This window comes from Limanda limanda, chromosome 6 (genome assembly GCF_963576545.1).
Source record: "Limanda limanda chromosome 6, fLimLim1.1, whole genome shotgun sequence".
In the NCBI taxonomy this organism is placed as follows: domain Eukaryota; kingdom Metazoa; phylum Chordata; class Actinopteri; order Pleuronectiformes; family Pleuronectidae; genus Limanda; species Limanda limanda.
Window position 1 is genome coordinate 700,028 of NC_083641.1, and position 253,708 is coordinate 953,735.

The 253,708-nt window shown below is 40.8% G+C and overlaps 7 protein-coding genes across 13 annotated transcripts; 3 read left to right on the top strand and 4 right to left on the bottom strand.

Annotated features, from left to right (window-relative positions):
* The first annotated feature begins 4,755 nt into the window (after window positions 1-4,755).
* Window positions 4,756-42,452, top strand: tpst1 (tyrosylprotein sulfotransferase 1). 5 transcript variants are annotated; one of them, XM_061072811.1, is made up of 7 exons: window positions 4,756-4,949; window positions 8,740-8,869; window positions 15,899-16,938; window positions 25,935-26,133; window positions 37,953-38,006; window positions 38,485-38,551; window positions 42,027-42,452. In XM_061072811.1, exons 3-6 carry the CDS (start codon window positions 16,082-16,084, stop codon window positions 38,518-38,520), a joined length of 1,146 nt encoding a protein of 381 aa, XP_060928794.1. In that variant the 5' UTR covers window positions 4,756-4,949; window positions 8,740-8,869; window positions 15,899-16,081; the 3' UTR covers window positions 38,521-38,551; window positions 42,027-42,452. The 5 variants fall into 5 exon arrangements, 4 of the variants coding, with proteins under 4 accessions (XP_060928794.1, XP_060928795.1, XP_060928793.1 ...); XR_009678271.1 differs by lacking the exons at window positions 37,953-38,006; window positions 38,485-38,551; window positions 42,027-42,452 and adding exons at window positions 36,064-36,324; window positions 36,436-36,484; XM_061072812.1 differs by lacking the exon at window positions 37,953-38,006.
* Window positions 42,453-49,693: 7,241 nt separating this feature from the next.
* Window positions 49,694-134,829, bottom strand: sgsm2 (small G protein signaling modulator 2). The gene is made up of 25 exons (XM_061073399.1): window positions 134,803-134,829; window positions 134,568-134,678; window positions 128,926-129,001; window positions 106,783-106,951; window positions 87,145-87,312; window positions 86,632-86,699; window positions 77,637-77,785; window positions 77,354-77,488; window positions 70,169-70,293; window positions 69,923-69,990; window positions 69,514-69,677; window positions 68,767-68,899; window positions 68,406-68,543; window positions 65,251-65,425; window positions 62,961-63,025; window positions 59,695-59,840; window positions 58,276-58,404; window positions 57,987-58,169; window positions 54,754-55,137; window positions 54,356-54,480; window positions 54,156-54,238; window positions 51,826-51,935; window positions 51,623-51,719; window positions 51,074-51,241; window positions 49,694-50,098 (listed from the first exon to the last, which is right to left on the bottom strand). The coding sequence occupies exons 1-25, from the start codon at window positions 134,827-134,829 to the stop codon at window positions 50,010-50,012; spliced, it is 3,285 nt and encodes a 1,094-aa protein (XP_060929382.1). The 3' UTR covers window positions 49,694-50,009.
* A 20,168-nt stretch (window positions 134,830-154,997) lies between these two features.
* On the bottom strand, window positions 154,998-163,558 carry tnfaip1 (tumor necrosis factor, alpha-induced protein 1 (endothelial)). Its single transcript, XM_061073238.1, has 7 exons — window positions 163,355-163,558; window positions 162,044-162,375; window positions 161,102-161,271; window positions 157,693-157,776; window positions 156,479-156,531; window positions 156,126-156,321; window positions 154,998-155,986 (listed from the first exon to the last, which is right to left on the bottom strand). The coding sequence occupies exons 2-7, from the start codon at window positions 162,264-162,266 to the stop codon at window positions 155,756-155,758; spliced, it is 957 nt and encodes a 318-aa protein (XP_060929221.1). The 5' UTR covers window positions 162,267-162,375; window positions 163,355-163,558; the 3' UTR covers window positions 154,998-155,755.
* A 1,300-nt stretch (window positions 163,559-164,858) lies between these two features.
* LOC133003317 (intraflagellar transport protein 20 homolog) lies at window positions 164,859-172,582 on the top strand. The gene is made up of 5 exons (XM_061073010.1): window positions 164,859-164,945; window positions 165,674-165,811; window positions 165,912-165,997; window positions 166,103-166,206; window positions 171,509-172,582. Exons 2-5 carry the CDS (start codon window positions 165,685-165,687, stop codon window positions 171,588-171,590), a joined length of 399 nt encoding a protein of 132 aa, XP_060928993.1. The 5' UTR covers window positions 164,859-164,945; window positions 165,674-165,684; the 3' UTR covers window positions 171,591-172,582.
* Window positions 172,583-173,447: 865 nt separating this feature from the next.
* On the bottom strand, window positions 173,448-190,633 carry lyrm9 (LYR motif containing 9). Of its 2 annotated transcripts, none has more exons than XM_061073011.1 (4): window positions 190,532-190,633; window positions 188,473-188,619; window positions 173,810-173,902; window positions 173,448-173,722 (listed from the first exon to the last, which is right to left on the bottom strand). In XM_061073011.1, the coding sequence occupies exons 2-4, from the start codon at window positions 188,596-188,598 to the stop codon at window positions 173,705-173,707; spliced, it is 237 nt and encodes a 78-aa protein (XP_060928994.1). In that variant the 5' UTR covers window positions 188,599-188,619; window positions 190,532-190,633; the 3' UTR covers window positions 173,448-173,704. The 2 variants fall into 2 exon arrangements, with proteins under 2 accessions (XP_060928994.1, XP_060928995.1); XM_061073012.1 differs by lacking the exon at window positions 190,532-190,633 and adding an exon at window positions 190,315-190,525.
* A 7,877-nt stretch (window positions 190,634-198,510) lies between these two features.
* ngef (neuronal guanine nucleotide exchange factor) lies at window positions 198,511-224,563 on the bottom strand. The gene is made up of 15 exons (XM_061073800.1): window positions 224,059-224,563; window positions 220,724-220,829; window positions 217,614-217,952; window positions 217,109-217,173; window positions 214,564-214,814; window positions 210,903-211,063; window positions 210,646-210,798; window positions 206,989-207,118; window positions 206,748-206,822; window positions 205,916-206,005; window positions 205,005-205,168; window positions 204,532-204,690; window positions 201,287-201,366; window positions 201,098-201,202; window positions 198,511-200,943 (listed from the first exon to the last, which is right to left on the bottom strand). Exons 1-15 carry the CDS (start codon window positions 224,270-224,272, stop codon window positions 200,678-200,680), a joined length of 2,358 nt encoding a protein of 785 aa, XP_060929783.1. The 5' UTR covers window positions 224,273-224,563; the 3' UTR covers window positions 198,511-200,677.
* Window positions 224,564-228,255: 3,692 nt separating this feature from the next.
* On the top strand, window positions 228,256-251,232 carry mrps23 (mitochondrial ribosomal protein S23). 2 transcript variants are annotated; one of them, XM_061073408.1, is made up of 6 exons: window positions 228,256-228,379; window positions 229,593-229,772; window positions 236,697-236,774; window positions 237,013-237,136; window positions 238,008-238,192; window positions 249,789-251,232. In XM_061073408.1, exons 1-5 carry the CDS (start codon window positions 228,336-228,338, stop codon window positions 238,158-238,160), a joined length of 579 nt encoding a protein of 192 aa, XP_060929391.1. In that variant the 5' UTR covers window positions 228,256-228,335; the 3' UTR covers window positions 238,161-238,192; window positions 249,789-251,232. The 2 variants fall into 2 exon arrangements, with proteins under 2 accessions (XP_060929391.1, XP_060929390.1); XM_061073407.1 differs by lacking the exon at window positions 249,789-251,232 and having other exon boundaries at window positions 238,008-240,698.
* The last annotated feature ends 2,476 nt before the right edge of the window (window positions 251,233-253,708 follow it).

Here is a 253,708-nt window from a genome sequence, read left to right on the forward strand (position 1 = left end):
TGACCGGAAAAAAATCACATCAGTAACACAGGTTTACTGTATTCGAATGATATAATCAAGTTATCTAACATTATACTTATCTGATAAATTCTTATAAAATTACCTGTAATTCGAGTTTAACTGATGAAACATGTTCAGGAAGGGGATACATTTATGAATATTGCTCAATTACCTGATCCAATAAATTTATATTTCATGCTCAGAGTGAGACGAGTGGAATTCTACCATTAATGAGCATTGTGACTGTATGGATACACTCAGCAGTAAGGAAGAGTCTGACCCTCTGGAGGTATAGTGTTATATATAATCAGGTTGAGGGGCACAGGCAAATTTTATCATTCAAACATTAGTTTCAGATTATAATGACAAGAAATTTGTGATAATGTTATAAAAGGGCATGCTATTATCCCCTAATAACGTGAACATTTATATTCCTTCTCAAGTGGAACAAAACAGGTCCAAAGAAGAGCAGGTAGAAATCCAAAATCCAGATATACAGTCCAAAAATACAAAACACAGGGAAATATGACAAGAAGTACAGAGTGATAAACATTCAATTGTTAAGGGCTTCTGCCCACTCGAGGATAATCAAGTTGATTTGAGACCCAATTCAACCCTTCCATCAATTGTGTGGCCGGTCCCATACGGAGGTCAGTTGGTGCAATTATCTGCCTAAATAATCCTGAGGTGTAAATAACCAATTGAGTCAAAGCATCCCTCGATCTCGAATCGTAAATATCAAACAAATTGTATATCCGATAATTTGCTTTGACAAAAACCTATAATAGACTAAATAAATATTTTCTTTCTTTTTTATGCTGCAAAACAGAACACAAGACGTTGGCCTGCTCCTTGTTTATATTTCTTCTGTTCGAGATAAGAGATCAAAACGTGTCAACAGCTAAACTACTGACCAATCAGTTCACTTAAAACCAGTCATCGGTCTACACGATCCTGAAAGGGACAAAAGTTTGAAATAAATGCTTAGAAATACATTTTCAGCAAATAAGATGAGCTCAGGGATTTTTCTTTTCCAGACTTTTCGTGTCATCTCTAGTTTTAAAACAGAGCCTATTAAAATATATAAATATATCATGTTTATTATAGCTCCATTTAAAATCATTAGATCCCTTGACTCTTTCCCAATATTTCCCATGATTATGAATGAACATTTCTACCCTTTGTTTTAATCTGCATCACAGGTGTCAGAATTTTGCCCCATCAGTTGACATTTTAGGATACTTCGTATTTGGACATTTGGGAAATAATTTTTGGGCTCTTGACATGTGTTGTGGACTTCAAGTTTGGACTTTGCTTCTTGAATTTTTATTTTGATCTGTTTCAGATTAACACAAATGCTGAATACCTCAATACAGTTTAAACTGTGCCAGAGCATGATTGAGTTGGTGTGTGTACAGATATATTCGAGCTGAGCGTTTGAGCCTACAACCTTAAGAGTGAAGACATTTTGGGATACTGACGACATTCTCACTTTTAACCCACTTTTAACAGGCTGTTTCAAGGTTAAGACAGTTTTTTAAGGGTTAGGGTTAGAAATATGTTTAGGTTGGGGCTTGAATAATGATTAAGCATTTAGTTTTGATGGCTAAGGATGGGGTATTGGGCTGGGAAATGTATTGTGCAAATTAATGTCCTCACTAAGATAGGTGTGTGTGTGTGTGTGTGTGTGTGTGTGTGTGTGTGTGTGTGTGTGTGTGTGTGTGTGTGTGTGTGTGTGTGTGTGTGTGTGTGTGTGTGTGTGTGTGTTTTTTTTGGGGGGGGGGGTCCATAAAGCTAAAGCATTATCAAGTTATGCATAATGTTTCTGTTGAGCAGCTGATTTAAAATTAATCTCTAATGAGCAAAATAAAGTGTGTGGGAGTACAATAGTTATACAACAACCAAATGGGCTATAAAACTAATTCCATGCCATCCAAAAAACTTCAGAGAATTTGACTCGAATGACATAAGTATTCTCTGTGCGCCCTCTGGAGAAAAAAAATATGCATATATATATATATATATGTTTGTGTGTAAATAAAATTTAGTTGAACTACAAATAATGCCTTATTTCTGTTCTGACTTCATACTCAATACCTTGACCTTTGCACCAGAAGAGATTATTGGATACTGCACATTTTGCTCATCGTCTCATAACTCGCCTCTTGAGCCTCTCAGTGGATGATGACTTTTATCACTTTGTTCGTGAGAAATCTCTCTTTCATATAAAGAACTTCCATGTAGTGACCTTCCATGCTCCTCGCATGTCAGGGGTCTGCGGTCAGCACTTATTACCTCAGTGGTTATTGTTGCTGCTTAACTATAAATGAGTCTCATTGGAAATATGAGGGTGAGCTACACATCACACAACCCAATGTTCTTGCAATTAAAACTGCATGGAACTAAGCATCTTATTTATTGGTATTAAGTTGTCAGCTGTTCCTTTGACTATCCATATATTTGGTTGGATAGATCAATGTATGATTAAATATTTAAGCATATATCAGTCATCCAATATGACGAAGGTTCAAAAGTGAACACAGTTCCTTTGTGGTTGCAATTGTTCTCTGATGATTAATGTTTTTGAAAACAGAATGGTTGTCATTTTGAGGGAAAGCAACCGATTGATCCGAATCTTCTAATTTAAAGCAACTTTATTAAAAAAATGTAAGTGTCAGCATCATATTTCAAAACCCCCACACATTTCAAACCCTTATGTTTAGTCTCAGTGATCCGTGTGTCTTCTCATATCAGTTCATATGCACTTTTGAACCCTGCAGGAACTGCTGAGTGCTGGTCCCTGTTGACTTTTCACTGTGACTGGAACCAGAGCAGGCTCAACAATGGCATCATTGATCACAGACCATTAAAGCTCTCATTGCCAAAGGAATCTTTCTGAAACAGAAAAGCAATCTCTAATGTGGCGAGAGGCCTGATCTGCCCTCTCCATTACCCACAGAAGCCTGATGGGCTTTTACACCCAATGCCTCAATCTTTCTCTGACTTTCAAGCAAGGATAACTGTGTTTGCTTCCTGAGGGGCTTCTCTCTCGTCTTTGTGACACAACAGATGCTTCACACCAATTTGATATCAAACAGAAATCAACTCGAGTCACAGTGTTTGAATCTGTTTTAAGCCATATTTACTACAGCAACTGTAGCAAAAATGTGAGAGCATGAGTTTTTTTAATTTGTGATTCGGAATTTGTAAATTTTGCACCGGTAATGACGTTGAGAAGGTGTAACTGTTGTGTTGTTCCTGTTGCAGAGAAGAAATCTACAAGTATGCAACTCCTGAAGCCTTTTTCAGAGTGTCTTCAGATTTACTCATACACATGTGTGACTATTTTTTACAACTACAAATTCCATTGTCACTGGTGCTTAGTTTTTAGTTTACTTTCATATTCACCATTAAGTGACTGCTTCTTACCATGCATATTAGGAGCAAAGAGCATTTCCGTTATTTTACAAGTGTACACAGCTTCCTTACCACTTGGATAAGAGCATCCACCAATTTGGCTTTGATGGCCTGAGAGGGAGTTCATTTTGCCCCCTGTCTTCCACCAAACATGGTGGAAGAACCAACCCAAATATCCTCATTATTACCATCATCCATATTTATCACATCAAGATAATTCTTATCTGATCAGTACATGTTACTAACTTGACCCCTTTTCCCGGAGTTTCTGTGCCTTAGCGCCCGCGGATGCAGGGCCACAGCTGTGGCCGCACCATGGATTATGATTGTGGATCGCGTGTCGGAGGTCGCAATGGTGGATCCAGTTCGGTGGATTCTGTATCGTGCCAGCTGATCGTCGCTGTAATGGAGGATCCTTTGTCGCGTTGGCATCGGATGATGACGGACCACGACCGAGGCGGCAGCTGATAATGGATTCTAACTGGCGGCGGTGGACAATGACTGTGGATTACAGTGGATCTCATCCTGATGCTGGATCGTGGTCTTGCTGGCTGCTGGCCAGAGACTGTGATTGCAGCGGGACTGCCTGACACATAGTATTGAAAAATGTTTAGCCTCATGGATGCTGCTAAAAATCCTGATGATGTTTTCTTACACCTGACATCTATTGCACTTATGTCCGTCCTGAGAGAGGGATCCCTCACATGTGGCTCTCTCTGAGGTTTCTACATATTTTTACCTGTGAAAAGGGTTTTTAGTAGTTTTTCCTTACTCTTGTTGAGGGTTAAGGACAGAGGATGTCACACAATGTTAAAGCCCCATGAGACGAATTGTTATTTGTGAATGTGGGCTATACAAATAAAACTTGATTGATTGATTGATTGATCAAGGAGGTTATGTTTTCCCTTCTTTCCGTTTGTTTATTGGTTTGTTTGTCAGCTGGATCACACAAAAAACAACACTACTAAACCTGGTGTAAGGATGGCACATAGGCCAAGAAACAGCACGTACAATTTTACATAGATGGATCCAGGATTTTTTTTCACTTTCTTAACCATTATTAGGGAATTTTTTATTTTTTTCCTATTTCCTAATGCATGTGTTTTGATGAAACGATTGAGTGTGTGAAATTTGATGCAATTTGGTTGAATTTAAGGGGTCTGTTGGGCCTGTAGTGCAATTGTAGTGGATATTTGCTGGTTGAACCTGTACTGTGCTTTTAAATTTGCAGTAGTTCCACCCAGCACCGTATGGACCAATCAGCATATCTGAAAACACAACCTCTCTGAATTATGGACCAATCACAACTCGTCTCTCACATCCTGTAGAGCAGTAAGTTGTAGCAGTCTGGTTCGTTATCACCACCAGTCTACCAGCGCAACAAGCTGGTCCTTCACGCGATTGATGCTGTCTATATGCACAGAAAATGACCGGAATGTGATTGTGGGAAACGGCAGGATTGTCCGGACGTTCCCGCTTGGTACACTGGAAGTTTGCTGACCGACAAATTCGAGTCTCCTGCGCCGTATAAGGTAGGTTTTTGTCGCTGTAGAGTGCTGTTGCAATGTCCTCTCCTTCCCTTTTGCTCATGACCTGCGACTATTTACCGCACGGTTTGGCAAGGGGTTCAGAATAAGCGTAATTCGTTTTAAAATGCTGGTTATGTAATTGCTAGTGTTTGTCATGTTAGCCACGAAGGCTGGAAAGTGATTCCAGCTGAAATAAAAACACAAATGAAGCCCTGTCAGCTGAAAGCCTTCTCCATAATAATGTATGCTGACAGATAGCTCCGGTACGTGCCGCCCCCGGGGAAACGTCGCGCTGAAATCATACATCTGCTCCGGTAATCGACGAACGGACCCTGGTCAGTCACCTCGGAGATCACCGAAGACATTTTACCAAGCTTTAGAAGCAACTCCCCCACTGCACACACGTTTTTGTCGCCGCAGAGTACGTGTTCAGCGAAATCCAACTTAAGAATGCGTCCTCAGTACCCCCCCCCCTCAACAGTCAGGTCTGGCTGCGTTACAAAACACTGAAAATTAAATCCTAGTTTATTCGAGGCCCCTCACGCAGATGTGTATATCTGATGATCTAGATGCTTGCTGATTTGATAAGAAGTATATACCATTTACGGAAGTTTCCAGTGGCCTAGCATAAAATCTGCCCCGCTGTTTCTGAACGAGGCGTCATTTAATTGCGGTATTATGAATATAGTTTGGTTTGAGGTTGCTTTTATCATTAAGAGGCACTTGGATGTGCTAGGGTTACATGCAAGCGTGTTCTACACTGTGAGTAAACCTGGGGGAAATGAATCATGCCCTGTGAAACACAGATTTCACATATTAACATGCAGATCTATTGGTGACATGTTAGAGCTACATACAGTATTTTCTCTGTCAGGTCCTGTCAGAGGCCCAACAAATATTGCCCCTTTAGTGTATTGTGGCCCACAGAAATATCTTCTTAAGTTAGTTCTTTATTACTTCTCCTTCATTTCAACCAGTTCTACTGTTTACCACTGCAATGTTACAGGTTAAGTTTCTCATCTCATTACCCCCCATTGTATTTTATACTAGCAAGTAAAAATAGGAAATACTTGAATCATGCATAAGGGATATACCTCAATAGTTTTTTTGTATTCCCCTTCTGTTGTCCTGGAGATTTAATTTTACCAATCACATTATTAAATGTCCCCCTCTGCCCAGCCACAAGCAGTCATATAGATAAAAAGAGAGGGAGGGGGGGGGGGGGCTGGGCTACGTATTCTCCACATAGGTTTGAGTGGAGAATACGTAATTTACCCTCCACACCCGACATAGCAAACAGCGGACAAGTTCTTGAAGATGGATGATATTAAATTAATAATTTAAGTGGAGAAGTACAGTGAGCTGTATGATCCTCAGCACATATGAGACAAAGAAGACACATGTTGGGCTGTGTTGCAGTTAATGTTGGAGCAACAAGTAAGTATATGCTTGAAAAAAATGATTAAATGCCGTTTTTACAGAAGGCTGATAACAGCAAAAGTATGTGATATTATTAGCGCGGCGCTTCAGCGTCCGCTGTGAACAGCCAAGCGCAGGCGCTCTAGGGATTAGCGCGGCGCGCTTCGGCGGCGCTTCCGCGTCCGTTTTGAACCCGGCGTGACGAGCAGTCCGCCGTGGTTGACGCTCGCAACATCGTCCAGGGCGGGGGGCGTGGCGGCGGCGGCGGCAGGGGTGGCGGCAAAAAAAAAAAAAAGTGGGTACGTGCGCCGGAGCGTCCACGTGACTGCCTCTTGTCCAGTTGTGCGATCGACCCACACTGCCTTCGCGATCGACCGGTCGATCGCGATCGACGTATTGGGAACCCCTGGTAGCCAGCAGGACATCTGCTCTGTGCAGGTGGTCTGGGAAAAAAAAAAAAGTCTCGTTGAATTCTGAGTATTTCTCAGTTGGTCATCTTCCACAGCTGCAGTGTTGGATCATTTGGACTTTGGCTCACTTATACTCTCATTTTCATCTCTCAAAAGAACAGCCAGTGCTGCATCAAATGATTACAGTGAGTCAAACAGCTGTCCCCTTGCTGTGGCCAGCCACGCTGTCAACTATAGTGCAAGCCCATTTTTATCATGTTCCTGGACTCATTGATCCAGGGGGTTACATTTGTCAAACCTCCAAAAATAGTAAAGATTTGTACAAAGTTAGCATCTTGGACATCATGTTTTTTTGGCATGTGTTTAGGCACTAAGAAATCTGAATTAAATTTGCATTGATGGAAACAAGGAGAAGTGGCTCTTCATGGGCAAAATACTGGAACAGCTGAACTCTGAGCCAACAAGTTTAGTGACCACCCAAACACTGGCCAGGTTTTTTGGTGACTTGCTGTTTCTCAGTAGGAGAAGATAAGCAATATTCGGGAAGAGAAGTGGTAAGGGGTTCTGCATCCACGTGTGATTTAACGTTTTAGTTTTCCCGAACATCTGACATTCTCACTAACGGGAACAGGTCATAACCTTGTAACCTGAAGCGTGGGACAAGCAGGGATGCTCTGCTGTTTAACTCAGCACTCGGGCCTCTGGCTATTAGTATAAGGCAGCATACTGATATTAAGGTGGGGGATATTGACTGTAAATCATCTCTTTATGCAGACGATTTGTACAAAATATAATCGGACCCCCTTTATCCCTTCCTACACTCCTCTAGCCAATTAAATGTTTTGGTAGCCTGTCTGGGTATTCAATTATTTGGAGAAAAAGTGTATTTATTCCTCTTTCAGAAAATCTGGATCCAGGGATCAGTTCACTTATTTGGGCATTGGGATAATATACATATTCATATTATTTGGACCATTTTCATTAGGGGTGGGTAAGGCTAAGATTATAACCTTAAATTACATTTCATTTAGCTGACGCTTTTATCAAAATCGACTTAAAATAAGTGCATTCAACAATGAGGGTATAGACACAGAACAACAAGGAATCAAGTAGGCACAATTTGCTTAAAAAAAGCCAAACTACAAGTGTTACATGTAAGTGCCATTTAGGTTACTACTTACTTTGTAGTCAGTGACCATTTCTGCACCCATAACAATCAGCATTGGTTACTTTTAATCATTAACCCATGCTCTTATCATCAACTATTGGTATAATTATTATTGTTATTGTTGTTATTATTGTTGCTCTATTTTTCTCTTCATCTGTAAAGATATGTATTTAGATATATATATTTTATTTTCTATTTTAAATTTTTGATATTCTATTTTATTGTTATTCTATTTTATTCTTTTTTCTTCTATTTTATACTATTTCTATTTTTATTTTATTTTTTTGGGTTGAAATTACTGAGTATTGCTTAAAGAGAGCCTGTGACCCAAGTATTTAATTGACAGTGACTGCTTCATGTTATCTCTGTGCTTTTGACAATAAAAATCTTGAATCTTGAACTGTAGTTTATTGCACAAAAGCTTTGTCAAATAATCTCATGTGTAACACTGCTGTGCTGTGTTGTTTACTTTAGTGACGTCTTATTTACACTGGCTGCCTGCTGATTGGATATAAATCTGATGCTGCTGTTATATTATATTTTATATCACATTGCTCCAGACTAACTTTTTTTACTAGGAGCACTGTAGCCCCTTACAAAAATTCTTTGGAGCGCAGGCAGAAAATTTAGGGGCACACCTTGTATTGACCTGCAACAGAATTATTCATAACTGTTATTCTTAACTGTTTAATGATAAATGTTTTGGTAATAAATAGAACATTTAAAAAATAACAGCCACAACGAGACGGGTAAGGAACTTCCTCTTACAGAATGCTTCTCCTTCCCCTCCCTTTAGGGCACATCCCCTTGAGGACCACTAGGGCCAGGCACCTCTGAAGGCCAACCCTTGTAGTTCAAGCTCTTTTGCCCTGACTGAACCTCATCTGTTCAGCCTCCTTGGGTCAACCTCCTATGATAATATTAAGGTAGGTCTGTCATGATAACAAATCTTTTTGGATGATATATTGCCCCAGAAATTGTTATGAATAATATTATTGTCATTTGAAAACCTTTTCATTCCACTGACATTTTTTAAATATTAGAGCTTAATCCTGCAAGTACACACTTTCAAAGAGCAAAAAACTTGCAATTCTTCAGATTATTCAGTCTTAATATAAACCATAAATATAATAAACCACACACAGACATCCAAAGCAATACTCTATTGTATTAAACTCTATACTCTGTTAACAAAAATGGCTCTTGAATAAATATTAAACAAACAAATTTACGATGATGTATTTAATTATTAATTGATGGTATTGGATCATGAATCTGGATCCTCTGTTCACTTATCACTGAGTCCTGACTGTGTGCGTCACGTCTCATGTTGTACTGAGTGCTCACAAAATGTTGACAACACATTTAAATGCAGCCTCATAAACTCAGGACTGATAACTTGTGATGAGTGTTAGTTTAAGTGAGAGCAAGTCAGCAGGAGACTGGAGGAGGACACAGAAACTCTTCAACAAAGTAACTTACCGGCTTCACATGCACTAGCATAACATTTTGGCATACTGTCTCCAAAAATCATCGCAAGGCTGCGACTAAATGGTCGCAGCCTTTGTTATGTTAGTTTGTTGGCAGCTGCTGAGATGGCTGCTGCACAAGCTTAAGTTGATTTACTTGAGCGTTGCATTGCTTTAACAGGAAATATTGCTATTGATCGTTGCATATTCAGTTGCACACAGGGCCTTGATGGTTTAATGTGTGAATACCTCCCGTGTAGGCATATACACTACAAACTTCTGTTCCAATGAGTGTGCTTTCAACATATCAGGGATTTTATGTTTGTTTTGTAGAGTTTGTTTTAGGTTTGAGTGTGCAGTTGACCATTTAAGGTTTAAGTAGTGCTGTGGAAATTTCTCGATTCTTAGATGCATTGCGAAATGGACGACTCTGAATGTTTTATGCTGCGTTCATTGTTGAATCAGTTTTCCACAGCTGAATAATATAGGAAAGACGCACACACAGGACCCGGGGCTCATCCCCCTCTCACTCACAACGACGTAGTGAGATAAGAGGCTCGCTCAAGTGAAGCAGCCAGTCAGTGACTTATTTGAAGAACACCAGAAAAAAACAGTGACAACACAGAGTTTCCTCTATGATCCACAGCTGCTCAATGATCAGAAATAAAGCCTATTTATTAGATTTGAAACAAGTGTTTTAGCCTAAATGTTTCAGGGGCTGTTGGAAATGATAACGTCCACTAGCTTAGCCAATTTAACATTTGTACAGTGATTTAGAGGCGAATTCAAAATATTTAAAAATGTATTGTGTATCGCGATATAGCCTAAAAATAGAGCAACATTTGTTTTAGGCCACATTTCCCAGGCCTAATGAATTGTTGACTGCTGAATCATAATGGAATTGTGTTGCTAGTGAAGATGCATACTCAAAAGATAAAGCTGTCTGTAGTCATGTTTGTTATCATAGAAATAGATAATGTTTTTTTTTTCAACTTTTGGTTTATGATGTTTATAAAAGCATTCAGCGTTTCTGTTGACTGATGCCATTCTTTTCGTTCTTAAAAGGTCTTTATTGTAAAATGTGTGTAGGAGCGGAAGATGCCCAACTTCATACTGTATAGTACTATACTATAAGACTACTTTTATAAGAGGAAATTCAGTGGTCCCACCAGAAACCTCACAATGGTTGTAGTTATATTAAAAGTTAAAACCAAGTCACTCGCATTTTAGAATAGGGCTGCAACTAACGACTATTCTGATAGTCGATTAATCTATCGATTAGTGAAACGATTAATCGAACAATCTGATTTTGAACCAATTCTCAATTGATCTTATTTAGCAATCAGCTTTTAAATTCAAATGACATTTGACAACTGACAATAGTGACAATAAAGATCGATACTTAATTCAAAAATGTCTTTTAATAAACCTCTGCATATTAGGCTACTATTGATACACAAACAAAGAAAAATCTAGTTTGTCAATTTTAAACCAAAGACAGGCAAAGTGCTAATATAAAGTATCAAGTTAAATTCAAGTTTCCCTTTTTCCTGTGAACCAAGAAAAGGCCAAGTGCCGATACTAAAAGTGAATTAAAAATCAAGTAACCATTTATTCTGTGAACAAAAGGACAGGGAAAGTATTAGCAATAAAAACATCAACAAACGCAAATACAGTCTTTTTCGGACTGCAAAATTGTAATTAAAAAATACGTCGTCAGGCAATAGGATAACATTAGGCTTTTAAACTCGTTAAAAAAAAGTTACAAAAAATCTGTATTCAAACCATATTGTTGTGATGGATTCTAAAATCCTGCACACAGGTATTGAGGGAGTTGCCAAGACAACTCCGTTTATATAGCAAGCTAGATAACAGGCTATCTTGCCGAGGCAAGTCTGTATCGTCTATGATATGGGCGGCTGTGGCTGAGGGGGTAGAGTGGTCGTCCTCCAACCTGAAGGTCGGCGGTTCGATCCCCAGTCTGAACCATCTGCATGCCGAAGTGTCCTTGGGCAAGATGCTGAACCCTGAATGGCCCCCCATAGAATAACAAAGTGCTGCAAGTAGATGCACTGTATGAATGTGTGTGTGAATGGGTGAATGTGAAACTGTACTGTAAAGCGCTTTGAGTGGTCATCATCAGACTAGAAAAGCGCTATATAAATACAAATCCATTTACCATTTACAATGGTAAACGTGCCTCCTTTTCAAATGCTCGTGTCCTGCTCCCATGGAAAGCAAGGTCCGCCTTACAAATATTGCTGGTAGTTTTTTTCGGGCTATGTTATGTTGAAGGTCTCCCATACCTTTGACTTTTTGGTACACGACGTGTTGCAACAGACACCGCCATTGGTCTATGTTGTGTCGCTATTGCACATGCGCGACTTTCAGAGATGAGAAGGGAGCGAGATGGCTCACTCCTCAGCTACTTCAATCAGCACCTCCGGTAGAACAACGTTTAGTTCAGCTCCATGGCACGAAAAACGCGCGCTATGACGTAACCAACGAATCATTGACTATTAAATTCTTCAGCGACTATTTTTGTCATCTATTTTTGTCGACTACGTTGATTAATCATTGCACCCCTATTTTAGGAGGAATTATTATCACCAATTGGATAAAATAATTACAGATAATCTAAAAATGCCCCCGTGTCAGCGTATTTATTAGATTTCCAGAAGTCATTGAAGTTTCGTCTACACAGTGCATGGACAGAAGCTTAAGAGGTTTATTTTAGTTTCAGCTTATTAGTGAGTAGGGGCGCGCGATTTACCAATTTTACGATACCCGTGGTTTCATAATGTCACGGTTTCATAACCTTAAGAATTGTAAAAACTCACTTCATTTGTTTGTGAGCCTTGCGGTGAAATCTCTCGCAAGTCACATTTTGTGCCACTGAAACAGGAGTTGAGAAGAGGGAACTGAAGTAAAAGCCTTATTTCCACCAATGCTGGGAAAAAAACTCCATCGGAGCAGTTCACAGTGAGAGGACAAATCCTTGTTTACTTCCAGTTTCTGACCAGTTCAGAAGGAGCGGCTGACATACCCCATCTCTCTGTCGCTTTCTCTCTCGCTCTTCCTATTAAAAATTATAAATGTAGCCGGGAGCTTAATTCACCTATACTGAGAGGTAATAGTGTAATGAGGACTTTACGAATGTGGTTTGAACCAGAACAATATGCCTGCTGACTTTTTCTCAACTAGTGAAAACATAGCTCCCAAAACAAACAACTTCCGTCGGTGACCCTTCACAATTAAAGTCCCATACAGATACACTGCTTATGATGACAGGAAAATAAAAACTAACTGGATATAGTTGATAATAATACATATTTTAGTTCATTGCTTGTTGTGTGTCTATTTCCTTCTATAGTATCAATAATTTTGAAAACTTTGAAATTCCTCTGACAATAATAGTGGCACCAAAATATCATATTGTCATGATATGAAATTTTCTTATTAGTGAGTTTTGGTTTTCTTCTGTAACACACCACCAGTTCTGCTGTCCCTGCGGCTGCAGAATGGCCGGCATCGTGTATAATCAAACAAAGGGAAATAAATTCAGTGTGTGCTCCAGATGGCTGTGTTTGGCCACATGGCTTTGTATATTGGAAATTTCTACACACACAAGTGAACATTGAATAAAAGCATGGAATGATGATTTATTGCCAAATATTAATATTTTAGTACAAATTCATGCACAGCTAAGCCTAACATAGAATTGTATTTTCTTTATTTGATGAAAAATGTACTTGACCATGGTTTTAATGGAAAATAGGAAGGAAGAGTTCTAAGTTAAGTTTTACTTCAGTGAGCTTGAGATCTCCTTACATGCACTTACTAAAGTTCTCTCTTTACTTAAGTCTTCAGGTTTTCCGCTTTGTTCATTTGCAGCTGGGCCAAACTATTGCTGCCACTGCTTCAAGATAGGGACGGACGCAAATTGAAAGCGAATGTCCGAATGTCCTCCCTCTCTGCTCACCTGTTGACCTGTGCTCACTTTAGACTCTAACAAATAACAACAACCCTAATAATTTACAAGTTATTGGGACCTGCACAGGTTAAGTTTTTGTTTTACACACTGATATAAACATGTTGGTAAATAAAGTATCACATTTTGGACATGGATTTTCCTGCCACACGAGAAGAGATGCAACAGCAGTGTAGAGTAGCGCGGAGTGGTGCACCTCAATGAATTAACGCTGCTAAGTAGGGGCCAGGCTTTGACCACCCTGATAGAGTAAAGGCTGTAAACAGAGTTTTTCATTTGAGGCTTAGGTGCAGCCTTAGTGCCTTTTAATGTGTATAGCATAAAAATAATAAAACTAACTAAATCCCTTTTTGATTTTATATATTTATTTTCTTTTTACCCGCTGCTCCCACTACTAAAAACAATCCTAGAGGAAACATAGGTCTTTCAGAAGAGGTGGCACAGCTACCAAACAGACAGTGTTGGACAGATCGCTCACAGAGTGATCTTTCTTCCACTCATTAGTGGAACATTTTATGAATCTGCAATCTCGCCTTTCTTTTACTATCACTTTGGACCAGTCACACAAGTTGCAGAGCTACCCTTGTAAACAAGTTTTGAAGTGACATCAGGGCGACCAAAAATCTGTGAAGTTGAACAAAGATTTTTCCTTGGTCACCTAAAATGTAACTGGCCTGTCTCTATTTGATCGAGTCATGTCGCTTCCTCATCTCATCTGCAGAGTTTACAGTCATGCTCTTGTTTGATTCACTCCAGAGTTTGAGACACGTTTTTAAAAACATTGAAAATATGACAAGCAGCTAAACTTATACAATGCAAACCTAGGTGTTTATCTAAATCACAACCGTCCCATCCAGTTTACCGAGTTGGTAACATATATCCTGTGTCAAATGTATCATATTTATTCAAGAGTCAAGAGGCAGAGAGTCCATTTTATTTATTGTTTTGGTCGTGTGTGGGTTATTTTTATTTATTTATGAAATTTCAGACTGAATATTCTTTAGAATTAAGTTCATTACTCATTGAAAGGCTGTACTTGCATGATTGTGCTCTAATATTATCAGTATACCAGCGGTTTAATAATGGTTTGACACTGATGACAATTCTATAATTTAACGCAATCATTTTGGGGGTTGGCTGTTCAGTAGTGAGACGGCGAGTGGGAAGAAACTGTTTTTGTGTCTGGAGGTTTTGGTGAACAGAGATCTGTAGCTACTACCAGAGGGGAGGAGTTTGAATAGGTTGTGTCCAGGGTGTGAGGGGTCTGCAGTGATCTTTCCTGCCCGTTTCCTGACTCCGGAGGTGTACAGGTCTTTGATGTTGGGCAGGTTGGCACCGATGATCTTTCCTGCAGACCTGACTGTCCGTTGAAGTCTGTTCTTATCCAGTTTGGTTGCCGATCCAAACCAGACAGTTATGGATGTGCAGAGAACAGACTTGATGACTGCAGTGTAAAAGAGGATCAGCAGCTCCTGAGGCAGGTTGTGCTTCCTAAGCTGGCGCAGGAAGTACATGATCTGCTACATGCCACTGTTTTCATAATTTCAGGTTAACCATATCCAAGTTAAGTTAACCTAATGATAAATTTGCATTGGAGTGAATGGATTGCAAGTGAGGCACTGCTGTGCTTTCCTGTTATTCTTCCAACAAGGCAGTTTGTTCAGGAGGGTGACTGTGGCTGCAGAGTCAGCACAGAGAAACCCATTCAACAAATAAACTGTATTAGTCCGGCAGCTTTACGTCCCAACAGCAGAAGAAAAGTGTAGGCTACGATGGCAACTAAATAAAATAAAGTGACACCCAGCAGGTCAAAATGCTGATGTAATCGTTTCTTAGCGCAGCGGTTCCCCGGTCTTGTTTCCGAACTGTGTTGCTAATTCCACAGCTTGAAGCTACACAGAGCTAGCAAGCTTCCACACACAGATACTAACTAGTACCCAGTGTTTGCTTCTAACCTGACGGTCTTATAGAAACAGTGTCATGATAGAAGTGGAATTAAAGTCGTGACAGCGGGTTTTTGCACTGTTACCACCGCAGTTAGCATGGTTGCTAGCCCGCTAGCCAAGCCCACTAGCGCCGTTTTGAAAGCTCGTTATAACCGTATGTGACCGTGCACACATGCCGTCAGTGCTCTAACAAGCCACCGTCAGCCGGACAACTCCGCTGGCTTAACACACACGTCACATTAATCGTAGAATCGTAGTTGTGTTTGTGATACAGGAAAAGAAGCAGGAAGTTTGAGGTCCGGAAATGACGTCGTACGGAAATGACGTCGTACGGAAATTATGTCGTTAGCGTACCAATCACAGCCAAGGGCTATCCGTAGGCTATCCGAATGTGATATATATGTGAGCCTCGATAATAACTGCCTCAAATTTAAAATAACTTCCTATGACTTCCTCTGGTGGTGTTGCAAATGAAAACATTTAAATATCTTTTGCTGTTAACCTTGCTAAATGAGTGCTGAACTATATGTTTTGTGTTTTGTGCCACAGTCCAGGCCTCATGGAGCTGGGAACTGGACACCTGCTGTGCACCAGGGAGCTTGATCCATGCCTGGTTCCCAGCAAGCAACCATAAGGGGTGGGAATCTTAATTAGCCCTCAGTTCCTTTTCCCATCCCGCCCCCTAAATTGCCCCTGGGGAGATATTGTCCTCTGCTGTCTCTGGCCTGCAACATGATTGGCAAGCTGAAACAAAACTTGCTGGTGGCCTGTCTGGTCATCAGCTCACTCACGGTGTTCTACCTGGGCCGCCATGCCATGGAGTGCCACCATCGCATCGAGGAGCGCGGTCAGCCGGTTGGAATTCTGCCCCTGTCAGCAATGGGTGGCAGCATGCGGACCACTTTACGGACTGGCCAGAATCTCAGTACACCATTTGTTTACAACAAAGACATGCCACTCATCTTCATCGGCGGTGTGCCCCGAAGTGGAACTACACTAATGAGAGCAATGCTTGATGCCCACCCAGAGGTACGCTGTGGCGAGGAAACCCGTGTCATTCCACGTATCCTGGCCATGAAGCAGATGTGGAGCCGCTCAGGCCGAGAGAAGATGCGCCTGGATGAGGCAGGTGTGACAGATGAGGTGCTGGACGCCGCAATGCAGGCCTTCCTGCTGGAAATCATCGTCAAACATGGAGAGCCTGCGAACTTTCTGTGCAACAAGGACCCTTTTGCACTGAAGTCACTTGCCTACCTGGCTAAAATATTTCCCCATGCCAAGTTTGTACTGATGATTCGTGATGGGCGGGCTTCAGTCCACTCCATGATCTCACGGAAGGTGACCATCGCTGGCTTTGATCTGGGCAGCTACCGGGACTGCCTAACAAAGTGGAATCGGGCCATAGAGACCATGTATACTCAGTGCCTGGAGGCATCAAATAAATGTTTACCAGTGCACTACGAACAGTTGGTCCTCCATCCTGAGAAATGGATGAGGACACTGCTTAAATTCCTTGACATTCCTTGGAATGATGCTGTTCTACACCACGAGGAGCTCATTGGGAAAGCTGGAGGAGTGTCCCTCTCCAAGTAAGTGATATTACAACTCCTTTTACTTTTTTCTTTCCCAAACCCAACCAACTCCAAGCCCTGACATCTTGATCTGTGCCTAGACTTTAAACGATACTTATAGTTTAAGGAATAAGTTTCAAATAAACTTTCATACTTCTTTGTTGGCTCAATAACTAGTAATAGTTGTCACAGACTAAAACATCACGCTATTCATTGTGACTGTGTCTTTGTTTGTTGCTCTGGGCAAAACTTGTCCAGGTTATTACTTCTAGAGCTCTTTTATTTCAGAGTAATTACAACATAAGCCTGTGTGATGAATTTCAGTAATAGATTTTCTTTTTAAGCAGTTCTCCCAAACTGGAATGGCTCCATTGGTTTATTTTTTTTCACTGCTGTGTATTATGTCAGTCAATGGCCTATTGTCTCAATAGGCTAGACTTGGCTTATTGGCTGTTTAGTTGCTTTCAGGATTTAAAAGAGGTCACTACCAGTGAGGATAAACTAAATCACCGCCCATCATTGTGTCATGCAGTGATTAATTTAGAGCAGTGGTCGCCAACCCGTCGATCGGGATCTACCGGTCGATCTCGCAGTCTTCACTGTCGATCCCCCAACTGGTGACAGTGGTGCGCGATTCTGCGTGATGTGTGCATGCGAATTGAAGAATTAGGAGGAAGCGAGGGTTCAGCGATGTCTGATCAGCTGATATATATTCTATTGGCTCCGTTCTTTCTATCGTATTCACTGTCACACATTGTGTAAGCAGCATAGTATCAGCTTATTTTCTTTATTAGTGACATCACTGCTGTCCCATGAAGTCGCTCTTCACCTCCACCTCACTAACAAACACCTCGATGTCGGTGTTAGAAAGTTACGCTTCCTCTTCTCATCGCTTGATGCCGTGACTCCGTCAGGACTCAATGTGGAAACCCATTGGTCAGCAGCATAATTTAATATTCATGACGTGCTTTGCATTGACCATTTATGGTTGAAAGTTGGTTTGTGGAGGGCGGACTTGAAGGCAGATCCATGTACGAACATTTCCAGGTGGACTGTGATTTATAAAGTAAACATTGGTTCAGGTGTGCGTACGTACACTTTAAGTATGAATCGCACACACTGTTTTATAAATGAGACCCCAGGAGTTTAGTAATATCTTGGATATAAAGAGATGTCTATCCAAAAGCATGCTTGGCTCTGATTCATCCCTTTTCACATCTGTATTTGAATTCAGTTTAGTTTTTCAGTCACAATAAATGTTGGTCTATAAAAATATTTTAGTTGCTATTTATATCAGCTTGGACAATCATAGCTTTATTGATTTGTCAAGAAATATGAATATATAAACTCAGCTTTCTATGCATGACAGCATTGGCAATTGGCAATTTTAAACAAGAGTTTAAACAAGCTGTGGTGTGTTTAGTCAGAACACCTTTTTTTTATTGGATTTCCAATAATAACAGTAACTACCTTAAATGTAGGGTTGGTGATACGGGTATTGATTCTGGAGTAGACATCATGAGACATTTATAGAAATCGGGAAATTCAGTTCATTATAGAGGGAGGGAGTGTAGTGTATTCAGTCACTGGATTTCTAAACCAAGTTTTCATCAACCCTTGAATAGGTCCAAAAGAGCTCCGAAAGGATTGTCCCATCGTCCATGTTCCTGTCACTACAGTTAGAGAGAGGCTGTAGAATGCACTGCTCTGAATAAAGATGCCCACCCTCTACTGATTGTGCTAATGTGACTCAGCACCCCCCATATAACTACAGTACTTTTTTGTTTATAAGTAGTCCTGTGTACTCAAATAAATAACAGTACTATACAGTATGTCATACATTTTTCAAATATTTCCAAATAGAAACCTTTTAAAAACAGATGAATAGATTCAGTCAACAGAAACGCTTGAGTGCGGCTGTCTCTGTTCAGCTTTGAACAGCACTTGGAACATGGGGAAAAAAACTGCAAGGACGGGCGGCTGTGGCTGAGGGGTAGAGTGGTCGTCCTCCAACCTGAAGGTCGGCGGTTCGATCCCCAGTCTGAACCATCTGCATGCCGAAGTGTCCTTGGGCAAGATGCTGAACCCTCAATAGCCCCCCATAGAATAACAAAGTGCTGCAAGTAGATGCACTGTATGAATGTGTGTGTGAATGGGTGAATGTGAAACTGTACTGTAAAGCGCTTTGAGTGGTCTTCATCAGACTAGAAAAGCGCTATATAAATCCATTTACCATTTACCAAGACCTCAACTCTCTAGAAGAGCAGCACCTAGGCGAGGAAATATAAAGCAGGCTGTTTCACAGCCCTTCCGCAGTCAGTGTGCTAGGGGAGTGTTTAAATACAGGACGTATGTTTACTGTGTATGCAAAGCTTAACTTTCACTCCATGCAGGTGAACCTGCAGTGCCTCGTGTAGAATTTGCATTTTTTCTCTCTCACTGTAGCAGCTGTCAAATGTATGTATCTCTATAATAAGATGTTATGTTATTAAAGTTAACAAGTTATGACCTTGATCATTACAATAATCAAAATTATACAAAGCCCAAATTAAAACCTTATCCAGTCTGCAGGTTACCGCTCTTCCCTTGGTGGCAGCTTCGCCATGCTTATCTTCACTTTCATTACGACATAAATATATGCTCACCTCCCTCGTTGGATGTTCAATCTTCACTATTGTTGTTGTCATTGACAAAATCAGGTTTTCCCTTTCCACTTGAATCACAGTGTCGCCGGATAGGCTAGTGTGTATTTCATGTTGAATTCCTGTAACTTGTGCTTCACAAAGGGTGACAGCTTTCCTCTTCACCGCCAACTCTTTTGTCATTATGGGAAACGCAGGATGTCAACATCATTTTCAACTTGGCAAATTCTGCGAACAAACTCATCTCCGGGTCTGCACGTGCCCCATGTTTTTCGCCATACACTTTACATACTAAAGGCCGATATATGCTTCTCCGTTTTTACGGACAGAGAAACGCTCACTCCGAGCGCCTCTGAGAGCTTTTCGTGCACCTCTGATTTTTCTAACTATCCGTGGTTAGAGAGCCTAGGGACAGCCCTTGGCTGTGATTGGTCTGCTAACGACAGCATTTCAGAACAACATCAATTAAGGACCTCAAGCTTCCGGTTTCAATCCCTGTATCACAATAAACCCAAACACAACTATGATTCTACAATTAATGTGACAAGTGTGTTAAGCCAGCAGAGTTGTCCGGCTTAGGGTGGCTGGTTAGAGCACTGACTGCATGTGTGTACGGTCACATATGGTTATAACGAACTTTCTTAACGGCGCTAGCGGGCTAGCCACCATGCTAACTGCGGTGGTAACAGCGCAAAAACCCGCTGTCACGACATTAATTCCACTTTTATCATGACATTGTTTCTCAAACACCGTCAGGTTAGAAGCAAACACTTAGTAGTAGTTAGTATCGAGAGTCCCTGCTGACTTGTGTGTGTGGAAGCTGGGGGGGCAGCTAGCTGGGGGGAAATCTAGCTACCTCCGTGTGGCTTCAAGCTGTGGGATTAGCAACGCAGTTCGGAAACAAGACCGGGGAACCGCTGCGCTAAGAAACTATTACATCAGCATTTTGACCCGCTGGGTGTCACTTTATTTAGTTCTGTTAGTTGCCTCCGTTCACTGTGTGTGAGGACAGCCGTGAGGAGGTAAACCATAGATGTAAACAACAAACGTGGTATTCTTCTATGCTCATTGAGGTAGGCTTCTCTAAGCTCGATTTCCGTTGCGCCACCTTCTGTTTGGCGGTGAATTGTCTCCAACACATAAAGTTGTCGGAGAAGCAAAAATCAAATAGAGTCCGTTGGATCCGTGCGTCCCTCCGCGCGCCACGGACATGGAGAAGCATAATGGAGCCTTAAGGCTGCACCTTTCGATTATTATCGAATAATCTTAACGATTATTCATATATGTGATAAAATAATTCAGTTTACTGAATCCATTTATTTGTATAACAGGGTTTTGATTATTACACAACTGTAAAGTCTTGGCATTAAGTTGCCTATGTAGTTTTACTTTTATTCAAGCAAATACAGTATTCATACCAGAAACTTACATTGTAGCTCCCCTGCAGTCATGCTGCCTGTGTCAACAATAGACACCCTATTAACAAACCTGCAAGATGTCAAAGTTCATCTTAAAGTGCTGCGTGGCATGTCGTGGTTCAAGCAGAGATGCCATCGAGACTCTTGAGTGTTCTTCAGCCACTACGATGCTGGACTTCTACAAATCAATGGTAAGGACACTTGAGGTTCTCAGTAAGGCAGCAGTGTCCTTGTCTCTCACTTGTGTCTAGACACTGGAAAAATCTTCAGTGGTCATGTTTTCATAAAACGGGCTTGCATGTAGAACCTGCTACAGCTGTACTATATAACTGAAAAACAAATTAGGCCAAAACAGATGCGAGGTTTGCACAGGGAGGGAGAGGGAAAAAGCTCTTTGGCAGCCAGATGCAGATCTTGGTCATTTAGTGTGCACATCACCCCTCTAGAAATTGACTTCCATCAAATATTAATGAATTGGTACCTTAACCTGAGCAGAATATAGGCATGGAGACATTGCTTTGCCCTGCATGTCTACGTCTAATAACTAGTGTTAGCAGCCACAGTCAGAAACAAAGTTCATGATGATTAATGAGAAAACAGTGATTGATTGCCTAAAACGGATTCTTAAAAACACTCTGTAGCAAATCAAACTATTTTCTGTCTCTTCAAATGTGGTGTTTAGTTGGAATGCAACCTGTACACTCTTTGGCCCCTATTGAACATAATCAAAATAATAAATTTCAGTTATAACAAAATGTCGTGAAATTTCCCCTTGATTTTTTTGTTAAGACGGAACTGAATTGCCAATTTTAATATCCCCTAAATAGCTTTGATTTAAGTCATGTTTTTGCTCTCTCTGTTACCAATATGTCCTGTTTTGACAAAATGTTGGAAAAAAAATCTTTAAAAAAATTAAGAACAATAGGCCAACTACAAGAGGTCACTACCTTTTACCATCATAAATGTTTTGCTCAATCGCTTCTGAAGTAATTTGCCCTTGGTGCATTACAGTCAACCCCCCTGACATGCCGCTTATCCACTGCAACCACCAGCACTCCTCACTCTCAACTATTCCAAAGCTTTGGGTCTCTAACGAATATCTCAATAGTAGGGAGCCAGGCCCCATGGCGGGACCTTCTCTTAGCATTAACATCAATTTCCTGGCTTTGATTTAGTAAAGGCCGGCCTTGCTGAGTGACTGGTTCCATTATCTTATCCAGGAACAGAGAGCCACTCCATCCCTCCTTCCTAATTCTCTATCCTATTTGCAATCTGGATTTCTCTATCTATTCTCTCTTATCAGCTGTTGGTGATACTGAACACCCCCTTATGAAAAAGAGGTCCGGTAAGGAATAACTGACAAGCTGCAGGCCATAAAGAGCATCAGCCCGAAGGCAAGTGGTCATGTGATGGGCAGAAAGTAATTTTTTTGTCACATTACATTAATAACAAATGATTTGACTAATGCATTTTCCAATTCCAGTGTTTTACATTGCAACCTACAATTACATATGACTAAGAAATGTAGAAAATCTTAACAAATGACAAGTGCAAACTGGGGAAGGGGTTGATATTGTGAACATGCATGTAATATGCCCTCATCTGCACCAAAATGACAACAGTTATACTACGGAATGGTACAAGCATTCCAGGCTTACAATATGCATCTGCCCTAATTATGAGGCAGTGGCAGCAATAATTTTGTAGCTGTGGGCCCAAATTTCCATAATTTGCTATATCTATAAATCTGAAATATCCACTGAAGATTTTCATCTCTCTGTCAACTTTGTGTCATTCTAAGGGCATGAGTATCTTTAACGCGCACTGTCACGTCATGTGTGTGTTTTTGTGATTAGACATAGTTTGGAGACCAGACATACTAGCAGTGTTGGGAAGGATACTTTCAAAACGTATTCCGTTACAGAATAAAGAATACATGCCCAAAAATGTAATCTGTAACGTATTCCATTACATTAACTAATCTGAGTAACGTATTCTGAATACTTGGAATACTTCCGGTTTGTATTGCATATTTTAAGTGTATGATTGCGGCGTTGTTATAGTCAGTGGAGCAGCAGCAGTCTAAACTCTCTCTCCGCCGATGCGGCGGGCCAGCTGGATGTCCGGCTCCCATCCAGCCCCACCTCTGTGCGGGTCCCACCGGAGGCTGAAGCCCCCCCCCTGCGCCAAGGCTGCCTCGCGCCGTGCAGCGATCGTTTCGGCGTCGAGCCTATTTTTTGCGCTTGACGCGAGCGTATCGCTCCATGAAACACACTGAAAAATGATTTTAAACGATATTGATGACATTTTATATGATATAAATGATAAAGTATGCATCCCATAGTTTGTATTCCCCTTCTGTTGTCCTGGAGTTTTAATTTTACCAATTTTACCAATCACATTATTAAATGCCCCCCTCTGCCCATCCATACAGACACACAAGCAGTCATAAAGATAAAAAGAGGGGGGGGGGGGGGGGGGGTTCCGGTGTGAACCCGGCGTGCCTCGCTGGCCTCCTGCAGAGCCATGACAGCGGAGCTCTGGGAGCGCAGGTCGGTCTTCTCTCACCAGGCGCTGGAAGGGCAGCTTGCGGATCAGCAGCTCCGTAGATTTCTGGTTGCGACAGAACTCTCTCAGAGCCTCGTTCGCGGGCCTGTAACGGTCCGAGCCGGTAGCGGTGAGGCTTCTTCACGCCGCTGGGGACCGGGGCGCTCTTACGCCAGCCCTGGTCTCCGGCTGCTTCCTGGGGGCTTTGCCGCCGGTGGATTTACGAGAGAGTGAATAAACTCATGAAACAGAGAAGTACCGTTATGTAATCCACTGATTTCAACAATGTAACTGTATTCTGAATACCATCTATTTAATTTGTAACTGTAACGGAATACAGTTACTCATAATTTGTATTCTAAATACGCAACGCCGTTACATGTATTCCGTTACTCCCCAACACTGCATACTAGTTGGGTGTTTCTTCTGGTGAAAGACCTTGAAGTCTGTGACCCCCCGCTGTTTCCAGTCGGTGATGCTGAAGTCATGACTGCAAGACAGCTAGTCGTGCTATGTTAACTGCACAGGGATTCGTCAACTTTTAAAGTCCTGCTGTCTGAACTTGGCATTATGGGCTCTTGATTTATAGGTTAGGGTGATATGTTTGTACACAAGCACGTAAAATCATAATTTTATATCATGGATTCAACAAAATATTGGAAAAAAATTAGATTTTGTTGTACGCATCATTTCTTTATATTTCTTAAGCTGCACATTCATGCTTCTAATCTTCTTCTGCTGTAGAACTATCATACTGAAGGTAGGATGTATTGTCTGCCTGTGTGGGTTACTCAAAAGTTAAGGCAGCAGATGTTGCAGCGGTTACAGTAAACCTCAGTTATACAGTGAAGTTTGAAAAACATCACAATCAATCATTAAATTGCATTTGTATAACCCATATTCACAAATTGCAATTTGTCTCAGGGCTTTAACAAGGTGTGGCATTTTCTGTTCTTGACCCTTAAAAAGAGTATGGAAAAGCTACCAAAAAATCTCTATTAACAGTGGGAAAAAATGTTTAAACTTCAGATAGAAGATATGAAGTTTCTGTTGATCTAATACACTAAGATAAACCATCTTTAATTCTAGTGCAGCATGTTGGCATGCATTTGACTGCTCACCACTGTACCTTAAAGTAGAAGTATAATTACTGGTATAAAAAGGTAATCCGATAGAAAAACATTGATTTAACTGTGGAATCATTTTTAAGTATGTTTTGCTGTGGAGTTGTAGTGGATAATATAGAGGTGTTTGTGTTATTTATGAAACATTGTTATAAATAGGATGGACAAAATAATTGAAAGACCTAGACATGACAGTGGGTGTCATGACAGTGGTTGCAAATATCGACGCTTCGATAATGGTCGAGCAAGAGAGACCTTAAATTTGATAGATTGTCTGCATCTAACATTGGTGAAGCAGAACTGTGTTAGCAACACTCAGTCTTTGTCTTTATCAGTTTATCTTCCATGTCAACACTTAACCGCCTCTTGGGTCTTGATGGAGTTACCTAAAGTGATTCCCTACCTATTTGTTGCAAAGTGGATATTTGGATACCGGCCCATCTCTCAAAAACTATCTCCACCATCCTCCTGAGATGACAAAACCAGCTCACTCTATTAATCATGCAGGAGAATATACCCATAGAGTGTAAAATTGAATTGCAAAGTAAATGGATTAGAGGAAAGTGAATTGCAAGATTGAGGTATAGGGTCCGACAGAAAGCATACGGATGGAGACGCTGGACTGCAGATGGTATATAGACATTTGTGGGGAGAGGGAGCAACTTGAACATTGTGTATTATGTATTAGTTGTGTTTACAACCTCACCAATATAACAAAATGTGAATATCAACAGCTATCGATATTGATTAAAAAGGATTATCTTGTGCTGTTCAGAGCGGTGAACTTAGCTAATTTCAGAAAAAAAACAACCAGTCAAGCAACTCCAATGATCTTGCTTGTTGAATATTATATTCACACAATGAATAATTTAACGTTGGTATGACATAATGGTGAATTCCTTTTAAAATGCTCTAACCAATGGTTAATTAAGTGAAATGACAGGTTGAGCAGTATTCATCTTCACTCTGACAACAAGAATCAAGAAGCTTGACTTTCTTTAACAAGTAATAACAATTTAACCTGGCTTGGTCAGATTCTTTTGGCATGTCTGAAAATGGTTTGCCTTCAGAGTCCAGAACTGAAAGATGCGCCAGTCTGCTATACGCCATTACACTGATTACCAGTGTCCGTTTGTCACATGCAGTTACATCTACATGGTTAGGGTGAGATTAGCTTAATTGATCCACTTGGGAATTAAAGCCTTGAATATTAGGTGTTCCAAACATATTCTTCAGTAACCAAGCAAAAACATACAAATACATTGTCACCTTTGTCTTGTAAGGGTGGAGAGGTCTACAGACCAGGTCATCAAGCCTGTCAATGTGGAGGCCTTGTCCAAGTGGGTGGGGAAGATCCCAGCAGACGTGGTGATGGACATGGCTGTCATTGCACCAATGCTGTCCCGACTGGGCTACGATCCACATGCCAACCCTCCCAACTACGGCCGGCCTGACCCCAAGGTCCTGGACAACACCAGAAGGGTGAGTTTTGGACGGATATGTTCAGTATTTCATTTTCAGGCAGTGCTTAAGGGACTTTAAGGATGATTTAACTGCTAGAATCTGAAATACCAGTAATTCCACATATTTGGAAAAATGTACACATCTACTCTCTTGCTGAGAACATTATTACCACTTATACGTATGGAAAAATAGAAGCATCAGTCAGCAGTTTTTTAGCTTAAAAAAAAGCAGGCACCAATTGACATAAATGGCCAAGAAATGTCCCAATACAATGATAAAACCACAGCTTGTTATGTTCTTGAAGTTGTCCATCAGCTACTATTCAAGTGATTCATATAGATTGGGACATTTATATGACATTTCAGGCTAGATTCACAAACCTCCAGAATGAATGCCTGCTGACTGACAAAATTCTATATATGATTTTATCATACAACATAATTGGGGGGGAAAAACAATGTGAGCTATCAGCATGGTGAATAAGGATGTCATTAGTTATGGCAGGCGGTGGCCATTACTTTAAGAGGTAAAACAATTAATCTATTCAACCACAACTTAACTGAATGAGCATGCTGAGGGTGTGTCACTAATGTCGGTGCAACCCCTCATCTGGCTCCCACATGGTCCTGAAACGTGAATCGTTACAAATGACAAGCATAGAAAAAATGCATAAAAGTGGGAGAAGAAGTGACTGGGCGTTTCACACTTTATCTTCTAGGTGGGATATGATGTTCAAAGCTGTGAAAAACGTGGGATTTAAGACATGGCCATTTTAAATCAGAGTCTTAAATGTAATGTTTTGTTTTAAATGGTGCAAGCAGCTGAGTACAAAGGCTGGATGGAGCCGAATATTCTCAACAGTACATTTCAAAATCTGAAAAAATTGCAATTCAGACTCTGGATCATGATTGTGTGTTAAAATGATTGTGATATGATATTTCTTATTAGGACAAATTGCCTATTAACATTTTATCAAAAGAAGTGTTTAATTGTGAACTTTAGAGGGGTTACAAGATGAGTATTATTACTTTAGGGCGGCTGTGGCTGAGGGGTAGAGTGGTCGTCCTCCAACCTGAAGGTCGGCGGTTCGATCCCCAGTCTGAACCATCTGCATGCCGAAGTGTCCTTGGGCAAGATGCTGAACCCTGAATGGCCCTCATAGAATAAAAAAGTTCTGCAAGTAGATGCACTGTATGGGTGAATGTGAAACTGTACTGTAAAGCGCTTTGAGTGGTCATCATCAGACTAGAATACAGCTATATAAATACAAATCCATTTACCATTTACTTTTGGGCTGACTCATGCATGCCGGTTTGTTGGTCTGTTCTTTTCAAAAGGCCACACTACTGTTATTTAGAATTTTAGCACCTAGGCCAGTCTGTGCTGTCTATGAAATGGTTTTCATGCTGCACTTAAATAGATGTCTGAGGTCTGGAAAATGGAATCAGTTCAGTCAGCACATTAATAACAATGTTGTGATCTTAATGTCTTAAGAGAAAATCCTATTGAAGAGCATTTCCAGGATAAAGTACAACTGTAATTGAGTGTCAGCAGTGAAACTATGTAATAAGAAACTCTAGTTGTCTCGCCCTTGGTCTTTCTCTTGCTCTCTCATGCTCTGTCACACCAACACATCAACAATATAATCATCTTCACCAGGGGTGGGGACCTTTTTTCTATCAAGTGACATTTTCATTTTCATAACATCCTTCTAGGGCCCAGAGACTCTGATACGTTAAAAACTAACCACTGCTTCTGATCTGATCATAAAGCAGCGACGCTAATAATCTATCATTGGTGGTCCGCAGTGGAAACCCTATATTCACACTTTTCACTTTTCGTTGCCACTGTTTGACATTAACCGCCTCGTTCATGTGTGTGTGAGTGAAATGGGGCAGTGTCTCACCCAAGACTCAGAGGAGTTGAGAGACAGATCAGCTAAATGGGGGGGGGGGATTTGTGATTTATGATTTGTTGGTATATTTGTGCTGTCCAATGCTGGAACACTGAAACATAACTCATGTCATTCATTAAAGGAGACATATTATGAAAATTCCACTTTTGTAGTACTTCTACACATTAATATGGGTATCTGGCATGTCTACAGTCCACAAAACTCTGGAAACAAACAACTCCCGCGATTTGTTATGGTTCCTCTATGCCAGAAACGATACACTTGAGTGCGTCCAATGGGATAACGACCGAAAAGTACGTCATACGTTGAACCATGCCCATGTAGGGAGTCTCGCTACATGTCCTTGGACCGCCCCCCACCATCATCTCACCGGCTCCGGGGAGAGACGGCCGGGTCCTCTCCTGTTCTCTCTGTAAACCAACTCTCTCTAATCTGTCATTTACTCACATAGCTTTTCCTACCACAGCTACCCCAGTAGTGACAGGACAAGGTTCTGACACAGAGATCTAGAGATCCCTGCGCTTGCCCCTGTCAAGTTCACTGTGTCTCTCAAGCTTATCTCTTTTCCTCTTTCTCTCTCCATCTTTTCTGAGTAAAAAAGTCCCAGGGACGGCTTGGAATTGCCAACAGCCATAATAAATTACAGACTTATTAAACAAAGAAACACCATTGACCCTATAAGTTGGATGGCCATCTTGTTCTTTGGTGGGTGTTTCAATTTCATTTTTGGAGCACTGCGATGTCCATCATCATCGCACTCAGATTCTGCCAGACTGTTTTCCACTGTGCTCTTGGACGGCACCTGAAGTTCTTGAATCTGGGATCTAGAGCTGTTGGTGCCTTTAGCCATGCCAGGTTTGTGGCATGTTACTCAGAGGTCCTCTGAATGGAGTCTTGAAGCGCACTGTATAGGCAGAGTTTACATCTAACAAGTCCAGTACTTGGAATAGTACGACTGACCCGCTACAGTTTCAAAGTTGATTTGTTTGAAATTACACCATAATATCCACACTGATCACCACATAATGGTCGATGCTTTTCTTAAATGAGTTTCTTCATAGCTGCGCATTCATCAGCCCGTCCCCCTCTCTCTGTCTCTCTCTCTCGTGCTGACACAAATGTACTCACTCACAAACACACACCGACACACAACCACACAGTGTTATTGGACACATGTGTAAAGTCATACTGTGTAAAAACAACAGAATTAGTACCCTTAGTCAATGTTTGTAGAGTGGGCTCGATTCAGTTTGCAGTGGGCAGCATAAATGATGGAGACACAGAGAGGAGCATTAAATAACTGACAGAGCTCGTAAAAAATGTAAATTTTACTTTTTTACAGTCAAAACATGTATGAAAAGACCCTAATTGAGCACTGTAAGAGGACTGCCTGATTACTATAACAAATTATTTAAATAGCATCTGTATAGGAACTGTTCTGTTCCAAGCTTTTTGATCCATACAAATGGTTGATTTTATATCTGTGATCACTATATCCAGTTTCACTGTATTAGTTTTCCTTACCTGCACTGCATCAGCCACGGTCGCAGTCGTCAAAGATGGGGATCTCTTCAGCAGTGATTGTTAGTGCCATATGCGTGTTTGGTTGTTACAAGCAGGAGGCCATCTCTTAATATATATATATATATATAAAATTCATTTTAAAAACACCAGACAATTTTGTGTGATATTAACAATTATGTCTCTCCCAATTCTGACTTCTTTCATTATTGTTAAAACATAGAAAGTATTTTCCTGATCACATAAATCTTTGACTCGTACATCCGCAGCATGACTCATCACCCAGTGGCAAGAATCTGCGCACACAGAGAAACCTAAATAGCATAGGCAGGCTGGTAGTGGTGGGGGGAGGGGTGTCTCAGAATACCAGCAGTTGAACAACTCACAGTAAAAAAGAACATCAGCCACATCAGAATGTCCTTTTTTTCAGTCCTGATTTTGAGGTACATATAAAGTTCTACTGTGTTTTGCATTATGTGAGTTTGTTAATGATGGCGAAAGTCTAGGACAATGGTGCTCGGTAGATTTGTCTTTAATCCAGTTTGGAGTTTTAGCCAAAATATTTTTCCAAAGTTTTGAGAGGACTTTTCCATTTGTTTACGCGGAATGAAGGGTGGGGGTGGGAGTAGAAGGAATTTGATTAAATTCATCATGTTGTCAAAACTGTTGTGAGTCAAACGGAAAACATTTGTGTGAGATGTGAGTGGAGAGGGAATTTCTATGGAAAAATATGTCTGACCACAAGTAGGGGGGGGGGTAGTACTCTGTTGCCTTGAGTTTTCTCCCAGCTCCATCCAAATATTTACCTTCTGTCTCATCTCTTCTTCAGACCTGATTTCACCACACAATATGCAGTGTGCATCCAGTACTTTGGAAGCAGTTTGTTGAACAGTGTTACATATTTTCGGGGAGCTTGACCTGGGCAGATCAGCCTTATCTCAGTGGTACTGTTGTTTGTGTATTGTGAAGATACTGTGAAGACTCAGCTGGATTGAATTGAATCCATTTAAATGGTGTCATCCCTTTTATCAAAGCAGTAGGAGTGGATACATATGTTCCCATAAAACTTTGTCTTTATTTTAATTAAATACAAAACGGTTCAAGCTTTAAAGCTATTTATGGCTGTCTTTCATTGGTACCATTTTAGTCCTAGCCATGGATGAAGGCTGAGTTTGGTTTAGATTATTTTCAAATTTCATTCATTCATTCAGGAATGTTCCCTTATTGTTGTTTGACTGTGCAAATAGTCAGTCCATGGAGGCCTTTTTGCAAGTAAATATGTGATGTTCTGTGGTAAGATGTTCTGTGCACACAGCCAACATTGTGTTGAGCTAATATTCTCTGATCTCGCTTGGGTTTAGGTCTCAAATTTGCCAGTACCATTAAAGTTCAGTGGCAAGTTTACAAAACATTTTACATGAGCTAATTTGAGAAAATCTTCCACATAACATCCTTATGTATCTTTTCAACCAATGGTGAACACTTGGACCTCTGCTCTCTGTCCAGGCATCATGTCTTTCTGTTGGTAGAGGTTGTTCTGTGCGTGCTGTAAATTAGTCGTGTCAGGGCTGGCTCTGGGAACCGCAATCAATAGCTTTTAAGTGGCTTTGCAGTTGTTCTGATCCCTGGTGAGAAATGGATATTGGGATCAATAAGTTCTCAGTTTCTCCACAGTAACAATGATAATATGAGTAAGTGGTGAGGTTACAAACAAATGTGCGTAAAGTTCCTTGTGTATTCACGTCTGTGGCTGGACCTTTTCCTTTATATTGATACAGGGACTGTTAATGATGTGGAAGCTAATCATATCCTATTGATTCCAGGCCTTCATCAATGCCCACCATTTGGCTCTGAAACCTCAAGAGAGATTAGTATTCATGAAAGCTTAGGTTGGATGAGGATAAAAAGAAGAGTGTGATTTGCTCAGGAGAAATTTGAAGTCTCTTGAAGGCTGCAGCTTGCTCTTTTTGCTAAAATTAACACTCAGACTGAGTTAATGTTTGTGATCCATGGAGAAGCCTGGTGCATGCACACAGATTTATAGTAAAGGTACTGTATTGACTTTGTATCATTAATCTTAAATTTGAGATGATGACTTGAGTTTTTGACGTACAGTAGGTACAGGTACTGTGAGTCCCTTCCTATACAACAAGAGAGAGTCTGCTGAACAAAGTATGTGTGGTTGAGATACAAGCATATTGTTTTATGGTAATTGTATTCCTGAAAAGTTTCCCTTTAAAGAGGGTGGAAGTTGCCAAGTGTACAGCTGAAAATTTTCTTCCTGCCAACTGTAACTCAACATTGGCAGCTTTTCAAATACTTTACCACGTTTAACCCCCTGTGACCAGGGGCTTAAGGCCGGCGCATGCTTCTGCAACGGCGCCTGCGACTTTTCACACGGCTGTGTCGACGGACTCGTTTTAATTCATGGTTCCCCAAGGGTTGCGCTTGATGCAAAGCAATTCACCGCCACACCACTAGGCGGAGTAATGTTTTTTGAAGTCGGCCCTTCTTTGTGTGTGGCAGTCGCGTAGACTGTTTATTTACATCGCCACAGCGGCTCCTCATAGCCTTTTTCTGGCGGACAAATCCGCCAGTCAGTGACAGGTTATACTAGTGGTCATAGTTTTGGATCCCTTCTGCAAAACGCTCTTCTATTTGGTCCATATTTGTTCTTCTAAATCTTCCGTGGTTTCCGCCAGTATTATGGGGCATGAAACCGGAAATGCGACTCCTGAAAGGATGTAGTAAGCAGACCAATCACAGCCTTACGGGCTTCGTGAAGCTTGCGGAGCTTTGCCGTCTAGTTAGAAAAATTGGGCGACGCAACTAAGAAGGGATACGTAAGTACGTAAGGGGCCCGGAAGTGCTCTTGCACTTGCGGGCCCCTGAAAACGCAGAAGCATGCGCCGGCCTTTAATCACAGTGAGCCCAAGCCATTATACTGAAGCTGAAACTCTGCAGGGTTTAGTTTGGCACTTGCACACAGGACTGACCTGCTGCGGGTACCAGCAGGCACCTTGGCTGACCTGACTATGCTGGTCCCTCCCTAACTCAACTTTGCCTGGCTTTGCTTAGACATGTTGAGGCAGCCTCACAGGGTTTCTGCTCACCTAGTTCCTGTGACGACAGTCCAACCCCTTCAGTGACTCGTTCAAACATGTCTGTCTCAGTCTTATATAAAAAAGGTCAAAATAGACTATCAAACAAAGCATTAAACAGACGAGGAAATAATTATTTACCCCCCAAGAAATACTGTTGCAATGATGTGTATTATTTGATTGGTGGAGGAACTTAGATTTGCTTTGTAAAAAGGACTTGCTGCTGTACGATGTTTTAGACTATATCTTAATCTTAATTATTGGATAAAGTCTGATCTTTGATCATAACAGTTTGAGTTGAGTCAACTCAATCATCCTTACAACCAATATCTTCAAGAACTTAAGTTGAATAAATAACAGTCAACACAGCATACTACTACAACAAATCATGATTTCAAAATATTGCATTAAAACACACAAAACAACATACAAATATATTTGTCTACAAGAAAAAAAGGACAAATGACCTGAAGATATTTAAAAAATGCAAATTATAGAGAACGATAGGGTGAATACAAAATAACAGACTTGTTATAATTATTATTAGAAACTCGTTCATTATTTAGAGGAAGAGTCTAATGAGCAGTAGAGTGCTGCTTGGAGTTGTTTCATCTAAATTTCAGAGGTCAGCTGGCTGTCTATGCTCTGGAATGATAACGGTAAAAAGGTACACAGCATTTCAGTGAGTCAGCTGACTCACCAGCAAGTCCTGTCTTATTAATCAGAGGACCCTTTTCAGACTGACCATATTGTAATCTTTCACCAGATGAATAGTCTGCCTTTCATAACCATTTTTAAAGATCACTCTGAGCTTACAGACTTGATTTCAGAGGATTGCTTCAGGTTACTACAGTTTCCCAATCATGCAGACACTGGGCCTTTCCAAGAGGGACACCTCCATCTCCATCTGTTTTCTCTCTGAAGTACAGTTCAATCTGTCGCCTGCGAAGGACACAAACCCAGCCTCATCTTTATGTGTTTTAAACATACATCCCTTGAATGATCAACATCAGCTAAACATGCAAGCATGCATGAAGACACATTGGGTGGTTTAAAAACTAGTTATTTGTTTTGGGGAAGTTTTAATCACTGGCGCCTAGAAAGAGAGCACAGGACTTTAGACCACTCCTCCATCTCCATGGAGCTCCAACACAGGTACACATTAAATATTTCCATTTATTACATCACTCTCGTACTACTCTCTGTCTATTAGCTCTATAATAGAAACCTATTGTTGATGAAAGAATATAAATGAAACATTCATATCAAGACTGTCTGGATGTTTGACTTTAAAGTGAGATAATAGAAACTTTCAGCTGATCTTTGACCCTGTGTTTTACCTAAATCACTGGTCACCAACCTTTTCGAGTCCAAGATCACTTTTTAATTCCAAAATGTAAGCCGAGAGCTACCACCCTGATATCTTCCAAAAAACCCACTTATTTTCTGCAATTTCTGTTAAAGGCTGAATGTACAAGCATATATACACAAAGAAATGCAGTTGTGCAACTTTATCTATTCAATGCACAATATTCACATTAATATTAATTTGTATTCATACCATCTGTTCAATGCAGAATATTAAGCTTCAGTTTAACAATATTTTTTGCAGAGGAGCTGCTACTGCAGCAGTGTTAATTTCGTTGACGATAACGATAACGAAAAATATTCGTTAACGCCCCTTTTCCAATGACTAAGACGAGACGAAGACGTAACGAAATGGATCTTTGAAAATAAAAACTATGACGAAGTCTATTTTAATTTTCGTTAACGAGACGAGACGAAACGAAAATGTTGGCGGTTGACTAAGTCACAACAATTTTTAAAAACATAATCGTATCAGGCCGTCATGAAGTACCCGGAGCGGCGAGTGTGTGTGTCTGTGTGTGTGTGCGTGTGTGTGTGTGTGCTCCCAGACAGCGCAACGGTCCCGAGGCTCCGCCCCCGCGCACTCGCTCAGAGAGACACAGTGAGATCAGAGCTTGTTCACGTGAAGCAGGCCGGTCACTGACTCACCGGCTTCTTAACTATGGAAACAGTGAAAACACAGAGTTTCTCTGGTCTCAGCTGCGCTGAGATCAGCGCCGCAGCTTCTGGATCAGAGCAGAGGCTGCAGTTGGTTTCTACCGAGCTTCAGTTTCCTCCTCCAGTCTGATCTGCTTTCACTTTTTGTTTTCACATTTCGCCAACGCCAACTAAAATATATAGGCTGCAGCTATATTTTTTTATTTATTTCAAAATAGGGTACTTCTTATTTCATACATTTCCCACAAATATGGGGATGACTCAAATAACCCTGCATAGTTCTGCGTTTAATTTATTTCAAAGTAGGCCTACACTTGCCTGTGTATTTTCTTCTCTTCATAAGCATTTGGTGTTTCCCTTTGTTGTAACAGGTAAAAATAAATAAAATGTCAACAGTTTTCTTTATTGTTGTTCTATAATTTCATAAATGCAATAATCTACAGATTAGTATAGTATAACTTTATATAAAATTTTATCAGCTTTGTTATCAAATATGTTTTGCGGCTCCAGACAAATTTTATTTGGGGGAAGAGGGGGCAAAATGGCTCTTTTGATAGTAAAGGTTGCCGACCCCTGCTATAGACCTATAGGAGGGATATCTAATGGACAACCTAAGTACTGAAAGCTAGACTAGTATGCAGTTGTAGACACAACACAGGGGGTCCCTGGACCTGAGAAGGGAAGGTAAGGAGTTTAATGTGGCTATTAAATGTGACTAAAACTAGACTAAAATGTAATTTGTTTTCGTCGACTAAAACTAGACTAAAATGTAATTCGTTTTCGTCGACTAAAACTAGACTAAAACTAAGAAGGATAAAAATGACTAAATGTGACTAAAACTAATATGCATTTTCGTCAAAAGACTAAGACTAAATCAAAAATAGCTGCCAAAATTAACACTGTACTGCAGCTCAACGATTTTACATATAGGCTTTGACTTGTATTTGGCCATAACGATGACTCTTTCCTTGTATAAAAGTAGCCCTGTGTACTCAAACAAATACCAGTAATATACAATATTCATCTTCCGCTCTTTCAAATATAGAGCGGAAAAAATCTATATTAGCAAAAGAATGGATTCCGTCAACAGAAAGGCTGGAGTGCTTCTATTTTGAAACAGACACAAAGTTTGTTTGTGACATAAATTCATCAGATAAACATTAAAACTCAAGTGAAAGATAATTTTCTCTGTTTATTCTGCAGTGAAACACAATGTTTATCTGACTTTGTCACAAACGTATTTACAACACTTCCCGATTAAGCTAGCACTGATTAAGGTTTTCCACCTGCTAACCTGAAATATGCTTTGTTACAGGGACAGAGACGTGTTTGTTAGCTCTAATACTGTTCTAAAAAATTCATGGCTTTCTTCTGTCTTCTTAACAGAAAAACAGTTCCCACATAAACACTACGTACAGTGTTGAAGGGAGAATAGTCTTGGAGGGTGTCAAATAAGGCCACTAGTACCTTTCTAGGAAACCCTCCCTTCAAAGCTCTTGGACAGGAATGGCACAATATGAACACAAAGCAGGATATTTTCCTTAGCCTGATTCCGCTGCTGAAACTGAAAGGTTTTTCTTCCCGAAGGCGAACTATCCCCACAGCTTGGCAGCGCTTGCTCACTGCTGTCCCCTACAGTAGTAAATGGTAAATGGTCTGTATTAATTCAGCGCTTTTCTAGTGTTGATGACCACTCAATGCGCTTTACAGTTCAGTTTTTGCTATTCACACAAACATTATGGATCCATTGGCATGCAGATGGGGAAGACTGGGATGGAACCGCTGACCTTCTGGTTGGAGGATGACCGGTCTACCTCAGCCAGAGACGCTACTACTACTGTTGTAGCGCAGTAGTAACTGTATCCTCCTGTTTCCAATCTTTATCAGGTAAATTCCTCTGATATTGAGCTTCTGTCAAGCATTACACTGCTGTTACTCATTGTCCAGCCTTTCTTCCACATTCCTCTTCTCTGGCTTGCAGCTTATGCTACAGCAGGGGTGCCCGAACTTTATAGGCTTGTGAGCTACTCTTAAAATGACCAGCTCAACAAGATCTACCGACAAGATAATGTTGGGCACCCCTGTGCTACAGTGATGTTTTCAGTCAAAGATGGTGGTGAATTACTGTCCATATACAGTTACAGTCTCTTAAAAAATAGTTCCAACACACAAACTAAAATTCTCTCTGTGTACAGGAGAGCACAGTGCACCCAAGTAACCTCTAGGATATTGACCTCCACTCTCCCTCTCGCTTGATGTGACCTTTTTTAAACACTTAGTCAGCCTCCTGCCAGCAAACTGTCCCTGTCTCAGGCTTATCTCATGTCAGCCCCCTGGGGTGAAACTATAGCCCTTTTACACAGCCTGTTCAAGACAGGAATGTGGATCCTTCATACAGCCCCATACTTTGTATAACAGGTACAAATATGGCATGCGGATGCCTGTATGCTGGCAGTGGAGATAGACAGAGGGCTGGATCGATGTCTGTGTAAAAGGGAGAGGCTGACAGCGCCCTGATATATAAAAACAGTGAGTGCGTCCTGAGTATGAAATGCCACTGTGCTGTTTTGAAATGTTACACTGGAGGCTTTGTTTGGTTCAGTGTAAACAAGCTAAGACCAAACAACATATGTCTGTATGAGGCCTGTTTTACACTAGGAGCTGTGTGAAGTTCCTTGCACGTGTCGAACAGTTTCAAGCTTTTCTCTTGCAAATGTTTACCTCACACAACATAGTGTCACTACAAGTTAAATACAAGTCACAGTGTGTTGGACTAAAAGCTGTGAATTATGCTGTTTTACATATATCTAATTTACCGCAGGGTTTCCACGGCTCCTTAAATGCTCCTAAATTAAGATCAATGAAACTAAAGGGATAGTTCACAAAAAAATGAAACTTCACACATCTACTCACCACTATGCTGATGGAGAGATGGGTGAAGTATTGTTTCAGGGGTAAACTTTGTTGCAACCAAATCCATACAATTGAAGTGCAGGGTGCTTGTTAGCATCGCTCCATCCCCTATCTTAAGGCTTATAACGTAGTGGTGGGTAGATAATGAGAGGATTTTCATTTTAGGGTTAACTATCCCTTTAAATTAAATTTTTTAAGGTCTTAAAAAGCATTAGATTGACTTAAAGAATGGTGTAAGAACCCTGATCCAATTGATTAATAAAAACGAATCCAGTAAATCTTCACCATGGTAATCCAGATGATGATTTCATGCAGATTTAATACATTTGTCGAGTTCTAAACCTGGTCCTTTGTTTTCCCAGGTTTTTAAAGGTGAATTTCAGCTACCAGATTTCCTAAAAGAACAATCACAACAGGTACAGTAACATTTCTGCCTGTCGCTGAGGTGTTTTTTTTTCTTTCTAAATCAGCTTTCTTCAGTGTCTAATTTAAGTAAAACTAGTGTATAGCTCAGTTAAAGATCAAATTACATATTTCCATCTGCTCAAGGTTCATCCCTTTTTTTGACTTGATTTTTTGGACATCTAATGCAGCCTGTTGTTTTTTGGTCCATGCTTCTTGATTTTCGTCATGTTTTTGGTCTTTAGTGGGGATTTGCTTGTTAGACTCCTTGTGATGTTTCCTTTTTTTTTATAATGGCTAAAGAGCATGTCTGCTGTCTTCTGGTAGTGGGATGCATATGCATATTTTTAACACTGTCAATCTCTTTGTTCACGGAATGAGTGAAAAAGATTATTTATATGCTCTAGTCAGTTAGTCAGCAGTCTGGACAGCAGTTTATCTGTCACTCTGAGCACTGGTACTGTAACCTATGCTATCTGTTTCTCCACACAGATCCAGAAGTCTGCAGAAAGACCCAACCCCAGTTAGAGCTGAAGCAGTGCATCCCCTCAACACACAGGTACTACACAGGGTTGGAGCTTACTCCGGACCCAAATATCATACCAAAGTCCAAACTACTCATCAACAACTCTGTGTTGACTGAGATATTTAATCAAGTGTTGTTGTTAAAAGCATTTCTCCATGCAATAATAAGTCTTGTTTGTTTAACGGTACACATACTAAGAGTTCAATATAGTGTTCTATATGCTTTCCTGAACACCAATAGATTAATCATCTATCAACATACTATATTTCCTGGTTTCCTCCTGCTTAACAATAGCAATTTTGTTTCTTACACAACATTTGCATATGGTGTGTAAGAATGTCATTTTAGAGTTAGGGGCTCATTTAAAACCGTTGCCTGATTTATAAAAAGGGACATTGCCTTCAGGTTTGTATGCGTACGATTTTATATAACTGAATGTTTCTAAATACTAAAAGTCTAGGTTCGCCATTTTCGGCTTTTGTGCACAGGTAGACTTTTAGTATGAATCCAACACACTCTTTTATAAATGAGGCCCCAGATCACTTTGACTGCATGCAGAGGTGGTCTGGGAAGAATGACGCCACAATGTTTTAGCTGTGTGAAGTTTTGTCTTCTGCTAGTGTCCTTGTCATGACTGGTAGCAGTAGGCGGTATCTCCAGCCCAATCAAGTTTCAAAGGTAGTCCAGCTCCTCCAGGATGGCACATCCATACGGGCAGTCGCATGAAGGTTTGCTGTGTCTCCCAGCACAGTCTCAAAAGGATGGAGGAGATACCAGGAGACCGGCTGTGACAGGAGGAGAGCTGGACATGGCTGTAGATGGTTACTAACCCAGCCACAGGACCGGTATATGCTTCTTTGTGCAAGGAGGATCAGGAGGAGCACTGCCAGAGCCCTACAAAATGAAGTCCAGCAGGCTAATGGTGTGCATTTCTCTGACCAAACTGTCAGAAACAGACTCCATGAGGGTGTCATGAGGGCCAGACAACCTCTAGTGGGACCTGCGCTCACAGCCCAGGACCGTGCGGCTCGATTGGCATTTGCGGAAGGACACCAGAATTGGCAGGTTTGCCACTGGCGCTCTGCTCTCTTCACAGATAAGACCGGGTTAAGACTGAGCTCACGGTGTGGTGAACGTAATGCTGCCTGTAACATCATCCAGCATGATCGGTTTGGCGGTGGGATACTGATCTGGAGAGGCATATCCTTGGAGGGTCGCATAGATCTTCATGTCATAGCTAACAGCACCCTGAGTGCTGTTGGGTACTGGGATGACATTTTCAGACGATTGTATGACCTTACTCTGGTGTAGTGGGCCCTGGGTTCCTCATGGTGCAGGACACTGCCGGGCCTCATGTGGCCTGATTGTCTAGGCAGATCCAGAAATGACGAAGGCATTGATGCCATTGACTGACCCTCATGTTCCCTAGGCCTGAATCCAATTGAGATCGTCCCCCATACTGGATGTAACCCCACACCATGATTTTTCCGCCACCAAACTTAACTGTTTTCTGGGTGAATCTCGGATCCCTGGGGCTCCAGTATGTGATGTAATTCAACCAAAGATTCATCTGAGAAATCCACCTTCTGCCACTTTTCCAGCGTCCATCCTTTTAGCAGACTGTGGGCCTTGGCAAATGCCACACGTTTTTTTAATTGCCTTTTGTTTAGTGCTGGTTTCTGGGCACTGATTCGACCATGGAGGCCATTTCGAGACAGAATTCTACAAACTGTCCTGGTTGACACCGGGACTTGAGGGGACCAGGCCTGTTGGAGCTCTGCTGCAGTGGAAAAGGGGCTGGCCTTGGATTTTCGAGCCAACAAACGGTCCTCCCGAGCAGTTGTCTTGCGGGGTCTGCCGGACCTGGGCTTGCCAAAAATATCTCCAGTCTCTTCAAATCTTTTTCTTATTCTTTGTACTTGACACTGAGACACATTGAAGGTGTCAGCCACCTCAGCAGTGGATCTGGTCTTCAGCCTCTTGATAATCAACACTTTGGTCTCAGGGTGAATCTTAGGCATGTTGTCAGAGGTCAAGTTGCAGTTGATGTGAAGGTCTGGTGTGCTGGGGTTCTTTTTATACACACCCACTAATTGAATGATCAATAATTGATCACAGGTGAGGCTGTAATCTAGGATTGGGTGCATCATATGACAAGGCGACAAGACTTTTGTCTTTGCAAAAACTGACTCAGTGGGCTTTACCATGCTGTGAACGTTAGAATGCTTTTCAGCAGTTTCGTTTGGCACCAAAACATTATTTCAAAAGCCGTTGGGATTGAAATTATCTTTTTCTTGTACTTAAGGTCAACTTGTACCCAAGCGACCAGACTTTTGTCAGGGACGTATATTGACTTAATTGTCAGTCTGTGGACTGAGTTGGACATTTGTCTTCTTCTACTTCCTCATATAAACTACATCAGTGGTTGGTAGGTGGGTCAAACTGCAGGTCAAAATGGTTGCCAGATTATTTTGTGCTTTTGATTATTTTTATTTTTACCATATTGGACTTGCACTTATGGGAGTAAACCAGAAGCTGATCCTCATCTGCAACATTATTATATCTGTAATATAGAGCTGAATAACAGAGCTTTATTTGAAAAGTCGTGAACTTTGGTCTGAAGATTGTGATTGCTTATCAGACTTCTGAAATAGCCTACAAGAAAAAATAACTCCAGGTATTATGAACACAAAGTTTTCTTACTTGACTCTGTGTAACGCATGTGTGGATGAGGGCATGGAAGAAGACGACTCACACATTTTTTCCAATCATTTATTTGCTCCTGCAAAGGACAATATAAAAACACCTAATTTCTCTGCACAACAGCTCCCTTAGCGATGTCGATTGCATTTGTGTGTATTACAACACATACAAATATATTAATCAGACATTACAGTCTATACTTAGCTCATAGTACATTGCTTACCATAGCCAAGAGCTAATAAAAGGGAAAATCATTGTAATACTTATTTATAATAACATGTTTCCAAAAACCATGAAATATACATTTGCAAAAGCATGAACAGTGACAACTTCTGGTCAGAATAAGATAAGAAGTCGTTTATTATTCCCACAATGGGGAAGAGTCAAAAGGACATCAGCAAGTAACATGCAATACTTAACTGTGAAGAAAATACAAAAAAGATACAACCATATGAATGTCATTATTGAACCAGTATATACAGTTTAAAGACAGGTGGATGGCATTGTGAGGAGATGGCGGAAGTAAACAGGAGCGATGCCCAACAAGTTAATGTTCCCACAGGAAGAATAAAAAATGACAGTAAATGGGCACTGCACTAGTAGATAAGATTCTGGAATTCAAAATGTTCCACTCATATGAGTTAACTATAATTTATTTCACATCAGGGAGTTAATGAAAGCCAGTCAATTGACTATTTTCTGCTTTGAATTTGTATTTAGAAAAACATAAATCCCAAGAAAGAAGAATGTGACTCTGCTTTAGTTTTAGGGTTATTGTAACTAACATTCTATCCTCACATTTCAGTATGGGAGAACAGACCATGGACGTCATCTCAGCCATCTCACCATCTGTGTTGGGTCTCGCATTTCAAAGGTCACATGACCAAAGTTGGACTTTCTCCGCCACCAATAATCGTATGCGGAGAACTCTTGACCCTCAATATTGTACTGTATAAAAATACTACACGTTCTCACAACCACAGAATGTCTGCTGATCGTTAATTTAGTGTCACATCACACACTGATTTTTAGAAGTGATCTCTGGCTATTTAGAAAAGATACTGCAGTGAACTGAAATCACAACAAGTATTTATGAATGGAAAATTAGCTTTGGAAGATGCAATACCTATTTTAATGTTTAATGTTTTTTTTCATGCCTTTATTGTGCAATGTCATGCTGATCAGAATCAATTATCAACCTTGATAAATGCTTTTTTTAAAGTTTGGCTTCTGTGTTGTCTCTTTTTTTCTTCAGTAAGAAAGTAAACATTTAACCATATTAAGAACAGTGATGGGAAGTGTAACTTAACATTGAATTTTAACATAAAATTGAAGGTGATTTAGTTTTTCTTCACCTGGGGACTAATTTAAAAACTAGCGCAACACAGCTGTTCCATCCGATTCTGATGGAACAGCTTGTGGTGCCCACACTTTATAGGCATTTGAGCTAATTTTAAAAAGACCAGCTCAACATGATCTACCAACCAAATAAAACATATTGGCATTGCTGCCAACACAAATGTGCTATGTTCCAAGACGGATCAGCCCACCGCTACGCAACGCTGTTGAGGCGCTCTGACAGCAGTCCGCCCCGGTCGACAGTCGCAACACTGTCCAGGACGGCACTTGTAACTTAAGTGTGGTTTTAAGGGCGGGTACGTCAATGAGCGCATTCGTAAATTTGCTCTGAGAGCTCCGGGGCGTCCATGTGACTGCCTCTTGTCCAATCGTGCATGCGTGATGCGATCCAACCACACTACCTTTGCGATTGACCGGTAGATCGCGATCGACGTATTGGGCTCCCCTGCATAAGAACATATAAAAAAGCTTAAAGCAAATTACGGTGAAATGGCATAAATTAGTTTTCCTAGTGTGTTTTTTAAATTGCTGAAATCTATGGTATACATGGTTCTATCTATAGGTCACGACTGATGAGTAAAGTAATCGTTCCGATTTCAATAAACAAAATACTGCGGTGTCACTCATGCGTAATCCTGGTTAATGGATGCATGTGACATTGAGAGAAACGCGAATGGAAGAATTAGTGGGAAACAAGTGTTTAGTGACTATAAATATTTCCCGTCCCATGATGATGATAAATGAATCATCCGCTCATATAGATTCTTTAGAGCTATGATCTTGGATCTTTGTACTAAGCTGAGTCCAGTATTACACAGGCCTCCACCTTTAAATCTGACCTAACTCACTGCATTAACGGTAGCAGCTGTCGTTCCTCACCTCCACCTCACTAATAGGCTCCTCAATGTCGGTGTCCGAAAGTTTGCGCTTCTTCTCATCGCTTGATTCCATGATTCACCATGGAAATCCATTGGTCAGCAGGATAATTCAATATTCATAAGGTGCTTGATATTGACCATAAAGGTTGAATGTGGGTGTTTAGAGGGCTGAATATGAGGCAGATCCATGCATGCATATTTCCAGGTGGAGTGTGGTTTATAAAGAGAACATTGTGGCTTTTATGTATGCAGTATGAATCCTACACGCACTGTTTTGTAAATGACACCCCAGGTAAATTCAGCTTAAATCCAAAACATTATAACCCTGACTGAGAATTTGGTGCCGGTTTTCTTCTATCATTGACCAAAGCAGAAATATTAACCTGGACATAGGTTAGGGTTAACCCTAAAGTTTTGATTAATCAAACTGAGTGACAGTAAGAAATGTCAATCTGCAAGAACTGGGCTAATATAGTCCTAATCTAGATTGCTTTTGTCTACAGCTATCAACTAAATTAACTAATTCTGTAAAAAATCATAAAATGATGGCGCACCCTGTACAGAGTTATGAGATATGTTGCTATATCTTTGTTTGAATAACGTCATAGAGGCTCTTTTATCTCATTATTAAAGATAGTATTTTTTCCTTGTTTTGGATTTAACTGTATCTGTTGTAAAAATGCTATAAAAAGGTCACTGGTGTGATGTTTAGGTTGTTTTTGGAAGGACTCTATTGAACTCTGTGAAATGAATGTCATGGTAACTCATGAGAAGCACAGGATTAAGCACAGAGGCCCCCTGACAGATCCGGTGTTACATTAGACTTTGATTTCAGATGTGTGATAAAAAAATGTTTCTACCACACTATTGTTGCGTGCTGTGATTATGATGTGCTGGAGTCTGACACTGAGATCATGAATAAGAATGTATATCGTCAGGTGAGATGGTTACTGCTCTATATAGGCAGGCCCTGTATCTAATATGTTAATACTGTACAATAATAGTTAATATTAATTTAAACGGAATAATTTCAACAATATTGCAAGTCTTAAGGCCAATTTATGCTTCTACGTCTTTTCTATTACGGACAGATAAGACCGCCCTATCCGTCGTGGAACGCCCTCTCCGAGCGCCTCGGAGAGCTTTTCGTACACCTCTGATTTTTCTAACTGTCCGTGTTTATGTCGGAGAGCCCACGGAGAGCCCTTGGCTGTGATTGGTCCGCAAACGACATAATTTCCCTACGACGTCATTTCCGGACCTCAAACTTCCTGCTTCCTTCCCTGTCACAAAAACCCAAACACAACTATGATTCTACGATTAATGTGACGTGTGCGTTAAGCCAGCGGAGTTGTCCGGCTGACGGTGGCTTGTTAGAGCACTGAGGGCATGTGTGCACGGTCACATACGGTTATAACGAGCTTTCAAAACGGCGCTAGCAGGCTAGGCTAGCGGGCTAGCCACCATGCTAACTGCGGTGGTAACAGTGCAAAAACCCGCCGTCACGACTTTAATTCCACTTCTATCATGACACTGTTTCTACAATACCGTCAGGTTAGAAGCAAACACTGTGTAGTAGTTTGTGTTGGAGTCCCTACTGACTGTGTGTGGAAGCTGGGAGGGGAGCTAGCTTCAAGCTACACGGAGCTTCAAGCTGTGGAATCAGCAACACAGTTCGGAAACAAGACCGGGGAACCGCTGCGCTAAGAAACGATAACATCAGCATTTTGACCCGCTGGGTGTCACTTTTAGTTCTGTTAGTTGCCATGGTTCAGTGTGTGGGAGGCAAGCTAACAGAGGTAAACAGACACACGTGGACTTCTTCTTCCCAAAATTGGGGTAGGCTTCTCTGAGCTCGTCTTCCGTTGCCGTTCACCTATGGGTTTGGCGGTGAATTTTTTTCAACGTACAGTGGTCGGACAAGTAAAAATCAAAAAGACTCTTCCCCCTCCGTGGAGCCCTCTCCGAGAAACGGATACGTAGAAGCATACTGGAGCCTTTATGCTTTGGCTGAGGTGTAGAGCGGTCATCCTCCAACCTGAAGGTCGGCAGTTCGATCCCCAGTCTTCTCCATCTGCATGCCAAAGTGTCTTGGGCAAGATGCTGAACCCCGAATTGCCCCTCCATAGAACAAGAAAGTGCTGCTAATAGAAAAAACTGTACTGTAAAGAGCTTTGAGTAAGTCATCAAGACTAGAAAATTGCTATATAAATACAAAAAACATTTACCATTTATCCAACATCCCACACCCCAAGCAAAAGTGGACTTACCGTTAATGTGGGGACCAAAATCTTCATGCTCCCACACAACAGTTGAACCTTGTGAAATAATCTAATATATTCAAGCTGAGTAGGGCACTACTACCAGCGCTCTGTCTTTACATGTCCTTTGGAGGACATTTTAGAGAAGGAACATAAAATGTATCAAAAGTCACAGTGACTTCTTTTGTGGTCAAAAGGAAAGAGCAGCACACAACTGAACAACCCCTTATTTAATAATACAGTACATTCAAGGCAAATGATACATCCTTACTAGTACATGCAATCACTGGCTCTCTAAATAGAAATTTAAAATCTTGAAGTCAGTGCACAACATTGAGAAAGAACACTTAACAGTCACAGTGTACATAGTCTGCACACAATCTGCAGCTGTGCACAGTTTTACACCTTCGACTATAGTGCCGCTAAAACCAACATAAAAAATGTATCTTAAAATAAGTTATATGTTCTGACTGTCTTCATAGAAATATTGGGTTCATATTATTTAATATATTCATATTTACAGGAATATAGAGTTGATGGATTTTCTCAAATGACAGAAATGACAGAATCCAAGATCACCATTTTCAAAAATATTTTACACATATAGTAAACAGTCAGATGCTGTATGAAATTGCACATTGTTGTCATGCCACAGAGTTTCAAGTAAAGTCCGACCGATACATTAGTCAGCCGATTTTCTCTGCCCATGTAGACCGATATCATATTTTTATACAGAATACAATGCTGAAAAAGATTGAGCTCAGACAAATTTGTGCCACATGTTGGTAGTTTGCAAATGTTCATTAGTAGTCTCTGGGCAGGTGAACTGAGACAAAAGAAACGCATAGCAAAACCTATCAAATGAATAAAGAACTTACCAACCTTTTTTACTCCCCAAAACACATATTGTCCGCCCCAAAAAATCCAGTATCAGTTGGGCTCTAGTTTCAAGGCTTTGGTACACAATGTCCTGGAAGAAAAGGCTCTGCTGTGGGCCCAGGCTTCCCTTAAGGCCCCCACTCTGTCGCTGTGGAGGAAGAATGGGGGAGGGGAAGAGGCCGTAGCAAGGCACATCCACACCACCGCCCATTCCTGGGATCAAACTAGCGGATCAGAGAGACAGTGCACTTCAGGATTGGGGAAGACTCTTGGCCCTTGAATCACAGGTGCAGGTCCGTGCTGGATGACCAATCATATGCAACCATATTGGACATTTGAAGGAGGTGAGGTGGGTGGAGATAAAGGGTCACACTGATTAGGGGATTGGAAATGGTATCAAAAGTGTCCCAGGTTTCCTTTTAGATGTAATTATTAATGTATTCTTTGCTATTACTGTGAAGCCAATCCCAACCAAATACTGATTCAATAAACACTCAACAAAGTTTGGCATCAAAAGCAGCTTTTGTCTCAGGTACTTTTCAGACCTCTGACCAGGGGTCAGTTGTTTAGACCAGCCTATTCTGAGCTTGTCTTCTTTTCTGAGGCTGGATTCGAGGCAGTAGAAAAATTTGGTTCAACATGGATGACTGCAACCACTCTTCCTGATAGCACTGCTCAGCAGCTTCCATACTCTTCAGATCAATGTGCATGTTTGACTCCAATTCCAAAGGAAAACACTTCAAGATATTTCTTATGCTTAATGCAACCCCATGAAATGGCTCTAACCATCATTGAATGTGACTTAGTGACAGGTAAACCCTGATATATGTGACTTAGGAACACATGGAGCTCTGTTAAAAACACTGGGTGATATGTTGTAGTTTATAACTGTAGTACAATATTGTCCTCATGTAACAACTAAATGTCCAAGAGTATGGTACTCATACCTCACAACTTTCCAACAACATGCTGACATGACAGAAGATATGGGTATTCCTCCTCTGCAACTGAATCACTAATAACCTCAGGTCAACTATGAATCTGACAGATGACTTTGTGCTTTTCCAACTTTGTGAAGAGCTGTTCCATTGTAACGACATTATGTAAAATGTATGAAATAGTATAATTATAATAAATGTTGTAATATGATTAGTTAACCACAGTCCATTTCTCAAATCAAACTCCCTTCATGACATGAATTCCCAGACTTAATGGGGATATACAGATTTTGAATCCGGGCAAATCCTTTAACCCTCACATCCTGCTGCTGTAAATACTCAGTATAACACCAGATTCTGGAGGTGAGGGGGCTGCAAGGGTCCGTTCACCTGCACCACAGAGGATCAATCAGCACATGTGAGAGCTGTTAGCTGATTGATCCAGACTGGGCTGCCTTCGGCATGACTCAGACAAACGGGACACTTAGAGACAGTCAAAGAGAGGAGAGAGGCACAGAGGACCGAGACACTGAACTGCAAATCTTAGACTTAGACTAACCCCTTTAAGTTAAGTTTAATTTATGTTTGCTGACGTGTGTTAAATGGCAATAAAGAATGCTGAAACCTGAATGGTTTGTCTCTGGCTGCTGCGCGTGGGAGAGCCCCATGGCAAGGTCAACTGCCACACGGATGTGTATTAATCAGCTACTGGAAACAGTCCCCAACAAATGCACTATCTATTGTAAAGTAGGCTCAAAGTGTCTGCTTGCTTTAAGAGTCTCTATATCTGAAAGCAGTTTTAAAGATTTGTGTCTTCAGTTAATCAGACAGGACAGGGACTTTTTGTTTTTATAGGCTCTGTTGACAATAAAATGTAGAATAAAGTCAGCCTAATTCTTAACTCTCCCTGTAGACATGGGTATATGATCAATTCAAGTTTGTTATCTTGTTATAGCCTCTTCGCTCCTCCTCACCAGTCTCAGACCTATGATACTTAATTCATGGATTCACATTTTTTCTTTTCAAATATCCTTCAATCGCCGTTTTTTGAAACCGTAAGCAGTAAAATAGAGGCTGATTTTAGGTAATGAGCTAAGTTCAGATAAACTCATCTAAGAAACTTTTGGCTAGTCACTAAGCAACACTGACAATTTAAAGTATTGCTGAGAATAAAAAACGATCACAGAATTTAATCTAGTATTTATTCATTAATCCTTTACATTCTGTTGTTGTACGTGTATGGTCTAAATCTTGTTTAAAAGCCCTCCCCACACTACTACACATGTGTGATGTGATGCATATGTGATTGGGAACGGTTAATCCCTTGATTTACAAAATGAATTTTGGTTTAAACCATTTACTGTAATTCTTCTAAAAATGCATGAATAAAACCAAATGTATAATATGTGTTTTTAATCAAAGTCTATATTCTAGATCTAAATTCCCAAATTCATTGCCCCAAATTGCAGAGATATTCCTAAGGGCCACACCTCAATGGTTGTTAGAGCCGTAATTTAAATCATGGGGTACAATAGAGGACGGCCTGTGTGCTCTTGTCCTCACTGTTGTGCTCTGCTGTTAGTTTGGTTTTCCATCTTGGAACGAGGATTAAACATGCTCTGACCACTGGCTGAAATTCTCAGAAAAGTCGGCTGCATATCATCCTGAGTTTCTCAACAATTTGGCATCTTGTGGCACTTCCAGCCTCCTCTGACTGTGGTGAGGCCTTCACAGGTGCCAGGAAGGAAACCCTCACAAAAAGTGCAACAAGTACCTTGGACTGTTACTGATAAAGGCAACATTTGTGTGATAATAAAGTCCTTGACAAAAGGAAAAACAGGGATTGGGTTGGGGTAACAACACACATGCTAGTTGTAGAAAACACTGGTAGTTGGCACAGTCCATTTGGTCATGAAAACTTCTTCGTGGCTTAGTCCTCTGCTCCTCTGTGTAAATCCTGAACATTACTGGCCTCTGCTGGAGGAACACATCCAACAAACACTGAGAACGCGTCAGCCTCTATCCAATATATTCTGTTTCAGAGTTGAGGAAAAGGGTGAAACTCTAGAACTCGAAGTACTGATTAATGACTAATATTGAGTGTGCATGTGTGTGTTTGTATTTGTGTGTGTGTATTGTGTTTTCATGCACACACACAAACTGCAAGACTGGGGAGACTCAAGAATGTGCTTACAGTGTGATCAAACTTACAAGCATGCAGACCAAGCCACATGTCTGAACGGACACCATGAGCATTCCATGTGAAGGTAAATGTAAGCAGATCCAGGCCAAGCTCCAGAGTCAGTCTGTTTCAGCAGCACCGCGGCCCCACTCCCAGGACTTTCCATTGGACAGGGAGGCGACCTGAGCCCTCTTGACCTTCTCTGGATCAACAGAGCTCTGGAAGTCACTCTGGGAGAGAAAACATTTTCTCCCTCTGCATTATCCCATTTCTCCTCCTCTTGCTCTTCGATCACTTGTTGTCCATCAGAGACTGAACTTTGTGGACAAGCTCACGTGCTATCTTCAAGATGTGTTGGACATCATGTCGCTCAGCCATCTCTGTGGATCAGACACACTATTAAAGAGGTTTTACAACTGCACTCACACAGAAAGCATAACACAGCCTCAACTGTAATAAACAAGCTTAACTGTGAACCAGATGTGGTTGGATGACACCATGAACTAGTTTGTCTAAAGCATATCTGCCGTATGAATGAGGAATATTATTATCTAAAGATCTGGCCTGTGGAATAAAGTCATATACTGCATCTGAAATGTATGTAAGGGCTCCTTTTTCATCTTACTGTATGTGTTTGCTGTGCAGTTTTCATTGTGGAAAATTAGCATATGAATATTTTTCTGCAGGTTTGAACATGGAAGCTGCTTCAGTGATTTTAAAACTTTTTAAAACTTATTTCAGATGAGCTTAATGACTCATTCAAACTATCTGTCATGTTCCAAATTCATTTCAGATTTTGGGCTCACTTTTTTTTACCTGAGGTTTTGTCAAGTTTGCATTGGTACTACTACCACATTTAAACCATTTAGCAATTATGTAATATTTATTATTTTACTTAAATCTATAATGCTTGAAGTAAACTGAGATTTTTGTCTGTACTGTTTCTGTATTTTAAACTATTCGTATACTATGGAGTAGCAGGTGACAATAAATATTCCATAAACATGATTATTATTTCATTTAAAATTAAGTATAGTACTTGGGTAGAAAATATCTTTGCTGAAAGTACTACACTAATGTTACACTTACAAACAACAAACAGTTGTCCTCTTTTTACTGGAATCCCAATGCTCCCATTGCACAAACTACAACTGAAACAGAGTAGCAAAGTAGAAAGAATGTTCTCCATAAAACAACTAAAAACTGTATAAATCCCACGATATTAACCTCACAAATGTGTTGTCCCCTTCCCACAGGGGGATGCTGAATAACCTAGAATGGCACCAACACAGCAGCCATAACAGAATAGTGAAAAATAAGCAATATAGGCTACACTACACATGTGTCTTACTTACCATTGAAGAACTTGATAATGTCAGTGAAGTCCATGTTGTTGTCCATGATGATCTCACGGTAAACTGTGACCAGTGCCAAGGCCAGGAAGAGGACGAAGTGTTGCGAGGAAATTCTGGGAGCCACCCAGATCACCTCCCACACTGCAAACACATTCTCGTACAGGAGCTCTGTACACACACAAACCCACAAACATCATTATTGTAACATTTCTTCTGAGCGCTCTTGTCAGTTGGCAAACAACATAACTGTACAACAACTACTACTCCTTTTGAAGATTTTGTACTTGTGTAACACTGAATATAACTTCTTTCAGTTGTGAACTTCACCTGAAGCACATAGCCTGCTAGAGGTCTATGCTGTGCAGTGTGCACTTCAGTTGTAACCCAAACTTATAGGGGTTCTATAACTTTCAGCTTCCCATCTTCAAAAACTGTAAATGTGTGAGTCTTTCTGCCACCCACTACTCAAAGACCTGATGCAGCTTTGGAGCCGACAACTCAATAAGTCACAGAACACAGGTCAGTGAGAGTAAAGGAAAGGTTGTTCACCTCTCTTGAAGTCCAGCAGGAACCAGCGGTAACAAAAGTAGAAGTGAGTGTAATCTCCATTTTGGTGAAACAGTTCAAACAGCTCAGAATCCAGGATCTGACAACAAAGACAACGCCCATGGCTTTTAGTGGAAGTGACACATTCACTTTCTATCTATTTCTCTCTTTCAGATAGACAAACAAACACAATAAAAGTCTATCACCTGGATCAGTGACCTCATGTTGGCAAAATGTGTGTCCATGGCTCCACCATTAGGGAAGTTCTGACTCATCCTCTTCATTAGCTGAGTGAAACAGCTGTACGCCAGGCTCTCTAACGCACACACATACACACACACACAGAGGAATTACATATGGTCAAGTAACCAGGATAACACTGTAATTACATAATCCAATTCAACTCTGTAACAATGACACTTCACTTATACTTCAAATCAATTGTACTAGTGCAATTTAGCTTCTGCTCTAAACCTGCCTCTTTTGAATGGGCTGTTAACTTTTTTCTGTGGTAATGCTTTGGAGCTACTTCAGAATTATTCTTGATCATAAGTGAGTCCTCCTCAGAGTCCCACAATACCTGTCACTTCTTATTGTTTGTGTGCTGAATGTTTTGTGTGTACTGTTTTTTATTATGAGTCAATGGTGCAGAGGGAAGTTAGAAAACTGTGTTCATCCTGCCTGGTGCATCTACAATTAAGATTTTATAATGTGTGGCTAATATATAAGTTTGAATGATTTACTTAAATGTAATTTTTTCATATATTGCCTGGTGGCTCAGAGGTCTGTTAAGCGTCGGAAAAATGTAGACTACACAACTTTTCAAAACTAGAATTACCGTACTGCGGTTGTATTCCTCCACCAACCATTGCAGTTCCGCCTACGTAAATGTATTTTTCCAGATTATATAAAGTCACATTGACCCTTAATTTTGACCACTGAAATCTATGAGATAATCTCTGATTCCAAGTGACAACTTATCAAAAGTATTTGAGATCTTGAGATATTACATTCACAAGGGAAAATGTGTTTTGGTCACAGTGACCTTGACCTTTGACAATTAAATTCTAATCAGGTCATCCATGAGTCCATGTGAATTGTGCCAGATTTAAAGAAATTCCCTAAGGGTAATCCTCATATATCACATTCACAGGAGCGTGTGGTCACCTGACCTTTGACGTCCAGTCACCAAAAATGATTTCAGTTCATCTAAGAGTCAAAGTCAATGTTTGCGACAATCTTAAAATATGTTCAAGAAAAACATAAACATACTTTGTGAGGCCACCATGAACTTGACCTTTTGGATTCTTTCAAAGTATTCCGGAGATATCGCGTTCACAAGGCACATATGTGCATTGTCTCCAAAGCCTAAAACTTCATCCTTGAGTCCACATGAATGTTTGAACAAAATTGAAAGAAATTCTGTCAGGGCCTTTTATAGATATAGCATTCACTGCAAGGACGGACAGACAACCCGTAAACAAAATGTCTCCAGCCTCATAAAAGCTTTGTAATTCAGCTTGATGTGAAGCATGACTGTTGTTGCAGAAGATAAGCACCTACAGACTGTGTAAAATTGAACCAGTTATCCCAAAGATCTGATGGCGCCTTTTGAGCCGCGATTTAAATAAATGTAGTTTATGTGAGTATGTAGATCAAGTCATGTTTAACAAGGTCCATAGACTGACCTTTAACACTGCCTCACCCCCTGAGCCCCCACTCATAAACGCTGACTGCTACAGAGCACTGGAGGCTTGTTTATTCCATTTTTATTAGATTGATGAACGCTCTTTGTCGAACCCTCAATGTGTTGATGATTTTGGTTTCCATTGACTGTTGTTAGGTTTACTTAGTCGTTCTTTTTGTCTATCTTTTTACTTTGTACCATCTGCACATTCATATTTGCATCCCCAGAAGAGGGCATTGTGTGTGGAGACCAATGGTATGCCCTGAAAAATTCAATAAATAATACTGTGAATATTTGTAAGTTATTTGAAAATTGAGGAATAAGTAGATACATTTAAATAGCACCAAATCAAGACATATATTATCTCAAGACTCTTTACGTGGTGAGGTCGACACCTTACTATATTTTGCAGAAAAAGTTCCAACGACAAGCAAGCACTTGGCCACAGAGGAGAGAAAAAAACTCCCCCTGAACAGGAAATAACCTCTAGAACCAGACTAAATGTGGGCCGCCTTGACTGGTTGAGATTAGTGGAGAGGCTGCTTGTTAAATTGAATCAGTTTTTTCATTAATACATTTACAATTTGCTGTGGTTTTGGGTGAGTCAACTTTACAAACTGACAATTTCAATATTTAATATCAATATAATAAATAAGAAAAAATCGTACATTGTGTGATGTTTGACTGCTGTGACAAAGAATCTAGTTCATGCATAGATTTCATTGTTGCATGAACTTCAACACATAGCTTCAAAATGTCTCATTTGTTCATGCCAACTGATACTGGGACTGAGCTGTTTCTGAACTTTTGACAATTACTAGTGTTTATAGGAGGAGCCCTTCTTCTTACCATCATCAAGGATGACCATGAGTGGAGCGAGCAGGTCACACATACCCTGAACGTAGCCCATCTCTAAATGTTCCCACACATAACTGCAGGCAGGGATGAGACACACATTACATTTAACTCAATACATTATCTGTGCATGTTACACTGAGAGTCAGTATATTTACTTGAGTTTGCTATAGTTGTTAATATTATTATTAAACCTGCACATGATGTTGCGTAGTTTCTCCAGGTTGGCTGTAGTGAAGTAATAGTAGTTTCGGTCGCAGCGTTGTACATCTTTGTCTATCCTGTGGAGGTTCAGGGCGACTATGTCCAAAAGCTCAATCTGTTTAAAGGAATCATTGTTGTTAACACCAGTGAGTAACTGAGTATCCATGACACCAGGCAAAAAGTATGTTTCCACATTGGATACAAGGCTATTCTTCATCTGCTAGCTTCAGCATAAATAGATGAGCCCCACATTGCTAAGAATGAGTTTATCATTCTGTCAAATACAGGTAAGTGTGATGAACATTACCACCTCTACAGTTGAGGTCACTCATTCCTTCTCAAAGCTGGCATAGTTTTAGCCTTTAAGTCATATTCAAAACAGACGTACTGTATATGACGACAGTGATGGTGATATCCCCTCAGCAGGTGCTCCATTTGTCACCAGTTTGTCCAATTGGCAACACAGCCTGTCCTCGGTCAGAGAGTCCTCACGCCGCCCCAGCCCACCTGGAATCCTGCCCTCATCACCACCCCCCCCTTCCTCCATGCTCTGACCGTCGTCTATGCTTGACAGGATCTGGGAATGAGCAGAGGTCACTGAGTAGTTTCTGGAGGAGGGGAGACCCGAGTCTGGAGAGTCAAACTCCACTAGAGGACGCTCCTCTGGGGGGAGGGCAGCAGGAGGGACCAAGGTGGTCGTAGTGGGCGTACTGTCCTCTCCACTGGGGGTCTCCCTGCTGCATGCGTCTGGCTCATCTACTGACATGAACACCTGGAGATACAATGATAGAGGATGTGGACTTTAATAATTATCTCTCAGTTACAAACTGAAAATAGAGGATAACTGCACCTTTTTTAGATTGTTAAGCCCAATCAAGCAAAATTAACATGTATGAAACACAAGGTGATATAAAGCTCCCTGGGTTTTATGATTAAATGAGTCATCTAATTATGAATTCAATATCAGCCTATTTGTGTTACTGCATTTGGACATTTCTTTTAGCAGTGATGGTCTTTATATCTTTGCAGTCTGCATCAGTTAATCGATGTGGAATATTTGCACTACTTCACCCAAAGATTTAAAATAGCCAAGTACACTCCTGATCAAAATCTTAAGACCAGTTAAAAAATTGCATGAATTTGCATTTTGCACTGTTGAATCTTAGGAAGGTTCTAAGTAGAGTTTCAAAATGCAAAAAGAAGAAATGGGAACAAGAGGCCAAAAGTTGTGAGCAGGCAATTTATTGAAAACAACAATTTAACTGAAGTAGGCTGTTCATCAGCTGATCAAAAGTTTAAGACCACAGCTCAAAAACAACCAAAAACCTCCTAAAACAGAAATTAAAGTGTCAAAAACTGACTCAGTAATGAGTAGCTCCACCATTATTGTTGATCACTTCAAAAATTCATTTTGGCATGCTTGATGCAAGTGTTTCCAAAAGGCTAGTGCGAATGTTGCGCCAAGTGGTGAAGATGGCTTCACGAAGGGCATCCACTGTCTGGAACTGAAGTCCATTTTTGTAAACTTCCCTTGCCATCCATCCCCAAATGTTCTCAATTGGATTAAGATCAGGGGAACACGCAGGATGGTCCAAAAGAGTGATGTTATTCTCCTGGAAAAAAGTCTTGGTCAGACGGGCATTGTGAAGTGGAGCGTTGTCCTGCTGAAAAACCCAGTCGTTACCACACAGACGAGGGCCCTCAGTCATGAGGGATGCCCGCTGCAACATCTCCACATAGCCAGGTGCTGTTTGACGCCCCTGCACAACCTGGAGCTCCATTGTTCCATTGAAGGAAAAAGCACCCCAGATCATGATGGCGCCCCCTCCACTGTGCCGCGTAGAAAACATCTCAGGTGGCATCTCCTTTTCATGCCAGTAACGTTGGAAGCCATCAGGACCATCAAGGTTCAATTTTTTCTCGTCAGAGAATAAAACTTTCTTCCACCTTTGAATGTCCCATGTTTGGTGCTCCCTTGCAAAGTCTAAACGGGCAATTTTGTGGCGTTGAAGGAGACGTGGCCTTTGAAGACGTTTCTTGTTTTTGAAGCCCTTCCTTCGCAGATGCCGTCTGATGGTTATTGGGCTGCAGTCAGCACTAGTAATGGCCTTAATTTGAGACGAGGATCGTCCCGTGTCTTGACGGACAGCCATTCGGATCCTCCGGCTCAGCGCCGGTGAATTTTTTTTGGGTCTACCACTTGATTTTTTTGTTCCATAACCCTGAGGATCTTTTAAGAAATGCAAAATGACTGTCTTACTGCGTCCAACCTCAGCAGCGATGGCACGTTGTGAGAGGCCTTGTTTATGCAGTTCAACAATCCTACCACGTTCAAAGACGGTGAGCTTTTTTGCCTTTGCCATCAAGAGATCTTCACAGTGTGATTACTTGACAGGAAATGACATGGAATCCAAATTTTTGCACAGATTTTGGCTTTTAAAGGCTGTGGTCTTAAACTTTTGATCAGCTGATGAACAGCCTATTTGAGTTAAATTGTTGTTTTCAATAAATTGCCTGCTCACAACTTTTGGTCTCTTGTTCCCATTTCTTCTTTTTGCATTTTGAAGCTCTACTTAGAACCTTCCTAAGATCCAACAGTGCAAAATGCAAATTCTTCATGCAATTTTTTAACTGGTCTTAAGATTTTGATCAGGAGCGTATATACATTGACTACATAAATGGGGCGGCATGGTAAAGTGGTTAGCCATGTCAACTCACAGTAGGAAGGTTCAGGTCCCAATTTGATATATATATATATATATATATATATATATATATATATATATATATATATATATACACACACATGAATCATTGTTGTTAACACCAGTGAGTAACTGAGTATCCATGACACCAGGCAAATAGTGTGTTTCCACCTTGGATACAAGACTATTCTTCATCTGCTAGCTTCAGCATAAATCGATCAGCCCAAGATTGCTAAGAATGAGATTATCATTCTGTCAAATCCAGGTAAGTGTGATGAACATTACCACCTCTACAGTTGAGGTCACTATAAAACTGTATGGCAAATATAGTCAAGACATTGACAAGGTTAGAAATAATGATTTTTATTTGAAATTATTGAAAAAAACTGTATATATTTTGTTCTTCAAACTTTGCGAGTTCTCTTTTTCTGGCAATTTTGAGAGTATAATCGAACCCACAAATGTGATGCTCCAGATACTCAACTAGCTCAAAGGTAGGCCAGTTTTATAGCTTCTCTCAGCAGCTAAACAGTTTTCAGCTGTGCTAACATAATTGCACAAGGGTTTTCAAGGGTTTTCTAATTATCCATTAGTCTTCTAAGGCGATTAGCAAACACAATGTACCATTAGAACACTAGTGATAGTTACTGGAAATGGGCCTCTATACACCTATATTTCATTAAAAACCAGACGTTTCCACCTAGAATAGTCATTTACCACATAAACAATGTATAGAGCGTATTCTGATTAATTTAATGTTATCTTCATTGAAAAAAACTGTGCTTTTCTTTGAAAAATAAGGACATTTTTAAGTGACCCATAACTTTTGAAGGGTAGTGTATATACAGTATATATGTATGTTCCTGATTGTAAGTATGATTTGGATGTTGCATCAAACTGTGTTGAGCCTCCTTACCTCATTACTGAGTGTGGAGTCTCTGTGAACCAGTCGTAGGACATGACTGTCAATGCTGCTGCCTGAGGACAGCTTGGCAAAGATGGCCGACTGCATCTCCTTCTCCCTCTGCTTAACAATCACCTCACAAGCCTTCCACTCCTGCATCACCTGCTGGTAACGCTCACTGATCTTTGCATCGATCTTTACAGGAAAAAAGGGCAATCAAACACTGCCTTTCCAGTTTGGAGACAACTTATATTGTCTGTGTGTGTGTATGTGTCTGCGTGCCTGCGTGAGTGAGCTATACCTGTCCCATGTCCTTTTTGCCCATGCCGAATTTGTAGTGTCCCAGCAGGAAAGGCCAGACCTCCTTCCTAATGTCATGTTGCACTCCACCATAGTAAACCAGCCTCAGCAGCTCCAGTTCCTTATAGTTCTAGACACACAAACACACAAACAAGAAGAAGAATCTTGGTGTGAGTGCTGTGAAGAAGAGGAAGTGCATCAATAATGGACGGTGACAACAGAGTGATCTATACTGGGGAAGATACAAGTACAGGTTTGTAAATAAGTAATGATGACTTTGTTGGAGCTGATGAGTTATTACAGTGGCTGCTCTGCCATACATTTTAATGCCTTGACCATATTATGTTATGATTCAACCCTTAAAATGTAACTGAATTGAACACCGTTTTATTATAATTCTATCATCTTTTTGCCTTGTATATTTTTGAGAAGCACTTTGTAACTTTGTTTAAATAAGTGCTATAAGAATAAAGTTATAATCTTGTATAATCCTTAATGAGACTTAATTTTACTGAAGCTCATTACATTATCATTAGAGTGAAGGAAATAGTGGAGATTGCAGGAGCAATACATGATTTCTGACACTTAATTAATATAAAACTACATTAGCAGAGGATACAGAATACTGTGTATGAGGGGAGGACAATATAGACACCTATTTAACAATGAGCTGATGAATGGACAGATATGAGGTTTTAAGGAGTTTAATAAGTTTACTAAGAACATGTTTAGTGTTGAGTGAGCGCTGATGACCATCACTTTCCCATCCACTTAAAACAAGAAGAAATTATTAGATGTATATCATCTAAATTAATGGCAAAAACTATAAAAGACAAGACACTATTTGCACTATTTGCATTAGTTGCACAATGTAGTTAATTTCCTCCCCAACATATTTTAAGAAGCATGCACACACACAGTCACATACACACACATGAAATAAAGATGTTCAACTCTTGATTGACAGAAAGGTGAAATGCTTTTCTTCCTCTAGTTTTCACATGCCACTCCTGACAAGATGCTCTGCTCTTTATAAACAAGATACTTCTTTCACATTTGTTTACCAAAATCTAATATGTGCTTAAAATCTTCACTATTAATATTATATCAAGTTGCCTTATTTCTCAAAAATAGACTGAAGGACAGAAACCTTTGCTCCTTATTATTCTTTTAAGGACTATTCCTGACAGGTTGTGACAATTTATCACACTTTATAAGATACTGCATTAAATAAGACTACCCCACCGTACAAAATGATGAAGAATAATCATTGGCAAGCTGCTTGGATGTCTTGCCTCTGAATCTCCCGCCTTGGGAGGTGTAAGGGTGTCATAGTGTGATGGAAGAAGATATCTTTATTTATTTTATATGTTTGGTGAGTTTCTGCAGTTTTCCATGAGCTCAATCCAGCTTTACCCACCTTGCAGTCTTTCTGGTACTTGCTCCACACGTCTTTGCTGAGGCCCCCGGACGCCTCACATGGTCTGTCTGGAGGAACAATGTTGTGGTTGACCAGAGCTGACAGATGAGTCCGCACAGTGGACAGGTGTCGACAGTAGGCCAGCCCTGATGGAAGATGAGACATGGACACACAAACACATACAGTGGGGCAAAAAAGTATTTAGTCAGCCACCAATTGTGCAAGTTCCCCATTTAAAAAGATGAGAGGCCTGTAATTTTCATCATAGGTATACCTCAACTATGGGAGACAAAATGAGAAGAAAAAAAAAAAATCACATTGTCTGATTTTTAAAGAATTTATTTGCAAATTATGGTGCAAAATAAGTATTTGGTCAATAACAAAAGTTCATCTCAATACTTTGTTATATACCCTTTGTTGTCAATGACAGAGGTCAAACGTTTTCTGTTAGTCTTCACAAGCTTTTCACACACTGTTGCTGGTAATTTGGCCCATTCCTTCATGCAGATCTCCTCTAGAGCAGTGATGTTTTGGGGCTGCCGCTGGGCAACACAGACTTTCAACCCCCTCCACAGATTTTCTATGGGGTTGAGATCTGGAGACTGGCTAGGCCACTCCAGGACTTTGAAATGCCACTCCTTCGTTGCCTGGGCGGTGTGTTTGGGATCATTGTCATGCTGAAAGACCCAGCCACGTTTCATCTTCAATGCCCTTGCTGATGGAAGGAGGTTTTCACTTAAAATCTCACGATACATGGCCCCATTCATTCTTTCCTTTAAACGGATCAGTCGTCCAGGTCCCCTTGCAGAAAAACAGCCCCAAAGCATGATGTTTCCACCCCCATGCTTCACAGTAGGTATGGTGTTCTTTGGATGCAACTCTGCATTCTTTCTCCTCCAAACACGAGTTGAGTTTTTACCCAAAGTTCTATTTTGGTGTCATCTGACCATATGACATTCTCCCAATCCTCTTCTGGATCATCCAAATGCTCTCTAGCAAACTTCATACGGGTCTGGACATGTACTGGCTTAAGCAGTGGGACATGTCTGACACTGCAGGATTTGAGTCCCTGGCGGTGTAGTGTGTTACTGATGGAAGCCTTTGTTACTTTGGTCCCAGCTCTCTGCAGGTCATTCACTAGGTCACCCGTGTGGTTCTGGGATTATTGTTCACCGTTGTTTTGATCATTTTGACCCCACGGGGTGAGATCTTGCGTGGAGCCCCAGATCGAGGGAGATTATCAGTGGTCTTGTATGTCTTCCATTTTCTAATAATTGCTCCCACAGTTGATTTCTTCACACCAAGCTGCTTACCTATTGCAGATTCAGTCTTCCCAGCCTGGTGCAGGTCTACAATTTTGTTTCTGGTGTCCTTTGACAACTCTTTGGTCTTGACCATAATGGAGTTTGGAGTGTGACTATTTGAGGTTGTGGACAGGTGTCTTTTATACTGATAACGAGTTCAAACAGGTGCCATTAATACAGGTAACGAGTGGAGGACAGAGGAGCCTCTTGAAGAAGTTACAGGTCTGTGAGAGCCAGAAATCTTGCTTGTTTGTAGGTGACCAAATAATTATTTTACCGATGAATTTAACAATTAATTCATTAAAAATCCTACAATGTGATTTCCTGGATTCTTTCCCCCAATTCTGTCTCTCTTAGTTGAAGTGTACCAATGATGAAAACAGATGTTCATATAAAGAATACACTCAAAGGGCGGGAGTATAGTTACTAAACAGTGCTATCTTAAAGTCAATGAAGACGTCTCCTGTTGTAAATTCCTACAATCTCACAGAGTTCTACACTTCTCCTTCAAGGCTATCTTACTATGACATTAACCTTGCTGCTTACTGAACAAGGAAGGTGGAGACATTAGGCCCTGAATGTCTATGTCGGGTGGGTTTTATCCCCTCTCTTTATTATACAGCGCGGTCTTTCAGTTGGAAGGCAGGACTTATTGATTTCACGTATTGATTTATCAATTTTCTAATGCTGTTACTCAAAACCCTGTGCTTGCACTGAAATAGCCCCCGTTTGTGCTCAAATTGTGTGCTTGCACACTGATTTCTTGTGCTCCAGGTTCATATATGGGTTGGGAATTTTGACAGACAAAAATTCAAGCACTGAAGAAGAAAACCAACAGCAGAGCTAAAGCTGGACAACAGGAAATATATCCATTCAACAAAATATTTTAAGTGCAAGTACACAGTTTGTGCACTAGTAAAACAAATCTAAGCATAAGCACGGGCTACTTGAGTATGAGTGCAGGTTTTTAGTGAGAGCTTTACAAAATCTTAATTTGAAATCAAGTCCTATTCTCAAACTGAAAGAGCACATAAAAAAACCCATAGTGACTGACACAGTAAAAAAAAAAGGTCTCGTAATGTCAGACCTTCACATAACTGATATGATCTTTTGTCTTCATTTACAGACACAGACAAAAAAAGCTGAGTAATGCTGCGGAATGGCCCCAAATCTTTGTGTCTTAATTCTATGCTGACATATATTATTATATACAGATTATCACTTAAAGTTGCATTTTCTTTTTTCTTTTATGGCATCAAAATGAATGTACATTCCAACTCCTTCATACTGATGTTGTAATTAAAATGATCCTTAGAACAGCACACTCCTTCGATTTATTTGGAATTATTGTATATTGTATTACATTACGGTCAGCAAACATATTACTCTATCCAGACTAAAGTGCACTGAGCCATTCATTAATTTTGAAGAGGAGTTTTCATCTCCCTACTGTCACAGAGTGTTTGCTATAAGAACTGTTTGGTTTCTCTCTAACATTGTAACCTGACTCTGTAAAGTGCCTTAGGATAATGTATTTTGTGATTTGGTGCTATACAAATAAAATGGAATTGAAATAAAATTGTTGTAATTTTGGTTTGAATTCTTCACAAGTAGAATTTCATAAGAAATCTAATGTAATGTCTATTATATAATAATGTAATAGATATGTATTTACTCTAGTCTATGGATAAAGTCTTATTCATTCTTGTAACAAAATAAACAAATAAATACATGTCAAATCAAATTCCTTATAATGACAGACTAGTCACACTTTTGAGAACCAATAAAAAAGAGCTAGATATTGATTACAAGCATTTATTAAGATGGCCCCTAATAGATGCAATATATTACCTTGTGTGACAGCAGCAGAAATGTGTTTATCAACACAATTCATCAAAGAACCTCAGTATTCATAAACAAGGTAGACATAAGTAGTCTGCTGTGGTAGCATGTTGTACTTACATCCATAAAAGGCTCTGGAGACTATCTGCCTCTTCATGTTCTGGCAGAGCATCTTTAGAGGAATACTGGTGGGAAAAAGGTCACCCATTATCACCATGGTAACCACCACCATGGTTGGTCTTCAAATCATTCCTCTGATATGGTTTGCATAGATTCTGGCTCCATGAAATCTGTGACTTCAAAGTCCCTTTCTTTTGGAAGATGAGGTCAAATATTGTCGCCATGATAATGCCTATTCACCAATTACTAGTTGCATATTAGCATAAACATTAGGGGACTAATGGCTCTTTATTACAAAGTACATTGTAGTCAGCATGATGTCTAAAAAGGAGGCAACTTTAGAATAGGGAGAAGTGACAAAAAAGTGAGTCATTTACGAGGAAGACCTCACCCTAAAATGAGGAACATATTGTAAATTAGATGGACTCGATTTCCAGTTATTTTGACTATATTAACATAAATAGTCTATTTTGGTTCATGAGTATAGACCAGGGGTGTCCAAACTTTTTGTCCCGAGGGCCACATACAGAAAAAAATACCAAGGACTGGGCCACTCACGCCGCCACGCCCCCCTGCCCTGACAGTCGCGTCGCTCAGGGCAGGGGGGCGTGGCGGCGTTCTGAGGGACAGCTAGCAAGTCAGCAAAGCAATTCACCGCCAGACCACTAGGTGTAGTAAAGTTTTTTGTCGAAGACAACCTTAGAGACACCTTCTTTGTGTATGGCAGTCTTTGTCGACTGTTTATTACTTTTTCTGGAGGACAAATTTGTCCCTGATCTTTCTACACAGCTTCGTACACTCGTCGACCTGCAAACCGACGTCAGCCGAGATCTTCCAGGAATTGCAGGTCATCTGTGTGTCCTTGTATTTAGTCAGTGACGGGTTATACAAGTGGTCATACTTTCAGATCTCTTCTGCCAAGTGCTCTTCTATTTGGTCCATATCCGTTCTTATAAATCTTCCTTGGTTTCTGCCGGTATTAAGGGGCATGAAACCGGATATATGACTCTGGAAAGGATGTAGTTAGCGGACCAATCACAGCCTTGCGTGCTGCATAGCTTTGTCGTATAGTTACAAAAATTGGTGAATGCACACAAGCACGAAAGAAGTGTCTCTGAAAACGCAGAAGCATGCACCGGCCTCTCCCCTGTCGAAGAAGCCTGGCCCCATTAAGCAAAACAAAGTGCTTTAAGTAAGTGCCATTTGAGCGCTACTAAATTTTGAGTTTCAAAAAAAAAAAAAAAAATTAAATTTTTTTTTTTATACATTATATTTTTAGACATTGATGCGGGACAATTAAAAGTGGATGGCGGGCCGCAGTTGGCCCGCGGGCCGTAGTTTGGACACCCCTGGTATAGACCATATTCATGAATGTGTTATACGTACTGTAAAGCATACTTAGATTGTAATGCATTCACAACCATTTCCTCACTTACTATCAATAACAGATTTGTCTGAAAAATACTGAGATTATGATCATGCAGAATTAGACACTAATAAGTGCTAAAACATAACTAATATATGACTAATATCATAAACTCAGCAAAATGTAGCTTCATTATCCATTAATCATCATCATATAATGAAAACACTACTGCTTTAACGTGCATCCAGGTGGCACCACATTCAGACATAAGGCTAAAGGAGGGGAAGGCTTTGGGTTGTGTTTGTCTAAAAGACTCAAGTCTTGAGACAGTTAGATTGTATGGCTCTCTCTCCCTTAATGACTCTTAGCAGACACACCCACCACCAGTCTGTGTTTTCATCTTTTGTTGACCACAGATGCTCATGCAAGCGTCCTGTGTAGTGTATCTGTACACTGGCTGTTAGGAGTTAAGTTTTATATTGTAGAATTTTGTTGTTGTTTTACTTTTTCTTTGTGTATTTTACAAGAATAAAAAATGTGTAGCACTTAAGTGCTACACTGGAATCCAGTGAATCACTAATCGTGTTTTCTTCTGCAGAGATTGACATTAAAAAAATTATTTTCACGATCAATCGTTTGTTCAATCTCTCAATTCACAAGTCAGAAATAGAGAAAACAAAACCACAACTTTCCAAAACCAAAGCTGTCCTTTCGAAATTGTATTTGATCTGATCAAGGATAAGATTGCACAGCCTCTCCCCCTTTAGCAGATGACATCATGATGTTAGATTGTTCTTTTAAAATGAAATCACTTGTCATGCTTCCCACATGATAAACTCCACTAACCCCAGTCTGTTTCTAATAATAAATTATAATGAAAACGACCAACTGCAGTGCGCATGAACATGTAATGAAAGTGCATACGTGTGAATGTCTGATGGTTCGTGTATGCAGGTACAGCCAGCCGGGTAGTCTAATGACACATTGCTACCAGCGGTGAAGCAGGACTGGCACAGGGACTCATGAGCGATTACTTCGGCCTGTTGCCATGACGATGGGCTTCCGCCAAACCCCTGCATCTCCATCATTTCCCCATGGTCTAAACCAGAGAGAAGGAAAGTAAGAAGACAGAGAGGTCTCAGTGCTGTGAGACACAATGGACAATGTTGTTTTCATGTATCACACTCTTTCACACTGGCTATGTTTTATGTCTTACATATTATGACATAGGTCCCTCAGCTCAACCATAAATACATCTTTCCATGTATTGCTCCTTGTTATTCATGAATCAGGAGATGAGTTGATTGATAGACATTTTACACTAATGTTACATGTGAGAGCTGCAAAAACACGTGTGGAGAGGAAACCAAAAGTGGAGGGGGACACTTAAGGAAGCGGTAACAGTGCTGTGGGAGATACAGGCAGAGAGAAGACTGGGAAGCCATGCTGGATCGGTTCACTCAGAGGGGAGAGAGGAGAGAGCAGAGCACAGAGGGACGTTCCACACAAACAGAAGAGATGGGGAAATGGAAGAGGAAGAAAAAGATAAGTGAAAGAGGAGGAGAGGGCAGGGACGAGGTTGATGCTCAGGCCATGCAGAATGCATAAAGCCAGAACAAGACCAATTTAAATCATCTCAGAAACAACAAAAAAGAATGGACACCAGTAAAAAGGCATACAAAGGGAAGGCAAAAAACAAAACAACTTCAACATTAAATATATGCTCTTCACCTTAATTCTTCAGGTTGGAGCTGATGACCTGTCATAAATATGAAGCTGCATTTTGGTTGTTTAATAACCCCCAAAAAACAAATAATATTAAGAACAAAAAAAGCAAACAGAAAAAAATGCTGGAGCGAGACCAAAATTTGGCCTTGTTCCCTTTGCTTTAGGACTATATGTGATCAACAAGTGTTTTTGGGCTCAGTTATACAACCCTGCTCACACAAGGACTCCACATCTCTACTACTGCGGAACCCCACAGGACCGTAATGAGAGGGGTGGAGGAGGGGACAAGGGGAGGGGAAGAGGGGTGGTGGGTTTAGTGAAGAATTACAGTGAACAGCATCGCAGCAAACGACTGCACAAACAAAGGAGAAACAACCCAGGAAGTCAGTGAAAAGCGAGAGAGCAATCAAAACAAACAGAGGAGGAGGCTGAGAGAAAGGATTTTCAATCACAAATATGCAGAAACACACAATCCTTCTTTAAAGAACAACAAGACGGGTGCATATTTCCCATGCAAAAACTGTCAAGCATGTTGCAAGTGAGAAATGTAAGGACAAAAAAAAGGAAACAGAATCAAGTCAAATTAAAGAAGTAAATAAAAACTAAGCAAATTCTCCAAGCTATTTTTTGTCACGAAAACATAAAACCCAACAGTGCTGAGGCATACTTCACCAGCTGTATCCTCGGATATTTTTAAGGCAGTTAGCTCTGCAAATCCCAGAATGTAAAGCAGCCAAAAAGCCTTTCACATAACTGACGAGACCTAGGTAAGTTTGAATCAGTGATGAAACCAGTTGACGGACAAGTCTGTTCATCTAACAGCGTTAGTCTCCAGTGTGTATTCACAGGCTTGAGTAACGATGCCTGTAAAGCAAACGCATAAAATTGGAGAGCTTAGAGGTGGTGAGAAAGAGAAGAGGCAAAGAAAGAGTGAAATCAGACATGAGGGATGTAGAGGAAGTGTATAAACATCTGCACAGGCATTTACTAAATATCGGTCAAAATGTGTGAGGAAGACACTTTCTGACAGCAGGATGCTCTTGAGCCAGTTTGCAATGTCCAGAAAAATGAGAACGCACACACAGCAAATCTAGACAACAAGAAGGCTGACAATGTATTTCATTGTTGAGTGGATGTAATGGAATGGTCGGAATAAATTTGTAAATCTTAACATAAAAGGATTCATCTGGCTACTTACACAAGTAGCTATTCTAACAGGCTACTTGTGACTACTGCTTTAAGATGGTGTGTTTCTAAACTTCTTTTCATTGTGTTCCTCCTCTTCCTGTCCTCCATCTGACACTTGGAAGCAGCCGCCTCAGCCATACTATAATCTTTCTGTGGTAGATTAATAGACAAAACAATGTAATAATGAATGTTTATGAAGCTTTAGAGGACACTGTCTGAAGTCTGAGAAAACTTTAAAACATGAATGACCCCTGAAACTAGATAAATACAAGAGTATGCAGCCACAAAAAGTTAAAGGAATACATGTTGTATTTGGCATTTGTAAACGTCAGTAGCATTATAATTTGGCTGTCATACTGCCAAAACTTGATTAATTCAAAGTTTCTCCCCCAGAACAGTAGATTTTTACCCAGAGGGACTAAAACCTGCCAGTTTTCTAATCAACTCCACGTAATATGCAACTGAGCCAATGTACAAACAGATGAAGGCCATCTGACACTCGACAAAATCGAATACAACACAGTTCAGAATATGTTCATCGGTATATTGCAGGTCCACAATTGTCTTGAACTCCATGCCCAGGTTCACATTTATAATACCAGACAAGCCTAGTACTAATACTAGGAAGTTTTGAGCTCGTCTTTTAACCACAATTTTCTTTTCACTTAAACAACTGCTAACGCTACCATAACTTACTGCCAATTTCCCTTTGGAAAACAATATGGCAGATTTTTTAACTACATCAAACCTTCTGATTCAAAGTTAGAGACAGGGGACAGTCATCTCAGTGATTGGTGGACTGGTTTAGATCTATACCAATCATGCTCTCTAATGTTAGCATTTCTACCTTTTCGACACGGCTTATATTTGTCCAAAATCATACCTTTAAATAATCTTTGCATTTTAGATTTTTGTTGATCATCCTAAACTTCCCATGTCCTTATTAAAAAAGCCAGTGCCAGCACACTCCACACTGTTGGGCTCAGCGTCTGGCAGCACACACACAGGTTGACAAAGCTGGTGGAGTGAGGCTGGGAGGAAAGGTGGGGAGAGGACTTGAGAGAGCAATGGGGTGGAAGGCGGGGAGGGACATCTGAAGCTGGAGTGAGGTCTCAGGAGTGGGGGGGGCTGGGAATGGATGGGTGTGTTAAGGTGATAAAAACCTTTCATGACATTAGGGTCTGTGAGGTTCCGCGAGCAGATCATTGAGATCATAGCATGGAGCCTATCTTCTTCTTCCTCGTCATCGTCCAGCGACGGAGCGCGGCTGCCCGTGGTGTGGTGGTAATTTATAGTGACTGCTTGAACCAGTGGGACAACAGAGAACACAGTTAGAAGAGTTCCGTCCTACAGGCCTCAAGATGTGCATTGTGGGGTAGCCAGCACACTACACCCAAACTTTGTTAAAACATCATTGGAAGATTATCTTTAAACACAGGTTCACTTATTATTTAAAGAGCAATCACAGAGATTAGTGTTACATTGTTGTAACAATATATATTACATTGTGAATGTATTACTTACTTGCGTCGTAGTGGTATCCTGGGTAGACAATGCGAAACACATAGTCAGCAGCTGTCTGCTCCTCACCATTCCTGTCCTGGTCAATGAGTCGGGCAGCACTGCTCCTCTTCCTCAGTTTCGGGAACACTTTTCCCTGCAGGACACAGATATATTTATAAAAATACAAAGATACACAGTGAGCCAGAGAACACGCATTACACAGTTGCATTACACAACAAGAAATAAGCACATTTTTCAGATGGTAGCTGCATCTTCTGTAGACAACAAAAGGTGACTTTAAAAGGAAGGTCTTGGAAGGTCCAGATGTTACTGACCAGTCAATTCCCAATCCCCTCTTAAACCACAGACATTGGACCTACATGGTACTTACCCCAAGCTAATATAACTGTTCAGCTGTTTTCACTACTATCATACAACAATGAGGATGGCTCAAGTTGCATATGCAGCACTGTTGCTGCTACCCCTGCTGCTGTTATTATGAATAATTTAACATGGGCAATTGGGGTCCACTTGTCTAATTGGGCAATTGTGGTCCACTTTATACTGTGAGGAGAGGGCTGAAAGGAGAAGGGTAGGGATGTCTTGCTTCCTGCTCATGCTAGCTTTGCCAGGTTAACCAACCCTAGCTTTAATAACGGGTGTACATCAGGCTAAACTAATATGGAGATAGAATCTGGATATGGGACACATAGTAATGCCAGGTGTTATCCTAAAATTTAAATGAGTGCTGATATAAAACTGACACACCTTGCCTTTCTTGGACCAGAGGGGGGGCTCCAGCTGACCACGCGGTAAGAGACCTGTTTCCAGGCAGGAGAGGAAAGCCAGGAGGTGACCACCAGGGGGGAAGTGAAGAGGCGGCCTCTGGATCCCATCCTGACTTACCAGAACTAGTGTACCACCAATATCCGCTGAAACATAGTACACTAGAATGAGATAGGTAGAGAGAAACTGAACAGCTGATGTACAAAAAAACATAAAAAGGAGAGTTGAGAAGCGGTCACAACGAAAAAACATTGAAAGTGATATTGAAATAGATATGACCGTTATTAATGCTGCATCAGTAAGCTCCAAGTCACTGATGCAGCATAACATGACTGTGAGGGAGGGTTGATGGGAGGAGCGGGAGGAGCAGCAGAAGCAGCATTATACTCACAGCGCTGATGGCAGTGGATACAGACAATCTGGCGCAGAGGAACAGTCAGTGCGTAGTCCCAGTAGATACTTAAAGTCAGGTAAATATGTTTTTGATTAGTAAGGCAAGGTGGAAAATTAAACTTTAGTTGCAGTTGAAAAATGTGTGTCACTAAATGTATGTTGTTACATTTTTTGAAAAGAGATAGATGATATACATATACATATCTATATATCTATGTATCTTTATATATATATATTATAATACCTTTTCTCCAGGTCACAGTCTCCCAATGTGCCATTGATGAGCTGGTTGGGGGTCCACTTCAGAGTGAGGTTATCCCCAGCCTGGTGGAGCGACAAGTAGCCCCGCAACACCTCCATCTCCTTCTTCTACCGTGGGAAGAACATAAGGAAGATGTAAGGGAACTGTGAGACTTGAGCTTTGAAAGAGAGGGAGACAGCATAAAACTGACAAACAACAAACAACAAAATTGACAATTGAAAACTACTGTCAGTTCATTAGCTATACTCTCAATTGTATGCTTGAAGTAGCCTATAGAGCATAGGGGTAGTTAGCCTTGGTTAGCATAAAAAGGTATGAAGGTAGGGCAGACAGTTGTGCAAAGTTTAAAAACACACACATAGACATATGTGATGAACACGTCCCAGCTATTGTGTATTTCAGTGGCTTTCAAATTAACATTTGGTGTCTGTGGGCAGGTTTTCAACAGGCATATAATATGCAGAAGAATGGTTTAAGTGCACTGTCCTTGTTCTCTGGATATAAGAACCATACGGAAAGTTTGAATTCTGAGTGTTTTTTGCTCCAAATATTTCGTTATAAGATTGACATGGAGAAAGTTGGCTACAACTTGAGACATCACATTTTTCTAAAATGGCTCTGTTAAAAGTATCCTGGATTGGCTATGAACATGTCCTGTTTTCAATATATCCAATGATGTACAGATAACTATCACTGAATCACTTATTTGACTGTTAAAACTCCAAAAATGAGAATGAATGTTGACTGAAATTCCTTCTACTCTTGGATAAATTCATACAAAAACTGTAATGTAAGAATGTCTATATCATGATTTAAGAGTTTTATGCTGTTAAACAATTTCAACAGGAAATATGTTATCAATATCTCTCAAACAGCTCATCTGCTTAATCAGATTTAAATGATAATGTTATATCCACAGCAACCAAAAACAGATTTTTAGGGCCTCCCTGTACTATAATGTATACATTACTCGATGCACCTGTGTTGTCAGATACTGTGCATGTATTCTATATGTCACATCATAAATGACCAGAAAATATAGTATACGAAAGAGCAAGCATGCAGTGAGTGCTGTGGTAATCTGTGTCTGCATTCAGTAATATGTTAGCATGGCTCTGTCAAAGCATTGTGGGAGGAAGTATGTGCTAATTATACACTCCCAGGGCCAAACATCAATCAATCAAATTCAAATTTAATTTGTATAGCCCATGTTCACAAATCACAATTTGTCTCATATGGATTTAATATGGTGTGACATCCTTTGCCCTTAACCCTCAACAAGAGTAAGGAAAAACTACAGTGAAAACTTTGAACAGTGTAAAAAGAACAAGAAACCTCAGAGAGAGCCACATGTGAAGGGTCCCTCTACCAGGACGGACAGAAGTGCAATAGATGTCACGTGTAAAGGAGAACATCAGAAAGATAAGGGTATTTGCAGCATTGATTAGAATACACATTGTAGCATAATGGAAGGTAAATTAAATTATGGATTATTGTCAGTAATGGTAGAGTGAACATGCTGGAGCTTACAGCACAGAACATACTACAAACAGGAGACTGCTTTCATTCAAATATAACATTTACAAAAAACAAAATTAGGAGATCAAGATAACAGGGTTAGTGATTTAATCGTTGCTGCCAGTGACAAAATGCACTGATATATGAGTGTTATAAATGAAATGCTCACAGCAAGAATCTAAATGATAGATTGAGTAAAGTGAAACAGACCAAAGTGATAAAAATGTCACAGAAGAAGTATGTACTACACTGATGATGCCGAAATGATGGGTGATTGCAGAAAATAGAGAGAAGCTGTAGGTAGCATAATCATTCTGACCACATATACAAGAACCAGTCTGAGTTTTGTAGTAAGTCAACTGTCACAAAACCTTACTGAGCAATGGACCTCTGTAAAACATATACTATCTATTTTGGAATACAGACAATGACAATATCACACAGTAATGCGAGAGGTTATTGATGGGCATCAGCGCACACACAAATTAAAGTTAATGAGGATTACCAAGGTCCAGTGGTGTTAGTTAAAGCACAGACACAGGCCGTTTTCAGGGAATTGGGCCCTGACTTTCTCCAGAGTTTGCATTTCACACATGAACAATGCAGCAAGAGATTCTCTGCTCAACCAAGATCAAAACAACAAAGAAATCGGCGGAGCACGATGGATGGTGCAGTAGCCAGAGACAGGAAGTCATCATAATTCTCCTGCAGAGATCAAATTTTTTTGTTTTCAGCACATTCACACAGGCCTTGGCCCTTATCACCAAAAGTTCAGTCTTTGTCTGTGTCTTCTATATGGATAGCACCGCTTCTTCATCCAGAGACTTTGTTTTCCTTTTTTTTATCTTTTTTACACATTTAAGAAATCATCCCATTCGGGATTCATTAGAAGGGAGTGGGGGGTTGATGACACTTCTAACATGTGACACGTGAAAAAATCAGGAAAAAACTCCGCCACATACAGTTGCAATCAGAAACATTCAACCCCCAAAGATTTTAAGGATTTATCAATTCAAGTTTTTTCAAAGTGCAAGATTCTGCTTCGGATGACTTCTTCATGAGTTAAGTGATACATAAAATCAACACGGAAAATGCATGATGTAGTATTTGTGTGTAACAGTATATTTTGTCAAGATAGCCATGTCACAATTATTCAACAACTATATAATATTGTTGTTTTTAAAGCTGTCTGACAGTTTTTATGGCCTAAATTGGAGTTGAAATATAATTAAGCTTTTGGGAACTCCATAATGATCCTTCATTTGCTTCAGCTGTGATGCATATATGAACCCTACCCATGAAAGTATTCAAGGTGAGTTGCAATTTGCAATGGGAAAGACAAAGGAGCTTCCACAAAAGCTGAGAGAGGAGATTATTTCATCACACCTGAGGGCCTTGGGTATTATATTCCAAGAGACACCATTGGGCGCATTATAAGGAAGTTCAAAACTTATGGATCAGCTGCAAACCTGCCTGGCCTTGGAAGAAAGCCCAACATTCCATCAAGGGCCCTTAGCAGCTTAGTCAGAACAACTCAGATAAACCCCTCTGTGACTTCAAGACACCTACAGGATGACCTGATGAAGGCTGGTACAAGTGCTTCAGTGGCAACTATAAGATGTGCAATAAATAAACAAGGACTTCATGGCCGGACTCCAAAACACACTCCACTCTTGACCACAAGGAACATCAAAAGTCGACTAGAATATGCCAGGAGGAATTTGGATTAGACGACTGAGTTTAGGGTGACAGTTCTATGGACTGATGAAAGAAAACTGGAAGTGTTTGGACATATGGACCAGCGGTATGTCCGGCGAAAGACCAGGCTTATGACCATAAGAATACCATCCCCATTGTCAAGCATGGAGGTTGGTCAATGATGATGTTGGGCTGTTTTTCTGCGGCATTATCTGGCAATCTTGATCGTTTACCTGGCATCATGGATTCCCAGAAATACCAGGCCATTTTAAAGAGGAATGTGATGCCGTCTGTTGACAAATTAAACCTTGGTGATCATTGGACTTTCCAGCAAGACAATGATCCCTCGCCAACCTCCAAGTCAACCAAAGCTTGGTTGAGAAAAAGATCCTGAACCGTCCTGGAGTGGCCTTCAAAGTTGAATCAACAGCTGCAGCACGGGAGCCATCAAATATCACTGAGCTAGAGGCTTTTCCACGTGAAAAATGGGCAAGGATTCCAATCGAGAGGTGTAAGCAGCTTGGCAGCACTTACCGAAAATGTTTCTTAGAGGTTATAAAAGCTAGAGGATGCACCACAAAGAACTGAAGCTGGGGGTTGAATAATACTGCACATTCACATGTGTTAAATAGTGATGGGAAGTTCGGATCATTTTACCGACTCGGTTCTTTCAATCTCGTTCAGTAAGATGAACGAATCTTTTTTTGAGTCATTCGTTCATTTCAACGGGGGGGGGGGGGGGGGGCTCCTCCATTAAATACAATACAACATGACAGTTTGTATGGTTTGAAATTGTCATTTATTATCACACTGGCATTTAATTATCACGGGAAACAATGACACTGCACTAAACTGTAAGTGTTAATGTAAAGGGAAAATAACAAAACCAGTCATTATGACTTGTGAACGAATATAATTCACGTCTTTCTATACTAAAAACACAGAGTGTTCATTTCTCCGGGAGACAGTGAACGTCCCTCGCTACAGCTCCAGTGCTCCTCTAGTGAGCCAATGCAGGTCACTTGAAAAATGATCCAAAGACTCGTACCCGAAGACCCAGTAGGGAAATTAACGAATCATTTCTGCTTCCTTGACTGACCCTATGCAACAGTCCCGATGAAAATGAACGAATCTTGTAAGGATTTGTTCATAATGAACGAATCGTTCACGACCGACACATCACTAGTGTTAAAAGAGTTACATTTTCCATTTGAACTTCAAAGTTAACTTCTGTTGTCAAAATAACTCAAATAATTATTAATAAATATCTTTCGTGGTTTAATTCGTTTTTTTGTCATTTATTGTCATTATCTTTCATCCACATTAATGTCTATTGAGGCGAGGGGGTTGAAAATTTCTGATTTCAACTGTAAAAAAGTGGAGCCACAAACATAGACGACACTCATGAAGCTGTCAAGACAGTTTATGGTGATAAAAGCCAACGGCGTTGTCAATGTGCTGTAAACGAAAAACACATGATCTCTGCAGCGGAATTATAACATTCTGTCTCTGACTGCTGCCCACCCCTATCATGAATCCTGAACATTTCCTACAACAGTGTGAAAGATAGTAGAAAGATAAGTGGGAGGCACCGGTGCACAACTCAGCAAGAAGACAAGTATATTAGAGTCTCTAGTTTGAAAAATAGACCCCTCACAGGTCCTCAACTGACAGCCTCTTTAAATTGTATCCGCAAAACGCCAGTGTCAACGTCTACAGTGAAGAGGCCACTCCGGGATGCTGGCCTTCTAGGCAGAGTGGCAAAGAAAAAGCCATATCTGAGACTTGCCAATAAAAAGAAAAGATTGATATTGGAAAAAGAACACAGTCATTGGACAGAGGAAGATTGGAAAAAAGTGTTATGGACAGACGAATCAAAGTTTGAGGTGTTTGGTTCACACAGAAGAACATTTGTGAGACGCAGAACAGGTTAAAAAGGATGCCGGAAGAGTGCCTGACACCATCCGCCAAGCATGGTGGAGGTAATGTGATGGTCTGGGGCTGCTTTGGTGCTGGTAAAGTGGGAGATTTGTACAAGGTAAAAAGGATTTTAAATAAGGAAGGCTATCACTCCATTTTGCAACACCATGCCATACCCTGTGGACAGCGCTTGATTGGAGCCAATTTCCTCCTACAACAGGACAATGACCCAAAGCACACCTCCAAATCATGCAAGAACTATTTAGGGAAGAAGCAGGCAGCTGCTATGCTGTCTGTAATGGAGTGGCCAGCGCAGTCACCAGATCTCAACCCCATTGAGCTGTTGTGGGAGCAGCTTGACCGTATTGTACACAAGAAGTGCCCATCAAGCCAATCCAACTTGTGGGAGGTGCTTCAGGAAGTGTAGGGTGAAATTTCTACAGATTACCTCAACAAATTAAAAGCTAGAATGCCAAAGGTCTGCAATGCTGTAATTGCTGCAAATGGAGCATTCTTTGACGAAAGCAAAGTTTCAAGAACAAAATTGATATTTCAAATAAAATCATTATTTCTAACCTAAGCTTTGACTATATTTTCTATTCATTTTGCAACTCATTTGATAAATAAAAGTGTGAGTTTTCATGGAAAACACGAAATTGTCTGGGTGACCCCAAACTTTTGAACCGTAGTTCAGCCGAGTACCCCCTGACCAGCGCAAAGCATTTTTGGTTAAGCAAAAGATGTAATACACAGTGCTGTGCCATTAGTGTCTGATTTATTAAACCTTGTAACTAGACACTTTCAAATATAAAACTCCATCAATGTCCATAACATTGCTCATTGGTAGTGGTCTATCTTGAACTATTTGGAAATAAAATGATATAAAAATAACTAAAGACTTATTAAAAAATAAATAATGATCTCAATTATAAATAAAGATTTGGACACATAAAAATAATTATCAACTTAAAGTGACCTCTTTTGGGATCATAATAAAGATGTTCTCAACCTGAACTCATGAACTTAATTATAGATAACACTTCTTCACAAAAAATAAATCATTATCTTAATATTAAATAAAAGATGAGCTCAAAATAAAAAATTTAAATATTTATTACCTAAAAATATCTTCAAGGATCGAAAAAAGTACTGATCTTAAATTAACAAACTGTCAGGGGTGAAGATTACATTGTTGCATTGAACTGAGTGAGTGCTATTGCATTTACATTTTAGTGAGAAACTCGTGCTTGTGCTTCACTGAGGATCTTTGTCAGTCTTGGTGGAAGGGAAGCAACTGCTGTGATCAAGCTCTTCTCCAGGCACAGTCTGTTTCTTTGCTTTGTTTTGATCACAGTCGTTGCAGAAAAGGAGGCCTCACATAAATATGTGGAGGCAAAGGATAGTAGCTGCCCAAAAGCTTTCTGTCCAAGGTGAGGGTGCTCCTCTAGAGATACCGCTGAAGATATGCTGGCTTCATGCCACTGTTGGCTGATCTCTCCCCACAGAAAAAACACAAAGTGTGAATAACCCCATCTATGTTATTGTTAATATTGTTGAAGTGTCACTGTTATTTTATTGTGAAATATTTGCTCGCTTTAAGGTCACACAATTTCATTTCCGTTTTTGTATTACATGCTTTTATTTTTAAAGTGTGCCGGTAGAGACACGGACTTCCTGTTATAAATCTGTAACTTCACAACGGAACAGTGTGATGTTTTAGCGACGCTCCTAAGAGGCACAAGCTGTCCCGTGATGTTTAGGGAAGTATATTTAGGGAAGTATTACACGATGAATGAAACTCAAATTATCTACATAGCCAGATACCACTAAAGGTAAATGTGTCCTCATTTGATCAGGTGAGTTGGATTGAGGTGTTCTGTATCAAACCAGATCCTCTGTTTGCTCTAAGAACACCATCTGTCAAAGGCCATTTAGAAAGACTGGGACTGTGTAGTGCGAATTTTTACTTCTTGGGGATTAGTGGTTCTTAATTTATTATTACAGGGTAAGAGGGAGAATATGCCATAATACCGGTTGCACCAGGACGTTGTTTTTGCCGTAGAGAAGGTGTGTTCTGGAGTTTTGGTGAAGGGACTCAACATACTCTCTCGCTGATGCAGCAAACTTGTCCTCTGACATGCTGCCACTGGACTGCCTCTTGCGGATCTAGAATAGCAAAGAAGTTTTTGAATATCAAACTTAACAGTACAAAAATAAGAGCAACTCCGGTCCCACACATCCTCAGTTATCACCAACAATCAAACACCAACATTTCCTGAGGACTGAGTTGATCTAAATTAGCCTCTAAACTCACTCCAAGTGCAGGTCGACGGCTGGCCGTGGTGTCCTGACTCCGGTGGGCCCCATGGATGCGGTGGCGCTGGACTAGCTCATTGGCTGAGGGGTCAGTCCATAAATGATCCGATGTCTTCAGCTTGGTGTACTCCAGAGCACAGGGCCCCACTGAAAATACATGCAGACATTATTATTACACCTAAACATATCTATGTCGTTATTGTAACCACAACAACTCTGCTTGAATACAAAGGCATGACTTACATCTAAAAACCAAACTCTGTACTTTTAAGGGTAGGAACAAAATGACATTGTTACTACTGAGCACTGTTTCACGTAAAATCAAACGGTGCCAAATTTGATGCCAAGAGAGGGCATCTGATGAAAGAGTAACAGAGCACAGAGATCAGTTCTTAGTGTGGTTGTACTTTTCAAAAGTCTATGCAGGCAGAGCTTGATGACCCATTTGTGACGCCAAATGAAAAGCTAACAAGGAAATCACACACCTTATCTGAGGAAACACACAGGTTAGCACAATAGTATGTGTTAATTTCAACAGCTACAGCTGAAGAATCCCTTAAGGACAATGAAACACAAATCTTTACCCCGATCTCCAAGTTATTAATGAGCTCTTTGGATACAAATGGAGATGACTGAGCTTTTTTCACTGTCATGGTTAACATTAGCTTTTATTAGTTAACACCCAGTCAGTGGCTGCATCCATCATTTTGGTTGTCTGAATGAGCTTAATGTTAAACCAGTAGTTCACAAATTACATACTATTTATTGGAAACGCTTACATTGGACACTGTAGTAGGGACAATGGCAAATCTTAGAGGTACAGAGAAAGTAAAGTATGGGCTGCCAAACATTTTTACTTTTACTGCACACCAGTGCTGAGTTTTAACTAATGGTACCATATTGGTTAAAATTTACCTTAATTTGGAAGCATGCAAATTGATATTACTTATCACATTTCAAAATGCTGAGATGAAAAATAAGCAAAGCTTCCTGTGTCACATAGGGACTGACATCTACTGCACCAACAAACCAGAAGAGTAAATAATGTTTTGTATTTTTTCCCCCATTGATTTGTGTGTTTCTGTCCCCTGTCAAAATCTGTCTAACATATGTCCTCCATGCGTGCTGCCGACTCCTATGTGCCAAATCAGTGGCAACTTGTTACCTCGGCATTCAGTGTGAATACAGTGTTTACTTTGTCTCAGCCGGTTGTCACACTGTTCGACATGTCCACTTTGGTTAAGTCTACAGACTTGTTTGTTTCCTCTTCCTGCCAGACTGCCTGTGTGTAATAAACTTTGTGTCTGGGTATTTTGCCTCAGTCCTCTTCCTGCTGTTGGCTTTCAGCTGCTGCTATACTCTCAGTAGTGCTGGCTCTGAATTTTACCCTTCAACCAATTGATCTGCAAGAAGTTGTATTTGTGGTCATTTCTGTGATTGCGACTCATGTGGCGACGCCGGCGAGCTAGTTCTGGCAGGCAACTCGAGCTGCGCTGCGCCAATCATGTCACATACATCATGTGACATACCTCACTCTCCATAACCATCTATAGTACACACCCACCTTATCAGGGGGTCTATTTAACCAGAGAGACATTTCCCATCAACCCCTCTTGCTCGCACTGCTGCTGCAGTATTGCCACCAGCGTCTCAGCGGTTGACCACGTGACCGCCGTTCCTCCGCGGGTCGTTTGTCTCTCTCAATCCGAGTGAGTCCTCCTTGGAAGAAGTCCAGTGTATTTTCCGAATTTAGGCTTTGCCCTTTGAGATTCATTACGTGTGAATCGGACGTCAGGCGTGTGCACCGTGGCTCCCGCGGGACTCTCGGCTCGCCACACATCCTGGAGCAGCCGCGCGCCCGAAGCGATTAGTTCATCGGGTCTGAGCCACGAGTAAGTTTCAACTACTTCGGGACTAAGGCGAGACTCCGCGAGGCCGAACAAACGCTGGTGGTAGCGTCGCTGACGACTACCTCCCGGGGCCGCTCTGCTCCACCAACTTCTCCCTCACCTCAGGATGTGTCCCTAGGAGGCAGAAGAAGCCACCAGGATCCGCTGGGGCTTTCATCCGGTGTCCTATGCTGACTGAAGTCTGCACTGAACGTTATGAATGAAACTATTCAGTCTCGAATCACACGCCATCTTCCGTGCCGGCGCATGTTTTAGTTCTTCCTGGTATGTCACTCCAACAGGATCATGGGAGCTGTAGTCCCATCTCCAGCCATGGGTCCGAGGCTCCTGTCTCCTGACAACATTCCCTTGCCCAAAGGAATCAAATTCTAGCAGGTAATCTGTTTCGTTATTCTGGATTCATTCAATTATATGAATACAATATATATGTGGAGTGGTCGTCCTCCAACCAGAGGTTGGTGGTTCTATCCCAAAGTACGGCCCGTTGGGCTTTTTAATCCGGCTCGCCGAACTTGTCCAAATATAAAAAAAAAAAAAAAAAGGAATTTAATTTTTTATTATTTTTTTAAACTAACAATTTAGTAGCACTTAAATGGCACGTACTTATAGCACTTTGTAGTTTTGCTTTATTTTTGAAGAAATCGTACTTTCTTGATTCTTGTTGTTCTAGGTTTGAACCCTCGGGGTTGAATGCACTTATTTTAAGTCGCTTTGGATAAAAGCGTCAGCTAAATTAAATTTGCCCGGGGGTGTGGTGTATAGGGCTTGAAAAGGCACATGATCTCCCTTCACTTTTTCCCTTTGCCCTGTGAGCCCTTCTGTAAAATGAGAGGATCAAGGAAACGAAGAGTGGACAATGAGTGCCGAGTGTTTAACACGGAGTCGACAACAAAATACTTTTTCACTGAAGTCCAATCGAAGGCTGTATGCCTGATATGTTGAGAAACTGTCGCAGTTTTCATGGATTACAACATCAGCCGTCACTTTGCTACGAAGCATGGCAACTACGCTAGCAAGCAGTCACAAGAACGGGTGGCTGCGACTCAGAGGCTGGCGACTAATTTACAGACTCAGCAACATTTTTTGTCACAGACAAACTGCGATTAAAGAGTCATCTACCAAGGCATGTTTTTTGGGGGGCATTCGAAATAGCAAAGGCTAGCAAGCCTTTCTCTGAAGGCAAGTTTTTGTTAAATGGCCTTGCAAATAAGTGCTTTGCTACTTGGTAAAGGCCAAATCCTTTCATGTAATGATTTTTCCATGTCATTTATATTAGTTCACAAAAACACTCAATCCATCTGTTCCTGGCCCGGCCCCTCTGTCAAATTTTAGAACCCATTGTGGCCCGCGAGTCAAAATGTTTGCCCACCCCTGTTCTATCCATCTGCATGCCAAGGTGTCCTCGGGCAAGATACTGAACCCCTCAAATTGGCCCTCATAGATGTTGAATGCACTAATTTTAAATCACTTTTAAAAAGCGGTTGCCATATTACATGACTTTCTAGCATGCAATGGTGTCGCAACGGACGCCCCATTGTGCTACATTTTGTCGATATTGCACATGCCCGAGTTTCAGGGATAGGAAGGGAGCGAGATGGCTCACTCCTCAGCTACTTCCATCAGCAGCTCCGGTAAAACAAGGTTTATCACAGCTGCACGGCAAGGATAACACGCGCTTTGAGGTAACTAACGAATCATCGACTATTAAATTCGCCGGCAACTATTTTGTCATCGATTGTCGACTAGGATCTGGTGCACTTTGAGTGAAATTAATATGGCAGTCAGAATCTACTCTTGTTGGTCATAATCTACTGGTGGTGTGAGAAACAGTTCACAGACACACCGAGCAGTAAATGGTTCAGTCAACTCTGCAATAGGAACTTTTATAATACTTTAAATAATTAAAGTTACACTATTTTGCAGCATAAATAATACAAATCAGGTCAACATTGTCACTGATATATTGCTACAACTTTCTCAAAAAGAGCCATCATGTGGCATGTCTTCAGTGCAACAAAGTTTTCAGCTGACATACACAAGGAAACTAGTCTGTTTTCTCAACTGAAGAAATTACTATCTGCCGGTATCGAACGTGGACATCGAGTTGTTTATTCTTTGTGGAGTGATTGAGGCTCTCATCAAACATCAGCACAAACTGCCCAGCCTTGTCGCAGCCATCAACAAGCTGTTGCTTTATGTATGGTGCTATTCCTATTTGGCTATGTACCCGGGTTTTCCTTTCCGCAGGGGAACGTCTTGGCGATGTCTGAATCGGGAAACATTCTTTGAAAATTTCTGAAATCCCTTCATCTGATGTGAGTGGCGTTTCACTGTTGTGTCGAGACACCACAGCACTTCTGCGCGCAGCCTTGGTGTTAGGGCTGCACTATTATGGCCAAAATCATAATCACTATTATTTAGATCAATATTAAGATCATGATTATTCATTAATTTTAGAAACGATATCTTTTTATTGCATTTTCAGGTTTAAATGCACAAGAACACTGCTTTCAGTTCCATGTTGTGCTACATTCCAGCTAATGCACACGTCTTTGCTCAGTCCCTGGGCAATTGCTCAGTCGTAGTCGCGAAATACTAGACAGCTGTGACATCCCTTTTGTATTTCCCCCAACGTGTTTCATGTAGTGCAGGTAAGGCCTGTTTGGAGAAATAATGAAAAGCAGGCCAACTCTCTGAAAATATTATAATATATAGCAGATATTCTCACACATGAATGTGCTGTGTCTGTTTATGTCGTTCAATAATAAAACGTAATGTTAAAATTAATGTTTATGGCACGCTAATTAACAAGAAAATTTCACATTGGCACTTATTTATAAAAAGGTTGCCGACCCCTGGTCTAGACCATTTTCTGAAGCCTTCATTGCTCACAGTATTTATTGGACATGTGTCTTTGGCCAAATGAAATGTGATCGCATCCGTTATTTCAGTGTGTCTTTGGGAGGTGGATTGATACGCTGTCGCGCTATGCAGAGTCACTGTTATGGTTTTCGGGGGTTGACGTTGGACATGGACGGAGATTCAGTGAGGCAACGCTAGCTTTGGCCTTAATGCATTCATCGTACTGTGGTTTGTGGTGATATTCAGGTGGTTAAACAAGGTAGTTGTATTGCTATGCGGCGCAGACACAACTATAAACAAAGTCTGTTCATGATTTGTTCTTGGTTATCATCACTTGCCCTAAATCCCAAAACTTCCAAACAACGGATGATGATCCTTTTCGAAGGACTAGCCCCTCCTTCTGCTCCTGATATTTGATTAACCTTTCACACCCGTGACCGTCTGCTCTCTGTCTCTCTACTCTTCTACTAATACCGGAATCGACTTCAGACAGAACTTTGGCGGCTGGGTGTGCGCATGACGCCTCCTATCTTGTTCTCCCTCTGGTGGTTGACGAATGTTAGTTGAGGAAGCACTTGATTTGATATCTAGCAAACCACGTATTTTAAATGTCAATGTCGCCCACGTACTGGGTGGTGTAACAACGTTAGCCGAGGAAGGTGTTGCCCAATTCTCAAGGGACAACCACGGATTTGTGACTGGCGCCTTGCATCTGTGACCGGAGAGCATTGATCTACACTCATTTTCTTTTTACAGACTGAACTGTAAGCCTCCCGGTCATTTAAGCGACGGGCTTCAACCAGGGCTTGAACTGCTCGTGTTCCAACCACGACTCTGCGAATTTACACTTCCCCATTGCATATTCCTTTACAGCCATATAAAGAATTAATAGTAAGATATTTGCAGCTAACCGTCCTCTACAAGGAAGATTCGATAACGACAAGCGCTATTCATGCCGCAGTCTCTTGCTCGAGACAAACGTTGCCTAGCTACGCCACTCGAGCCCCGTCCCCGCTTGAATGCCAGGTATTTTTTTGCGCTGCTGTGAGGACTAGAATAAATGAATTCACATAAACTTTAAACAATATTTGGACAAATATGCTATTCACATCGAAAAACAAAAACAAAAAGGGGGCTCATAACAGTTTCACTAGCTAGTATAGTCTCCTGCAGGCAATGCAGCCTAGATGCCAAACACTAAATCTGTTGTAATGCTGCAATAAATGTTCGAACGTGAGTTGTCTGACTGAACTGCAAAAACTGTAATTATTTTATATAAAAGTGGCTTTTCACATTAATTTGGATACCGTAGCTTTGCACATTTTGATACTGATCTGTTAATTGTTTTGCTGTTCAAGCACATGCTAATATAATTATAGTATTGTGCAAGTTCACACCTAATGAACTAGTTCAAAGTTCAGTTCATACTAGTAAACATGAATAGTTCACGTTTATAGTTAACCATTTAAATTCTGAACTACTTCATAGTTCAGTTCATTTCATAGTTTTAAGGTGGAAAGTGAGAATGAAAGACTTAACTTGTTTTTTAAAGAAAACTGTATCCATCACTACCCCTTGCCTTTACTGTTGGAATCTTCATCAGACAGTGTGTAAAATCCCTCAGATAATTATAAGGTGCATCAGATGTAGTTGCTGAGTCTGCGTCTCTGCTTTCACTTGCCATTTTTATATGAGACCGAGAGCTGTTTTCTTGTGTTGCACGTATGGCCTGCCCCAGGGAGAGGTGGTGGACTAGTGGCAGAAAACTTGGACTACTGGCAGAGAAGGGGTCTCTGGTTCGATGCTGGTTCGACTCCACGGTTCGTCTCCTCGGAGTTTCGGCGGAAACTTGCCTGGATGGTGTAACGAACCTGGACCTGTCCAAAGTTCAAAAAGACTCTTCTCCCTACCCTGTCTAGTGCCCCTGAGCAAGGCACCTTACTCCCCCAACATCTGCTCCCCGGGCGCCATACCTGGCAGCCAGGGCTGGACTGGGAGAACAAAACGGCCCGGGCATTTTTTGGCTCATACCGGCCCACATAATTAGCCGAGCACATCTGCCATTAAATTGACGTAACTTATGTCTTCTAAATGTCTTAAAGTAGCTCATATTAAAAGTACTTAAGTATCAAAAGTATCTGGTGTTGAAATGTACTTAAGTATCAAAAGTACAAGAACTAAAATTAAAAATGCAAAGTGCTTTTTATAGTAGGTCTATACAGACACAAAACAACCCAAAATGTTTCTCCTCAAGATTTATCTCAACTGACTGAAAAATTACAACAACAATATGCATATAATGTATCATTTTACCAATTTTGAACCCTAGATGCTGAGGTTCAAATAGTAATGGACCAGTGCATCTGAACTTCTAATTAACTATAAACAAGTGCCTCTTGTGTCTGCCCAAGAACATTAATAAACCACAGTATAACCACTATGCTATAGGCACACAAAATAAGACACTATCTCTATTCTAGAGGAAGTAAAAGTCGTAACAAGATTTCTGAAGGTGAACCTGCGGAGGGATAGACCAACCCCCCCCGACGGCAAACACGCCACCGGGACCTGCACATCTCAGGAGGGAGGGGGCAGCGAGTGAGAGAGCGAGAGAGAGGTGCGCCGTGGGTAGAGGCGTGCGACGCCAACCTCCGCTGCTCAAGTAACGAGCCAGTTTTGAGAATGTATTGAAAATTGAAAATGCGCGCTCACATGTCTGCCTCCACTCGCTCATCATTGTCGAGTCCTCCTCGCTCGTCTCCCGGCGCACCTGCTGCTGCTGGGCTGGTGAACCCGGCACCACATAGGTCCGTCAGTTTGGCACATTTAGCAGCCTCCACCTCCAGAGACTTCAGCTTTTTTCCCCATGCTTCTCAGCGCCACCCGGGCGTTTTTTTACTCTTATTATCCATTAAGTTAAGTTTCTGTCTCAGCAGCAGCCCGTCCCGCGACTCCCCCCGCCAATGCCATGAGGTCCCGCCCCCCCCTGGTTTGTGTTGTGATTGACAGCACTGTCAGGGCTCTCTGAGCCTGTCAGCCCATGATTGATTGACAATGACAAACAATAGACCAATAATATGTGTCGATGCTGGCAGCACACTGCTAGCCCTCTGTAGCCAATTGGCCGGCCCAATTGGAGGGAATTTAGAGAGGAAGAAGAGAAAAAAAACAAAACAACAACATAGCGGACCAGACCGGCCCACATTGGGTCAACGGCCCACCGGGATTATGCCCGGTATGCCAGATGGCCAGTCCACCCCTGCTGGCAGCCCACTGCTCTGCTCTGCAGTGTGTCCTGCACCAGATGGGTGAAATGCAGAGGACTAATTTCCCCAATGCATGAGTGTGTCTTTGCATGTTTGTGCATGTGTGTGGGATTAATAAAAGTGTATCTTCTTCTTCTTCTTTAAGGAAAGTTTATAGTGTGTGACGTAGTGCACCTGGGTATCATGGGAAAAGACGCTAAAAGTGTGTGTATAACGAGAAGTGAACAACCACAAAGAGGTGATGAGAGTGTTGCTCCTGCTGTATATCCGAGAAATAAAGTGGCCGCATTCCAAGTAAAGAAACATCTCCTCCTCCTTATTCACGGAGTGATCCGGACGGCTGGATACCAAAATAACCAGTAGGCTGAGCTCCCAACTACGGTTTGGAGCCGAGACACTGGTCAGAGAAGAAAACACTTGTAATACGTTGCTTGACTGGTCTACATTTGTGTGCGATGAATGATGGGTAACGTTGTGTGAAGTCGAGTGAGTTGGTTTAGGTTAGGCTACATCGTGGACATTTTACGGGCACTGAGCAAAGACATGGTGCAAGCATTCGATTTAGACGGCATCTCTCCTGAGTATTGAAATGTCCTGAGGGTCAGTGAACAGGTCGGGGTGGGGCATGTGACAGTTCTAAACCAATGGCTCTGGGGTTGTGTGGGATGGCAGGCTCTCATTGGCTGATGAGGTGGCGGGTCAAGGGTGAATGCAGAAATGGAGTGTCGGAGTTACGAACAAGAAATGTGTTGTGTTCGTTGGACTTTAATAAGGTAACACATAAAGAGAGAAGTTTCCTGTCTTCTATAAGCGAGGACGCTACAATATGAACGTGTTCACCGTTCAAATTCATTATTTGTCATTGAGTTGCGATCAGTTCATCGTTCTCATAAAAGTGAACGTGTTCAATGAACACGACTTTTGAACTCGTTCATGCACAACACTGTATACTTACCCAGCAGGGCTGCCAAGATGGGCCCGAAGACTGAGTCATGCATTAGAGCTTCTCTCTCGTAGTATTTACTGTAATGATAAACACACAGCGAAAAGTGAATGACAGAAATACATTAAATGTCATTAGTTATTGATCCTCGTGATCATTGTAGCATTTTAACTGAAAACTGGTTTTAATATTGTGTTTGCTTAAAGATAAGTATAATTAGAACTATGCACATGTGCCAACACTATTTATGTTATCTCCAAAAAGCAAAAATTTGATTCTCACCTGCAAAGAGAGATATAATGTTTTGTAACTTATAAATTATGTAGTGCAGCTCTGAATATTGTTGTTTATCATTATATCAGCAAACCCAACTTAAAACATACAGTATGGCTGCATTGCTTCCTGCGACCAAACCCGATTATTTAGTTATCCAGCTGACTATGGGTTTTGCCTCATCAGTGGTGGAGTGGTGTGCTGTGAGTCACTGCTGTGCAATGCCTTGGAACAAAGAATAACAAAAATCACCTGGAGTTATCCACAATGTACTGCACTATCTTGTCCAGAACTTTCTCAAAAATAGCTGTTCGGACCCAGATGTGTTTGATGGCCTGAGCAGAGAGGGGTTGAGGGGGGCGGCTGGTGGTGGACGAGCCCTGTCTCCTCAGAGGCTCATGTCCCACGCTCTGAGTTCTCCTGCAGAGAAAAAAGCACATGTCAGAACCATTAGTACAGGAAAAGGCTTCTGCTTGTATCTGACCCTGGCAGAAACAGGATTTTTGAATCTGATATAAATATTTAAGAATTGGACAAGAATGGAAAACAGGAAACGAGTATGACATGCAGCAAAGGTTCGTGGCTAAAATCAAACCGAAGACACTATGGACGTGTGGCATGCATTGTAACAGTTTGGCCACCAGGGCATATCAAATTAGACAATTGTGATAATATTCTTTTTGCTGATATGTTTTTGGGGTTATTTTTATATGAGTATATATGATTCAATCTCATGGTCGCTGTCATAAATCCCCTTGTTTTTTGAATATAACGCAATTCTAAACTTTCTTGGGAAATCGCTTCCAATACGTGCAAATTAATGATGAGTCATTTGTGCGCACCAAAGCTAACCACCAAATTTCCGGACCGCCTTTTTCCACTTGCGTAATATCTCAAAAATCAGACATGCCGTTTCGCAAAAAGATGCAGAAAAACGAGTCCACGCCTTTGTTACATCCAGACTGGATTATTATAATTCATTATTATCAGGCTAAGTTGTTAAAGACATGAAAAAAGACCACATTTCTCCAGTATAAGCATCGCTTCACTGGCTTCCGGTTAAATCTAGAATAGAATTTAAAATTATCCTCCTCACCTTCAAGGCCCTTAATAAGATGGTGCCATTTTACCTTAAATGGGACATATTATGTAAATTCCACTTTTGTAGTGCTTCTACACGTTAATTTGGGTATCTGGCATGTCTACCGTCCCAAAAACTCTGGAAAAAAACAACTCCCGCGATTTTTTGTGGTTCCTCTCTGTCAGAAACGCTACGCTAGAGTGCGTCCAATGGGGATTATTGGCTTTTCTGACGTCAATCATGGTCTGTTTATATGGGGGGGGGGGTGTTAGCTGGGGAGCTAGCCGAGGGGGGACGCTAACCAGCCAGGGAGCTGGGTGAGAGGCGGAGGAAACTCCGGGGTTGCCGGTGTTGGGGACCGTGTCTCTGCCGCTGTGGCCACTTAGATGATTTACGTGTATCAGCTGCAAGCTAACGCTAGCTAGCTGCTAGTTTGTGTTTAAAGTTCCAGCACTTTCTGGAATGGTTGCTTGTGAACGTATTTACAGCAGTATTGCATGTTTCCCCCCACCCGGGAAGATGCGCACTGGGAGGTGGGGGGAGAGATCCCATTTCGGATCCGGAGTGGAGGAACAATGCTCTTGGATTCTAGCTTGTGTGTGTGTATGTGTGTGGCGTCCCGGGCATGCAGCACGTTTACATAGAAAACAATGCACTCAGAGGCTAACTCCACTCATAGCTTCTGTGTGTGTCTGTCTTTGTTAGAAACTAGCACCGGAACGTGTTCAAGGAGGAGGAGGGGGGGAGAGAGCTGCGCCTTATAACTTTTGTGGCTCTTACAGATTTGCTCCATGCAGCCCGAGCACTGGTGCCGGTCACCAGCAGCTCGTTGCCGCCTCCGTCGCTCCCTTTAAAATAGACTCATACCTGGGGTTTTAAGTGCATTTCCCCGCAAAAGTTGCAGCAGTGTTAGCTTCCAAAGCTAGCCCCCACATCCCTTTGTCTGTTGTCTGTGTGTGTGTGTGTCTATCTGTGTGTGTGTGTGTGTCTGTGGGTGCGTGTGTGTGTGTCTGTGTGTGTGTGTGTGTGTGTGCGCGCGCTCAGAATATATGCCCTGTATGAATAAATATACACATACAATTATATACTGTATACACACATATCTAATGCATGTATTTAAATAAATGTACATCCTTATCAGAAGGTGTAGTAGTTTGAAAATTGTAGCTTCAATGAAGAAACACAACAAACTGATACAGAAATATATGTGAAGGACAGTGACTTAAAATGATTTCAACAACCTTAAATATGCTAAGGAGAGATTATTAGACGTGAAAGTGGATGTGTGTGTGTGTGTGAGTGACAGGGGGGGGGCGGGGCGGTGAGAGGGGGGGGGGGGGCACTCAAAACAGGTCAATCTGAAGAGGGCCGTTTTAGACAGGGTAAAAAGGCTGCTGTTTTAAATGATCCTTGTGGTATTTTGACCAAAAAATGTTACAGACATTTCATTAAGACCCCAAGGAACCATATCAACTTGTGGTAAAATGGGCATAATATGTCCCCTTTAAGATAGATAGATAGATAGATTACTTTATTCATCCCCGAAGGGAAATTAAGTCGTCATAGCAGCCGGTATATTTGAATACAATAAAATACAATACAATAGAATAAAATAAAAAATATTGAGGTAGAAAGAATAAAAACAGAAACACAAGATAAATAGGTAGATAAGGTGCAGTGGCAAGATGATGGTAATAGTACTGATGATATGATGGTAATGTTATTGTTAGACAGTATATAAAAATAGTACAGTATAAAGTATATAATATAACATAATATATATTTATATATGATAGTAATTATACCAATATAATAGCAGTATATAGTAATAATGGCAGCAACAGTATATATAATAATAGTAGTAAATATAATGAGTATGATATAATATGATATGATATATAGTAGAGGTATAAATATAAGTATTTGACATACAATAGATAATATAATATACTATGAGTGTAAGAATATGTAGACAGAGTGTGCAAAAGACAATATTATTGTATAGAATGATATATAATATCAATATGATTTATATTAACACATATGATATGAAGTAAGTGTTCCAGTATATGGAGCGGAGTGTCGTACAGGGTACACAGTGCAAGGAGACAGGTATATTTAGTGCAGTTCTGTGATGGTGGTTCTGACAGAGGTAGATGAGTTGTACAGTATTATTGTGGTTGGGAGGAACGATTTCCTGTATCGTTCCTTAGAGCAGCGGGGTTGAATGAGTCTGTGGCTGAAGCTGCTCCTTAGCTTGTCCAGGGTTTTGTAGAGGGGGTGAGAGGGATTGTCCATGATTGCCAGCAGTTTTGCCAGCATCTGTCCTCCACCACCTCCTCCAGGGTGACAAGCTTAGAGCCAACCACAGACTCTGCCTTCCTGATGAGTTTTCTCAGTCTGTTGGCATCCTTTGCCTTGATGCGCGCACCCCAGGACACCACAGCAAAGAAGATGGTGCTCACCACAACAGACTGGTAGAACATCTGCAGCATCTTGTTGCAGACATTGAAGGACCTGAGCCTCCTCAGGAAGTAAAGCCGGCTCAGGCCCTTCTTGTAGACGGCCTCTGTGTTGGTGGACCAGTCCAGTTTATTGTCCAGTGTGACACCCAGGTCCTTGTATGTAGGTACCACCTCCACATCCGTCCCACCGATGCAGACAGGAGAGGGCAGGGGCTTGTTCCTCCTGAAGTCCACCACCATCTCCCTCGTCTTCGCCACGGTGAGCTGCAGGCGGTTCTCCCCACACCACTTCACAAAGCGGTCAACCAGGTCCCTGTACTCAGCCTCCCTCTCGCCCTCAACACACCCCACAATGGCCGAGTCATCAGAGAACTTCTGCAGATGACACGACTCAGTGCAGTGCTTAAAGTCAGCAGTGTATGTGGTGAAGAGGAAGGGGGACAGTACAGTTCCCTGGGGGGCCCCGATGTTACTGATCAAACGACCAGACACACAGTTCTTTAATCTCACAAACTGTGGTCTGCCCGTCAGATAGTCATTGAACCAAGTGATGAGGGGAGCACTCACCTGCATGCCCTCCAGTTTGGCCTTCAGCAGTCTGGGCTGGATGGTGTTGAAGGCGCTGGAGAAGTTGAAAAACATGATCCGGACTGAGGTGTTGGGTCTGTCCAGGGAGGAATAAGCCTTCTGCAGCAGGTAGATGATTGCATCATCAACCCCAACATGGGGCTGATATGCAAACTGCAGGGGGTCTTGTGATGGGAACTCCTGCGGTCTGAGGTGTGCGGACCAGTCTTTTCATGACCTTCATGATGTGAGAGGTCAGTGCCACCGGCCTGTAGTCCTCCAGTGCAGCAGGACGTCCTTTTTTGGGCACTGGGACCAGGCAGGATGTTTTCCAGAGCACTGGCACTCTCTGAAGGTGCAGGCTCAGGTTGAAGAGGTGCTGGAGAACTTCACAGAGCTGGCTGGAACATGCCTTCAGCACACGAGGGCTGATGCGGTCCGGTCCTGCAGATTTCCTCTGTTTGAGCCTCTCCAGCTCTCTCCTCACCTGGCTGGCTGTGATGTGGAGTCCAGACTGGGGGGGGGGGGGGATGTCAGTGGTGGGTTTGAGGGTGGAGGTGATGAGGGTGGTGCAGAGAGGTGTGTGTTGCAGGAGGTGGTGGGGGGCTGTGGGTGATGTGAGGATGTCCTGGGGGTGGGAGGTGTGAAAAGGTCTGTGGTGAAAGCCAGCGGGAGGTGGTGGGGGGCAGGGGGAGGTGGGGGGTTATTGCTCGGAGAAGCAGTAGAGGCAGTCGTAGAGGCAGTGGAGGGTCCGCTGGGGGTGGGGGGGTTGGAGTTGAACCTATCGAAGAACGTGTTCAGCTCGTTCGCACGTCCTTCATCCCCAGCTGCTCCCCCACCTCTCCTCTGGAAGCCGGTGATCTCCTTCATCCCACTCCAGACGTCCCTGGTGTTGTTGTCCTCCAGTTTGTGCTCCAGTTTTCTCCTGAAGTTGTCCTTGCTCTCCCTGATGCTGCGCTTGAGCTCCCTTTGTACCCGTTTGAGTTCTTCTCTGTCCCGTGATCTAAAGGCCCTCTTCTTCTCGTTGAGAAGGACCTTCAGGTCGCTTGTTACCCACGGCTTGTTATTTGGGTAACAGCCAACCTCTTTAGTGGGAATGGTGTTGTCTATGCAGAACCCAATGTACTCAGAGACACAGTCAGTCAGGCCATCAATGTCCTCACCATGTGGCTCATACAGAGCAGCCCAGTCTGTGGCCTCCAGTGCTCCACGCAGTGTTTCCATGGCCTCAGGAGACCATTCCTCACTGTCCTCACTGTGACTGGGTGCTGCTGAACCACAGGCTTGTATGATGGTGAGAGCAGGACTAGGTTGTGGTCTGACCTCCCCAGTGGTGGCAGGGCAGTGGAGCTATGCATCCTTAACATTTGCATACAGCAGGTCCAAAGTCTTATTTTCACGGGTGGCACATTTGACAAACTGGAAGAAGGTTGGGAGTGTGGATGAGAGGGAAGCATGATTAAAGTCACCTGTGATGATGATGAAGGCCCCGGGGTGTTGTGTCTGTAATCCTGCAGTCACAGTGTGGATGACGTCACACGCTGCTTCTGCGTTCCCAGATGGAGGAACGTAAACAGTAATGGCATAAACACTGGTAAACACCCTCGGCAAATAATATGGACGAAGTCCGACGGCGACGAGCTCGATGTCCGGGCTGCAGACACGCTGTTTAACGGTGACGTGCCCGGGGTCACACCACCTGTTGTTCAGGAGCACGGCGAGGCCCCCTCCTTTCTTCTTGCCGGTTGCCAGTGTTGGGAAGGATACTTTCAAAACGTATTCCGTTACAGAATACATGCCCAAAAATGTAATCTGTAATGTATTCCATTACATTAACTATTCTGAGTAACGTATTCTGAATACTTGGAATACTTCCACATTGTATTGCATTTTTTAAGTGTATGATTGCGTCGTTGTTATAGTCAGTGGAGCAGCAGCAGTTTAAACTCTCTCTCCGCCGATGCGTCGGGCCAGCTGGATGTCCGGCTCCCATCCACTCCCACCTCTGTGCGGGTCCCACCGGAGGCTGAAGCCCCGCGCTACGCCAAGGCTGTTGCGCCGTGCAGCGATCGTTTCGGCGTCGAGTCTATTTTTGTTTGCGCTTGACGCGAGCGTATCGCGCCAGGAAACACACTGAAAAATTATTTTAAACGATATTGATGACATATTTCATATGATATAAATGATAAAGTACGCATCCCATAGTTTGTATTCCCCTTCTGTTGTCCTGGAGTTTTAATTTTACCAATTTTACCAATCACATTATTAAATGCCCCCCTCTGCCCATCCATACAGACACACAAGCAGTCATAAAGATAAAAAGAGGGGGGGGGGGGGGGGGCGTAATTTACCCTCGACACCCGACATTGAACGGAGCAAACAGCGGAGAAGTTCTTGAAGATGGATGACATTAAATTGGGACGCTGTTGCAGTTAATGTTGGAGCAACAAGTGACCATATGCTTTTATACTACTGGGTCAATTGGTGATATTATTTACCTATATCCTGTGAATAAATATTAGCTGTATAGTCTATAGAATCAATAATAATACAACTGTTTCTTTTAATTGGAATGATGTATCTCTTTTTGACTTAGACGCAGGGTCAGACACAGAGCACAACCACAGGCAGAGCAACGAAACAGGAATCAAACATAGCAACCAACTGGTAACCATGCACATGAGAGTGGACGTGCCAGAATTAATACAATGAAGTACTTCATGAAATATTGTGAGAAAAAGATATGAAAACCTCCTCTCAGTCTAATCTGCTGTGTCTCTGCGCTCTGGCAGAATCCTTGTTTGATAAGGGCACAGTAGTGGGACACCTGGTCGATTGGATTTTCCCTTACAAGTGATATGCTTGCAAAAAACTGCACTTTGAGGAGACAGTATACATCTGGCCAATTGCTGAGTTCCCTCAAGTCAAGAACCGCCTCTGTGTTGCACCCTGTGTCTTTACAAATACTGTGGACTTAGGATGGGGGGGGCTTCTTCTCGACATGATCCTGGTGACGTGTCCGGCAGAACCCCAGAGACTCTCTGTAAGTATTGTTCTTATACAATAAACGTATTACTGTGAAACGTTTGAACATGGAACTTGTCTAAATTATTAACCTTTCCCATTTGAACCTCGAATCTACGAACACGCTGTCTGGTCCGGCTGAACAGGGCTCAACAATTGGTGACGCCACCCCCTTCGAGATGAAAGGACCGATTCGGAAGAGTAAGACCACACATCTCCACGTGTCCTTGAGTTTGTCGTTCACAGTGACCGGTCTGATAAATCAGGTGAGGAGGAACCTTTTTCATAAAATCCTCTGTAAAAACTGTGAATAATCAACGAAACAGACACATCTTGTCAAAACCAAATTCATAAAATCAACTAAAAAGCATTGTAAAGTGTTCAAAGGTTTCTTGATATGCTTGATATCCTCTGAATAAGCCGCAGAATCTGGATAGTCAAGCCCTCAGTGGAGGAGCTCGTAGAATGAGCCTCAGTTTTAATAACTGGAGATGTAGAAAAATAAATTCGATTGACAACTCTCACTCTGACATTTGTTGACGAACAGTGTCTGATGCAGCCTCTCCATCGGATATCTAAATTTCAAGTGGTAGCAGAAATTTTAAAGAGAAATAGAGAGAAAAAACGCGGCAGAGAGCATGCTTGTGAGACTGAGCGTTTTGGCTGTGAATGTTCCTGCGTCTGTGTGCAGGAAGACACCTCCCAGATGTCTGTGTGTGTGTGTGTGTGTGTGAGAGTAGGAGTGTGTGTGCCTGTGGAAAAGAGATGAGAAAATGTGTGTCAAGGTCAGCTGGCTGACTGAGACACAGAAAATCTGACTGAGCAAGAAACTAACTGGAAAACGACTTTTTCCTAGAAAAATAGGAATTAGACTAGAAGTGGTATTTCATCTGATGTATAATGTATGTATAGAAGGGAGGGGTAAATGTGTTTAGGACCAGTGTTAATTTCATTGACGATAACGATAACGAAAAATATTCGTTAACGCCCCTTTTCCCATGACTAAGACGAGACGAAGACGTAACGAAAAAGGATCTTTGAAAATAAAAGCTATGACGAAATCTATTTTAATTTTCGTTAACGAGATGAGACGAAACGAAAATGTTGGCGGTTGACTAAGTCACAACAATTTTTAAAAACATAATCGTATCAGGCCGTCATGAAGTACCCGGAGCGGCGAGTGTGTGTGTCTGTGTGTGTGTGCGTGTGTGTGTGTGTCTCCCAGAGAGCGCTCCGGTCCCGCGGCTCCGCCCCCTGCCGCAGCGTACTCACTCAGAGAGACACAGTGAGATCAGAGCTCGTTCACGTGAAGCAGGCCGGTCACTGACTCACCGGCTGCTTCTTAACTATGGAAACAGTGAAAACACAGAGTTCCTCTGGTCTCAGCTGCTCTGAGATCAGCGCCGCAGCTTCTTGATCAGAACAGAAGCTGCAGCTGGTTTCTACCGAGCTTCAGTTTCTGTGTCCTCCTCCAGTCTGATCTGCTTTCACTTTTTGTTTTCACATTTCGCCAACTAAAATATATAGGCTTCAGCTATATGTTTTTATTTATTTCAAAATAGGGTACTTCTTATTTCATACATTTCCCACAAATATGGGGATGACTCAAATAACCCTACATAGTTCTGCGTTTAATTTATTTCAAAGTAGACCTACACTTGCCTGTGTATTTTCTTCTCCTCTTCAGAAGCATTTGGTGTTTCCCTTTGTTGTAACAGGTAAAAATAAATAAAATGTCAACAGTTTTCTTTATTGTTGTTCTATAATTTCATAAATGCAATAATCTACAGTTTAGTATATTATAACTTTATATAAAACTTTATTAGCTTTGTTATCAAATATGTTTTGCGGCTCCAGACAAATTTTATTTGGGGGAAGAGGGGGCAAAATGGCTCTTTTGATAGTAAAGGTTGCCGACCCCTGCTATAGACCTATAGGAGGGATATCTAATGGACAACCTAAGTACTGCAAGCTAGACTAGTATGCAGTTGTAGACACAACACAGGGGTTCCCTGGACCTGAGAAGGGAAGATAAGGAGTTTAATGTGGCTATTAAATGTGACTAAAACTAGACTAAAATGTAATTAGTTTTTGTCGACTAAAACTAGACTAAAATGTTCTGAGTTTTCGTAGACGAAAAATGACTAAATGTGACTAAAACTAATATGCATTTTCGTCTAAAGACTAAGACCAAGACTAAATCAAAAATAGCTTCCAAAATTAACACTGTTTAGGACTTGCCAAGGAAAGATTAAGAATGTTGACTGAAGGTTTGAGAGATGAAGTAAAGACGAGAAAGATAAAGATGTGTGTTGGAAGAAGAAAGATCTTTAGGAGTGAGATCAGGCGCGTGCACAGATAGACCCCTAGTGTTGCTCAAGCACCTGCCCTTTTGCCCTGGATGAGAAAAGTGCCCCTTCTGCTGGAGTCCAAATTCTTCCTCATTCATCAATATATTTAAGAATAAAAATTACTCTTTCTGTCATCAATTATATCTGACGGGGCATTTATTTGAGTTCTTGTGAGAATTTCGCCCTGACATGCTCCGCAGCGCTCACAAGCCCCCGCTGGCCCCTCCCTCCTCCTCCTCCTCCTCCTCCACATGCAGCTGAGGGCCAAACGGCCGCAACCATTTCCTATCTGACCCGCAGCATCAGAAAAACAGGTAATGACGCTGTGTGTGCAATCCCCCAACTTTGTTTGGTGATAAATTAACCACAACCGCAGAAAATATTACGTCGCAACTGGTCCGACTTTTCCTAAAAAAATAAACTAACAAAAAACTCACGAAATCCGTGATTTCAAAGCTTTTCCAGCTGTTTACTGACGTTTGTCATGTTTAATGAAGAGAGAGAGGGAGCGAGATACAGGCAGACAGACAGACAGGCAGGCAGGTAGGCAGGCAGATAATTTAAGGCCATCTGGGGGAGGCAAGTTGGACCTGACAGCTTGGGTGTGTGTTTGTTCGTTTGTTTGTTTTCAATATTGCTTCATTCAGAAGTAAACAATTTCGAAAGGAATTGTTAAAATTACACTTTTTGGCACAAATTTGTTGTTTCAGATATTTCCAATATATCTATTAGAGGAAAGGAGAAAGGTTTTGGCCTCCAAAGTTCTACATAAAATCCAATCATTTAATATATCTTATCTTTATTTTTAACACTATATAAAATCCAATCATTTAAATATGTTATTTCTATTTTAGACCACAGCAAGGATTACAGTAGACACCAGTTTAATACGTCACAATTTATTAGGTTGATTCGTAACATAACTTCGAGGATAAGTGATTAACCAAACCACAAAATCACATTAAGGTGTCTTTTAAAAATATCCCTAGGATAGTAATTGGCAGTGTTTTTCCTGTTTTTACTTTAGAACCATTCACACTAAGGTGCATTTTCTTTCTCTGTTTTGTAGTATATTTAAGCCATTTACACCCTTACAAAAGTTTCATCCGCAACTGTGGCTTTGTGACAATGAAGATGATAACAAATGTTTAGTTTTTTTAGTATGGAGAAGTTGCTGCTCTGATGCAATGAGCCCAGTGAAAGTTAGACAGAGCTGGTCAGCTTTGCTCTGCTCAGGTGTGAGGAGAAGGGGAAATTGATCTGTTCTCTTATATATAAATCTATATTCCGCACCTTTTTCTTTTATCGTTATTTCACAAAATTAGTGTTTGTGTTTTGTTGAAATGCTGACTTTTACATCGATCTAATGTGCTTTCTATATGAGCCAAATCAATCATATTAGGATGAGAAATTCAAACTTAACTTTAAACTTAATTCTGTGCTGCCTAAAATTAGAGATTTTTTTTTGGTTTCACCTGCAGTTGCTTTGATTCCATATTCAAATCATCCATTTAAAATTCAATAGTCAAGACATGTTAACTCTATTTACAGTTGGAATTCAAAATAGGAGTTTGATTCACCCCCCATGTAACTCTTGTTAGACTCTGGAGACCTAAAAATAAATATGTTTCACCATTTAAAAGAAGAATAAATATAAATTCAATTAAAGGTCATCTTAAATGAAAAACACAAACCATAATACAAGCCCCTCTGTTTACACACTTTATTGAATGCCATATCTATAATTATATTTGAATTTCTTTTTGACACTTTAAACTTTTTAAATTCAGGGAAGACGGGTTTTTATTTTTCTTGTTTAATAAATTATCTTAACATCCAATGCTCTTAATTTGAAAGGTGATGTTAAGGTCTAATTTTTGTTTTTATTTTCATCTTGAAAGAAAAATTGTGGCAGAATAACTTTTAAATTGTTTGATCTGTTTCAGCTCTCAACTCTTGTGATTCCTGTTTTATCACAGGACAGTTTGACGTCAAAGCTTCCGAATTATCGTGTAATGAAGCAGTCAATGAATTTTGGAAAACGGTTTGAACACAAATACTCAAACGCTGTCATATCTGCTGCTTATTGAAATTCAGCTTGTTGATCATTTAATATTTCATGAAATGCCAAAGATTTCTGTCACTCTTCTGCCACTTGTTTAATCTGTTATTTTTTAATGTCCACTGATTTGGCCGACCACACCTCAAAAGTTTATTGAAAATGTTGACCACAAAAGGAGGGTATGTTTTGATTGATTATTTGTTCCTTTCTTTTCAAATATAAGCTTGTATAATCTACTTTAAACTCAATTACGCACCGCAGTATATTAATCACGTTTGTTTGTTTTCCTTTCAAACTCTGGGATCTGGGCTCCATGTCTTCACAGCCCATTCCCATCCGGTGACAACTCCACCTCCTCCACCCTGACGACTATACGCCTGCCCCTGGCTTGTTACAGTGCAAGTTCACTACCTGGCCTGTAGGCGAGTATCAATTCCACAAAAGGATCTTCACAAGGCTAAGATCCAGATCATTGACTCTTAATCTCCACTGTGACAAATTGAAAAAAGCCTCACTGACAATTCATGTTAATTTTGTTCTTGGAGTAAATCTGAAAGGAGCTGATATCTGAAGAGCTCGCCCCTTTATGGTCACACAGAACCAAAATGGCCCTCGATCTGCTACTGGCAGGAAAGGGTTGTGTGCGCACTATGATAGGAAGTTCTTGAAAGACATTTTTTCCAAACCAAACCGCCCCTGGTGGCTGGGTGACCAGTGCCCTCTCCACCTCTACGCACCATGACATGACATGGCTGTAGACTCTGAAATTGCAAAATTAAATCTTCACCACGGCTCTGAGGGAGGAAAAGATGCCTCATCCCCCCAGCTGATCTGATGCTGTGGATGGTGGTGCTGATGTGGTGAAGCTGAAGCGGAGAACGAAGGAGATGCTGAATGATGATGATGAGGACGGGTTTGCACTGGATGACATGAAGGTTGGGTGGTACATGAAATCCCCAGTAAGTGGTCACACCATTAAAGGGTGTGAAAAGAGGGTTTGTGAGGATTTCAATATTTTAACTATAGTCTTTTTGCTGACAGAATTCTAACCAAATAAAGATAGGAGTAGTTTTAGCTAGATATTATGCCTTCATACAAATGGTTTTAATAACTGTTGCTGCTTTGTGTTAATAATAGGGCTGTGAAATGATTAAAAATTTTAATCAAATTAATCACAGGTTTCTGTCGATTAATCATGATTATTCACATATTACCGATTTTCGCGGTATATTTTTGTGAGAACAAAACGATTTATGACAAAAGACGGATATATACATTTAACATGTTCTTTTTTATTCATATGGTTGAATAAAACATTTTTCTTTTCTTTTTAAATCAAACATAAAAACAATGGCTAAGAAGCCCAAATAATTTCTAAGATTGTGGAACATTTTTCTCTATTTTGTCAAACAAACATTAACCACACCATGACACAATCTAATGCCTCTAAAGGCCCTCTTAGCTAGTCTTCCTTTAGCCAGTTGGTGAGGCATACTAACTTGTTCACGTTCTCTGACAGTAAAGCTGACCGCTTCTTTTGCACAATGTGTCCTGCGACTGAGAACAGTCTTTCACATGGAACCGTGGATGCGGGAGAGGCTAGATATTTGCGAGCTAGTGAGGCCAGCTGCTCATGGGCTCCTGAATGAGATGACCACCACTCCAAGGGGCAGTCCTCCATACCAATGCTGGGCTCTGCTCTGTACCTGTGTAGAGCTCTGTGAGGCTGCTGCACCTCTTCCTCTGATTCAGAATCTGAGCCCATTACCAGAAGGCTCATTTTCTTCTTGGGTGGCCCATCTTCAGCAGCTTGTGGAGCCCTCCTGGCCCTGGGTGACTGTTCCTGCAGCAATCTTTCAAGTGTGGTCCACACCTCTGGTCTCTCACTCTTGGGTAGGCTCTTCAGGTCTTTAAAACGTGGATCCAGCGCTGTTGCAATCTTGAGCCATTCATTGTTGGTATTTTTTGACGGGAGGCTAGGTCTGTCTTGAATGCCGTCTTAAATTTCACCACATATGCAGGGTCATCTTCGGTGACTTCCATTACATGACGCAGGTGGCAGAGTGCAGGCAGTACCACAGAGCAGGAGACATAGGCCTCCCCACCCAGAATTCCGTTACATACCTTCAGTGGAAATAAATTCTTGATTGAACAAACCTAGTTCGGCTCATTTTCTCTTAAAGGATAAACGAACTTGCCTGACAAGGGCCATCAAAGATGGAAAAAGAGACTACAGGGACAAGCTGGAATCCAACTACCTCAGACCCCCGACGCTTGTGGGGTGGCCTGCGACACATCACAGGCTATAAAGGGAGAAATAGCAGTGATGCTCAGCCTGCGGCCTCTCTACGTGATGACCTCAACACCTTTTATGCATGGTTTGAGGCAAACAACACCCTTCCATCCGCGAGACTGGCCCAGGACCGAGACGACTGCACTCTGTCCCTGACCGTGGCGGACGTGAGGCGAGAGCTTCAAAGAATGAACCCTCGAAAGTCATCTTGGCCCAATGGAGTTCCAGGCCGTGTCCTCAGGGGGTGCACCGACCAGCTAGCGGAGGTATTCACCTCCATATTCAACTCAAATTTGCAGACGATTCTACCATCCTGGGTCTCATCTCGTCACGATCCGATACATATCACTGGAGCTGTGTTGGAAAGCGTCTCCCAGTTTAAATTCCTCGGTGTGTATATCACGAATGACCTTACCTGGTCCAAACAAGCGGACTCGGTGGTCAAAACTGCACAAAAGCGCCTTTGATTCCTGAGGAGACTCAAGAAGTTTGGCATGGCTGCAAAAACACTGACAAACCTTTACAGGTGCACCATTGAGAGCATCCTCTCAGGCTGCACTCCTGCCTGGTATGGTAGCTTCTCTGCTGCTGATCGCAAGGCCCTGCAGAGGGTGGTGAAGACAGCGGAGCGTATCATCCACTGCCATCTCCCGTCAGTGCAAGGCATCTACAGCACAAGATGCCTGAGAAAAGCACGGAAGATCATCAAGGACCACAGCCATCCAGGCTGTGGAATTCTCACACACTGCCGTCTGGCAGACGTTACCGGAGCATCCGAGCACGGACTACCAAACAGCTTCTTCCCCCAGGCCGTAAGACTTTTGAATCAGCAACACTGACCCCCTGAACAGTTACCATGTACATTCTGCTCCACCACCCATACAAATACACTTACTACGTACCTACTACACATATATTCATATTAATTAATTTAATATTCCCCACTCCTTCACCCGGTACTGCTCCTTCATTTTGCTATGTTAAATGTTACATGTTATATGTTATAGGTTATACGTTATATAGTATGTAATTTTTCTTATTTTGTATAGCCCGTCTACTGCGTATATGTTGCCTGCCAGGTCACAAGAATTTCACTTCTCCGATGATGCTGTCATTGGTGCATGTGACAATAAACTTTGATTTGTCTTGATTTGATAATAATGGCGGATCCTGTATCATGTTGGCATCTGATAATGGTGGTACACCACGGCCGAGGTGGCAGCTGATGGTGAATCCTAATGGCGGCAGTGGACAATGACTGGACTATAGTGGCATTCGATCTTGATGGTGGATCATGATCTTGCTGGCTGCTGACCATGGACTATGATTGCAGCAGGACTGTTTGATATATAGTATTTCTCCTCAGATACTCGACCATTACAGACAATAATCCATCAATTCATTGACCTTCAGTTATGCTTCAAAATGTTTATTCTTATCAATGCTGCTAATACCCTTATCTTGATGATGTTCTCCTTTACACTTGACATCTATTGCACTTCTGTCCGTCCTGGGAGAGGGATCCCTAACATGTGGCTCTCTCTGAGGTTTCTACGTTCTTTTTACCCTGTTAAAAGGTTTGTTTAGTAGTTTTTCCTTACTCTTGTTGAGGGTTAAGGGCAGAGGATATCAGACCTTGTTAAAGCCCAGTGAGACAAATTGTGATTTGTGACTATGGGCGTTTCAAATAAAATTTGTGTAAAATTAGAGCCTCAAGCCTGCAAAACTGCTCCAACACTTGGAAACTAAGCATCCCTCACTCGCTGCTAAATCATTAGATTATTTCCGCAGAAAGGAGCGAGAGTTGCAAGGCCAAAAGAAAGTCCTTACTAACCAAACACCAATCCCAGCCAAACCTCAAAGGGCTTCATATGAGGTGGCATATTTAATTGCACAGACAAAAAAGCCACACACAATTGGCCAAACATTAATTAAACCCGCTGCTGTAGCTATAAGTTTGCCCATGCATGGGGATAAATTAGCCTCTGAGCTTGAATCAGTGACACTGTCTAACGGGACTACTGCCTGGCGCATCACCGACATTGCCCAGGACATAAAGTGCCAGCTGGTGGATAGAGTTAAGAAAGGCAAATATGCTTTACAGTAAGATGTATCCACAGATATATCAAACTCTGCTCAGCTGCTTGTTTTTGTCAGATACAGTTTTGATGGAAAACTTAATGAGGACATGCTGTTATGCTCTCTGCAGGAGGGGACGTGGACAGGTGAGGATGTTTTACAAAGCTTCACACAAACTAAAAGAAGAGGGACTATCTTGAGAAAATTGCATTGGTGTGTGTGTGGACGGGGCTGGAGCAATGCACGAGAAAAAGAAAGGACGGAAAGTGAGAATCTTCCAAGTGGCACCGCACGTCAATTTCACACTGTATTATTCACAGAGAAACTCTTGCAACCACAACACTTGAACCAGACCTTAAACATGTCCTTGACACTGCGATAAAAATGGTCAACTACATAATAACACGTCCACTCAGTATTACGCCGGATTTACACAGAACTCTGAAGCGATGCGTAAGAGCTAATCCCTAGCCCGCCAGCGCTTAGCTGGTCACACCGGACGCTGAAGCGCAGGGCAGTGCTTATAATATCACCCGTTGACCCAGGAGTATAAAAGCATATAGTCACTTGTTGCTCCAACATTAACTGCAACAGCGTCCCAGCATTTGTCCTTTTTGGTGTTGTCTTTATACAATGTGCCGAGGATCATACAGCTCACTGTACTTCTCCACTTCAATTATTAATTTAATGTCATCCATCTTCAATAACGTCTCCGCTGTTTGCTCCGTTCAATGTCGGGTGTCGGGGCTAAATTACGTATATTCTCCACTCAAGCCTATGGGGAGAGAACGTAGGACCCCCCCCCCTCTCTTTTTATCTTCATGACTGCTTGTGTGTCTGTAGTGGATGGGCAGAGGGGGACATTTAATAATGTGATAGGTAAAATTGGTAAAATTAAATCTCCAGGACAACAGAAGGAAATACAAACTATGGGATGCATATTTGATCATTTATATCAGATAAAATATGTCCTCAATATCGTTTAAAATAATTTTTCAGTGTGTTTCCTGGCCCAATACGCTCGCGTCAAGCGCAAAAAATAGACTCGACGCCGAAACGATCGCTGCAAGGCGCAAGGCACAAAGCAGCGCGGCGCTTAAGCCTTTGTGCAGGTGGGACCCGCACAAAGATTTAACATGGGAGTGCATGGGAGCCAGCTGTTATTTAAGGCTTGGCGCTGCGCTTACGCGTCGCTTCAGAGTCCGGTGTAAACGTAGTTAGACTGTTTAGCTCTCTGTCTAACGAACTGGGATCAGAGCATGTGGGCCTGCTGTTCCAAACCGAAGTCCAATGGCTCTCACGGGGAAATGTGCTGAGCAGCATCAATGGACTTAATCTGGCACTGCAAGGTGAAAAAACAAGCATCTTATTAATGAATGATAAAATCTGCCCATTCAAGAGAAAACTTGAGTGCTGGTCACCGCGAGTGAAAATGGGAAGGCTCGATATGTTTTCTGAGCTGGACAAATTCATCGAGGAAAATGCACCTGAGTGTCAATACAGTGAAGAAGCTCCAGAGCAATATGACTGGATAAGATAACCATTTACTGTTACGAGGGCATGTCATCTGATATTCGACCTGGAGGACACATTGGTTGAACTGTCAAGTGACCAAACCTTACAGGCAGCCTTTAACACCAAAACGCTGGCAGAGTTTCTGATTTTGGTCGAGAGGGAATACCCACAGCTGTCCAAGGCTGTTATGTATCTACTGATACCCTTTGGCTCTACCTACTTGCGCGAAAATACTTTCTCAGCACTGACATGCATAAAAAAAAATGCAGTTGGCAGCTAAACGTGAAGGAGGATCTCCGAGTGGCTGTCTCCAAAATAAAGCCCAGAATGGATTTGCTCTGCTCCATGCATATTGCCCACCCATCTCATTAGGTGAGTTTAAGAAATGTGAGTAATGTGTAGGCTAAAATAAATAACCCTCAAATTTTTGCACAAAGCAGCAATAAGGTTTCTGCTGCACGTTATGCTAACAGAGGCGCATAGACATCTCCTGTGCACTTTGTTTATAATTGTATGTTCACTCAGCCCTGCTGTTTAAACAGGGTGATTCCCTGTATTCTGGCTGAATTCAATTTCTCAAATTACAACAAAATAATTTCATTTCAGACTTTTGTAGTTCTGTTTTAAATGCCAGTCTTTGCATAGGCCTTATAGTGTGTGTGCATGGCTGTGCGCAACATTATATAACACATCCAGGGTTGGTGGGGGTCACCAGTCTCTGGCACTGTTATTTTGGGGGTCGCAGGCTGAAAAGTTTGGGAACCCCTGCATTAGAGCAGGGGTTCCCAAACTTTAAAGCAGCGGTTCCCACATTTGCCCTGCGGTAACAGACCACAGTGATGATCAAAGTGAAACATAACCATTTTTACTTAGATGTTAAGTCAGTATTGATGGTCAATGTTGTCTGTTGAAGCAATAATTTCATCAGTGCTGTTATATTGATCAAGAAAGAAGGAAACTGTCAAAGAGCCAGGCAGGCTGTTGCAAATGTCAACAACATCAAGGTGACATCACAACTGATTGCCTAAATTTTGGAGTACTGTTTACTGATTTGATCAGCGCCGCCGCTCCCATAACGCGCGCTACGCGCTGTGCGTAGGGCACCAAGTCCTGAGGGGGCCCCAAAAAATAGGCAACTGAAAAATCATCATAGTTATAATAATTATGTATCCGAGCGTTTGGTTGTATCATAGGTCCGGCCTCAGCCGACAAAGGACACGAGAGCAGGTCATGCGCTCGGGACAGCACACCCGTTGATTCTCTGCTCACTTTGCAACTTCACTCATCACAGAACCCACTTCCTTTAAAACCCCCTTTCAAAATAAGTAGTCACCACCAACAACCCGCTTAGAACAGGAAATACAAATCAACCCTCAACAATAACGTCATTAAATAAAATAGCTAACAATTATAATGCCAATATTATTTCAGTATATAAATATAAGGCACCTTTTAGGCATGTATATCACCAAACAGGCAGAACAAGAGATATATTTAATTGCTCAAAAAAAAAGTTAAGATGGTGCTCTGAAAGCACAAGTCCTGTCAATGAGAGTCCATCAGCAGGTGACAATGTTGAGACCTGTGTGCCCCCTCCAACTGATCCTGCTCTTTGGCCACCACAAGTTTTAGACGCGGATCGTGTTGAAATAGTACGAAGAGGTCCATTTAAAATCCCATCAGATTTTAATTTTCCAAGAGGACTAGATGGCAGGGCGTTTCATAGTAGCCTACAATTCAAAACACTGAATTGTAAAACTCTCAAATGGAGAGAAAATCACAAGAAGTTGGCTTGTTTATTCGCAACAAAGCAAAGCTGTGAAGATTTTCTCAATACTTGAATGTGTGTTTTAGCTGTTCTACATAGTGTGTTTACAAAGTAAAGTAAAATTGTGTGAATTATCTGCTTCTAAATCTTTGCTTTATTGAAGAAGATTGCTAACTTGTATACTTCTGCTTTTAAGTTTGTATTTATGGATGAGTATTTAATTTCTACGAAGATTTTGCACATCCCAATACTTGTGTGTATGTATGTTTTGGCTGTTCTGTGTACTGTGTTTACAAAGTAGATTTTCCTTTTTCGTTTTAATAAAATGTTAAACTGGCAGAAACAAACGTTTTTTTCTCGGGGGGGGGCAGGAGTTATGCTTCGGGCACCAACATGGCTAGCAGCGGCACTGGATTTGATGCTTGATTAAATAGAGACAACAGAACATGTAATAAAGAAGAGTGTCTCTTCCTCTATAGTTAAGACAGCTGTCATTCAATGTTAGCCAAAAATATTCTACTTGTAGTGTCAGGTATGGTCCAAATGATGAAATTAAAATTAAACGTGAAACTGAAGCTTGGTCTTAAACAGCAGTGAGCGACCTCTTCCTCACACTCGCATAGGGTTTGTTTTCAATAAATTCTGAACAGGAGGGAGGTGTTTGGGAGATCCACGTGAAACCAACCTGGTGAGATCAGCATGCTGCTGGAGCTGTTCTTGCACTTTACGGCAGATCTCGCCAGCGGTGTCGTAGACTTTGCCGACTTTGGTGAAGAGGGCAGCAATCTTGTCACTGCGGAGAAAACCAGCTGCCCGTCTCTTGAGCAGGTGACCTAGACAGGCCTCGATAGCAGCTGGAGAGAGAAGAGATAAGTAGTGGGAGTTAATGCTGACAAAACTGGATAGAGAAAAAAATGAATGGAGAGATAGAGTGGAGAAAAATATCAACGTGATTAAGGCAGCACATATGAAGAATTATTCATGTTATAACTTTGCATGTTTAAAATAGCTGCACAAGAACATCAAGAGAAACAAATATGTGAATTGATTAATTACTTTTATACCTTTGTAAATTCAACAGAACTAAAAGTCTCAGTCTAACCTGTAAGGTTGATAAAGATGATGTGGAAGACAGTGTCCAGTCCACACAGGGGGCATTAACCCTTATGTTATTGTAATGCCAGGTAAGCATCAAAAGCATACATATAACACAAAATATTTGATATTTTCCACAGACCCATGATTGATTATGAGACAAAGCACAACCCTCCTAAGCCATGCACCTGGTGCTGTTAAACCAACAAAGTTTGGGCACAAATAAAATCCATATTAGTTTCAAAACAGAGTTCCCAGTCATAGGTTTATAGCCGGGTCATGTACAGCGAAAATTGTCTGTGCAACGATGCATTGCTGTACACTAACAAGACAGTAGTGCAAGAGCAAAATCCGAAACACAGTGGCTCAGAGAAATGCGTTGACGTCAGAAAAAGCATAAGAATTGGAGGCAAGAAGTCTAAGATCCATCCATTAGCTGTCTCCCTCCCTATGTAATTGCTGCATTAATGCTTGGCCATAATGAGCTTTTCAGGGCAGATTGTAAAAGCAACACTGTAACATGATTATTCCAGCACACTTTGAAACATTTTTAGTTTGCTGTATGCTTTGAGATAGTTTCAATGATCATGCAATTTTCGCATTCATACAAATTACTCTTTTTCAATTCAAAAATATTCAGCGACCACAGAGAATTTGCTAATGAATTCTTCAGAAGAAGACCAACCTTCAGTGTGTGTTTTTCCTCTATGAGATAAATAAAGCATACACCCATATGGGTGTACTAGTTTTCTTTCATTTGGGATCTTGGAGCCTTAGAACAACTGCTGATAAGCTTAACGTTTTAGCTTGAAGAACTTCATTCTGGCAGATCAATTTGTTAAAGAAGTTTTGTTAGTATCCAATAATGTTTTGGTTGTATAGAAATCTCCCGTCTTCCCCAATAGAAGAGTATTGTTGGGATTAGCAGCTGTGAAGTTTGAGGTTTGGAGGAGGTTTTAAAGTAATGGAGGAAACATTCAAGCAGTTGTTTCAGTTGAAACAAAGGAATCTCGCTAAGAATTGCCCAGCTCCTCTCATTCCACTACCTTCCCTCTCAACCAGCCTGCTTATTCATGTTTTGGGCATCGTCCTATTTTAGGTAAGAGGGAAAGCTCAACCCAGTGCTTACATTCTCACGATATTGCATGTGTTCATTTTCGTGTAACACACTTGCCTAATCCTGCAGTTCCTGCCCCTAACAGTTTCCTTATATTTAACTAATAACTTTTTTAGGGCTGCCGCGATAAGTCAACGTTTTCCAGGGGCCTATGGGGCTCATATGGTAAGGCACGATTATTCTGATAGTCGATTAGTCACCGATTCTTGAAACGATAAATCGACTAATCGGATTATGAATGACACAAATTCTCAATTGCTCTTATTTAGCAAACAGCTTCTAAATTTAGCTTGAGGTTGTTCGAGGCATGTGATGAATAAAAATAAAGACAATAAAGATCGATACTTCATTCAAAAAAAAATTATTTTAATAAACTTTGCTGCATATTAAGGTACTGTTGAAACAAAAGCAAAGAAAAATCAAGTGTTTGTCCATTTAAAACCAAGGACAGGCAAAGGGCTAATTAAAAAAAATTAATTTAAATTCAAGTTTCCCTTTTTCCTGTGAACCAAGAACAGGCCAAGTGCTGATACTAAAAATAAATAAAAAATCAAGTATCCATTTTTCCTGTTAACAAAAAGGACAGGGAAAATAACATTAATCAAAACATCAACAAACAAAACTACAGTCTTCCTTGGACTAAATAATTGGGATTAAAAAAAGACGTTTGTCAGGCAATAGGATAACATTTCGCTTTTAAACTTGTTAAAAAAAAGGTTTAAAACATATTTTTGTAATGGAATCTAGAATCCTGCGCACAGGTATATACGTGTATATAGCAATAGGGGTGCAACGATTAGTCCACGTCGTCGACAAAAATCGATGACTAAAATAGTCGCCGACGAATTTACTCGTCGATGAATCGTTGGTGACGTCATAGCGCGTGTTTCTCGTGCCGCGCAGCGGAACTAAACGTTGTTTTACCGGAAGTGCTAATGGAAGTAGCTGAGGAGTGAGCCATCTCGCTCCCTTCCTATCTCTGAAAGTTGCGCATGTGCAATAGCGACAAAACATGGCCCAATGGCGGCGGTGCTTCCTCGCGCACCAGGAAAGTAAAAAGTTCGGGAGAACTTCACTCTTAACAGCCCGAAAACAACTACCTGCAATATCTGTACAGCGGACCTGCTCTCCATGGAAGCAGGACACGCGCATGTGAGGAGGAGGCACGTGTGACATCGTAACGGAGACGATGCGGACTCGCCTCTGTCAGATGATATATTTAAACGTATATACCTGCGCGCAGGATTCTAGCATCCATTACAAAAATATGGTTTAAACTTTTTATTAACGAGTTTAAAAGCAAAATGTTATCCTATTGCCTGACAAACGTCTTTTTTTAATCACAATTATTTAGTCTGAAGAAGACTGTAGTTTCGTTTGTTGAACTTTTTATTATTGTTATTTTCCCTGTCCTTTTTGTTAACACGAAAAATGGATACTTCATTTTTAATTTATTTTTAGTATCAGCACTTGGCCTGTTCTTGGTTCACAGTAAAAAGGGAAACTTGAATTTAAATTAATTAAAATTAATTAATATTAATTAATTAACCCTTACCCTTTTTTATTAGCACTTTGCCTGTCCTTGGTTTTAAATGGACAAAAACTTGATTTTTCTTTGCTTTTGTGTCAACAGTACCCTTCTATGCAGCAAAGTTTATTAAAAGACATTTTTTTTAATGAAGTATCGATCTTTATTGTCTTTATTTTCAGTCACCAGATGCCTCGAACAACCTCAAGCTAAATTTAAAAGCTGCTTGCTAAATAATAACAATTGAGAATTTGTGTCATTCATAATCCGATTAGTCGATTAATCGTTTCAATAATTGGTGACTAATCGACTATCAGAATAGTCGTTAGTTGTAGCCCGATATAGCAAGCTAGCTAACAGGCTATCTTACCGAGGCGAGTCTGCAATGTCTACATTACGATGTCAAACGTGCCTCCTCCTCAAATGCTTGCGTCATGCTTCCATGGAGAGCACGTCCACCGTGGAAATATTGCAGGTAGTTTTTTTCGGGCTATGTTAAGAGTGAAGTTCTCCCGAACTTTTGACCTCCTGGTACGGGATGCAGTGGACGCTACCATCGGTCCATGTTCTTTCGCTATTGCACATGCGCAACTTTCAGAAAGGGAGCGAGATGGCTCACTCCTCAGCTACTTCGATCAGCACCTCCGGTAAAATGACATTCAGTTCAGCTGCACGACACGAAAAACACGCGCTGTGACGTAACCAACGATTCATCGACGATTTTTGTCGACAATGTCGACTAATCGTTGCACCCCTAATTTTGAGTGATGGGATTTAACCACTGACCTTCTAGTTAGAGGACGACCGGGTCTACCTTCTGAACCACAACACAGTGTGACATTAGTTGATAGTTGTAACACCATCATGTTGACAAACACCCGCTGATGTACTCAGAACCACCTCTTTGCTACCGTGGGTGTCTCCAGGACCACATTTTGCCATCAAAGGCCATAGAAGGTTGATAGCTGAAAAAGCCTTTGGGTGGGAAACTGCTGTATAATAGAATTATCTGGCACTGTGTTAAAGGAAATGCATAGCTAACCAAGACAGTATGAATGATGTTTATTAATTTATGATATTTATTTTGTGAAAATGAGTCGAGGACAGCAACAAGAGTGTGTTCGACAGTGTTGGTTAAGCAGCATTTAGTGCAGGGTTTCCCCCAGTGCTGTATAGGCCAATCAGTGATATACTTGAAGTAGAAGGAGCAAATGGGCAACCTGTGCCTTACCTGAGTTATGTAGAGGTCAACCTTAAGTTTCCTAAAGCCCTTCTTGAGTCCGGGCCATAAATTGCAACTTTGGCTTTAATCGTTCCTGATCTCCGGTCAAACAGTGATGTCCCATTGTTAATCGGCACCAACACTTTGGACCCCCTATATGATCAGTGCTGTGACGAATCCTCACTTTCCCAAACGTCATCTTGCTATGGCTACAAACAGATCCTTCACACACTCAAAATGAGGAAAAAACAGGCCACAAGTGGGAAACTTGGCTTTGTGAAGCTCAGAGGGAGGAAACAAGAAGTCCTTCCAGCAAAACAGAAAGTGTTGCTTGAAGGCTATATGTGTGTCAACTCAGTTAACACAGAGGAATGTGCCCTAGTAGAGCAACCATCCACATCAAACTTGCCAGGTGGCGTGTTTGTCGACTGTTGCCTCATTTCCCTACCTAAGCATGGCTCTAACCAGCTGCCTGTCTTCCTTAGGAACGAAACTGAACATGACATAATTCTGCCTACCAACTGTGTCATTGCAGAGCCAGTTGTTGCAGATGCTGTCATTGAGAACCATCATTCAGTTGATGGTAGTGGTCAGAAGGCTGTTGTTGACTGCTCTAGTCACCAAACAAAGGAAAAGTGTCCTGTTAAGAACTTTGACTTTGGCACTCATCTTCCTGAGGAGTGGAAAGAAAGAGTCACTCAGAAGCTTTGTACTTTTTCTGATATCTTTGCTCAGCATGATCTTGACTTTGGTCATGCAACGAAAATCCAACACCACATCAAACTGAAAGATGAGACGCCATTCAAACAGAGAAGCCGCCCAATTCATCCTCATGATTATGAAGCAGTCAAAAAGCACCTCAAAACTCTTCTTGATGCAGGTATAATTCGAGAATCAGAATCACCATTCTCATCACCAATAGTCGTAGTTAGAAAGAAAAATGGTGATATACGCTTATGTGTTGACTACAGAAAACCTAACTTGCAAACGATAAAAGATGCTTATGCATTGCCAAACCTGGAGGAGTCATTTTCTGCCCTTGCTGGATCCAAATGGTTTTCTGTGATGGATTTGAAGGCTGGATATTACCAAATTGAGATGAATGAAAGTGACAAGCCAAAAACTGCCTTCATGTGTCCCTTTGGATTTTGGGAATTCAATCAAATGCCCCAGGGAATCACTAATGCTCCGAGCACGTTTCAACGGCTCATGGAGAACCGATGAGTGACATCAATCTAAAGGAGGTCTTGGTTTTCCTTGACGATTTGATAGTGTTTTCGGACACTCTGGAAGAGCATGAGACTAGGCTCATTCATGTGCTCAACCGTCTTAGGGAATATGGCTTGAAGCTTTCACCCGATAAATGCAAGTTCTTCCAGACTTCAGTTCGCTACTTGGGACACTTGGGAAGCTCTCCCAGCTGAGTGTGCCTGACTCCACCTGCAGGTGGATCACAGACTTCCTGTCTGACAGGAGGCAACGCGTCCTGACGGGCCATCAGGACCAAAACCTCCCGCCACAAGACCAGCTTCTTCCCGACTGCAGTTGGCCTTATCAACAAGGCCCGGGACCCCCACCCCACCTTTTATTCCACCCCCACACCTCTAGGATGTGTTAATTTAACACATTATATCATATAATATTATATTATACTGCACTACATTGCATATTGCAATATGACACTGTTAACTGTTTTGCATTTAGCATTTCACTTTTCACTGTTACGGTTCATTGTTTCTGAAATAAGAGGCCTGACTGCAATGTTCACAGCAAACTTGAATTTTTTTTAATATTAACTAGGGCTGCCACTAACGACCATTTTTCTATCAATTAATCTGACGACTATTTTATCGATTAGTCGATTAATCTAAACAATTAATTTTCCTCCAAAAAAATCAAATTGACCATTTCAATTCAGTTAATTTTATTTTGATAACAACAAACTGTATGTCATCGTATAATGCAGCACAAAACAAAATGTAAACAAAGGCTCAAATATTAAAGTGCAAAACTGTAGGTTTAAACTAGCAACTCCAACGTGATAAAAATAAATAAAAAAGAGGGCTTATAAGTTAAGTCAGCAGTGCAACTCAAAAAGATATCAAAGTTTCTATTTAACCCCTTATCAAAATAAAAAAGTTAGGTCTGCATATTAAACAAAGTGCAACATGTTTAGTAGAGATGAGCTGGATACTCGGCTGAAACGAGTATCCGGTATGGATAAAGCACTTTTGCCGAGCACGAGTATTATACGAGTAAAACGAGTCAATATCTGTGCTCGGACTGAATGAAAATCCTCACACAGCGTCACAGCGCTCTTCCCCTTCACACACCGCTCTGCTCACTAACTCACAGAACAGCTCTCAGTCACTCAGGTTCGCGGGTCTTTTCCGTTAACGTTTAGGGTTTCTTCAGCTTGAAGTTTGTTTTTATTTCAGTTTGTACTTACTTATTAACCAGTAGAGTTCTGTTAAACGTGGGTTCGTTCAGACGTGGTGCTGGTAAAAAGCGACTCGCGTTGCGTCTCTGCCTGTCGGAGATTTTTTTTTTTTTTCCGCTGCATCGCTCTTGTTCACATGAATGTGATTATACATGTTTGTTTAAATTATCCTCATCCGAAGCAGGAGAGACCCGCGTCTCCTGTCAATCTTGTCCCCGGGAAATAGCAAACAGCATGGGACTATTTGATCCGTAGAACACAGTCTCCCCGCCCCCCTCTCTCTCTCTGTCTCTCTCTTACTCACTCATACACACATTAAAATAATTTATTTGAATCCACCAATCATATTCGTACAAAAAGGATTCAAACATTTCTCAGAGGTTGAATACAGCTTAGTGACTCATGGGTACAAGAAACATCTCCTACGCCAAACAGCAAGACTACCTATAACAGCTGATACAGAGCAGAACTTTGCTAGTTGTTTAGATTGTCTCTTACTAAGTCCTGCCAGTTGTAGCCCACTGACCGAAAGTTTATGGACATGCCCCAGACTTCCAAATATCAATACTACCAGTTTACATGTATAGCCTAGGTCTCTCATTTTAGCAACAATGGGCTGGTATTTGGTCAGCTTGTCAAGGAAGGCTAAGTCCATATAGAGGTCATAGACACAGGCTACCTCAAGGACTACTACCTCCCTTTTAACCTTGTCCAAGAGAACAACATCAGGGGTGTTAGGGATGTTACAGAACACATCATCAGAACTGTTAAACCAATCTGGCATCATACGGGAGTGTTTGTACATTGACACATTTGGGGGGAATACTCCCTTAACAGCACTAGAAATGAGGTCGACAATGCGATCATGGCGTGCAGTATAGAGTCCTTTGTACTTAGTACAGCCATTAACAATATGAGCAATGGTTTCTAATTGTTGGTTGGGATTAGAATGCATTATACAGTGTGGGTGATGATTATTAGGGTACCACAATGCAAGGTTGGATTTAGTTGGCAACACCTGTAGTCTGGCTTTAACAGTAAAGCAGAGGATGTCCTCTCCTACAGAGGCATTCCTGTACATTGTATTAGAGACAGAGTGGTCAGCAAAGTCAAGGCATGCCAACTTTCCCTGCCAACTTTCCCTGCAGTCTCAGTCCAGTCCAGTGTAGTTTTGTCTCTGCCTGTTTAATGTTCAGGAGGGACTTTCTTGCTGTTGTGTTGTGGAGTGTTTGTTGTGTCCCATTGTGATATGACAGTGGCCTCCACATTGACCGCTGGGTCTGTCACAACTGCATCAGATGCGTCTGGTGCAGTAGGTGAATTTCCTTTGGCCCATTTCAGTCGAACTGCTGCTCTGTTGCACAGGTCATTGAGGTCCGGCCAGTCTGACCGACAACCGTAACCTGCAGCTCGGGTATCCAGCTTGCCATTAACTTTCCTCCTGAAGCCCAGGAAGTTCTCCTGGCCAGCATTTGCCAAAGGGGCCTTTCTCCTCCTGAGGTCCAGTAGGAGGGAGGTTCTGGCTAGCTCTCGAACTGCAGCATCGTCGTTATTTAGCATCCTGATGAGGTGTGTCAGCCTTGTAGTGGTGTAGGTCCACTCCACATTAGGGACACCGAGCCCCCCGTCTTTGTGTGAGAGGAAGAGTATATCCCGAGTGGAGTGAGTGTTCAGTCCCAGCCATCTCCTGACAGCTTCGACTGTTTTATTGTTCATGTCATGTATGACATTCTGTGGGATGTGGACATTCGCAAAGAGATGTTGTATCTTCGCCAGGGCCACTTCTCTGATGGCCTCCAGTTTCATGACTACTGGGAGGGGTGAGGAATCAATTTGATCAATTCTGTACTTATAGTCACAGGATAGCTTCTGTATTTGCTCACTCCACTCGCCTGCAATGTTGAACTTATGGCCCAGATAGGTGTAAAGGCCAATTTATGCCTCTCCGTTTTTTCTATTACGGACAGATAAGACCGCCCTATCCGTCGTGGAACGCCCTCTCCGAGCGCCTCGGACAGCTTTTCGTACACGTCTGATTTTTCTAACTGTACGTGTTTATTTCGGAGACCCCACGGACAGCTCTTGGCTGTGATTGGTCCGCGAACGACATCATTTCCGTATGACGTCATTTCCGTATTTCCGGACCTCAAACTTCCTGTTTACTTGTAGCCACAAACACGAACACAACTATGATTCTACTATTAATGTGACGTGTGTGTTAAGCCAGCGGAGTTGTCCGGCTGACGGTGGCTCGTTAGAGCACTGACGGCATGTGTGCACGGTCACATACGGTTAGAACGAGCTTTCAAAACGGCGCTAGCAGGCTAGGCTAGCTAGCGGGCTAGCCACCATGCTAACTGCGGTGGTAACAGTGCAAGAACCCGCCGTCACAACTTTAATTCCACTTCTATCATGACACTGTTTCTATAATACCGTCAGGTTAGAAGCAAACACTGGGTAGTAGTTAGTGTCGGGAGTCCCTGCTGACTGTGTGTGGAAGCTGGGGGGGAGCTAGCTCCGGGTAGCTTCTAGCTACATGTAGCCTCAAGCAGATTCAAGCTGTGGAATCAGCAACACAGTTCGGAAACAAGACCGGGGAACCGCTGCGCTAAGAAACGATAACATCAGCATCTTGACACGCTGGGTGTCACTTTATTTAGTTCTGTTAGTTGCCATGGTTCAGTGTGTGGGACGCAAGCTAACATGTCAACAGAGACCCGTGGACTTCTTCTTCCCAAATGGGGTAGGTTTCTCTGAGCTCGTCTTCCGTTGCGCCACCTATGGGTTTGGCGATGAATTTTTTCCGACGTACTGTGTCGGAGAAGTAAATATCAAAAAGACTCTTCACCCCCCGCTGAGACCTCTCCAAGAAACGGACACGTAGTAGTATATAAGAGCCTTTAGTCTCGTGAAGAGAGTAGACCCTGATTGGTTGTCCCATTAGTGTGAAGGAAGGAGGTTTGTCTGACTTTGCTTTGTACCAGCGGTTGCCACCGCTGCGTCGTTCATAGAGTGCTGCACATTTGGTATGTTTTACCTCCAGCTTTGACCAGAGCAGAAACTCATCTGTTCTGCTCAGCATGTTGGTAATTACACTCTCATCCCTAGAGGACATCTCCACATCATCAGCGTACCCCTGGACAGGGTTTGGGGATCTGAATTGTTGTGGTGCACACTGACAGAGCCATTTCAGCCACTGGTTGATGGCAAGAATGAAGTTAACAGCACTCCAGGGGCAGCCTGTTTTAATCCCTACCTGCAGGGGTACAGGCTCTGTGAGCTGGTCTCCACAGATGACTTGCAAAAAAGATCCCTTGTACACGTCTGTGATGATGTCCACAAAGGGTTGAGGTCGATGGATTTCTTCCAGTGTGTGGAGCATCATATTGTGAGACAGTGTCCCAAAGGCATCTCTAAAATCCAGGAATACAGTGTAGAATTTACATGATTCATGTTTGAAGTCATCAATTCCAGTTTTAAGGCAAAACGCATGTTCATGCATGCCTTGTCTGTCTATGTAGGCTTTTTGTTTAGGTGAGAGAATGCCTGTGTCTACAAGCCATGGGAGGATGCGGGCAAGAAGACATTTCATGAGGACTTTGTAGAAAGTGGGGAGTAGAGAAATGTCTCTCCATGGAGATGGATCATTTGGAATATTGTCTTTGTTTGGTATTCTATGTATGAGGGCCCCCTTCCATGAATTAGGTACCTTTCCATTAATTAGACAGATATTAAATATATTAGCGAGAGTTTGGGTGGACCAGGGTTTTGTGACTTTAATGGTTTCGTATGTCACCCCATCATATCCACTAGCTGTGTTGTTTGGCAGCTGGGACACAACTTCATCCACTTAATTAAAAGTGAAGTTAGCTGTGGATGGATAATAGTCTGGAGCAACTGACTCTATGCTATTGGCCCAGGGGGGCGGGGTCACTGGTTCAGAAGGGGGTGATTGACATTTGGCCAGATAATGTTTATACACATCACTAGTGTCATTAACAGTGGGTGGGGAAGAAGGAAAGGTACTATTATTGAGAATTATGTCAATAGCTTTTGATTTTCTGTGCTGCCATAGATAGGATAGGTTTTCTCTGCTTACTGCCCTTGGATGTGCACGGTGTTCCGCTGCTCCTCCTTTGCTGAGCCGTGGTTGGATGACGTCTCTCACGTAGATCAGCTGTTTCTCGATCCAGGAAGTGATGGAGACCGGTGTAAACTCCGCTGGATATTTATGTATCCGGGGGAACTTTTTTAGGACTCGTGACACATATTTCAGAAATGGTAATCCGAACTCCTTCCCGCTGGCACGTCGCGCACGGAATAATCCATTTTGGAAGAATACTCCGATTAGGATGGATGCAACTTTCGTCCATTCCCTCGGATCACCGGAGCAGGCAAAGTAAGTTCTTTCTTAGAGTTCCTTGGTATACAACGATCTCCTGAAGTGTCCTCGAACATTTCCCATTCATGACGTTGGAGTTGGCGCATGTAGTTGTTGTAATCCACAGGGGAATCCTGGCCGCCCGGTGATGGTTGTGGGACCGGGTCGTGGGGCTGCCGCGGTCGCTGTTTGTAAATGCGGCCGCTAATCAAGGCTTGTTTAAAGGCCGATCGTAGAACTGTGACTAGGCACATGTTTAGTACTAGAGTCCAAAACATATAACCTCTGCTGCATTAACGATGGCAGTTACAATGGGTGAGATGTTAAGTTTTTAAGTTGCCATTTGTTTGGCACGGAGCTGCGGTGGCGACTGCACGCTGTGCTGCACACACACACTTACACACACACTCAGACACACACACACACACCTGGTGTGGAAATAAATTTTAAAAAAAATCATAAAAAAATGTCAAATTTAAAAAAGAAAGTTATGTTGAGTATGAAAACACTTGTTATTACATTTCACTTCATTATTGCAACAGCATGTGTTGTATTCATTGTTGCAAAACTTGTTCTGTAAATAGTTCGTTTGCTATTGTGATCAAAATCATTGATCTGAAGCTCAATGCTGATGCTGTCCTGTAATAGTTTTCTAATCAGCAATAAATATAACAATTTCTGATCAACCCATATCAATTGCATGCTTAAAATAACATACTGGTTAAAGCCCCGCCCGTTTCAAGACAACCCGGCCTACTTCCAGGTTAAATCACACCCACTTCCGGGTTAGGATAATTCATATGGTTAACAGATACAGATAATGCTGTACTCGCTCATCCCTAATGTTTAGAGTATAAGAAACAATGGTGTCCAGCTCAAAATCCGACTCAACCTCTCTATGTTTTTTTTGTCTTATTGTATTTTACTTTGACTGTAAACGATTTAGCCAAGCATAAACAGCAGCCCTAACCCTGGTAAATCTTTTAGCCTTTATCCTGGGGATCAGGAAAAGTATCTCTAAATGCCTACTTTTTGAACTGATTGTATCATCTTTAGTTTTCCTCCATTTACATCCTATTTCATTTTTTCTTTGCTCGTCTCCTGCACCTTTATTTCCATTCTGGGTCATTTCAAATACAATTTAATTTTACTGAGCCCTGCCCTGAGACCACCAATCCCGCCTTTATCCACTGAATCATGAAACTAGGAGTACTGCAGTCTAATTCCAGATGCTGGAGAGAAGCTTTTGTCTCAGTCTCAAATAGCTGAAGTTCAAGAAGGCAGGCTAAATTGGTCCTGCTCCAACTCATCTCTGTACAAAGCCGCTGCTACAACAGTTCATTTCAAATGGCATCCGAAAGCAGATGCAGATTAGTCGCCATGCCAACCTGCCTGACCCCTTGACCATCTTTGCTTCCTTCCTCCCTCGTCTTTCCTACTGAAATGCTTCCTTCCCACGCGAGAGAGCAGAGAAAGGTGTGAGAGAAAGAGTCGGTTTACACTGACTCTCCCCTGTTCAGAGTCAGTTTAGAAGACCCTGATGCTTTCTCAGGCTTACCAATTCACACAAACACACACACTAATCAGTTTGTATTACCAAAGTGCATTTCAACAGTATAGCATGATACACACTTTAATCTCTACAATCTGTACATCTATCTAAACATTTATGTGCATTACTATATAAGTACTAATGTTCATATAAGCACTATTAATATGACCACTTAAAACTGAGACTCTCACTCATTCAATAATAATAGTCAGATAAAAGTCACACTTTTATTATTCAAATCCTAATTGCAGCTGAATTGACAGCACATAGAATTACAGTATATTATATCATAAAATAAACATTTTGATCAGAGTGCACTTACAAGTTTAGCATTATATTTGGCATACAAAATTACACACAATGTCATGTTTAATGTGTGTGACAGTGGTTGACATCTATGTTACTGTATATTTAATGCAAATATTTATTTCAGTCTCTGTTTAGGCAAAGGGATCAGTCATGTTTCATATTTAGTCTGATGTGGTAAGGGAACAAAAGAGTTGAAATTAGTTAACTCAGGATTTGCAAGACTCAGGTCTACACATGCTTTGTGATGAGAACAAGATGTTCCGGTTCAGCTATTAGGATACTGAGCTGAGATTCAGACTGATATTTGACCTACTGATGTTGATGGATAATTAACTCATCTTTCACGGCAGTCACTCTGTTAATGCATTCAATCATGGTGGTCCACAGGGGTCAATTCAATTGGTCCTTTCTGAACACGAGAAAGTAAAGTATATCTGAGGAAATAGAGCTGTCACCATATCAGATGTTCATTATGGGATTACTGTGGCCCAAATAAATCCTAATAGCAATGCTATCATGATGAAAAAATAATAATGCTGGAAGTGAAATTATTATAATTAAAGTCAAATGACAACAAAATGCATCTACACTGTAATAGCTAGTTTGTCACAGAAGAGAGAAAGATATGTGTTACTAGTTCCAATAATGACTGAGTGTGTGCGTTTGTGTGTGTGCTACTTTTTTCTCAGGTTTCCCAATTATCTGAATATCTTCAATTCATATTCTTGGTCAGCAGGGCTCTATCTGATTGGCTTAATTTGTGAATTGAAGAGTGTCAGTGCGTAGCACATGGAACATCATTTATCGCAGTTTAAGCTGTCGTTTGTGATATGTACATTGCGCATGTTGATACATTTTCGATATATCGTGCAGACCTAATACATACCATACAAATACCATATAATACCATACCTTATCCAGAGGTGGGTAGTAACACGTTACATTTACCCCGTTACATGAACTTGAGTAGTTTTTTCAATAAATTGTAATTATGAGAGTAATTGCTTTGCAGAATACCTTTTACTCCTACTCAGTTACCTTGTTAAAACAGTAGAAACGCTAGAGCGATTATTTTGAAAGAGGCACAAGAGGTTTTGCAAATATTTATGTCACATTTTGACTATCTATTCTGCTATGAACCACGTGGGACACGAAGAAAATAGGCGAGACCTTGATTCACAATATGGATTTGCATGGGTTTACCCCATGCCCTGTAATATATAAGATGTCAAACACTTAACATAAACAAACAAGGGACAAATACAGTTAAACTTGTCATGTGCTATGTTAACAACATTGGTTGCAGCACCTCAGTATCAGTAGCATGGCTGTAGCATTAGCCAGCGTGGTAGCATGTTAAGCTAGCACTCACATAAACCATTTCATCTTTCTAAACTGTACTGATCCACAGAGTCTACAACCAATAGTTGGAAATAACCTGTAAGACAGTTTTATTTCATATTTATTCAAAGTTTTGGGGTACATTTGTCTTGGCTGTTATATTCACCCTGCTTCACCTGGCAAAGCAAGAAGTGGGAGATTCCAACTCCATTTGTAGAGGGGGGAATATGGAGTGTACCACATGAAAGCCAGTCCAGAGGGAAGTTTTAACAGCTATCACCGAAATGCTGTTTTATATGCCCATATAATAGGCATAGTGATATTTCTGTGACAGAAACTGGTATAAAGCCAGGGGGGTGATGCTCCTCAAGACCGAGTTAAGCTTGGGCCTGGAGGCCGCATGTACTAGAACACTGCTTTTCAAAGAAAACTTTTAGGGAAAAGGGGGGACAATGTGACACTAAAAATGTAATTATGAATTGTTAAATACGTTTTTTAGATGTTATCAATCATTGCATTTCAAAATCTATATTAGAAAGAAAACTAGAAAGGAAGTGGCGCCCCAGCAACAGTGTTGAAAATCTCCTAGACTGGAAGAGTAGTGTAAAAGAATATAAAAAAGCCCTCCACAAAGCAAAAGCTGCCTATTATTCAAAGAGAATAAAAACAACCCCAGGGTTCTATTCAGCACTGTAGCCAGGCTTACAGAGAGTCACACCTCCACCGAACCCAGTATTCCTCGGTCCCTAAATAGCAATATCTTTATGACCTTTTTTAATGATAAAATTCTAACTATTAGAAATAAAATCAACCATCTCCTGCCCTCAATTGGCACTAATACCCACCCAACAACAGAGATCTATTGACAATACACCACTGTTCACACACACACAAGGAGGTGGATCAGACCTCGGCCAAACCCTAAGTTTCATGCACCTCACACATACACACACACATTACGTCATGTGGTTCTTCTTCTGCTTCTCAACTTTATGTTCCTATCAGCAGGGACACACAGCAGATTAGACGTAGGGGAGGCTTTCTCTCACAGTGCTTTCATGAATCACTTCATTATATTAAATTCTGAGATGTCCTCTCTCCTGTGAAATTATCAGTCTTAGAATGCTTTGAGGCCGGGACACTATGACCTCTGGTTTCACTTCACTTCACACATGTAATGAGCACACACTCAGGCAATATGCTTATGACCTCTGGTGGCCAAAACAGTGGCATGCAGATCCTCATCATCAACACGACACGCCAGGAGGAGGACCCAACGAGCCAGGAAGGCAGGACTGCCTTGTGAACCAGCCAACGAGGCACTGCCGCGAGTACAAGAACCTCTGTCACGCCCAGTATATCAATATATAAGCTTTGTGCGCACTCTGTCTAAGCGCCATTTTTCCTGTGCAGCTTACTGTGTAGGATTAGCGGACCATGCATGATCATTTTCTAGACACCACAGTTTCCTGACCTGTGACCTCTGAATAAACCTGCTTAATTTTAACTTGAGAACGACGACTCCTGCCTTTGATTTCCACCAGCAACAGATCTCAGAAACGGCTGAGAATCCTACCCATTATTTAGACAGCTTCTCTCTGTGAATCACCCGTGATCAGTTTACCAAAATAATCTCAGGTTCTAAACCAACAACCTGTATCTTAGATCCCATTCCTACAAAATTACTTGAAGAACTTCTGCCCCTAATAGATAGTCAATCTGTCATTATCATCAGGTTATGTACCACAGTATTTTAAAATAGCTGTAATCAAACCCCTACTCAAAAAACCCACCCTAGACCCAGAGGTTTTAGCCAATTACAGGCCAATATCTAATCTCCCCTTCCTGTCTAAAACATTAGAAAAAGTTGTAGCCAATCAGCTGTGTGACTTTCTCCAGGAAATAATATATATGAAGACTTTCAGTCTGGGTTCAGAGCCAATCACAGCACAGAGACAGCCTTGGCAAAAGGCACTAATGACCTTCTCATAGCTTCAGATCAGGGACTTGTGTCTGTCCTCGTTCTGTTAGATCTCAGTGCAGCATTCGACACAATTGACTACACATTTTATTACAGAGACTAAAACAGTTAATTAACATTAATGGAACCGCCCCAAACTGGTTTAAATCTTATTTTTCTGATCGCTCCCAATTCGTACAAATTAATGATGAGTCATCTGTGCTCACCAAAGTTAACCATGATTCCACAGGGCTCTGTGCTCGGCCCAATTTTATTCTCATTATATATGCTTCCACTAGGAAACATTATCAGGACACACTGGGTAAATTTCCACTGCTATGCGGATGACACCCAGTTATACTTGTCAATAAAACCTGAACAAAGTAGCAGCAGTACGCCATCGTTCTGCTGCTACGATGCAACGAGGATGGCTGTGTGTCTTGTTTTTTATTCTACTTTATTTGGCATTGTGCACTCCGGTAAAGTGAGCCCTATCATCACATATGATAGAGAACAACTTCTGTCCATCGGGTTAACGGTAAAAAACACTTTTTCACCGCCACCAACAACAAACAAAGGAGAATACCCATGGCGCTGTTTATCTGCGATACCTGGAACACGAAGGCGACGAAGGAAACGAGGGTCCCGAGCAGGCGTCCTGGTCAGGCTGAGGAAACGTGGGAACCGGCCTCCTCTACCAAGCATTCTTCTGGCTTTTCAACGGGACATCAAGTTTTGTAGCGTGATGGTTTTCACTGAGACTTGGCTCGACTCATTGATCCCGGACTCCGCCATTGTTGCCGAAGGGGTCTCCATGCACCGCCAGGATCGGACAATTAACTCTGGGAAGAGCAAGGGAGGAGGTGTCTGCTTCATGGTGAACAATCTGTGGTGCTCGGATGTGGAGATTATTTCTTTGGGCTGTTCTCCGGACCTGGAGCACCTCATGATCAGTTGACGGCCTTATTACATCCCGCGGGAGTTTACATCGGTCGTCATAACAGCTGTTTACATTCCGCCACACGCCGACACCAACCTGGCGCTGGACGAGCTGCATGCGGTTATCGGCAGGACAGAGACATCACGGCCCGAGGCTGCGTTTATTGTGGCTAGGGATTTTAACAACGCCAAGATGAGGAAAGTCCTGCCGAGATACTACCAGCACATCAGCTGTCCGACGCGCGGAGCTAACACGCTGGACCATGTTTACACTCCCTTCCGGGGTGCGTATAAGGCCCTCCCCTGCCCCCCATTCGGCAAATCGGATTACGTTTCAGTTCTGCTGCTGCCTTCCTATAGGCAGAAACTCAAGCTTGACAGACCGGTGACTCGGCTCTTCAGGACTGCTTCAGCACGACGGAGTGGTGCGTGTTCCAGGATGATGACATCAACACGGACATCTGCTACATCAGCAAATGCATCGATGACGTCGTACCCAGGATTTCTGTACGAATATTTCCAAATCAGAAGCCCTGGATTAATTGTGACGTCCATGCTAAACTCAAAGCAAGGACCGTTTCCTACATCTCAGGGGATCTGGAGGAATACAGGAAGTCCAGGTACGCGCTCCGGAGTGCTATTAGCAGTGCTAAGAGACTGTACGGGGACAAAGTGGAGTCCCACTTCAAGGGCTCCAACACTAGGAACATGTGGGCCGGACTGAGAACCATCACAGACTACAAAGAAAAGACCAGCAGTGCTGATGTAGTGTCTGCATCTCTCCAGAGGATCTGAACACTTTTTACGCCCACTTTGAGAGCAGCCCCCCGGCTGTGGAGATCAAAGAGGCCCAGGAGGACCGCTGCCCCCCCGTCATATCCAGGGCAGACGTGTGGAGATCTCTCAACCGGATCAACACACCCAAGGCACCTGGACCTGATGGCATCCCTGGCCGAGCTCTCAAGGTGTGTGCAGATCAGCTGGCAGATGTGTTCACAGACATCTTCAACATGTCTCTGCTCCAGTCTGTAGTCCCCGCATGTTTCAAGAAGACCATCATTGTCCCTGTTCCCAAGAAAACTAAAACCCTCTGCCTGAATGACTACCGCCCAGTAGCACTTAATTCCATCATAATGAAGTGCTTTGACAGCTGGTCCAACCCTTCATCACCTCCTCCATCCCTGAAACTCTGGACCCTCTGCAGTTTGCCTACAAGCCAAATAGGTCGACTGCAGATGCCATCTCCCTCACCCTCCACACTGCCCTCTCCCACCTGGACCAGAGGGACACATAAGTGAGAATGCTGTTCGTCGACTTCAGTTCAGAATTCAACACCATTGTGCCCCTGAAACTCGTCACCAAGCTCAGAGACCTTGGGCTCAACATCGCCCTCCGTGAGTGGATCCTGAACTTCCTGACGGGCAGGCCACAGGCGGTGCGGATCGGCAGCTCCACATCCTCCACCCTGACCCTCAACACCGGTGCCCCCCAGGGCTGCGTGCTCAGTCCTCTCCTGTACTCCCTGTTCACGCATGACTGCGTGGCCACCCACAACTCCAACACCATTGTTAAGTTTGCTGATGACACCACTGTCATAGGCCTGATCACCAGCAACGATGAGAAGGCCTACAGAGAGGAGGTCAGAGCCCTGACATCTTGCCAGGACAACAACCTCCTTCTCAACGTCGGCAAAACTAAGGAGCTGATCGTGGATTACAGGAAGAGACAAGGAGTGGAACACGCCCCCTCTTCATCAACGGGACCCCGGTGGAGCCAGTCAGCAGCTTCAAGTTCCTCGGGTCCACATCAGTGATGACCTGACCTGGACCCATCACACAGACTCCATCAGGAAGACGGCCAGACAGTGACTTTTCTTCCTCCGCAGGCTGCGGAGGCTCCACATGGACTCCAGGATCCTGTGCAACTTCTACAGATGCACCATAGAGAGCATCCTGACTGGCTGCATCACCGCCTGGTACGGCAGCTGCACCGCCCTCAACCGTAAGGCTCTACAGAGGGTGGTGAAGTCTGCCCAGCACATCACCAGGACGGAGCTGCCATCCATGGAGGACCTCTACACCCAGCAGTGCAGGAGGAAGAGCAACCGGATTATTAAAGACCCCCTTCACCCTTGCCATAAACATTTCTGCCTGCTGCCGTCTGGCCGACGGTAACGCAGCATCCGGGCCCGCACCACCAGGCAAAGAGACAGTTTCATCCCCCAGGCCATAAGACTTTTAAACTCCTCTGAACTGCAATAACTCCACCAAACCAGCACCCTGGAATATTTGCACCACCATAATAAGCATATTTGAATATTTGCACTACAGCACAAATTGAACTATTGTTGCTCTATTTTTCTCTTCATCTGTAAAGATATATATATTTTATTTTCTATTTTAAATTTTTGATATTCTATTTTATTGTTAATCTAATTTATTCTTTTTTTATTCTATTTTATACTATTTCTATTTTTATTTTATTTTTTTGGGTTGAAATTACTGAGCATTGCTTAAAGAGAGCCTGTGACCAAAGTATTTCATTGACAGTGACTGGTTCATGTTATCTCTGTTCATTTGACAATAAAAATCTTGAATCTTGAATCAATTAACTAAACTTCGAGCATGTCTCAAGAACATAAAAACCTGGATGACCCGCAATTTTCTCTTATTAAACTCAGATAAAACTGAGGTTATAATACTTGGCCCTAAACACCTTAGAAATACATTATCTAATGATATAGCTGCGCTAGCCGACAATGCCCTGCTGCCAATGAAACAGTCAGGAACTTGGGAGTTATCTTCGATCCTGAGTTGTCCTTTAATTGTCACTTTCCACTTGCGTAATATCTCAAAAATCAGACATGTCCTTTCGCAAAAAGTTGCAGAAAAACTAGTCCACGCCTTTGTTACATCGAGACTGGACTATTGTAATTGATTATTATCAGGCTCCAGCAGTAAGGCGTTAAAGACTTTGCAGCTTGTCCAAAATGACGCAGCATGTGTCCTGACGAGAACCAAGAAAAGAGAACACATTTATTTTGAGTAGTCGTCAAGACAAGAAAAAACCGACCAGTTACCATATCATACTGTAGGAGTCGATGGGATGAAGTAGTCAGGAGATTTTGTGTACCTCTCGGTGTGCGTTTTATTTAACAAACATTTTGCTGCTACAGAGAACTTCCGGGTGTCACCAAAACATCCGCTTTTAACCCCTCCCGGTGCTCTTGTTACCATGGTCACTCCACAGCTTCTTACAGGGTGTGTAAGCGTTCAAACCACATAGTGCAATTAAATAGTGTAAACCCAACAGTCTTTGGTGAATTCTGTCTATCACATGTCCAATACAATACCATACATATACCGTACACAATTTATTTGACATTCATTCAATTTAGACTTGTGTAACCCTAACCCTATACTTGTGTGCAGCACCAAAGACTCAATAGGAAATAATCTGCATCAATCTTTGATTGACAATCACACTTATTTATTAATCAATGGTGTCCGATCATGAATCTGGATCGTTCCAGTCACTTAACCCTAATGTCCTGGGTGTGCATATCACGTCTCATCTCATGTAGTGCGGGGCAAGTGAGCTGGGTGCAAACAGTATGTTGGAATGTTGTGTTTGTTTGAATATGTGCCTAATTAATTTTGGTACAATTAAACAAAGTAAATGTACTGTATGTGTCAAATTAACTTCTGATTAGTGTTGGCGTATATTGTGAGGATTGCATCTATAATGTGCGTCTGTCCTGATTCTGAAGCGGCGTAGGTAAAATGATAGTAGCAGAAAACGCAATACATTTTCACACCTCTATGAAAAATATACCATACCATATAATATATAAACCATACCATGTAGCATGTCATACTATACAATACAATACCATTCCAGATTCTATTGAAAGTTTAAGAGATAAAATTAATCCACATCTAATACATTTGATAAAATAATACCTTTAAAGGAGGAGTGTGTTGTATGGATAAAGTCTTCTATTACAGTACAGTATATGTTATTTAAAATGAACAAAAAACATGTCAAAGGTAACCTAGATGGGAATGGGAGCTTTATGATAATCTATTGTTAAAAGATTAGAACATTGTCCCAATGATGCTGCAATCCTGGGATTTTATACTGTGCCTAAATTTATATGAAAATGTCTCTTATAACAACTAAGAAGGTGTGACAATGTTTTCTTTTAATCAATGGTTCTCTCAAGTCAAAAGTTATCCTGTGCAAATAAAGTTTAAACTCGAATTATCATAAGAAGACAGCAACGGAGAAAAAATCAATAGTGAAGATGTGACTTAAGCCTCAACTACTCATATGAGCAGAGAGGGACACCACGGGCTACTACAATATGTATGCCTTGTTACAGAAACAAGTTAAGGTGATACAGTAAGTCATAATTTGTTTCTGTATAGAAATCATAGCTTTATACTTTTAATCTATCTTGATCCCAGAATATAAAAATATGATCTCAGATTCTTTGAACAGTAAAAAAGTATTTGAAAAATCTCTAGTTTCTTATTGTTTTAAGGTATGTGTATCAACCCAAAGAAACCGTCTAAAAGTGTCCATTGTGCAGCTAGTTATTGGCTGATCTGAATATACAAGAATATTCAGCACAGAGGCAGTGACATGCACACACTTGCGCACATACATGAGCAAACCCACACGCACATATGTCTAGGGCTTAGAAAGGTTGTCTATGAAATTGGTTTCCATTAGCTCCTCAGTGATCATTAACTTTTCATTGATGCAGCAGCATAGTCCCAGGGGCAGTGACATCAACAAGTGTCCTTGATGGAGAAGCAACACAGAGTGACCTGCTTAGGAGTTCAACAAATGTGTGTGTAAGACAGACAGCAAAAGATAGAGACAGACAGTCTGTGTGTATGTGTGTGTGTCCAAAGAAAAAGAGAAGAATGCACTTACTACATAGAGCAATGATGTGGCTGCTGTCTTCGTGGACAAATTTCTTAGTCACTGCTTCCTCCATAATCTGCTTTACCTGCACAACAAAAGACTCAATTTGTTAGTGTCAACAATCAGTGCAATTGTCTTTAATAGAGTTGCCACCTTCATTATTGCTTCTGTACAGGAAAAGTGCCTTGATTTAGAAGTCAGCATATCAAGATATCATCAAGTGGAAATGAGTCATGAAAAAGAAATGTCCTTTGCGTTGCTGTCTTTGACAGCTATGCAGAAAAGTCCAAGGAGACGCGTGTCGCCCACAATGTTTAAATGACAAGTGGTGAAGAAACACCACAGCAATTAGCACTTTGCAACAAAGCCACAGATAAAATGTTGAATTACATGCGCTGCCAAGTCCTCCTCTCTTCCAGCACATAGGGGAAGAAATGTTCATCACTTCTCACCATGTTAGGCTGGTGGACAAAATGAACAACTTACGGATGATTTGCTTTTTTGCTTAATAGAAAAATCTAAATTGAATTTATTTTTGCTAGAATGAAAGTCTTCACCTCTATCTACCGAAGTTATATGTGTCCAACAGTGGCTTTTAAAGATGCGATAATGTTATTAACGTAACAGTAGCGATGACAGCAGCAGCTTTCAATGTTAGTAACAATAACCGCAATCTGCCTGCATTTAATTCACTTTTACCGGTGCCTGTACCCGTGAACATCTATTATTTGTACCCCTTACACATGGTTATTGCAGGTTACCAGGTGGGTACCCGACCCGATGCAGGATTCTGGTACAGGTTGATCTAAGCATATTACTGCCTGTAATGACTAGGGACGGGAATCCCGATACGATACTATCACGATACTAAGGTGGCGATACGATATGTATTGCGATTTCTGTTGGTATTGCGATTCTGTAAGTATTGCGATTCGATATTACGATTTCCTGGGATTTCTTTTGGTTATTTTTTTTTTTTAAATACTGGACCATGGAAAAATGTTGAATCATACCTTCAAATACAACACAGTCAAATTCATTTAGAGCTTTACAAGTTTTATTTCAAATATTAACATTAACTTAATGACTGCCGGGCAGCCAATAAAGAAAATAAATAAGATGTGCCAAAAACAAGAGCTGGTCAACATGCTCTGGGGTGATGTTGCTCCCCCCATATATCCCCCCGATATAAACCAATAAATATGTTTTTGAAAAATACATTTTTTTTTTTAAATCGATTTGGGAGGCAGCATGGCGATTTTAAATCGTCATTCACAAGAATCGCGATTTGTAACAGAATCGATTTTTTCCCCCATCCCTACTACCAACAGTTAAGCATGGTGGAGGATCCATTATGCTGTGGGGCTGCTTTGCTGCATCTGGTTCTGGAGGCCCTGACCTTATCACAGGAATCATGAAATCAGAGAGTTATCAAGAGATTTTAGAGCGAAATGTCCTACCCAGTTTAAAAAAACTCGGTTTGAGTCGAAGATCATGGGACCTCCAGCAAGAAAAAGACCCAAAGCACATATCCAAAAGCACGCAGGAATGGTTGAAAGGAAAAAAATGGACTGTTTTAAAATGGCCAGCAATGAGTCCTGATCTCAATCCGATTGAAAATCTTTGGGGTGAGCTGAAATCTGCTATTGGGGAAAAAAACTTTGAACTCATTCTTTTTAAGTGTGAAAAGATTTTTAGTATGAAATAATTATTTCAGGCGTTGAGCAGTGAGCAATGCGATAGCTTGCCTCGGTCCCATGGTTTTTGGCAGTGGCAAATATTTTTAGACAGTTGGCCTGCTTCTCATACCTGGACACTGCACGCCTGATATACTCTCCCTTATCTGCCCGTTATTTGAAAAAAAATTTCGTGCTTGGTCTCAAAGTGGCGCTTAACGCTGGACGTTGGGCAAACCACATTTTCTAAACATAAAGTGCACACAGCACGGTCCTTATTAAAAAACGAGTCCATAGTCTTCTTCCCATAAGGGATGAAATGCCCGGGCCTTCAGTTTTTTAGACAGCGGACACCTGACACCATCGCTATTACACCTGAGCGGATGCACTTCGCAGAGATTCATGCGGGAAACTGCGAGCAGCACCGGCTGGGACATGGGCCGGGAGGCTTCTTCTTCTTCCTATTTAATGGCGATTGGCATCCAGCCTATGGTACAATACTGCCACCTAGCGGCTGGGAGGTGTTAATACAGGCTGCATGACGGCAAAACCTTTGAACATTTCTTTAATAGGAAATCGACTGCACGCCAATGATTATGGCGCCGCGTGCCAATGATGGCACTCGTGCCTAAGGTTGCCGACCCCTGTCCTAGATGCTCAAATATCCCTGCCAGCTGAATTAAACTTTGCTGGAAGTTTGCCTCTTGAAGAGACCAATATGAATTTCAAGTCACAATACAAATGAGTCCATACTTTAATACATTCATATGGCAGCATCCAGAAAGCTCGACTGACAAGCCATCGTTTTGTATTGCTTGTTTGAAGAAGTGAAAGCCATTTCGTATGTAGAAGGTATACATCGAAAAATCAAGGAGCTGCAGAAAACAATTTGAAAATAATAATTGTACTACCCAAACATGAAGACTGGTGAAAGTTAAAGGAATAGACGGCTCAATAGAGACTCTCTCAGCCTGGCCCCAGTGCTAAAGAGGAACTTGGTGTTATTATATTCTTATATCAATGATGAATAATTGGTCCAGGCAAAAAAAAAGGCGGGAAAAAAGGGAAATAAAGAAAAAAACTCGACCCCCTCCCGAGTAGCTTGTGAGCATTTGTGTATCAGCATCAACAGGATTCTGCTGTTCTGCTGCTTCCCTAACTATAAAAAAAGCTCAACTCTGGAAATCAAAGTGGCCCATACCTCGATAATAGGAGGAAAGAGAGAGTGATATTGTTGTCAGCTCTTTATTAATATACAACCAAGCAATTAAATTATTCCTGTTTATCAATTACACCCATACCAGATAGAGCTGACAGACAGTTCCTGGATTAATTACTGACGACAATTAATTCTGTAGAGAGAAGGAACTTAGACAAGCAAACACCACACTAACACAGTGTTGTTGAACTGACTCGGGCTCTTTTCCTCAGAGACACAAGATATGTCTAAGACTGTCTCACTTGTGTGAGTTTACCCACAAAAAAAACATTTGGAGTGCAGCTTAAACATGATATTTGTTGCTACATATTCTTAATTACATACAAATCAACAAATCAAAGTGCAAAATCTGTCAATACGAACAATGTAGCTGGTTGAACTAGTGGCCTAATCAGACCTGCAGGATGCCTCCATTTGCAAATCAGAGTGTGTAGTAATATTCAACAGCTGGGACAGGGAGTAGATTAGATAGCACACATGTTATGAACCGTCCAAAGTCAAGGCTGGTCTGTCTCAAAGCACCCAAACTATGTGCGAAAATGACTGCATCTGACATCAGATAATCTCCCTCTGTGTCATTACTAGGGATGGGGGAAAAAATCGATTCTGTTACAAATCGCGATTCTTGTGAATGACGATTTAAAATCGCCATGCTGCCTCCCAAATCGATTTAAAAAATATATATATATATTTATTGGTTTATACCGGGGGATAAATGGGGGGAGCAACATCACCCCAGAGCATGTTGACCAGCTCTTGTTTTTGCACAAGAATCTAAACATACCCAAGCACTAGCTTTGCATCGGCTACATGCAAACAACAATAGCCTACTTTTTGTTTATTTCAAAGTTTATATTTTAAGTAAACTTTTATTAATTCTATTTAATTTACCTTTTATTTATTGTTTAAAAGAAGCCTAAGTGGCATACATTTCTTAATCTGTCAGTTTGTGTGTAGTTGACAGGGGTTATACAATAATAGGGCACATCTTATTTATTTTCTTTATCGGCTGCCCGGCAGTCATTAAGTTAATGTTAATATTTGAAATAAAACTTGTAAAGCTCTAAATGAATTTGACTGTGTTGTATTTGAAGGTATGATTCAACATTTTTCCATGGTCCAGTATTTAAAAAAAAAAAATAACCAAAAGAAATCCCAGGAAATCGTATTATCGAATCGCAATACTTACAGAATCGCAATACCCACAGAAATCGCAATACATATCGTATCGCCACCTTAGTATCGTGATAGTATCGTATCGGGAGGTCCCAGCCGATTCCCGTCCCTAGATGGTAGGGTGTTCTTTTACTTCCATGCTTCATTGCTCCGTCTGTAAAAAACTGTTGGTGTTCATTGCCAAAAAGCTCTATTTTTGTTTCATCTGTCCACAGAACATTTTCCCAGAAGGACTGTGGTTTGTCCAGGTACTCTTTGGCAAAGATCAGTCATTCCTTGGCCTTCGCCCAAAAAGCCCTGTTTGGTTTAGTGTGCGGCAGAGGTGTAAAAAGTACTGAAATATTGTACTCAAGTAAAAGTACGTTTATTTTGATGAAATTTTACGTAAGTACAAGTAAAAGTACCCATCTTAAAATCTACTCAAGTAAAAGTAAAAAGTAGTTCATTTGAAATGTACCTTAAGTAAAAGTTACTTAGTTACTTCCAACTACTTGATGGGGGTTGCTCCTATACAGTGCAAAAAAAGACAAAGGGTCATAACTCCAATCCAAAAACCGTGATTTTTAATTAAAGGAGATCTTTACAAATTTAAGTGCAATGACATTACACATGTCAAACATTTAAAATTTAACATTTCAACACAACATTTAAGATTTTTTGGGAGGACATGTCAAGACATGAACCACTTGACAGCTAAAATAAAAAGTTAAAATGCCGCTGTACCACTGTATATTTAAACTTTTGTTTTAACTTTGGTCCACCTTTCGAGCACTAGTCTACAAACTTCTTGTTGGGTTTGAGCAGCAGCTGGCATAACAGGTGGGGCGCGCGACCGGGAGGAGTAAATGCGAGGCGGATCTAATATTATAGCCGAACTAAGGTTTTGACGTCCGCATCTCTTTAACGGCGGAGCAGTAAACAAATCGCTCTTACGCCGTAGCCAGGGGTCGGCAACCCGCGGCTCTGCAGCCCCTCCGCAGTGGATCCCTGTGCAGTGTTGTGCATCTCGCGCATATTTTTCGCGAACAGTGAACTTTACGATCAGTTTTCATATGTTGAACGTGCACGTTAGAGAACGTCATCCACTCTATGCAGCATCTACCACTGCAGTGAGAATTGCCTTGCGCTTTGAACTATGTTTTTTTTTTACTCAGTAACGGATGTAGTTTTCAATGTAGCTAAGTACAATACTTCGGTTAGATCTACTTAAGTGAAAGTAAAATTACCCATTTCAAAAACTACTCAAAAAATTACAAAGTACACGAAAAAACTACTCAATTACAGTAACGTGAGTAAATGTAATTCGTTATTTTACACCTCTGGTGTGGGGCATATGGTACTTGTTGAAACCATGACCCCAGACTGTTCTAGGTTGGCCTTCAGGTCTTTGGATGTTTGACGGGGTTTTTTTTTCCATTGCACCAACCTTCGAAGACTTCTCTCATCAATTTTTCTCTTCCCCCCCACGTCTTTCTATTTAAAATTTTTGATATTCTATTTCATTCTATTTTATTGATATTCTATCAATATTGAATCTTGACAGTTCCATGCTTGGCAAACTTCTTAATAACATTACGTACTGTTGAAACAGGGATACCAAGGTCTTTGGAGATGGCCTTATACCCTTTGGAGGTCTTGTGTATGCTTATAATAGCCCTTCTGATGTCCTCAGACAGCTCCTTTGTCTTCACCTTTGTGACAAAGGAACAGCGAATAACAGGTGGCTTTTTAAAACAAGGAAGTCCTCATTCATTGACTAATTCATGTCACATGGGCACAGACAATTTATCACAGGTGATTCTCATTGTGATTTACCACAGGTGAGTCATAATGTGTTTCCATACTGATTTACAGCAAAGGATGCCAATATCAGTGACACAGCAAGCTCTTACTTTTTCTACCCCCCCCCCCCCATTGTTTATTGTTTTGAATTGTTGTTTATCATTTGCTCTATTGTATCAAACACAAATTCTCTATAGATAAAAGTTGTTACACTTGATTCATTTTTTTCAGGAGATATTTCACGTTATGTACTTAAACTTCTTGGGTGCCAATAATGGTGAGCAGGACTGTACATCAATCAATCAAATTATATTTGTATAGCCCATATTCACAAATCACAATTTGTCTCATTGTGCTTTAACAAGGTGTGACATCCTCTGCCCCTAACCCACATGATGATTTTTTAAAAAGTGAGTGCATTTTCAAGAGAAAGACATGAAAATAAAGGGAGACAAAGAGAAAACAGGTACAAAGAGAAATGGTAATCATATTTAAAAGTATATTTTGTTATTATTTTTGTCACTCCATAAATGACCTCCTGTTGTCTTGTGTGTTGTCTTGTCACTTAATTAAAATAAGACAGAGGCCCATCATCAAAACCAATCAGAGGTCCTTTTGAAAACCAAGATAATAGATACAAACGTTACACCCCAGCCCGTTCACTCCGCTCTGCTTCGGCCAATCGGCTCGTTGCTCCTTCACTGCGAACTAAAATCACGACTGTTTGCTGTCCTGGCTCCTAAATGGTGGAATGAGCTCCCCATCGACATCCGGACATCAGACAGTTAACACATCTTCCGCCGCAAACTAAAAAACACACCTCTTCCGACTGTACCTTGAATAAAAAAAATATATACTAACAATTTTTTATAACTAACAATTTAGTAGCACTTAAATGGCACTTGCTTATAGAACTTTGTAGTTTTGCTTTATTTTTGAAGAAATGGTACTTTCTTGATTCTTGTTCTTCTTGGTTTGTACCCTTGGGGTTGAATGCACTTATTGTAAGTCGCTTTGGATAAAAGCGTCAGCTAAATAAAATGTAATGTAATGTAAAAGAATAAGTACAGGGCAAGGCTTGAACCAGAGAAGGACATGAGACCGTTCGCTGTCTACCATTTCGCCACGAATAGACATGCTGTGTGGACTTCACCATGCCCAGATGTCACACTGATAGGTCTCCCCTCTCTCCACACACACACACACACAGAAGTACTACTCACCAACCACCCTCCCCCCAACACTAGCAGTAGGTGGGATTTGCTGCTGGTGATCATGGGGTTAAACTTAAGTAGGCCTCAATTATTTGTGTGATATTGTATGATTATCATTTGTGACATATTCTGCATTACTTTGTCATCTTCCCTCTTCAGTTGTAGCCCCAGTTTATGTTGATTATTATTGATCACCGTTACTTTAATGTTCTCTCAACATGTCAGCTACATGTCTGTACATTTATTTGTTTGAGGTTTTTAAGTAGATATATCTAGATTTGTTTGAGGTTTTCAAATAAAACCAACATGGAAAACCAAATGTTAAAACTTCCTTCTATCCACATGCACACACACACACACACGTAGACACGCTTGCACGTAGGCACCTCAGTGGGCCGCGGATTACTTGTCAGAATGGTGGTCCCTTGGACAAAACCAATTGAAAACCCCTGTAATAGATGATGGATCTTCCATGTGAATGGACAATACGGTACATTCTTATTTTAAAGAGATCATATTGTTTATGAAAAAGGGTTTTACAGTGAGAGCATTTGATAAACTATATTATGTTTTGTTGGATTGGGAAGAAGATACAAGTAGGACATTCTTACATAAATAAGGACTAAAAAAGGTGGAGAACAACGGATGAAGAGGGATGCATGGGCTGTGTTTGCCTTGGGCTCCCAGATTACTAAATCCGCCACTGATTGCGGGGATGAAAACATGCAATGCAGGCTCCATCAGGCCACAGTTTAATTTGTTAAAGATATCTATTTTTTTCCATGCAAGTTGAGGGATTTCAGTTTTCATTTCTTATGATGGAAAAAAGTTAATTATGTATCTACATTCTTTGTCTGTGTTCATGTTGTTGAGGGAAAAAAGAAGGTCAACACTCCGGCCAAACAAACATCAACACTAACAAGTCCCATTAACCAAAGCCAAAACTGAGAAATCATGAGGTGTATTAGGATAACAATGATACTGGAAGACATCCCCGGAGTCCCTGTGCTTTATAGTTTGCTGCGGCCACATCTGGGATCATAGATCAGGGATTGTGGTGGCATGATTACAATTAGATTGCTTAGATATACAATATGCCTACTCACATGTACTATTATTATTGGCAATACTGCTATCATTACAATAGTCATTACTGCTCCCTTCATCACTGTCTGTGACGGAGCGCATGGCGCTCGTCACTACAGTAGTCCACTGCTCCGTGTACACGTGTGTGCGGGTGCGCATGGCGACCGTCTCGGCCTGCAATAAACTGCCCGTTGACACGTGTTATTCTGTATAAATGTTATCTATGTGTGTTACATGTCTGTTGTGAACCCGCGGTGTTCCAATTTTGTTTCAATATGTTCTAGTATTAGTAGGCTATGCCTTCATGGAACAATTGTCTGTAACTATGTTGCTGGTAATGTTTCCAGCCATAGGGAGTTTTATTGTATAAGCTGTTGAAGCTAGGTAGATGGCTTTACCTGGGACACCCCTGTAGATAATGTAATATTGGAATGTTCCAATTGTACGGGGTGTGGCTAGGTCCATTTAAGCCGGGCTGGTCATTGAGTCATGAGGACGGGACATGGGAGGACGTAAGTCTGAGAGAGCTGCTATGAGAAAGACATGAGTCTGAGAGTTCTCCCCAGAACTGTTTGCTTAAACAGTATATTGTTATTGTAATTATTTGTGTGGCCATCGTGCCTATTTATTTTCTTATTTCGAAGTGTTTGTTTTTGTTGCTCTTGTTTGATGTAATATTTACTTTGCTAAACTCTGCCTTGTAAGCTTTATATTGGGAATAATAAAATTCCTGCTTACACCGACATCTCTAAAATACTCCTGAGAGTTATTTCCACCAAGCTCAGCCGCTCATCGTCATCCTTACCTTTAACACTGTCAGACATTTTCTTTTGTATAAATACAAAAAATCACAGTATATCCAGAGGAGGTGTTTGTAATGCTGCATAGAGCCATCCTTTACTGCGGTTGACAGCTACAGTAAGTTTAAACTTATGGCTTATTAGGTGATGACTGTTTAAGGAACCGCTCTGTCATCGATCAGCTGCCCTGGCTCTGCGGCATTTTGGAATTGCTGATCAGATCTATCTATCAACAACTGAAGGGATGATGTTTTCCTTATTTTATTTCCAAAATTGATATTAAGGCAATTTTAACAATCAGAGCCCTTCGAACCTTATTAATCAACAAAATTGACGAGTACATTCCTCAATTGGTTGGTGACATTGGACACACAGCTCTGTCCATCCATATGCCTGTCCAACAAAACTATGCTCCATAAGAGGAGTTAACATTATGGATATGATTTGGATTGTAGTAGAATATACAATACGGTGTAACTATTTTAAAGCTCTATCAAACTCCAAGACATGCACAAGTTGATTATTAAAAATCTTTACTCCCATTGATGTTTAGGGTGGCTGCAGTACACCATTGATGTGTGTCCTGGATGGAGCACACAATAAATCTTTGTACACTAGCCAGTTCATGAATCAGCAACCAGCATAATCACAAGCAAAGTAAATAGCCCATTCTACACAAACCTCTTTAGAATGGGCTCTGTACAAGTTGGAAGAGGAAATGTTGGATTATTCCTTAAAAAAATTCTGAGAATTTGTTTAAGATGTATGGACTCTATGTACCAGGGGACATGATTTTTAATCTCATAATATATTACAACTACACAGTAGAATAGATGTGCGACAGCTGACGGTGTTTGAGAAACAGTGTCATGATTCACGTCACACAAAAAACTAGGACACAAATTCTCACTTGCACAAATGCATACATAAATGTATCACATAGGCGCTGCTGCAGTAAATTCATTTTTTACACAGACTGAATTTATTGTTGCACATGCAACATGTCTTGACAGCAGAGTACTGACATATTGTTTCCTTGTTTCTCCTTTCCTTCTCTCAGTCTAAGTTGCTGAAGTGTGGCTCCATCCTAATCAGCTGTTGTTAGGTGTCATTACTGAGGTCATTACGTATGACTTAAGGCTCCATTATGCTTCTATGTATCTGTTTCGCGGAGAGGGACGAACAGAGACCAGAGAGTCTTTTAGATTTATGCCTTTCCGACGACCATCCGGCTGAAAATAATTCACCGCCAAACAGTAGGTGGCACAACGGAGGACAAGCTTGGAGAAGCCTACTTTACTTACTCCCCACTTCCCTCACACACAGTGTAGGCTACAATGTCAACTAAATAAAATAGTGACACCCAGCAGGTCAAAATGCTGATGTAATCGTTGCTTAGCGCAGCGGTTCCCCGGTCTTGTGTCCGAACTGTGTTGCTTATTCCACAGCTTGCTAGCTTCCCCCCCAGCTTCCACACACAGTCAGCAGGGACTCCCGATACTAACTACTACCCAGTGTTTGCTTCTAACCTGACGGTGTTTGAGAAACAGTGTCATGATAGAAGTGGAATTAAAGTCGTGACAGCGGGTTTTTGCACTATTACCACCGCAGTTAGCATGGTTGCTAGCCCGCTAGCCTACCCCGTTAGCGCCGTTTTGAAAGCTCGTTATGATCTTTTGTGACCGTGCACACATGCCGTCAGTGCTCTAACGAGCCACCGTCAGCCGGACAACTCCGCTGGCTTAACACACACGTCACATTAATCGTAGAATCGTAGTTGTGTTTGTGTTTATTGTGAAGCAGGAAGTTTGAGGTCCGGAAATGTGAAATCTGGAAATGACGTCGTACGGAAATGACATCGTACGGAAATTATGTAGTTCGCGGACCAATCACAGCCAAGGGCTGTCCGTGGGGTCTCCGAAATATACACGGACAGTTAGAAAAATCAGAGGTGCACGAAAACCTTTCCAAGGCACTCGGGATAGGGCGTTTCTCTGTCCGTTTCTGTCCGTGTCATAAAAAACGGAGTAGGCCTAGCATATATCAGCCTTTAGTGGAGTTGGTGGACGAGGAAAAGGTTAATGGATTTGTATTTATATAGCGCTTTTCTAGTCTGATGAAGACCACTCAAAGCGCTTTACAGTACAGTTTCACATTCACCCATTCATACACACATTCATACAGTGCATCTATTTGCAGCACTTAGTTATTCTATGGGGGGCCATTCAGGGTTCAGCATCTTGCCCAAGGACACTTCGGCATGCAGATGGTTCAGACTGGGAATCGAACCGCCGACCTTCAGGTTGGAGGACGATCACTCTACCCCTCAGCCACAGCCGCCCTTTAAGGTGACAGCAGACTCTGATGGATGTGTTAGTGGAGTTAGTATTGATCTTATTGTAGATGTCTCTTATATACTTCTACAGCAGCTTTCACACAAAAATGTATCATTTACACACAATACAATCCTGTCATCTTCTTAAGAATGTCCTGTGTTGAATCATTTGCTCCACTTCTCTTTCAAGAAAATTGAGAGGAAGTTAACGTTTAACCTCAGAGTACAACATATCAGGTGGATATAAATGCATTGTAGACACCATGCCTTTCAAGCTCATTGAGCTTCAGTCATAAAATAGAATTGTGGCAAGAAGAAATTATTCTAATTTCTCAGACCATCTCTAAAATGGTGGCCTTAGTTGTCCAATGAAAATGTGCAGACACCTTGTGCTCAAAGGGTGATTTCAGATTGCTTCTGTGAACATGTGATGGCAAATGTCATGAATAGTTGAAGTTCCATAAATTGGACCTAAAGATCTTTTATATCTTTTCGCTGGTATGACTTAATCAGAAACATGAATAATTTGTAAAATGTATGAAGTAAATAATGTGGACACTGCACTTATTATTCACATAAATGTTTGTTGAGGCAACTCAATAAACATGCCTCCACTAGGAAATTTACTGTTCGTAAAATAATTCATGGCCCCGAGAGATACGTTTATTCAGTCTGCCAATTCAGCTGACTGGAAGTCATATTGCTCACTCAGATTTTTTTCAGAATAGAAAAGCTTGCAATGAACAAATGAAAAAAAGAAGTTAGAAATAAAGTAATAAAGAATTAAATCACTTCAATTACTTCAACCAATTCAGGTGACGAAGGTAACTTATTACAGGAGGTTGTATGCCTTCTGGCATGGAAAGCTGAAAAAAAACGTCCTCCCCATCTGCATGCTGAAGGGTCACGATACTAAACCCCAAATGGCCCCTAATAGAAAAAAGGGCTGCACTAGAGCTTCGCAACATATCGTAAATGTATCGTCGTCGCTATATCAATATGCACGATATACCTATTGCAAAAGTCAGCTTGAACTGCGATAAATGGTGTTCCATGTACCCTGCATTTCCACTCTGGATGGACTAGATACAAAAATTAAAGATATGCAGTGGAATCTTCAAGTGATCACTTTTTAAATTCATCACTATGAGCGGTTGATTATATAAGTTTATATACGTAGCTTATTTATGGTAGTCCCATAACCTGAGGCTTGACTTCTAGGTCTTTGAAACTGTTGGACCAGGTATTCTGTCATTGAGAGCTGCCCCCTTTCTAGAACATTTCAAATCATTGTTAAAAACATATTTCACTTGCCTTCTTTTTGATTTGAGAACGTCTTTATCCCAGCAGATTTAATATTATTTTTTTTTACCATTGGTATTTTGATGTAATGGGTTGTGTAGGTGAGGGGGCTGGGAGAGCACCACAGAGGATCAGTTAACTGATTGGTCATCACGCTTGAAGGCAGCATCTGCGCTGCCTAGAGAGAGACTCAGAGACAGTAACACAGACACACCGAGACACGGAGGAATGAAACTCTCGAAAAGACTGAGCTGTAAAGCTAGTCGCCTTAAGTTAGAGTTTATTTAAGTTTTTAAGTGTGTTTTTAGTTAATAAAATGTTTAAACCAGAATGGTTCATCTCTGGCTGCTGTGGTGAGAGCCCCGTGGCATGGTCAAGTGCCACACATGTGTGTTGCTGATTCTTGTACCTTTTACTTTGAATAGCACTTTGTTGAACCAAGTTTAAATCAAAGTCAATATTAACACTGTAAGTGGAGCTATGTATGGCTCCCTGGTGTCTGTCTTGGACTGTGCGCCTTCTCCCTCTAGATTTCGAGCTGTCCGTGGTCCCTGCATCCAAAGTCAGGTGGAATGCAGGGTGGAAACCATGTTGTTGGAATGGAAATAATGCCCTTTTAATTTTTATTTTCGTGTCTGCATAGACCACTTACTGTATGGGGACTATGGTAGCAGCGAAACCAAAGTAGAAAGACTTCACTAAAGCCTTTTTTTACAGGTCATATTCAACAACATATTGCATGTTTTCCTAATATTGTGCAGCCCTATGCTGCAAGAATGTATGTGTGTGTGTGTGTGTGAATGCGGGGATGGCAATAAACTTTACTGTAAAGGGATTTGAGAGGTCAACAAGACCAGAAAAGCGTAAATACAAAAAGAAAGTGTTTGACCAGGCATCACATTGGATTTTGTTAAACACCACAGCTTTACCGCAGAAGACTGACCGGTGGTTTAGTATGAGAAAAGGATTGTGGGTTCTGTAGTAATTGATGGCTGCATTTCATTTAATGGACCATGACAGGGCTGCTGTGGGGGGTAAACGCACCTAAACACAGTTTGCAGACTTTTTTTAAATACAAAATAGCGTTTATGCACCTTTTTATGGTGGTTTACTCTTTTGTTATTGTCAGTTTTTTTTAAGTTTGAGTCAATTACTGAACATTATATAACAGTTCAGTGGTCTCATTTATAAAGCATTGCGTGGGATTCATACTAAAAGTGTACGTACGCACACCTGAACGCAATGTTCACTTTATAAATCGTGGTTCACCTGGAAAGGTTCGTACGTGGATCTGCCTTCAAAACCGCCCTCCACAAACCAACTTTCAACCAGAAATGGTCAATGCAAGCACGTCATGAATATTAAATTATGCTTCTGTCCAATGGGTTTCCACCGTGAGTCCTGACGGAGTCACGGCATCAAGCTATGAGAAGAGGAAGTGAAACTTTCTGACACTGACATCGAGGTGTTTGTTAGTGATGTAACCGAGCGTTTAGCTGTTGTAGTGAATAAGGCCTCAGCCGAAAGAAGACACAGGAGAGGGTCATCAACTAACACCCATTTATTTCCCGTCACCTTACCTCTCAACCACAACACTCCTCACAGAATCCTCTTCCGTAAACCGCCTTTTCCAAATAAGAGTCACTAAATAAAATACCTTACAGAGAGGTGGAGGTGAAGAGAGATTTACGGGACAGCAGTGATGTCACTAATAAGAAAAAGCACTGATACTCTGCTTCTGCTGTGGATAACACAATGTGTGAGAGTGAAGACAATAGAAAGAACCGAGCCTGAAATTTAAAAAAAGATCACAGAAGGCTGGAGGTTGAGTGAATGAAATTCACTATGTTCATAACAGTGTCCATGGTGTTTTTTAGATCACCATTGAGCTTTGCGCACAGCACCGCCTGATGAATGATGCAGTGTAAAAACTGCATATGCGGGGCCACGGCTGCCAACCTGGCCGCCAGTCCTTTCACTCTACCGGTCATAGCCGGAGCTCTATCCGTAACCAGCAAGCAGACTCTTTGTAAATCCAGTTCATGCTCATTAAAAAACACGACAATCTTTTGAAAGATCACTTCACCTGTAGTGTGTCCCTCCAGCGGAACAAGCCCCGGTAGTTCCTCCCGAAAACGCACTCCATCATAAAACCTCACATACATGCACAGCTGGCCCATGTCGGTACAGTCAGTTGATTCATCCACAGCAATAGACATGAACTCTGCTTTTCGAAGGTTTTCCAAAAGCTTTCCTGCGATATATGTTGCCAGGAGCTCCAGTCTGCGGAGAGCTGATGTGTCCGAGAGAGTCACTTTTTTAACGGTTGAAGTGACGCTTTCCTTCACTCAAATAAATAATAAATACTTTACTTTCCATTCACTTTGGAATTGGCGGTTTTCACCGTCAACTTTACAACGCTTCGGCTTTGAGAGAAACATTTCGTAGCTTCTTGGTAGCGTTAGCTAGCGCATGTGTTCCAGTGGGCAGCCAGACCAGAGCCGTGGTGGGGAGTGGGTTGCGGCAACCAACACATGTGTTGGTTGCCGCAACCTGTACAGGTGCGTAACATACAGGTTCGGTTGAGGCAACCATGGAACTCAATCAGTGGAGTTTCTACATTAGGGGAAGATGGGGCACTGCCCCACCAGATTGCGCAGTTGTGCAGAAAGCTAAATACTGCATATCTAAACTTTGTGGCAAAATATATTTTATTTTATATTCAAAGTAGCGTAAATGTGTGTGTGAATAAACTTGACTCACAAGCATTATAGTCTCGTTTGGGAGTAATTTGATTCGTGTGTGTGTTTCTGTCTGTGAGTTTGCTTTGTGAAACGCTTTTCTCTCGCCGTCCGTCTCTGCTCTGGGCACAACGGGCAAGCGTCAGACCTGTGCCATGGGAGCACCAATCAGCGCGAACCACACAGGCCACAGTTAACATTGGGCCCAACCGGGAGAGTGGGGATTTTTCAGATGGGCCCCACGAGTCTCCCAAGCTACTCGACTCCAGCGTCAGCCTGTTTCTGGTTCGGCGTCACCTGAGCTAACAGGCTAACAGAATGTCTCTCGTCAGTGAACACCACACGAGTCTGTGGACAGGTTCACTCACATCGGATGAATAATACGTTTTGAAGTTCAGCTTGTTCTCCTGACAGAGAGGCTTAAGACGTGTGTGCTCCCATTTTTGAGGTTAGTCAAGTTTAGTATTGTATTTATCTGTAAGTAGTGATTCAAAGGGACGTGTACCTGGTGGTTAGCTTAGCTCGGCTAGCCCGCAGGCAGGCTACATGATCCGGTCCACACAGCAGAGAGAAGCATTAGTTTATGAGGATGAGTGTGTTTGGAGAATAAGCTATGCAATACTAATAATGTGGAAGAACTCCATACAGTACATTCATTGTCTTGGAAGTGCACAGTTTAATCCAAAACCATATTAAAAATCAGTAGTTGAATATCCACAGAAAATAAAGATACAAACTTAACACTTCCTCTACAATAATGCCATACTTTTATGTTTCCTATCATTTTATTAGGGGCGGACGAGCCTGAAGGACACAGCTGTGCTGACAGTGTTCTGTCTCCTATGGCAAAGAAGAAAAATAAAACACTGGGTTCTTATCTGTGTATTAAATCAGAAAGCAAAAGATAAACATTGTTCTAATAAGTGTTCATTTGAATATATAATATATAATGAATATAGAAATTAACTCTATTATCCACGAAACTTAGCAATGACTGCCAACTCTAAACAGTTGCAGGCCGTCTTTAGTTAAGGGAGGAAAACACAAAGTGTTGTGCAGATGAAGCTGGTGCATGTCGTCCTCATGTTGATAATAATAATTTAATAAATTATGCAAGTTATTTGAGCTATGTGTCTGTCTAATCTTTTTACTTTGTTGCAATCAACTACCAGATACTGCAGATTCATATTAAAAATAATGACAGTCTTTCAGGATTCTTGAAAGATCAATACATCTGATGCTTCATCTAGAGTTAGGGTCAAAACATTTGAATTTAATCCATGTTCCCTGCAGGCTCAACTGTAATAACGTTGTTAATCATGTTACTTTTCACCTAAATAATTTTCACATAGTTTGAAAATTGCCTCTCTGGTGAATGGACTACATCCTCAGTAAATGTGATGGTTCACCAGGAATACCAGTGGATATATAGATACATTATCTGCCAAAGCTCGTATTAATATTGTGGATTGATCATTTTGCTACTTGTGTGGTGTTTTTCCACAAAGTGCTACAAAGCAAGAATTACATGCAAGATTGGTAAAAGCAACTTTCACTATATGTTAACAGAGACTTTTTTCCATCACCATTCTAAATAAAAGGGACAGATTTTCAGGCGTTATTGCTCTGCAGTCTGTAGCTATGACACCAGGATCAGAGTGGTCCCTGTACTCTCTTAATATCTGTCATAATCATAGTCGTGACAAAGGACAAATGGCACCTATACAATTTAAATGGTAAATGGATTTGTATTTATATAGCGCTTTTCTAGTCTGATGAAGACCACTCAAAGCGCTTTACAGTACAGTTTCACATTCACCCATTCATACACACATTCATACAGTGCATCTACTTGCAGCACTTAGTTATTCTATGGGGGGCTATTTAGGGTTCAGTATCTTGCCCAAGGACACTTCGGCATGCAGATGGTTCAGACTGGGAATCGAACCGCCGACCTTCAGGTTGGAGGACGACCACTCTACCCCTCAGCCACAGCCGCCCACAAACACAAACACAGCACTATACGGAAGTATGAAGCTGTATTTTCCCCTTTTTTTACAGTATGACTGACAACTGCAGTTCTGGTGCATTGAAGTCAAAATGGCTGATCTAGGATTCATGTTGTTAAATAAAGATAGGATTAACAGAGGCATGAAAAAAGCTGTCTCTTAAACTATACAAATATTCTCTCTAATAACAACATCATCGTACATGCTGATTTGATTGTTGGAAAAACTGTATTGCTGGCAGCCATACTATTCTTTGTTTATATATATTGAATATTTGTATTCTTAGAAGATGAGCAAAAAAATCCCCTAAACAGAGCTCCTCTGTACACATCATACAACCAAACGGATCCTGATGTTAGCAGGTTAATACTGAAAGGCATTTTTTTTCTCAGTACGAGAGACCACCTGCCTCACTGCTGCGATATTAATCGCCAACTGATGCAATTTAACTTCTCTGGGAGCTGCCTAAGCTTTCAGTTGCCTAGCAATACTGAGATAGCTGAGTGCTGCTTAAAGAGACAGGAGCCTTTTTTCAATCAATTTTACCATACAGGTCACTCTGCTTTAGAATTTCAGAGGGCCTTGGCTACTGACCAGCATCCCATGGATGATCTGCAACCAATCACTGAAACTTTCGAACAATATGTTAAAAATTCAAAAGATATATATATATAAATATATATATATATTTATATATATATTTATTGACATGTGATGAAAATGTACATTTAAAAGTATAAAGCAGAAGATACGTTGTCTTTAATCAATCAATCAAATTCAAATTTAATTTGTATAGCCCATGTTCACAAATCACAATTTGGCTCATAGGGCTTTAACATGGTGTGACATCCTCTGCTCTTAACCCTAAAAAAGAGTAAGGAAAAACTACTAAAAAAAACTTTATAGGGTAAAAAGAACATAGAAACCCCAGAGAGAGCGACATGTAAGGGATCCCTCTCTCAGGACGGACAGAAGTGCAATAGATGTCAAGTGTAAAGGAGAACATCAGAAAGATAAAGGTTTTAGCAGCATTGATAAGAATAAACATTTTGAAGGATAACTGAAGGTCAATGAATTGATGGATTATTTTCAGTAACAGTCAAGAAATATTATATATCAAGCAGTCTTGTTGGAATCATAGTCTATGGTCAGCAACCACCACGATCATGATCCACCATCAAGATAGGATGCCACCATAGTCCACAGTCATTGTCCACTGATACCATTAAAACAATTTTATGAGTTGATTTGTCTCCATCAGTGTTTTGACTTTGATTTATTTGAGACTTAAGTCTAGGGGACGCTTAGAATCACTTTGTTTTATTGTCTCAGTCTTGTATGTCTTGTGAGTAGGTGTTGGAAAATAACTGAACATTAAGACAAATTGTGTTGCTTGTTACTTTCATATTTCAGCCTTTTCTAAAGTGGTCTGTACTGTGTGTGTCTGTACTGAGTGATTCAGATTCAACACAGATTTTCTCTCTTAATGAACCACAGTAAAACAACAGAATTAAGAATCCTGAATATGCATTGTGCAGTGTTTATTGTTCTTAGCTTTGACTAGCAATATCAATATCTTTATGAGCTTTTTTATTGATAAAATTATAACTATTATAAATAAAATCAACCACCCTGCCCTCAATTGGCACTAATACCCTACCAACAACAGAGATCTCAGAAACGGCTGAGAATCCAACCCCTTATTTAGACAGCTTCTCTCTGATCACCCGTGATCAGTTTACCAAAAATAATCTCAGTTTCTAAACCAACAACCTTTTCTACATCCGATTCCAACAAAATTACTTGAAGAACTTCTGCCCCTAATTGATAGTTTGTTACTTAATACAATCAATCTGTCATTATCATCAGGATATGTACCACAGTCTTTTAAAATAGCAGTAGTCAAACCCCTTCTCAAAAAACCCACCCTAGACCCAGAGGTTTTAGCCAATTACAGACCAATATCTAATCTCCGCTTCCTGTCTAAAATCTTAGATTTTAGTTAATTAACATTAAAGGAACCGCCCTAAACTGGTTTAAATCTTATTTTACTGATCGTGGAAATGAATGATGAGTCATCTAATCTGAGTCAAATTTTATTCTCATTATATATGCTTCCACTAGAAAACATTATCAGGACACACTCTGTAAATTTCCACTGCTATGTGGATGACACCCAGTTATACTTGTCAATAAAACCTTAATAAAGTAATCAATTAACTAAACTTCGAGCATGTCTCAAGGACAAAAATACCTGGATGACCCGCAATTTTCTCTAATTAAGCTCAGATAAAACAGAGGTTATGATACATGACCCTAAACACCTAAGAGATACATTATCTAATGATATAGCTGCACTAGACGACATTGCCCTTGCTTCCAATGATAGAGCGTAACTTAACCTATGTTCTAAAATAGGAAGCGTTTAGTTTAAAAGGCATAGAGGTATTGATGTCTGATCTACTGAGTGGGCCACATGGCTTTCATAGTACTGCCATACAAACCAGTAGCCAGTCAGATTTACCTTGGGCCTCAGTGTACCCTCACGTTCGGCCTGTATCATTGTATCATTGATTACAAGGCAAAAACACCTGATGGTGCAAAGGGAATTTATGACATATGTCACACGGAGCTTCTCTTTCCAGCTTCTCCTTCCTCTTCTCCATCCTTATCACATCAAAGTAATTCATATCACATCAATACATGTTTCTAACTTGACCCCTTTCCCGGAGTCCCTGTGCCTTATTCCCCGCAGATCCAGGGCCACAGCTGTGGCCACATCAGGGGCGTTTCTAGGATTGAAAGAAAGGGGGGGCTTAGCCCCTAAGGATGCTGAATGTTTGCGCGCGCAGCTCGCGCCAATTTTTATTGGGCTCATTTGGGGCTGCGGATATCCATTGTTTCAGACAGTTCATAGATTGGTTCAATCAGAAAGACTGTGATTTTTCTCTGTATCTTTGCTTGCATTCATTTAGTTTAAGATAACAGAAGAGACAGAATTTCAGGGTCATTGTGAAATTTGACAACACAAATATGAACTTTTCTCAAATAGAGAGAAATAATTTTCCTGCTTGTAAAGGAAAGACAGATATACTAGTTTTCATATCCGCGTCACTCCCAAATCCTAATTCTTAAAGGGACCCCACACAATGGATGGAGAATGGACCTGCCAGTGTCAACTTCTGAGTTGTTTATTTGTTGTATTATGAGCAGAAGGGAATAAGATACACAATACACAAAAATACATTCAAATTATTTCAAAAATAGAATCCAATGCTCAGGAGATTTTAGAAAATGTAATCATGTTTCCATGGCCATAGTCATACTTTGGAAGCACAGGTTAATGACTATATTTAGTGGGAGGAAGCGTCAAAGAATGCCTTCTGTTTTTAAGTGTGGCAAATCGGTCTATCAGTCTGTTGTGACTCAGTCCACCTAGTATGTCACTTTCTATTGACATGGCTGCAAGACTGTGAAGCCTTTTCTGCCCCATTGTTTTTCCGCAGCCAGTGCAGCCGACGCTAGCTAGCTTAGTGTTAACATAGCTCATTACAATATTCCCTTTCATTTGCCTCAAGTAAACCTAAATTTAAGCAGGTAACAATCGTTAACAACTACAGATAGCCACATTCTGTAACTACCTGTACCTACAATTTCACTCCGTGCATCATTTACTATGAGCTAAACTCCTTGGCTGTAATCCTGCTGTCTTGATGAGAGACGTTACTTGGCAGAGTGAGAAAGCCAGTGCAACAGCGATGCAGACTCCCCAAGGTCCTAGTGCCCGGTCTTTTATTGTTAAGTATGATGAGAGGCTATTGGATTGCAATTTGAAGGGGGAGAAAACATACAAACCAGAAACGCACTCACATATGTAGCATGTTAGAGTTATAAATAACGTGTAAAACAATAGTTAAATTAAAAAAAAAAAATTTAAAAAAAAATCCCAATAATTATTTAGGGGGGCTGAAGCCCCCCTAAAACAGGCCTAACGACGCCCCTGGGCCACATCATCATGGATTGCGATTTGTGGATCGCGTGTTGGAGGTTGCGGTGCTGGATCCAGTGTGGTGGATTCTATGTCGTGCCGGCTGATCGTGGTGGGAATGGCGGATCCTTTGTCGCGTTGGCGTCAGATAATGGTGGTGGACCACAACCGTGGTGTCAGCTGATGATGGATCCTAACTGGCAGCAGTGGACAATGACTGTGGACTATAATGGCATCCGATCTTGATGCTTGATCATGATCTTGCTGGCTGCTAACCATAGACTATGATTGCAGCAGGACTGCTTGACATATAGTATTGAAGTTATTCTTCAAAATGTTTACCCTCATCAATGCTGCTAAAACCTTTATCTTGATGATGTTTTCCTACACTTGACATCTATTGCACTTCTGTCTGTTCTGGGAGAGGGATCCCTCACATGTGGCTCTCTCTGAGGTTTTTTACGTATTTTTACCCTGTTAAAAGGGTTTTTTAGTAGTGTTTCCTTACTCTTGTTGGGTTAAAGACAGAGAATGTATCACAATGTTAAAGCCCTATGAGGCAAATTGTGATTTGTGAATATGGGCGATACAAATACAATTTGATTGATTGATTGATGATTGACTTCAGCTCTACCCTCATGCAGAGGGGGGTTTGGCAGCTTCAAAGTCTCCTCGTACTTGCCACTGACCCCACTTAAAGGATGTTGCTTACAACACTGGTAAACAATCAAAATTAAAGTGGTGCTAAAAGGGAGGTAATACATAAAAGTTCCACAAACCAAAGTGCAGGTTCCCCAGTGAAAAAAAGAGCAAACTTATATACACATTTCATTACACTAGATGTCAAAGGCTGAATAAGTAGTGTATCATTGACATTAAAGTCCAGAGTACAAGAAATGTTGGTATTGTGAAGTACACTTACTTTGTCTACCTTAACAGTACAGACGTTTTACATCAGCTGCAGAGCTATATCAGTTCACACAAGCACAAGCTTTGGTACACGCATTTGATTTCATGTCACAAAACATGAAATGTTGATTACATCCATCATTCTGTGGTTAAACTGAAGACCAGAATCAGAACTCACGATTCTTCGTGAGGGTGATGTCTGGAGCTATCACAGTTCAGACAACACGGACTGTACATTTTCTTCTCTTTTGCTCGACTGTCGCGTCGATTGTTGGCCTGATATTTTAGGCCGACCTTTCCTCTCCACGTTAGTAATGGTAACTACAGGCTCAAATTTGCTCTCACAGTAATCCACACCTTGTCTCCTTCAGTGTCACTATCATTTCCACAGACATTTCACTGCATGTTGTGAAGGAAGCATGATGATTTTGGTAGTGGGTAGAGATGTTAAAGGAGTAATATCTTACTTCTCACTAGAGAGATGCGAAACAATCATCACGAGGAACCAAAGGTCTGGATCGCAGTTTGAGCTGTGGATGTTAGTATTGCTGGTGGAGGCAGCAGACAGAAATACAGCCTGTACTGAAAGAGGCATCTTTCAAATTAACACTGAATGCAGTTGCAGCTGCATTTATTCAGCACCGTTTTGGTGAACTTGTTAGTAAACGGAGAAGAATGCAGTGCAACACAACATGTAAACACTGTGATCTGCCTTAACGTTGAAGCAACACGTCCGCGCTTTCTGTCGTGACTAAGAAGGAAATACTGACATAAAATAAAAACAATAAAATGAGTGTGACGCGCGGCGGGCCGTCAAACAGCAGCGCCTACCTCTCGTTTGACGCTCCATAATAATTTCTCTTTGTATTCTCCCTCCGTGCAGCCCTCCATGTCTGTCCGGCTGTGCAGGACGAAGGTCGGTCTCCGTGGCAGCCTCGGTCCGCTCTCCTCGGCCTTGTCACACCCTCCGTCCTTTTTTTTGTTATTTTTTTATTCCGTCTTTCCTTCTTCCTTCGCTCGCATGGACTCTGACGCAGCCGAGCAGCTTGGCGACGACGTCAGAGTAACCGCCTCCCTCACAGCACTGATCAATGGAAGAGGGAAGAAAATCCGTGTGAGCAGCCCCCCCCCCCCAACCTGCAGCCTCTCAGCATCCGACACAGCAACCTGTGGATCCTCCAAGTTATTTATAGCCGCTGCCGTTTCCTCCAGTGCACTGCAGAGGACAGATGTGTTTTTCACTATCTCATCCTGACAGCTCTCTTCTACATAGATGAAGAACTCAACTGGAGGAAACATCAAGTGCATCTGAAGAGCTCCTTCGAAATCAGCTCTTGTTTAATTACATCATTCACAAGCTTGGCACCATCAGACACAGAGGGTTGAACAGATGATCCCTCCTTAAGCGCATCCTCCTCATTCTCAGTGCTGATGGCAGGTTAAGCCTGCTGCAATGTAAATGACGCAACCTCTGTTGGAGTCCTGCTAATGCCGCCATGTGGACTGAGGGTGCACTTGCAACCATCACAAAATGATCTGTTGAGCTGGTATTTTTGTTCCACAGCAAACTCTATTCAATTTGAATTCAATATTGTCAACTCAATTTGTTGGCGGGGCATTCATCTTTCATTGTTGGATTTCTGCTACAGTCCAAGTATTGCAGCTAATTCCTTTGGATGACTGTACAACCTACAGAAGTGGTTCTCAAATTTGGTGTGACCCTCCTGGCAAGATACACCAAGGGGATTATTTTTCGTTTTTATTTGAATATATCTTAAAGAAAAAAGGTATTATCAGCGAAAAACTTGTATCTTTGAACAAAGTACAAAGATCTCAAAATATCAAAGTATTTGGTGTTTCTAAGAGTTTTTGTGAAACCTGATGACTCATGCTATCCCAACTAGGGCGGCTGAGGGGTAGAGTGGTCGTCCTTCAACCTGAAGGTCGGCGGTTCGATCCCCAGTCTGAACCATCTGCATGCCGAAGTGTCCTTGGGCAAGATGCTGAACCCTCAATAGCCCCCCCTAGAATTACAAAGTTGCAAGTAGATGCACTGTATGAATGTGTGTGTGAATGGGTGAATGTGAAACTGGGGTCTTCATCAGACTAGAAAAGCGCTATACAAATCCATTTACCATTTACCAACTATAACTGATAATGTTCCAAAGAGCTTCTGATCAATGGGAGAGAGAAGAAAATCAGTGTGAGCGTCCAGGCCACCCCAACCTGCAGCTTTTCAACATCCGACACAGCAACCTGTAGAGCCTCCAAGTTATTTATAGCTGCTGCCGTTTCCTCCAGTGCACTGCAGAGGACAGTGTCTTCAAGTTGATCTTGCAAAACCTTTGAGTTCTGGGCATCATTGTCCTGCTGCAGTGTGAATCCTACTCCACAAAGATAAAACCAGAGGGCAGAGTATGTCACCTAAGAATGGGGAGGTACCTCTCCTTGTTCGTGGTGTGGTCACTTCAGTGTGGGTGAGTAGAAAAGCTGCCCCAGACTTAAATATTCCCGCCACCATGTTTCACTAAAGGTTTGGTACACTGCAGCATGATTTTATCTCCTACTGTCTCCTTACATACATCCTCCTGTGCTTTACTGCCATTCATCTCAAACGTCAATCAGTAAATCCGACTCATTAAGTGATATACTAGTATTTCTTAGCCCAAACCAAATGTATGACCTTGTTTCTCACCTGTGAAGTGGTTTAGAAACTTCTACTTATCGTCTGAGACCAGTTTTTTGACAGTTAATTTTCTAAAGTCTTTCATTCTTTGTTTATCAAACTCTTCATCTTTAAAGGAGTTACTTTTCTGACCCCCATGGAACTAAACTTGATGTATAGATTTCCTGATTGTGTGGTCACTTTTGTTCAGTGGGATTTTTGCTTTCGAAACAACAGAGTCATGACTCCTTAGAAACCTTTATTAAAGCCATGACGTGACATTAATAAGAATAACAACTTGCCTTCTGACACTTTCACTTACTTTAAGCAATAAACTGCTCAGGTCTTATTTATAAGATGGGAACACTGGCTGCAAGTATACTTGAACAAGCCTTTGCGGTTAAAACCAAGCTGCATGTCACATGCTTAATGGAAATCAGACCTTTTGTATAGGAGTTACATTGGGCACAGCCCCAAGTTTGATTAAATTGGATTTTTGACACAGAAACAGAGAAGAATCTTAAATATTTCTTCCTTTCACATTTGCTTATCTTGCATTTAAAATCTTACATTAAATTGTCATTATTACATTGTAACGCACCTTGTAGCTGTGCAATATAAATAATGGTTATTATCATCATTGAAAGGAGCTATTTATTTAGCTTTTTTTTAACACTTTTTGTAACACTGCTTACATTTCACATCTTTCTATCACACTTTCAGAGCTGTATTAGGTAGTGCAATTTCCTACTGTTGTTTCATATTAACACATTTCTATAGCTAAACAAAATCGCTGATCAAAAACACATGCAAAAAATAAGAACATTTTAATGCAGATCTTTTGTTTGGCATTTTTTGTCAAGGAACCACTTTTTTAAAAAGGTGCAATTAGTATGTTTCTTGTCAGGAGCCAATGGTGGTAATGGTCCTTTGCCAAGAGATGCAGCCTGCAGCCATTGTTACATTTACAAGACAAGAAGTTCCAATTTGCCCTCTGAACAAACTGATACACTAGTTCCTCCAGCGGCTAATAGAATGTTGCTGCCTACTAGCATCGCTGCTTCTTTAAGGTGTGCAATGCATAAAAGCATTTTTTTTTTTGCAAGCTGGTAGTCAATTTCCAACTCTACCAATCACAATTACTCCTGCCAACTATAAAAAAACACAAGACAAAAAAAATTTGAATAACAAGAACGTTTATCTACAACTGGAAAAAGGCATCATAGTTAGAGGCAATTCTGGTAAAACAAAATCTTGGGCGAACAAAAGGCTGTTGTAAATATAAATGTGTAAATGAAAAATACAATCTACAAAAAGAAAACATGCTTATTCGGATAGTAAGTGCTATGACTGAGACAACATAGTAGGCCGATGTGGCTCAGTGGCAGAACATATCTTCAACTAGCCAGGTCGGTGGTTTGATCCCTGGCTCCTCAAGTCCGATGAAGTGTCCTTGGGCAAGGCACTAAACTGCCAAATTGCAGTGTGTGAATGATAGAAAAAGTGCTGCGTATAGAAGCACGGTATGAATAGGTATTTGAATGGGTGACTGAGACATGTACTGTAATTCACTTTGAGTGGTAAATAATACTAGAAAAGCACTATATAAATACAGTCCATTTACAATATTTTATTTTATCCAAGAAATAGTGCACGTTAGTGGTTTGTCCTCCACTAATAAACTACATTTACTAAATAAAAGCTACGACTCTCTTGACATTTTAAGTATCTGCCTTGAGTCCTCTGATAATTCTTAAATGATGATAGGTCAAAGAGTCAGATGTAATTACATCAAGGTCATAACTCTGACTTCTTTTAGATAGTAATGGTAGATACTAAGATAATACGAATTTCAAAATAGACATAAACAGGCATCATCACACATTTGCTCATTATGTGAAAAGCTCAAATCAGCCCAGTGCTTGGGGGTTTCATTCTCAGTGTCCCAGTTGCCTGTCGTCATATGTGCTGTACCTCTTGACATGGATACGACGAACACGCTCACGAAGCTCAGCTCCACCCAACACTTCCTCCTCCTCACTGAGACAGCCACAGTTGTTATAGATTCTACGAGTGGCCTCCAGCAGGGAGTTATCCGGCAGTGGCATTGTCTCATACAACAAAGTATTTAGAGTCTCCTCATAGATACGAGCTTCTGGAAACTCCACCTACGACAAGAGACACAGATACTATTTCTACATTGTGAAGAAAAATCTTCAATTTATGACAATATACCGCTCAAGATTACAAATTTTCCAACGCAGAAACCTGGTTATTAACGGCAATTGTGACTTCCCAAATTCTTACCTTGGTCTGTTTCTTCTCTGTGGCATAGAAAATGGAGGTGCAGCACACCTCAGCCAGTTTGCGGCGCTGACCATAGAAGGACCAGCAGCAGATCTCATCTCCAATTACATCTTTGATGAAGAGGACGCGGCCATTGAAGCTGAGTGACAGCCTGTCGAAGAGCTCGATGTTCTTCAGCAGGTTGTCGTCTGAGTTACTGTGGACACATAAGGAAACAAAGTGCTTCATTGTTTACTCTAGTCTGTGGCTCATTAGACTGTATTAGCTCAAAAAGTGTTTTCTCCCAGAGTATTTTGTAGAAGAAAAAGACAATCAATGAAACATGTGGGACTGAAGGAGGAAGACTTTCTCACCTGGTGTAAGAGTATTTGTTATTGCTTCTGTTGTACAACAGCTTCACCACAGGCTAAAAAATTAAAAAGAGAAAATTTTCAGTATTAGCATTCATCTAAATGTACCATTTATGAATCCAGGTCCAGGCACTCAAAGTGGTTTGAAAAATGTAAAGGGCTTTAATTAAATGGGCTTGATGCTTTAAAATACACCAACACGTATCGGCTTCTGCCTTCATAAGGGTGTACTTACACAAAGACAAACTCCGGTCCAGATGTTGGTGGGACCTTATAGCACAGAATAACACTTACGATTAATGTGATAGGTTCTGTTTGTGTGCAACAGGATCACTCTCAGAAATGTTTGATCATACCTCATACTGTGATAATAAAGGTTGTGGAGGTCATCTCCAACACTATGGTCAGGTAAGTCTTTTTTGCTTAATCCATCATATGCGTCTAGAAATTGGTTTGAGTCCGCATGTGGATTGATTAGCTTTGAGCTGCTATGCATGACATGCATTGAACTCCGGAGATTCTCCAGACATCTGTATCTGAGCTTGCAAATGTCCGAGTAAGAGCCTCAGGAATTTCTCTAGAGTTTCACTTGCAAGCCCCCTAGTAAAAACTCAGCAGAATTAACCGATGTTAGAACACAGGCGGAGATCCTCTGCTGGATTCACCGTAAGCAAGATGTTTCCAACATGCTACAGATGCAAAAATGAAAACAACATAAAGAAGATAATTATCTCAGGATGAGAACGCGGTATACTTTGTAGACCTTCCTGAAAAACGCTTCCCATCCAGTCAGACTATTGGCTTGAAAGGATCTATCTGGAATAATGAAAGAATTTAGGCATGCAAACCCTGAAGACTTAAAATTGTGACTGCTGCTAGGGGATTCTATAAAGTACCGAATTACAGGTCTAAATAAAGGTGTAGAGAGATTGAAGATTCAAAACTAAATCAAGTTTCTGAAGCTAGTCTAAGCATTCATATGAAAAATAAGCATATATAGCTTTGAATTAGCTGCTAAATTAAATGAACAGTATTATTAGTACAGTACAGTATTTTATTTGATCTTTTTATTATGAAGAACAATTTTCCACAAAAGACCTGATCCTGATTTCTCTCATTATAAATTAGCACTTCAGTGGGCTCAAATTGCTGGAGATGCTGTTAAAAAAAATGTTTGTACAATATTTTCAGTGTCTCGAATTAAATTCGATATTTACCTTTGAAGAAGACTGGATGAGCCTCTCTTCTTCCTTACTGGAGGTCACCACAGGTACAACACACAGGGGCTGCTCTTTATTGCCCTGTCAATCAGAAATCATTATACACTTAAAGTTGAAGGTATCAAAGCATATAGGTATTGGGTATATTTAATCATATTTAAATAATACCATGACACATTTTGATAATTATTCTTATTTAGATCATGGTAAGATATTACTTATAACAAAATAACAAAATGAAGGCCTTCTGAAAGGATTATTAAAATTCTCAACATTTAAGTAGACGCTCAAATACAACATTTTATCTTAAAACATAAAAAACTTAAAGTCAGGATTAAGAAATCATAACAAAGAGTAGAGACGCCTTTGACAAGTATCTCAGAACTTCTTTTTTCTTCATGTTGCATGCCCTTTTAGGACAGCTTCGACCTAAACTCTGCTTTTTAGTTTCATGTCCTCTGACAAGTCACTCAAAGCTTTAAAAGCCATAACCTAAGTTTAAGACCCTGATAAATGTGCTTTGGCCCGCAAATAAAGCTGCCATGTGTGTGATGAGACTAAGGTATATCTGTGGTTAGCCTCGTTTTGATCTGCCTTATTCTGTCTTTTCCTCCTGGGGCTGCATATGCAGGAATTAACACACATAAATGCTGACACGTGACTTACACTTGCACACTCAAATATAAGCGAGATGCAAGGAGATGCTGCGCTGGTTAAGGTAATAGTGAATCTTTTTGGAGAAGCTAGAATTAAAGCATTCCGTCTATAGTCATTGATTATGTCAGTTTATCATTATGTCAATTAGTTCTTTGGGGTCGAATCTAACCTTTTGCAGCATGTCTGTATCAGCCCCAACTCTAAGCTTTCCTACTTTCTTGTGTATGGACCAGCTGCTGCTAGAATCGATTTAAATGATACCAGATTTAGGCGAAAGAAAAGGCATGTGTAGTAGTTTATTCCATGTGGTAATATATCTATTAACATAAAGGCTATTTGTAGCCATTAGTTGACATATATCCTGCGTGGCCCACAAATACCCAGTAATTTTCCTATTTGGCCAACTTGAGATTATAGTTGAATAGTCCTGATGTACAGCATAGAAAATGGTCAGATTCGTATCCAAAAGACCCTGAGCAAGAACCACATCAAATGTCTGAATATCTAGACCACATGTCACAGATAGACGGCACTAAAAGTGATAAATAATTGAGAGAGCAGCTTTTCTAGCTTTTACAGCACTGGTTTGGCAGCCCAGGAAACCAACTGTATGTGTTGTTAGGGCTGTCAATAGATTAAAAAAAATTAACTAATTAATCTCACATTTTGAAATTCATTAATCGCGATTAAAAGTTTGTTTTTCTTCTAAAGACTAAATCTAATGAATTAACGAGTAATCACTTCAGACAGCCTGTATTTTACACAATGCTGTGTTTTCGAAGAGACTCAGGCCTATAACACCTACCTATAAAGTGGCAGCCAGGTCGTTAAATATCATGTATGATAAATTGTATAAAAAAAAATATTTAAAAACAACAGTGTCCTTGGAAACAATAACACTGCTTCTTTCTTCAGTGAAACATCCAGATTAGTAAAAGGTAAAAAAAAAAGGTGTATTTGAGACACCATTACGAATACGTATTCTCCACATAGGCTTGAGTGGAGAATACGTAATTTACCCTCCACACCCGACATTGAACGGAGCGAACAGCGGAGAAGTTCTTGAAGATGGATGATATTAAATTAATAATTGAAGTGGAGAAGTAAAGTGAGCTGTATGATCCCAGCACATATGAGGCAAAAATACAAACGTTGGGACGCTGTTGCAGTTAATGTTGGAGCAACAAGTAAGTATATGCTTGAAAAAAATGATTAAATGCGGTTTTTACTGCAGGCTGATAACAGCAAAAGTATGTGATATTATTGGCGCTGCGCGGCGCTTCAGCAGCGCAGAGTAGGACAACACACACGAACAGGCGCACAAACACACACACAGTTCGAGGAAGATTAAAAAAATGCACATGAGAGGACGGAAAGAGTGGAGTTGCCTGTGTGACGGTCTCTGTTTGCACTGCTGCGTAGTTCATTCACTTCACTTGACTCAGGCTTAGTGAAACAGTTTAACTTTATTTTCTGTAACATATAACGGGACACAGTCACAGTTATCTACAAAAGAAAAGTTGCATATTACTAAACCAGTTTCATGCACTAAAATAACCATTAGAAACTAAAACACTAACAGACAGAGCGACACAACTCACTCAGACCGGGGGAATCTGCTTCTGAGATAATAAAGGGTGCGCTGCTACACTAATCCCCAGAAGTTCCTGCTGTGGGCCTTCAAAATAAGACAAACACGGCAAAATAAAAGAAATATAGTTCAGCCAGCGCTGAGCCAGGGTAGCAGCGAGCGGACCCTTGTTTCGCTGGATCCGTTTGATAACCTCCAAGGCAGAATTCCACCGGGTGGCAACATCTTGAACTAGCAACTCTTCTTGCTGTCCTTGTGCAGTTTGCTGTGCTTTCATTCAGACGGGACTTATCATTTGACGGGCTGTGTTTGAAGCGCGACGCTGGCAGCTTGCTCGAGGAGCTGAATTTTCTTCCGCACACCGGATGTAAACAAAGCTGCGTTAACTTTGTTAAAATATTTTATCGCATTAATCTAGGTCACAATAATCTCATAGATTAACGCTTTAACTTTGACAGCCCTAGTTGTAAATCATCTCATGTGATGCTACTCAACCAATCAAATCTATGGCTTCCAGTGTCCGTGATTGAGATTCAGACACTGTGGACAGAGAGACAGTGAAAAGTCAGTCAGAAGGAAGAAATAAAAGTTACTTCACAATAGTCTGCTCTGAAACGAGAAAGGTAGACAGTGAAAAGCAGTTTTGTTTTAGGTTTTTCAGCTACTTTCTCTCACTGAACAAGAAAAGTGGGGGTGGGATATAAGAGGAAAGTTGATAAAATACATAAAAATTGTTAAAAAAAGGTATATAGACTAGGGTTAGGCTGATGAGCGATACCATTGCCAAGTCATCACAATATTGAGCCAACATCGTGATGCACCCTCCACGTTCGACAAGGGCACAGCCTGCCACGTGTCTCTTGATTCAGTTTCTACTATAATATAGAAAAATACAGTGGAAACTGGATATAGTTAATTAAATAATTTTGTTATAGTGATCAAGGCTTTTGTCCAACAATATACCAACTGTGTGATGGTAGTTGAAGAAATCACCACAAAAATGTTTCTCACAGACTAGCCTTAATATATTTAGTAATATTGAACTAAAAATAACTACCCGAAAGAACTCTTCTGATGATAAACAAAATATTCAGGGGCTTCGCACTACATCCCCTTTTCTCCCTTTTATAAATATGGGCCAGTATGGGTGTAACTGACCTGCAGGGTGGTTTGACAAAGCTCCACCAGGCCCTGGATGAGATAATACTTTGCCTCAGACAGCAGCTCTTTAACAGCCTGACCGCCTTTTGGTAAGGTGACACTGCCGTCGCGCAGGTAGGACAGTATGCTGCCAAAGTGTTTACCACTGCGGTCAATCAGGATCCAACCTGAACAGAAACAGACGATGATGAGCATGTGGGTATTGTTACCGCCAAGACACTGGTGCAGTCCTGGGGCAGCAAACACCTTTGACAAACATTCTCCATTACATGACATTGTAATCATGTGAGACTTTTTCTGGTTTCATTTCAATTATTTCATAATTCCAAAAATATACCATGTATGCATGTGTCAGACAGGACAATTTAACGTATCAGGAAGCAGCCAAGGATTTCAGTAAACATTAGTTCTTTCCAGATTAATATAAAGGTCACTTTGACTAAGGCTGCACAAAATATATCTCAAATTTACTGTCATCGTGATGTCAACATGCACATTATACATATATGCAAAAGACTGCTTGAACTGGGATAAATGGTGTTCCATGTGCCTTGCATTCACGGCTCTTCAAGAAAAGCAACATCTCGCCTATTCTCTCAGAGTGTTGTGTGTGGTTCACAACAAACAAAATGAAATTAACTTTCACCACAGTTTCATTGTCAATATTTGTTGAATATGTTAATGTTTCAGAAAGTGTTAAGGTTATAACAGGAATTTCCACCACAATTTTGACATTAATACTTTTAACATCACTAGAAGAGGTATCTTGTATTATTATTATTATATATTGTTAAAAGTTATGTTCAATGAAACATTAAAATGGCAATATTAGTTTTGGTGCTAAAGTTAACAGATTTGTGTTATGGAAAGATTATAGCATAAAATAGATTTTAGTCACATCTATATAGAACAGGAATGTGCAGTTAAGCGATGGCTTACCTTTATTATCAGTCAACACTTCCTTCTTTCCACTGAACATGGCTTTCAGAATGGAGTCCTGCCTGGTTAGTATTTGCAGTGTGGTGTAAAACAGGGCCCCACCAACATTAATGCGGACATACTTGTTGCCCAGGCCGACCGCTCCTTGATAACTGCAGGTCTTAGACTTGTAACAAGTCAGAGGAGGGGAATGTTGCTGGGGCAGGCAGCTCTCTCCAGACATGTCCTTTTGGAGATAGATGACCACCCTGCAGACGGAGGTTCGAAGGTCCCCCGCCGTGATGACAGTTACTGATGTGGCCACCACAACCCCTCACTGCTACAGATCATTGCTGACAAAACATAGAGAACTTAGATGGAGCCAAAAATGCTGTAGATGTACAATGAATGTCAATGTTTAACTGGTAAAGCAAGGACACCTAGTGGCTGAAGGCATGTATTATAATACCGAGTAGAAAACACTACTATTATCTATTCCTCAGTCCCCCTTTCCAGTCAATGGAATGTCACTGGGCCGGAAACTAACGGGGGTAGGGAGGGGCACATTTGACTCGGTTAAAGGACAAATTATGACAAACACCATAACCTATTTTGACATTAACTAAAATCTGCAGCTGCTGTCCAACCTCCAGCTAATTTACAGTGCTCTGAAAATAAGCTTTAGCTCAGTTTAACAGAATACTGCCTATGTGAAGTGTGACCGCATAAACAACTTTAAATAATTGTATTTTGTTTCTAATGCAAAGCGTTAGCATCGCTGGCTAATAAACATTAAGGTTTAACTTGAAATAGATACCAGTTAGTTGTGAAAGTTATTTAGTTAGCTTAAATTTAATGGTAAACTACTGTCGACATAACTTCAACACAGAGAGAGAGAGAGATGTGGTTACTGAGCTGAACTACTCAACTTAACAAGTCAACATGAAGTAACAGCTAACTTAGTTACCAATACTGACTTAGCGGCAATTTACAGTATTGTTATGAACACAATTTCCCTCTGGGATCAACAAAGTATTTCTGATTCTGATTCGCTGAGGGCCACACTTCTTGTGCTAATGTTAGCTAATGTTGAGAGGAGTGAACAAACTTTCAGCATGAATGAGACACAACTAGAAAAGAACAAGCCACTCTTTAACCAAAACATACAGTAATCTCTCGGTAGGTTTATAACAATCAGAGAATATCCTCCAGATGTGTATGTTAAATTAAATAAACATAACACTTTCAATGGGGTGTTTAACGTTACTGTCCCTATCTGAAGTGAACAAAACGTAACCAGGCGACACTTTACGACTTTTCACGGTTACTTACCGACCTCTCCTCTTCACTGGTCAGGAACCCGCATACCGTGTGGCTAATTCACTTTATTTATCGTCATGATACATGTCAACAGCCTTGTCAAGATGTATTCACAACAAAGTAGGTAAAGTATTCACAACAAAGTAAGTAAAGTTTCCCTTTCGTCTTCTTCTTCTTCTTCTTCTTCTTCTTCTTCTTCTTCTTCTTCTTCTTCTTCTTCTTCTTCTTCTTTTTCTTCTTCTTTAATGGCGGTTTGACACCTAAGGTTAAAGGCGCATTACTGCCACCTACTTTTCTGGAGTGGAGGGGTTAGAGTGTTTGGTCTGCAGAAATACATAAATACATAACAATTAAAAAAATTGAAAAAGAAAAGAAAAAAATAGAAACCCACCCCTTATGTAAACCTAGCTCCTCTTCATTAAACCAGTTTCTCTTAAAAACTCAAACAATACTTAATATTTTCCTTCTCAAATATTAAACAAATTCTAGGTTTATCTCTTCCACTCCACCTCTTACATCTTCTTCTTCCTCTTCTGCTTTTTATGGTGGTTGCCTAACAACTTTTCAGTGCATTACCGCTACCTTCTGACCAGGTGTCCCTGACCCTGTTTTTTTTCATCGACACAGTATTCCTTTGATTATTCCTTTTCTACTTAGAAAAGAAAGTATCACCTTGTATCCAACATGCCCAGAGTTCAATGTCAGCATTCCTGAAATCTGATATGATCTTTTTCCATTCTGCTAATGACAATTTGCCTCTATGGAAGATAGGTCTTCCATAATTAAGAAATTTGCCTCTTTTCCAAACATTTCTTTGGCACTTTGATGCAATGCAAGTGTTGTCTTAGCAATTGACAGACAGAGAGAAAAAGAGGGAGATTTTATTGATCTCAATAAAAAAATTAAAAGATAAAAACTATACAAGCAATAAAGAATGAAGAGAATAAAATTAATTTGTATATGATGACTTTGCCCAATTTGGTTTGTTGCATGTGGTAAGGACATAAATAAGTGTCCTAAATAAGTGATAAGTTTAGCTGGTTCCACTGGAAACTTACATCATACGCTGGTATTGAAGCATGTTATCTGCAAATAATAATAATACAAAAATAAATAATGATAACAACAAATCAGAATAATGCTTTATCAAATGTTACTGTCTCAAAGTCTCCAAAACTGCCTATTATCTTATAATAATGACCCAGTTCGTACATTCATGCAAAGGGCAATGGATCTCAGTCCCAGCTCACAACAGTTACCCTGAAGAAACAACAGGTAGTAGTGAAACTCATACATCGTGAATAAACAACAAGAAGACAACACCAAATCCACTACTGACTGAAGATCATCTCTGTCTGCAGCTCGAGTAGGCTATGTGACAGCATTTCATTAAAACATTTCATACAGTACATATTCTAGCTTTAAAGTGAAAACCCTCACTTCCGGTTGAATTTCGACGTAAGAACCATCAACCCACCTTAAAGCTTTGTGATAGTTGCTCGCCGTTCATATTCCTGTTCAGCCTTTCCTCGGGGGGAGGGAGACTTGTCGGCTTTAGTTGCTGTGCCACATCACAACACATCGGTGATAGCTGTGTAAACAGGTGAGACACATACTCTTCTGCCCTCGTATTTAGAAGGGGTTTAATGAACATTTTGAAGGAGGTAAGGTTTAACCAGGTTAGTGGTTTTTTAGAGCGTCCAGTTAGCTTCTGTGAGCGGGCTAGCGTAATGTAGCTAAATAGCTAAGTTTATTTCACTGTTGTGGTGAGAAGCTAAAGCTGTGAATAACATGGAGAGTAGAGAGCATAGCAGGGAAAGTATGCGAACTTCTCTATTTGATACTGTTTGTACCTCTGATGATGAAACCCTGACGTTTGCTCGGTCACCGTTAGACCAAATGTTAACTAATTTACTCAAGACCAATGGTTCGCTAATGCTAATATACATGGTTTACACGGGAAGAAACCGAATGCAGTAATGTAGCTGTATTTATGTAATGGTACATACAGCGTTAGATACACCACATGTTCGAGTTTAACAGAAATAGCATAGGCACTGTGGCCATCTCTCATTATAGAACACAGCTTAACAAAGTGTTTATTTTGCATCAGAAGACATGTCCTGTGTTAACGTTGTAGATACAAACGTTGTCAGCAAAGTGGTCTCAGTGTGAAAGCCAGATAGAAATACCCTTCAGCGGTACACGTGTTATAAAGCTGCTCTGGGGGTCCTGTTGATTTCAGTGTGTAGACTGCAACATCCACAAATCAAAAATATTTCATGTAAGTGAAATAAATTCATCCTTCAATTTTTGTCTCCTTTGCTATAGGGCCTGTGGCCATGGCTAAAGACCCGTTGGCAGTGGCTGGCATTTATTTTGATGAACTCAATAAGCTCAGGGTACTGGAGCCTGATGTAGGCCAGAAGACCTCAGAGCTGAAGGAGGAGTGTAAAGAATTTGTGGACAGTAAGAACTGAAAACTTTGTCAAGGCCATCTGGTCATGAGTGTTTCTCTCTGCCAATATTAACTAGGTTTACATAAGTGTGACTTTGTTATCTGTTCCAGAAATTGGCCAGTTTCAGAAGATAGTTGGAGGTCTGATAGAACTGGTTGATGAACTGGCAAAAGAAGCAGAAACAGAAAAGATGAAGGTATGCGTGACATTTAAATCTGGAATGGATGATCTCTTGTTCAGCTGTACAGTATGTGCCTGTGTTTGCTCATAAGAGTATTCATCCTGTTTCCTTCTCCTTTAGGCGATAGGAGCCAGAAACCTGCTGAAGTCAGTAGCAAAGCAAAGGGAGGCTCAACAGCAGCAGCTTCAGGCACTCATTGCAGAAAAAAAGATGCAACTGGAGAGGTAGTGTGTGTGCATGTGCGTGTGAGTGAACTCTGTATGAAAGCTATAATAGTGCAGGTCGGTTCTAAACGGTTTTCGTTGTCTGTCAATTTCATTTAAAGGATTGGCCCCAAAATCCAGTAAACATACCCTTGGGCTAAATGATTAAAGGCCACAGTATTGATAATAATGCTGCAACTAACGACTATTCTGATAGTCGATTAGTCACCGATTATTGAAACGATTAATCGACTAATCGGATTATGAATGACACAAATTCTCAATAGCTATTATTTAGCAAGCAGCCTTTAAATTTAGCTTGAGGTTTGTTCAAGGCATGTGATGACTGAAAATAAAGACAATAAAGATAGATACTTCATTATAAAAAATGTCTTTTAATAAACTTTGCTGCATATAAGGGTACTGTTGACACAAAAGCAAAGACAAATTAAGTTTTTGTCCATTTAAAACCAAGGACAGGCAAAGTGCTAATAAAATTTTTTTATTTAAATTTAAGTTTCCCTTTTTACTGTGAACCAAGAACAGGCCAAGTGCTGGTACTAAAAATAAATTAAAATTCAAGTATCCATTTTTCGTGTTAACAAAAAAGGACAGGAAAAATAACATCAACAAACGAAACTACAGTCTTCTTCAGACTAAATAATTGTGATAAAACAAGACGTTTGTCAGGCAATAGGATAACATAACGCTTTTAAACTCGTTAAAAAAAAGTTTAAACCATATTTTTGTAATGGATGCTAGAATCCTGCGCGCAGGTATAAACGTGTATATATAACATCTGACAGAGGCGAGTCCGCATCGTCTCCGTTACGAAGTAACACGTGCCTCCTCCTCACATGCACGTGTCCTGCTTCCATGGAGAGCAGGTCCGCCGCACAGATACTGCAGGTAGTTTTTCTCGGGCCATGTTAAGAGTGAAGTTCTCCTGAACTTCTTACTTCCTGGTGCGCGACTGCGCGCGGCAGCGGACGCCGACATTGGTCCATGTTTCGTCGCTATTGCACATGCGCGACTTTCAGAGATAGGAAGGGAGCGAGATGGCTCACTCCTCAGGTACTTCTATCAGCACCTCCGGTAAAACGACGTTTAGTTCCGCTGCGCGGCAGGAGAAACACGTGCTATGACGTCTTCAACGAATCATCGACGAGTAAATTCGTCGGCGACTATTTTGGTCATCGATTTTTGTCGACGACGTCGACTAATCGTTGCACCCCTAATTGATAAGCTACAACATTATCAGCTATACTTGAGAAATTAAAAAATAGATTTCCTTGAAAGTAACCACATTTTATCTCACCAATTCTTTTCTGATGTAGAAATACGTTTATGATGCATTATAGCACACACATCCCCTGCAAATGTCTGAGTTACAGCCTCTGCACTTTCTCAGGACTTTCTGTATGGCCCCCTAGTAAAAAGTCAGCAGAATGTCAGAAGATTCACTGTGATCGAGTGGGTGTGTTGATTCTTTTTTTAACATGAAACAGACTCAAAAATGAAAGAAACAAGAAAAACATTTCTAAGGATGAAAAAGAAGACACTGACAAATATGCCAAGAGAGCTTTTGGTGATAAGGGCTAGGGGTGCAACGATTAGTCGACGTCGTCGACAAAAATCGATGACCAAAATAGTCGCCGACGAATTTACTAGTCGATGAATCGTTGGTGACGTCATAGCGCGTGTTTCTCGTGCCGCGCAGCGGAACTAAACGGTGTTTTACCGGAGGTGCTGATTGAAGCAGCTGAGGAGTGAGCCATCTCGCTCCCTTCCTATCTCTGAAAGTCGCGCATGTGCAATAGCGACAAAACATGGACCGATGTCGGCGTCCGCGCGCAGTCGCGCACCAGGAAGTAAAAAGTTCGGGAGAACTTCACCCGTAACAGCCCGAGAAAAACTACCTGCAGTATCTGTACAGCGGACCTGCTCTCCATGGAAGCAGGACACGCGCATGTGAGGAGGAGGCACGTGTGACATCGTAACGGAGACGATGCGGACTCGCCTCTGTCAGATGTTATATATACTCGTATATACCTGTGCGCAGGATTCTAGCATCCATTACAAAAATATGGTTTAAACTTTTTTTTAACGAGTTTAAAAGCGAAATATTATCCTATTGCCTGACAAACGTCTTGTTTTAATCAAAATGATTTAGTCCGAAGAAGACTGTAGTTTCGTTTGTTGATGTTTTTAATAATGTTATTTTCCCTGTCCTTTTTTGTGAACACGAAAAATGGATACTTGAATTTTAATTTATTTTTAGTACCAGCACTTGGCCTGTTCTTGGTTCACAGTAAAAAGGGAAACTTAAATTTAAATTAATATTTTTTATTAGCACTTTGCCTGTCCTTGGTTTTAAAAGGACAAAAACTTTATTTTTCTTTGCTTTTGTGTCAACAGTACCCTTATATGCAGCAAAGTTTATTAAAAGACATTTTTGTTAATGAAGTATCAATCTTTATTGTCTTTATTTTCAGTCATCACATGCCTTGAACAATCTCAAGCTAAATTTAAAAGCTGCTTGCTAAATAATAGCTATTGAGAATTTGTGTCATTCATAATCCGATTAGTCGATTAATCGTTTCAATAATCGGTGACTAATCGACTATCAGAATAGTCGTTAGTTGCAGCCCTAATAAGGGCCGACACTGGGGTCAATGTGCTGTAAGCAAAAACGTGGCTGGTGATGTCCGCTGTGAAGTATATACATTCACTGATTCTTGAGAAGTGGGAAAAATGTTCAATCTTTTTGACGTTTATTTAGTTCAGCTTTATAACTTCAACACATTACATATTCGCCAACCGACAACAAACCACCATGCGCGTCCTGCAGGCAAAGCATAGGGTCAAAGGGTAAAACCACTTTACTGTAAAGTACAGAGTAGAGGGGAAATACATGTTAACACAAAAGTCCAATCCAATAATAATCCAATATTGAAAAAATAAAACCTCAAGCTCAGACAAATTAAACGACATGCATGCATCTACCATGTACTATGCTACTGAGCTATGCTTTAATAAAACATATACACATATAATAAACATTTCTCTTTGGACAAAAAGTGCTTTTTGCCTTGCCATCACCTATTTTATAGACCTACACAAATTCTTAACAAAAGACAATTTTCACTAAGGCTGACATAGCCCTCAAGAAATTTACTATCAATATGTATATATATTTATGTTATAAAGATTTTCGTTTTTTATTGGACTGTATAAAACAAACTTTACCTTAAACAGCTATCAAAATATTTGTAAGATTTAAAAACACATTCTCATGTTTGCAGACAGATATCCTTTTCACATATGACCAACAAATCCTAAAAAAATATGAAACATACTGAAACATTATTAGTCATCTGACGGTTGGAGTTGATTCATATCTGACAGTGGGGACGAAAACATAAACTTGTAGTAATTTTTTATCTCAAATACATTGAATCAATCAATTACAACATTAAAACAAAAAACAATGAATGTTGTTAAACATTTTATTCACATTTAACTGTGTATTTTAGTTTGACTTTGGCTTTCTTTGGCCTCTGAAAAATGTACTCTTCTATACAACCCCAAATCAGAAAAGGTTTACAAGGTATGTTACGTTTAAAATTTTAACTGAGAACAGTGATTTTTAAATTATCTTTGACCTGTATTACAATAAAAACAATACAAAAGCGCAGTATTTGATGTTTGACCTCATGAATTGTGTTTTTTCAAAATACGCACTTGATTCTTTCAACATATTTCAAAAAAAGTTGGGACAGTAAAGCATTTACCACTTTGTAATGTTGCATTTCCTTTTCACAACACTCTAAAGAGGGACTCAAGACACGAAGTGATGAAGCATTTCAGGGGTCATTTTGTCCCATTCTTCCTGCAAACAATTCTTAAGGTGTGCAACAGTAGGCTCTCCATTGCATTTTGCGTTTTAAAATGCGCCACATATTTTCTATTGTGGTCAAGTCGGGACTGCATCCAGGCCAGTCCAGCACTCCCACTCTCTTCTTCCATAGCCATGCTGCTCCAAAATCTCGATGTGCTTTTCGTCATTAATGGTGCCATCACTGAAGTGTAAGTTACCTTTAACAAGGGCACTGACACAACCCCATACCATGATAGACCCTGGCTTTTGGACTTGTTGCTGGTAACAGTCTAGATGGTCCTTTTCATTTTTGGTCCGTAGCACATGGCGTCCATTTCTTCCAAAAAATACCTGAAATACTGACTCGTCTGACCACAATACCCGTTTCCACCGTTTCGTGGTCAATCCCAGATGCCTTCGAGCCCAGAGAAGTTGACGGGGCTTCTGGACACGGTTAACATAAGGCTTCCTTTTGGCACAGTAAAGTTTTATCTGCCATTTGTAGATGTAACTACGTATTGTAGTGCTTGACAAAGGTTTGCCAAAGTAATCCTGAGCCCATGTGGTTATATTGCTTGTAGATAAATGACACTTCTTGATGCAGTGTCGTCTGAGGGATCGGAGAGTACGGTTAGTTAGCTTAGGCCCGTATCCTATTTGCACTGAAATGTCTCCAGATTCCTTGAATCTTTTATTGATGTTATGCTGAAAAATCCAAATCCCTTCCTATCCTTCTTTGAGGAACACTGTTTTTTTAATCATTTCAATAATTTTCTCACACATTTGTTGGCAAACTGGCGATCCTCCTAAAGAGCTAGGCCTTTCCTGGATGCTGCTTTTGAACCAAGTCATGATTACAGTCACCTGTTGACATCTCCTATTTCAAATCACATCATTTTTTTAATCATTGTATCTAATTATTAGCCCTAAATGTGTTGCAGGCCTGATGGCAGGAATGGATGTATATTAACAAATGAAATGAAGTTGACCAGACAAAACATAAAATATCTTATGTTGACACAGTCTGCAATGAGTTTTATTGTATAGAATGTAAGCATGCATTATACATTTATCAGCAGGATATATTGTTATTTTAAAAAAACTGAAAAAAACCAGGGCATTCAATATCATTGAGCCACTCAGCAGTCAATGCAATGGGCTGGTTTCCAGAACGGTTTGAGGTGTGTAAAATTAGGTTGGAACAGTAAATCGCTGAAAACTGAGTCACTTTCCTTCATGTGAGTCAGTGAAATAGCAGTCAGCCACATATTGATGTGTGTTTTCAACAGTAAGTTTAAATGTAACATTTTCAAATGGCAGATTATTTACCTGATAATAGCCTTATCATGATTTCTACTCTGCACAGAATTTGTAGTCACATGAATGTGTAGTGTTTTTCTTTATTGCATTAATTTGGTTGTTTGTTTTGTTTGCTTGTCTCAGGTATCGTATCGAGTATGAAGCCTTGTCCAAGGTTGAGTCGGAGCAGAACGAGTTCATTGACCAGTTTATTCTGCAGAAGTGACGATGTGACTGAGACCTTGTTCAGACCTGCTATTACCATTCTCCTTGGGTGATCCAATCACAAGTGGTCCACTCAAACCACATCAGAGGTGGTCTTGGACGCACGCACATTTCCAAATTCCAAATGCATTTTCCTCTGCTGATGTCGTCTCCCACTACTGTTTCAGATCGACGCAAACATATTTATACGCTTCTAAGTGTCACTACGATTTGGTTCATACTACCATCACAATTTTAACATTGACCACCGCATAATGACTGACTTTTCATAAATTAGTAAAGTATTTCTTCACAGCTGCACTATATTCTCTCTCTCACATTCAGGACAGATTTTAATACCAGGTGTGAGCAGGGCCTGAGAGAGATGAAGGTGTGTGACCCCAGTGCCTGTCCTTTTGTCTGGGTGATACTGACCTCAGAGAACTACTCTGCTGCACCTCCCTTCTTCTGAGGCAACCCCTAAGCTCCACCTTTATCCTAAAACACCAATACCTTTTCTTACACCGTATCTCTGCCTGTGTGCTTAAATCAACTGTAGTGATTCTTACCCTGGTCAACAGCTGAGGATTTCCAGTAGTGTAAGCTTGAATACACTTAACATTAAGCTTTTTTCACACCAAATATCTCTACATCTCAGACCAACATTAAAGATGAAGCCATTTATATTAAGAACTATTATTTATAATATTTATACTGAAGAATTACCCTAAATATTTAGTTGTATTACTTTTTGTATCAATCCAAATACTGCATGTGCATGAATTTGTAAATACACATTTTTTTTTTAAAATGGAAAAACCTAATTTGATAATTGTGTTATTTTCGTTTTAATTTCATTCTTCTGGTAGAACCAGTCTGTGGGTACAAAACATGACGAATAGATCCTCCTCTTCTTTCTGCCATGTGTAGTATTGTCTTTTATTCATTGTAAGACTAATGGATATACTTGAATAAATACTGTCAATTGCACAAAAAGTTCAATGTGTTGCTGTAAAGCTGCCTGACAGGCATATCCATTTATTTAAACTCTGCTCAGTTGTTCCTATGCGCTCAACAAGTAAGTTCAAATCATGGATCTAAATTAAAATGTATATCAGAGTGGAGAGCAGTTTTTAACAATATCTTTTTTTGCATGGAAATCTACTATAGATTTTTAACACACTGTTTGAACATAATTTCCATGAACTGCTTTAGATTTTTAAGAAAGTAGCCACAGTCTGACCTGTCAGGTCACATTTTTATCTCAGTGAATCTGTCAACTGTCACATGAAAAGTAAGACCTCTGCATCTGATTTGGAAAACATAAATATTAGCTCTCTCCACAGAAACAAACAGTGGTAAAAACATATCCTGTGCGGTTCATCCTCCAAAACTCTTTAGGGTTGCTTTTTTGTCTCTGCAAGACTTGATTGTATTTCTTGAAAACCTCTGTGTCACAACAACCATCATAATATCAATTCTTCTGACAAAAACTTAGGAAAGTTCAAAAGTCTGGTGGATACTGTTTAACTGTTATCTTGTTTGTACAATTGTGGATATGGAGCTGTCAGAAAAAAACATTTGTTACTTTTTGCACTTCTGTATCAAGCCTTGTAATCTTAGCTGACCTTATTTGTATAGACTGGCTGCTGCTGGAATTGATGATAGAAAAGAGATGCATGTCACCAATTTATTTCATTTAATACATCTACTTAGTTTTGTGTATGTCTAAATCTCTGCATGTCTGCAGTCATCTCAGAAATTAAGGTGATTCACTGTAGACATCAGATCATACATATTAAATAAGACTACTGAGCTATAATCATTCCTTAAAAAGACAAACTGTACATTGACAAAAAATTTTATTCTAACTACTGTATTTATACTTTTAAATATTTTATTCAACTCAGCATTAGAGGGTCAGAGGTTCAAGTCCCACCTCCTCAATTCCACATGTTGAGGTGTCCTTGGGCAAGACACTGAACCCTAAACCCCAAATGTGTGAATGTGACCAAGTTAAAGCACTTTCAGTGGCCAGGTACATAAGTCCATTTAACATGAATACAGCCACCGACTGGAGACCTACAACCATGTCAGGTGCAGCAGTGCAATGGACACCCTCTCTTCTCATGAGCATCACTTCTTCTTGGTATACTGTCAATTAAAAAGATAATTCATTATTGTATTATTTGTTAAGGAAGATAATATACAAACAACTAGTGATAGTAGTATCATCCTTACTTTATCACAAATCCACTGAGCATCTGCTACTGCTCTGTGGATTATCATTTGGATCCGCTCTGGGTCATCTTCATCCGAGTGACTCTTGTAACCCTGGGAACAGAAAGTAAAGCATCAGTGAGGTGCTTCATGACGGAGTCTCAGAAAAGCAGGGTTCCTAGTGAAAAGCCTGAAATAAATAAAACAGAATTGTCTCATGAAACTAACTCAGACCTGACAGCACCAGACTAATTCACATCTTGTTTCATGACTCAGACACAGATCTGAGATGACATATTAATTCACAGCAAAGCAATTAGACCAGTTACAGCAAATTTCTGATACCTGCAACCACACAGCAGCACATGATTAACAAACCGCACTGAGGGTAGATAGTTCAAATAAAAATAAGACAACAAAGTCGAATGTTCCTCCCATTGACTTTGCAGTTCAGTATAATAATAATAATAATAGATTTATTTATACAGCACCTTTCCTACATAAAATGTAGCTCAAAGTGGTTTACCATAAAATCAATAAAAGCAAAGACAAGAAATAAGAGTTCAATAAGAACATGTTAGCAATAAAATAAAGACAAAGAAAATAATTGAAAGAATAAAAATAAAACATAAAATGAATTTAAAGCAAGATTGTAGAAATAGGTCTGAAGTTGTTTCTTAAAACTATCAACAGAAGAAGCTTGTCTGATGTGTGGTGGGAGTTTGTTCCTTGCATAGCAAGAGAAAGCTGCTTCCCACAACTTTTTATAGGTTGTTTTGAGTATTTTGAGCAAGCCAAGCCAGTAGACAACCTGAGGGAACGGATTGGAACATATTTCGATAAACAGACAGAGATGTATGAGGGTGTAGGAGACTTAAGTAAAATAATTTAAAAAACAAATCTCAGTGATACTGGAAGCCAGTGTAAAGATGATAAAACTGGACTAATGTGATCTCTTTTCCTATTTCTCGTTAAAACCCTGGCTGCTGAATTTTGTACAAGTTGTAGTCGATCAATGGATTATTTCGGTAATTCTGAACCAAGTGCATTTACAGAAGTCCAGACGAGAAAGTATTAAAGCATGAGTCCCCCTTTTCATAAATGATAAAAGGACATCTTTGTGAAATTGTTTATGGGTGAATTAAAATCTAGTTCTGAGTCAAGTGTAACACCCATGTTCTTTACTTTTGACTTGTTGTGATGCGCCAGACTTCAAAGTTTGCTGATAATGTTTTGTCTCTGATCATCAGTACCAATGACAAGAATTTCTGTTTTATCTTTGTTTAATTTGAGAAAAGTTCTGAACGTGTTTTTATAAATGTAGAAAATACAACTGACATATACTACTTTTAAATATTAAATAGGGCCAAAGGCATCAAATTAATCAATTAGTAACAGCATAAAGATGTTGTGTCTGCTACAAACATTTCATATCACTAAAGACAATCATTGATGAAAAGTGCATAAACTCTCAACCAGAAGAATTAATAATCTGTAGTTTCAGCCTCAATTGTTTCAATCTTACATAATAGTAATAATACAATCAAAGTTCTTTGCTGAGATGTAGTAATTGACATTTATGGTAAGTGAACACAAGTTATATAGCACAGAGGTCTTCAACAGGGGGTCCGCGGCCCCTAGGGGGTCCGCGGAGGTACTGCAGGGGGTCCGCGAAATCTTTGGTTGATTAGACAATTTTTTAAATTTTTTATAATTTTTTTTTTTTTCACAAATTTAATTGTCTTTCAATACACATTAGCATGCATCCAACATATTGTGAGGCTGATTTGACCCTCTGCCTGACAACCTCCATCCATCCAAGATTAGATAAGTTGTGTGCTACCCATCGGGGTCCGTCATCTCACTAATGTGGGAGTATGTGTGCCATCCACAGATGAGGATTCACTGTCTCTTCTACATATATGTTTAAAATAAAAACATGAGGGACGGCGGAGCAGCGACATGTGAAGACGTGTCTTGGTGAGCTCTGCTTAGATTGAACATTTACTTAATATTCCTCCTCTCCTTCTCGTCCTTTCCGGTGCGAAAGTGTCTCTAAAGTGCCAGGTCCCTGGAATTAGTCGTTTTTTATTTATTTCTAAGCTGCTCAGAATGCCTAAATGTCAAAAGCCGAAGTCAGGGCCGGACGCCACGGACTCGCCTGATGTTGATCCGACCGCGGAAGCAAGTTCAGGGCCGGGTCTCGGGGCAATCATGGCGGCCATTAAGCAGTCGGAGCGGAGTGTGCTCACAAAGATCGAATCGTCTGTGACAGCGGCTGCAGATAAACTGCACAAGGAAATAGACAGCTTGGCAAGTGACTTAAAGAAAGAAATCCTGAAGGTGCGCGCAGAGTTTACGAGGGTGACGGAAGAAATTCGGAAAGAAAACGCCACATTCTCAACTCGCATTGGTGATCTCGAGGAGGAAGCTAATGTTCAGGCTAACCGAGTTATAGCACTTGAAGCTAAAGTTAATACGCTGTCTACACAAGTCGTCCGGCTGACAGATAAGACCGATGATTTGGAGTCCCGGCAGCGGCGAGATAACTGCAGGCTGATTGGAGTGGAAGAGGGACTCGGAAACATCCGACCGGAGAGTGCCGTTGCCGAATTGCTGAAGGAAGCGCTGGCCCTCGACTACACGCCGATGCTCGACCGTGTGCACCGGGGCCTGCAGCCGCGACCAAAGGATGGGGATGCCCCGAGGCCAATAATCATCAAGTTCCACTACTTTCAGGAGAAAGTGGATATTCTTCGAAAGGCCATGGGTGCAGGTCCCATCACCCACAAAGGCAAGCGTTTCTACGTCTACCCAGATTACTCAGCCGCCGTCAGAAAAAAGAGGGCCGCTTTCACCGAGGTGAGGGGATTGCTTCGCCGGTGTGCGGGCGTGAAGTACGGTCTCCTTTTTCCAGCCACACTGAAGATCACGGGCCCAGCTGGCGAGCGGGGATCTTTCGACGACCCGGTCAAGGCAAAGCACTACATCGAGACCAATCTGCACCCACGGGAGATGGAGGGAGAGTGAGAGTTAATTCACGGGGCCATAACAGGTATCATATGCTGCGTGTTAATATTGCACTAGTCTGCACATGCTGATTTTTTTTTGTTTTTGTTGACTGATTGTCGTCACCACACTGCAGTTGGATGCATTTTATGTTTGGACTATGGACAAGTTTAAGTGACATCTTTCAGTCATCTGAGGAATATAAATGAAAATGTAAAAAATTTGTTTAATTCACCCACCACAAGTAGTACTAATTCTAGTTGATTTTACTCTCTTTTTTTTCTTGTGGGGTAATCTTCCAACTGTAAGTGTTAAGAACCTTATCAGCCTGTGAACAAATGGTGCCAGCACACACGCAGCAAGAATAGTATCGAGAAGAAAGCCCTTTTACATTTTTTGTTCTGCCTTTGCAGAGTTCATGCAAGAGTTTAAGTTAGTGTAGACGTGTTATATGCTTAGAAGAGAGAGGAGAGTTTTCAGGGCAGTCTCAGGTTTAAGGAAGACCAGCCCGGGAGTCCAGGATGGTAAGGGGTTTATATATGTCTATTTGTTTGTTTTTGTCCGTTTTCTTTTGGTTTCATTTGTGGTTTATGGTTTGACTCAAACATGCACTAAAGTACTCAGATATAGCCAACATGCAGGGCCGGTTCACTACAGACTGTTGCTCTATGATTCTGAATAATGCAAATAATCAACAAGGAGCAATTTCGTTCATTAGCTGGAACGTCAAAGGCCTGAATAACATGGTTAAACGGAGCAAAATATTTAGTCATCTGAAATCACTAAAACCTGATGTAATATTGCTACAGGAGACACATTTAAATATTAATTCCCAAAAAAGACTAAGTTGTAAATGGATTGGACAAATATATCATTCATGTTTTAATTACAAAGCCAGGGGAACAGCAATCCTGATTAGAAAGGGGATCCCATTTGAACACTCTGAAGTAATATCAGATGCTAATGGCAGATATATTATTGTAGTGGGCAAGCTATTTAATACACCAGTAATATTGGCTAACATTTATGGACCAAACTGGGACAATGCACAATTCTTTCTTAATTTTTTTTCAACTCTTCCGGACCTTAATTCCTACAAGTTAATTTTAGGTGGAGACTTCAACCGCGTCCTTCATACCCAGCTAGACAGGTCGAGTGTAAGGGCAAATAATTCTCTCTCATCAGCCGCAGTGGTTGTTAATTCCCTCCTCTACTCTTATGGCTTATCAGACCCCTGGCGGACAAAAAATCCAACTACGAAGCAATTCTCCTTCTTTTCCTCCGTTCATCATAGTTATTCCAGGATTGATTATTTCATTGTCGATAACCAGCTACTCCCCTTAATTTCCAGCAGTAAATATCACAGTATAGTGCTATCAGACCACAGCCCAGTACAGATGGATCTAGTTTTTCCAGCCAATGTAGCGCCTCAACGAACTTGGCGGCTTGACCCCCAGCTACTTTTATGTACACATTTTAGAACATTTCTCAACAATCAGATTGACTTCTTTTTGGAAATTAATGATACTCAGGATGTTTCAAGGGGAATTTTATGGGAGTCTATGAAAGCCTATATTAGGGGCCAAGTTATCTCTTATGTGGCACATAGGAATAAGGAGCGTTCCAAACAACTTAAAGAGCTTGTTGACAAATTTCAGATATTGATAGGTGTTATGCTCTTTCGCCTACACCAGATCTTTTTAAGGAGAAATTACTGTTGCAAACTGAATTCAATAAGCTTATGACATGGAAAGCCGAGAAAAATATTTTTAAATCTAGACAGGTATATTATGAGCATGGAGATAAAGCGGGGAGACTCCTTGCACTTCAACTTAAACAGCAGTCAACTGCACAAATTATCCCAGGAATTAATACAGGCGCTGACTCGATATCTCGCAGTCCCAGAGTCATTAATGACCAGTTTAAGCAATATTATTCTACTCTATATCAGTCAGAGGTAGATAGTAGCTCATCTGAGATTTACTCGTTTCTTGATTCTCTTGATACCCCAAGGCTTTCTCCAGATGCTCAGTCATCTCTAGAGCAGCCATTGTCGCTTGAGGAAATAACGAGTGCCATCAGATTGTCTCAAACAGGAAGGGCGCCAGGTCCGGAGGGATTCCCCACAGAGTTTTACAAGGAATTTTCTTCAAAACTCGCACCTATTCTGAAATCAGTCTATGATGAATCTTTGGCTAATGGAAGATTGCCGCAAACGCTTACCCAGGCCACAATTTCAGTTTTACTAAAAAAAGATAAGGATCCTGTACAGTGTAGCTCATATAGGCCAATAAGTCTTTTGTGCTGTGATTATAAAATTTTAACTAAAACTCTTGCAAAACGATTAGACCCTGTTATTCCTACCATTATTAATGAGGACCAAACAGGCTTCATTCCTGGGCGGCAATCATTTTTTAATGTGAGAAGATTATTTAATGTGTTATTTTCCCCCCATTCAACAGTACAACCTGAAGTTATTCTAAGCCTTGACGCTGAAAAGGCGTTTGACAGAATTGAATGGACCTATCTTTTCGCAGCTTTAGAAAAATTTGGAATGGGGCCAACTTTTTGTAAGTGGATCAAAGTCCTATATTCAACACCCATGGCGGCAGTCAGGACAAATGGCCTGATTTCGGAATATTTTCCGCTCCACAGAGGTACAAGACAGGGTTGCTGTCTGTCGCCTTTTCTGTTTGACATTGCAATTGAACCACTGGCGATTGCTATTAGATCAGATGACAGGATAAAAGGTATATCCAGGGGTGAAACAAACCATAAAACTTTGCTTTATGCTGATGATCTGCTTTTGCAAATATCAGACCCAACTGAGAGCATGCCCTACCTTCTCCACTGGTTGCAAAAGTTCAGTAGCATATCGGGGTATAAAGTTAATTTGTCAAAATCTTTATTATTTCCACTGAATAATCTGGCAAAACAGACCAGTTATGAAAATTTGCCTTTTAAAATTGAAAATGACAAATTTACTTATCTGGGAATAGAAATAGCAGGTTCAATTAAAGCTATTTTTCAGTATAACTTTAGGTCGATTTTGGACCGTACCAAAACTGATTTGGATAGGTGGTCAAATCTCCCACTCTCATTGGCAGGGCGGATAAATGTAGTGAAGATGACTGTAATGCCCAGGTTTCTTTATTTATTCCAAATGATTCCCATTTTTCTCCCAAAATCCTATTTTGCTAGGCTGGATCGCTTTATTTCTGTGTTCATATGGAATAAAAAACCTGCACGTATAAAGAAGGCAAGCCTGGAGAGAGTGAAATCTGATGGTGGTTTGGGTTTACCTAATTTTTTATTTTACTATTGGGCAGCTAATATTGTCAAGCTGACACATTGGATTACCATGTTCGCAGATAAGGAGGGTCCGGTCTGGACTGATATGGAACTGGGAGCTACACTCCCAGTTTCTCCGATTTCGGTCCTAACTGCCCCTCTCACAGTAAATATCAAAGCACCTGGACTGAACTCAAATTTGGTGGTCCAAAATTCGATTAAGATCTGGCGTCAGTTCAGAAAACATTTTAATTTGACAAATATATGTAGCTTCTCTCCAATAATGTTTAATTATCTTTTTGCACCATCTCAAATAGATCAGGCATTTGCAGTTTGGCACAGAAGGGGCTTGGTCTACTTTCAGGATCTCTTTACCGATGATGGCTTTGCATCATTTAAATTTTTATGTGAAGATCATAATCTACCAAAGTCTCATTACTTCAGATATCTTCAGGCTCGAAGTTTTGCCTCTAAATTTTTCCCGGGGTACCCATCCCCACCCTCTAAAGATTTACTGTATTCAGTGCTCAATGTTAATCCACTCAATAAAGGAGCAATATCAAAAATATATGCTTTAATTCTGGATGGCTGCCCTCATTCGTGGGACAAAATTAAGGCAGCATGGGAGGGAGAGGTTGGAGAAGTAATACCAGAAGACACCTGGAAAAATACCATACAGCGTATACACACATCATCTTTCTGTATCAGACATGGCTTGATTCAATTTAAGGTTGTCCACAGGTTGCATTATTCTAACGATAGACTGTCTAAATTATACCCTAATGTTACACCAAACTGTCCTAGATGTCAATATTCTCCTGTTTCTTTAGGACACATGTTTTGGTCATGTCCATCTTTGTATGGCTTCTGGTCCTCAGTCTTCCAATCACTCTCAGCAATATCTGGCAAAACACTGCAGCCTGACCCTTTGATAGCTATCTTTGGTGTAGTAAGGGAGGAGCTAAAGCTGTCCCGTCTTCATAAAAATGCAATTGCCTTTGCATCATTGCATGCCCGACGTCTGATTCTGCTGAATTGGAAGGGGAAGAATCCTCCTGCCTATATTCATTGGATTAGAGAGGTGATGTTGGGATTGGCTCTGGAAAAAATTAGATATACAGTACACGGGTCGGAGGTTAAATACGACAGAACCTGGTCACAGTTCATGACACATATCAAGAGTTTGCCTTTTGCCTGAATCCTTGTTCTTATTTAATATGTATTTATCTTTCCCTCTTTCCTTCTCTGATTGCCTTCCTAGTCTTCTCAATGCTTATATACTGACTGTTGGGACTTTTTTCTTATGTTAAAGGTCCTGGATGTTGGTGTTATGAACATAATGATCAACATATATTGGTTTGAGTCTTTTCTTTAAATTTATTTATTTATTATTATTATTTATTTATTTATTTATTTTATTTATTTTTTTCCTTTGGCCTGTCTCTTTTTGGTATCTGTCTATATTTGCTTTCTTCTTTTGGTGTTCTGTCTGTCAGTGTGATACGTGAGTGTTTTTGTGGATTTATTTGTTGGGATGCCATCTGGTTGGGGTGGGGGGCGGGTGCGCAACTTTTGTAAGAAATGCATAATTAATGATGTAAATGTTTTCAACATGGAAAAATGATAAATAAAGTTGTAAAAAATAAAAATAAAAACATGAATCTGTGAATTACTTTAATAGCTCAGTGTTGTATGCAAGATGTACAGTGGGTATGGGAAGTATTCAGACCTCTATAAATATTTCACTCTTTGTTTCATTGCAGCAATTTGCAAAAATCAAAAAAGTTCATTTTATTTCTCATTAATGTACACTCAGCACCCCATCTTGACAGAAAAAAACAGAAATGTAGAAAGTTTTGCATGTTTACTCTAGGAGTACTGCGAATGCGAACGGCGCATTTGATTAGAATGGTCCGGGTCACGGCCAGGGAAGGGGGGGGGGGGGGGGGGGCAGGATCTCAAGCATGCGCAAAGACGTCATCTCCAGTTGTTGTCTAGCTTCCAGAGTTACATGCGCGCGTTGTCCGATATACAGCCAAATCCGATCTAGCGAGCAGTCCGAGCAGTGACTCACTGCGGTTACATGTGTCCGATTGAAACCCGATTTCTGGCGTTGTCCGGTTTCAATCGAAGATCCATGTCATGTAACTCCACAAATCTAGATTTCTTGTGTCCGACTGAAGTCGGATAACCACCCCCAGATAAGTAGATCGGATCTGGCTGTATATCGGACAACGCGCGCATGTAACTCTGGAAGCTAGACAACAACTGGAGAAGACGTCTTTGCGCATGCTTGAGATCCTGCCCCCCCCCCTCCCTCCCTGGTCGTGACCCGGAAGTCGACACGTAGATAAAATGTCGCTGCCCGGTGCCGGCCGGCACTCGCCATTACCATTCTAATCAAATGCGCCGTTCGCATTCGCAGTACTCCTAGAGTAAACATGCACAACATCATGTAGAGGGACGTAGCTTCACCTTGCTCTCCGTTCGTCATCTTTCTCGCATGCTGAGTTGAAGGCTGTTGTTGTTTTTGTGTTGCTAGTGGTGACGAGGTCAAGCGGAAATGGCAGGATCACCACTAGCTTTAATGAAAACAGCGCCACCTATCGTAGCGGGGTATGAAATGCTTTCGGACAAGAGTCGGATTTCTCAGTGCCATGTACCCTGAGATAGAGCAGTTAACCCCCCACGGATAGAGAAACCCGATTTCGGCCGAAATCGGGTTTCTGCCATCATGTAAACGTAGTGTATGAGAAATAAGATTCTCTGGTCTTATGAGACCAAGATTGAACTTGTTGGCATTAATTCTAGGCGGTATGTGTGGAGAAAACCAGGCACTGCTCATCACCTGCCCAATACAATCCCAACAGTGAAACATGGTGGTGGCAGCATCATGCTATGGGGGTGTTTTTCAGCTGCAGGGACAGGACGACAGAGATTTCCTGGAAGAAAACCTCTTCCAGAGTGCTCTGGACTTCAGACTGGGCCGAAGGTTCACCTTCCAACAAGGCAATGACCCTAAGCAGACAGCTAAAATAACAAAGGAGTGGCTTCGGAACAACTCTGTGACTATTCTTGACTGGCCCAGCCAGAGCCCTGACCTAAACCCAATTGAGCATCTCTGGAGAGACCTGAAAATGGCTGTCCACCAACGTTCACCATCCAACCTGATGGAACTGGAGAGGATCTGCAAAGAAGAATGGCAGAGGATCCCCAAATCCAGGTGTCAAAAACTTGTTACATCATTCCCAAGAAGACTCATGGCTGTACTAGCTATAAAGGGTGCTTCTACTCAATACTGAGCAAAGGGTCTGAATACTTATGACCATGTGATATTTCAGTTTTTCTTTTTTAATAAATTTGCAAAAATTTCTACATTTCTGTTTTTTTTCTGTCAAGATGGGGTGCTGAGTGTACATCGATGAGAAATAAAATGAACATTTTGATTTAAGCAAATGGCTGCAATGAAATTTAAAGGGGTCTGAATACTTTCCGTACCCACTGTATGTTTATAAATGGCAGTGGCATGGCCACCCTGTACCTTGCACATGTTCAAATTAAAAACATGAATATATGAACCTGTGTAATATTTGAATAGCTTAGTATTGAATGCACAATATCAGGGTAGTTATGTTAAACATGACACTAGGTCCAGTTTAATATAAAACACAATTTTATGCAATATATATAGTAGGGGGTCCGTGCTCCATCTCTCCACCTGTTTGGGGGTCCTTGGCCTGAAAAACGTTGAAGACCTCTGATATAGCATCTTTCAAGTCAGTTGACCACTCAAAATGTCTCATTCAATCAATCAATCAATCAAGTTTTATTTGTATAGCCCATATTCACAAATCACAATTCGTCTCATAGGGCTTTAACATGGTGTGACATCCTCTGTCCTTAACCCTCAACAAGAGTAAGGAAAAACTACTAAAAACCTTTTTAACAGGTAAAAATATGTAGAAACCTCAGAGAGAGCCACATGTGAGGGATCCCTCTCCCAGGACGGACAGAAGTGCAATAGATGTCAAGTGTTAATAAAACATCATCAGGATTAAAGTTGTTAGCAGCATCGATGAGGGTAAACATTTTTACAATACTATATGTGAAGCAGTCCTGCTGCAATCATAGTCTCTGGTCAGCAGCAAGATCACGATCCAGCATCAGGATGGGATCCACTATAGTCCACAGTCATTGTCTACTGCCGCCAGTTAGAATCCATTACCAGCTGCCGCCTCGGTCGTGGTCCACCATGAGCCGATGCCAGCGCGACAAAGGATCCTCCATTACCACTACGATCAGCAGGCACGATACAGAATCCACTGAACTGGATCCACCATTGCGACCTCTGACGCGCGATCCATAATCATATCCATGGTGCGGCCACAGCTGTGGCCCTGCATCCACGGGCGCTAAGGCACAGAAACTCCGGGAAAGGGGTCAAGTTAGTAACATGTAGTGATGAGATAAGAATTACCTTGATGTGTTAGGGATGGAAAAAATAAAGGAGAAGCAGGAAAGAGCTCCGTGTGTCTTGTGTCATACATTCCACTAATTAGCTCTAACTATAAGCTTTATAAAAAAGGAAGGTTTTCAGTCTACTTTTAAACGAACAGAGCGTGTCTGCTTCCCTAACTGAAAGTGAGAGATTATTCCACAGCAGTGGGGCTTGATGGCTAAAAGCTCTGGCTCCTACTCTACTTTTAGAGACTTTAGGGACGACAAGTAAACCTGAATTCTGGGATCGGAGTGCTCTAGTAGGTTGATATGGTATTAACATCTCTTTAAGGTAAAAAGGTGCCATATCATTAAGGGCCTTGAAGGTGAGGAGGAGAATTTTAAATTCTATTCTTGATTTAACAGGAAGCCAGTGTAGCGATGCTAATACTGGGGAAATGTGCTCTCTTTTCTTAGTTCTTGTCAGGACACGTGCTGCGGCATTTTGGACCAGCTGCAGAGTCTTTAACGACTTACTGCTGGAGCCTGATAATAGTGAATTACAGTAGTCCAGTCTCGATGTAACAAAGGCGTGGACTAGTTTTTCTGCATCTTTTTGCGAAAGGACATGTCTGATTTTTGAGATATTACGCAAGTGGAAAAAGGCGGCCCTAGAAATTTGTTTTAAGTGACTATTAAAGGACAAATCAGGATCGAAGATCACTCCCAAGTTCCTGACTGTTTCATTGGAAGCAAGGGCAATGTCGTCTAGCGCAGCTATATCATTAGATAATGTTTCTCTAAGGTATTTAGGGCCGAGTATTATAACCTCAGTTTTATCTGAGTTTAATAAGAGAAAATTGCGGGTCATCCAGGTTTTTATGTCCTTGAGACATGCTCGAAGTTTAGTTAATTGATTACTTTGATCAGGTTTTATTGACAAATATAACTGGGTGTCATCCGCATAACAGTGAAAATTTACCGAGTGTGTCCTGATAATGTTTCCTAGTGGAAGCATATATAATGAGAATAAAATTGGGCCGAGCACAGACCCCTTTGGAACACCATGGTTAACTTTGGTGCGCACAGATGACTCATCATTAATTTGTACGAATTGGGAGCGATCAGAAAAATATGATTTAAACCAGTTTAGGGCCGTTCCTTTAATGTTAATTAACTGTTTTAGTCTTTGTAATAAAATTTGATGGTCAATTGTGTCAAATGCTGCACTGAGATCTAACAGAACAAGGACAGACACAAGTCCCTGATCTGAAGCTATTAGAAGGTCATTAGTGACTTTTGCCAGGGCTGTCTCTGTGCTGTGATTGGTTCTAAACCCAGACTGAAAGTCTTCATATATATAATTTTCCTGGAGAAACTCACACAGCTGATTGGCTACAACTTTTTCTAAGATTTTAGAGAGGAAGGGGAGATTGGATATTGGCCTGTAATTTGCTAAAACCTCTGGGTCTAGGGTGGGTTTTTTGAGTAGGGGTTTGATTACAGCTATTTTAAAAGACTGTGGTACATAACCTGATGATAATGACAGATTGATTGTGTTAGGTACCGAACTATCTGTTAGGGGCAGAATTTCTTTAAGTAATTTAGTTGGAATCGGATCTAAGATACAGGTTGTTGGTTTAGAACCTGAGATTATTTTGGTAAACTGATCACGGGTGATCAGAGAGAAGCTGTCTAAGTAATGGGAAGGATTCTCAGCCGTTTCTGAGATCTCTGTTGTTGGGAGGGTATTAGTGCCAATTGAGGGCAGGAGATGGTTGATGTATTTCTAATAGTTAGAATTTTATCATTAAAAAAGGTCATAAAGATATTGCTATTTAGACATGTGTCTTGGAATTATACCACGGAGCTAATTGACTATGTTTTACACATTTCTTTTTTAGAGGCGCTATTGAGTCTAATGTTAATCGTAACGAGTCTGCAGAGCTATCTACGAGGTGGTCAATCTCAATAGAGCTCGGGTTTTTAAAGAATTTGTTGTTTATGTCGACGGATAATACGGGTTTAAATGTGATCGGAATTATTTCCTTAAATTTAGCTATAGCACTATCAGGTAGACATCTAGAAAATTAGTTTTTTATTAGGGGCATATATTCAGATAATGAAAAATCGAATGTTATTAAATTATGGTCTGATAGTACTGGATTGCGCGGAAGTACTGTTAAATGTTCAATTTTGACACCGTATGATAATACAAGGTCAAGTGTGTGGTTACAACAATGAGTAGGTTGATGTACACACTGACTAAAACCAATTGAGTCTAGTATTGAAATAAATGCTACGCTCAGGCTATCTTTATTATTGTCAACATGAATATTAAAGTCACCAACAATAATAATTTTATCGGTCTTCAGGACTAGGTTTGATAAAAACTCAGGGAACTCTGTTAGAAATTCAGTATAAGCCCCAGGAGCACGATAAACTACAGCAAATATGATTGGCTGTTGGTGTTTCCTGGATGACGTGGAAGATTAAGAACAAGACATTCAAATGAGTTGTAGCTGAGTTTAGGTTTAGGATTAATTGATAGACTGGAGTTAAAAATAACAGCAACTCCACCTCCTCGCCCGAGTTCCCTGGGAACGTGTGAATTTATATGACTGGGGGGAGTAGATTCATTTAAACTGACATATTCATCAGGATGCAGCCACGTCTCAGTAAGGGACAATAAATCTATATTGTAGTCTGAGACTAGTTCATTAACTAAAATAGCCTTTGAGGACAGGGATCTTATGTTTAAAAGACCACATTTGAAAGTCTTAGTTTCCTGTGTTGTTCCAGAGGTTGTGTTAATTTGTATAAGATTATTGTGAGTTCTCGCTCTGTTATTGTTTAATTTAAATAATTGAATCGGACGGTAGACAGAGACAGTCTCTATGCGGTTGGGTGACTGATCCAGAGGGAGCGCAGAGAAGTGTTTAGCACTGCAGCTCTGCTTCCTGGTCCCAACTCTGGGTTGTCACACACTGATGACGCAGCATCAGGAGCACAGAGCGGTTCACTGTCCTGCCTCTGGAAACTTGAGCTGCTTTCATACAAGGACTGAACTCTGGATAATCTCCTGACATTCTTCCGAGGGATTATTTGCGGAAACGCAAATATCAGAGTGAAAGCCTCAGGACTTTCTCCGGCCAGCCCACAAGTTAAATCTTTGAGAATGTCCGAATGAGCTCACAGAGTTCATAGCGAGTAAGTGGGCATGTTGATTATGTTTCTAACAAGCAACAGATATAAAAACATTGTGAAGACATTCACTGGAGTTCATTTCTGAAAATGCCTTTGTAAACACTGCAGAAGCAGTAGATCACCTGCCTTCAATTGTGTGTTATAAACATCCTTCACAGTTTCGACGCACTGCTCTTGGTGTGTGTCTGTGTTGGCAGCAGCTGAGCAAACCTTCCTGAAGTAGTGTGGATACCAGCAGTGACTTTAGAGAGTGCACTGTCCTGATAACGTATGGCAGGAATCGGTTAGAAAACAACAACACAAAAATAACAACCAAGTTGTGATACAAGTGAACTACTGTCTAGTTGAGTAGAACCCACAATTTACACAATTATTGGTAGCTTATACTGTAAATAAAATGTCCATGGGAACCTATGACGGCTACCTGAAAAGAATCTGTTAATCTTAGCTCGATATCAAAAATTACTCTCTCAGTCAAGGATGAAGTGGGCATAAAACAGGTCTTGGCGTCGTCAGATACTGAAGCAGGATGTTAACACAGACAACCTCTGCACAGAAAGGCCTAGTCACATTCAAACCAAGGACCTTTCAGTAGTCCATCTAGTTACTGACTGTAGGAAGATATTAGATATCAATATGTAATAACCAGTTCAGTCTTGTTGGATGGTTTGGAAATTACTTGTCTGTGTGCAAAATGTTCAATTGTATAAGATCACAAGGAAAACATTTAGCTTGCTCACCTGTCTTATGGCATGTTTGTAGTGCTGCTGCATCACTGTGGTCGGCAACTGTCTGCAACATCTGATGAGATATCGATAGAGCTGCACTGGTGTGTGGATCAACAATGCTCCACCTGAAGGTCCCATTCCTTCCTCCTTGGGGGTCAACTGTTTATGTAAATATCAGTTTAATGTTTTCCTCTATGGAATACCGTTTGACTCACAATTAAAAGGTAAATAGGTAGGTAAATAAATAAATATGGCTATGAAGTAAACCCTGAAATAAAAAATATATGGCAATAAATATATAAATATAGCATAAGATAAATATATAATTGAATCCATTTACTTAAATAAATAAATACAATTACTTATTTCAAAATTATGTTTTTCAAAAGACATTTATTTACTTCACTGTTCCTTTATTTCATAATGCCACATAACTGCCACACTATCAGCTTGACCTATTGCCTGCCCTTCATCATTTAAGTAAGCCAGGAATGTTACCATGTTTGCGTTGAAAAAAGAGGACGCCACTAAGCAAAGCCGTGCTGAGCAGACAATCACAAAAAGAAAGCATCTGAGAAGCAGCATGTGGTACTATTTTGAGTCCAGATTTCAAAGTGACAAACAAAGGTGGGGCTGTTATGCACCATATCAAATTCATCCAAACCTGATTTTTGAAAAAAGCGACAGCCCTAGAACTTACAGCGTTCAGTTTAAATTTCTGTTGTGTCTGTTTGTCTATACAGGACTTAATGGACCACTGGTCACATTTGACACAAACATGACTCCTATTTGATTTTGACATCTGCTGGATACACTGTACACCTTTAGCTAACATGTTATAACACTAAAATGATAAATCTAAAAAACAGCAGTATAAACATATACATTTAAACATACCATGGCTTGTGCTAGTCATAAAAATGTTAAGAGAACAGTTACATTAAGCATAATATAAGGTGGGTGTAGGAAACGTTCCCGTTTTGTTTTCCTACATAAGTAATGTGACCATGTGAATTAAACACTGCCTCACAGTAAGAAATTATCCTGCATGTCAGGTATCTAACTAGTCTAAACAGATTGGCACCATCTACTTTTGGAATTTCACAACGTGTATCAGGGCCGGGTCTAGACAGGCATGTATGAGGGGGCAGCCACAAATCTTGAGGGGGCATTGTGCTTTATTATATTATTATTATTATAAATTGGGATTTAGTTTGAGGGGGCACAACATTTATTTGAGGGGGCCAGGCCCCCTCTTGCCCCTGCCTAGACCCGGCCCTGACGTGTATACGTTGGGTTTTCTAAAAAGTAAGTAACAAAGATCTTCCTATCAGCATGTAATTTAATTTGGGTTAAAAATCAACTTGTGCAATGCTCAGTGTCTTTAAGCTTTCTGCAACCAATATAAAGTTATGTGAATAAACATTCATAAAAGCATGATAGTGTATTTAAAATATTTAAACATCTACCTAATAAAAGGTATCATCTCTGTTCCTCTATGAAAGTCCATATGTACTTCTGCAAGAATTTGACAGTGTAATGGTCCATTCTGTCTTTGATATCTCAATCCAAATCATTTCCTGAACTACTCTTATTGAGCATGGGGACTAACTCGTCTGTAATGTTACATAACGTGCAGTGATAAGGCTGGGAGAAATTCCAGGTTAGGCAGCTCAAAGAGTCAGATTGACATTAATGAGGGATGACTGATAAAGCCTGTGGAGAGATAGTGTTGATGTGTATTCGTAAATTAGGAGCTTACACAGAGGACTTGGGCAGACAGGCATATGGAGAACAGACACGTGAGGCCGATTCACTAACTCCTTTGCAATTGAGGCTTTAAAATGTACTCACTTATGCTGAAAGGGCGGACATGCTGCTCCACCAGATTCGATATGACTGAATGTAGCTAAATACCATCAGCCATCATCCCTTCAGGCGTTGATAGATAGATCTGATCGCCAATCAACGCAACCAGCTCCTCTCGCCCCATATGTTTTCAGAGCCAGGGCAGCTGGTCGATGGCAGAGCGGATCAGTCGCCACCTAAAAAACTCTGAGTTTAAACTTACTGTATCTGTGCAGTGCAGTGAAGGACGTGCTCTCTGTCGTAACAGGTCATAACCATAGATATATAGTCATAACAAACACCGCCTGCGGCTGTCTTCTTCCTCTCCTGGTGCTTAATGAGGGTTTCCAAATAACTTATCGGCGCATTACCGCCACCGTCTGGGAAGGAGTGTGAGTCCGAATGGATATTTACTTAAATTCCTGACAGACAGGAAGCAGCAGGTGAGGCTGGGTAAAATAACATCCATCACCCGGTCAGTCAGCACTGGTGCACCTTAGGGATGCGTGCTCTCCCCACTGCTCTTCTCTCACACGAACGACTGCACCTCAGGAGACCCATCTGTTAAAATCCTTAAATTTGCAGACGACACTTCAGTCATCGGCCTCATCAGGGATAATGATGAGTCTGCATACAGGCAGGAAGTTGAACAGCTGGCCCTGTGGTGTGGTCGAAACAACCTAGAGCTGAACACGCTCAAAACCGTGGAGATGACAGTGGACTTCAGGAGGAGCCCCCCAGCACTGCACCTCCTCACCATACTCAACAGTACTGTGTTGGCTGTGGAATCGTTCAGGTTTCTGGGATCCACAATCTCCCGGAACCTGAAGTGGGAATCCAACATAAATAAAATCATAAAGAAGGCCCAGCACAGGTTGTACTTCCTGCGCCAGCTTAGGAAGCTCAACCTGCCTCAGGAGCTGCTGATCCTGTTTTACACAGCTGTCATCGAGTCTGTTCTCTGCACATCACTAACTGTCTGGTTTGGATCGGCCACCGAATTGGATAAGAACAGACTGCAACGGACAGTCAGGTCTGCAGTAAAGATCATCGGTGCCAACCTGCCCACCATCCAGGACCTGAACACCTCCAGAGTCAGGAAATGGGCAGGAAAGATCACTGCAGATCCTTCTCACCCTGGTCACAACCTATTACATCTCCTCCCCTCTGGGAGGCGCTACAGATCTCTGTTCACCAAAACCTCCAGGCACAAAAACAGTTTCTTACCTCTCGCTGTCTCACTTCTGAATAGCCAACCCACTGTGGCACTTTGCAATAACCCTGGATCTTTATAATAAACACTGTACAGTTACTCCCGAAATTATATTATATTATATATAATATATATTATAATTATATTTAATTATGTTTATTTTATTTCACCCTCACTGTATAACCGTAATACACATACCGTTTAATATTTATCCCTGCACTTCTTTTCTTAGACCGTTGCACTGTTTGTATTTTGTATTGTCTTTGTGACTGTTTGTATTGTATTGTTTTGTTTTGTGATGTGTATTCTGTGTAAGCACACTGAGAGCCACTTTACCGAGTCAAATTCCCTGTTTGTGCAAACTTACTTGGCCAATAAACCTGATGCTGATTTTGATTCTGATTCTGATTCTGACATACTCAAAATATATATGTTCCATCGTTTCCTGCTGATTACAATTGTCACATCTGCCTGTGTCCTGCCTGTTCATTATCTTCAGGTGGCTGTTTAGACCTGTGGGACCAAACCTCATTCTTGGTACTATCACCTCTTCCTTTTTATCTCTGGTGGCTGTTCTCATTTCACCTAATTTCTTTTTAATACTATTAAAGTATCTGCCCTTAATTCTGTCCAATTCCTCCTGCCATCTCTTTTTATAATTTACGGCCATATCATCAGTTATTTTCCTTGTTGCTCCTTTTGCAATAATTTGATCAGCCAGATAGTTTCCTTCCTCACAGATTTGTGCGGAAAGCCATACAAACTTGATTTCATCCCAATTCTCTTTATTACTAATACAGTACGTGCTATCTCTAATATCATGTCTTGTGTCCAAGTGACAATTTTTGATGCCTTCAACGGCACTGCTGGAATCTGAACTAATCATTACTTTACTTGGTTTTTCTTTCTCACTCTTTCCTTTACTCCTTTTTTCTCTGACATACTTCCTGTAAGCTCTTAACTGGATGAAAATTGTTATGTCCCCTCATGTCTGCCCAGTATGTTAATGTAAGTTCTGATCTTCTCACTATGAGAAGAGTTTCTCCCATTTCCACCTGCAGGCTGACACTGGAGTGGTCTTCATGGCCCCTCAACATAACCTCAGAGCCTGAATAGTGTCCAACGTTTTCTTACAAGCTCTTAGCTGCTGACTCATACTAGACACATCCATAATCAAGATCTGACTAGTGCAATATAAATCAGAGCATTCCTATTTGCTCCCCAGTGCCTCACAAACACCTGATAATGTTTAGGACTTTTTTTCATTTCTCTTAAAATTTTCTCATATGAATGTTCCATATAAGCCTCCTATCAAACACACGCTGTTATTCTTGAAACAGGCCACACTTTCACATTTTTCTCCATACAACTTAATTCTTTCAACAATTCTGTTATAGGTTGAAAATAATACTTTATTTTTATTCACTGAAAATCTAAAACTTCCTTTACTTTCCACACAACTCCATCATCTGCAAATAATGACATCCCAATTGACCCGTCTACCTTACTAAATACTTCCTTTATCGTATTTGAAAATAAAACTGGACTAGTTATACTGACTTGAGGTGTTCTATTTTCCATTGAATAATCTGCACTAAGATCTTTCCCTGCTCTAACTTGTTGAGGAAGTTCACCTGTCTGTACAATCTGTGCATCATTAGGAGAATATAACCGTATTATCCGTCGACATAAACAACAAATCTTTAAAAACCCGAGCTCTATTGAGATTGACCACCTCATAGATAGCTCTGCAGACTCATTACGATTAACATTAGACTCAATAGCGCCTCTAAAAAAGAAATGTGTAAAACATAGTAAATTAGCTCCGTGGTATAATTCCAAGACACATGAGTTGAAACAAATATCAAGAAAATTAGAAAGGAAGTGGCGCTCCAGCAACAATGTTGAAAATCTCCTAGACTGGAAGAGTAGTGTTAAAGAATATAAAAAGGCTCTCCACAAAGCAAGAGCTGCCTACTATTCAAAACGAATAGAAGAGAATAAAAACAACCCCAGGTTTCTCTTCAGCACTGTAGCCAGGCTGACAGAGAGTCACACCTCCACCGAACCCAGTATTCCTCGATCCCTAAATAGCAATATCTTTATGACCTTTTTTAATGATAAAATTCTAACTATTAGAAATAAAATCAACCATCTCTTGCCCTCAATTGGCACTAATACCCTCCCAACAACAGAGATCTCAGAAACGGCTGAGAATCCTTCCCATTACTTAGACAGCTTCTCTCTGATCACCCGTGATCAGTTTACCAAAATAATCTCAGGTTCTAAACCAACAACCTGTATCTTAGATCCGATTCCAATTAAATTACTTAAAGAAATTCTGCCCCTAATTGATAATTCGTTACTTAACACAATCAATCTGTCATTATCATCAGGTTATGTACCACAGTCTTTTAAAATAGCTGTAATCAAACCCCTACTCAAAAAACCAACCCTAGACCCAGAGGTTTTAGCAAATTACAGGCCAATATCTAATCTCCCCTTCCTGTCTAAAATCTTAGAAAAAGTTGTAGCCAATCAGCTGTGTGAGTTTCTCAAGGAAAATAATATATATGAAGACTTTCACTCTGGGTTTAGAACCAATCATAGCACAGAGACAGCCCTGGCAAAAGTCACTAATGACCTTCTAATAGCTTCAGATCAGGGACTTGTGTCTGTCCTCGTTCTGTTAGATCTCGCAGCATTCGACACAATTGACCATAGCATTTTATTACAGAGACTAGAACAGTTAATTAACATTAAAGGAACTGGTTTAAATCTTATTTTTCTGATCGCTCTCAATTTTTTACAAATTAATGATGAGTCATCTGTGCGCACCAAAGTTAACCATGGTGTTCCACAGGGGTCTGTGCTCGGCCCAATTTTATTCTCATTATATATGCTTCCACTAGGAAACATTATCAGGACACACTCGGTAAATTTCCACTGCTATGCAGATGACACCCAGTTATATTTGTCAATAAAACCTGATCAAAGTAATCAATTAACAAACTTCGAGCATGTCTCAAGGACATAAAAACCTGGATGACCCGCAATTTTCTCTTATTAAACTCAGATAAAACTGAGGTTATAATACTCGGCCCTAAACACCTTAGAGAATCATTATCTAATGATATAGCTGCGCTAGACGACATTGCCCTTGCTTCCAATGAAACAGTCAGGAACTTGGGAGTGATCTTCGATCCTGATTTGTCCTTTAATAGTCACTGAAAACAAATTTCTAGGACTGCCTTTTTCCACTTGCGTAATATCTCAAAAATCAGACATGTCCTTTCGCAAAAAGATGCAGAAAAACTAGTCCACGTCTTTGTTACATCGAGACTGGACTATTGTAATTCATTATTATCAGGCTCCAGCAGTAAGTCGTTAAAGACTCTGCAGCTGGTCCAAAATGCTGCAGCACGTGTCCTGACGAGAACTAAGAAAAGAGAGCACATTTCCCCAGTATTAGCATCGCTACACTGGCTTCTAGTTAAATCTAGAATAGAATTTAAAATTCTCCTCCTCACCTTCAAGGCCCTTAATGATATGGCACCTTTTTACCTTAAAGAGATGTTAATACCATATCAACCTACTAGAGCACTCCGCTCCCAGAATTCAGGTTTACTTGTCGTCCCTAAAGTCTCTAAAAGTAGAGTAGGAGCCAGAGCTTTTAGCCATCAAGCCCCACTGCTGTGGAATAATCTCTCACTTTCAGTTCGGGAAGCAGACACGCTCTGTTCGTTTAAGAGTAGACTGAAAACCTTCCTTTTTGATAAAGCTTATAGTTAGAGCTAATTAGTGCGGCAGATGATGCTAAAACGCACAGGGAATTTATGACACATGACACACGGAGCTTCTCTTTCCTGCTTCTCCTTCCTCTTCTCCATACTTATCACATCAAAGTAACTCTTATCTCATCAGTACATGTTACTAACTTGACCCCTTTCCCGGGGTTTCTGTGCCTTAGCGCCTGCGGATGCAGGGCCACAGCTGTGGCCGCACCATGGATTATGATTGTGGATCGCGTGTCGGAGGTCGCAATGGTGGATCCAGTTCGGTGGATTCTATATCGTGCGGGCTGATCGCAGTGATAATGGAGGATCCTTTGTCGCGTTGGCATCGGATGATGGTGAACCACGACCGAGGCGGCGGCTGATGATGGATCGTAACTGGCGGCAGTGGACAATGACTGTGGACTATAGTGGATCCCATCCTGATGCTGGATCGTGATCTTGCTAGCTGCTGATGATTGCAGCAGGACTGCTTCACACATAGTATTGAAAATTTTTTACCCTCATCGATGCTGCTAACAACTTTAATCCTGACGATGTTGTCTTACACTTGACATCTATTGCACTTCTGTCCGTCCTGGGAGAGGGATCCCTCACATGTGGCTCTCTCTGAGGTTTCTACATATTTTTACCTGTTAAAAAGTTTTTTTAGTAGTTTTTCCTTACTCTTGTTGAGGGTTAAGGACAGAGGATGTCACACCATGTTAAAGCCCTATGAGACGAATTGTGATTTGTGAATGTGGGCTATACAAATAAAACTTGATTGATTGATTGATTGATTTGTATATCTCCACTTATTGGCTCCTGCAGGGCGGGGCCTGTGGCTTGCTGCTGACAGGCTTTTTGGGGGGCTGACAGAGATATGATTCGCAAAAACTCTTCCTCTTCCTGTATCTCATGAGGAAGGTTTGTTCAATTCAAAAATCATTACTAAGGCCTTCTGAGCAGAGAATCTTTTTGCCACCTTGATCGAATGTGATAAGAAGCCACACAGGCAAATATATTCATTTGTTGTATCCCACCCCCGATTTGTACCTGGGAGAGAGGAAATATAGGGTAAAATGAAACAAAAATTGCAGGTGCAGAAAGACAAAATTCCTGCACACATAAACACATATACAAACACACATGAACTGCAGACCCAGGTAGGAGGAGGACAGAGTGAATGTACATAGCACCTACAAATTCAATTCCTTGTAACCCCCAGGTCAAGAAGACCTTAACACCACCTATGTAATATAAATGTGTAAGGAGATGGACAGTTTGCTGTTCTTGTTTATGCTCTACACAGAAAATGAGCAAAGGCCAGTAATTAATAGCATCATTTTTCTTTTAGCTTATTATTGAAAATGGGTCCCAATGATGAACACCACATAAGGGTTAACCATATATGGAGCGGGTGTGAGCTATTTACTCACTCACTGTATTTTTTCTGTTTATATTAATTATATTCAATTGATATCGTTTTTTAGATTGACTTGCGTGTTACATGTTTACTTATGATTACTTTACTGACTTATTTTGACTGTCCTCATTCTCGCTGTAATGCAGCAAATTTCCCTGCTGTGGGACTGATAAAGGATTCTCTTATCTTATCTTATCTTATCTTATCTTATCTTGTCTTGTTTTTTCTTATCGTCTTTTGTTACTCTAAATGGGACCATAATTGACAAGAAAATTAAGTTGTCTTGAACAAGATTTGAAACTAGCGATTGTGACCATAAACTCAGGTGTGAACTGTTGTTATAAATCAAGTGAGAGGTAGAATCTTTTCTCAGGGACTTCTATAAAATGTCACTTCTTTCTTAAAGTGGAGTCTCTGGAGATTGAAAAGTCATTCATAATCTTATGGTAGGAATGTCATCATAATCTCATGAATCTATGGTGTCAGAAAATTACATAATGTAGTGTATTAATGCTTTAAATTTTGCAACAAATAACATTAACTTCTTCAACTTAACCAGTCGTCAACATATGGTATAAAATTTAATGATAAAATGAGGTTACTACTTGGGGTGTATCCTGGGGTATATACAGTGCACATTAACAGTATGCATTCTCGCTCTGATGTGTTTCACTCTGTAACATTGACTGTGGTCAATTAGTCACCATCGAATCCTTTGACCCTCCACTTTACACACTATGTAGCAATGGGATTACGCCCCTGCCGTTGTCAGTCCATGACTTCATGCTTCTCTTAAAAACTCCTCAAAAAGATGTCAAAACACAGGCGTAGTTGGAAAATGGTGGTGGTTTCAATTTATTTACAGCCAGCCTCCAGAGGTGCGTGTGGACATATTTTCAAGAAAAATTTAAACGGATAGAATTGAATCAAAAACACAAGAAGAAAATTATTCTGGTTTAAAAAATACTGCTGTTTACAAAAACACCAACAAGAGTTCTTCCCTAACTCCCACATCAGCTCCGACGTTACCTCCTCTGTAACCTGATTGACTCTGACTCTTGGCAAGTGCTTGAAGCTGCCCGTTTATACATTTTGCCCCTCCCACTGGGCTTAATTAACAAAATTAACAATATTATGAGTAAAACTAATTCATGGAAAAAAAACAAACTGGTGACAATGATTTATATGTCACAAAATACTGCAAATATATATTGTAGTGCATATAAGAGGAATAAATACAGGCTGACATCAATGCTCAACAATAATTTAAATTTCCCTAAAACTCTTATTCAACTGAATGAATACATCTTTAAACTAATGGCTCTTCTTGTCCTGTGTGAAAAAGAGACATACACTATAAAGAGTAGAATTTTAACGAATTATTATGGAATAAAAAACAAAACAGGAACCTATTTTAATAGTGTGGAAGTTAAGCCCCTGGAGCTGCTCCGTCACACTTCCCTATTGTATTTTCTAAATCATCTGGGTGGGAGGGTTATAGCAGAATTTGAAGGTGTATTTTATACACTTTAACTTAATTGCAGCTCCCCTAAACGCCCTCAACACACATACATGAATAATAATCATCAATCCCACGTTTTCTAAACTGTGACTTGGGCTTCTTATTACCATCTTCCCTTTGAAGTTCCTTGCTGGTATGTGTGACAGAACTGTATGTACATTTAGGAGTTAAAAGAAACATATGTATATTAATATGTGTTTCTCCCATGCTAAAAGAAAAATACTTAAATCATGAAAGTAATAATAATAATCAGTAAGTCACACACATCTCTGATCAGTGCTTTTTTATGAACAATAATTTACATATTACAAAATGAAATAATTATTTAGTAGTTATTACTTTAAACATTAAATGTTTGCAGTACTTTACACACATGATTTAAAGACACACAGGCTTTACAATTGCAATGATCCATAGTTGTTGTTAGTGTTAATACATTCAATGCATTTGTGATATATTGCAGTTATTTGGAATTAAATTGCAATTATGTGTGTGTGTGTCTGCCTTTGTGCATGTGTGTGTGTTTATTGTGCTTTTGTTAAGCGACCATTTCAAAGTGATTTAATTTCTCTTGAGTATCAAACACTGTAGGCTGAGAAGAAGAATGTTGCTCTTAGCATTAGAGCTTCAGACTGACTTTTGGGAACAATAACTGGGAAATACTGTTGTCCAATGTGTCTAGTGTCTCTTTCATCATATGGCAGTTAATACCTCTGCCATGAGTTTATGTATTCACCTGTGTCTGTCAAATAAATCATTTAAGTTATTAGACCACTTCCTTTTTTCGTTTATATATTTACTATTTGATAAAGCCAGAGATCTGTTTAGTAAAATGAGAAACACGAGTCAAGCTACCAAAGTTGAAAAAGTTTTGTAAACCATAATCACCCACCGGTTAACCTGTTATTACTGGTCCCAGTAGCATTAGCAAGGGTGCAGCAGGTCAAATATGCGTCTGGAAATGTGCAAAGATGCTTGTTGTGGATCATAGTAATATGCATGTTCATTTAAGTTTCCTATGCCCTGCTTATTGTTCATGAAGTTACTGTCGCACTGTTGCAGAAGCATAGATGTAATATAAATTGAATTATTTAATACACCAATTGAAGCAGGCAGATGAGTGACTATATGGCCCTGCTGTGTGTTTTCTTCTAACCTCTTGTTGTGTGACACAATTTGTGTGTGTGCGTGTCTTTGCATGGATGTCTTGACACTGTTGTGAAGAAAAGCTGATCACTCGGCTTCTTTTACAACCAGCCCTAAAGGCTGGCTATAGTCAGTGTTTCATACTCAAGATACATTTTGGATGGAGTACCACTCTGACTCATTGCATTAATATGTATAGACACATACCTTTAAATAATCATCAGTGATATGGATGCAACATTAATCTTTGTCTTAATTTTGTTTGATATTTGTATGATGACCCTGAAAGCTCAATGCACTGCACTCAGGCAAATAGTCAAAACACCAGCAAATGATAATCATGGCAATAATCATAGTTCAAGCAGCTTGTCATTAAGTTGGGCCTTTGTGACCCCAGAGAAGATGGAAATCATGTGTATGGAGACATTTTCTGATGACATTCAATTAAATGTACAAAACTGGGATAGGTTTTGTATGTTTAAACTAAAAATACTTGCAACATACAAAATGTTGCTTATAAAATGCTGAAAAAAATCACATCATGTGGTATTTTGATTAGTGAAGCTTGGAGCAAGTTCAGTTTCAAGCGCTTCAGCCAATTGAGATGAATAAGCATTTCTGTCAAATTGAAATTAAAGACAGATTTGAAAATGTGTAATTTTATCTGGTTTGACATTTCTTTAAAAAACGTTTTATCAGCATTGTCTGTAGATGATACCAAAAGTGTGAGTATCGAGTGACCAGTCAAAGTAGTATAGAGAAGTTAACTTCTGGTTTTAAGAGCAGAAGATCCAGATGAAAGCTGCATATGTTTGGCAATTGATGAAGGTCCTTTGCTTTAATTCACTGCATATGCTGTCTTAAGTTGCAGAGCATTGAGCTATCAGGGCCATTAGAAATTTCATGTGTATGTTGTGTCTGTGGGTATTTTACATTGTAATGAACACTAAAAGTTTCAAAAATGTTCCATGCAGCAGTACCTTTAGACTGTTAGGGTTCAGTTCCACACAAAGCTCTCTACCATACATAGAGCTTTGTGCCATGCATTACACACCATGGTGTGTGGGCGTACAATACACATTTACTACAAATTTATGTGAAACATGCAGCATCACATGTTCAAGGTTACTGACTCAAGCACTTTAATCATCTCTGGATTTCTCCATCCACTGCTCAACGAAAATCAAAGGACAAGGTGTCATTGTGTTGGAATTAAGTCAAATGTCTCCTGATCATTTAACTTTTCATGCATATGGTCCTGAATGATGACATTCATCGCTGTTACTGATTCACTGCTTTACTTCACTGCTTTCCCCCATTTGATCAATCCGAGGACTGGAGAAGCTGGACACCTTATGGGTGCGTCTCCCTGCCCTCACACCAACCCTGGCTCCAGTTTGCGGTCCTCCTCCTCCTCCACCTTCTTGGGCTTGTTGGATCCTAAAGGCCTCTCTTAGGTTCTGAGCTCGGACCTCCTTGCTCTGGATCTCCTCTACTAATCGGCTAGGGAACCAGCCCCTTTCACCATCATGGAGCCTTTCACCCAACATCCAGCCTGTAATACATATGACACAAAAAGTCAGGGGGTGTCATGAAGATAGAAAGAGGAAAAGTACTGAAAACAAACTAATCCAAACAGATTTTCTTGAGATATTTAACAAAAAACAGCTTCAAAGGAGATATAGGAGCAGAGTTGTGCCACTACAAACCATCATCTGTTCTCTCTAGGAGGTTCAAAACATCAGCCATCTCAATGGATATTTCATCTGGCTCCTGAGATGAGTATGACTGAATACACTGCACCTGTGGAGAGTCTAAAGATCACAAACACTTTGAGTTCATGTCTTCATATCTGGACGTTGAGGACTGCAATCTGTTGGTGTGATATTCTGTCTCACCTGGTTGGTGGGCGTTGGTAGACATAAAGCGCGTGCGCCGGTTTGGAGTGAGAGCGCAAATCCATCGCAGCTTGTCACTCCTGTCCACAGAATTTAATTAATTCGAAAATGGTACAACAGGATAACATGTGGACCAACAAACTATACAAATCCAACCGATCTACTCAAAATTCTAGCAGAATGTAGAGTAGATCTACATTCTTTAGGGTTTAGGGCTACAGACAGCGGCCCTAACTGTCTGTAGTAGCTTAGGGCTACACAGACAAATTTGAAGAGATGAAATAAGCATTGATTTGAACTGTTATGAAGTTTTGTCTGTGTAGTCCTAGACTAATTAAGCACATAATCCGCTATAGTAGGTCACATGATCCTTCATTAATGCTCGGCACAAAATTCTGGCGTGTGGTTCATTCTGACATAGACCCTCACACATAACCCATAACTGGATGTACCAGAACTATACACCTTGCTTATGTCATTTTCCTCATTTTATTTACATCAAATTACACATTTCCCCCCAGAATTAAAAGTGCAATGTGATAATCAGATATTGCTCGACTACATGAATCTACAGCTGTAAATACATATTTGACAGATTGTGATCTGATCAGACAAACCAACTCCAGAGGGTGACACATCGAGAAAAGTGTAAATGCAATTGTGGTATGTGGGGGAATTCATATTTATTGCACTTTACTATTGCAACCTAGGCTTGATTTATAAAACAGTGCGTGGGTATGCTGACCAATGGGTTTCTATGGTGAATCATGACATCAAGCAATGAGAAGAAAAAGAAGCCCAACTTTTCTGACACCGAAATCGAGCTGGGGAGTGAGTGAGGTGGAGGTTAAGAACGACAGATTGTTTGGTGGACACAGCAGTGATGTGACTAATAAAAGGAAATGCACTGAATGGTAACATGTTGTCGCTGCAGTTAATGCAGTGAGCTAGAGTTAATATAAAAAATGATAGAATTTAAAGGAGGAGGCACAAATAGAATTACATCATGCTGTCAGAATGTGAGGGAACTTGTTTCAACGCCCATTTCAATCTTCTAAGGCTGGAGAATTATTAAATTCTAAGACATCTGTGATATCCCCTATCTATAACATTTTATTTTATGGTATCTTAGTGTAAATTTCTTGAAGTTTATTTATATATTTTAGCATTGAAGGTTCCTATGGCGCAGTTGTGTCGCACAAATAACACTGCTGGTTTCATGTTTATGATAAAGTGGATCTATAATCTGGTTTTAATTCACAACCTCATGTCTGCATCCCATGTTTCCCTAGCTAAACTACTTGTATGCATGGGTTAGAGTTAGCGTACAGGAACTTTAACGCTAGAAGTGGCGCATGCATCTTTGTTTTACACCCTGTTTTATGCAACGGTTATAAATTAGATTTGTTTGTGTTGTGCTCCGTGTCTGCTATCATTTATTTTTCCATACAAACATATTGAGTTTATCTTGTTATTTCCTCTTTCATTGTGTTTGTTTTCCCCTGCCTTTGTGTGTGCAGTTTGTCGTAGTTTTGATTTTCCAGTCACTCCTGTTTGTATAACACTATGTTGAAGCACCTTGTTTGCCAGTTTTCAGTTCATGTTTTGCTTTGCTAACCTTCACCAGGACAACCCTGCCAACATTCTATCAAGTATATCAAGCCTTCTCAGCATCTGAAGCTATGTATCAGAATGGTGTACAGATCTCTTAACCGCCTGCCCAGCACTGTAATCCTGGACTCCTGTATCAATTCCAGTCTATCCGCTCACTTCAAATCATCCTTTCAAGTTTTTACAATGAACACATTAGATAGTGTGTAGTCAGATGTGATTAAACTGCACTTGCACAAGTTTTACTCCTGCTCTTCAGATATGGAGAACTGTTCATGCACATCTGACCCCTGACCTACAAAAACACTTGCTCCACCTTGTTCTACCTGTCACAAAAGCTTTAGTACATTGTACCAAAAGCACAAACAGCTCTGTTAAAGTACAGCTATTACACATCTGCTATAGCAAATAGAGTCATCAGAATTTGATTGGTAGTGGACAGAGACCCATACCCAGGGGCGTCGTTAGGCCTGTTTTAGGGGGGCTGAAGCCCCCCTAAAATGTTCTTCAGCCCCCCCAAATAATTATTGGGATTTAAAAAAAAAAAAAATTAAAAATTAAATTAAACTATTGTTGCTATTGTTGCAAACATGCTATATATGTGAGTGCTTTTCTGGTTTGTATGTTTTCTCCCCCTTCAAATTACAATCCAATAGCCTCTCATCATAGTTAACAAGAAAAATCCGGGCACTAGGACCTTGGGGAGTCTGCATCGCTGCTGCGCTGGCTTTCTCACTCTGTCAAGTAACGTCTCTCATCAAGACAGCAGGATTACAGCCAAGGAGTTTAGCTCATAGTAAATGATGCACGGAGTGAAATTGTTAGTACAGGTAGTTACAGAATGTGGCTATCTGTGGTTTCTAACAATTGTTACCTGCTTAAATTTTGGTTTACTTGAGGCAAATGAAAGGGAATATTGTAATGAGCTATGTTAACACTAAGCTAGCTAGCTAGCTATTTTGTTAGAAAATGTCTCCTGTGAGCAAGAGTGTGAACGAGCAAATTTGAAATGTAAGAAATAACTATCGACAGCTCTCTATTCTTTGCATTAATATCTATCTCTAGTATTTTAAAACAATATCAGTGCCTATAGAATGTTGATGTTTATAATCAGTTAATGCTATTTAAAACTAAATGTCATAGTGTCCCTCATAACGCTACTGTACCGGTATATCATCCAATTCATTGACCAGATGGATATAAGAAGATTCTTCAGCAGAGGTGACAGCTCCGCCCTAGTCAAAACTAGTATATCCGTCTTTCCTTTACAAGCAGGAAAATTATTTCTCTCTATTTGAGAAAAGTTCATATTTGTGTTGTCAAATTTCACAATGACCCTGAAATTCTGTCTCTTCTGTTATCTTATACTGAATGAATGCAAGCAAAGATACAGGGAATAATCACACTCTTTCTGATTGAACCAATCTATGAACTGTCTGAAACGATGGATATCCGCAGCCCCAAATGAGCCCAAAAAAAATTTGCGCAAACATTCAGCATCCTTAGGGGCTAAGCCCCCCCTTTCTTTCAATCCTAGAAACGCCCCTGCCCATACCTTCAATTTCTATCCGTACTTTAACCTACATGTACATCTCATTTACTGCGGCTCCTCTGATTCCGCCACAGATACTTACATACTGGCCGTCTTCAGCATGAAGTTGACTAGACGATCCTCTTGGTTCTCCAGTAGCTTAAGATTAAAGACACTGGCCAGCAGCTGGCCCTGGTCTTCAAGATCCTCAGTCCTCAACATGGCCCTTGTGCACGAGTCAAGAACCTGGAACTTGTCCCCACTGACAACAAGATGGCTTAGTTAACATTCCCTCTAAGTTCATCTATATATGTAGGTCTAATGATGCGGTTGAATTGTAGTGTGTTGTACTGACTGGCGATTCTATTATTTTGTCAATCCAATTCATGTCTGTGAGCATGAGTGCTAAATAACAACTATATGTCTGTATAATGCAGTACAATACATGCTCCTCTTTAGAATAATAAGATAAACCTCAGAACATTCATGATGGCAGCACTGCATTTGTATTAGGTAGGTGTTACTGATAATTTGACAGTTAAGAGACAAAGACAAGAGTAAATACTTCATTTTTACCTGGAGCTGCGCTTGGTTACCAGCAGCAGATTGTTAAATAGAAATAAGTAGACCGGTTGGTAGAGTTTACGACTCCGCATGGTCCGAGTGCTCTTTGGTCCAGCCATTAGATGTACTTCACCCTTCTTTAGCAACCAGCGAGAGTGAGAAATGATGGGCACAGACTACAAGGGGTTAAAAGAAGTCAAAGATATGAGTATAAAGTCAGGTCTACCCTTATGTACACAAAACTGCCCTTTATAGTTCCTGCCCTTCTGAAAGATGCTTTAGTTTGCATCAAATCACTGCTGACATTAAAGGACCGGTATGTGATTAAGGCAGAAATGGAATTTACTATTAATAATGATGTTTTCATTCGTTAATAATCACATATAACTAAGAATTGTAGTGGTTTCTTTAAGTGAAAATTAGTTCTATCTGCAAAATGTTCAATGCATGGGCCAGAGTTAGTGTAAAAGTATGTACATATTTTCCGTAAAGTAGTTTTTTATAGATCCCAACTTTTGCGTGAGAAGTGGCGTACTCACAAAATGGGCTCTGAAAGATGCGTAACAGCACGCAACAGTTATAAATGAAGCCCCAGGGCCTTTAAAATGACAGACTGATTTACATATTTGATGCAGTCAGTCTTTATCCAGACTTGAAAAGGGTATTGTCTAAATTGGGACAGAGCTATAGTCTTAACAAATCCCCTTAATCATTAGCAGCATTATGGCATTGTACTAACACATTGTGTTGACCTACTTTTCCCACTTTGTGATAACCACGTCAGCAAGGGCTCATATTATGAACTGGACAGAGACAAATGTCTCACATCATTAGACCCAAAGCCCATGGAATCTGCCATCATGAAAACTAAACAGTGTGACTTCATTACAGTGGAAAAAAACAGACAATAAGACTTTATTTACCTTGGATTTAAACTCCAGTGTTTTCTCTATCCTAATAAGCTCCTCGGTACGACTCATTTTTCTGACTCCCTCGTTACACTCTTTCACAATCTGAGGAAGACAAGGATATTCACCATCAGTCCATTACATTAAAAATTCACACACGTTGTTTTCTCATCTTTATCTTTTTCCTTATAATCTTCATCTTCTTTGTCAGCTGGAGTCAGTCCCAGCGGACATTGGGCGAATGCAGCGTTCACCCTGGACAGGTCGCCCATCCATCACAGGACTGTTGTATAGAGACAAACAACCATTCACACTCACATTCAAACCTACGGACAATTTTGTCCCCAATAATCTGCAAGCCTATGCCATTTGACTGTTGAAAGAGTGGATGTATGTTTGTTTGAACAAATGTCTGATTAAATCATATAGAAATCCCAATGCTGAAATCTACTAATTGTTTATTTCAATAAAATGGATACAGGAACACTGGCCTCTTAACAGTGGACTTTTAAATCTAATTCAAACTCTTTGAAAAATATAACCATGTAAAAAGGGAAATTATTTAGTCTTTAGACTGAAATAAGCCCTGCAGGGGATAACATCCAAACAGGACGTTGTCAGATAGAAGGAACACTGCACACTTATCCACGGGACATTGTTTGGTCTCTAATCTCTTTGTGAACCCTGTAATAACACCAGTTACGTACATCGTTACAAACCTGGAACGTGGTCATGAATGTGTGTACTCAGCCAACACAGTGCGTAAATAAAACCAATGTAAACAGTCATATCATTACGTTGATACCATCCTCACAGTGACCTCAGCGGGCCCAGCTCCCTGACTGACCTGCTCCAGCTGCTGATGTGCTTTTATAGCATTTCCTTCCCTCTCTGAGTTTTCCTCAGCTTTCTTCAGGATATTCTGTGAAGAGAAAAAGAGTCTTATGAAAATAAACCATATTATTCAACAATGGAACCAAACATTGTTTATTGCTGCAACTTTGACATGTGTCCAAAAATATATTAAAACCTATGGCTGAATCTTGCCAATTTACTTACATGTCTTATATTCATGTTGGTACACCCACCTGAACAAGCAGCTTTAGCCTACAGATCCTCTGGAATGGAAGGATGAGGAATGACGTAAAGGACAGACCTCTGACACAAGAATGATTCTCCAGTGCAGCCATGGTCTCCCGAAAAGCCTGGTTCCCCTCTCTGGAACCACAGTCATAAGAACCCAGTGAACATACAGCTCTGCCCTCCACTTTTTTTGGCACACCCTAATTACAACTATACAGAAAGAATAATCCACAAGTTAAAAATTATTATAGACAGATACAATAAACGAACAATATAATTGGTAGATAAAAGCAGTATATCTACAATATAAAAATCTCAGCTGGCCTGAGTCGGCAAAAAAAAGAAAAAAATAAGTAGAATTTCACTTGTTCCTGCATGTTGTTCCCCTGATGGTAAATGGTAAATGGATTTGTATTTATATAGCGCTTTTCTAGTCTGATGAAGACCACTCAAAGCGCTTTACAGTACAGTTTCACATTCACCCATTCATACAGTGCATCTACTTGCAGCACTTTGTTATTCTATGGGGGGCTATTGAGGGTTCAGCATCTTGCCCAAGGACACTTCGGCATGCAGATGGTTCAGACTGGGGATCGAACCGCAGACCTTCAGGTTGGAGGACGACCACTCTACCCCTCAGCCACAGCCGCCCATGTGGAGCATAACACTTAATCGTATCTCATTGTTGATGAATGTGAACCAATTATTCCTGAAGCTGTTCTCAGTTATGAAGTAATCACAATGATAAACTTCATCTAGAGGTTTGAGAGTAATACACAGCAATTGTGTTTTGGCTGCGTTCTTTCTCCTCTGCTCTTCTCCCTGTACACTAACAGCTGCACCTCCAGTCACCAGTCCGTCAAGCTTGACCGCCTTTTGACCTGGTGCAGTGACAACTACTTGGAGCTCGATGCTCTCAAACGGTGGAGATGACTGTGGACTTCAGGAAGAGCCAAGTCCTGCCTGCCCCCATCACCCTGTGTGACTCTCCAGTGGACACAGTGGAGTCAATCCGCTTCCTGGGCACCTTTATCACCCAGGACCTGAAGTGGGAGCTGAACATTGGCGCCCTCCCCAAATATCCCATCAGTGGATGTTGTTTCTGCGGCAGCTGAAAAAGTTTAACCTTCCAAAGCTGATGATGGTGAACTTCTACATTGCAATCATAGAGTCCATCCTCACCTCCTCCATCACCTTATGGCACGCTGCTACAGCCAAGGACTGGGCCAGACTGCAGTGCATCATTCTCTCCCCTGAGAAAGGGATTAGCTGCAACCAGTCCTCTCTCCAGGACCTGCATGTCTCCAGGACCTGAGACCCTGTAGTTAAGATTGTGGCCGACCTCTCCTACCCTTGACATGGACTCTTCAAGCCCCTTCCCTCTGGCAGGAGAGGAAGCCAGTCCGCATGCTGAGGCTCTATGGGGCTCAAGCAGGTTGGCGCCGCTGTGCACAGAGTCTCTCTGGGGGTCGGCCTCTCCGCCGATGAGGGGCACTGAGAAGGGGCTTTAGCATTTTATTAACAGGATCAAAACTCAAAGAGTCCAGCAGTTTCTGCAGCTCAGCCGCTGCCTTGTAAACCTGAGGATCAATCAGCCCAGAGCTCTCACCTGCGCTGATGGATCCTCTGGTACAAGTGAAGGTGCTATCCCAGCTACCTCACCAACACACCCATTCATACAGTGCAGGAAATGGGGGAATTTTTGGAGTTCAGCCAAAATACATTTAAGGAGATATAGAGTACCAAACTGTGTTTTTTCAAAAAATCTCAGGGCATTTGTTTTACACATTTTGTTTGTTAAGTTCAAACAAACTCAAATGGGAGGAAATTATTAATTTATTGAGGTCTATATAATATATGTTAATGTTGCATTCTAATGCATCATGTCTAAAAACGTCACAAGTGACCTGAATTCTTCCATATAAATATGTGCAGTAGTCAATCGGGGTGTTCTGTGCAAAGTATGTGATACAAATCAAGTAGACAGCAGGAACAACAGGACACAGGTTGCTATAGAAGTGTGTGGAAGTACAGTCCAAATGTAGCAGAGGAATTCAGGCATATACTTTACTGTGTTTTAGCCAGATTAAATGATTTAAACAAAAATGAACCTGAACCAAAAATAAAAGGAAGCAGCTTCACTGCAGTCAAGCAAACAAGCGAGCAAATTGTGTTTAACTGTTTACCAGTATTTAACAGAATGTTAAACAGTTGTTAACCAGTTGGTTCAGCTCATCACTGACCCTCATCTTTGCTATAGAAGCTTTATGGTGAAAAATTATATTGTGTTTCACCTGTAATGCTTCATGTTGACAAAACACATCTTTCAGTAGTGACTGTCAATCATTCATTCAGACCATTTTACTGCCAAAGGGTTTGAAGACCCAGTGACTGGACCAGGAAATAAAGATGATCAAAATCATGATGAGATTAGAGATAATGGCCCTTACCTTAAAATGTTAATGAACAAAAATGAAGGTCTATTGCAAAGACTTTAGCTACACAGGAGGAATTTATAGATAATTTCATGGTTGCATTTGGTCTTTTTATGGGACCTGTTTAACGATAAGAAAATTTAAAACCAGTTTTATTCTTTAAAGATAAGATCCAGCAGTGAAGCCTTCAACAGGATGTAGATATTGCCTGGAATTTCCATTGTATAACATATTGCCTATTATTATTTAGGTTAATTTGCCTTAAATATATGCAATGAATAATGCACTTAAGTCTTATGGGAAGAGGCTCTGTAGAAACAGTAGAAAAGCTCCTACTCCTGTAACCCTGTTAGTGAATGTGAAGAAAGGGAGCAAATCGCCTTTGCTTTATAGTATGCAGCCTGGAAATAATCTGTCCTGGAATGAATGGCAGTGAAAAGCTCTTAAGAAGCAACCAGGCTGTATGAGGAAGAAACACTCTTCACAGTTGAGAAAGAAAAAAGCTCTCCTCCTCCCAACTATCACAATCATTAGTCATTAGTCATCGCTTTTTTCACAGTTTTGTCACATGCTTCCCTCAACTGATAGAACTAACATTTCTACATTGAAGCTCATATGCGGATGTGATTCTATGTGACAAGTAATTAGGCCTGGCACTCCTGACAAGGAATCTCATGGACTTCATCAGTGATGCATTCCCAAAATGTTGCTTCATAAACTAACCACCAATATTCTCAGAACATACAAGGCTTTTTAGTAGCTGTTATCATGAGGTACCGGTCCTCTGCAGTGCATCGGAAAATCACACTCTCAATCAGGTATGTGTGGTGGATGAAGAGGGACAAATGTATTATATTCGTACCCAACCACACCCTGCAGATCACATTTGTCATGACTTCAACAAACCTGTTTTCTGAAAAGTGAAAGCATTCCGTACACACAAAAAACATAAATGCATGAAGGTTTACACCTATTTACCCATAGTTCCTCTCTCTCCAAGCATGTAATCATTATAAATAGTCAAGCAGCCCACCGCACTGTTCTGTACAGGTCTCATGTTTGTTACGCCCTTCAAAAAGGTACTGTCCAAAGTCAAACATCACAATAAATCGCCACCAATTGCTTCAACTAAAAATTAACATGTGACTCATGTACCAATCCATAGGCAACTGCTAATATATGAAGACAGCACATAGTAACAGATGTATTCAAAAAACAGCTACTCACAAAATACGTCTGTAGTTCTTCTCCTGGTACACCTGGTTGATAACGTATTTGATGAAGACACTGAAGTGTTCCACAGCATGGTGGTAAACAATGTCGCACACGTCAGAAATTAAAATGGACTTCTCTATTCGGTGCTCAAGATCCATGAGGAACCTAAAAATATATTGGACCATGACTTAGGGATGGACTGGAACTTTGTACGGTCAGACATCAATTACGAACGGATAAAAAACTGTTAAAAAAAGTCCTTGTCCTACCTTTCACTGGCTTTCATGACCTCCTCAATGTTGGAGAAGAGAAAATGCATGTCGGATTGGCTGAGAGTGTTGAATAAAACAGGGTTACGTAGGAAGTGAGCCTCCAAAATCTCCAAACTCTTGTAGTAGGATGCCTCTGAGGTGATAAGCTCAAACATGGCCTATGGACAGAAAAGCAAAGCAAAAGGCACATTAATGCTGACAGTGGTTCCCTGCATACACTGAGCATTTGATATGATGAGTGATGTCCTGCTGGCACAGCTGACTGCAGTACACACTCAATGCACCTGAGAGAAAATATGCCACAGAACTTCACTGCTCCACTGAGACTAGGAATTTGTTTTATCACTTTCTATTATTCTGTTTTCTTTCTGTTTTTTTAACATTAATTAACATTTATCATCATTAGTATTAGTATTCCCTATCATTTTTAAAAATCTATATTGTATGTAAAGCACATTTCTTGAATGAAAGGAGTCATACAAATAAAGTGTATTATTATTATTATTATTCATATGCTAATGTATGTATGTGTGTGTGTGTGTGTGTGTGTGTGTGTGTGTGTGTGTGTGTGTGTGTGTGTGTGTGTGTGTGTGTGTGTGTGTGTGTGTGTGTGTGTGCTCAGATATCAACGTATGAGCCAGGTTTGAAACTTCATTCATATAAGTGGATACGCTGTAAACATTAAAGTCTGGATAAATACAGGAAACAACACTAACACTGCTCAGAATAAAAGGTCAAAGGTCATCAACCATAAGTCAGTGAGCTGGACGAAGGTTATCACCTGCTGATAACCACCTGTTGTCACATGGCTCAAGTTCAGCACTTTGGTCAAATGAAAAGGAATGAGTCAGTACCATTTACTCAAGTAAACCACATGACATGGTTTAAGCCTGGAGCTTGGTGTTTCTCACCCTTTGTCCTTATTTGAAAAAAACATGACAAAACACAACTTGCACCAGTACCATCACCTCGATAGTTATGTGACTCCTTGATCAAACTGAGTTTATTTTTTCTGTATTTCATCATTGGTCGTTCAATTACTTTCTATGTTTTTGAGCATTACAAATCCTTATATTTATTTAAATAAAAAACATATTTGCATCACTGCCCTTCTAATGCACAGCTTGGTTAGAGAAATGACCTATACTGTAGAGAGCCATTCAATTTCTCCAGCCATATATGTGCTGGTTTTTATCAGCAAGCTACTCTCCTCCTTAATATTAAATGTGGACTCACCAGTCTGACATCTCACATTCACAGCTGTGGTTGCAATTCTGATGCATGGAAGTCTTATTGTAACACTGTCCTTCAGGAGGGGTTTGCATATCTTGTGCATCAAGGTTTGGAGTGTTTCATGCCACATGATTGTCGTTATGTGGTTGACCCTGATGTATTGCACATAAACAGCATCTAAATCCTAAAATCCTTGATATGCTCTGTTTTGTTAGTGTATTCAGTGTTTATCAGATTAATTTTCCATAAAATGTAATAGTCAGGAAAATCTCAATATAGACTCAATCCAGTTTATTAGATATATCTTGTTAAACCATTACAGTCTTAAGCAGCAGCCCTGCAAACAATTCTACCTTCAGAGATGTAATTATGTTCATGGTTTTTGTAGTGTATGGATTCAAATTTAGTTTGTCCATCACATTATTAGAAACCCCTGTCTTTAAAACACAACACAGGTCAAAAAGTTCTACAGCCATCACGTGGCCACAGAGTTGAATTAACACTTTTGAGTGTCATAACCTTGATAAAGGAAGGAGAATCTGGCTGTGGACAAGAATTTGGACGCCAACCACAATAGTTATATCAGTATAGCAAGACATCAGCCTCCTGTAGTGATAGCTTTTTTATTTTTCTTATAATAAAAAGTATGTTTCCCTGCTTTTGTTTTGACAGTGCAAAAGCATGGGCCTGACCAACAGAACTCATGCGATGAGGTAGTTAGGGCTAACCTACTTTGAGCAATACAAGGTAATCATATTGTAATCAAACGGTCAATTAATGACATTTTATCTCAATAAGTAGTCAGGTAAAGCATATTACTGCTGAAAAGTGTATCTTCCTTCAAACTATGTGAAGCTATGAGATATCACTCAAGTCCTCATGACGTATGGATATTAATTAAATATGTGTTTTTCCCATCACTGTGGCTTCTTTAAGCTCCAAACGGGTGAAGTCTCTAAAGAGCTTCAGAACTGTCAGCAACTGTCCTCTGGAAAAGAAAAAAACAGCCAAAAATGTTTGGGTTGATGTATCAGCACCTGTTGCTCAGAGGAATGTCCTCTACCCAGAATGAATTTGAATGGTAAATGGTTTGTATTTATATATAGAATTCCTAGTTTTGATGACCACTCAAAGTGCTTTACACTACAGATTTGCCATTCTCTCATTCAGCAACATGTTTACAGTGCATTTATGGGCAGCACTTATCTATGCGAACGGCACAGTCATTAGGGGCAATTTGGTGTTCAGTAGCTTTCCCTACGATACTTCGGCATGCGGAATGGGGAAGACTTGGATCACCGACCTTCTGATTGGAGGACAACCCACTCTAACCCCTGACCCACAGCTGTCCCTTGAGGGGTCGTCAAAATATAAATACAGACCATTTACCATCTTTTAAAATGTATGTGAATCAATGCTGACCCCACTCACATTAATTATTCAAAAAGTTACAGTAAGTGTGAGATTCCTTAGCTGTAGCTGACAATTAAAACCTTTGTTATTAATAGCATGAATAGTTTGATTAATTATTAACTTTTGACTCACCTTATAGTTTAGTAACATTAATAATGTTTTTTTAAACTTTGCATTTTACCTGTTATAATGTCACTTTACTTGTAGGCATGGAGGCAGCAGACACTCAAGCATGTGGTTCTATTTCGTCTTGTTAAAGAGGCAGCAGACTAACAAAAACACAAACACTGTCAAACCAAAATATCACAGAAAAAGGCACCTCAATCTGTTGTCCATGGACGTATTATAAGAAATGGCTCTTAAATTGTGTAGCTGTGTTTCTGAGCAAGCACATGTTAAGTCAGCCAAATCTTTGTGCAGAAGATCACAATAGGATTTGTTGTCTATACTCAACAGATATACGTTTCCATTTCTTCTGACAGTTGCAGGATAAATCTTTAGGGCTTTTTTGCAACTCCATATTCCAGGTTCTGGGAAAGTTTAAAAAATATCAAACATAGAATTATAGCCAATAATAGAAAGTGTAACCAAACTTTATGTTAAAGTTTTCCTGTCTACTGTTTTTATCTTTTAATCATATTATTTTCATCGCAATACCACAGCTGGCCACTTGGACAAATTGGCAGAAATGGGAAGCAAGGCTTTATTAATGCAGTCATGCTGTTACACAACATTGTGTATGTTAAAAGTCAAGGTGGTTGATGTTCCCATCTAGTCTGCAGTGAGGTCCTTCTCTGATTTATTATAGGGATGTTTTACTGGAAAACAATAGTGTTAACCAGGTGCATCTAATAAACTGCCTATTAGTGTTGATAGTGCCATTCAAAACCACATGTACACATTACTCATCCTTATTATTTCTGTACACATTACAAAGAAAAGTAATTTCTATGTTGCCTGGCATGGTGAAACCTCTTTGTCACACTGACCTTTTCACTGTAACATAACTAACCTCTTGCATTATGATTTCTTTCTGCTGTAACTGGGTGAGCAGCCCACTGGCCTGCACAGCTTCCAGATTCTGCCACAAGCTCAGTGAGCGATCACTGTTTCTCAGCTGCAGCTGTAACGCTGGGGGGGACACGACACCGGGCTCTGCCACCATAGTCCCTGTCAAGACCCCAGGGGAGAGGTTGTCGCGCTGCCGCCGCTGCTCAATCTCCTGCTGCTTTGATGTATCCCGGTACTCCTGGTACAAGAAGGCTGGAGGGTCAGAAAGACATGAGTCAGGCAATAAGCTAATGAGGGAATTTATTTTTGCCTCTTGGAAAGGCCTTTGTTACCAGACATTATTGAGATAAAATTAAGAAAGGTCTACACTCCTGGGCTAGCTTCTATTCCAGTAGTCTGTGTAAAATATTAATCTAAAGTGTTTTAGACAAAAAGAAGAATCTGATTTCCTGTCTACATGAGAACATTGGAATGTGTAGAATCTACTGTTTCCTCCTACATTTTATTAATATATGCGCACATATATAAATAAATATATAAAAATATATGTGTCCTGGTTTATATCGAATGCACTGTGACCAACAGTGCTGAAGAGAATCAGAGACTTTCTCAAACAGCCATCTGTCAAACATCCACTGCTGCTCACATATAGGTGGTAAATAGGTCAGTTTGCTGCTCTTCACATCTATCAGCTGGTCTTCATGATGTTATACTAGTCATTGTAATAGTGACCCACAACACGTTTGGGTATCTGTGTTTTATATCATATTATAATAAAAGCATGAATTGCTAAAAATATGTATTTATACAATATTCCAAATATTATTCATGAAAAACCATCAAAGTTGTCAGACCAATAAAGCAAATATCAGCCTGTTATGCAGAAGGTTTTTACAGAGGGTTTTGTTCATGTACAATTTACCTGATTTATCTAGAGGTGGGTAGGACTTCAACTGTGTTCTGCACTGCAGTCAGTGCGGAGGTTGGAGAGCCACAGAGATACTGTCTCGCTCACCAAGTTTCAGGTGGGTTGAAAGTTAGCTGATAAGAACAGATGGTCTTTACAGGGAGCACTTGCCCCATGTATGTGAAGAGGGAAGGTGACTTTGAACAACCGGAGCCTGTTGCATAATCTCCCTCAGTCATATACTGCAGATTGCTTTGGTGGGCGTTGAACTGGACTGAGAATTACATAAGTTCCCGCACACACACAAACGTGTGCGCACACACACACTCACACACACACACACACACACACACACACACACACACACACACACACACACACCTCGTTCTATGTATTTTTTGTTTTATATAGCTGGAATTTCTGCAGGTGCTTTCTTAAAGGGGACATATTATGCCCATTTTACCACAAGTTGATATGGTTCCTTGGGGTCTTAATGAAATGTCTGAAACATATTTTGGTCAAAATACCACAAGGATCATTTAAAACAGCACCCTTTTTACTCTAAATCTAAATCAGCCCTCCTCAGATTGACCTGTTTTGAGTGCATGTTCCTTTAAAATCTTGTGAGTCAGCCCCCCCACCCCTCTCACCCCTCCTCCATGAGATACGAGCGCCCGGATTTTTGGCTATCCATTACCTCTGTAGAAATATGGCTACTGGAGACGAAGATACAATCTTGCAACCATATCGTTTTGAACCAGAGTCAGGCGGGCCGAAGCCTGCCTGCTAGAGCCCCAGCGCCCCAGCGCAGCCCCACAGTGGGAGCAGTGGGACCTGGAGCTGGCGCAGCAGCAGCATCCTTCCACACTGTTGAGTCAACGTTTCATCTGTGAGGAGGCAGCGGTGGATCTGCTGATGCGATGACATAGCAGCTGGGATCAGCTAATGTCGTCGCCTCAGACACCCCGGATCACACCGTGTCACCGCCACTTCCCCCTTCGCTTTTGCCGCTTCGCTGTAGCAGCAGCGTTAGCTCGCTGCTGCTACCCGTCAGACATCAAAGTGGCCACATAAACATGCGGATTGGCGAGGCAGAGACCCCTGGGACACCTCTAAACGCTTTAGGGTTAGGGTTAGGGCCATGTTAGAGAGACTCCCATTTCGCTTGTGACGAGAGAAGCACACGGAAGCTCATTCGCAGTCACTCAAGCATGACGTTTCTGACTGAGAGGAACCATAACAAATCGCGGGAGTTGTTTTTGTCCAGAGTTTTTGGGTAGGGAGTCATGCCTGACACCCAAATGAACGTGTAGAAGCACTACAAAGTGGAATTTTCATAATATGTGAGCAGACTTTCAAAACTGCCAGACGATAGCTGCAGAGGCACTCGACCTTGATGAAAGAGTCAGAGATATGTAGCAACATGTTTTACCCAGTGGCAGTGCTGAAGCCAGCGTATTGAAGGTATAGAGATTGTTAATGACAAATCTCTGTTATTCAGTGTTAGTCACATTAACTCTTTGTATTTAAGAGCTGACTCTCCAGCAATTAAGAGACTATGCAGCTCTTAATTGCTGGAGGTAGTAAAAGTGGGTGGAATATATGTGCTACCACCACCATTTGACAAGTCTTTCCTCACCAATGTTTTTGATGATGTTGATGCTGTGGCAGATTGTCTGTGAGCTTTCTCCATTGCTCAGCAACCTGAAAAGAAACAACAAAGGAAATCCATGTTTGGGCAGGCAGATGGATGGATGAATTCCCTCTATGCCTCTATATTTCTGTTGAAAACCATGCAGCAGTGCTGTTGCTGCCTTCAAGCCCACAGATACACAGTCTACACAATGATGAATCTCCGCTCTGTCTTCTCCAACAACAACAGGCTGAACTGCAGCACTAAATTTACGCTGTCATTAAAATACTGACGATAAAATAAAAACTGTGCCTCTTACCTTTCACTCTCTAGCCCCACAGTGAGTTACTACTCAATTATTCCAATCTATCCATCACATTATTCATAATGTATTTGTCAATACCTCAAACAAAAGTACAAATGTTTGTCTTATATCTGCTGTTTACTGCTAAAAATATGTCCTTATATATTTATAAGCACAGTTCAAGCCATTCGAGTCATTTGGTCTGACCTGCGGTTGAAGTGATCCCGTTCTGCTCCGTCAAAACTGGGCTGTTGTGAGCTCATGGCTATCCCTCTGACCTCCTGTACAGTGCAAGCTGCAGCTGTTTGCTCCGACAGCTTTTTTATGTCTCCACTATGAATGCCGTGAGTCCGGTATGTGATCCTGTCATCTGCAAAGTCTCTATGCTGGCTGTTGGAGGCAGCCGACGTGTCCACACTCCCTCCACCCACACCTCCTCTTCTCTTATCCAGAGCATCCTTGTTGTACAGAGCATGTCTGCTGCTGGCCTCACCATTGCTTGGCAACACAGTTCTGGAATCGGGGAGCTTTGGTGATGGCGGAAGGCTATATTCAACAGCAAAAAAAAATAATCTTTAGAATCACATCCATTGAAGCCATCTTCACTGAACTGAAATTCCTAAAAAGAGAGAGGTATATTTTCTCCACATTGTTAATTGTCATGTACAGAACACCCTTGGATTTTTGTTACTATATTTGATTTTCACAGTATTTCCATTTCTTTGAGTGCATTCTGGGCTTTTGTTCACAAACACCTTTCATTAGACTTGCTGTGTCCTTAACCTGTGGCTGGATCCTCTGTACAGCAAAAACTGTACATTTCCTGAGGGCTTCAACATAGGTCATAGACCAAAATTACTCAAAGCATCATGGGAGGAGGATAAGGTCATTGACCCTGGGCCATATTTTTAAAACTCTTTGTAGATTATTCTACTAAAACTCACAAAACAGAAATATGGATTCGCATTCTATTCCTCAGATTTATGATTTATGAAGCTGTGCTCACACCTGGTTTTGTCTCAGTGTGAACCTGGGCACACATTCACAAGCCCCAGTTTCCCCATAAATGAATATCTGTAGTTTACAAGTCCATACTCGTGTCTGCTCCACTGCTCATTAGACCTGTCACAGTGAAATAACATGTGCAGCTTTACTGACTGTTGCATCAGTGTAGTTCTGCAGTAACAGCAGAGCAGATGTCATCACTCACTGCTGTGGCTTAACATATCACATCTATATGTCAACTATCATTGTTATGCTATCTCAGTCATCATTATCAAACATCATAATGAAAAAGAATTAACGACAGAACTACAATTATCACCTGAGAAATAATGGCTTGAATATATCTGAATAGATATAAAAATGCATCACTTACAATAATCCCTCAATTCATTGACCTTCCATTATGCTTCAAAATGTTTATTCTAATCAGTGCTGTATATACCCTTATCTTTCTGATGTTCTCCATTACATGTGGCATCTATTGCACTCAGTGGGGTAGCGCAAAAGGTGGCGTCGCTTGCGGGCCCCTACCCTACGCCACTGATTGCACATCTATCCGTCCTGGGAGAGGGATCCCTTACATGTGGCTCTCTCTCTCAGGTTTCTACGTTATTTTTACCCTGTTAAAAAGTTTTTTTAGTAGTTTGTCCTTACTCTTGTTGAGGGTAAAGGGCAGAAGATGTCACACCTTGTTAAATCCCAATGAGACAAATTGTAATTTGTGAATATGGGCTATACAAATGAAATTTGATTGATCACTTGCATCACTGCATAAATCGTTATTTAAATTAATGTTTAATCTGTATGGATTAAAGTAATAAAAACAGCCAGAAAAACTGGCAAAAAATTGCAGTTTTCCCACAAGTTTACATCTTCCCAAAAGGTTACATTTCTCACCTAATATATATTCACCTCCTCATTACATCATCCACTGATGATTCTAGAACCTTGCGAACGCTGGTCTGAAGTCTGCTGGGTGACACATTCTCAATTATTTTCTAAAAAATATCTGTTTATGTGGAGGAAATTATGATAATTTATGTGCTCATGCATCAATTTCAGCTTGGTACCGAGAAGTGAGATAATTTGCTGAATGAAAACTATAAGATGAGCTCTGAACCACTATGCACCTTGTTTTAAGCCTAGCTTCTTGGTAGAAATTGGTTTGTTGTTAAGCAATAACAATTGTTAGGCTTATACAGAGAAATATTATATAGGCAATATACAGAGTATATACTGTATACACAATATACAGAGTATATACTGTATACACAATATACAGTATATACACTGTATATAACATTACCCTGCTACAGTAGTCATTTTGCCAACATTAACATCTGTATAATAGGTACTGTAGTATTTTACCCACTGAATTTAAACTATGACAGAATCTGTCAAAAATGCACTGAATCATTCAATGGTACCTGTTGAATAAAAGCAATTCCTGCTCTCCGACATTGAATCTTTATAGGACTTTTGCAGTTTTACGAAGTCCTACAACATCATTATTTGTTACTACTTCTAAAACAATTTTCTGATCTGCCACACCTATTGTAAGGACGTCAACATGTCTGTTTGACTGTGGACAGATTTGTCACCACAATTACGTCACAAACCTGCAAGACAAAGTCACAAAACCTGACAGGTGTGTAGTTGAGATCAAAAGCAAGCTTAGTTCGCAAACAGGTGTGGTCCAACATGCAACATGTTGACAGATGCAATAGCTAATTTTGATCCCAAAGTGGTCATCCTGACCGATCAAGGCAGATGGCCGCCGACATTGACTCTGGTTCTGTTGGAGGTTTCTTTCTGGTAAAAGGTAGATTTTCTCTGGCCAAGTGCTTTATGTTGGGCTTCTTTTTATTATTGTATGGTATCAACCGACTAGAGTGCCATGAGATACTATATGTTTGAAACAATATAAATAAGATTTAATTTAAATATAATTTAAATTAACTTATGGTCATTTTGTAAGATGTAGTTTGCGGTACTGTTGAATTGAGCCATTTATATCATCAATAAATAATGGATTAATTGTACGTGACAACTGGTAGGAAATGGTATTTCACAGCACATTGACCCTTAGCAGTAGCGTGTGCAGTCTCCTACAGGAGGTCACTGAGCAGCTGTGGTTTGACAGACCTCTGTGCTTATCAAATACATGATAAGACATTGAGTACACCATGCATGAAGTTTAAAAATGGTGTATGGCAGGGTTTAATTAAGCACTGTGCATTATTGTTTGTTTTCCGGGCGTGTTTTAGTTCAGTTGTTGGGTTGGGTAGTGAAGGCATGTACTGTAGACTCACCGTCTAGCCCCGGGCAGCAAAGGTGATTTGTTGGGTAAAGGAGAATTAGAGTGGGAAACTCCTGCTCTGTTGGATGGACTGTGGTCTGGTCCAGGTCTGGTAGAACCTAGAGTGAGAGAGAGATTATGAAAATATATTGTCCAATCATTTTAAAATGGCATTGGCTATAAATATGCAGGGGCCACACGCCGATCAAATCAGATTTTTATTAATTAAGCAAACCTGTTAGTCAGATCTCTGACAACAATACATTTGTTAGACTGTACACAATAATATATTTAATGTCTTATAAATATGGATACAATAAACATATTGTTGCTATTAAACATTAAGACATGCTGATTTCTCCATATCCTACAATGCTACATATTATATACGTGCTATGTTTAGACGCTGTTGTCTTTCTGTCATCTGAATAGTCAACGGTCACCAGACTACAAGCGAGTCAACACACCTAAGGCCTCAGTTCAGATTGTGCAATAAACAGATGTCGCGTCAGTGCTTTTTCTCCATTAGTATTTCTGTAAGTAGTTAGGCAGTAAAAAGTAAATTCCGTTAAAATAAAAGTAAATACAGAACTTTTTAAGATACTAAGAGACATTTTAAAATTTAGCCACAAAAACTTTGAAACACGGGCTGGAAAAGAGCAAAACAGCGGCTTGTGAAGTTGTGAAACTGGAACGTTTGAAATTTCAAATTGGAAATTCTGACATCCAGCAGAGACTGAGAATGGAAAACAGCAACAAAACCTACATCCACTACAGGACTTTTTCACTTGAATACCAATACTTACACTTTAACTATGCACATGGCTGAATGGGTAAAACAAAAATATTTTTTTCCCAAAATATACAAAATCTATAATTGATATTCATGAGTGATCAACCAAATAGCTAATAAAGATGTCACATAAAGGGTGTTGTTCTTGTTTGTTTGCCATGCTATCAATAACTGCAGCTTACTGTTAGAGACAAGAAGCTTTTAGCCACTCTATTCTACTCTTTCAGCAAATTAAGTATCAAATAAGTCAATAATTATTTTGCCTTACATGTGGTGAACAGGAAGAAGTTGAATTAAATTGGATTCGTGCCAAGTTTGGCAGCCTAATAGAATACAATATAACTACATGTAACCACAACATTAGCCACTGCGAGTTACACTGGTCCAGCTCAGCAAATAGGGACAACATGACAAAATTTAAATTTATTTCCCACAAATTTAAATGTCTTTAAATACACATTAAAATGAATCCAACATATTGTAGAGAACAGATTAATGGAGGCAGAAGACATCAATCAGCAATGCATACTTTCAGCGACACACAATAATAAAAACATGAAAATATTAACCTGTGTATTATTTGAATAGCTTAGTAGTGAATGCACAATAACTTGGCAGCTATGTTTATACATGGTACTAGGCCCAGTTTAATATAAAACACAATTTTATACAATATTATTATCAGTTTGGGGGTCCCTGGCCTGAAAAACGTTGAAGACTCCTGACTTAGAGGGTTAAGTATTATGATTAATATACATCTAACAGGTCTTTTTTAACTCAGATTCCTCCCACAGTCCAAAGACATGCAGATTAACTGGAGATTATATTAAATTGCCTGCAAGTGTGAATGTTAGAGTGAATGATTGTTTATATGTCAGCTCTGTGATGGACGGCAACCTGTCCAGAATGTATCCCACTTCTCGCAGGGATTGGCTCCAGCTCTCTCAAAGGATAAGTGGTATAGATAATGGTTAGATAGTAGGATGCTTCTTTAATGTACTATAAAAGGCTAAGATAGGACCCAGTCGTCACTAATTAGATGTTAATACTGTGATTTGCTGCTATTATGCATGACACATTTTTTTTGAATTTCAAATCAGCGGTTTTATTCTTTGAATAACATGGAAGGAGTTCATTACTATTATAATATAGCCTATAAGAGAAACTTGTTTGTCGCATTTTGAGGAGACTTTTAAATGTTGCAGCACTTTCCTAAGAATTGTAGTTTTATCAATCAATCAATCAATCAATCAAATTTTATTTGCATAGCCAATATTCACAAATCACAATTTGTCTCATAGGGCTTTAACAAGGTGTTTTTGTGTCCTGCAGGCTACTGAACTCAAAGACATGACTGATACTGATCTTCTCATCTTCTATTATTCCAGATAAGAGATAAAACATGTCCTATAGGATTGTACGATTTTATGGGCATTCTTAGATTACAAAAGCCCCATGAGACGAATTGTTATTTGTGAATGTGGGCTATACAAATAAAACTTGATTGATTGATAATTGCTTTAAATTGTACTCTGTGTTACATAGTGGATACATTTAACATCGAGAGTACAGTTAAATCGTAATTTGTGTACATCTGCTGTATAAAATCGGACATGCAATCAAAGCATGATCATACTGTATCCTTATTGAAATGCAATGAAAAAAGCTATCAGTCTAAATAATCATTATAGGTACCTGGTGCTGTAAGATAACAATATCTTATAATAAATAATCATAAGTTATCATCATTTCACGTGATCTCTGATGTCCCAATCAGCAAACTACCTCTTAAAACAGACTACTAGCGATCAGGTAGTTATGTATTAATCATTTGTAAAATCCCTCCCTGTGAAATCTATCTGATATGCTGGGCAAAGTCTAAGCTTCAACACTTTATTGTTGTATTTGGTGTGGCTTTCTGAATAGAATACTTTGCTGTAGAAAGCACTGACTAATGTACAGTATGGAAAATATTTACTAAAATGATTCATCACCATTATTCTATCACTCACTTTCTATTATTGTGAGAGACAGTTGATTATTGATGTTGAAGTCCAAAGAAAGTTGTCAAATTAAACTCCAAACAGAATACTGTTGCCTGTGGAAAACTTTGCTGCTCAGCTGTATTTGTTTGTGTTGTTTGACTTCAGGCATTTTGTTACTTGAAATCCTCAAGGGAGAAGTCGACTGTGGGAGGGAAATGTATTACTCAGAGTATTGTGCTCTTTAAACAGAACCAGTTTCTCAAGTTGTATTCATGTAGATTTCTACTGGAGCATAGGACTACCAAGCCTTTGTTCCACTTCTAATAACAGCAGCATTAACTGCATAAGTGGGACAACAATATAGAGCAGCAGTATACAGTATCCAACGTACCTCAATTGTCAATCCCTAGCCCTTTAATGAAGACTGTTAATACATACGTTTTAGTAAGTGCAAAATGGTCTGAGTTAGGTTAAACGCATAATGATTCAATCAGAGAAAAGTAATCTCAAATATATAGTAGCAACACAAAGGTGTACTCAGAGCGTAGCAGAAGCCAAATGTTATCTTACTTTCAGACTGCTCAGATGAGACCAGCCTCTTTTTCCTCATTGACCGGTAAAAGCGTGAGTTCCTGCGAATAGTCTCTCTGCTGAAACCAGCTTTGGTATCATCCTCGTCAACGTCCTCCTCGTGCCGGGGTTGAACCACAGCAGTTGGAGGCTTCACTGTGGTTTCCTGTGTCTTCTGGCCCCACTTGCCCCTAAACAGGGCAGTCACAGACATGGTAAAAGATTCCCACTAATTTTTCTCACAAGTGAAATGAGTCAAGAAAATCCTGTTTGGCTTTGAGAAAACTAGGAGAAGAAAATCTGTCATAATTAGCCAAAATCCAGGAGCAAATCCATGCTTCGAAATAGAAACAATTTGAAGAAAAATAAATCCCAGTACAATACAGTACAAACACAGCAGCTCAGAGAACAGGTGGTTATTGTGCTCTCTCCCCCTTCTGTCAGTGGGACAGTACTGTTGTTAGCTACGCAGGCAGTCTGTGGAACGAGGAGAGTGCGTCGTTTATTTCTGCCCAAGCTGTAATTATTGCATTTATGACTCTCTCCCTCTCCTGCTCTTTGCCCCTCCTCTGTTTGGCTCACTCCCTCTGTCCCTCTCTCTCTACACCAACCTGTTACGTGCTGACATTCCTGAATGCAACCTGGCCTTACCAGCCTGCCTTTCCCTCTGCTCTAAAACACTGTGGTGGAACCTGAAAAGCCACCCAATGACAGACAGCAGTCACTTTTCTCTCTATTCAGAGATCACTCCAGAAAATGTGTCTCATAGTTTCTTTCTAATTGCTTCTTCTCTCATTCAGGTAAAGGGTTATGATTCAGGTTAGTAGTAGAGAGTACATTATAAGGATACAACTTGCATTTTGGAGATGTTGTCTATTTTTGTATTGTTTTATTGTGTGTTTTGTGTTCTTCTGTGTGAAGTAATACGTGTAATGTTTCTGCTGCTGATAAGGCAGGGCCCCATACAGTATTTTATCTCTAGTCAGCTGACAAAGAGGTTTAAAGTTCACTTGCTCTTTTCTCCACACAGCAGTAAGCATGCCTGTGTTGCCTTTCAACGCTGAATTCTGAAATCAAATGCAACAAACTACTTCCTAACCCTAAGATGGATTGTCTTTCCTTGTTGTCCAATAACATGTTTGGTTCTGTCCAAGAAGGATTAATGTGACAAAAACAATGCTTCACTTACATTTTTTGGATTACCTTCTACTTTATGATATTTTTTTTTTGTATGCACCATTTTAGGATGCAGTTATATTATTGTTAAACCATGTGTAAAACCATTGACTGCATATAAAGATTGATGACGGCTCACAAATCTGAAGCCAAATCATCTTGATTGCCCCCTGGTGGATGGCTTCATAAACCTCACCTCTTCCATGTAAGCAGATGGGACATGGACCAAACCAAAGAGTAGAAGTACTTATCAAATAAATGTTTTCCATGCATGCAATATAAATGGGTTAGGTCTTAACCCAATGTTCCCCCCTTTTTCATTCCAGTATATCTATTCACCACTTACCTGGGGGCTGATTGCCAAATAATAACCTATGCAGTGGGTTTTGGGTCCACTCCTTGCTCTCCTTCCCAAAACAACCTTAAAATAAAGGCATCAGTCATTATCAGATGGCCAAAACACCTCATCTTACTCTTTAAGATGCAATGGTGCAAATGCGTCTTGTCTGAATTACCATCACCCATGGAGGAAATTAATATCACCCACTTGTTGCTGTCATCTCATTATTTCAGTAGTTACCCAATTGCTCCTCGCCATAGATGAGGGGCATAAATTACATGGTAAATTGAGAATTTAAACTTCAGACTCAGTGGTCCAGTGTGGAGGTCCTACTATTGCTGCACCAATCTGCTTGTTGATCTCAGACCTCATTTTCTTCTAAGAATTTATTTCTTATTTCCAGCAACTCCCAGCCAGTCAGTCAGCAAACCTTGAGTCCATCTCAACCCCTGATCCACTGGTTTCAAATGTGAATGTGCATTGAGCGTTTTGCGTAGTTATTTAAGCTGTTCCTATAGGACCAAGATTTTTTTAAAGAGGCTTCAGATGTTGTACCTGATTGGCTGAAGCTGCTCTCCCTGTTTAGGGGTTACAGCCCCTAATGCATTTACTACCACATGGATCACATTTCATTTCACCTTCCACATCTGATAGATTTTTTGAATACAAAATAAATCTATTTCTCAATTTCATTTTATTATATATTCCTGAATCTAAATTTACAGGCTTTTCTGAGCTGATAATCTATGTCTATACACTTCATCAATACATTTACTATTAGTTTCCCTGACATATTTTTGGACACAAGTTGTATTGTTTGATAGATATTTAAATTGCTTCATGGATGTAAACAACACCATATTAACACTTGGATGTATGACCTTAAGAGGTTAAAATACCCTACAATGTCTTTCTCTCTCTTATGTTGATTGAGAATAATTTAGTGATGGCTTTTGGATGTTTGTTTGTTCATTTATTTCTTCATTTTGTGCTGACTGTTACTGTTAAATGTGAATGTTATGAAAATACATTATCAAAGCATTATTTAAATGTTGGCATTTCCACATGTTCCAGTAGCTATCACCTCAGATCTGTGAATGGTTGTCAGAATTTTTTATCTAATGTAAAAAGCAAATTAAACATCTAGCCTATTAAGAAAGCATGAAAAATGCAATAATACGCACTACGCACTAAAAGTTGCGTATAGTGACAACACCTGCTGACCCTATTCTGCACTGACAAGTAATATTCATTGGGAAATAATATGCAAACCAATGGAAGTGTCATTGTATTTGTCTATAAAATGTTCATCAATCCAAAAACATGAATATGTATGTCAGAATGTTCAGCCAGGCGAAGTTTGTCAAGTGGCCTAAAATGATAGGTAAAGGAGGACAAGGTGTCATGCCTTGTGATTCATTGAAATCAAGGCAAGAGGAAAGGGAAATTATAGGTTCCAGTTCATGCACATAGCCTTCACATTTAGTCAAAATTATACAATTTTTTTCTTAGATCATCACATCACTAAACAAGATATAGATTTGAACGTGGAGTGCTACAACGTTGTATAGAATATTATCGTATTTTTCTCAATTAGTTCACCAGTGTGAGCTCATAAGAAAGCCTGCCAGACACCAGCCCCAGGAATCAGTCATATGTACATTATAAAAACATGTAATTTATTACGCTCTGGACCGAAATGCCAAGATGCTGGACCGAAATGCCAAGATGCTGAACCCTGAATGGAATAATAGAATAACAAAGTGCTGCAGTTAGATGCACTGTATGAATGTGTGTGTGAATGGGTGAATGTAACACTGTACTGTAAAGCGGAGACTGACGTGAAAGCACATATCGTTCTGCAGTTACTGTCTTCAACGAGCAGCGGGTGCTGCCGTAAGCCCCTCCGCCGTCTCAAAGGACTCACAAGCGGTCAGTCTCCCAGTAGCTGCAGTCAGAGAGGAGAGGAGAGAAAATGAATCACGAGTGCGCAAAGCCGCCGCTGATCCTGCCCTGGCTTACAGAGCGGGATGTAAGTGTCAATGTATCTTCACTGTCACTGGAAAACATGAGTCATTGAGTTCAGCTCTTTATCGATGCAGAGTCCACATCGTGATGCATCTAAGAATCGAGACACTTCCACATCTCTAGTGTGGAACGTGGTGAAAGTGAACTTTCAGGGCCCTGAAAACTTGCTATGCCAGAGTGTCTCTTTTTGATAATTTTGCCGGTCCCAAGCCCAGATAAAGGAGGAGGGTTGGACGTAGAGCTAGCAATTCCACCCCACATAACAGCATTTTGATTAAATTTGATATTCTAACATTTAACAATACAGGACAAAATTGATTTATGTATGTGGGTCTAGACACAGCATTAAAGTCAGACAGAATAATACTGAAGCGTATTGCATTCACTTGTTTTTTATTTTAATGAGAACTTATCTCGGAATTCTCAAGTGAATGCAATATGCTTCCGTAGAAGAAAGATAATTTGTAGTTCTAAACATATTTAGGATGGTTTTTTCTCACTTTTTGTATGTCCTACACTACAGCGACCATTACATTATGCAAATTAGGCATGGCGTCATCTAGCGACTTTTAGGACAGCCAATAGCTACTTTCCTTACTGAGGAGTTGGCCAACACTGCAGCCAATAGCTACTTTCCTTACTGAGGAGTTGGCAACACTGTGAGCAACATCCCATAGGTTGCAAGTGTGTGTGTTTGTTGCCGACCTCTGGTTGTACCGTGACACATAGCGGAATGGCGGGCAGCAGGTTGGAGAAGTTTGGAACTGTTTTCACCCGGTAAGAGCAGCGGAGCATATTACCGCTGTTTGTGCTCTTTTACTAGCCCAACAGCTAACAGTGGATGCTAACGTCACCGACGTATCAGTGAAGGGCATCACGTTAACCTCTCTCTGACTGAAACACATGTGACCACGCACTGTGTAGGCTGGTTAGCACCGTGTCTGACAGCCGGAACACACACCGCACTCTTCTTCTGTCAGAAACCTGTCGAAGTTGATGTCCTTAACTCTGCTGTAGCTGCGATGCTAACATTAGCGTCGTTAGCTGACGGTACGGCAGCTGTGTACCGTAAATCCGACTGATTCCCAGGCAGCGCTGATATCTCCACACATAGTAAATAATGGTAATAAATGATTTCTGTCAAGACAAACTCTGGGGACGAGTCTAACATTCCAGTGCTTTCTAAAACGTGTCACACTAATGCAGGTAAGAAACCAGTAGTCAACTTAGCAGGACTGAACCGACTCCAACGGAGTCTTTAAATCATCCAAACACATCAGCACAGTACATATACTTCAGATAAATAAGGATAAATAGAAAAGCGATATAAAATCAGTGTTCAGCTTGAACCTGTAAAGTAAAAAAAAAAATTAAGTCAGAAATCCTACCTTTTACATTTGTAGAACAAGCTCCCAGACACCTGACCATGTTATTGTACTGTGGTGTTATTCAATTAAATCATTACTAATTTCTTATCTGCACCATAACTCTTTTATTTCTTATTTCATAAATTTAGTTCACTACGTAACTCTGTTAAATTAAGTTTCTTTTTGAAAGGTGTTTTTTTAGACTGTCTTGCTGTCTTTTATTGTGTAGTTGCTTTTACAATTTGTCATGATGCCTTTTATATTTTATGTAAAGAACTTTGGACTGCCTTATTGTCAAAATGGATTGTGCAACTAAACTGGCTTTGTCTCTAAAAAGTGATTTCAAGTGCAGTGCAGCTATCAGTATTTGCCGACTATAGCTCCCTTCAAACATGACCTTCAGAGGATATCCGGAGACTTGGGAGTGGAGCTATGCATGGCTCCTTGGGTCCGTGCCCCTGGCTCCTTGACCCTGAAGACCTCCACTTGAGCCCAAGAACAGCTCTAATTTGGAGTTGGAAATTACTTCTTTCCTTTTTTTTCTGTGTACATATCTTCTGTAGTAAATGACACTGCTGTCCAGTGGTATTTATTCATCATTATATGATGGCTTCTCATGGCAGGGTTCGAGATCTGATGCGCTCTGGAGTCATTCAGCCAGCAGAGAAACCCATCTGGTATGATGTATTCCAGGCTTTTCCACCAAAGAGGGACCCACTTCACGTGAAGCCACGCACCAGAGCCAGCTCCAAGAAACAGGAAACGGTGCCTGATATCTTCTACAGAGAGGATGAAATCAGAGCGTAAGTCAACTATTCACAGCAGTATTAACAGAGGCTGTGCTTCTTTACCCCTAAATATTGAAAAATAGAGTAAATACTATGTGAAAATGACATGGATGAGGTGTGTTGTTATTTGCGGTGTAACGGTACATGTATCCACACCAAAAATTCCACGTGCGGAACTCATTTGTGTTCGTACGGGTCTCATATTCTGAGGCACAACTTTAGTGAAGGGCTGGATGTGCTGAAGGCTTGTTGTCATAGCGACCGCAGACAAACAAGTGTGAATACCCTCCCTGGTCATTTTAGTCCGCTGTGTGGGAACCCTTCAGTCACTATAATGATGAAGTGCAAAGACAAGTGGGTCGTACAAATGCTGTATGTTGGCATTGGGCAACTGCAAAAGGATATGTAGCTCGTAGCACATCGAACATGCCGACTCGTTTGAAAGGGCATAACCAGAGTGATGTCCCACTAACATTGGGAATAACACTAACATTAGTGGGATAAGGAAAAGTCAAGTTCCGTGCAAACCCAGCACCCAATCTGTCGCTTGCAATTAATTCCGACCTTGTCAAAGCAATAACAAGCGTCATAAGTGTTTTTAATGGCAGGAGACATGCAAACGTTCTCTGTTGAGAACGCCGGGTTCTAACACACACTGAAAGTAATCGAGCCCCGTTATGAAGTTCCCTCTCGACCACATTTCAGCCAGCAAGTCACGCCAGCCCTTTTTAAACCTATGTCCCATTGTGAGAGTGTCGTCCACAGCGGGAGACATTGGGTCTCATACACAAACAATGCATACGCAAAAAAAACCATGCGTTTGTTCTCTGCAACAAATTTTGAACTTTCTCAGACCATGCGTACGAACAAATGATGAAGGCGCGGCTGTCCGGGAAAATTGAAACACCCACCATTTTAACTAAATTCATAGAAATTAAAACTATGAAATTGACGCCCTTTCATCCTTATGTCTTTAAACACCTGCTGAATTAATATTTTCACATGTTTTATTATTATGATGTTAGATCATGACTCGGGATCGTTCCGGTCACTTTAACCCTGCAGTCCTGACTGCACGCATCACGTTCATTTCGTGTTGTGTTTAAATGCATCTTAAACTCTAAACTAAATCAAACAACACAAAGTAAACATCAGTCCTGTACGTGTCCTAATAACTTGTGATCACTCAGTGCTGGTGTTTATTGTTAAAGTGTAAAGTGAGCGCAGGTCAGAGGTGGAGTGAGGAGGAAACAGCTTCCCACAGAGACACAGGATGACTGGACCTTTAATGTGCGTCTGTGCTGAACCTGAAGCAGCGCTGGTTATAATTATTCAGCGGAGTCAGCGTCCACGTTGCGATGCATCTAAGAGAAATGTATGCAGCCCTAGTGCTCAGCTCTGTGCAGGAACTCTTTTTAAAACATCACTCGGGAGGACAGAAAAGTGTGTTGTGTCTTACCCCTTCTGACGCTTTTAATTACGGCTCTTAGATTCTTGTGTTTTTGTACCTTTTAGGGGCGTTTCTTATAACTTAAAATGTTCAGCACATCACTCTCTTCATGACAAACGCATGTCCTTATATTGCAGCTAATTGCAGAGAGCGGCGTGTCAATTTATAATAATTCTGATTCACAAAGTACTCATGGTGGTGAGAACAAAATCATCTGGTGGGTACAATTTCTGAAGCATTTTGGCTTGCAGAGTGCATCAATACAGGCTCCTATGCTTGCAAATCGTCTTTTCACCCCATCCAAGTCAGATCTGGCCTTTCGGGCCTGGCATGGTGATGAGATTAGACTTGTTAAGGATCTATATGTTAACAGATGTTTGCTTCTTTTGATCAATTGTCAGAGAAGTACACTCCTGATCAAAATCTTAAGACCAGTTAAAAAATTGCATGAATTAGCATTTTGCACTGTTGAATCTTAGGAGGTTCTAAGTAGAGTTTCAAAATGCAAAAAGAAGAAATGGGAACAAGAGCCCAAAAGTTGTGAGCAGGCAATTTATTGAAAACAACAATTTAACTGAAGTAGGCTGTTCATCAGCTGATCAAAAGTTTAAGACCACAGCTCAAAAAACCCCAAAAACCTCCGTAAACAGAAATTAAAGTGTCAAAAACTGACTCAGTAATGAGTAGCTCCACCATTATTGTTGATCACTTCAAAAATTCGTTTTGGCATGCTTGATGCAAGTGTTTCCAAAAGGCTAGTGCGAATGTTGCGCCAAGTGGTGAAGATGGCTTCACGAAGGGCATCCACTGTCTGGAACTGAAGTCCATTTTTGTAAACTTCCCTTGCCATCCATCCCCAAATGTTCTCAATTGGATTAAGATCAGGGGAACACGCAGGATGGTCCAAAAGAGTGATGTTATTCTCCTGGAAAAAAGTCTTGGTCAGACGGGTATTGTGAATTGGAGCGTTGTCCTGCTGAAAAACCCAGTCGTTACCACACAGACGAGGGCCCTCAGTCATGAGGGATGCCCGCTGCAACATCTCCACATAGCCAGCTGCTGTTTGACGCCCCTGCACAACCTGGAGCTCCATTGTTCCATTGAAGGAAAAAGCACCCCAGATCATGATGGCGCCCCCTCCACTGTGCCGCGTAGAAAACATCTCAGGTGGCATCTCCTTGTCATGCCAGTAACATTGGAAGCCATCAGGACCATCAAGGTTCAATTTTTTCTCGTCAGAGAATAAAACTTTCTTCCACCTTTGAATGTCCCATGTTTGGTGCTCCCTTGCAAAGTCTAAACGGGCAATTTTGTGGCGTTGAAGGAGACGTGGCCTTTGAAGACGTTTCTTGTTTTTGAAGCCCTTCCTTCGCAGATGCCGTCTGATGGTTATTGGGCTGCAGTCAGCACTAGTTATGGCCTTAATTTGAGACGAGGATCGTCCCGTGTCTTGACGGACAGCCATTCGGATCCTCCGGCTCAGCGCCGGTGAATTTTTTTTGGGTCTACCACTTGATTTTTTTGTTCCATAACCCTGAGGATCTTTTAAGAAATGCAAAATGACTGTCTTACTGCGTCCAACCTCAGCAGCGATGGCACGTTGTGAGAGGCCTTGTTTATGCAGTTCAACAATCCTACCACGTTCAAAGACGGTGAGCTTTTTTGCCTTTGCCATCAAGAGATCTTCACAGTGTGATTACTTGACAGGAAATGACATGGAATCCAAATTTTTGCACAGATTTTGGCTTTTAAAGGCTGTGGTCTTAAACTTTTGATCAGCTGATGAACAGCCTATTTGAGTTAAATTGTTGTTTTCATAAATTGCCTGCTCGCAACTTTTGGTCTCTTGTTCCGATTTCTTTTTTTTGCATTTTGAAGCTCTACTTAGAACCTTCCTAAGATCCAACAGTGCAAAATGCAAATTCATGCAATTTTTTAACTGGTCTTAAGATTTTGATCAGGAGCGTATACGTTGCCCAGTTCCCATTTCTTTCGATACCTACAGATTACGCACTTTGTATTAAGGAGTTACCATCCTTTCTCTGAGCAACCCCCAAGCATGCCCTTAGATAGTCTCCTAGGATTTAATGCTGGTCTCAAGGGCGCAATCTCTTGGATTTATGGGGAAATTGACGCGATGAACCCACAGTCTCTGAATAATTTAAGGACACTTTGGGGACAAGACCTAAGCCTGTCATTTGCTGATGGTCAGTGGGCTTCAGTCCTTGGCCGGGTTCATCCCTTCTCCCCCCGTGCTAGGCACGTTCTAATACAGTTTAAGATAGTTCATCGTCTCCATTTTACCAAGGAGAAATTAGCAAGAATATATATATATATATATATATATATACCCTAATACTGATCCTACCTGTGACCGATGTAAGCTAGCCACTGCAACCTGGCTACACATATTTTGGCTGTGCTGGAGCCTCCAAACATATTGGGAGAAAATCTTTGCATCGCTTAGTGACATCTATGGCATGACGATTGAACCTCAACCTGTTATTGCACTCTTTGGGGTGATGCCAGAAAGCACAGTATGGCCGGTTGGCATGCATGTTGTGATTGCCTTTACCACTCTGTAGGGCTGCACAATTAATCGAATTTTAATCACGATCATGATTTTGGCTGCCACAATTAAATGAGCATGATCCTCAGCGATATTGACGTTTAAAATGTGTGCCAGGGGAGACCGAGATGGGAGGTGTCATGCGCACACCCTGCAGCGGCAGCCTCAAAAAAAGTTCCGTCTGCAGTCGACTCCGGTATTAGTAGGAGAGTAGAGAGACAGACAACAAAACAGAGAGCAGACGGTCACGGTAGTCGTGTGAAAGGTAAATCAAATGTCAAGAGCAGAAGGCAAGGAACTCCCTCGAAAAGAATCATCATCCGTTGTCTGTAGGGCTGCTCGATTATGGAAAAAATCATAATCACGATTATTTTGGACAATATCGAAATCACGATTATTCAAACGATTATCAAAATGTGCCCTTATTCTGAAGTCTATGCTTTATTCTTTCAATGACTGTAACCGGAAGTACCATTCACTCCCGGTTCCGGTAAACACTGATGACGGCTGCGTGTCTTATTCCTCCGTGAAACCAGGATATAGGTGCCCGGTTATTCAAACCCTTAATGATGCCAACCCTAACACTCCACAAAAAAACACTTTGTAACTGAGAACTTTGAAATTTCCTCTCCTTATTATATGTCCACATCTGCCCCCCACTACAAGCAGACAGACAGAGAGAGAAAGAGAGGGGTGGGGGATGGCTATGAGGACTATCATCATTTACCCCAGAACCCGACATTGAATGGGTTCCATACAACAACAAGCGGAGAATCGCGGGCTGACCATAGACTTTATAGGGGCTGACCCGCGCGGGTCCGGTGTGAAAATCACTGTACAATAACTGTAGCTTTCTGTTAAAATGAAGCCCTTAGGTGAGATAATGATGCTTCAGTTTAAGGGTGATAAATTATACTGTAACAGTTACATACGTATACTCGCCCCCACTCATTCGCTCAGAGCGACTCACGCAGTGAGATCAGAGCTCGTTCATGTTAAGAAGCCGGTAATAAGCCGATGGAGTTTCTGTGTCCTCCTCCACTCTGCTATCACTTTAACTAATAAACACTTATCACTAGTTATCAGGACCTGATCAGTACATGAAGTCACTTAGTGTTTGTTTGATTCGCTCAAGAGTAGGGTTGCAAAATCCCGGGAATATTCAAAGTTGGAAACTTCCCATGGGAATTGACGGGTAATTTATACTAACTGTATTTACCTTGTCATATACAGACCTAAATATAAACATTTTGTTTTGTCATAGGCTGATTTGAGCCCTGAGGAAACTTTGGGCACTATATGCTTCTGCATCTTTGTGTCATTCTTAACATAGGTCTTTGCACAGTATTTGCAAATGTACACAGCCTTTCCTTCTACATTGGATGGGGTGAATTGTCTCCACACATGAGAGTGCACCTGGCATTGTTCTGTAGAATAAGATGAGAAAAAAGTTTGTAAAAAAACACTAATGCAATGCCAGAGGTATAAATAGTTAGCCAAACAATTGGAATCGTCTGTAAAAATATTTTACAATTGATGGATAAATTAATAGAAATAGGCTAGATGAACAGATGAATAATCCTCAATCAGCATGCTAATATATTTTCCCCAGTAATATCATCGAAACTTACCTGACTAGTCCTGCACACTACAGCAGGCCTCAATAACCCTGCTGTAGTGTGCAGGATGCTGGGAATTATCTGTGCATGTGATGGAAGAATGCACAGTTAAGGGTTGAAATTCAACGTGCAGCGTGTGCTGCATTCCATACATCTTTTTAAAATAGAGTTTTGAATAATGTTTTTATTGCTCAGCATTTAATTTGCATAGGTTGTTTTTTTTCAAAATTCACGTGCGTAACTTTCCGCCCCTTTGCAACCCTTCTCAAGAGTTTGAGGCTGCATTTAAACATCATGAAAATGACTCGTCAACATTTTGTGCTACACGAGACGTGTTGCTCTGAGTCAGGACTCAGTGTTAAAATGACAGGTGAGAAACGCAGACATGATCTGACGCCATCTATTCACAACCAAACACATTACCGTACGTTTGGCACCTAAATCATCCCAATAAAAAATTAATTACGAATGTGGATTAGTCTGCATCTGCATGAACTATATATATCCGCCTTCTGTCATTTATCTTTCCGTTCCCACAACTATATACATATAATGGTGACTACACTGTGATTAATCTGCTTAAAAATTGTAATTGTTTGACACCCCTAGTTATTTTACTTTTTTCGAAATTGCTTTAAAGGCAAGAAGGACACAGCCATAGTTAAGAAGGGTTGATTAATTGAAATAAAAAATCTGTTTGTTTTTCTTTTTCTTGTTAATACTGTACCAAAACCGTTCCGAACCATGACCTCAAAACTGAGGTACATACTGAACGGTACATACCGTGATTTTTGTGTACCGTTACACCCCTAGTTGTTATGTGTTGAACTGAGGCTATGTCCACTCTAACAAATTTTAGCTTTAAAATGCATAACTGTGGAGGTGTACACACACTACCCTTGAGTTTTCAAGCTATTAAAACAAAGACTGTGTAAATGCTGCTTTTAGTTTTAGGTAATTTGGTTAAGCTGCTGTGATTTACTCTGGAAGGACAGAAACTGAGACAGATGCCCACATTCTCCTAATTCATTATTATCAGTTCCAACTCAACTACCAGCAGTCAACACAGAGCAGTCAGTAACAGCTCCACTTTTTATGCTTATTTTTAGATTTAATACAAATTTTTACAATTTGGAATTATACCCAACACATTACACGGTAAACAAATTGCAAAGCTGAAAAACTTAATTTATGAGATTCAAATGAAATTTGCCATTTTACTTTCTCTCATCAGGATTTCTTAAAACTGTTTTGATGGTAGTTACCACTTGCCTGCGTTTCAACAACTGTCTCCCTTTCAGGAAGTTCTATGAGCAGTATGGGGTAGGTCCTCGGCCTCTTGACCTCACCAAATCAACCTTTGTTTCTACGTGTCAGAGGTATGGATTGCAATGTATGCAAAAAAGGCATAAAATCATGAAAGCAATCTATGTGGTTGAATGTATGTTTCTTGTAATGTAAAGTGTCAAATGGACAGTGGGGGAAATTATAAATGAATATCAATATCAAAATTATAAAATTATCAAAATTATAAATGAAAATCAATATCTTGAAATTAATGCATTATTTCCATGCTAATATTGCTGCCTGTGTTTTTCTCTCACTTTGATGCGACAGATTTGTAGACAAATACACAGAGTTACAGAGCCACCGCGAGCTGGAAGAGTCTGCTCTGTTTGAGGAGACTGGCAAGGCTTTACTCTCAGAGGGCATCGTGTTGAGGAGGAGAGGAGCGCCACCTGTACGTTTCTTGCTAAAAGAAAATGGTTTAACTATGGTTGCTACCTTAATATCATCATTTAAATAGCTGGTGATTCCAGACTCATGTTGTCAGTGCAGTCATCAGCCCATAGTTCCTTGCTCTTATGATGAATGCTAGAAAAATATGGCCCATGGATCAGGCTATGTAATTAATTAGAAATGAAATGGCAGTCCAGACTTAGAGCAAGCACTTACAACCTGAGATCATCATTATACAATTCTGCCTTACAACCTGGACATAATCAAACTGTTACTGATCTGCTTTAGTTCTATAAAGCTGAAGAATACTATCATCAAATTCGAAATGTACCATATAAAGTGATAATCTGCGGTTCTATTTCAAAAATTCTATCAGTAATCAATGAGATTTGATCAGCACTGTTACATAACTATGCATCAGGGCAAAAAGCCTAGACCTGAGGTTGAAGGAGCTGCCTGCAGAGCTCAGAGACAGGACTGTGTTGAATCACAGATCTGAGGAAGGCTACAAAAATATTTCTGCTACGTTGAATATTGACAAGAATCACAATGGCCTTTATGATTATTTAAATGGTAGAAATTTGTAACAACATCTGGCCCCAATATGGATTGATATATATTATATATGATGTATTATATAATATATCTATAATTTTATATAGATTTGGGGACTTTTCCTTTACAACAGTGTAAGGAAAGTGAGAGACATATGCTGTATATAGATTGTTCAGCCCTGTTAGGAAAATGTTTACTTGTGATATTTTTCTATATTGATATTGTTGACTTGATTGACTTTACAGCTTGTATAATGACTACAAATGGCCTTCGCTGCTGTTTGTACAAATCAATACAGTGCTGCTTTTATCCTGCAGGTGTCAGCAGAGTCCAAGGATCCTGTGCTCAAGCTGAGGCTAACAGACATGTTGGCTGAGCAGCAGTCAGTAGGTTTGCACAACAAGGAGACAATGGATGACCCAAAACAAACACAGCCCATAGACCCCAGCAACTCAAACACCATTGGATGAGCTGCAAATTCTCCCACACAAAGAATTTATGTGTGAGTGACTCGAGAAGCTGTGTTGGACTTTATTACAACCACCACTTGTCAGGGATCTCAACCAAGGTCAGGAACTGCTCTCTGGAACTGCTGTCCTAACTGGCTGAGTGCAACCTCCTTGTTTCCTCGGCTGATGCCATTTAGATTAGAATTATTTCAGCATCAACTAACATACTGTTGTCATTAAAGGGTTTTAATTTCAGTAGAGGATGGAGTCAGAAAAACTTTAAATCGTCAATACATGCTAAAACTGTGTTAAATACTGAATGTGTGTATATATATAATCGTCCAATTCAACAAGAACCTCAAATAATTATAAATACAGACACACCTACAAAATGCAGCCTGAATAAAGTGATTTCATCTTACAAATACAGTACCGTTCAAAAGTTTGGGGGGCACCTAGAAATTTTCTTATTTTTCAAGAGAAAAGCACTGTTTTTTTCAAAGAAGAATACATTTAATTAATAAGAAATACACTCTATACATTGTTAATGTGGTAAATGACTATTCTAAGTGGAAACGTCTGGTTTTTAATGAAATATCTACATAGGTGTATAGAGGCCCATTTCCAGCAACTATCACTCCAGTGGTCTAATGGTACATTGTGTTTGCTTATCGCCTTAGAAGACACATGGATGATTAGAAAACCCTTGTGCAATTATGTTAGCACAGCTGAAAACTGTTTAGCTGGTGAGAGAAGCTATAAAACTGGCCTTCCTTTGAGCTAGTTGAGTATCTGGAGCATCACATTTGTGGGTTTGATTATACTCTCAAAATGACCAGAAAAAGAGAACTTTCATGTGAAACTCGCCAGTCTATTCTTGTTCTTAGAAATGAAGGCTATTCCATGTGAGAAATTGTGAAGAAACTGAACATTTCCTACAACGGTATGTACTACTCCCTTCAGAGAACAGCACCAACGGGCTCTAACCAGAGTAGAAAGAGAAGTGGGAGGCCCAGCTGCACAACTCAGCAAGAAGACAAGTATATTAGACTCTCTAGTTTGAGAAATAGATGCCTCACAGGTCCTCAACTGGCACCTTCTATAAATGGTATCCGCAAACCGCCAGTATCAACATCTACAGTGAAGAGGCCACTCCTGGATGCTGGCCTTTTAGGCAGTGGCAAAGAAAAAGCCATATCAGACTGGCCAATAAAAAGAAAAGATTGATATGGGGAAAAGAACACAGACATTGGACAGAGGATGATTGGAAAAAAGTGTTTTGGACAGACGAATCAGTTTGAGGTGTTTGCATCACACAAAAGAACATTTGTGAGATGCAGGACAGGTGAAAAGATGCTGGAAGAGTGCCTGATGCCATCTGTCAAGCATGGTGGAGGTAATGTGATGGTCTGGGGCTGCTTTGGTGCTGGTAAAGTGGGAGATTTGTACAAGGTAAAGGATTTTAAATAAGGAAGGCTATCACTCCATTTTGCAACGCCATGCCATACCCTGTGGACAGCGCTTGATTTGAGCCAATTTCCTCCTACAACAGGACAATGACCCAAAGCACACCTCCAAATTATGCAAGAACTATTTAGGGAAGAAGCAGGCAGCTGGTGTGCTGTCTGTTATGGAGTGGCCAGCGCAGTCACCAGATACAACCCCATTGAGCTGTTGTGGGAGCAGCTTGACCGTATGGTACGCAAGAAGAGCCCATCAAGCCAATCCAACTTGTAGGAGGTGCTTCAGGAAGCGTAGGGTGAAATTTCTACAGATTACCTCAACAAATTAACAGCTAGAATGCCAAAGGTCTGCAATGCTGTTATTGCTGCAAATTGAGCATTCTTTGAGGAAAGCAAAGTTTGAAGAACAAAATTATATCATATAAAAATCATTATTTCTAACCTTGTCAATGTTTTGACTATATTTTCTATTCATTTTGCAACTCATTTGATATATAAAAGTGTGAGTTTTCATGGAAAACACGAAATTGTCTGGGTGACCCCAAACTTTTGAACGGTAGTGTAAGTAATTTTGATTCCCTTAAAATTTAATGTTGCTTCATTTCTGATCTGTTACCATTGATGAGTCAATACTGGACAGGGAAATATGATTTCTTCGTCAACATTGTAGCAGGCTAGGATTAATACATCAACCTGGAAGTCAAAAAGGCGCACCTTATAAAATTGTCTGAAGACAAGAGAATTACTTAATTGCACAGGAAAGATGAAGGGTAAAAGGACTAGCAAATTGTTCCTGGATGACTTCAATTCGATTTAGTGCCTTTCTCTGTCCCAAGGGACATCTTGACATTAATTGATATTGCACTGCATTTAACCTGCGCTGTACCTGGTCATTCCTCATAGACATGCTGCACCCTCTGGTAGTACCTTTGTTGAGAAGGATTCATACTGTGGCAGGATAATTCAATTTTATTTGAAGAGCCAAATCATAATATAAATGATCTCTCAATGATTGATGTCACACAATGTTAAAGCCCCATGAGACGAATTGTTATTTGTGAATGTGGGCTATACAAATAAAACTTGATTGATTGATTGATTGATCTCAAGGCACTTTACATAGACAATAATAATGAGCAAAAACTCCTCAAAGCTTTGCCAAGATGGTTGTTTCTGCCCCTGTCTGTTTGTCAGCATGGTTTATGCAAAAAATTACTGAACAGTTTTGCACACATTTGACACAGATTTGGACAAAGCAGCAGATCCAATACTTTGTTTTACTTTTGCGAGATAGGGTAGGGGTGAACATTTTCACAGATTTTGATGAAGTCAACAGGGATTAAGATTTCATGATCCGCATTGCTTTGTTAGCTTCGGTAAATGGTCTGCTTTTATATAGCCATTTTCTAGTCTTGATGACTACTGTGTGTCCTGCACCAGATGGGTTAAAAGCAGAGGTTAAATTTCCCTCCTTGCATGAGTGTGCTTGTGCATGTCTGCGCATGTGTTTGGGACAAATAAATGTATCTTAAAATTCTCTTTACAGTACACTTTTGCCATTCAACTATTCACACGGTGCAGCACTTTTTCAATCTCATATGCTGAAGGAGACTTGGATCGTAAATGTGAGGCTTGATTGAATCTATGGACTTTGCGCCCTTGCCAGAGGAATGTGCACTAGTGAGTGCCATTTTAGTTTTACCAGCAAGTGTTCAACTAAACTACAACTAATTTTAAATTTGCAAACCGATTCAATCAATCAAATTGTATTTGTATAGCCCATATTCACAAATCACAATTCGTCTCATAGGGCTTTAACATGGTGTGACATCCTCTGTCCTAAACCCTCAGCAAGAGTTAGGAAAAACTACAAAAAAAGCCCTGTTAACAGGGTAAAAATATGTAGTAGGATCATGATCCGCCATCCCGATCAGAGGCCACTTTAGTCCACAGTCATTGTCCACTGCCGCTTATTAGGATCCATCATGGGCTGCCGCCTCGGTCCTGGTCCACTGCCATCTGATGCCAATGCGACAAAGGATCCGCCATTCCCTCTACGATCAGCCCGCTTATACGCAACCCACAATCGTAATCCATGGTACGGCCACAGAGGCCCTGGATCTGCGGGAGATAAAGCAAAGGGATTCCGGGGAAGGGGGATAGGGATGGAGAAGAAGAAAGAGAAGGGGGAAAGAGAAGCTCCGTGTGTCATAAATTCTCTCTGCGTCTTAGCGTCATCAGGGGTTTTTGCCTTGTAATCATACAATGGTACAGGCCGGACTTGAGGGTACACTGAAGCTCAAGGTAAATCTGACTGGCTACTGGTTTGTATGGTAGTACGATGAAAACCATGTGGCCCACTCAGTAGATCAGACATCAATACCTCTATGCCTTTTTTGAACTAAACGCTTCCTATTTTAGAAAATAGAACAAGTTGCGTTCTGCCGCACTAATTAGCTCTAACTATATGCTTTATTAAAAAGAAAGGTTTTCAGTCTACTCGAACAGATGGTGTCCGACTCCCGAATTGAAAGTGAAAGATTATTCCACAGGAGTGGGGCTTGATGGCTGAAAGCTCTGGCTCCTTCTCTACTTTTAGAGACTTTAGGGACGACAAGTAAACCTGAATTCTTGGATCAGAGTGCTCTAGCTGGTTGATATGGTACTAACAGCTCTTTAAGGTAGAAAGGCGCCATATCATTAAGGGCCTTGAAGGTGAGGAGGAGAATTTTAAATTCTATTCTAGATTTAACTGGAAGCCAGTGTAGCGATGCTAATACTGGAGAAATGTGCTCTCTTTTCTTGGTTCTCGTCAGGACACGTGCTGCGGCACTTTGGACAAGCTGCAGAGTCTTTAACGACTTACTGCTGGAGCCTGATAATAATGAATTACAATAGTCCAGTCTCGATGTAACAAAGGCGTGGACTAGTTTTTCTGCATCTTTTTGCGAAAGGACATGTCTTATTTTTGAGATATTACGCAAGTGGAAAAAGGCGGTCCTAGAAATTTGTTTTAAGTGACTATTAAAGGATAAATCAGGATCGAAGATCACTCCCAAGTTCCTGACTGTGTCATTGGAAGCAAGGGCAACGTCGTCTAGTGCAGCTATATCATTAGATAATGTTTCTCTAAGGTGTTTGGGACCAAGTATTATAACCTCTGTTTTATCTGAGTTTAATAAGAGAAAATAGCGGGTCATCCAGGTTTTTATGTCCTTGAGACATACTCGAAGTTTAGTTAATTGATTACTTTGTTCAGGTTTTATTGACAAATATAACTGGGTGTCATCCGCATAGCAGTGACAATTTACCGAGTGTGCCCTGATAATGTTTCCTAGTGGAAGCACATCATCATCATCATCGCCTACTACCCCTTCTGGGGCTTAGGCCGCAAACAAGAGTTCTCCATGCATCCCGGTCCTGGGCCAACATCTCAAGCTGTCCCCAGGTGTAGCCCATTTTCTTGGCGTCTGCCTCCAGGTCTCTACACCAGGTGTTTCGCGGCCGACCTCTCTTTCTTTTCCCTTGGGGATTCCACTTGAGGGACTGTCTTGTGGTGTTTGTGGCTGGTTTACGGAGAGTATGGCCTATCCATCTCCAACGTCGTTGGAGGATCTCTTCGTCCGCTGGCTTTTGGCTGGTACGTTCCCACAGTTCTTTGTTGCTGATGGTGTTAGGCCAGTGGATCTGGAGGATTCGTCGCAGACAGGTATTGATGAATGACTGGATTTTATTTGTTGTATTCACCGTAGTCCTCCATGTCTCAGCACCGTAGAGTAGGACTGACTTCACATTGCTGTTAAAGATCTTGATCTTTGTTGTGATGGCCAGGTCTTTTGCGCTCCAGATGTTTTTTAGTTGGAGGTACGCAACTCTGGCCTTGCCAATCCTGACTCTCACATCTGCATCTGTTCCACCCTGCTTGTTGACAATGCTGCCAAGGTAGTTGAACTCCTCAATCTCCTCCAGAGCTTCGCCTTCCAGCATGATGGGTGCAGTGTTGGCAGAGTTGACTCTCATGACTTTGCTCTTCCCTCTGTGGATGTTGAGACCGAGGCGAGCAGAGTTGGTTGCGATGGTGCTGGTCTTTTCCTGCATCTGCTGCTGGGTATGAGAGAGAAGGGCCAAGTCATCTGCAAAGTCCAGGTCATCGAGCTGCGCCCACATTGTCCACTGTATGCCGTTTTTTCTTCCTGCTGTGGATTGCTTCATTACCCAATCCATTGCCAGCAGGAACAGGAATGGCGATAGTAGGCACCCCTGTCTCACTCCAGTTTGTACACTGAAGGCATCGGTAGGTTGTCCCTCGTGGATCACTCTGCAGGTCATTCCCTCATAGGTGTTTCTGATGATGTTAGTTAATTTCTCTGGTACTCCGTAGTGCCTGAGAAGCTTCCAGAGGGTCTCCCTGTCCACACTGTCGAAGGCCTTCTCGTAGTCGATGAAGTTGATGAATAGCGGTGAATTCCACTCGAGTGACTGTTCCAGGATGATGCACAGTGTAGCAATCTGGTCTGTACACGATCTGTCTTTGCGGAAGCCAGCCTGCTGGTCTCTAAGCTGGGGGTCAATCACATCCTTCATCCTGTCCAGTAAGATCCTGTAGAAGACCTTTCCTGGGATGGAGAGTAGCATGATCCCCCTATAATTTCCACAGTTGCTCAGGTCCCCTTTCTTTGGCATCTTCACAAGATAGCCCTCCTTCCATTCGCATGGGATGTTTTCCTCTTCCCACATCTTCTTGAAGAGAGGGTGGAGCATCTCTGCCATGGTCTCTGCGTCCGTCTTCAGTGCCTCGGCCGGGATGCTATCTGGTCCTGCAGCCTTGCCGTTTCTAAGTTTTTTAATGGCTTTCCTGATCTCCTCCCTTCTTGGTACGCTGAGGTCTATTGGCAGATCCCTGTCTGCTTGTTGGATGTGTGGTGGGTCTTGTGGGGCTGGTCTGTTGAGAAGTTCCTCGGAATGTTCCAACCATCTTTTCTTCTGTCCTTCCTCCCCCATTATTGGCTTTCCCTCTTTGTCCTTTACTGGTCTTTGAGGTTTACTGGTCTTTCCTGCCAGCTTTTTGGTGGTGTCATACAGGTCCTTCAGATTCCCATGTCTAGCTGCTTCTTCTGCTTCTAATGCAAGGGCCTCTATGTAGTTCCTCTTGTCGGTCTTCAAGCTTTTTTTCACGTTCTTATTTGCTTCCCTGTACTCTGTTTGTGCCTTTACTTTCTCTGCTCTTGTACGACTGCTGTTTAGAGCTGCCTTCTTTTCTTTCCTCTCCTTCACCTTCTTAATTGACTCTGCTGATATCCAAGCCTTGTGGTTATCTTTCTGTGATCCCAGTGCTACATTGCAGGTTGTAATTACGGCTTCCTTTACTACCTTCCACATCCCATCTATGCTTCTTTCCTCACCTTCATCTAGCTCTTGCAGGGCATGAAAATTGTTCTTTAGTTTGCTCTTGAATGTTTCTGCTGCTGCTGGATCTCTTAAAAGTGCTGTGTTAAATTTCTTTCTCTGGTTCTTCTCACCTGTCCAGTTTCTCCTCAACTTTAATTGGACTTTGGCAACGAGAAGATGGTGGTCTGATGCTACATCAGCTCCTCTTCTGACTCGTACATCTAAGAGGGACCTCCTAAACTTTTTTTGTGACACATACATGGTCTATTTGGTTCTCAGTGGAGAGGTCCGGTGATACCCATGTGGCTTTGTGTACTCGCCTGTGGGGGAAGACACTTCCTCCTATGACAAGGTTGTTATTTGCACATAGTTCCGCGAATCTCTCTCCATTTTCGTTCATCTCGCCTAGACCATGCTGCCCCATTATACTCTCATAGCCTCTGTTGTTACTTCCTATTTTTGCATTAATGTCTCCCATTAAGATGGTAATGTCTCTTTCTGAGTATCTCTGGATGATGGTCTGTATTCTGCTATAGAATTCGTCCTTGCTCTCTTCGTCACTATCGTTGGTTGGGGCATAGCACTGAATGATGTTCATGTTTATTCTTTCCTTCTTTGTTTTGAATGTAGCTGCTATTGCTCTCGAGCCATGTGCCTCCCATCCCATGAGTGCTCTCTGAGCAGCCTTGGACAGCATCAAAGCGACTCCCTGGGTGTGGTGTGCGTTGTCCTCCTCATGGCCTGAGTACAGCAGCAGCTCTCCTGTGACAAGCCTCTTCTGTCCAGAACCCGTCCATCTTGATTCACTAAGTCCGAGTATGGCAAGGTTGTACTTCTTCTTCTCGGTGGCAACTTGTGCGGTCTTTCCAGCTTTGAACATGGTCCTTACGTTCCATGTACCGATGGTGGTTGTAACACCGGTTGAGAGGATGGTTTTCGGCAGAGTGGCTTCCAGGTGCTTCTGGCTTTCACCAACCTGCGTCATAAATCCTTCTGACGAAGGTCCATCTTCACTCCGGGGCGGGATATCTTGGTTTACTCTTGTTTGCGTTTCTGTAACAGGTATTGTTTTATGGGGTGGGGTTGTTAGCCCCACGCCTAACCCCCAACCTGGAGGACCAGGTGTTGGACCAGGTGTTGCCTTTAGTCGGACCTCTACCCTAAAACCTGCCCGGCTTGGTAAGACCTGCCAGGGGTATAACCCCCGCCGGTATAGCCTACAGGGTCACGGAAGTACACAAGCCTCCCCACCACGGCAAGGTAACAACACAGAGGGAGGAAGCATATATAATGAGAATAAAATCGGGCCGAGCACAGAGCCCTGTGGAACACCATGGTTAACTTTGGTGCGCACAGATGACTCATCATTAATTTGTATGAATTGGGAGAGATCAGAAAAATAAGATTTAAACCAGTTTAGGGCGGTTCCTTTAATGTTAATTAACTGTTCTAGTCTCTGTAATAAGATGCTATGGTCAATTGTGTCGAATGCTGCACTGGGATCTAACAGAACGAGGACAGACACAAGTCCCTGATCTGAAGCTATTAGAAGGTAATTAGTGACTTTTCTCACCTTTGCCAAAATAAAGACTTCCAGCTGTACAGATACGTACGAACTGGGATATGGAAATCTCAGGCAAATTAAGGTGGGGGAATCTGTTTCTATTCAAACAGCAGCTGGGGCCACAACGTGATATTGATCCAGCAGCACTGTTCTCCTGTTCTGGAATTTTTCATCATAAACTGCAAAGCCTTCTACTCTGCCCGTGAGTTTGCCTCATGTTTACATTCAACGCGCAGAACGCACAGCGCATCCTCGCCAACCAGATACTGTGTGTGGAGCGGACCTACCCGGACTCCTTGGTTATTGTCCTGTGAGATTTTTTTATTTTTTATTATTTACTTTGGAGAGGACAGAGAGAGTAAGCTATGAAGGGGGGCAGACAGAGAGTGGGGGAATACATGAAGCACAGGGCCGCAGGTCGGACTCAAACCAGCTCTACCATGTGAGCTATACGCCGCCCTGTCCTCTGCGATTTTAACAAAGGCAATCTCAGTCGGGCACTCCCCAAATATAGACAGTTTATTAAATGTCTGACCAGAGAGGAGAACACTTTGGATCACTACATGACAGTCAGTGGAACCTACCACACCATCCCCTGCGCTGCACTGGGACATTCTGACTAGGTCATGGTCCTCCTGATTCCCGCATACAGGCAGACATTAAAGCTTTCAAAACCTGTTTTGAGGACTTTTTAGAAACGGACCACAGAGGCTGTGAAGGACCGTCAAGTGTGTTTGGACTGCACTGGCTGGGATGTCTTCAGGTCTGCTACCAACTGTTCAGATGAATACACAGGCTGTTACTTCTTACATCACCTTCTGTGAGCACTGCTGTATCCCATCATGGACCAGGGTGAGTTACAACAACGACAAACCCTGGTTCACAGCCAAACTTGTACAGTTGAAGTTGGTGAAGGAGAAGGAGTGGATATCGTTTCTGCGGCAGCAGAAAATGTTGAACCTGCTAAAGCCGATGATGGTGAACTTCTACACTGCAATCATAGAGTCCATCCTCACCTCCTCCATCACTTCATGGTGACAGCCAAGGACTGGGTCCCTCACACTCTGGAAATTGACTATTTAAGCAACTCCCCTCCTGCAGGAGGCTGCGGACCATCAGAACCAAAACCTCAAGCCACAAAAACAGTTTTTTCCCAATTGCTGCTGGCCTCATCAATATGGCCTGGGACCCTTTAACCAAACTGCACTGATGTTGCTACCTGTGACTTTGACACTTTACAAATAACAGTAACTGTACATTTGCACAATACCTCCCGCTTATAGTATATTTTTAATTGCCAATAGTATTTTCCTTTCAATTTTTGTTTCCTATTTTTTGTATTTTCTATATTAAAAATTGCACAAGGTCACCACAGCAAATCCCATGTATGTGTAAACCTACTTGGCAATAAACCCGACTCTGATTCTGATTCTATCTCTGCCGGCTGCTCCACCTCGCCTGAATGATGTGGAGGAAGTGGGACTATGGAGGACCATACATGACTTAAGTATAAATAAATAAATAAATAAATTTAGAAATAAATACAGAAATAAATAAATGAATACAGAAATAAATACGTTAATAACAACAGAAATGTCTCATTAAATGTCTTCCACATTTATTTATTTATTTCATTCCCTCATTTCAGTCTCGTATGCTAATGAGGAAGGCGGGCCTAACCCCAGTCTCATGCAGGATTAGTCACAGGAGTGTAATGATCCAGCCCTTCTACTTCTGCCTTTCAATGCTGACTGGTGTCCAGTAGCTGTTTGCAGTGTTGAGCCAATTCACACTTAAAATTAACTAGTTCAAGTTCAGAGGGTTAGTTTAGGTTATTTTTTATTGGGATGATTAAGGTGTCAGTAATCCTGACTGTGAGCGTCACATCTCGTGTTCTACTGAGCACGAGGAGAGGGCAGAGAGGAGGAAGCAGAAACTCCAGCTTGGTACAAACCAGCTGCAGCTTCTGCTCTGCCCATGAGGCAGCTGATCTCTGAGCAGATGTGACCAGAGAAATTCTGTGTTTTCACTGTTTCCACTGTTCTACAAAGGCACACAGCAGCTGCTTTGCGGTGACTTGCTCAATTCTCAGTCACTGCTTCTGTCTCTAAGCGAGTGTGTTGCGCTGTGAGGGGCGGATCCCCGGGTTCTTTGTGTGAGTGTGTGTGTATAGCTCAGTTGACCAATCCTGCTCGAGACTGAGTTTGGGACCGCCTACCTCATTTACATATGGACAATTAAATGTTGAAATATATAAATGTTGAAATAAATAAAAGTGGAAATAGATAAAGAAGTAAATGAATACATGTGGACATAAATACAGAAGTAAATTAATCAATGTGTTAAACTTATTCCCACATTTATTCCAACTTTTATTTACCGTTCTAATCTGAGACACGGGAGCTATTGCCTGTCTCGTGGCGTAAAATCAGCGGGCCAATCCGACAAAGGAAAAAATGCAAAACGTCCGTGCGGACATATATAATCAAATAAATAAATACTGGTTGTGAAGCTGTGACGGGAATTTTTGTATTTAGATATGTTTAAATGAAACAAATAACATTTAAGTAAAAAGGAGTTTAATGAAGAATGTATTTCTGTGGTTCAGAGCTCATAGTCAGAGTTGTGGCTCAAAGTAACTGTATGCATATTGCTCCTGGAAGCCTTCAGATTGTGGCTTCCTCAGTCTAGTGTGAACAAAAGGTTTCTCAACAGGGGCCAATTAAGTCTCCTGCAACAGGAAGCTTCAAAGGTTATTAGGTGTGACCTGCAGAGACAGGAGATCTCTGAGAGAGATCTCCAAGACCAGGGGTAACTCAAAGGGTCTGGAACAAGATGCGTTTATCGATGTGTAGTAGAAAGCATTCTGGAGACTTCCAAAAATTATTAATAAAAGAATGCAAGCATGCATTCTGCCAGAAGTTGTACTACTGTCAAAAATCAATGTGCAGCAGCATACATGATGCAGAAATCTACCAATGAATTATTATCCCTCTCTCTCTCTCTCTGCTTGAGGAAGTGAAGTGTTGTAAGTTTGCCGGAGTGGGGGCAGAACACAAGCTGCGCTTAATCAGTTAGCCAAGCCCCTTCATATACTCTGCCCTGCCATCTTCACACTGCCCGAATGTAGATTCAGCTACCAGTTAGTGACCTGCGCCTCTAGCTCCTTCTTTTGTGATTTCCTAAGTATTGTATTTCTTACATTGACTCATCGTGTTCTCCTTTTTTAACCAGTCCCTGTCACCCTGTATCACTCCGGCAACACCGCTCAGCTGCTCACTCTGAACCCCAGCGGCCTTCTCCCTCCTGGTTTTGGATTGACATCCCCTGCCATCACCTTCATCTCTTGCTGCAGTATTTACGATAAAATACTCTGAACTGTTCAGCTGTCTCCTGCTCTGTCTGCACTTGGGTCCACTACCTAACTAACACCCTAGAGTTAGAGGATTACAGGGAAAGACACAGAGAAGCAACAATTACCAAGATCTCAAACTATTCCTTTACAGAAATATGTTAAACCCGAAGTTGGCCTTACCTGATGCACAAATTGTCTTTGCTTGTTTAAGACCGAGACAGAGCAACTGCGGTAAATGACACAGGGGGCTGCAGGTGTCGGCCTCTCCGCTGACAAGGGGCCCAGAGAAGGGGCTGCAGGTCCCGGAGCAGGAGCAGGGGGCGTCGGCCTCACCGCCGACCTTGGACTAGGGACAGGAGCATGCGTCGACATCCCAACTGAAGTTGCGCCCTCAACCAACTTGAGGAATTACGGCCCACTTCATCTCCACATACACACTAACCTGTCATTGGATTGAACTGCTGACAGAGCTCCTCCGGTGTCTGCCTCTGTCTCTCTCTCTTCAGTTGCTGCCAACTGGTTCTCACCTCAACACACAAGATCTGATGATCTGACAGCAGCAGCAGCTCAGCCTGCAAGGTCAGAAACTGACAGCATGTTCACTGCTGTTCACACACACAAAGACACAGTGAGCTGCTTCACGGTGTACAGTACCTGTCTCCTCTTCTTCTCCCACCTGTCTCTCCCTCTCCTCAACCCACTGAAGGAGCCTGCTGTGACATTTCATGGATTCAGCGGGGCCAGCTGAGCAGTAGAAAGGTTTCGAACGAAGTGGAAACCTTTTCAATTGCTTGGGGATAAACTTAATAATCATTTGAGAATGGAAGAAAGAAATAAGCCACAGGCCTCTGTGATTTTCTAATTTGATTGTTTTCATATTCTTAATGTCCATAACTCTGTTGCCATTAGGATCTGTGTTGTCATGTTAATCCCAGATGTAAAACAAAGTTAATTAGTGTATGTGTTATCATATTTGTATTCAAATTTTTAATTTCAGTAGTCATTTTATGAAAATCTGACTTTGACTTTTATATGCTTAACCTCAAAAATGAGAACTGGCTGCAGCAAATTTGCTGGCACGACCCTAAACATTCCCTGGACCTCCATCTCTTGTACAAGGTCAATATTTCAAAGTAGGCCCAAACAATCTTAGAAGATTCTAGCCACCCATTTATTAATTAAGATTTTGTTACTACTCTCTTCCAAGATGCAGAACTTGTATTGTTGGTGTCTTTGTTCTTTGTATGTGGTTGAACGTATGTGGTTTCTGCTGGCTGCACAATGAAAAGCCCCTTTGGGAAAATAAAGATAACTTTCATCTTGGTTCTGAAGCAGTCCCCATCTCACTTCTTGTTAGGGGGTTGTACTGCACAGCTGTACCCTGACAGCAGCTGTAACACACCGACACACTTACCTTACCTTAGTTAATTAATAGGTATTACCTACGTGAGAGAGATCCAATTTTCTCTCAGTCTCCAGACGGAAGATTGGTCACTTTCAGGGTCTGTAGCAGATGCAATACGCTTGGCTCAGTTCTGAGTCACTGTTACTACAACATGCGCTCATCCCCAAAAACCCAGAGCACCTAAGCGGGGCTTTGAGTCTCTGTGTTCCCCAGAATGGGATAACTGTAAACTCCCAGTGCCATGTCTCCAATAAGAACTTCAGCCCCCTCCTCAGCCATTAGCAGGCACTGGTGCAGGTGGGACAGGGCATCTGGGGACATTCCCTGACAAGGGTATTGTGTGTTGGTGCATGTGAAGGCAACTTGCAGGTGGGTGGGGGCAGACAGCTTGTGTAAGGTGTCTTAAGCTCTAACTGTGACCTTTTCATATCCAAACAACCAAATTGTGCTAGATTACAGTCTGGCTGAATGTTGAATTTGTTATGATTTGAAAACCAGTTGAATTTGTCTCACCAGAAATTACCCAGTACTGGAAAGTAGTAAGAATAGAATAGGTGTGATAAAGAACCCTCAGCTGTACAAATTTTAGCAAATCGGAGAAACTGATAAGAATATCCTACTAAGTACTTTTTTAGAGTAATGCAGTCTGTGTAGGACTTTAAATTGAATTAATCTATATCTCGAATATATCTCGAGCAGCTCTGTACGCTAGACAGACTCTTCTCCCACACTTAGTCTGACTCTGAAACACCCAGTTCTTCGGCCCAGGCTCAGGCCTCCCTGAGATGACCCGCACTGACTGTAACCGAAAACATTGTGAGAATGAAAGAAAAGGGTAAACAATCTGAAGGTTCTGAAACAGGTATAAGAACCTCTGAAGTGCTACCATTTTTATAGCATAATGCGGCCGATCGGAGTCAGTGCAGCGTGTGTGACAGCCTTGGCTGAGTTGACACCAAACGGACCCAAAGTGTGTCACATTCAGAGCCCTTAATAAATGTTACGGACCCAAGAAACTGACGTGGATTGAATATTCCAAGTTTACGAGAAAATGCATCCCTTCTATCTTAATTAAATATTTTGGTAAAACAGTGCCCAAGAGATCTTGCAGGAACACACCGAGATGTCGCATGGCACTACGGTCTCATTAAACATGAGCACAAATTGGCAAAACGTTTTTCAGCAAGGCAGCAGATAGCAAACTGTTTATAATGCCTTTACTATTAAAGATACCTACTCATACTTCAACGAACCTTTACCTTGATAACATTAAACAAATAATAAGTGTTTCAGATTCAGTACTCACACTTTTACTGTCGTCCATCATGCAGGTCCGTTGTCATCCAATTACCACGCTGGCCCTGACATGAAAAACAAAAGAACCTAGAACTGCAGTCCTGAAATTGCTGCCTCCTGCTCTGCAGGAACATGTTTCTCGTCTGTGCTCCCGATTTCTTCTCTGTCACGTGCTCTGTCCACAATATCACTGTGACAATTAAATATGGATATCAAAGTGATTTCCCAATTGCACAATGCAAACAAAAATTATTTCCTCCACTTTACCCCACATACATAATTAATTCCAAAACTTTATTCCTGTTTGTGCTGAACTGATTGTGAGCTCCCAAAAAAAACATGTAGATAAAATAGTAAGACTAAAAATAATAGGGTAAGGTTACAAATAACAACAATTAAAAGAAGTTGTATTAAAAGATAAAATAAAGTATTTGAAAATTATAACAAAAATGAAATATTAAATTACTTAAATTAACAATTAAAAAATGTTATAATTTCAAATATATAAGAATATGTAAGCCTACTATTCAGCCTGTCTTCTGTTATAAATAAGGTTGTATTATTTATTTATTTACAAACCACGGAGTGTAAAAGAGTTTGATGCAAATGTTTGCAAGACATTTTAATCCAGTCAATATGAAGTTGTTGAAATTAATCTCTGTAAAAAAAATCCCTATATATTATGTATATTGATTGAAGTATTTGCTATGGATGTCTAACTCGGCCTATCTTTTTGGTCCAGCTCAAAGCTTCACAAATCCAATTTGCTTTTCTTTTGTAAGGGAAATGTAACATGTGACCACAATATGATCATGTTTATTTCCCCTTTGATTGATCATGATTTAATGTCATACAATGTAACCTTGCTGTTTCCTGTACTGCTGAATGAATCTTGGCCTGATTGCTTTAACAGGGCATTGTTGTTTTCATGTGATCAGAAGATCCCAACATTTGACTTTGTAACAACCCCAACCAGAGTGGGAGGGGTTAGCCAAATGTATAAAGACAAAGAACTGTTTCCCGTCGGTGTGCATATTAACAACTAAACTTTGTCGTATGCATCATGCTCGAGCATTAAATACTGACAATACTGTGAGA

Excerpts from the sequence above, each read along its gene's own strand:
- lyrm9 (XM_061073011.1), bottom strand. The coding sequence starts at position 188,598 with ATGGGACCTTCAGGTGGAGCATTGTTGATCCACACACCAGTGCAGCTC. Across the intron at positions 173,903-188,472 it reads ACAAACATGCCATAAGACAG|GGTTACAAGAGTCACTCGGA; the intron begins GTGAGCAAGCTA and ends TTCTGTTCCCAG.
- sgsm2 (XM_061073399.1), bottom strand. The coding sequence starts at position 134,829 with ATGGAAACACATTATGACTCACCTGTG. Across the intron at positions 87,313-106,782 it reads CAGCATGCTGATCTCACCAG|GAGAACTCAGAGCGTGGGAC; the intron begins GTTGGTTTCACG and ends TTTTCTCTGCAG. Across the intron at positions 54,239-54,355 it reads CTACGCAACATCATGTGCAG|TTATGTGTGGGAACATTTAG; the intron begins GTTTAATAATAA and ends CCCTGCCTGCAG.
- tpst1 (XM_061072810.1), top strand. The coding sequence starts at position 16,082 with ATGATTGGCAAGCTGAAACAAAACTTGCTGGTGGCCTGTCTGGTCATC. Across the intron at positions 16,939-25,934 it reads GGAGGAGTGTCCCTCTCCAA|GGTGGAGAGGTCTACAGACC; the intron begins GTAAGTGATATT and ends TTGTCTTGTAAG. Across the intron at positions 26,134-36,435 it reads TCCTGGACAACACCAGAAGG|ATGGGGAAGACTGGGATGGA; the intron begins GTGAGTTTTGGA and ends ATTGGCATGCAG.
- tnfaip1 (XM_061073238.1), bottom strand. The coding sequence starts at position 162,266 with ATGTCTGGAGAGAGCTGCCTGCCCCAGCAACATTCCCCTCCTCTGACT. Across the intron at positions 157,777-161,101 it reads TTTGTCAAACCACCCTGCAG|GGCAATAAAGAGCAGCCCCT; the intron begins GTCAGTTACACC and ends TCTGATTGACAG. Across the intron at positions 155,987-156,125 it reads CAGAGAAGAAACAGACCAAG|GTGGAGTTTCCAGAAGCTCG; the intron begins GTAAGAATTTGG and ends CTCTTGTCGTAG.
- mrps23 (XM_061073408.1), top strand. The coding sequence starts at position 228,336 with ATGGCGGGCAGCAGGTTGGAGAAGTTTGGAACTGTTTTCACCCG. Across the intron at positions 228,380-229,592 it reads TTTGGAACTGTTTTCACCCG|GGTTCGAGATCTGATGCGCT; the intron begins GTAAGAGCAGCG and ends TTCTCATGGCAG. Across the intron at positions 236,775-237,012 it reads TTTGTTTCTACGTGTCAGAG|ATTTGTAGACAAATACACAG; the intron begins GTATGGATTGCA and ends TTGATGCGACAG.
- LOC133003317 (XM_061073010.1), top strand. The coding sequence starts at position 165,685 with ATGGCTAAAGACCCGTTGGCAGTGGCTGGCATTTATTTTGATGAACTC. Across the intron at positions 165,812-165,911 it reads GTGTAAAGAATTTGTGGACA|AAATTGGCCAGTTTCAGAAG; the intron begins GTAAGAACTGAA and ends TATCTGTTCCAG. Across the intron at positions 166,207-171,508 it reads AAAAAGATGCAACTGGAGAG|GTATCGTATCGAGTATGAAG; the intron begins GTAGTGTGTGTG and ends TGCTTGTCTCAG.
- ngef (XM_061073800.1), bottom strand. The coding sequence starts at position 224,272 with ATGTCTGTGACTGCCCTGTTTAGGGGCAAGTGGGGCCAGAAGACACAG. Across the intron at positions 214,815-217,108 it reads CAACATCATCAAAAACATTG|CCTTCTTGTACCAGGAGTAC; the intron begins GTGAGGAAAGAC and ends CTGACCCTCCAG. Across the intron at positions 204,691-205,004 it reads GTAACCAAGCGCAGCTCCAG|TGGGGACAAGTTCCAGGTTC; the intron begins GTAAAAATGAAG and ends TCTTGTTGTCAG.